At 39.6% G+C, this 231839-nt stretch overlaps 22 protein-coding genes, 2 long non-coding RNA genes, 2 other non-coding genes and 2 pseudogenes across 67 annotated transcripts; 12 read left to right on the top strand and 16 right to left on the bottom strand.

Moving 5' to 3' along the window:
- The first annotated feature begins 3703 nt into the window (after positions 1-3703).
- On the top strand, positions 3704-6265 carry LOC103697884 (pentatricopeptide repeat-containing protein At4g11690). Its single transcript, XM_008779829.4, has one exon. The coding sequence runs from the start codon at positions 3839-3841 to the stop codon at positions 5312-5314; it is 1476 nt and encodes a 491-aa protein (XP_008778051.2). The 5' UTR covers positions 3704-3838; the 3' UTR covers positions 5315-6265.
- Positions 6266-8597: 2332 nt separating this feature from the next.
- LOC103696888 (transcription factor MYB3R-3-like) lies at positions 8598-23663 on the top strand. 4 transcript variants are annotated; one of them, XR_602478.3, is made up of 10 exons: positions 8598-8916; positions 9069-9247; positions 13555-13606; positions 14279-14336; positions 15881-15975; positions 16076-16179; positions 17740-17868; positions 20392-21581; positions 23101-23172; positions 23259-23663. XR_602478.3 is itself a non-coding variant. In XM_008778613.3 (9 exons), the coding sequence occupies exons 2-8, from the start codon at positions 9102-9104 to the stop codon at positions 21566-21568; spliced, it is 1761 nt and encodes a 586-aa protein (XP_008776835.1). In that variant the 5' UTR covers positions 8599-8916; positions 9069-9101; the 3' UTR covers positions 21569-21581; positions 23259-23663. The 4 variants fall into 4 exon arrangements, 3 of the variants coding, with proteins under 3 accessions (XP_008776835.1, XP_026657017.1, XP_026657019.1); XM_008778613.3 differs by lacking the exon at positions 23101-23172 and having other exon boundaries at positions 8599-8916; XM_026801216.2 differs by lacking the exons at positions 8598-8916; positions 23101-23172 and having other exon boundaries at positions 15881-15983.
- Positions 23664-26061: 2398 nt separating this feature from the next.
- LOC103696914 lies at positions 26062-29021 on the bottom strand (annotated as a pseudogene).
- A 6526-nt stretch (positions 29022-35547) lies between these two features.
- Positions 35548-41833, bottom strand: LOC103698931 (serine/threonine-protein kinase PCRK1). Its single transcript, XM_008780980.4, has 4 exons — positions 40920-41833; positions 39559-39819; positions 37726-37848; positions 35548-36572 (listed from the first exon to the last, which is right to left on the bottom strand). The coding sequence occupies exons 1-4, from the start codon at positions 41298-41300 to the stop codon at positions 36009-36011; spliced, it is 1329 nt and encodes a 442-aa protein (XP_008779202.1). The 5' UTR covers positions 41301-41833; the 3' UTR covers positions 35548-36008.
- A 2671-nt stretch (positions 41834-44504) lies between these two features.
- On the top strand, positions 44505-48631 carry LOC103696986 (elicitor-responsive protein 1). Of its 6 annotated transcripts, XM_026801252.2 has the most exons (6): positions 44508-44919; positions 45021-45086; positions 47604-47748; positions 47873-48008; positions 48118-48217; positions 48353-48624. In XM_026801252.2, the coding sequence occupies exons 1-5, from the start codon at positions 44850-44852 to the stop codon at positions 48175-48177; spliced, it is 477 nt and encodes a 158-aa protein (XP_026657053.1). In that variant the 5' UTR covers positions 44508-44849; the 3' UTR covers positions 48178-48217; positions 48353-48624. The 6 variants fall into 6 exon arrangements, with proteins under 6 accessions (XP_026657059.1, XP_026657053.1, XP_008776962.1 ...); XM_026801258.2 differs by lacking the exon at positions 48118-48217 and having other exon boundaries at positions 44505-44919; positions 48353-48631; XM_008778740.3 differs by having other exon boundaries at positions 48118-48354.
- Positions 48632-50584: 1953 nt separating this feature from the next.
- Positions 50585-60018, top strand: LOC103697012. The gene is made up of 2 exons (XR_005514386.1): positions 50585-50773; positions 59651-60018. It is a non-coding gene; the product is annotated as an uncharacterized LOC103697012 (long non-coding RNA).
- Positions 55178-57247, top strand: LOC103697007 (zinc finger BED domain-containing protein RICESLEEPER 2-like). Its single transcript, XM_026801259.2, has 3 exons — positions 55178-56101; positions 56198-56510; positions 56587-57247. The coding sequence occupies exons 1-2, from the start codon at positions 55226-55228 to the stop codon at positions 56333-56335; spliced, it is 1014 nt and encodes a 337-aa protein (XP_026657060.2). The 5' UTR covers positions 55178-55225; the 3' UTR covers positions 56336-56510; positions 56587-57247.
- A 2198-nt stretch (positions 60019-62216) lies between the features above and the next one.
- Positions 62217-63709, bottom strand: LOC103697017 (expansin-A4-like). The gene is made up of 3 exons (XM_008778782.3): positions 63498-63709; positions 63082-63400; positions 62217-63003 (listed from the first exon to the last, which is right to left on the bottom strand). Exons 1-3 carry the CDS (start codon positions 63643-63645, stop codon positions 62694-62696), a joined length of 777 nt encoding a protein of 258 aa, XP_008777004.1. The 5' UTR covers positions 63646-63709; the 3' UTR covers positions 62217-62693.
- A 7216-nt stretch (positions 63710-70925) lies between these two features.
- LOC103697025 (ribonuclease II, chloroplastic/mitochondrial-like) lies at positions 70926-77639 on the bottom strand. 3 transcript variants are annotated; one of them, XR_005514387.1, is made up of 10 exons: positions 77324-77638; positions 74791-74904; positions 74633-74710; positions 73731-73994; positions 73042-73212; positions 72895-72949; positions 72677-72784; positions 72428-72577; positions 72054-72269; positions 70926-71435 (listed from the first exon to the last, which is right to left on the bottom strand). XR_005514387.1 is itself a non-coding variant. In XM_039132470.1 (10 exons), exons 1-6 carry the CDS (start codon positions 77594-77596, stop codon positions 72914-72916), a joined length of 882 nt encoding a protein of 293 aa, XP_038988398.1. In that variant the 5' UTR covers positions 77597-77639; the 3' UTR covers positions 70926-71435; positions 72054-72269; positions 72428-72577; positions 72677-72784; positions 72895-72913. The 3 variants fall into 3 exon arrangements, 1 of the variants encoding a protein (XP_038988398.1); XM_039132470.1 differs by having other exon boundaries at positions 73773-73994; positions 74645-74710; positions 77324-77639; XR_003383574.2 differs by having other exon boundaries at positions 73731-74710.
- A 1942-nt stretch (positions 77640-79581) lies between these two features.
- LOC103697033 (RHOMBOID-like protein 1) lies at positions 79582-85507 on the bottom strand. Of its 10 annotated transcripts, none has more exons than XM_008778812.3 (7): positions 84620-85059; positions 83700-83875; positions 82645-82808; positions 81519-81682; positions 81153-81412; positions 80301-80427; positions 79582-80200 (listed from the first exon to the last, which is right to left on the bottom strand). In XM_008778812.3, exons 3-7 carry the CDS (start codon positions 82796-82798, stop codon positions 80078-80080), a joined length of 828 nt encoding a protein of 275 aa, XP_008777034.2. In that variant the 5' UTR covers positions 82799-82808; positions 83700-83875; positions 84620-85059; the 3' UTR covers positions 79582-80077. The 10 variants fall into 10 exon arrangements, 9 of the variants coding, with proteins under 9 accessions (XP_008777034.2, XP_026657084.2, XP_026657077.2 ...); XM_026801283.2 differs by having other exon boundaries at positions 83448-83875; XR_005514388.1 differs by lacking the exon at positions 83700-83875 and having other exon boundaries at positions 81153-81309; positions 84620-85116.
- A 2897-nt stretch (positions 85508-88404) lies between these two features.
- LOC103697052 (protein IWS1 homolog 1-like) lies at positions 88405-93985 on the bottom strand. The gene is made up of 12 exons (XM_008778823.4): positions 93745-93985; positions 93147-93633; positions 92427-92546; positions 91860-92080; positions 91586-91715; positions 91352-91414; positions 91189-91266; positions 90934-91025; positions 90762-90827; positions 90480-90633; positions 89387-89516; positions 88405-88818 (listed from the first exon to the last, which is right to left on the bottom strand). The coding sequence occupies exons 1-11, from the start codon at positions 93762-93764 to the stop codon at positions 89418-89420; spliced, it is 1530 nt and encodes a 509-aa protein (XP_008777045.1). The 5' UTR covers positions 93765-93985; the 3' UTR covers positions 88405-88818; positions 89387-89417.
- A 3523-nt stretch (positions 93986-97508) lies between these two features.
- Positions 97509-103927, bottom strand: LOC103697063 (telomere repeat-binding protein 5-like). 5 transcript variants are annotated; one of them, XR_001878969.3, is made up of 11 exons: positions 103644-103927; positions 102166-102378; positions 101282-102086; positions 100941-101141; positions 100787-100849; positions 100594-100676; positions 99846-100087; positions 99056-99406; positions 98916-98979; positions 98027-98283; positions 97509-97930 (listed from the first exon to the last, which is right to left on the bottom strand). XR_001878969.3 is itself a non-coding variant. In XM_008778850.4 (10 exons), exons 2-10 carry the CDS (start codon positions 102244-102246, stop codon positions 98110-98112), a joined length of 2061 nt encoding a protein of 686 aa, XP_008777072.1. In that variant the 5' UTR covers positions 102247-102378; positions 103644-103927; the 3' UTR covers positions 97509-98109. The 5 variants fall into 5 exon arrangements, 4 of the variants coding, with proteins under 4 accessions (XP_008777072.1, XP_008777057.1, XP_026657092.1 ...); XM_008778850.4 differs by having other exon boundaries at positions 97509-98283; positions 100594-100673; XM_008778835.4 differs by having other exon boundaries at positions 97509-98283.
- Positions 103928-110143: 6216 nt separating this feature from the next.
- On the top strand, positions 110144-114266 carry LOC113461357. The gene is made up of 2 exons (XR_003383582.2): positions 110144-111027; positions 112948-114266. It is a non-coding gene; the product is annotated as an uncharacterized LOC113461357 (long non-coding RNA).
- LOC103697080 (oxysterol-binding protein-related protein 3A-like) lies at positions 111455-123096 on the bottom strand. The gene is made up of 10 exons (XM_008778862.3): positions 122714-123096; positions 120149-120242; positions 119310-119426; positions 117108-117180; positions 116909-117027; positions 116553-116674; positions 116140-116316; positions 115578-115722; positions 112293-112471; positions 111455-112031 (listed from the first exon to the last, which is right to left on the bottom strand). Exons 1-10 carry the CDS (start codon positions 122815-122817, stop codon positions 111785-111787), a joined length of 1377 nt encoding a protein of 458 aa, XP_008777084.1. The 5' UTR covers positions 122818-123096; the 3' UTR covers positions 111455-111784.
- Positions 123097-124573: 1477 nt separating this feature from the next.
- Positions 124574-128920, top strand: LOC103697089 (respirasome Complex Assembly Factor 1). Its single transcript, XM_008778874.4, has 4 exons — positions 124574-124885; positions 125076-125179; positions 128144-128273; positions 128575-128920. The coding sequence occupies exons 1-4, from the start codon at positions 124781-124783 to the stop codon at positions 128611-128613; spliced, it is 378 nt and encodes a 125-aa protein (XP_008777096.1). The 5' UTR covers positions 124574-124780; the 3' UTR covers positions 128614-128920.
- An 8918-nt stretch (positions 128921-137838) lies between these two features.
- Positions 137839-141453, top strand: LOC103697097 (scarecrow-like protein 9). 2 transcript variants are annotated; one of them, XM_008778889.4, is made up of 2 exons: positions 137839-140963; positions 141042-141453. In XM_008778889.4, the coding sequence occupies exon 1, from the start codon at positions 138603-138605 to the stop codon at positions 140868-140870; it is 2268 nt and encodes a 755-aa protein (XP_008777111.2). In that variant the 5' UTR covers positions 137839-138602; the 3' UTR covers positions 140871-140963; positions 141042-141453. The 2 variants fall into 2 exon arrangements, with proteins under 2 accessions (XP_008777111.2, XP_008777105.2); XM_008778883.4 differs by having other exon boundaries at positions 137843-140963; positions 141054-141453.
- A 587-nt stretch (positions 141454-142040) lies between these two features.
- On the bottom strand, positions 142041-151087 carry LOC103697106 (UPF0161 protein At3g09310). 5 transcript variants are annotated; one of them, XM_039132476.1, is made up of 6 exons: positions 146398-146685; positions 146221-146281; positions 146067-146126; positions 145510-145650; positions 143339-143424; positions 142041-142385 (listed from the first exon to the last, which is right to left on the bottom strand). In XM_039132476.1, the coding sequence occupies exons 1-5, from the start codon at positions 146548-146550 to the stop codon at positions 143366-143368; spliced, it is 474 nt and encodes a 157-aa protein (XP_038988404.1). In that variant the 5' UTR covers positions 146551-146685; the 3' UTR covers positions 142041-142385; positions 143339-143365. The 5 variants fall into 5 exon arrangements, 4 of the variants coding, with proteins under 4 accessions (XP_038988404.1, XP_038988407.1, XP_038988405.1 ...); XM_039132479.1 differs by lacking the exon at positions 142041-142385 and adding an exon at positions 144844-144884 and having other exon boundaries at positions 142860-143424; positions 146398-146688; XM_039132477.1 differs by lacking the exon at positions 142041-142385 and having other exon boundaries at positions 142860-143424; positions 145481-145650; positions 146398-146689.
- A 2579-nt stretch (positions 151088-153666) lies between these two features.
- Positions 153667-153738, top strand: TRNAD-GUC. Its single transcript has one exon. It is a non-coding gene; the product is annotated as a tRNA-Asp (tRNA).
- Positions 153739-155764: 2026 nt separating this feature from the next.
- On the bottom strand, positions 155765-158145 carry LOC103697141 (annotated as a pseudogene).
- A 3245-nt stretch (positions 158146-161390) lies between these two features.
- On the bottom strand, positions 161391-174887 carry LOC103697161 (ATP-dependent zinc metalloprotease FTSH 8, mitochondrial-like). The gene is made up of 8 exons (XM_008778971.3): positions 174625-174887; positions 174301-174532; positions 174108-174182; positions 172433-172566; positions 168668-169153; positions 167725-168492; positions 164369-164596; positions 161391-161992 (listed from the first exon to the last, which is right to left on the bottom strand). Exons 1-8 carry the CDS (start codon positions 174682-174684, stop codon positions 161507-161509), a joined length of 2469 nt encoding a protein of 822 aa, XP_008777193.2. The 5' UTR covers positions 174685-174887; the 3' UTR covers positions 161391-161506.
- Positions 174888-177729: 2842 nt separating this feature from the next.
- On the bottom strand, positions 177730-180265 carry LOC103697177 (probable WRKY transcription factor 49). Its single transcript, XM_008778989.4, has 3 exons — positions 179913-180265; positions 179661-179804; positions 177730-178514 (listed from the first exon to the last, which is right to left on the bottom strand). The coding sequence occupies exons 1-3, from the start codon at positions 180161-180163 to the stop codon at positions 177998-178000; spliced, it is 912 nt and encodes a 303-aa protein (XP_008777211.3). The 5' UTR covers positions 180164-180265; the 3' UTR covers positions 177730-177997.
- A 1551-nt stretch (positions 180266-181816) lies between these two features.
- LOC103697197 (laccase-17-like) lies at positions 181817-192863 on the top strand. The gene is made up of 8 exons (XM_039132676.1): positions 181817-181877; positions 185204-185269; positions 190168-190196; positions 190301-190452; positions 190626-190870; positions 190954-191082; positions 191416-192348; positions 192484-192863. Exons 1-8 carry the CDS (start codon positions 181817-181819, stop codon positions 192612-192614), a joined length of 1746 nt encoding a protein of 581 aa, XP_038988604.1. The 3' UTR covers positions 192615-192863.
- On the top strand, positions 185899-186540 carry LOC113461133 (cyclin-dependent protein kinase inhibitor SMR4-like). Its single transcript, XM_026800629.2, has one exon. It carries the CDS (start codon positions 186027-186029, stop codon positions 186246-186248), a length of 222 nt encoding a protein of 73 aa, XP_026656430.2. The 5' UTR covers positions 185899-186026; the 3' UTR covers positions 186249-186540.
- Positions 192864-201946: 9083 nt separating the features above from the next.
- On the bottom strand, positions 201947-209013 carry LOC103697206 (probable protein S-acyltransferase 16). 14 transcript variants are annotated; one of them, XR_005514393.1, is made up of 7 exons: positions 208381-209010; positions 204914-205181; positions 204756-204833; positions 204550-204648; positions 204370-204465; positions 203429-203594; positions 201973-203346 (listed from the first exon to the last, which is right to left on the bottom strand). XR_005514393.1 is itself a non-coding variant. In XM_039132482.1 (7 exons), the coding sequence occupies exons 1-7, from the start codon at positions 208420-208422 to the stop codon at positions 203239-203241; spliced, it is 531 nt and encodes a 176-aa protein (XP_038988410.1). In that variant the 5' UTR covers positions 208423-209008; the 3' UTR covers positions 201973-203238. The 14 variants fall into 14 exon arrangements, 6 of the variants coding, with proteins under 6 accessions (XP_038988413.1, XP_038988410.1, XP_038988411.1 ...); XM_039132482.1 differs by lacking the exon at positions 203429-203594 and having other exon boundaries at positions 204963-205056; positions 205168-205181; positions 208381-209008; XM_039132483.1 differs by lacking the exon at positions 203429-203594 and having other exon boundaries at positions 204963-205013; positions 205089-205181; positions 208381-209000.
- Positions 209014-210015: 1002 nt separating this feature from the next.
- On the bottom strand, positions 210016-212443 carry LOC103697263 (aspartic proteinase PCS1-like). Its single transcript, XM_008779091.4, has one exon. The coding sequence runs from the start codon at positions 211767-211769 to the stop codon at positions 210420-210422; it is 1350 nt and encodes a 449-aa protein (XP_008777313.2). The 5' UTR covers positions 211770-212443; the 3' UTR covers positions 210016-210419.
- Positions 212444-215140: 2697 nt separating this feature from the next.
- Positions 215141-222395, bottom strand: LOC103697915 (amino acid transporter AVT1C-like). The gene is made up of 11 exons (XM_008779857.3): positions 222106-222395; positions 220392-220684; positions 219053-219267; positions 218910-218933; positions 218619-218799; positions 218303-218522; positions 217261-217396; positions 216898-217060; positions 216536-216579; positions 216377-216439; positions 215141-215736 (listed from the first exon to the last, which is right to left on the bottom strand). Exons 1-11 carry the CDS (start codon positions 222309-222311, stop codon positions 215638-215640), a joined length of 1644 nt encoding a protein of 547 aa, XP_008778079.3. The 5' UTR covers positions 222312-222395; the 3' UTR covers positions 215141-215637.
- Positions 220704-220784, top strand: TRNAL-CAG. The gene has a single exon. It is a non-coding gene; the product is annotated as a tRNA-Leu (tRNA).
- Positions 222396-226958: 4563 nt separating the features above from the next.
- On the bottom strand, positions 226959-230046 carry LOC103697270 (E3 ubiquitin-protein ligase RDUF2-like). Its single transcript, XM_008779104.4, is given in 3 exon segments — positions 226959-228402; positions 228503-229546; positions 229548-230046. Coding segments are annotated over 2 exon segments (1119 nt in total). The 5' UTR covers positions 229638-230046; the 3' UTR covers positions 226959-228402; positions 228503-228517.
- Positions 230047-231839: the final 1793 nt, after the last annotated feature.

A 231839-nucleotide genomic window follows, 5' to 3' on the forward strand; every position in this document is an offset into this window, starting at 1 on the left:
AAGGAACATCAGATGAGCATTGATCTATAACTAATGAAAACCAGCACTCATGCATGTAGAAATTATCGTCAAAATAAGCATCAGCCACTTAGAACACTCCAGATCCAACAATGATGTCCTAAGACCATGCGAAGTTAATAATGATCATCCTTGATCTGCCAATGTTATGTAAAAAAGGAACATGAATGTTAGACAATATCTTCTCCAATTCACTCGAAGATGAAACCATGAGCGTTCCATAGTATGAGTCTCAATGATGCAGCAAAAAGGTCCAGAAACTGCCAGATTCCCAAGATGAGTAAGCTCTCCCTCTCTCTCACTCTTTTTTTTCTCTCTCTTGCTCTAAGAAAAGAAAAAAAGTACGAAAAGGACCTAATTTGTAAGGAAGTTTATTGAAGAATGAGGTCAAGAATTACTTCCTTGGACTGTAAGTAGCTCCATGGCAAATCATTCGATGCATGAATGACCTCCTATACTGGACTAATAGAAATTCTAACTTCCATACAACAAATTGAGTAAAGAACCAGAAACAGTGGAGATGGTAAACCCATGAGAATCACAGAATTTAGGTGAAAGCTGACATTTCATGTTGTGCACATCATGTTTTTTCGAATATGACAGGGTTTTAGTGGTCTATTGCATGCAACAGTTCAGCTAAATTGCCCCTTCTACCAAAAAGGAAGAAAAAAAAAAGAAGCAGCTTTAGTACCTCAGACTGGGGGGATATAGCAAATTTATAAGCCTACAGCAGATGCATGCCGCTTCTTCCGTGATTATTTGAGCAACAAATAACTGCACATCCATCTCTGTGATTGCAAGGAAACCAACAGAAGGATTCCTAAAATTTTGTTTTTTGTTTCCTTTCCAAACAATATTATCTTTAGTAAGCACTCGAAGAAATAATTAAAGAAAGAAGCACCGAGTTCGGTTAATTCGACAACAAATACTCCAGCCACACAATCATGACTATCAATAAGAAGAATTTACTTTCCAAATGAAACAGTTATTTTGAACAAGAATCAAATGTTTAGTGGATGTTTCTCATATAAGTTGTTCTTTGCTGATTTCTCAGTCTTTCATAACCGTAATCATAATTGTTGAGCTTCATCCAAAAAAACCAACTAGCTGGGGTTCAGTTTTGTCAATCCTTGTTTGACAAAATAGTTACTAAGAATAATTCATTGTAAGACAGATGATGATGTTGGTTCTCGCAGTATTGTACAACAATGTTAATTACAAGGTCTTATGAACTGTAGACAAAAGTATTAGTGCTTCACATTCTCAACACTGCTTCATTTGAGCTCGTTTCATCAATGAGGCCTGCAAGTTCATTTTGTTCTAACCACCAAGATGAGGAAAGTGACCTGTGCCATGCTTATCAAGCTTTGCCTGGAGGTGGCACATTTGTCTCCAGGCACAGATCCAATTCAGTTACATAAACTCAGATTTCTTGCAACAATAAGACATCAAAAACGTCCAATTATTTTTGTCACCAGTAGTTACTTCTTTAACTGACAATTTATCACCAAAGAATCATCAGTCCGTGGGAACCTGAACATCTCGCCAGGCAACATCTTATGAAGCAAATGCTATTTGGACAGATTAGCATTCCAATCTTATATGAAGATAGGTGAGCAATGTAATAATTAAAGTTCATATTTACCCTGAGTTGCTTCAGAAGGATCACAACCAATCAAGGAAAGATATTATATTTTCTGCCTTCTTTTTCAGTTAATAAATCTTCTGCCTTCTTGTCTCCAATGCAAATAATGGACATGGTAGTCCTAAAATGTGTATTTGTTTTGGTGTTGTAGTTTGCTAAGAGGGTTGTCTTCTTGGCAGCTGCCTCCAAAAAAGAAAAGAATTCCACTTCTGGAGAGGCAATGGAAACTGAGAAGCTTCAAGATCACTCATACCCCTCCCTCACTTTGTAGCATGCGCTTTAATACACTTCCAAGGCAAGGGAGACTGCAGTACATTCAGCTTCTACTAAACTACCCTCCATCTCCAAAATCTTATTATTTGTTTAGATTTTAACCATAAGCTACCATCTGCCTTGCATTGCTAAGTAGTCACTTACCAAGCAACTGCACTTCCTTCTCCAACCACTCAAGTCTCCAAACCTCCTTAAATTTGTATTCTCCTTCACCAAACAACTTTTGCCTAGTTCACACTTGGAGAAAGTATTTTAGGAGATTCTTTATTCTAACAATCGTAAATGGATGGCTCCCAAGCGAAGACTACAAAGGGCCAACTATTGAAAATGATCCATTTTCTAGTGGGGCACGATGCCAAAAGCTGAGAAAAATCTGGGCAATCATGGTTGCTTCTCTTCCCCCTGGATATGTGGTCATTCTTTCATTAAATGCCATTTATCATGATTATGGTTATTCTTCACCTAAGGAGAAGTCACCTTACTCTATAAAATGTCATTTTTCAGTTTTTTACGTCTATTGGATCCCAAATCAAAATGAATATCCCAAATTTCTCAAGAAGATGCTTAAATGCAATTTTTTCAAATAATTTCATGTCCAGATGGGGAATTTGGACAAAAATATAGTCTAGAGCAAGAAATTGTGGTTCCTCATAGTATCAATGACGAGAGAGAGAGAGAGAGAGAGAGAGAGAGCGGGCGAGAAGAGAAAGACAGCGAGCGAGCGACAGAGAGAGAGAGAGAGAGAGAGATGAATGGAAAATCATTTCTGTAGCTTAAGAGATTGATTGTGATGAGCTGAAGACCTTTGTAAGCAGTTGCAAGTATTGATTCATCAATGAGGCACTAGCCCAACATACTTTTTTAATGGACCAACACAATGAATGATTTCTCTCAGCAAAGCACCATTATGCTCATAAGCACGAGCTCCTTAATTTCAGGAACCATGCAAATTTTCCACCACGTCCAGTTTGAAATATGATTCTATGCTTCTTAAACAACCCAAGTTCCACTGTCAAGGAACAATGTGAGAACTAAGGGAATACATTCTTGATCCTAGGCTCATTATTCCTACCATTTAGAAGTCACAGATTTATACACCTCTCCTTATTTACTTAAGATTACAGAAGAAGAGCATATGTCATGACGACACCATAATGTAATCCTAAGCAAGACAAATTTACATAGCAGAGCATTACCTTGTGAAGGATCAAGCTAATGTGCAACTTGCCCAGAAGCATAACATGAGATATGAGATGTATCAATTCAAATGCCATGTGCATACCATGCATGAAAAATGCATGTGATAAAACCCACACATATATCACAATGGTTGCTTTGATATATTGTTTTGTATGCATATATGCATGTAAATCCATATTCAGAAAACAACTTCAGAAGGAACCCGACAAAGGTACATGGCAAGAACTTCTATCAAAAAAGAAGTGTATGTATCCTTCTCTACTCCAACATGATTCCATTTTCAAAAAGCAAGAGAAAAAAAAAAGAAGAAGAAATCTGGTATTCAGCCTAGTGTAGTTATCAAGAAGGAAAAATCAGTCGATTTATGAAACTAATAAAACCCAACAACACTTTGAGACATTTTCTCAAACAGCTTAGCTTCGTCTCCAGAAAGCCCACAGTCAGATAAGAGGTGAAGAAGAACGGACTGAGACGTCGCCGGATCCGGTGGGTCCCACAGACTTGACCGCAGAACACGTGTCATATAATTATTGGACCAGGCACCCGTCCGCTGGTTCACTATAAGACGCACATCAATCGTAAAATTTGACGTCATGACTGTAGTATCAAATAAATTTTGATATTAATTTAAATTTTTCCTCCGGGTCTTTAACGGAAGAGTAAAAGCCGGGGGATCCCGCGGATTTCTTCCCGCGGTCGATCATGCCTCCAACCCACCACCCCTTCAATCTCATCCCGAGAATGGTGAAGACTCAACCCGACTCCACCGCTCTCATCTTCGACCTCCTCATCTCCACCTACGCCCGATCTCAAAATCCCGACCCCGCGGTCTTCTACCTCGGCCGCATGCTCCGTCTCGGCCTCAACCCCAAGACCCCCACCTTCAACAACCTCCTCCACCTCCTCCTCGCCTCCCGCCGCTTCCCGGAGGCCCGCGTCCTCTTCCAACAAGCCCGAGGTCGGCTCCAGTTGGACAGCCACAGCTTCGGCATCATGATCCGAGGCCTCTGCAATGCTGGACAGCTCGGCGAGGCTTCGGAGCTGCTAGCCCAGTTCGACGAGAATGGCGGGCCACCCAATGTGGTCTTGCATACTACTTTGATCGATGGATTCTGTAAAAATGGCGACTTGGACCAGGCAAAGAGGTTGTTTGCTAGAATGAGAGAGATTGGTTTGATTCCGAATGTGTTCACCTACACTACAATGATGAGCGGGCACTTCAGAAAGGGCCTTAGAAATGATGGGTTTCAGCTTTATGATGAGATGAAACGAGAAGGTATACCTCCCAATCTTTACACATATAATTCATTGATATCTGAACGCTGCAAAGATGGAAGCTTTAATCTTGCATTTAATCTGCTTGAGGAAATGCGTGAGAATGGAGTTTCATGTAATATCGTGACGTATAATGCATTAATTGGCGGGCTGTGTAAGCAGAAGAAACTGCGAGATGCTGCGAAGTTGTTCGGGAGAATTAGACGGGATGGATTGAGCCCGAGTTTGGTTACATTTAATATACTTATTGATGGGTATTGCAAAGCAGGGAAGATATCGAGTGCTTTGGATGTATTGGATCAGATGAAGGCACGCGGCTGTTCTCCGAGTATTGTTACTTATAATGTACTCATTGCTGGGTTTTCTCGGGCTGGAGATTTAGTGGGGGCCGCCAAGGCTTACAGAGAAATGAAGGAGAGGGGCTTAGCTCCTACTAAAGTAACTTATACTATTCTTGTCGATGCTTTTGCCAGAAGGAATGATATGGCGAGGGCATTTGAGATGTACCAGACCATGGAAAGAGCTGGCTTGGAGGTTGATGTTTACACCTACGGTGTTCTGATTCGGGGGCTGTGTTCGGAAGGTAATATGAAGGATGCATGGAAGTTGTTCAAGTTGATGAGGGAGAAGGCACTGAAGCCGAGCAACGTGATCTATGACATGATGATTTATGGTTATTGTAGGGAAGGCAGCACATACCGGGCTCTCAGGTTGCTTAGGGAAATGAGGGAGAATGGTTTGGTCCCTAATTTTGCTAGCTACAGCACAAGCATTCGTGTTCTGTGCAATGAGGGGAAGTGGCAGGAAGCTGAGGTCCTGCTTAATGAGATGCTGATATCTGGACATCAACCAAGTGAGTCCATCTATAAAGTACTGTCAGATGCCAAGCTGAATTGCCCATAAACACTTCATAAGGTTTCTGATGAACAAGCAAGGGCAATCCATGTGCAGCTCATAGATTGACAGGACAGGCAAAAGGGATTCAAGTGAAAGTTGGTTGCAACATTGGCAGCAATCAGTGTGAATGACCATCGATCGCAGCATTGTTAGGTATTAGGTTGCGAGCCTTTGCTAGAGAATGCAGAATCAAGCCTTGTTAACTGATTCAGGCTCTTTCCGGTCACATGCTTCAGAATGAAATCTGATGTCTACTTGCATGCAATTAATCCATTTTAAGATGGCCAATGATACTTAATTCTGTGAAAGAAATTTGGATGCCTTTCCATGGGATGGCTGTAGAAGAATACCCAGTCAAAGTTATGTAGAAGCTGCATTTTGACAGACAACGGTTCATCACAAGATGATAAAGGTTTCACACACATTTCTGGATTGCATACGTCCAATTGATTCAATCTCTTCTCATCATGCAATCTGCTGTCTGTTCGAATGTAATCAATCCATTTTAAGATAAAAAGTGATATATTAACTGTTGGAAGACAATATGGTTACCTTTATTCAGGAGCTGCATTTTGACAGCGGTGTATTGCAAAGATATCATATACATTAGTAAACTGCAGATGGTACCATATACAGGTCATGGAGAGAAGGATTGAAGTTGGTAAATTAAGTGAAGCAGAGGTACTCAAGCTCTGCTGGCTTTTGAATTCGATAATTTAGCTTGGTGGATCTGGAGGTCTGACAATGCCTGAACCAACCGGTGACTAATGGATGATGCTCGAGTCTTTCTAAATGCAGAATGCGACTTTAAAGAAGGTCGAAGAGGTAGCAAATAAACCAACTGTAGTGGTTTCAGTTGCTGTTGGAAACCATACTGCATCTTGAGAGATTTGCAGTCACTGTCTTGCTTGCTTCATGAAAAGCAAAATTTGATACCAAACTATTTGGTTTTTCATTCATAGGACTGGATACATGTCTCCTCATGAGCTCCAAAATGTTCGTTACAGAAGTTTTCCACACAATACCTTGTAATTACACAGGAGAAAAAACAACTAACAAGGTCATGTAGCTTCACTACAATTTCATCTACTATCACACTTTCTGGACACTTCATCTATGTTTGTAAAATTGCCCTATTAAATAAAATGAGTAGAAATGATGCAAAGTGACCGAGAGTATCACCTCCACAATGACTCATTGCCTCAAATTTCATCAGGATTATATAGAGAATAGGCCGACCAATGCTCTAGGTTATCTCATATCTGCTATTTTAGAGAAAGCTAAGTATCCTTAGGGCATGCAAATGTGGGACTGGCTTAGATGCAGGCCAAATGTTCGTCATTTCATCCCATTTGTGACATAATGTAATCCTAATTAATCAATCAGTTGTGTATCCTAAATTCCTAATTGGATCAAGATGAGGAAAAATTGTTGCCTATACTGCATGCACTACGTGGATCAATACTTCACAGTTTGCAAAATAATTGATGCTGATCTCTTTCATTTGGTAGATCACATTAAATCCGGCTTTTCAATTAAATTCCTTCATTTCCTTTTATCTAAACAATGGATACTCAAAAATGATTTAAAGGAAATAATAGATGGACATAAAATCGAGAAATAAAGTGCTAACAGAATGAAAAATAAGTCCTGTATATTTGTTTAGAGAATTGGAGATAACAGATTGTTCCATATTAAGAATATAATTGTCGAAGACGCAAAATATAGAAAGTCCAATTGTTCTTCCATTAACTGCAATTTTGAATCTTAAAAAATAATTTCTCCTTATTCTATTCTGTTTACTCTCTTATTTTAGCTTCTTTTTTTTCTTTTTTCATTTTCGAACTTTGTTCCTTTAACAACCAAAGAGCTCTCAAAGAAAATTCAATTTTCAAACTTAAAAAATTTAAACCATGGAAAAAGATGAATGCCTATTTTGAAGATCAAAAGTATCCAGACACAACCTTAATTAAAACGGAATTAGTTTGACAAATGTTAGTTGCCTATTAAATATTGAATCGTTATAGTTACTATATAATTTTTTTTGAATAATTTGATCAAACTACTTGATTGGTTTACATGACTGAATTACTTATTTTGGATCAAACTCGATTCAGCTTAGTTTTGAAACCGTTAATAAATTTATGACTTCATGCCAGCCAATAAATTGGATCACTATGATATCAAAGATTACAATGAATAACTTTGCATATCTTCGTCACAATCTCTTTTATTTTAGTACAACCATATTCATATAACAGCAAGAATAAAGATATGACGTCAGGTCTGGGCCGTCCAAATCCTAGACCCCAACCATATCCTCCAGCTAACGGCATGACACTAAACGGATCTGGGCCGTCCAAATCCCACCAAGCTCCTTCGATTAGTTTGCTGACTCCCCTTCCGGACGTATATCTAACGAGCCACATTTAATCTATCAACTCCGCCAATTACATCGCGACCATCAAAACCCCAGAGCCTCTCAATTATCTCCAGTTAGTGAAAACTTAAAGGGCTCGTTTGGTTCGCAGGAAAAGGAGGGGGGAAAGTGTGGTCAACGGGAAAGTAATGAAATGCCTCTTGTTTGGTTGGAGTTTTCAAAGGAGAGAGATGGGAAAGTTGTATTCCCATTGGAATATGATTCCCACATTTCATGGGAAAGTCTTTCCCATGAGAAACATGGGAAAGTTACTTTCCCATGAGGTGGAAATCACTTCTTTTTTATTTTTTCCCAAAAAGACCCTTCAGCATTAAAGAAGCATTAAAGAGGCATTAAAGACCTAATTTTTATTAAGGGCATAATAGGAATTATACATAACTTTCCTAGGAAAATGGATGGTTAACCAAACATAAGCACTTTGGAAATTTGTCACTTTCCCATGGTTAACCAAACATGCCAAAAGTATTCTAGGTATCCTCTTCCTAGGAATCTGATTCTCAGGACCTAGGAGGGAAAATACTTCCCGCGAACCAAACGAGCCCAAAAGGAAACTCTGACAAACCCCGATCCTTGAAAACGTTCCATTAAAACCCTGGCTCGGGATCCGATAGCCCACGTAAACCCGGGAGCGATCCGACGGCCCCCAGCCGCCCTTAGCCCTCGCCATAAAGGGAGAGGGCCGTTTGAGGTTCAAACTAGTCCGGCGACGGTAACGGGCGTCGTCACTGACCGTTACGCATTTTCCGGTTCGCTTTATCGATATCTCTGACGGCGCCGTCACTACGCCGTGACGCGGTCGCTTTCCATAGTCGTTTCTTTCCTCTAAATATTAGGCCTTTAATCTCCTCCCCCTTCTCTCCCTTTCTTTCAACGGGCGAGGTCTTTTTCTTTTTTTGAAAGGCTTCTCGGCCTGGCGAGAGCTTTCTTCGATTCGAGGGTTTCGAACCTCTCCGGCCCAACCCCCCCCGCGAGCTCTCCACGATCCCTGCTGCGCTCCCTCAGCCGAAGCTGCTCGATTCCTCGATCCTCCGTGGTTCTCTCGGCCTCTTCGGGAGGGATCTCAGTTCTTGAAGTCCCACCGACAGCGTAAATCGGTCCGCCACGGCCTCTTGATCCGTTCCCGCTACGATTCCTCCTTTTTCTTGGTCCGAAACCCTGGAAATCTGAGGTCTTGTTCCAGTTCCCATTCTTGCTGCTAATTCCTGGTGTTCTTGAATCGGGATTCGAACGTTGCAGTTCTTTCCGTTATATTGTTGTCTTTTCGTGTTGATGGGCTATTGAGAGTGATACTATGGTTCTTGGGGCGGTTTCTTGATTTAGGATGCGGAGTTGGGGAGGTGATCGGTGGAGGTGATGGCGGCTGTGAAGATAGAGCAGAGCTGTGTGGAGAACAAGCAATCAGCTGCCGCGTCGAGTTCGTCTATCTCCGAGGGAAGTTATGGGTTTTCTAGAATGTCCCCTGCTGGTTCCAGCCCGGCGACATCTTCGCCGTCACACAGGTAATGGTCGTTTGGTGAATTTAGCCGTGGACTTGATCTTTCTTGCTTCGATTTAGTGCTATACGTGTGTTCTTGATTAAGTTCATAATGTTCTCGTGTTTCTTGGATTCTTTATGAGTTTGGATTCAGAAAGCCGGAAATTTGAAGTGGTGATGTGGATGCTCAGCTGCCGTAGTCTGTAGGAAAGACTACCTAGTTCTTTGTTGATTGTTAGGGTTGATTTCTTACTTTGCCTGTAATTACTTTTATTGCTTACGCTTCCAGGTTGGACCAATGTTTCTGCAGATTTAGAAAGTTTTTATGTCAGAACTCAGGAGTGCAGTGTATATCAATAAATGTGCACACTTGCCACGAGCTGTGACTGACATGTGATGGAAGAGGATGTGCATGCCGTAGCACAAGAAAAAACGAGTGTCTTCAGTTAGCTAAAGGGCTTAAGATTATCAACAGGAAATAGCAAAAATTACTGCCGCACATATTCTATTTAATGTTGTAGACACCTGTGCATTTGCTACTTGCTGAAACATCTTCTGTACAGCACACTCTAAAGTAGACTTCCCACTTCATGCTATGACGACACCTGTTTTGAATATAAATGTGGATCTATCACCAAGCATAGCCTCCTAAAACATTGAATCCTGAAGGCACAGTTAGAATTTCAGATCATAAATAACATGCCAATCATATTCTATTGGGACTGTCTTGATAAAAGTGAAAGCTGTGGAAGTATCCATGAGTCTTCACCTTTTTGATATGATGATACAAGGCTGAAATTATCATTATTGGAGGAAAAAAGTTTAGTTTATTTGATGAGCAACTACCATATGTGAAAAATAAAGGAAGAGCAATGATCTAATCATAAACTTAGCAGTAGCTTAAAAAAAGTTGCACAATTTTAATTATTGACCGATCTAAGCATAAGTCTTGTGGGTGAAGTAGATAAGTTGCTTAAAATATCGCATTCTTCACTCTTTAATTCTCATCTATCCCACTATATCTTCTTTTCCATTTTTCTTTTTAACCCCTACTGCCATTTTTCCCTATCAGTGCTCCACTATCAGAAATCCTACCTAACTTTCAATATGCCTCCCTTTTTTGTGACTGAATTCTAGAAGCAATTCTTAAAATGTGTTCACTGCATTGTGCCCATACTTGACCATTTTACTTAATGTAGTTTTCTGATCTTATTTTAAACACAAATTTTCATGGTCTCTAGTTTACAATTAAACATGATGGTTCATAGATTCATCAATAACTTGGGCCACCCTTTTTCAACAAGGTAACCCATTTGAACCATTGCAACACCCAGCTCATGGTCGCAAGTTATGACATGTTAAGCTTTTCACATTTTGTTTTAGTATATACAATTATGGAACTTTTGTTAATGATAATCCAGTGTCTCATATATGTCACCAAATGCAACAGCTAGCTCATGCTTAACACGTCAGACTCCTCTTTGTCATGTCATAGTTATCCAAGCAAGTCAAAAAATGGTGAACTGTTTTCTCTGCAGTATTCTGAACCATAACAATCAAGTCCTCTATCATCATGATACATGTTAGCAGCCGTCATGTTAGATACAATTCAGTTTAAGATCGTCTCGTCGAACATCCTACATTCTGAGGTTTGCATACAACTCGTGTTTGTATTTATTAATGAAATCATTATTACCTTTTGGCAGTCAATCATGACCTATTTTTGCCAAATATGAATGTTGAACTGCAATTATTCTTGGTAGTCCGCTGCCATGTAGTTTGATTCAACTATCATGTATCTAATTTAGCTCCTTCATGCTTGACCTTGGCTTCCTTCAGAATTTAAAGAATGCTAGAATCTTGACATAATTTGAGACATTTGCATTATTGCATGGATAAAGTATTAGTGAGTCAATTATGAATCTTTTCTGAGATATCCAGAAGTTCTATTGCTAATAGAATTTCATATATTTCTGCAAGTCAAAAGTCCTGTAGTTATCAAATAAGTCACCATACGGGGAGGTTCTTGAGAAGATCAAAGGTTAAAGCTACTTTGAAATAGATACTGCTGCAAGTTTATGTAGAAAAATATCCACTTATTGGAAATTAAGTTCTTGAATTGAAATTTCTCTTTAGCTAGGTTGTTGTCTACCCTTTAGATTGTAAAGCAGTTCCAGGATAAGTAAGTGATTTTCGAATTTCTAATCATTTAATGGATAGAAATTGCTACCATTTCTTCAGAGTCCAATGTGTCCAAGCTTCAGAAAAATGTTCAACAGTTAGTTAAATTTCCTACTTTAACGGCCTTTATTTTAATTTCTGATACACATAATGAAGTAATTTTTTGGATTACTTGTGTTCTACTTTAATTTTCCAACCCTCTGTGTTAGATAAGCTTGCATGCTTCTGCTTTCAAAGTATACAATGCCTTCAAGATATTATTGCAAGACTAGTTATGGTTACCTTATTTACAGGAATGCTAAGAAGTAGCAATTTGAGTAAAACTTTGCATGAAACTCATCACAAAAAGAAAGAAGATCTCTTTTTATGGATTAAATTCTACTCATAACCCATTTCTCAAACTAAGACTTCCCCCAGAAAAGAATAACTGAAACTTTTTATAAAATTACAGAACTCAAATTCCAAATTCCAATGGAACCTTATATAGATGCCACTCAAACTATTTAATATCTTAATTCTAATGACTTAACTTCCCTAACCTAATTATTACATTAAGTGGGACTCTGTGGCATAAATTTTACTCAGGAATTAGATTCCAAAGCCTATAGACGGTTGATCTATATACTTAAATTCCTTAAATGAAAATCCTATTCCAGTTACACACATATTTAAAAGTGGAGGAGAATATTAAAACTTCTACCTGAAAATGGACTGCTACATGGAGAATGAAATGGATGGAAGATGATTTTTTTACACCATGTAGTCTACAAAGTCTCTCAACATGGTTGAAACTTGGATTCTTGTGGAGCTCCTTATATTGACACCTAGACTGCTTAATCCTTGGGACTTTCTTAGCTAAACCTGCAAATTTGACAGGACTTTTAACACTAATTCTGCCCAAACTAGAGCTCCTACTAACTAGAGGAATACATAAACAGACTGTATTCAAGAATTAACTTATGTGCTGAAACTAGCTGGTGACAGCGCACGTTTCCTTATATTAGATTGTTAGAAGATGGTCTTTCACAATCAGGATGTTGACACATATCACTCGGTTGTTTTATGACATCCCCCTCTCAAATTAGTGAATTGCCCTTTTTTCTCTCATTTTGCCATAGTACATGTTCAATTTCAAGTTTTCAACCCTTTAATTTTGCTCTAATTTCGCTTGCCTTTGATTCAATCTGCTAGTTCACGATTTTGCCAGATGTTTATCTGATTTGTTTTAATCGATTGTTACAAATCAGTGAGATTTCACCTGAATCCATCAAAGTTAATGTATTGCATCTATATAAACATATTATATAGGATTGGGTTGTATTAGATAGAGGGAGAGGGTATGAAAAGACTTTGTATTCACTATGAAAATCACTAGACCACAATTTCCAGTTAATTTTGTGCAAATGTCCTCTGATATCATAAATATGCATAAAATGCATCCAAAAGTTTGACAAGTGGAATATTTATGAAATGTTTCATCTATGATTAATGCTTAAAACCTACATTAACTTTTAGTTGCATGTGAAGCCAACATCAAGGGGATGGTTATTTCTCTAGCCATTAAATGCAATTAGAAAAACTGATTTCCAGTCTTTTTTGTATTAGAACCATGGCTCATAATTGTAGCTGCGACATGAGCATTGTGGTTACTGGAGGTTGAGCTCATTGCATGAAGTTATTCTGTCTCCTGGCAGAGGAGTCCTTTACTCTCTCAATTGAGCTGCGCAATCACTCCTAGCCTTTGTCAAAGAAGCTTTCAAGTGAAAAAACTTCGGGTATGAAATAAAACATGATTTTTTCTAAGGGTGGAATGCAAAATAAAGGTAATATTATAGGTTATCATCTTTTTATGAGGGATGTTATAGATAGAACAGTGAATAAGTAGATAGTTTTATTACCAATTGATTGATGCATATTTTTTTCCTTGTAGTAAAAGTACTACTTTCATGCATCTTTTGAACTTTAAGTGATCAGCTAGACTCGTTTTTGGATGTGTTTGCCTGCTTCTGATGATTATTTTTATCTTTGTTCTAATGATCATTGATTCATAATCATTTTCTGCTTTATGACACAAGAATTAAATTTCCAGTAGCAATATGGATTTTGTTACTAATTTTTCTTTTGTTGCTATTTATCTACTTTTAACTCTAGGAGGACTAGTGGCCCAATAAGGCGAGCTAAGGGTGGTTGGACACCCCAAGAGGTGAGAACTTTTATTGCAGTTCTTTCTTTCTTTTATATCTATATATCACACAACAATTATAAGCTGTCCAAGATATTGATGCTGACTTTGGAGAAGGTTTGATTGAGTTTTTATATCTTTTTCTTCTTAGTTCCACATTTACGCTTCATGACCATCAGATTATGGAGTTTTCTTTCAAATAATCTTTATTACGTGATAAGGAATTTTTTCAAAAAAAAAATAGAAAACTGAGGGGGCTACCCATCACCCAGCGGCCCAGGTGTAGCTAGGATTCGAGTCTAGGTCATTGGATACCACGGCCCAAGAACTTCACCCATGGAATAGTTGACACCTAATATGCAATAAGGAAGATTACTTATTACAAACATTATTTTTAAAAATATGTAGATACATGTGAACCTAAAAGTTGCCTCTCTGTGTATCGTGTCTTTTGAATTAGTAGAATAATTGTGGTTTCATGTTAGATATCTATATCTTAAAATTGAGTGCATTACTTTTGTCTGGCCATCTTCTGTCTCAATTTATGTCCCATGGATTAGACTTCCTGGATTTGAAGATTGTTTTGGCCATGGTACCTATGAATTTTAACTACTTGGATGTTTGATTGAAATATTTTTCTATAATTCTCATGATTACATATTATCAATTGTGCTAACCTCTAACATGCCACAGGACGAGACATTAAGGAAAGCAGTTGAAGCTTACAAGGGAAGATGTTGGAAGAAAATAGGTTTCCACCTATCTGTTCTCTCGTTCATACTTTTTGTTTATGACCTCATAGAAACCAATCTAAACACCAATATTACATTTATTTGTCCTAGTATGTTGTCTTAGTAAGTTTGTGCAATTATATATAATTTGACAGAGGTGATTTTGGTTATGCCTTTTATTTTAAAGGAAGCAGAAAACGGGACGGGACTTTTGCATTTTAACTTAAACTAAAGAAGAGAAAGGATTTATATAGGAAGGTCTATGTAAAAATAGAGAAAGGTCTATATAAAAATACAGATTATAAAGCTGTATACTTATATAGGACTAAGAAATTCCAAAAATATATTTCAGCTAGCCTTTTTGGGTGAGGTCCTGGGGGTTACAATTTTTGTATCGTACCGACACACAGCATGGTATAGCTTACTGGTCATCTAATTGATATGCCATATTCTTTTTTTATTATTTTTTATTTTTTGTTTTCAATTACTATTTTAATTATTGTGGTTGTTTAATTTAGGATCTTGACATTGTTGTGATGTCTTTTTTGTCACCAAATGGGCATGAAGTATAATTAATATATCAAATAGATTTAAAGTACAAAATATGTACAAACATCTAAAATTTTGTGGAGTGCCTGTCCCTTGTAGATATTGGGATCGCGGTCATAGTCCAAGTCTAGGTTAACTCCAACTTTCCAAATAAGCTGTCCTGTATCTTTGCATCTTATAACCTGTGCCTGCTAGATAGCCACCATGATATTGGTTCTCTGTCTGATATTGGATTGGCCATCAAAGGTTGCGGCATTGAAATCCAGCTAATAAGTTGCCGGAGGCTGTGGAGGGTAGTGGCCACTTGCTATGATACCTTGGATAAAGGATATCTATGCGGATCATACATTGACTGTGTGGAATACGATTTGGTGTATGACTTGGATCCAGATACATCCAGAAATCCTAATCCACACGCAAGGACATTTGCAGCAGCAATGTTGTCTCGAATGACCTTGAGGAGCCATCTTTTCTATGCAATTGTATTTTTATGGACTCTACTAGGTCGTGCAACGTGGTCTCTATTCTGTGTGGCATGATTGAACTAGGACTCATTGGTGTATCAAAGATCCTAGGATTGTGAGTTATATGTAGCTATGCCATGTCCACCACTACCTCCGTGGCCACTAGATACATCGTTGCTCGAACTATCATCATCATCTTTGGCATCACAAAATGATCTGGGCAACTGGTCATCTGAGGGCGCGCTATTTTCTGACTTAGAGCAGGCTCTTCATCCACTCTCTCCAATAGAACTGTAGTTTCTTTTCTATTTTCCAAACCTAAGAATTTACCTTCTTTTCTCGGATCCTCTTGCCCATCTGGTTATTAGCTAAAAATATTTGAATAAAGTGGCATGATTAGTCATTAAAAATCTGAGGAGCTTTATCTGACTGTAAAGATATAATATTTTTTTAGTATTTGAAACCAACTTCTTGATATTTTAACTTTTTTCTAATGAAATTTTTTTGAGAATTTGGTTTGATTTTCTTATTGTTTGTATGTGCCTGTGCAGCTGAGTTTTTTCCTGATAGAACAGAAGTTCAATGTCTGCATCGGTGGCAAAAGGTTCTCAATCCTGAACTAATCAAAGGTCCATGGACTCTGGAGGTTTGATGGTGACCTACTACCCAGTTCAGTCACAGTTTTAGCAAATCAATACTGCAAAATAAATCATTTTTTTCTTTCCCATTGCTCCTTTGCTTTGCAGGAAGATGAAAAAATTATTAATCTTGTACAGAAGTATGGGCCAACAAAATGGTCTGTTATAGCAAAATCTCTGCCTGGCCGCATTGGAAAACAATGTCGGGAGAGGTACTTTCTGAATATGCAGTTTTAGTAATAGTTAACAAACCACTCTTAATATTAGCTCTGTAAATGTTTCCTTGAGACAGTCCATTTACTGTTCCCTGCTGGCAAGCTCTATCATGCAATGTGCAGAGTAACTATAACCAGGCTTTAGGAAAGATAGTGGAATGAATCCCATAAATGTTACAGTTTACTGGGTATTACAATCACTGGACAAATAGTTGCAAATTGCTGGCGGGTTCCAACACTTTGACCGATAGGAGGTTCATATATTTATTTTTGAGAAGAAGATCTCAATACTATCCATCTCCTTATCAAAATAATCAGGAGGGAGGGCCTACAAAGGGAACCTAATTAAATGATCATGTATTGTTTATGTCAAACTTTTTGTTTTTATCTAACTCCTTGTTTAATATGTTTTTCCATTTGCCACTATAATTTTTTTTTAAGATTTTGTGTTTCCTCCGTGAGGTAAATGAAACTGCAAGATATGTTTATTCTTGTGCTGATTTTTGGCTGTGATTTTAGATGGTAATCAATGTTAACTAGAAATTTTTGCACATATTATTATATTGTCAATAATAGAGAAGAATAAGGAATTCCTCAAATGGGTAGCTTAAGGCCTTACAGAATGGTCTAAGACTAGAAGCTTATAGATCAACTATCTACAAGATTACATATTATAGTGTGAATTTGGGATGTCCACAAGGCAGTGTTGTGGTAAGAGATGCTTGTGGGCTGTATCCTTATTTTAAGTGTGAGACCTTATAGGAACACTGGTAGACTTGGTTTGCTATAATGCCCTTGTATTTGATTTCAGGCAAGGTGACTAACTCATGATAAGTTATGAGTTCACTTAGATAAAATTTGCATCTTTTGAAGAGTAGGCTCCAGTCCAAGGTCCGCTGTACCGGTCCGGACCGGTACCGTACCGGTCCGGACCACTTTCTTTCCCATCAAAAAAAAAAAAAAAACCACAGCGAGGCGCTGTGGTTCCCCCCCCCCCCCAAAAAAAAACACCGTACCGGTGCGAACCGGCCGGTTCGCACCGGTACGAGGCCGGTACGAAGTGGTACCGGCCGGTACCAGCCGGTACGGTCTCCGTACCGGCCGGTTCACAGAAGAAAACTGGAAATACCGGTTTTCATCTGTGTCCGGTACCGGTCAGGGACCGGACCGGTATGTACCGGCCCGTACCGGCCGGTACGGGCCGGTACGGCATTCCTTGGGCTCCACCTTTTTCCTTTGTTTTCATTATTATTATTTGATGTCTGAACTGTTAAGGAGCATACTTTAAGGGCTTATCACCTCCTGGTAACGAGTTCTAGAAATTTGTTTGCATTACTCTGCAAGTATCTTCTCTTTATTTTCAAAATGAGGGAAACATTGACTTTTAATTGCCCATTTTCTTTTGGAAATGAGAGCCCAGATCTTTAGGTCCTTAAAATAATTGATATAAAAAATTAAGTTCCTTACAGTTGTAAATTGCTCCAATTGGCATCATAAGATTATCTGTCTTTATCATGTTCAGTTTGCTAATTCATTGGGTCTTTAACATTTTATTAGGTGGCATAATCATCTGAATCCTTTGATAAAAAAAGATGCTTGGACAGTAGAGGAGGAGCTCACTCTTATGAATGCTCACCGCATACATGGAAATAAATGGGCAGAAATTGCAAAACTTTTATCTGGAAGGTATTGATTCTCTTGGAATATCATCCTTTGGATGATTTTTCTATCCGGATAATTTTTTCCCTTAAAGTAACAGAGTCTTCATGTGCTGTTTAGTTTGCTTCTTTAACTCTTAGTCATGACTGAACATCTTTTGAAAACATGTGCCCCATTATTTTAGAAGCTTTATACTTGAAACACAAAGATGCACATACATGCAAGAGCGCATATGCATATAAATTCATTTAAAAATAAGGAGAGAGGTTGGTAAACAAACAGATCTTCTGACAACTTTGTTAAGATGACAGTACTTCCCAAATGTCTAAACAAACAGTCCTGACTACTACATTAAGATGATGGTACTCCCTGCATGCTACTAGTGTCATCATGCTTGTTTGAATTATATATCTTTGCTGCTCCTTGAAGGTTCAAAACCAACATTGAATACTCTTATTTTATGATTGGAATAGCACTGTTAGCAAAATCAAAAATCAAAATGAAGGAAGAGGCTTGTCACTTTACCATGGACCTTGTTCACTTTTTTATTGAAGTTTTTTCTAGCAATGCCTCCCAAAATTTCAGCTCATAAAAAGACTTGGATTTTATGTGAATAAGAGGATAAAAAACATATTTCTTCCAACAAGAAGGTTTTTTTTTTTTTTGGCAAACAGAGAAAGCAATAGAAAGATTCAACTAAGAAGATGCCATTGGACTTCCATCTTATACATGTGTAATATTCAATTTCTGTCCTCCACTATTTTGGAAATCATGGATAACAAAGGGCAAGCTTTATTAGTTTCCTTATATTGAAGGCTTCCAAACACATGATCGCATATTCCCCACATTCTTGTTCACATGCGTAATTCCTCATAAAAGCTTCAAAGACTTGCACCAACTGAAGTCCTAGAAGATGGAATTAGTCTCTCCTTATGACCACCTATTTTTTATTATTTCTGATGTTGTCACCTTTCCCCTGAGAAACCTAACCCCACCTTATAACAAGTCAACCCCTTCCCTAATGAAGGCCCTCCTTCATGCAATTCTCATCATGGTCAACCTAAAAATGTACTTATAAATGGAACTACACATCCAGCTCCTAGATTACTCCTCTCCATGTTTCTTGTCCAGGCAAGTAGATGAAGTTATTTTTAGTGACTTCACATCCTCTGCCCCTACAAATTATTGTGTTGCAATCAAAATAATTAGGAAAATTAGAGCTCTACAGGTTATACATATCATGTACAGGAGGTTTGGCATAACTGCTTGACTAGGATGTTTCTGTCCCATTAATTTCTTAACGGCCCTTTCTGTGACATGATTTGGTTCATGCTTTGAAGTCCATCCGACCTCATAGGCTTCCATGATGCTCAAAATGAAAGCTACTTTTGAATTTCCTTGATAATAAACCTCCCCTTTCATCCCCATCCATAGAACTAACCACAATACCTTGACTGTATGCCCTGAATTCACTCAAAGAAAGCAAAAACACTGTTACTAAAATTTACCAACTTTTCATGATTATCTTCACACAATAGATAAATCTACAAATCAGAGTAGCTAATCAGGGTGGTTTTTTCATACACCATAATGCCTCGATAAGCAGTCTGTCCTTCTCGATCACCTATGAGGGAATTTCACAACTAAAAATCTTTTCAACTAAACCTACAAGGGAATTTTACAAAAAATTAACATATCAATTGAGTGAAGTAGGTGGATTTGTCTTTCATTTGGGTTGATGTGGAAATTAGCATATGCAACTTTTATTATTTATTTTTTTTTAAATTTTGAGTGGATATAATACCTCTCCACGTGGATAAACATTGTCAGTTCCTTTGTTTCAATTTGGTTTGTGGTCACCAAACTTCCCTTAGATTTGCGGAGCTCTCAAGTTCTTTTATGCTTGATCTATTATTTGCAATAAACCTTGTTTGCATTTATTGATATATGTGTAACTGAAATGGGAGCTAGATCGACTTTTTCACTGTAGCATGTATTTTATTAACTGCTCGGTATAACTATCAGAGAATTCATTGTAGTATTATACTACCATTAAGAGGAATGAAAAGAACGAATTTCTTCATGTTGAAATGTGATAGAGATTTGTTTGTTCTCAAGGATTCTCTTTGTTTGATATTTGAAGTTTAAATAGTTATGTTTTTTCATTGGAGTATCAAATTTTCGCCAGATGCTTAGGATTGCTGTTTATGTTCCACCAGTTTGATGCAAGACTTGTTCATACCATATTTTTCTTTGGTAACCATTTGTTTGAATTTTATTATTGCCGGGGTACTCTGTCCATGTCATTCTGGCTTCTCTTTCCCTGCTTCCTTCTGCTTCTTAAATTTGAAGTTGTATAATCCTATAGAATGTGATCACGATTTTATAGAAAGTTAACTGCTCATCTTTGCTGGATGGTTTGAGGCTGTCTCAGTTGTTCACAATAATGTTATTATTTTGTGCATCACCTGGATGTTTATGGCTAGCACTTATCCATTGGTGTTTATCTGATCTATGCTTTTTTCCTTTTCTTTTTCTTTGTGTGTGTAGGACTGATAACTCAATAAAGAACCACTGGAATAGTTCATTAAAGAAAAAGTTAGATTTCTACTTGGCAACTGGTAAACTTCCACCAGTTCCAAAACCTGGTGAGCATAGTGGTTCGAAAGATATAGGGAACCCAACTAGTGGACATTTGAATAAAGGGTCAGATACAAGTACCAAAGCTTTATCAGAAATTGCTGGTTCCACACATTCTCTCCTGCCTTCTGAATCATGTAAGTTGGAAGAGCATGGGGAGTGGTTGGGGCCCTCAACCATACAAATTTCTTCTTCAGAAACTTTTACAGGTGTGCCAATAAGAGAACTTAATAGTTCTGCTGTTGCATGCCAAGCACAGGCCATGCAAGTGGATAATATCTCCAATGGATCTGATCCAGGAGAAAGGTTCTGGAATGATAGCAACACTGGCGAAAGTGATAAAGATAACAAGATACCTGGGATAACTCTGCCCTCTGAACTTTCCTCTACATTTGGTTCTCTCTGTTATGAGCCACCTCAGTTAGAAGATCTTGATGTTTCTGTAGATTCTACTCTTTTAAACACACATGATGTTAATCAGCAGTCATACAGCTTAGGGATGGTTACATCCCCTCCTGACTATTTCACCCCACCCTTTGTGAGTGGAAAGAGTTCAAGCCAGCATAGTGCTGAATCCATATTAAAGAATGCAGCTAGGAGCTTCCCTAATACTCCCTCTATTTTACGAAGAAGAAAAAGGGAAGCAAATACACATCTTCCACCTGATAGAACTGTGCAAACAGATCAGATAAGAATCCAGGACAGCTCTTGTACTCCTATAGAAGGAAAATCTGGAATTGACCAACAGCCCTCCAAGTTTTCGAATTTGTTGTGTACAAGTCCATGTGATGATGGTAGAATTGTGCCATATAATGGTAAGACCTTCAATGTTTCTCCTCCATATCGGTTGAGGTCCAAAAGAACGTCAATTATCAAATCTGTGGAGAAGAAGCTTGATTTTACATCAAGGGAGGACAATATTGATGGTAATGCGAAATCTCTGAGCTTGGCTATCAATAGCAGTTCTCATAGTGCCGATTGCAACTGCAACCTTCCAAGCATGCAGGGGAGGAAACTGAGTGAATGTCCAGTCGGATTGGAAATCTTGGCCAATGACTCAACCCTCATACAACCAAGTTTGGCATGACCTAAGCACAAACGTAAGTATGAACTTTGATTAAATTAATGAATGCATATTAGTTGGTATACTCTGTTATCTGTGGACATCCTAAAATGCATTATACAGTTAGTTTCCCTTTTAATATTTTTTTTTTTAAAAAAAATCCCATCTCATTTGTGAGCAAATCAGTCCCTTTCGATGCCCAAATTCTTAATTCAGCTTTACAAGCTTGGTAACTTGTGTTGTAGTCATTTCATAATTTCATAGGCATAGACTATATTCTAATTTCACTTTAATTATTTGAATCCATATTAGGTTAGTCTCAATACTAATACCTTATTAAATCATTCCATGGAAGTTGTTATTTATAAACATTTAAGGAATATTGTTATATACGTACGTATGTTTGTGTATGTATGCAAGTACGGAGGCCTGCATGGATGCATGCATGTTGAATCTATTTGAGTTCAGCTTTTAGGAAAGAATTTGGTGCATCCGGAGTACAAAAAAAACTAAGTGCCTGTTTGGATAATTGAGCTGAAAATTCTATATGATTTACAGGTTGGGCTAGTACAACCAGCAAGATCATAGGATTATAGGCTGGGCTAGGGGCATATTTGTAAATCCCTAGGAATAGCTTTGGAGACATGGGTTGGCCTGAATCCCATGTCTCCAAAGCTATTCCTGGGGATTTACGAATATGGGCCCAACATAGCCTGTAGTCTTATGATCTTGCTGGTTGTACTAGCCCAACCCGCAAATCCTATAGAATTTTCAGCCCAATCATCTCAATCATCCAAATAGGCCCTAAATGTATATTCATATTCTGCCAATTTGCTAACCTTGATAACTGGCACAAAGCTTTTAGCTGTAATAATAATTACGTACTTAGCCAATTTTAAGTTGACATCATAGTTTGTTGTATTGGACCTTACCACCCAATATAGGGCATACCATATTGTATTGGTGGGGTACCAAGATTGGGTATGCCCTGTACTAAGTATCAATACTGAGCTATGCACCCTACGGACGCTCGGTATGGGGTATACCAGTTGGATACAGATACAAATGCAACTAAGACTGCAAACCTTGCTTGAGATATCTAAGAAGCTTATAACTTTATAATAAATTCTCTTGTATTACATAAATTGCATGTGTTTTTTGCAACTATGTTTCTGTATGATAATTAACTCATCAGATATGTGTTTGTTATAGTGGTGTAAGTGATGGGTGAGACAGATACCACTTAATTGTGTTTCATTGTTGACCAAAGGCTGCTTGAAATCTGCAAAGTTTAACTTGAATATGTGAAAGCTTATAAGATTCTTTTTGCATATATTACATGCATGTAATCATGTATCAGGGTGGTGAATGGGGACAGACGCATCTCTTCATTGATATGGCTTTTTAAATAACAGTTTAACACATGGCAGGCATTTACTTGTTAATGGCTTTAATGTTTGCTGAGTTGGGTTTCAAAACATCCAACCACATGATTAGCAGGATACCACAATCTATTCAAATGTTGATTTGTGTATCTCAAAATTTTCCTATTGCAGGCTCAACGTCCTTTTAGTTCCCTCCTGATTATCACTTTTTGCTACTAGCTCTCCGGCAACTCTGGATTTGAAGTTTGGAGTCCTATTTGCTTCTGTTCTATGACCATATTGTGGTTATGAATTGACTGTTGATTATATTCTGTTGTCTGTTGATGTAGGTTTCTAGTTCTGCATTGATCCAGAAGGACTGAAGACTTGAGATGTCTTCATCACCGCAAACATAGCTCCAAACTAGAAATTTTGAGAAGTCCTGTTGCCCAAGGACACTTTGGACAAAACCAGTCTCTGCATCATACACCGAGGAGTGAGAAAACCAAGAAAGCTTGCACGTTCCATGTTGACTGTATGGATGATAGCTCTCATGTTGCATGTAATTTTTTAGTACAGAACCGGTATCCAGATAAAGTCAAGATGGTTTGGATGTTAGAAAAGGCATCACTTGTAGATAAACATTCTCAAAGGATAAGTTGCTTTAGAAACCTGTAGTTGAATAAGAGCTTCAGCTAGAAGAATTATGTACCTCAACTTGAAATGCCAAGAATCAGCTCTATATTTCACTATTACCATTGTTGTTAATGATCGGCAAAATGAGATGCAAAGAAAAATTCTGTAGGCACTTCTAATTTCTGCACCGACTGTAATAGTAATAAGCTCAGCTTGTTTTAAGAATTGTATCATTATAATGGCCGGTGAAGTTTAGATTTTTGTGGAAGACGAACAGTGCGGCTGATTGGGTGGCTTTTTTTGGGAGGGTTCTTTTGGGAGAACCAAGTAGGTGTTTTTTATTCTCATCAACAGCTTTTTTGTTTTTTCTAATTTTGTTTGCTACGGTCATACATGCGTGAGGCACTGTTGTATCAAAATAAAAATGTCTAGATTCCTTTAGCTTTCAGATATTCTGAAAGGTAAAAAATACTAAAATAACAAAAGTTATCAACATAAAATTATAAATACAAGCAAATCAAAGAGGCATAAGAGTAGGAGCATGCTAGGAATGACAACTTTTTGCAGTAAAAAAAAAAGAAGAAATAAAATGTGAAGGAGAAAAAGAAAATGAAATTTTGGAACCAAGGTTTCCATGGAAAGAAGGAAATATGCCTCGAGGCTCAACATGCAGCAAAGCTTCAAGGTTTAACTGTTTAGATCGGAAGGAAGAGCAAACATCTTTTCGTAATTCAATTTTCCAATCAAAACATCTTGATCCATTTATGATGTCATATAGGAAAATAAAGTCTGAGTCATTGATCAAAATGCGTATACCTGTAGTCCATATTTTTAAATTTTAATTACCTAGGCTATTTTTAGGGATCCAAACAACCTATGAATGCTTAATTCAGGCAATTGGAAGGTAATCACTTAAAAAATTGGACAACTTTGATGAGAATAAACAGCCTCCTTACTTTTCACAAGGGAATAATTCAATAGGATTTACATGGTTTTTTGAGAATAAATATGATTTACATGGTTCAGAAAATATTCCATGCATAAGTCTAACTATTGAATTCTAAAAGCATATAAGAAACACAACTTTTCTACATCTAACCCTTCAACCTAGCCATATCATCCATCTTTTACCAATACTTTGACTAATAGAATTTAGCTATCTAGCATTTCATAACAACCCTTAGATTTATATCCCTGATTAAATCCTGACATTTAAAAAACTCATCTCTATAAATATCCCCTATTCTTTCCAAAATCCAAGATTGAAAATAGTGACAAACCATCAAGTATAGGAGAGATTCTATCATAATTTCTACTTGAAATACCATCCTTCGTCCTCAAACCATGCTTTCTTCTACTTCCATCCAGTCTCCAAAATCCTACCTCTCATTCTTGCTTAATCTCTTGCAATCAAGAATAGAGTATCAACAAGGGTATTGGGCACTACATCTCTCTCCTCTTCCTCTCTCCTTTTCTTTTTTCCTTGCGTTCTTCATTTCATCTTGCATAAAGCCATCGTCTAGAGATAGAAGTCTTATTTCATCTTGCATAATTTGGTTAATCATGACTGGCTTTTCTTTTCTGCTTGTTGTGATTGATTCATAGAAGGTAGGAATCCGAGTAGAAATTAATATGTATCAACAAATTTTGGGGAAAAACTATAAACTCAGAAGAAAACAGGAAACTCCAAAATATCAGAAACTCCACAAGATTTTGATCGCTTTGATGGGAAATCTACATCCGAGCAACAGATTGCTCCCTCTGAGGAGACTGCCTCCTATAACACTTACTTATATTCCTCCATACATGATTAAACAGCATAAAACCCCATGACATGCAACAGTTTATCATTCAGAGCCAAATTTGTCAAACCCTTTCTTGTCTGTTCAAAAGATCATCCTAATCTTCATCGCGCGAGCGAGTTGACAAAAATAAGATCTAATATCATAGTTTTTACTTAATCCTTCAACAATTCCCCAACTGCCATAAAACCAAAAACATAATAATAGGAAGAGGATTATTATGCCATTGTTTTTTTTTGTCCTTTCTAATTGTTTCATTGTATTAATTGCAACAAATGAAGCCAAGGTAATCATAATATCATATATAACCGACAACAGATCCATTTTGAACAGCTGCAGCAAATGCACGATGGAAGAGATCCATTCTCGTTCCTCTTCTTGTTCTTTTTACATAACTGTAAGTGGTGGAAAGCTTTTTCAGCAGGGAGCCAGGACCATTACAGCAATATAAACAGATCAAAGGAACAGGATGTACATTCCGTGCATTTATCAGAGACAGACCATTTCCATGGAGTAGGAGCTTTGTTTTTCGAGCTCTTTCCTCATAACTGTCTCCCAATCAAAATACCATGCAACCTCTACAGCCAGATCTCTCATCTATATGGAGGTGGATTCTGTCTTCCAACTTCTGTCAAAGTTCTTCAAGGAAACCAGCTTGCTAGGCGCCGCTAGCAGCCCAACCTCAGAGATCACATACAATAAAAGGATAATTGAATGGAACAAGATTGAACCATTGAAAGATAACCTTACTGTACTTCAAAATAGTTTGAGATATAAGGGCAAGACAAAGCATGGCTGTTTTTTCTTTGTTCCATTGACAAAACTAAGAACAATATCATACTGATTGGTCTAGACCACAACAATACATTAATTCATCAACTAGTGCTCAGTTCTATAAAGAGAAGAGAACGATCACACAAGGAAGACTTGGAGAGACCCCAAATGCCTTCCTCCTACCATGATTTCACCTCACCGACCATTGATCTCGGTCCCCGACCATTGACGACAGCCCATCTGGTCAAGAAACTTGGTCAGCCGCACGTGCTTCGCAGCCCACTGCTCCGCTAGTTTCTGTTCCTTGGCTTCAGCATCCCTCCTCAATCCTAGAAGCTGCTCCTTGTACTCTGCTTCAATCCTCTCCAGCGCCAGCTGCTGCTCCTCCCGAAGCGCCCTCACCTTGGCCTCAATCTCCTCCATCTTCTCCCTCCTCTTGCAAGCCTTCTCCGACTCCAGCTGCAGCTCGACCCTCTTCAGCCTCCATGCCGCTTCCTTCTTGTGCACCGCCCAAGCTCGATGCCCTTCTTCCAGCTCCCTGCAGCACTCTAACAGCTCGGAGACCACCTGACCCCGACCGAAGGAACTCCTGGTACGATGTTCTGCTGCGAACCGGCCAAGCCCTTGCTGTTATCTGCTCCTCGATCTGTTTGAAGCCAGGGCATCGAAGCAGGAGGCGCGGCGGAAGGCGAGAGAGTGAGAGCGACAGAAGGCGAGGACGGTCTGTGGGAGCTGTTGGAGTTGGAAAGCCATGGAGGAAGCAATGGTGCGGCCATGAGCAACGGGGTGATCCGGCGCTCTTTAACCAGCTTCTCTGCAAAGTTCTCGAGGATCCGATCGTAGTTTCCCTGCTCGAACGCGCCCACAGCAGGCTTGCTGCTCTCTCTCTGCTCCCTCTGCTGCTTCTCCTTGAAGACTTCCCACCACTTGCCAAGCCTCTTGGCGGTGCGGCCCGGGACCTCGGCAGCAATCCTCTTCCACTTGTTACCGTGCTTGGCCTGGAGCTTGATCACAAGGCGCTGCTCCTCCTCGGTTAGAGAGCCCTTCTTGATCCCAGGCTTAAGGTAGTTCTTCCACCTCTCCAAGCAGGATTTCGCATCCCTGTTGAGAGGCACATTCATTCGCTGCGACACAAGGTTCCACTCCCGGGCTCCATACTGCTTCACGTATGCGCACAGAACTGCATCCTCTTCAGCTCTCCAGCGCTGCCTCTCCTTCATTTGCGGTGGCCACCACCCATCCCCTCAAATTCCTCATAGCCAGAGTATATTCACCTGATAACAGCTGCTGCAAGAATCCTAATGCTTCAGAAACAAAACGGGTTGATAGAGACAAATCATCCAGATATTTACAACCATGAAATACTAGCAATATATATATATATATATATATATATATATATAGATAGAGAGAGAGAGAGAGAGAGAGAGAGAGAGAGAGAGAGAGATTAGGCTAAATAGATGAGGAATTTTCGATTGTTGGGAAGCAGTTGTTGCTTTCAATATCTGTCTATTAGAGACCACATCCATTGGAAAAATTTGAAGATCCGAAGGGCTTCGAGGACTTGATTTCAGACCACCCACAGTCACATGATCAGTCGATTACACCAGGTAGCGAGCGTCATGGAAACAGTAACAACAACTGCTGAATAATGAAACATGTATATCAACACTTCCGCACAGTGTTGAATAGTTTTATAGAGAACCAAATCGTTAAGCAAGGGATTGTGATGGCTTCCTGTCTGTACGAAACATGGCAATACAGCGAAGATGAAGAGATGGATGCGGACAAGTATTCAGAAATGGCTCTCTCCGACGTGCAACATGGTTATATGATTATTTAGCAAAATGGAAACAGGGATTAACACATATTTTGCTTAGCAGGAACGCAGCATGCGTCCAAAGAAATGCTTATCTACGGAAACGGCCCAACATCACCAATGGTTATATATATTATTATGTATAAACATGTAATAATAGTTCAGTAGACAGAGAGAGAGAGAGAGAGCGCTATTTGTGGGAAAAAGCAAGCATGTATCACAAAACAGTCACACAACTCGCTGTGGTACTAAACTTTTCTCCTTCCCATCTTAATATTAGCTGGTGGATCTGTCATCAAGAACAGAGATTTGCAAGATTTTTATATGAGCATCAACATCAGATTAAGCTAACTTAACAACAACAACACAAGATCCGTATCCCATGAAGACTTAAAATAAATCAGGATCCGCGGGTCCACTCGGTCCAATCCGACAATCATTTTTTTTATTAAATTGCCGGAATAAAGGAATAAGCGACACGACATGGATCCGTGGTGGATCGAAGAGAGATACGGGAGCAAGTTTTAGTTGACAGGAAATATTGTTATATTACAAGCTAAATTTCTCGCGGTGAAAGCAACCTTAGAAAGCTAGAAAAGTGGTTAAGAACTATGCAAAAAAAGTACTCCACATACATACATGGCGAAGACATGAACCAGTTTAGCCCAAGACGCCATGCTTCTCCATCCTCGTGAGCTTGATCATTTCCAAATTCTCGAAAAGACACGAACTGGTGCAGTTAAATTACATTAAAGTACAAAGCAGAACAAAGAGAGAAAACAGAGCACCAGGTAAACTTCCTACATTCAACCACCGCACGCTTGCTCCCGCGGTATCACCCCTAACCATTTGCATAAGAGGGCAGAGGTTCGATTCTAGTTGGAGACAGACCGCGAGGGGACAGAGTAGAACTTAGGGATTAGCCCCTTCCAAACCCAACAAAAAAGAAAGGAGGGGCGGGGGGAGAACTTACCACATTCTTTTCCCAAGGATTTGATTGATTTGATGTTGTCTTTAAAATAAATGATAGATAACCACAAGTAAAACGGCGAGAGAGAGAGAGAGAGAGAGGGAGAGAGATCTCTTACGGCTGCAAAAAATTTCCGGCGCCGTCTTCCTTCAAATCCAGAGGCCAAGAAGGAGGAGCAAAGGGCGAAAAGTAACGAGAGATGGGAAGCTTAGAGAGATGATGATGAGAGGGAATAGTAGAAAGGCGAAGAGAGGAAAGGGAAAGGGGAGAATGGGAGCGGGTAAGAAGGAGGGAAGGGAAGGGAGAGAGGGCCCCTGACAGCAGCGCAAAGGAAGGGCACGCCAAGGGAAAAGAGGAAGGGTTGCGGGTAGGGTGGGGGACGACTCGGTAACTCGGACAAGACTTGGGAATGTGCTGACGTCATCCCGGGGAACACGAGGATGAGCCAGCCTCATCCCTTTCCCATCAAGATCCAATAGATATTTCCAGAAACAAAAACAAAAAAAACAACACGCACACACGCATAAATTCCTCCGTTACGTCTTTTCGTGGTAACCAGGGATGGGTGGGCGGGAGAATGCCGGAAAAAGCGAATCCCTTGCCCGACCTGGACACCGGCCACCATTCTTCGATGACGTGGCTCGTTCCTGCTCGCACAGTCCTACCGGGGTCCATATTTCAACCAATCAGCTAATAACACGTTGTAAAGATAGCTGCTTGCTGCCTGCGACTAGACAGCTGATGCGTCCGCCTTGGCATAACGGTAAAGCTGGCGATCCCAGACGATATTTTAGAATAAGATTTACGGGGGCGGGGGAGGAACAGGAGAAGGAAAAAAACAGAGGGGGGAAAGTGGGGTAGGTTAACCGGAGGGGATGGTCCGCGGGGTTCGAGGTGGCGCTCGCCTAATTATTGGCGTTAAGCAATTATTTATATGCCACCGGGACTGGTGCGGGGGGTTAACTTAACTACTAAGTACTTAACTTCCCCTCCTCCATTAACGTAGGGTCTCAGAACTTCTGAATGGTCGGCGAATCCCACCGAGGAGCCAAACGGCAAAAGCCGGTCAAAAAAAGATAAAAAGCAGTCGGGTCGCCGTCTCCATTTTTCATTTTTGACCTTAATCTCGACTCCCTCGTAAATCCCTCTGGGTACCGACAACTCTTTATCTTCCTAATAGGAATTAGACTGGAGCTGGAGAGTGGGAGGAGTCAGCGATCCCCGCCCCGGTACGGACGGGATCTTCGTCTCCCTCTAGTGAGCGCCATCATTAGAGAGAGAGAGAGAGAGAGAGAGAGAGTGAGGAGGTGTGTGGTTGCAGAGGCGTGGGGAGGTGGAGGAGACTGTAGTCCGTGTTTCGCGGCACAAGGCGACAACGCGATGGGGACTCGACCTCCCGGCCACTCCTCTCAAGGTGTCAGGGAGCGGTAACGTCGTCTCCTGCAACGCGGGTCCCACCTCTTCGATCGGTAGAAGAAGGGAAGTACGCGGAGAGGCGCCCATCTGCCCTCCGGTCCCCGCCCTGCAGCTCCCTCGTCGCCGCCCGGACAGCCCGAGGCGGACCCTGTCGTCGGTCTCACATGCATGGTCCCCCCGTGGGCCCCACAAGGAGCAGCGTGGCATCTCAGCGAATCCTGCCGGTTGGGGTGTCAGACGGAGCAGCGTCGAGTTATCTCTCGTTGCATCATCGTAAATGCTGAGCGGCAGCCCCACTTCTGGTTTTGCGTTTGAGCTAATGGCGTGGCACGAGGAGGAAGGTACGGCAGGATCACGTGAAACCCATTCGGGATCTGAGGGACTGGGTTAGGTCACATTTATGGTCCATGCTGTGGTCCTCAATGCAGACGGTGGTGGACCGGTCTACTCGCGTCTAATTCGGTGAATCCGGAACCCCCGGATAACGTCCTGGATTCATGGGCCACAACGAAGTTTATAATTGGTCGGCTCTTCCCTCCTTTTTTTTATAATTTTTCCACCGTAGTGCATCCACTTTATTAATTTTCTTTATCTTCCATGATAAAGCAGTCAATTGTAGGAGTTTCATTTATTAGAATCATCTAGATCAAAATATTTAGAAAAAGGGATCATTGAGATTCAAACCCAAAATCACCTCGGATAAAGAGAGCTGCACCAATTTGCGCCGCTACACTATTTTAACCCAATGGTGTTGACAAATTTTTTTTTTTTTTTTTGGTACCATTTTAATGTCCCTGTGACACACAAAAACTAAGATTTTTTACCTCCCCGGAGCAATGCGTTCGGCAACAGATTATTTCGATGGCAGCTTTGAGCAATATTTACCGCTTAAACTAGGAAGATTAGCACAATGTGCGCTTGAAAGGCAGAGCAAACCTACCTCACTTTGCAAACAAGTGGGCATCCTTAACAAATTGGGTTGGGGACTAATGTTATTACCAGCGATAACATTACTAGCAAATGGTAATTAATATTGAAGCTGTTATCGAACATGGTATCGGTCATTTGTACTCATGTATCCTTTGCATGACTAGATATCAGAATAAATAATCATCTAATACTGATACTTTTTCTCCAAAAAAATAGATATAACGAGATAAACCGACCAATTAAAACTTACCATCTAGCTATCTGCATCCTAGCTGCCCTGATTGCTACTTGTTTTCTAATAAATGCGACATCCAAATAAATCCACGCAACTAAGAAGCGGGCGTAATTCACGCACGAGATATATTGTTTGTTACCTTGCTCGCCTATGTATTGCAGCAGGCGCCCTTTTTAAAAATATTACATCATACTTTAAATCTTGAATTTCAAAAGAAACACATGAAACGGAGACACATAATGACTTTGTAATAAATGAAAAATGAGAAAACGCTCATACCCACCTATCACACCCATATGAATCCATTATGACGAAATGGTATGGTGGTTAAGCTGAACACTGCCGCTTCAATATAGGTTATAGATTCATAATAGGCTAGCTGGATTGCCAACTTCGCTAGGCAACCTGAACATGCATCCAAACGTGGTCCAATAAATACCCTGCCCGGAAATGCCTGCGGCATTGAAAGCTAGCTGAATGCAAATTCAACCATATAATTGACCTACATTCGGCCGAACCACTTACACGAGGCCAGAAGGCATTAGAGAATTTCTTCCATTGCATCCTGGTTTAAATTTCAGAGCTATAGAAGCATTTGTCCGAGGAACTACAATATAATTCAACACTCTCATTGATATATATGACCCCCCAAAAAAGCAACATGGGGAAGAGCAACCCAACCACTGCAAGAAGCAGCAAAGCAAGGCACGATACACAATCATTTCAGAAGCACAAAAATATATAGATTCTTACGATACACAATCATTTCAGAAGCAGCAAAGCAAGGCACGATAACAAATTGGGTTGGGGACTGTTGGGGGAATAAGATTTTTCCCCCCAAGTGACACAAATGCCCCCAAGAAGCCGCACAATCGTCGACCCTAAACAGCCGAAGTCGGCGTCCGACCTCGGAACGCCCGACCTCGAGACCTCCGACCTAGGAAAATCCTGACGCTCAAGGTCTACCCTTGTCAGCCACCTACTACGGCCGTACTCCTCCGAGGTCCAACTGAGGACCATACCCTGCCACTGCTTCAGCATTTATTGCGCATGGCCGCTGTAACCCTCCGGTTCACTCTACAATTAATGTGGATCTCCGGCTTACTCCACCATTAATGCGGATCTCCGGCTTACTCCACCATTAATGCGCATGGCTCCTGACATCTACGGATCCTCGGCTCTCCACGGCAAGTTAGCCCAGCAGAGTCTGGTCAACCATGATAAGTCTCTGATCTCGGCCATACCTCCGACACCAATGCAATGATTCGCCTGGTAGCGTACTGGTTCGGGTCGTACGACGCCCTCACCGCCGACATCAGCACAATGATTCGCCTGACCATGCGCCGACCTGAGCCACATGCCGAGCCGTACTATGGCCTCGCCCTGTTACATCACAGGTAAACCGACCCCCACCTATAAAAGGGAGCCTTAGCTTCTCAGGAGGGGGTTGGAAAATTCCGCGCCTTACAAGCACTGTTCATCTCCTCCTTACACTATCTGCCCTCTCTCTGACTTGAGCGTCGGAGGGCCGGCACCGGAAAACCCGGCCACCGGCTTGTCTGCAGGCACCCAGACGGAGGACGCCACCCGCTGACGGATCGCTGCCCCGCCGTGAGGACCCCCAGCTCCCTCTGTCCGGCCACCCCAGACGGAGGACGCCGCCCGCTGACGGATCGCTGCCCCGCCGTGAGGACCCCCAGCTCCCTCTCTCCGGCCACCCCAGACGAAGGACGCCGCCCGCCGACTGGTCGCCGCCCCGCCGTGGGGACCCGCAGCTCCCTCTACCTCGACCGAAGATTACCCCCGAGTCCAATTTCCAGCAACAGGGACAAATGTTATTACCAGCGATAACATTACTAGCAAATGGTAATTAATATTGAAGCTGTTATCGAACATGGTATCGGTCATTTGTACTCATGTATCCTTTGCACGACTAAATATCAGAATAAATAATCATCTAATACTGATACTTTTTCTCCAAAAAAATAGATATAACGAGATAAACCGACCAATTAAAACTTACCATCTAGCTATCTGCATCCTAGCTGCCCTGATTGCTACTTGTTTTCTAATAAATGCGACATCCCAATAAATCCACGCAACTAAGAAGCGGGCGTAATTCACGCACGAGATATATTGTTTGTTACCTTGCTCGCCTATGTATTGCAGCAGGCGCCCTTTTTAAAAATATTACATCATACTTTAAATCTTGAATTTCAAAAGAAACACATGAAACGGAAACACATAATGACTTTGTAATAAATGAAAAATGAGAAAACGCTCATACCCACCTATCACACCCATATGAATCCATTATGATGAAATGGTATGGTGGTTAAGCTGAACACTGCCGCTTCAATATAGGTTATAGATTCATAATAGGCTAGCTGGATTGCCAACTTCGCTAGGCAACCTGAACATGCATCCAAACGTGGTCCAACAAATACCCTGCCCGGAAATGCCTGCGGCATTGAAAGCTAGCTGAATGCAAATTCAACCATATAATTGACCTACATTCGGCCGAACCACTTACACGAGGCCAGAAGGCATTAAAGAATTTCTTCCATTGCATCCTGGTTTAAATTTCAGAGCTATAGAAGCATTTGTCCGAGGAACTACAATATAATTCAACACTCTCATTGATATATATGACCCCCCAAAAAAGCAACATGGGGAAGAGCAACCCAACCGCTGCAAGAAGCAGCAAAGCAAGGCACGATACACAATCATTTCAGAAGCACAAAAACATATAGATTCATACTTGCCTGGAGCTCCGGTAACTTTGATCCCCACTCAGCATCATATGAAGCCCTTCTGTGAATGCACCATCATAAGACCATAATCCAATTAGTACTCCCATATACTGAAAAGATGGCGTCAGGTAAAAGAAAATGGGAAAAGGAACAAGTCTAATGGTGCTGTAGGGGTTTAAAATCCGGTTCAAGCGCAGTCCCGCCTCTGGATCTGATTGGGTTTTTGATGTCATAGACTGGGTTTTTAGGATATTAACTTGGAACAACACCGTCAATTTGGCTCCTTCCCTAAAAAAATAAAAGTTTTACGAAGCATTTTTTTAACAGTGAAAGAGGAAAATTCTAGGACATTAGCACTGAAAGCTAAAAAAAAAAAAACATAATGGCCAAGAGTTCTAACATCTTGAGTAAAGCTTTTTTTTTTTTTTTTTTTTTTTTGTTGAGCTGGCTGCTCATACTGCTCTCGCATGAGCACAACCAGCTACATCACTATCAAGAAAGCTATAGAAAGCAAAAGAAGCTGAAGACTGCTGGATCTATAGAAACTCTCCGAAGTGCTAAGCAGTGTATAAGACGACCCAATCTGCAGTTTGGTTCGCCTCCCAAGGACATGCCTGATCTAGATAGCCCGGCACTTCCGTAGCATCCATCGCATGTCGTCCAGAAGTGGATGCTCCATCTTCTCCCGCCCCTTTGAGCTAGGCTGAGTTCCCCTCTAGAATAATCCCATCAGCCTCCAGCACGTCTTGCATGGGATAGCCCCTCCCATGCGCTCACAAGTTTTTCCAGTGGTTTCCTTGCTTCCAACATATTCTTAGCAGACCCATAAAAACTGAGGTTGACCACCCTTGGGCCGATGTGCAGTGTGCCACAAAGGTCTCAAGTTTCCCTTTGCGATGGACAGCCTCCGACGATCTGAGTACATTCGATGAGCAAAGTCACTGCACAACGAATTTGATGACTACAGAGCCAAGTATGGACAACAGAAGTAGCCCGCAGCAATACCAGATCATTAGCTTTCCTACTTAAATAAAGAAAATTTATTTTCCCTTATCCTTTAGTGCACGATCCTGCTTGCCATGGGCAAAGAACGCTGCTAGGATTGCAATAACCAGGATGCTTCAGTGGTACATGACGAACAAGGGGTTATTATAGTGGGTGTTCTGAAGTAAAATACTGGCTTTAAAGAGGGGGGGACATAAAATTATATAAACTATATAGTTTGAAAACCACAGACATAAGATGAGCCCTTACCATTTCTGCAGCAGATTATCTTTTTAGAAAATGAAAAAATAGAGCACTGATTGACAGATTTCACTAAAAAATTTTGATCAGCTTGAAAGGGTCTCAAAATTACACTGCTCCCAATATGAGCTCATGTTTTGATGCATGGCCCCCAGATCAGCGTGTAATTAAGTTATGCATGTGCTCTTATGAGAGATATTTTGTAGTTCGGAAGAAGACAGTCGACTGAAGGTAGAAACCTCTGTACAGTGAGTGAACAATAAGAAGAACATGCTCGCTGACAAAAGAAAATAGATGACAGAAAATGCATAACCCAGCTTCCAACTCTTTCCATCTTATGTTCATATTGAACGTAAAAAGGAGAGAGAGAGAGATGGGGGGAACAAAAATAAATAGGCCATGCTGCTATTCTTTTTTAATGTATCCACTTGATCGCATACCCCATAAAAGATCCCATCTTCCTCCCATGCATTTAAGTCATAGAAGAGGAAAGCAAATACGGTGACCTTCATCCACAGCCTTAACCCCATGTTCTTGCCAACTTCCCCACAGCCCCTGGTGCCAACGCTCTCCAATCCAACTTTCCTACAGACCTGCTCTTTAGGCTGATCAATTCCCTGATGTCAAAGACCCTACTCCTAGCATTGGCATTCTCTTTTGACATTTCTGCTGCATCAGTAGCATCCTCCCTGACCGAGGGAGCTGTAATGGCTCCTCCAGCCTCCCCGTTCAAGATCTCGATGATTTGATCAAGCACCTCAACTACCTCACTCATTCTAGGGCGGGACTTCGGTTGCTTCATTAGGCATCTATTTGCCAAAGCTATGAGCTTGCGAACAGATTGTACACAGTTTTGCCCTTCAAGTCGTGGATCTACAATAATGTGGAATTTTTTGGGGTCTGTTGCATAGGGTCTCACCCAATCCAAAAGTTTTTGCTCATTTCTTGGTAGGTTCCTATCCACAGACCGTCTTCCTGTTATGAGTTCATAGAGAACCACTCCAAAGCTCCAGACATCACTTTTAGCAGTTAACCTCCCAGTATGGACATATTCCGGCGCAGCATAGCCAACAGTTCCCACGACCTGCCCAGAAGCAGTACCAAGATATATAAGCTGTGAAAACAACTTGAACATTATCCTCGAAAAAGGATCAAATAATTGCAGGATCTGAAGTACATGCTAAAATTATTATTGTGGTGGAGATGACACTATCTTGCAAAAATTAATTGCACCCTATCAATGCGATCAAAATGACAATAATAAGGGCCTATTTGGATGCAAGTATAGCTTATCCCTAGATAAAGTAGGCTTTCAGATGAAAAGAGAGGAAAGCAAGTGGTGGAAGAGAAGGATTTTGAGGAAGAAAATGCTGCCTGTCAACCTCCGTGAAGCCTGCAATCCAAAAAATCTTGGACATCTGATTCCACAAATGGTAATTTTTCCTATCCCCATTAGTTGGGATATTGCAATCTTAAGTTTCTCTGATCAGAGGATCTCTTTCCTCCCACCGATAACTAATTACCAGCAGCAGCCTTATATGGAAAAATTCCAAGAATATTTTATACTGACATCCAAACACCCCTATTATTCTCCATTAGCTTGAAAATATCTACAGGGAAAGCCTGACCACACTATAGTAAAAATGCTAGGGGAAAATCAAAATATTCACCAAAGAATCCAGTACAGCAATAAATGTTCATTTGTGTATGAGAGTGATGAAATCAAACACAAATTAAGATGAATAAATAGGCTTGGTGCAGAGTTCATTAACCTTGTGGCTTACCAGTGCATAACTCACCAGCAGAAACTGCCAGTTAACTCCCTAGAGACCAGAGAGCAAACTCAAAATAAAGATATAGCGGTTTAGAAAACATAGGGATGTCACTTAGCTTAAATTCTGGTCAAAATTTTAAGCCAGACAATATGCATCATTCTAATGCCTTGATATATAACTAAGTAAAAGATATTGAGTGCTTTAAGCCAAACACAGCATCATACTTGCAATATATATGTTAAGCAAGATGTTTTTGATGGCACTTTTGCTCAGTTTCTTCGTTTATGTATAAATAAAAGAGTTAATTTGATATTAATTCTTATACATAAGCATTAGTGCAAAGGCAACACAGAAACAGACATAAATCATAAAATAATAGCATCAGAAGCTTAAGAAAAATTTAACAAAGTTTCCTGCAATTATTGCAAATGATGGAAAATAAATAATTAAACTCCAACTTACTGATGTCGAAACATGACCAACTCCTTCCGCAGGGCCATGTCTGGCAAACCCGAAGTCTGAGAGCTTAGCATTAAAATCTTCATCTAGCAGAATATTTGAGGTTTTAAAATCTCGAAATATTAGCTGCACGGTAATACATAAAGCAGACCGATAAGTAGCTTTACTTGCATATGTGCATACACAACAAGGCCAGAAAAGGAATTTTCATATTATGTTACATTTGAAGCTTAAGTATCAGAGGAAAATGAAGACAGGAAGATATCATAGCCAATTTCACATCATACATGTTCGATAAGTGATATAGCCCAAACTAATTTAAATCTTTAGACAACCTTACCCTGCTATGATTAATACTACATTCAAGAAGTCCATGTGCAATATGAAGAAGTGAATGAGTAGATGCGATAAAAAAATACCCCCTCTATCTATACGCATGCATGTATATGCAATGAGTGGAGAAAGAGATTTTTTTAACTATCCATTTTATTGAAGTTTTTTAAGGAGTTTGGAGTGGATATTGGCTAGAATAGAAATTTTAATGTTTTGCTGAACTTTATAAGTATCCTATACTAAATATATGAACGATTTGTATAGTTTTGTATCAAAATATCCTATTTCTCGAATTATACAAATTTTTATTACTCATTTCCTGCTCTTGTTTCTCGTATAGTTTCTCGCACTTGTTTCTTGACCTAGCAACTATGCATTGCAAAGCTTTTAAACTAAAGTAATACAGAACAGGTGACAGGCACAAATTGAGATAGTATTGTCATGTCCGACAAATGTTATATGAGGCAATTGCAGGTTCACGGAATAGTCAGATATGCAGAGGGACGCAATGATTTATAAGGCATGCACAGAAAGAGAGAGAGAGAGATTTTCTGCCTTCCAGACAGCCTTACAAACTTCAAAGACAACAAAAAATTAAATATATAGAACCCACTCAACAAGAAATTTTTTTGGCTTAATAAGGCCCTTATCATCAGCCACTTACCAGTTGCTGCAAAAATAGTAACAATAATATAATATGGTTGGCAAAATAAATAAATAAAAAAAAAACCGGCATCATATAATAACTCAGTGAATATGATCACTTAGGATTTAAATTTTACTAAACGATGCAGCCTCTTCGGGCAAGAGTTGTCAATGGACCAACTGCTCGAATATTACCCTGGTGCTCTATTGCATGCATATGAATGGATCAATAGGCCTTCCTATTCACATGAAGTACTAGGATCGAAAGTGGCAGGCAAAACATGGTCAGTTTAATGACCCTCTCTCTTGCATGGGATATTTGGAAAGAGAATGATATGAGAAACTTCATGGTATAATGAGAATACTGATGTTCTGATAAGATGATCACTGTATTCTCCTTCACTGGATCCTCTACAAAAATTTCCAAACTTCTTTTTTCAAATTTTTAAGATCTTGTCATCCCAATTTGACAGTGTCCATCAAGGCTTAATTTTTTCCTTAAAGAAAAACAAAAATGCAGGTAGTTGAAAGTGGTATCAACCATAAGGCAGTGTCTTCTATGGACCATGTATTTCAAATAAGGTAGAATAGAGGGAGAAGAGCGAGACCTTTGAAGAGAACAGGCATCCACATTTATAGACTAATAAAGATATGGACATCTGTCCTTTCAGAGGTTTCTCAATGGTCAGCTAAAAGATACTTTTAGCGTACAGCCTTACTTGTTGATCTATATATCAACTTGCATGATTTACTAAATTTCTCGCAACTATAGATGCCAGCAATTAAGAATAACATTAACCACAACTAAGAAAGCCTAGCACAAACAATAACAATAAAAGGCATCGTGGGAAAAATTACCTGAAAATCCATTTCTTCATGGAGATATGCTAAACCACGTGCAGCATCTTGGGCAATTTTTAACCTCTGCTCCCACGACAGAGTTGATGTGACTCGAGCTAATAGGTGATCCTCCAAGCTTTTATTGGGCATTAATTCATATACCAGAAGCCTTTGAATCCCCCTCTCATCATCTTCAGCACAATAGCCCACTAACTTGACAAGATTGGGATGCTTAACTACACCCAGAAAATTAACTTCTGTAACCCATTCCCTGTGTCCCTGGATGCTATAAAGTAAATAAGTAGAGGAAACATCACAAATACCAATTCAAAAAGATACATTCATGCATGCATATTTTGACCAATCAAAAATTTCAAACCCAGCACAACACATTCGCAAACAAAGGTAATCGATCAACTGGGAAAGAGAACTATTAGCAGATCGTACTGAAATTCTGACAAGAATGTAGTAGCAATTGTGCACAACGGCCATTGTGGCAAACAAGCAATGCATACAATCAAATGGGGTTTGCTACCAGGACCGACAACATTTTAGCAGCACATAAATTCATTCCTAAGCTAAGGATCGTACTATGTCTAAATAACCATTTCCTAAGAAGTGATTGTCATTGTCTGAATCACCCTAGTATAGTGTTGGCCAGGTAGTGAGTGATTGGGACTGAAATCTCTATGCAGTTGTGGAATGAAATCTACTGTGAGAGGAGAAATCTTGAAAGAAAAAAGGGAAGTGCTGAGATGCATCAGTGACATGTACAAAATAGTCGAAAGAGCAAATTTTGGTGAGTCTCTCCTCCAGTCACTGGAGAGTGGAGAGGTGCAGGCCAATCAGCTGTTCCTAACAGATGGACATCGAGCAATTTGCATTGGACCTTTCCAGACCACACATGAACGAACTGAAGAGGATCCAAACTCAATTTAGATCCCATCCAGTAGCTCACCAAATATCGAATATTGCAAGTAAATTACAAAAGGACCGGAAATTAAAGAAGGTTCAAAGCAGCAAACTGCCCAAAAATTTCAAGATCCTCTAAAATCAAGAGTCTGTGATGCCACACATAATTCATATAATCCATTGATTTACGCTAAAGATTAAGATATCAAATAAAATAGAAACACGATCCATCAGAAAAAATTCTGACTCCTGCTATAAGCGAATCACGCTAAGAATTCTTGAAACACTACACTGCGAGCAATAAAAACTAAAATTTCAATATCAAAGATTCTCCATCGAATCCCATTCCATCACTTCCAAGTCATAGCAGTACAGATTGCAGCTCAAAAGACGCAAGATCAAGGATTTATGAAGTGAAAAGAACAAAATATCAACGAAAAAAAAGGTGGGGGAAGAAGAAATTTTGCCTGCAATCCATTTCGATTCAACTGCTTCACGGCAACATCCATGCTCTCAGCGACGTCATCCTCTCCCGGAACCGTAAGGACGCCTCTGTACACGCACCCGAACCCGCCCTCTCCGATCAGGAGGGCGCGACTGAACCCCCTGGTCGCCGCCTTCAGCTCGGCGAACGTGAACGCCCGGAGTCCGTCCGGCAGCTGCCCCTGGAGGCGGAGTGGGGGCGAGAGATCCTCCTCCTCCAGTCGCGAGAGATCCCGGGGGCCATGATCGAGCTCGGCCCGCCACCCAGCCGAGGCGACGCTGAGGGAGCGCGCCCAGGAGAACCGGGAAGGCCTCGGCCCGGGCCCCGCCTCATCGCCAGCGGCGGAGAAGTGGAAGCACTTCATTGCCGCCCTAAAGAGCTTGGTGAACGAAAAAGGGAAGAGAAAAGGAGTGGAATTATAGAAGAACGCATAGGCGAGAAGAGGTCAAACGGAGGTGGTTGAGAAGAGATGAACCGCCATCAGACAATGAAAACGAAGGGAAAGAGGATTCGGAGGGGGTATTCGGAGAAATTTTATGATGGGGAGTGAGATTCAGTCATACGGAGGAGGGCTTATTTATATTTTTTTGTTTCCTTCAGGGGATCTCGTACTCTTTTTATTTTTAATTTTTTTTTGACAACGAGTAGGTTTGAGAGGCGTGTCAGCGTTCGTCGCGTTGCTGCAGGAGCGGGACGATTTCACGAGAACCGCTCCCGTCACGAGCAGGGGCTAAATCAGCGTCGGGTACGACCGGTAGCAGCCCATGCGGTCCACCAAGAGTTCCACGGAGACGAAACAAAATTCCTCTAATCTCGGCGAACCGAGGGCCTGCGATTTCAACCCAAAAAACCCCGAGCTCGATAAATATACTCTGCTTTTTTTTTATGAGGAAATTTTCGGAAGGGTGGCTCTGGCAGGGACTTTTTCTCTGCTTGTGATTGTGAGGCTGTTCTGAAGTTTTCTTCTGTTCTTAGTTGTGCTTCTCTGTTATGCACTGTTTCTTTCCTTTTTCGCACTGCATATTGCCATATTCTCCCCCCTTGACATGTAACCTTTTGGTCTCCTTTTCCTTTTAGTGGAAAAAAAAATCTAGAGGTAAAAGAGAGATCTTTTGGCGCGTGCTTTCCACCTTTCGATTCCACCTGGAGACTGGAGTCCACCTTCATGTGGTGCAGGTTGGTAAGCTCTCCCTTTCAGGTGGGCTTGCAACGCCGCGTCACGTGAAAGCTTGTGATGATCTACATTCTCAAGATCTATGCAGATAAATAGGAGAGAAAAAAAAATTTAGAGTATTTTGAAAATCGTACAATACGTAATCTAATGATTGACGTCGTGAAAGAAGATCAATCGTTTCTTCGTAAAAAAGATATAACCAAACCTAGTTGCATGCAGATCATTTTTATCATAGAACTAGTGTTTTTTTATAGTAAATAGGAATCATTAAACCCGTTTAGAGTAAATAGATCCGTAAACATATGAAAATAAAATATCTGACAATTCAAAAGGAATATCTCTTGTAATCATCTATAGAGTAGATTCTGTATGGATGGCAACGTACACCGCCATCCAATCTGCAATCTTATTAATTTCTTTATAAATATGTTTTACTTCAAAAGGCTAGAAAAATTGATTCTACTCTTAAACAAGCCGAACTAGTGTTCATCGTATAAAAATTGTAACCATCGGCAGCCAATTTTTTGCGATAAGATTAGAACACTACTAGCTATGCGGACTTTATAATTTTCTAAAACAATGAAAAATGATTTTTGATTTGAATCTTACAATATATGTCATGATTTAGGATGATGTGTCGCAATCAAGGATGGTAATTCTAGAATTACATGTGTTAGAGTAACATGCTAAACATGTCGAACTAATAGTTTAAGATTATCATGGTTGATTTCACCCAACCCAACCTGCTCATTATGAGTTATAATGAAAGAAACCTATTATCAATTTAATAGACAATTTTATTTCCGAACTAATAGTTGCAATCGGCAAAAGTTGCCTGACCCCATTTTACAACTGAAAGGACTTCACATACACTTACTATTAGACACTCTGCCAAGAAGTTGGATTTAGATTTATGTCCCAAATTGGCTTCTAAACAAAGTTTTCTACTGGACCATATTTTTTTGTGGTTGGAAAACTCCTTTGAATAGTTCCAAGTAAGTTCCCTCGAGAAAAAAAAAAGTTTCAGGTAATTAAACCGCCACATCCAAATGCGAGTTTAAATTTATATCTTTGAACTAATGAATATCTAGTAGATTTTTCAATTGGGTTTGGAATTACAAGTTCACGTTTTCTTCCTTACGACTGCGTTTCTTGGAAACTCAACCAAATTTTAGTAGCAACTAAACAACTGTCTTAGACATGATCGTTCATTGTCTGTATCTAAGAAGGTTAACAGAAGAATCCATTATATTAGCCATGTCCCAAAAAGAGTCATGGCACCAGTGAACTGGTCGATTTCGGAAAAAAAAAGAAAAAAAAAGGAGTCCAAACCAATAATCTTATAAGACTCTTAACCACTAAGAGACAATTTGAAAATAAACTAATCTGATATGTAAAATATATGATCCAATGCTCTTCGATGCAAAATAAAAAATATATTTTATTTTATTATTTTGGACATTTTTCAAAACTTACTATTTAAAATAATTAAAAACATCAATAAGTTCTAAATTTCTTTTCATAAAAAATAGTTCTTTATCTATTTGATAGAAAACAAAAAGTAAATATACTTCAATTTTGTTTTACATATTTTGAAAAACTTATTATTTAAAATAATTTAAAATATAATGAATTCTAAATATAGTTTTATGTTATGTATCGATAAAAAAAATATGATCATAATTATTTATTATTTATATTACAATCAAAAAATTTAGATCCATATCATTTAAAAAAAATGTTAAAATAGATAATTTATCACTAATTATATAATTTTTCTAATATTATATTTATTTATAAATATTTTTTAGTTATAGATCGATTTGACAAATTGATCCAGTGGTTGGACTACTATCCAGTGACCCGATGACTCGACCGGCTTGATTTCTATTCTATTGTACAACTCGTTTAGTTTTTTAAAAAAAGGAGATAGAAAAGTATGGTCAACTGGAAAAGGAAGAAGTTCCGACCATCTCGATTCCGGTGTGTAGAGGCCAGCTTTCCGCTCAGTACTTTAGGGCTCGGACAAGCAACGAGCCGGCTTTACGGCGCCCGAGGTGGCTTCCGCTAAGGAACAAAATAAAGTAGTTCATGTTTGATTTAAGATTTCAAATAAAATAGATATAAAAGTAGCTTTTATGTAGGAATAAATTTTTCATCTTCTAGAAAAATAGAAAATTTACTTTTTCATGGGCTAGAAATCAAAATAAAATATTTTTTTTCTTGTACTCAATTTATCAAGGACATAAAAAAATATTTTATAATTTTTTCTTAAAAATAGATACTAAATCAAATATAAATCATTTTAGAAAGTATTACATATCAGTTTCCCGAAAATAAGATAAAATTATTCTCATGAACCACGATAGTCCTTCTTAGTTAAATACTTCCCTTTCCCCTTCGCCGCCGCCGGCGGCAACCCCCCAACGCACGGTCCTTGAGTTAGTGGGACCCAGGAGCCGGCGTTACGACCTACCTTCCAACTCAAAATTTAGATCGCCCACGGGCCTTACCGACTCCCGTCACCTCTCCAGTCTCCAAAAAGGGTTCTTCTTCCACGTTCAAACTTAAACCTAACAATTTGGAAGGGTATTGAGACCAACTCATCGTTAGGATCGACGACCCATTCAGACGCTGACTCGAAATATCTTTTGACTTTGAAGCATCCTAGAGGAAACAGAGTCCTTTATCTTCCCATCCTGTGGAGGGAGAGAGAGGGAGAGAGAGAGAGAGAGAGAGATGGGGAAGGGGATATTGGAGGTGCAGCTGATTGACGCAAAGGGACTGGCATCCACTGATTTCTTAGGTGGTATCGCCTTATCTCACTGAGAATATAGAAATAGAGTAAGGAAGAGATTAGGATTTTGATTCCATTGTTCTAATTTACTTGCATTTTGTTGATGGATACAGGGGATACAGATCCGTATGTGCTGATCCAATACAGGAGCCAAGAGCGCAAGAGCAGCATCTGCCGAGGTTGGTATTTCTATTCCTTGTAGTACTTGGAAAAAAAAAAATCCTTATATTTGATTGTATGCTGTTTAATTGTGTTACGTTTTATCTGGTTATCTGTAGACACCCTTTTGGTTTCCTATTCTGCCAAGCAGTTTCTTTCTGCATCATTGCATTAAATCAATGAAATGGTTGGTTAATGGCAGTGACCATTGATCACATAAATGGCTTGCAGTAAAAACTTTCTTTCTTTTTTTTTTTTGATTTTCTTTTACCTGATTGATCGCCAAGATTGGTTACATGAATCGTTATTAGAACCCAATAATGCACGTATTACTTCCAAGAATAGGAAATATTTGATGGCTGGATGAGACTCATTTAGTTTTTCTTTTCCCTGGTTTTTTGTGTATCTTATTTGTAACGTATACTTTCACTTTTAGTTGTCTTGTATTGTTTCTTTTCTTAAAGAAAGAAGAGAGAACCATGAGGGAGTGCATGTATAAATCAAAGAATGTATATAGACATGTTATCTTGTTCATCAGATGTTGAAGATATGTTCTCTCCCTAGTGTGATGAAATCATGTTAAAAAAAAAAATTGTTGGAAGTAGGTCAAAACTATGAGAACATATCCAGTCATATTTAGAGATATAAGGATTCATGAAACTAGAAAATTGAATTTTTAAAAATTGAAAAAAAATAAATTTTTAGATTTTTTTGTCTTAAATTATCTGTTTGTGCAGATGAAAAATCTAACGAGCAGCCTGCCTGTTTTTAATTTGTTTTAGATTACGACCCTGCTTGGTTCCCAAACAATCATAAGCAGGTTTTGGAATAATTTTATTCAAAAGTGTATTGGTTAAAGCTAAAGAAGTACAAGAAAGTTGCTTTTTCAGTTTTCTTGAAATTCCAAAACTACCCACTCTATTCAGTCTTTATTCAGGTACTCAAAAAGTTGTTTGGCTATATAAACGTGAATCAAGTTGAAAAGATGTATGTTTTTTAGGTATATGCAGCTTTGTTTGGAAAACATATAAAACCTATGAGTTCAAAGCATATTTGATTAGCAAATCAATAAAACAGGACTGCTATAATCCCAATACACACACACACACAATAAAGCATATCATCTTAGGCCCTTTTCTGGTTGACATTTATGAGGATGAAGGTTTGAGACTTCTGAAAAGCTATCTGCTAAGATCATCACTATTGATAACTTCATTACCAATTGTAGCATGTAAGTTGGACAATGTGTTCATTATTCGAAACAAAGAAGGCTTTTTTCATCTCAAGATGAGATAAACTAGCAATAAATTGGCGGTCATAATGCACCTTGCTGATAAGTAAAATGCTGGCTAACCTAACTCTGACAAAGAGGAGATGGGTAATTAAGATCTCCCCCCCCCCGAATTAACCACCATTTTAAGTTTAATTCTTGTTGATTGAAAATTGTATTCTCATTCGTCGATAGCCCCCCAACCCTACATACTCATAGGTAGCTCTCTGAAAATTAGAAATATCTGCATATAAGAAGAAGTCTTATTGTGTACATTTAAAACATAAAATGTTAACCAGGTAAATACCAAACACCAAATGATAGTCAAATAAACATCTGGATTTTAAATTACCTGGAGGTGGGAGAGGTTAAGAGCTCTATGAAATAGAAATATCTGCATACAAATCAAATCTAATTATATATACAGATTAAACACAAAATGCCAAGTGTACAGGCTAAACATCGATCAACTGATAGTTAAGCAAACATTCAGGTTTTAGATTCCTTGAGGAGAGGGGGTGGGGAGAGGAAAAAGCGGTATGCACCAAACTTATCAAAACCTGCATGAGGCCAACCCAAAATACATGGTGCAAGCTTTTCTACCTTATGTGGTCACCAATCTACTAATAAAGTAAAAAGTTGCTTGCTGAATTAAGGTGGAGCTCAGCCATCTCATTGCAGACAACCAGCATTCATCTACTGACTTGTCATGCTCTTATTCATGGTAGAAGCTGTTGGTTCACCAAGTCATGTTAAGTGGAAGCTTATGAACCCTAGAGTGGCGATCAGACATGTCATTCTACCAAGCCTAACCTAACAAGCCAGTGTGCCCTAGGCCAGCCATACTGCATATCCATAAATTAAGAATCTGGATGGAAGATTAAAAATGGAGAATGAGAAGATAAGAAACCTTGATAGTCTCATATCAGCAACCTCCTTTGCATCCATTCAGATCAACTTTCCTGCTCAAAGTTTATTTGAAACTCTAGTCCAAGAGGCATTTAACTTATCTTCAATAATATGGATCATTTGAAACATGATGAGTTTGACCTAGACCTGGGGTATCAGTCACTGCTAAGATATTGGAGAAACACGGATACAGCTCCATCCTAACCAAAGACAATTCTCGGGTCCTTTTCATTCACCAAACCATAGAAGGAAAGTTTGCAGATAAAATAGGCATGCACGAGAAAGCAGAATGCTGCATAGAACAAAGCTTGCCCATAACGAAATGACAATCTTCTAATGTTGATATGAAACTCTGGAGGTGCAGGCCAAGGAAGCAATCCATCATGGAATGAAACATTTAAGTTTGTGGTTCACTCTCCAAGCGGCGAACACCAGCACAAGCTCATCCTCAAACTTATGGACCATGACACTTTCACAGCCGATGACTTCATGGGCGAGGCGACGTAAGCAATCGCCATGACTATTGTTTGCTATTTGCTAGTTGCTACGATGATGGCAAGGCATTGCCGACTCAAGTGCTCTACTTCCCTTCAGAGCTCAGAAGTTTTTTTTGGCTTCGTGATGCAGGATCAATGTGATGGATGTGATTGCTCTGGGCATGGAGAACGGAATCGGGGAGCTACGCCCTTGCAAGCACAGGGTTGTCCTAGCCGACGGGACTTACTGTGGAGAGATTCGAGTTGGTGTCAAATTTACTACAGAGGTATCCATCACTAGTCACTTTGTTACCAAATGCATGATTTGTACATTCTTTTCAGATTAGTCCATGACATACCAAGACTTTTTGGTGCCTTCTTATCGGATTTGGTTAGATGAAAGAAGAGGAGGAAGAGGAGGAACTCGGCGGGTGGAAACACAGCTTTCGCTCCTAAACTTTTTTAGAATTTCTCAATCATCTGTACGACCATCATGGTCAGTTTATGGTTCATGTTATGGAATGTAGTATCAGATTGAAGCCAGTGGAATGTAATCAGTAGATGATCGAAACAATCTGGATACTTGAATTGTATTGCAAGTTGAAAGGATCGCATTCATTATTTACTGCAGGGACTTGAAGATTGAGTGTCCAGTATCTCAGAAGCTATGCCAACAACAGCGACCACTTCATCCTCGTCGACAATCCATCAAACACCTTGTCTCTAATAGTATTACCAGCAGTCCAGCACTAGAGTTCGGATACATTGAAAATAGTGTTATAGCACACCACTGAGATGGGAAGTGAGATAAAATTCCTCTATGTAAGTGCATATTGATTTGCAATTTATCCTTCCACTGTAACCAATAACCCGTGTTTGTTCTCGGAAAAAATAAGCATGTTACTTTCAAACCCATAACCTAACATGCATCCAAGGGACCTATAAATCAATAGACATTGGAAAAATAATTTCTCAAATAATATTTGCAAAATCATAAATATAGTATATATCTATTTGATATGCAGAATAAATCATTATCAAATACCTTTAACAAGCCAATAGTGGATTTATTTTTGTTTAGTTAATCTTTGCCCAAATAAGTTATTCTCTCAATATTGGCAGTGGATCCCTTGTTAAGTATCTCATATGACCTCGGCATAAATTTTGTACATCTAATTAGCCACTGTACTCAAACTCATAGTTTGATTTGAGCAGTCTAGCTATCAACATGACTTGATTCGTGCTGAGTTATACGTGTATGTTAAGTCAGAGAACATGCAAAGACACTATTATATGATGATAATATTTGTCATTTTTGTTAGAAAAAATTTAATTAGGCGTTTTTTTTTGGTATAAGCTCATGCCAGCCTAGCATGAACACTACTCTCAACATCAAGAGACAAAAGATGACATAAAGGTAACGAGGCAAAATCGAACTCAGTCCATAAAATTTCTCGTGAATGGTGAGCAGCAAAGAAGGCAATCCAATATGCAGCTCTATTTGCCAGTTATTATAATTTATACGTGGAGTCTCTACTCCGATAGTTGAGAATTGTTTACTATCATTTTATGGTCATTATCCATCACTGTCGGTCGTATGAATGAGATCTCCTAATCTCATTCAGGAATTGAAATCCCAATCCCCCTCTGATTGACCAAATAATTGAAAAGGTCTCATGCACTAATTTTATGGATCTTAGACATCTAATGCCAAATAGATATAAAATAAAAAACTTTATCAATGCCTCAAAAACATGTCTCATGCATAAAACATGATTTTGTTAGGGCGCCAATTCCCATAGTGAATACTAGCGGTGGAAGCCAATCAACACCTATTTAAGCTGAGCTGGTCAAAAATCGTATCTCATGCATTAATTTAGCGGGGTTACTTAGTTAACCAGGCCGAACGCCACCACTTCTTGGATGGTCAAAATTAGGCAGTCAACAACTTGGTTAGAGTCTTAGAGATATTTCAGAGAGAAGGGACCGAGGGACAAAAGGGAATAGATTTAACACCAAGTTAAGCTATCTCCACCCGCCATGGTCATTTAACCCATGCAGCCCTGGGTTTCCCATCTTTTATGGCACCTGGGGATCTGTGCTATAATAGACGGTAGGTACGTTCGCATGTTAGTTAACTTAGTTGCAGCGTAAAAAGTCTAAATTTGTACAAATGATGAAAGTTGGAGAGAAAGTGAAAAAAGGATTAATTTATTCTATCACCTATTAAATAGGATAGATGGATTAGAAGGAGAGAAGGTTAAGCAATTATTTTATCTCAGTTTTTTTTTAAAATATCCATTCAGCCTTTCTAGGAAGGTAGTTTAATGCATATACTCAAATAAATGATTGGTTAAGAAAAATATTGCAATACATAGGTTAAAACTTGAAAACCTTTTATTCCTATACATTCTCCAATTAAGTATAATCTAAAAAAAAAATTATAAACAGGTAGGTGCAAACTTATAATGCTTAAAACGAGGCGTATTCTCGTACATAATAATTAGGAGCATATTCAACTTTTGTTATTAAGCTGGAAGAAATTTTGATCAACTGAAACCAATGAAATCGTGCCTATCAATTATATGCTCTACTATTATGAATAAATTACATGCACACATCTTGAATATCAAAGGTATGAATCTTATAATTTTTTTGAATCACATCCATTCAAACTTTTAGTCTTAACAACCTACTGAAAAAAGATCTACTACTCCAAATACTAAATACTAATAATGTTGTTAAGTGTTTGTTGAAGGCTGGAAATAGTTTTTCAAAATTTTTATTAAATACTTTTATTTTATTTAAAAATATTTTTTAAAAGTCAGAAAATACTTTCGAGCCTCTAGAAAGCTTTCAAGCGGGCCATAATCCTCTCACGTACAAAGTTAGGTGACTACGGAAGCGTACGGGCCGAACCCGTAGTCGTTTCCATTTCCTGCTTTCCCTTTGTTCGCTCTGCGACCACAGGAGGAAGTGAGGCTAGTAATCTCTCTCCATGGATCTTTGAATCCATCCTAGGGTTCTTGCTGCTACATTGGTTCCATTCTCTGTAAGCCCTTCTCCTCTCCGTTCCTTTATCCCCTTTTTAGTCTCCCAAGCTCGGCTTTTCTACTGAATTCCTTTTTCGAGTACTTCTTCTGTTCTTTTAATTTAGCTTATTGCCAGTTTAGCTTAAGATTTTAGCTCATTGCTGTGGCTCGATTCCTGTTCGGTGAAATTGGGGAAAAATTAAAAAATGCTTTTGCTTTTGATTTCTTCACATTAATTCTGATATTGCATAGGTTGTTTCTAGATACATCTTAAAAATTTTGGTTGGCCTCTAAGGGTGGCTAATGACAACAATCTGTTTTCTGTGGGAAATAATAGGAAGCTTTATGCTTAAAGCTTTGATCCTCTTAGTCAGAGGGGCTTTCTTTGGCCTTAAAATCATTGGTTGTAATAAGTTCACTGTCCTGCTATGTTATGCTTCCTTATGCTTTAGTGAAAAACATAACTTCTAATTATGTTTTTTCCTCATCTTTACTCTCATGTGGTATGACTATTACATCTTGATTTTTGGCTTCTATTAAGCTGCTCAGACTATTGTATGGTAATAACTGTTGCTATCTGACAAAACCATATTATAACTTCAACTTGCCTTTTGTTCATTTGTATACTTCAACACAAGGTGGGGTTTACATATCTGAGGATCTAATTGCAGAAGCAAGTGTCACTAATGATGTCTATTTGAGTTGTTTCTTGAACTACACCTACTAGATATTGCAGATGCCTGCTTTGATTGTACACAATCAACTTAGTAAAGCTACTAGATATTGCAGATGCCTTTTTCAGGATGGAATAGACTGCAGATTTCATTAGGAATATTTGAAGATCACAGACTTTCTAACTGTTATTGCTTAACTTTGATAAGAGTTTCCGAAGAATTCATGTTTTTAACATTATTATTTTGTTTTTTTGCAGTGCATTTACAGTTGTTGGAAAGTAGAAGCAGTTGAACATCTAAGTTTTAGAGATTATTTTGATAAATCTGACTCAGCAAAAGTAAATGCTTTTTAACCTAATGGTTTCAACCTCAATGTTTCTTACAACATCTCCAGTATGTGGTTTATCAAACCTATAAGTATAGTGAAATGATTTAAACTTCTGTTTGCTTGCAGTTGATAGATCCCAAAGTTTAGTAGCATATAGGTTAGTTACAACAAATGTAATGTCCATTCAAGCAGATTTAACTGGTTTTATTATCTTGATGAATTTAATTGTGTTTTCTCCTTTGCATGATTTTTATCTCATACTAGTTTCCTTTTTCTGACTTGGAGTTTCTCATAGTTGATTTAGCAGATCAAATTTCTATGCAATTCATTCTGGTCATATCTTGTTTTCAAATTATGTTTCCATTCTCTTTTCATTCTTCTTTTCCAAGTTCATGTTGCTTTTGCCTATTTATTATGGCATGGAGGTGGGTGGGTGGGTAGTTTTTGTGGGGCTCTTGCTTGCTTCTCTTGCAACAATGGTTAGTGGTTATGTATGTTGGTTTCTTAAATATTTTTTTAATTTCTTTAGCATGGTTACTTATTTTTAGGTCTAACATTTTGTGATTCTAATAGAAGAGTGAATTATGTTATTTTCCTTCTTTTAGCTAATCATTTTCTTTCTAAATTGGTATTCTGATATAATTTTAAATTATATGAAATAGATGGATAAACAGTTCGTCGTGAATATAAAGTTAGAGAGTGATGATGATAGGACAAATAAATCGACGTCCTTAGGTTCTAATACAATTGTACGTGACCCCACACACGGCAAACGTAAAAGAAAGTTGACTTTCCCTATTTATCAATATTTTCATATAAATGAAATAACCGAAAAATGCAAGTGTATAAAGTGTGGTGCAGAATATTCATTTGGTGGTAAGGTTGGGACCGAAAATCCGAAACGTCATTTAGAGAATTGCAGAAAGAACCGTGACATAGGACAGATGATCTTATCACAACTCAAGGGTCCATATCAATGTGTTCTACTAAGTTTAATCCTGACAAATTTCGTGAATTGCTAACACTTGCAATTATTAAGCATGATCTACCATTTCAATTTGTTGAGTATGAAGGCATTAGATCTTTATTTGCTTATGTTTGTGAGGAGGCCAAGTTAGTATCAAGGAATACTGTAAAGGCTGATTTGTTGAAATTATATAAAAAAGAGAAGGAAAAATTAGTATAGTGGCTACATTTGATTCCTTCTAGGATAAGTTTAACTTCGGATTGGTGAACCTCCATTACTACCTATGGGTATATATGTTTAACTGCCCATTTTATTGATGAAGAATGGTGATAAGTGCTTAATAATTTATAATTTAGTTACCTTTCCATAGCACTTATCAATATTTTTAAACTGATAAATACATATTTTACCATGAAATTGAACAAACATTGAAGTAAGTTTAAAATATGGTAATTATTCTCTTAAACTAGATTCTGAACTTGTCTCTCCCTTGGTTGCAATCTTTCATGAAAACTACAAAAAAATTATATAAGGAGATTGTGTTGATCCGACTAAGGTTATAACTAAATGGGCTTTGGTCCTGATTTGATTGAAAGTTATAATTGTATAGGAAAATATTTGATTAACCTTTTTATTAAGTCACGGTCTGATCTGGTTGAGTCCAATCTGAAGCAGTTTAGTAAGAACTAAATGACATTGGGCTCGAGAACAAGTTCAAGCCAAATCAACAATCATGACCCACTTCAAACCCAAAGTAACTCCCAACCAATTCTTTACCTGCCTTCATATAAAATTTATAAATTTAAAAACACAAAAAAAAAAGAAAATAATAAATATAATAAAATAAATAAAAATAATTTTGGGGAATTCACTGTTCATATGAACAGTGTCCCGTGAAACACTGTTCATATGAACAGTGTTACAAAAAAAAAATAATAATGTAAACAAAAAGCCACTGTTCATCTTCTTCCCCGCAGTGCATCCCGACCGTCCACGGCTCCTCCCGTCGAGCCCGCCAGCCAGATCCACAACCCGATCCTCCCTCAGCCGCGTGCCAAACCCAAGAGGGAAATCAGCGGGGCGTCTTCCGCATCCGGTCACGGCGTCGTCTTCATTCCCGGATGCTCCGCCGGCGATCACTCCTCCGCTGCAATCAACGAGTCAACCGTCGGGAATCAAATGCTCCGCATCAGCCCGTTCCAGCACGAGTTCCACGGGGTGCAGCCAGCGACCGGATCCCCCGCCTCTCCTTCCGATCGTAACGCTTCCAATTCATCGTTCACACAGCACCTGCAACATCTTTCCGTCCGGATTCATCCCTAGCACCAAGCCGTGATCGGCTCCCAACCGCCGGAAACCCAGCTCGGCATTCATCTACAGCTCAGTCCCCGGCTTCTCCGAGATCCAGATACTCCGCATCAGCACCTCCCATCGATCCCGCGGCCATCTCATCCTCTTCCCTCCACCTTCCGTCGATCCAGCGGCCGGCTTCATTTCCGGCCACTACAATCAAACGCTCCACGGATCTCTCCCAAGATCCAGCCACGCCATTGACGCCATTCATCCACTATAAAAGGAGGAGGGCGTTCGGTGGCAGGGGGAGAGCTGAGTTCGGAAGAAAACGGGGGAACCCCTATTTCGGTGAAGAAGAAGAAGGAGAAAGCCGAGAGAAAGAAATAAAAAAAGAAGAGAGAGGGGAGGAGAGAGAATAGTTTGTGATATATTGGGAAGAATGGGAGGTGAAGGCTTTCATTTGAAGATGGAAGGACATCCGGCCACCATGCGCGGCTAAACGTCTAGTCTAGGGCTGGATGAAGCCCTAGCAATGTATCAGGGCATTGTAGTTCTTATTTTTTTTTTATTATTATTATTTTGGAGCTTGTTTAAATTTTTATTTTCAATGAAATATTCCTTTATGATATTTAAACTTTGAGCATGCTAGTTACTAATCATGTTTGCTAAAGTAGTCTAAGATGATTCATGCCTAGGAAGATGAAGTGTGCTGCATCCTAGATTAGCATACTTAGGTAGACACTTCATGCTACACCGAAGATGGATCTTCCTAACACTCTTTATGCTTTTATTTTAAAAGGCTTGTAGCCAATTTGCATGCATCTCCAAAAGATAAAAATTAAGAACACAGTCCCTAATGCAATGCTACGCGGTGGATTCCAAACCCTAGATCTATCTACTTTGATAAATTTCAATTCGTACTCATAGATTAATTTAGTTAAATCAAGTTAGCAAATCCTTCTTCTTGATTTATTTTTAAAAGAAAAATAACTTATTCTTCAATCCCTGTGGACCGACACCCGTAATCACTATCCTACAGGATACGTGCTATTGCGTGGTTTATTTTTTGAAATTGAAATAACCGATCAAATGGGTGTTACAAAAGAAAGTTCTTAACTTTCGCTTCATGCCTCCACATAATGACATATCTTTATGTGAAATAATTTATGGTTGGTTGATTGATTGGGGGAATGAAAAGAAATTGTATTGCATGACTTTGGATAATGCATCAGTAAATGATGTTTTTGTTGACATGCTAAAGATCCAACTTAATTTGAATAATGCACTTTACTCAGATGGTGAGTTCTTTCATGTCCGATGTTGTGCTCATATTCTTAACTCAATTGTACAAGAGGGATTAAAGGAGATAGATGAACCCATCTTCAAAGTTTGTGAAAGTATTAAATATGTGAGAGGTTCACAAGTTCGGAAACAAAAATTTTTGGAATGTGTTAGACAAGTTTCTTTGGAAAGTAAAAAAGACTTAAGGCAAGATGTTCCTACGAGATGGAATTCAACTTTTTTGATGCTAGAGAGTGCTCTCTTTTACCATCATGCCTTTCTTCATTTGAAATTAAATTACTCTAATTACAAGCATTGTCCATCTGAAGAGGAGTGGGGTAAAGTTGAGAAGATTAGCAAGTTGTTGAGTGTATTCTATGATGCTACTTTAGTATTCTCCGGAGCTAAATATCCTACATCAAACTTGTATTTTTCTCAAGTTTTCTTGATTGAGTTTACTTTAAGGCAAAAGATGCAGAGTGCATATGCTTTCATACAAAGAATGACACGGCAGATATATGAAAAATTTGAAAAGTATTGGTCGGATCATAGCTTAATCTTGGCCATGGCAGTTATTTTGGATCCTCGGTACAAATTTCAGTTTGTGGAGTATTGTTATAAGAAGTTGAATAGGTATGGTTCTACTGAGAGCATGCACATCCGTGATTATATGTTTTCTCTCTTTAATCAGTATATGCTTGCTTCTTCTAAAACTCCAACTACTAGCACATCAACTCATGGAGATATGGAGACTGCTACTTCTTCTGAAACTTCTGAGGCATGTAGAAAAGCAGATGCTTTTAAGGTAATATAAAACTTTTTTATCTAAAATAAATGTATTGTGCTTGTATATGGTATTGTTTTTTTATAAATAACTCATTCCATTTTTTCAATAATGTAGGATTTTGATACATTTGAAAGCTTTGATTTTGTGACTATGGCACAGAAGTCTCAATTGGAATTATATTTGGATGAGCCTAGAGTTGATAGGAAATCCAATTTGGATGTCCTTTATTTTTGGAAAGTCAATCAGTTTTGATATCCTCAACTTTCTCTTATGGCACGTGATATTCTAACTATTCCAATATCTACGGTCGCCTCTAAATCTGCTTTTAGTATCGGTGGGCGAGTACTTGATAAGTATCGTAGTGCACTTAAGCCGGATATTGCCGAGGCCTTTGTTTGTACTCGAGATTGGGTGTTTGAAAAGAAAGGTATATGTTTTATTAATTATATTTCTATTATTTTTTGAATGAATTTATTATTATTTTTTGCAATATTTCAATGTAGATGTTGAGGAGGCCGAGTTAGATGAGATTGTAGAAGATGTCATAAACTCAAGTTCGTACAATGAAACTCAATCAACTCAATGCTCGGCCAATGTTGAATCCAATTCATAGCGAGTTGAATCATGATCATGGATACTCCTTTTTGGTTTTGGTTTAAATATGGATGTTGTTATAATTTGAACTTTTTTTAGTTTTGCATTGACTATGGATGTTGTCATTGGACTTATGGAGTTATGGTAGTGGTTATTAATTATTAAGTATTCAGATGATGAAGGAAATACAAGTTATCTGGATGGAATTGCAACTAGAGAGAGCTAAATCTCACATGATGACAAAGTCCTTATAGGGCATACTATAGATGTTTGGTGTTGGTTGGTTATGGAACAGCCAGATGGTCCTGCATTTGCTAAACTACTTAATGGATTCGATGCTGCGTCTCGATATGGGATCAACTCTGATGATAATTCATCGCAGAAAATTCCAAATAGAGAAGTTTTCTCTAAAATATTGGCATTTGTTCTATGTGAAGCAGACGGTATTTTTGGGCTATTCCATATGTACATTTGGATGATTTGACTTGTATTCCTTATGTCTTTGTAAGGATTAAATGTTTTTGAATATTGCTGGTATTAGATGAATGAACAAATAACTTGGATTCCTTATGTTTAGCTTTTTGTAAAGATTGAATGTTTTTTTAATGTCAATGATGTTGGGAAAAGATTTGTAATGTTTTCTACATTTACCTTCTTTTTTTTTCTTTTGCTACTTAATGTATAAAACAGGTTGGGTCGGGTTGGGTTGGGCTAAGGCCTAAGAGGTTACCTATTTATTAAACAGGTTAAACAGGTTGGGTTGGGCAGGTTAAATAGGTTAGGTCAGGATGGGTTGGGCTAAACAGATTAAATAGGCCGGGTCGGGTTCGGCAAACAGGTTAAACAGATCGGGTCAGAATGGGCAAATAGGTTACTTGTTTATTAAACAGGTTAAACGGGTTGGGTCAGGTTATCTGTTTATTAAACATAACAGGTTCATGTTGTAATTTCTGACCTATTTAATAAACAGATCGGGTTTAGGTTTATGATTTTTTGACCCGACCTGTATCTAACCCGATCCGACCCAATTGCCACCCCTAATTCAAGCTCAGGTTGCTAGTATCAACACTCATTTTACCAATTGAGCCCATCGGCATCCTCTTAATAACTCTTGACTCATGTCCTATTTTAATTAAGGGCCAAACCTTTTAGACATTGGCTTTAGCAACAGGCTACTGGTAAGTATCTACGTCCCACAAATCACTTAGTGTCCCATCTTTTGTGGAAGGTGGGGTTTGGTGCTATACAGGAGAATAGATGGGTTAAATGTTGGTTGCAGAATCAAAAATCTGGAATTGTTGGTTTGAATGGTGTAAGGGTATGTTTGGATGCAATGAAAGCTATTGGAAAACTCATTTTCCATGTCTAGTTTTTATTTTGTTTGTTTCATTTGAAAACTAACAAATTTGGAAAACTTTTAACTAGTTTCTAGAAATCTTTTGCCATTTTCATGGAAAATTCTTAGTTTTCTTTTTCCTTTTCCATGGATTTCCTTAGAACCAAACATGCCCTAAATTGGAGGGGAGGAAGTACCAACTCCATGAAGTATGCTTGAGTTTCTGTTTGGAGATATTATTTGTAGGACAAGATGGGGAAAATGGTCTTTTTCTTTTGTCGGTAAACAAACGGCCTTTTACTTCATGAAATTCAAATCAGCTTCTCCAACACTGTTGTGCCATTCATACTATCATGGATCAGACCTCATAGAGATTTGTGTTGGGGGAAAGTCCAATTTCCAGCAACAATGGGCAAATCATTGTAGGTATGAAAACTATATTATTTGGTCTTGCGCCATCATATTCACACAAAACATTATAGCATATTCTCCAAATGTGCATGTCCTATGAGGTTATGGTATTCCTACCATCATGGGTATGTGTACATCAATAAGGACATGTAATCATGGCTGGAAAAACATGCCTCTAGCTGTAAGGCATCTCCACCAAAGTTTAAATTTTACACCCCTCTTATTGAAGTTTCTTATGGATGGATTTGGCCATGATGTATATCTTCTTGGATGATATAGTGCTAACTATATAATCTCTAAACAGTTGCCTTGCCATATTGAGGGTGGTTATTGGCAAATGAGTTGTATGACAACGGTTCAGTAATTGTGATGTCATTTCAGTCGATCATGTTATGATTGCTGACATAACAACTTGCTGTCAAACCCTCATATCATAAACAAAGTAGAGATATGCATCGTGCTTAAGATGAAATGGGTGGATTATGAAATCATATTGATGTTAACCTTGCTCATTTTGAAAATTTAGGCTTGCATTTAAAGCACTTTGTCTGGGTTTTGTGCTTAATATGTGAATAATTTACTTTTGTAAATGCTTTATCTTAAAAATGTTATGTTTTAGAGTGTATATTTGCATGGCCCTGCATGCTACAAACGAGGACAAGCACAAACTATAGCCTGAAGTTTTTGATCTCTTTGAGCACTGGTGACTCTATTATGGTTTTACTGGAAACGCCGTATGCTGGCCCTCGTTGAATCAGTTATACAGTATTTTATCTTGGCCATCTCTGGTATACTTAATGTGGAATAAGTTGAGTAGCATTGTTGGTCAGGGCTGGGGTCCCCTAATTGTTGAAATTGGTTTCGAAGCTTCCATACGTCATCTGATGGTGGCTGATTCCTTCCAGATTGTGAATTAGCAAAAATTCTCGATGTTCTCCCTCTAATTCTAGAGCAATTTAACATGGAAGGGGAGTCTGGTTTTCTATTGCCTAGTTATTCTGTGTATCTCATTGCCTGCGTTGATATTTGCAGATTTTTGTATAGCTCTGTTCTTGTTCTATTCTTCTTTAGGTCTGCAAGGCGCTAAATGCTTTTCTAATCCTTCTCTTTAAGTGATTTATTATGTGACTTTTGCTTCACTGAACTTAAATAATTAGTAATTTTGCTTGCACTTTCAGCTTGTCCAGCTGCTAACTTATCGCTTGAAACTTGTGCTGCTGTTTTAGGTGAATGCTGTCCGGACGATTGACTGGCTCGTAGGAGATATGCTCATTGGCGAATACTGTCTGGGTCGAGTGCAAGTATTCTACTTGTTCCTGGTAAGACTATAGCCTAACTTCATGGAAACCTAACAGAGTTTTTTGTGAGGTTACTAGGGAGTGCCGCCTCCTGTACATAAGGTGCTAAAAAGAGGAGTCTATTCTTGTCACTGTAATTTAATATCTAACATAGTTGACTCCAAAGTTTTTTAATCTCTCACTCCTTTTGGAATGACAATTAGCTTAGATGGATGATAGGATCGTTGGAAAACCTGCATATATTAAATGTTGAGTGTAATTTAATCTTTGGTGATTGGTACACGAGGCCAGGGCTTGGTACTTTCTGTGTGTATCTTTCTGCTTCCACTGCGGATCGGTGGGTTCCTCTTCCGGCTTCAGTCTTCTCCAAATCGAGGAAATAAAGCATGCATGATATGTGCTCGCCGATCGATGGAACCCGGTAAGCCCCATTTCATCGTGGTATCATTTGCCCTTTCGTTTTGCACCTTGTTTCTTTAATGGGCGCGCTTCTTAAGGTTGATTGTTTCGTGTCAACATTTTCCTTGAATTGTGCTCCCTGTTTCTTTAATGGGCGCGCTTCCAAAGGTTGTTCCGTATCAAATATTTTCATAAAAAAACGACGCTAAACGCATGTTGTTATAGTATTACAGCACACCCCTGCACACGTCTCCAAACCCCCTCCCATTTTTAAGCTTTGTTTAGGAGGTCGAAATGGAACTGTGGCAGGTTTTCAGGCACCACGCCACTGAGTATTTTGAAAACTAGCTCTAGTTCAGTTGTAGACACATATATTAGATCTTGTTCACGACACCAATGGTTAGCCCACTTATATTTGGACCAAAAACACGGTTCTTTCTACGTCGGCTTCCACTTTTGTCGGAATATATATAATTGCCACAAACTTGTGCAACGGATATTGAATGGTACCAAAGGACGAGGGATCATGGCAATAGGACTAGCATCTTTAGTGGTCACTGGTCACTGGATCTTTGCAGGTTGCTGCAGATTAATGTATGTTAAATGATTGTGGAGCAAGGGACCCATAATAACCATAGGCATGGGGAATGCAGTTAGTGAAGTCCTGTGGAAAGCCATGGGGAGCAAGCAGGATAGGAATTAGGCATCTTCCGAGAAGGCCGCGCCTCTTGTATCGATCCATTCGCTCATGCATGTTTGCCTTCACGAAAGTGTATTCGCCAGCAGAGCACTTGGGGTATTAATACGAGCGCCGACCATCTTACCACGAAGGCTGGCAATGTAAAGCTTAACAAGTGGTCGTGCGAATTGAGCTCTTAAATAGAGTTCCAGCTTGACCAAGGCATTGAATCAAGATAACTGACTGGCCATTGATGAGAGGCCGTGGATGGAAGCTGAGGTAGTTAGTGAGATATTTTAGGGCATATTCGGATATTTCTATAGGATTGGGCTAAAACTTTTATAGGATTCGTGGATATGATTGTACATTTAAGTATGGTCTTGTATTAGCCGATTATCATTTAGCCCAAATCTTGTGGAAAGAGGAATTTTTTTTTTTTTTTTTTTCGTTGCAGCCTGAAGACAAAGATTTGGCTTACATTTGGACAGACTTTTAAAAAATGAAACATAAATGGATCTATAGGCTTGATTTTTATAGAATTTTTAGTTTAAACAGGTTCTTACCGGTTGGGGCATGCATTATTTGTAAGTTCGAATCGTGCAACTACAGTTGTCGAGTTTCCTAGTGTTGGATGAACGCAAAAGTATCGTATCCAGCGCATGCCGCATTCATGTAGCTGACCTTTAATTTTTCGCATGCCTTCCTTGGGATCTCAGAATTTGTAACCGTGTGGAATCCCGTTGCACGATAAGGCAATTGATCTTGCTGGCAAGGAGCAAAAATTAAGGGCTCTTCAAGTATGGCTTAGATAAATGCATGTTCTATAATACAGAATGAGTTTTAAATTACAGATTAAGATTTAGGTATCCTTATAAGATAATCGTATTAATGTTGGCGTAGATGATGATAAACACTCTTTTTTCTTTTCTTTTTTCTGAAATAATCGTATTAATCGTTTTAATGTTGGCGTTCCACCCATTCGAATCTAAGAAAATTTTGCGAGATGGATTTGTCGAGGCAAGCGATGCAAGGTGTATCTGGACCAGGAACAAATAAATCCAAGCCCTTGATTCTGGTATGCAAGAATGAATTCTCCAGAGTGTTGAGCATGGTTCCCGGTTAGCTAAGATCTCCATCGTTGAATGAGCTTGATGGTGGCCAGCCCAGAGGCTTTTTGGCTTGCCGAGACTACGAGCAGCCTGACGAGCTACCCTCCCCTTGGGACAAATTACAATGCAAGCAACAATAGCCTCTACCTCTAGATTTTGTCAGCTAACCTTCATTCTTCTTCTTTATTTAGCTGCCCTTTTTGACCGAGGAGATAAAAAAGGTCTGTGATCTGGTTCCAGAAATATTAAGACAAAAAAGTACATCACAACAGCAAGCATATGTTCCAATCATGTAACACCAGAGACATCACCATCACAACTAAATATATCATATTATCAGTTTATCACGTTACATTCAGACAATTTAGATATATTAAGCAACTGCGGGCTACAAGGACACTTTTTATACTAGTCCTGCAGCCACTTCAGCCGCTGCCGTTGCGTCTATTCCCACCACCTAGAACAAGTAACGACGCCACCACTCCACCCTCCCCATTCCAGTCAAAAAAAGTTCATTTCACCCACACACACACACACACATTTATATCGACTTTTTCTCTCTGTCTTCACTTTCTTTCCTCTCTCTCAATCTCACTCTTTTCACCTTTCGCAGCTGCTAAAAACCAACACAATCCATACCAACTTGGATATCTGGCGACAAGAAGATCAAAAGAAAAAAAAAAAAAAGAAACTAAAATGTAGGTATCTTCTATCTCCAAGGCGGGAAAGAAGACTTCTTAATTTCCGACTCCCCGCCCTTTTTTGTTGCCGTGGATTTGATGTATTAGAATCGGAAGTTCTTGCCGGCGAAGGTCTGGCCGAACTGCCAGTTGGCCGGGACGACGTTCCAGGAGGTGGCGGTGCGGCGGTCGCTGCCGGTGACGCGGAAGGAGAGGGACTGCCCCACCAGCACGGCGTTGGACTGCCAGTTCTGGCCCCAGTTTCGGGACAAGGGCATCCACCCCGTCCGCGACCCCTTCACGCTCACCCTCACGATGTCGCCGGCGCCGGCCACGTTCGTTATCAGCACCAGGTTGAAGTACTGGAACCCGTTGATGGTGAACCGGATCCCCCCAGGTTTCCGGCACGGCACCCTGTGGCATCGATTAATTAAATCAATTAATTCTATTCCTTACCCAACATCATCGATCAATGCAGCAGTGGAATGGTACCTGCGGTAAGAGACGGGGACGATGCCGGCGCGGTACTCGGCGATCTTGAGGAACATGGGCATGGCGAGGTCGAAGTGGGGGCGGGGCGGGTTGCACCACCCGCCGTTGTCGGAGGGGAGAGCGTAGTTCGGCGGGCAGAAGTTGGTAGCAGTTATGAAGATGGAGGGACTTCCCCGGTGGCACCAACTCGGGTCGTCGGCGCACTTGATCTCGAAGCACGCGCCGCAGCTCTGCCCCTCGTTGAACAGCGCCGTGCTCAGCGCCGCCGTCTCCACCCCGTACCCCTGGCTGTACAAGTTCCCGTACCCACACGCCCCTCCTGACCAAAGCAGAGACAACACATAGAAACACAGATGATGGCTAGTCTTGCGAAGAATGGAGCTAATGGAAGAATAAAGGGGAAATGTGGGTCGCACCCATGGTGCCGGAGGCGTCGCTGCCGCCGTAGAAGGTGGCGTGGGCGCTCTGCCACGCCCCTCCGGTGTAGACGCCTAGAATGCGGGCGGCTGCCGGCGACAAGAAAGCGAGAACAGAAGCGAGAGCGACGAGTCGCAGAATGGCCATTTTTTTAGGAGAGAGAGAGATGAAGAGGAGTGTTGTGATTGGAGACGAGATTGGTGAAGAATGGAGGAGGAAGGAGCGGTATTTATGGAGTTTGTGAGACCCGGGGGGGTTTTGGAGTGGAAGCGTCCGAGTGAGAGAGTGTGAGACAAAATAATGGCAAGGGGAGTAATTAATGCTTTTTCCGGAAGCAAATAGAGAAAGGAACAGGGAGTGCGACGAGGAAGCGTTTGTGCTAAGATAATAGGATTGGATGCGCTTTCCATGTATCGCGGGCTAAATCATCATTTGGCCATCATAATTTCGGAATATGTGGCTGCTAGCCATCTGATGGTCAACCGACGGCTGGGATTTAGTATGACCCTAAAGCAGAAAAGGGAAACGGGGGACCACTCATAGGGCGGGCCAGAGATGGACAGGCGACAAAGAAAGAGAGCGGTTCGTAAATCCCCGCTTTGCTTCCATCCCAAGTTGTGCCGCCACCGACGGCTATGATTCAAGGACTCTCTTTCGTACTCCGGGGGCCCAAATTTGATTGGGGTTTTGAATTGGATTCGTGGGAAAATTTCTCCGCCGAGTCCGGCCCGTTTATTTTCTTTATTATTTTTTTCTTATACAATTTCCGTCACGGGCCCTTTTCTTCTAAGAATTCGAACCTAACAATAAACCACCCACGTTGTGATGGGCCCGGCAATCCGTGCGGATTCATCGGTCCTCATGTCGCGCCTTAAATGTACGTGGGCGGGTCCCACCCACCAACCACGTCTTTCCGCTGGTTTAATGCTCTGGTCTTAATTAATTTATTGCCTCACAATAAATTACAGTTTTATTACTTAAGAGAGAAATTATTAATTAAGGAGGATGGTATTACAAATCGCCTCACGATAAATTACTGCTTTTTATTTCCTCTTCTTATTTGATGAAATTGAGTTTTACCTTAGTTTGTCGATTAATCCTCAGAATAACTCCCTTGCCTAGATCTCCTTAGAGAAACTACAATGTTAACAAGATCAGGAGAGGAGTGTGGATATTCTTGCGGACGCTTGACAAATCTTGTGTTTTGATTCATGGCTTCGATGCGCTGAACGATTATTTTTGCGGTGTCGGAAATTGCTTTTTCTCTGGAACGTTACTGTGCCACGTGACGTTTGGGCAAAGCAAGCTTTGACACGGCTTCCTAGTGGAATTCTAGTACTAATCACACGTATCATGCATGGGAGTTTTGGTAGTCTTTGCTAGGCCTTTGTTTGTGGATGTTCGTAGTTGGGGTCAGACTGGCTGAGTTTGAAATATTTGTCGGACGGTGGGATATGGAAGCTTTTTTTTTTTTTTTTTTTTTGAAATTAAGACAGATGTTTCATACTCTTCTAATACGAATACATTAAGAAAAAAAATTAGAAAATAAAATATTATTAAAAACTTTAAGTACATATGCCTTGGAAGTCGAGGAAAATCTACCGAAATGATCAGCAAAAAAAAAAAAAAAAAGCCATTTAGTTCGATAAATGTACCTCACCCTAAACGAGATACAACCTCTTACGAAGCATCAAAATTCCTAAAATAGAAGATGTGACTCTATCTTGTTAGCTCGGTTCTAAATCCGGCCAATCAGTGACCTCTTCTTCGAGACAAAGAAAACAAACATTACGTGTAGCTAGCTAGTCATGGCAACTTAGTATGGCTTTCTATAGCCTTTTATAACTTGGTTAACTCAAGGGCTTAACATATACGACAAGAAAACCTCATGTAATGGAGCTAGCAACCTTCCCTTCACCCATAAATTTTTACTAGGTTCCTTTCTTTAATTTCCTCCGGCCACCTTCTTCCCATGTGGATGCGGCACTGAACATGCCGTGTTTTAAGACTCCGTCGACATAACTCGTTGCGACATTCGTTTAATCCTCCTTTCTTTGACCGGTAACTTGGTACCTTCTTCCCCTCCATGGAGGCCATCAATGATCTCGACGTTCGCAACCTATTTTCTTCTCTCCTGATGTACTACTACTATAGCTCTCCAGAGAAAGCCAGGGTGCTCTCCTGGTCGGAAAGTGTTTGTTGATATGCCCTTGCGTAGGAATGGTAGAAATGTAACAATATACGTCCCGAACGCATGCCATGAGCCAAAAGCGTCCAACCCTCTTTTTTCTGGCCCGGGATGTCCTTGCTCCTTCCCATGTGAATCGGGCTCCATCTGCTGCTCCTCTAGCCCATTAAGATTTAGGCTTGAGCGTGCTTTTACCAAAGGTAACATAGCTTACTAATTGGCCTCCCATTTTTAATAGATACATCATACATGGGAATAGCTCCACTGGTTGTTGCTCCATTTGGATAGCTCCATAGCCCATCGATCCTCGTAGATAACCTGATTTAATCAAGATGTCGTTGATCCTAGCAAGATGTCGAAGAAGTTTTAGGAATATCTCTCATTTGATTTTTAATATCTAAAGATCACATCATAGTTGATATAATAACAAAAATAAAAAACCTGTTATCCTATGCATTGGTAGCATCTAGTAGCTAAACATTCATGTAACGTAGGATGGTTAATAGATGCTAATTAAATTCCTATGCTGATATATTAATATTGTATCAACTATTATTTTCTCTCTCTTTCGATATAAAGAAGGGAAAATTTGCATCCCTTAATTTTTGATTATTGTACTCTAGGACACAAGCTCTTAGCTAATCATCAGACACTTCATAGATCCATTGCAATGCATGTCTAGCCCGTGGTTTTGGCGAGCATCAAAACAATTGCGAGTAAATCATTGGTAAATAACCAGCTAAAAGTCCAATATCCTATGGAATTAGGTCTTGCCTCGAACATCCGAAACCTAACCTAATCCAATTCTGACAAGATAATCGTCCACCTACATTGTGACTCACAACCCATTTGCCACCTTAGCCTCAATCGCAGAGCCTAGTAATGTTTCTGCTGAAGATCTAAGTCAAAAGATGGCTACTATATCTGCCTGCAGCCCGAGGACATCGGCAGCTTATGCTTTGCTTTGTTGTAGGGCTGCGAGGAGTAGGGTATTGACCACGCGTGTTGGTTGGTAGTATTTGGCAGTTGAAAGAGGAGAGGGGGAATTAATAGGAAAAAAGAAAGGGGCGATAGCCTCGGATTCCTCTCCTGTCCTCCGAGGCCACCCAAGTCCAAGAAACAGTCTCAATTCCTTTTGACTAGCTTATCTATCTTGCTATCTATCACATAGCATCTTGATGTCGGTGACCAAAAAGGGTGGAAAACCACGCAACCCGAAGCTTTGGCTTCAGAGGTCAAGTCATTGGTGACAGAAGGTTGCCGCGTTTTGCCTATCATGATCATCTTGTGTCCAAATTATGTAGAGACCTGGTCGAAGCTAGAGATTCGTTTGGGAGAAGATCATGTTCGATCGGCGCCATTTAATCATTACCTATTGAATCTATTATTTTATCATTAGAAACATAAAAGAATATTATTGTTGTTGTAGTACGGGGAAATAATAATAATAATGCAATTGGCATTCAGTCATGCTTGGCCAATTATATATCTTGCAATAGGCAGGGGTACTGGTCTTTGGTTTTATCAAAATTTTAAATAGTTATCTCCTTCCAGTTTTCCAACTAAATAACATCGTTCAGACAATTCGAAGAATAACAGGTTCTGGAACGAACAGAATCTAGGCTTTGTTCCATTCAATCCATGAAGTAATTGGAATGCAAATAAATTATTTTATTTGCACTATCTTCTGCCAAATGCAGTATAAGAGACATGGTTGTCCCTCGCATTAACTTCATGATTGAGAGGCATAAAGGCTTCCAAGTTCAATGCTGCCATGCCATGAAATCCACACTGTTTGAGGGGGTGCGGTCTAGAGTTTCCCCAATTCGCATTTCTTTGGACCTGCATGATTTCATGTAATTTCTTTTTCAGCTCAACTCCCTATGAAGTAGCGAGCATGGTATATCACTGTGACCCAATATAAATGCATGGTGTGTGTGTGTGTGTGTGTATATATATCTTATCATAAATTTTTGAAAGCTTTTCTCTCCAAAGTTTTAAAAGAAGAAATGCTTGGGTAACAAAGAAACTTCATGCATTAAAATATGCTACTTTATCACATTCTATCGATAGGTGGTGGATATTTGACACCATATATAAAGGCTTTCATTGAATGGAGCAACCGGAAAGATGCATACTAGGATTGCAATTTCTCTACATGAGAGATGGACATGGTTGCAGCACAGCATGAAGTTGATACATGGCTACCCTTAATAAATTACTTCAAGACATTTAATTTGGACAATGGCTTTGCCTTTTTCAAAATACCCAGGCAATTAGGCTGAGCATAAGCCTAGGATTAGCCATTTACATTTCAATTAATGTGTACTATAATATATGATGAAAGGAAACCTATATCATATCCCTTTCCAACCTGTCATATATACAAACCTCTATATGCATGGTGGATTCCTCGTCAGATATATATTGCATGATGGTTAACATGAAACGGGAGTTTGCCGCACACCCATGGCTAAGTGATGGGCACATGGATGTGCAACGTCAAGCAGGAGAGCAGTCCATGAGTCATGCTGTGTGACCAATTAACGCTGCATTATTGGACCATCAAATGGTCTGAATGAGTGTGGAATCTCATCTAGCTAATTAGACTAGGAAAACAAATGGAGAGGATACTCTCTCTCTCTCTCTCTCTCTCTCTCTCTCTCTCTCTCTCACAAAAAGAGTACGCCGGTTCAATTATTTGTTTTGTTTGCATGGGACAATGATGATTCCCTTATAAGACTAGGGTTCTGAAATCCATCAAGATGCCATGCATTTTCCATGCTATCAATTTATTTTCGTGGAAGGTTCGTGGACTACCGATCGAATAATGGACAAAAAAATGGCATTCCGGACTATCTATCCTTGCTCTGTGCAAGCTCAGGATATCTTGCAATCATTTTCTGATTATATAATTTGGCACCCTTTTGCCCTTGGTAGTGGTACTGGGAGAAGAGCAGCAATTGCTTTTTTTTTTCTTTTCTTTTTCAGAGGAAGAGAAGGATAGCAACACCAAACTACTAAGAGGATAGATAGGAAACAACTCAACATGGGGTGGTGCCCTAAATATATAGGCTCTAAAAAGACTAGCCTGGCTGGAATCCAGGAGCAGCCATGCCGCTTTATACCTTTTACACCGGTCTAGATATCAAAGTTGAAAACTGTCAGCATAGTCGAGTCTCAGGATTATTAATCGGAAGCACACGGTATCAACAACGCGAATAAGAGTTTTGTTTCAGGTTTTCCACGTAGTGAAGAAGAACTCGGATAGACAGCTAGCGAGGGTGGCGACAGGATAACGTGCCAAGCTACGAATAACATTGGCTAGAACAGGTTGTTGCATCAATTCAAGAGAACTGCTTAGATCTAAAGTTGCATCGGTAAACATGCCAAGGGTGTCGGCATGCGCTGTGCGCGGTGAACTCTTTTTTTTTTTTTTGGGCGAAAAATAGGAGGGGAGGGCGAGGGACCAGCCCACCCATGCAGCAGCCCTCACTGGCCATCCTTCCACCAGGGAATGTTCGATACAGGTCGCAGGTTTCGCATGCCTTTCCCGACTCGTGGGTTCACCGCCTTACGTGTGGGTACGTCATCCCAGCGCCATCTCGGTACAAGTGGAAGAAAAGCATAACCGCCAGCAAGTCATCCGGGCATGGGGCATCCGATCTCCTAATTTAATCGACGCCCGTGCATTTCGAACGCAGACAACTTGGGCAGAATTATCGCTCCCTTACCACTAAGCTACCCAGACAACTTCCACGGTGGACTCTTCGATCTTCTGAACGCAGTGACGGATTGAATTGCTGCCGATAAGCATCCTAATGCACATCTTCTACAATTTTTAGGATATGCCATCCGCTTGTATTATGAAAGCCGAAGACATATCAGCTGTTTTTGTAAGGAGAAGAAAAAAAATCATGCAACTTGAGCTTGGTGAGGGTCGATGATGGGCATGGCGTCTGATTTTAGTTATGAAGCCAGGGTTGTGATGCCCAGGTCCGCTCTATATATGAGATATGTTTCAAGAACATCTTATGATGCTGGTGCCCACTGTTTGAATTATACGTACAATTTAACACCTTCAAAAAGATGGAGAAAGTGAGAGAATTCTTAATTCAGCTAGAGCAGGTGATGGGTACGATATGTGACCGACCGAATATCCTAGGAAAAAAAAGTGGAAGCTCGGTCCGCGAGGCCTTCCCTGGTCACGGGAACAGACTGCTAGACTAGAGTTTTGAGTTTCCGCTAGCACAATGCTGATCTCTGTAATAACTAAAGCAATTTTTTCACAAAATCATAATTGCAGAGAGCAAAATACATGGTTAGAGAAGATATATATGATAGGAAATTTCTGACGGCCATGAAAGAAATCAACAACCATTGGGACTGTAGTTAGCGAGACCAACAAATTGGGCCCAGAAACGTTATCACATAGTATTTTAATCACGACTACCGTTCCCCAAGTAGCCAGGCACAAGAGGTATGAAAGACTGAGACCGATACCCAGCAGCAATAAGAACTGACAAAATCACTTGGTCGCTTAATCACCACACATCCATTCCTGTATTGTTAATGCCTCACGACGCCTCATCAGTGAGGAAATAATTGCAGCCCACACACAGCACTCGCATGATGGAGCAGGCAACCACGAGCGAAACCTCTCATCATAACATGACTTTCATGAAAGAGAATTCGCAAGCTCATAAGAGACAGTAGATAAATAAAATTGGATCATATCTTCCGAAGGTAATCTGAAAACCATTGTCAAAGCCTTTCCCATCCCAGATCAGATACATTCGCAAAGAGCACTCAGTTTCACTCGTCATTAGTCATGGAAGTGAATGGAAAACAAATTATAGAAAGTCTGGAAAAATAAAAAGACGATTCTCACGGTATTATAGTTTTGCAAGCAACAATACAAGGTTTTTAGCTTCCTTTGCAGTAAAAATCAGACTTCTCCTCCTACTCTTGATATCCATCAAAATGTCTTTACTTGATAACCAATTCTAAGACAAACATAAAGGTCAATCAAAATCTGTACAGCAGCGGCAATCTGTCCTGATAACCCATTCATGGTAGCTCATCATGTCCATCTCACTGCTTATATAAAACCAATGACTTCAGAAATGCTGCCATACCAAAAGGGCCTACTGTTGCAACCAATCTATGCCATCACCAGAAAGATTTTGCATAGATTACAACAGTACCATTGCACCACCAGAATACAGTTGGAAGAAAATGAATTAAAAGAACCAAGTTTTCTTTGGCAAGGTCATATAAATGTCATGTTCTTTAAAAACAAAAGAAGAAAAACCATGCCGATGTCCAAGTCAGAAGACAGGTTTGAATCATCAAGCACCCTATTCCACCATAAGCAGAACCTTACTACATCTTGACAATGATAAAGGGAAGGTGCATATGAAGCCTGTAATCCTGCAGGGTACAGAGGATCTGGTCTGCAGTGTATGGAGTTTCCTGGTGAAGAACAGGGTCTCCGTAAAGCTGTAGAGATCATGGTATTCAGTAGGATCACAGGGCCTCATTTCCACATCCATGGTCCTATAGTAACGCACCTCCACACCAGGACTCTCATGTAACAGTAATCATCCAATCATTGATCATAAGCATAAATAGGTGGGTAATGTCATAGGATAGCCTTTTGTTTTGGATTTCATTGATAGAACTCAGCCCTGTTCTGCTGGCCTTGTCATGAGGCTTCTGCTTAGATCGCCTCTTTACATTAATTAATCTGCCAGTAATCATTTGAAAGAATCCATAAGAAGCAACAAATACATTAATTAATTACAAGATCACCCCTTGTCTAGGGGAGTACGAACCATGATCACACTGTTCTTGGTATGACCCATTGCTTTTGTTTGTTAAATGTAAAAACATCAGAACCTACGTGATCAAGAAGTGCTGCTGTCTTTCAGACATCCAGCAGAGTGAAAGAACATATCGATTAGGGATATAAAATAACAAAAACTAAGTAACAAAGGCCAATGAACAGAGCATATCAAGAGTCAAGACCAAGCTTGCCACATATCAACCATGTATTAAGTGTGAAGAAAACCTGGTTAAATAACTTTCCATGTTCTAATGGCAGGGAGAAATAACAAAAATAAGATTGAGAGAGGAAATAATGAAGCACTTCAAATTTTATATTTTTTTTTTCTAGATTGATAAAAGAAAATTACCTAAGAAAGAACACATCACAACTAATTCTTTTCCATGCTCAAATGCAAATTAATATGAAAAAGATGGTGGAAAAAAGCAAACCTATAAATAATATGCATAAAATCTTTCAGTTCATTAAATATTAAAACAATATATATATAAATCTATTAAGTAACAAGCATGTGTTTACCTCCATACGAAGCAAGGCTGCCATCTGATCCTTGATAAACCAAAGGATCAATGCACGAAACTTTCCCTTGGCTGTCTTCTCAAATACTCTAATAGCCAATATCTTAGACTGCTGTTGTAGAGCCTCTTACCTACTCTAACATGCATGCTCACAAGACATGCCATTCATTCCACTTGACCAACTGAAAATAGGTTCTCCTCTAAGAAAAGCTTTCACCTGGAAATCAATAAAACAATGTTCCTGAAAAATGGTGTACAATGCAATACTGTGCACTTGAAAATTGCAGTAAATTGCCTCATAAAAAAAAGAAAAACATTATACAGAAACAAAATGGTACACCTCAACAAGAACAGAACCAAACATCCACTATTTACCTGCCATCTTTGTTTGGTGCAACAGAAACACTGACAGCCTTGCAAAGTATACCTTGCAGCAAGCTCATGCCCTCCATAACAAGCTTCTCTGGAAACATTGGAAATGTTGCAGTAGGCAAAAATACTGAGGTTCCTCTTCACATCGCTTCCCTATATACCAGAAACACAATGATTAACTTTCTTTTTAAGCACATCAAACTTAATCTTGTTGATGGAAAAGGATTAAAAAAAATAAAAAAAGGTAAAAACCTCTCAAATTATGCTGTGAGGTTCAACCAAGCAAGCATGATCAGCAACATGAATCCAGACTTTTATCCGACCATCTGGCAGCCTAGCTGCACTTAGTGCATCATCAAGCTGCATTAATTGAAAATGCAAAAGGACTTTTTTAGCGAAATATTTTTTGCAGGATGGTAAAGAATATCCAAGTGACATGTAGTTGACAGTGCATGAATATCTCAACCTACCTCGTCAGCCTCATCCACATCAATTGCATAGAGTTTCCAAAATGTAGGATCTTTCCTGTTATTCGGAAAGGAAATTCACAAAACTAAGAATTAATATATATTTACATGCATGTTTATGTACAGAACCCTAAATAAAGGTACTCTTACCTCATCAGGATCAGAAGAGAGCATTAAAAGGCTTTCAGCAGCTGACAAAACTTCATCACTATGTTCAGTATGAATGTTGAACTTTAAGAGATCAAGAGGGAAATATCCAATATCTAGAAGCAGGATCACTGGAGCAGATGATGTTGTTAATAGTCCCATTGCGTTGAGTATCTACCACAACAGCACCCAACCAAGAAAAGCTTATTCAATAAAGTTAGTGTTATAAAGCAGAATGAATGCATGACTTGAGAACACATAGAGTACAGAAAGGAAAAAAAGTAAAAAACAAAGGCAGCTAGTGCATGAGGCTCCGCCATTTCTATGTCAGATATACACAGCCTTACACCCGTGTGCGGAGAGGCTGCTTTCCTATTTTGAACCTATGACCTCCAGGTCACAATGAAGCGATCTGTTGCACCAAGGCTCACTCTCTATAGAAAGGTAAAAAAAAAATTGAAGAGCACTAAATCACATAAAATATTGAACAAAGTCGTGCATAACAATGCATCGAAGACATAATGGTCATGCACCTTTTTCTAAAGATTTTCATCAGAAATAGATCAATGCTGAATATGTGTAATATAATTGAATATCTTCTACAAGTATAACATCTCTTTTATCATCAAAGGTAATAAATAAAAACTTTTTTATGTCACCATTCCTTATTATCCATAAGATAATTAAGATACCTGGACAAATTTAATTCACACTTATGGTGTCAGATGTATTACATTTCCAGATGTTTTCTTTTGTTCCTCATTCCTGTATGCATCTATAGCATATGCCTCATGAGCCTCAATCCTCCATTTGACCTTTTCTTCTATTGTCCATGAACTTTTAGAAGGTTTAGAGCGTGGAGGCATTGCCGTTGCAGACATCAATAACTGGACAAATTCTTCAAGTTCCTTCACTGATGCTTCCTTGACAAACTTCCTGTGTAAAAGTTCCTCCACCTAATATCAGATAAAGAATATCAGTTGTTTGGCATAAATAATACATGAAAATACAAAGTGATTTCTCAACTGAAACAATGTATAAACTGGGATGACCAAAAGTCCATGCATATCAAACTGAAGTTTGTGTGATGCTTGCCAGGTCAAATCGGCGCAAGACCAGAACACATAGCATTCTATGCCAAGAATGGGCATATAGAAACACAAAGGCACCTGAAAACTTGGATAAGACTGCACAATATCGTAGAAACAGTGACCCAAAAAAGAGAATAAAGATGGTAATCTACTATGAATTGAAGAAAATACAAAAACACAATAAATCCTAAACTGCATAACTTGGATCAACCACTCCAACTAGTTGGCCTTTCCCATACCACCTCATCAATTATTGTAGTGCAGAGATGACAGACATGATACAAACAATACCTGAAAACTAGGTCAAGGCTCATAAACAGAACAAGATCCTATTGTCTCAATCGCATTAACATATATTTCATCTCTTGACAACAAAAGATAAGCACAGTAGCTTTCAAGAGGATCCCTGCTACCACATATGATCCGAAGCAAATGATACTTATATTTATTAAAGATAGGAAAGGTGCAAAACATGGAAGAATTTTTTTTTATTTAAAGTGCACCTCTGCTTACACCTTAGCTGTCACTGACTTTTTCTTTTCCAAAAGCTCCACCCAACCACACTCCAGGATTGATGGATCCTTTGACAAAACATTATGAATGTATTAAAAAAAATGGTTACATGTACTGAAAAAAAGAAGAATCATGTCTTACTACTTACCAAAAGATGCCGAGCTTTTTGAATAAACTCAGCAATGTTTGTATGGTCAAAATCTTCGATACCAGGTACAATATATGTGACTTGCTGAGGCCTTATAGAGGACATAGTACCATTCTGTTTTCATGAACCAAAATAGAATATGAATATGAATAATCAAGCTCGTTACCTCATAAGCAGTTGAGTTTGGCATGGCATTAACATAGAAAAGAAATATAAATAAAAAAAATAAGCAACCACCTAGCAACCTATCAACAAGCTGCAGTAGTTGTTTTTATTAAAACTTGATCATACACCATCCATTTTTTCTTCCCATCAGGTTTTTGCACAACTGCTAGCAATGAATTTTGGGAATCTTTCCAAAATTCAAGCAGCAGTCCTTTCTGCAAGGTTCCCTTTTCTAGTTTTACTTCAAACAATTCTTTACTGCTGGGTAATCCCATTCTGCAAACAACGACGAATTCTGATTATGATTTGGCACCAACAATCTAATTTCGTAAACAAATAGAGAAAAGTTTGAGCTTTGGAATAACAAAAAAACAAACCGCTAACCACTGATACTAGTTCACAGCTAGAACTATAAACCAATAAACCTTCAAAATTTCTTTGTGACTCTGACCACATGAAGCCAGAGCTAAGAAATCTTGATGCTGAATGAAGAACTGGATCAGATAATGACTCTAAACTTTTGAAGAATATGCACCGACCTCATATAAGGTATTCTATAGTAATATACCATTTTCACATCAGCCTTTAGCAGTTACCAATTGGACTGCCGATAATCTTGAGTATAGTGATTTAATTGACAGTCATTTCCCTCTCAGCTCTAGATTCCCGCTATGGCCGATTGGGCTGGTTCTTCCTTCTTGAGATGAAATCAGTAGGGGGTTCTCCCCCTGCTTGACAACCGCCCAACCAAAAAAAGTTCGCATCCTCCAAGTTCTCCAGATTAAAAATAACCATTACTTGCTCTTCTACAGCAATGAACAAGGTAACAACATATCCACAATCTTCACATACATCATGGTTGTATGGTAACAAGGAAATAATCGATTTATAGATGCTGGGGTTAATCCTAAAAAGATACCACCCTGAAACTATCTTAAATTGGGACCTTTTGGCTCAACTTTATCCCAATTTTGCTGAGATACCCACTCCAGCTCCCCCAAGTAGTCTTCCTCCATGATGATAAGGGCCTAAATGATCCAACAATTTAATCACTGTGTCAAAGATTCATAATTTCATATCTTTATTTCACTAATAAAACTATAATATATATCCCTTCAATTCCCATCCCCCCCCCCCCCGGGCCAAAAAAAAAGGGCCATATTAACATTAGCATCACCTATATGAGATCTTCCATCCAAAGCACTCCCAACCCCATGTCCTGTTGCAATCGTAGACCCTCCTCTGCATGAAGTACATCGCTAAATTGGTTTCATATCACCTCATTTAAGATATACTCAATTCACATGAATGTACTCTTGCCAAACATCCGGCCATGCAACATATTCAATTAACCATCGTTTGGAAGTGGGTTACTTACAAATGGGTAGTCATTTTTAGATGATAAGATAGTAAATAGAACCATATAGATGCAATTCCTTTCAACCATCATCATTAATTCTGTTGTGAACACCCTCATCTGTCCCACCAGGTCCCCATTAGAAGCACTTTTATCAATCATTCCTCACCATTCATTCCTATGGGAGATAAAATTATCTGCAAATACAACTTGCTCAAAATCTTTCCTCACAACTACCATCCTTGTTACCTTGATTTGCACTTTCGTCTTTGATGACCCTGCACACAATTCAAAGCACATCTATCTACATGTACTTTAATTGTCACTAAACATGTCCACGCAATTTTAGTATGCTCTCCACCACTCTCGCTTCAACTCGTGCAATTCTTTCACTTCATATAATGTAAACATATAATCCTTCCTAAATCAACCACACATCTGCCTCAATGTTCTCCACTTAGTAACATTCATTTTATGTGCTGAAACCCTCCAGACTGACAAAAATAGGTGCATAAAACATTGCAGCCTTAAATTTACGATTTAAAATTGTTTATACAAGTCCCCAGGTATCTATCAACCACATGGTACTACAAAAGCATCTTTCCAGTTAACCTACACTACTCTAGTTCCTCCACGTTCTGACAAATCACCAAAGTTTTTTTTGGTTACAAAAAAGAGAAAAGATTGCATATACAAATCTGGGGAATCAAATCATGAGTTAGGTGTTGTTTCTACGGGGTGCATTGATAATCATCCTGAAAATTTTTTCTCCAGAAATGTGATTACAATGATTGCATATACCATACCCCTTCTAAAGATTAGAAATTAATGCATCTATGACATGATGAAAGATCTTTATTATATATTAAAAAAAAATCTTTGAGTGAGGGAGCGAGGTGACAACCTGTGAGGTCACCAGTGAAGATAAATTTCTCACAAAAAAAAAAGGAAGAATTTGTGCCCAAACTAACAATAAAAGAAGACCAGGAGATCGAAAAAAAAGGATATTACTTGATACACGCACGAATTGGCCCGCTGGCGCGATTTCTGCCAACTCCGCCATGACGGAGTCGACGAGGCTGTGGGCGCAACAGCTCCGGCCCCTGCCATCATATCGGAAGACGAGGCCATCCAACCGAAATCTTGGAGGAACCGAGGAAGGCTTCCGCAGAGAGTGGAAGGGCGGGAGTGGAAGATGCGGAGGGAGAGGAGGACAATAGGCGGAGGAGCGGAGCGGAAAAGGGAGCACCCGCTCACGGCGCTGGTCGCCATCGGCGATTTCATGAGAGACGTGCGAAGAGTGCGGGCCAGTGTTTAGTCTCAGATGTCAAACCTATTTTCGATTGCTTAACATGACTCAATACAATAATTCAATAGTTTTTTTTAATAAATACGCTCCTAAATATTGGATTTTACATAAATATTCTTCCAAATTAATATTTACATACATACTCCCATAAAACACTTGTTTTGCCTCTCTATCTTTTTTTTATTTTTGTTTTTATATATATACCCATGCTATCCAACGGCGTTAAAAAATTAATAATTTTAAATTAAAATAACTAAAATATCCTTAATGGGTAGACATGCAAATAGATCGCGATTCGCGATAGCAAGAAAAAAAAAGTTAGGAACAATAGCATAATTTTAAAATTTTATTTTATTTTTAATTAATATAAATATAATTTTTTTTAACATCGTTAGAACAACGGTTATATTACGAGTATTTGTATAATAATAGAGTTTTATGAGAGTATACATGCAAATATCAATTTTGGAAGGATATTCATGCAAAATTCGATATTTAAAAGGATATCCATACTAAAAAAACCCATAATTCAATAATAATATTTTTATAGCCAGATAAATATGATAATTGGATTATATTGATTTGATTTCCATTGCTTCTCTTTTCCTTAAGGACTCCTTCATGCTCGTTCTCTAGCCAGATCATGCTTAAATGCGACTTATATAATTAGCTTTAGTAAAAGAATCCCACTTTAATTATAGTATTTTTTAATAAATTATACTAAATTTGCCTCTTTGCTTTTTGGTCAAAATTTGCCTCTTTGCTTCGCAGCTAGCACTTTGCAGAACCCTGACTCCTAAAACACTGGGTTCTATTTTAAATTCAGAGTAAAGTTCGGGTCCCAACTGAAGAAGTTCCAAACGCTCTTAAGATTTCCTACATCTAGTTGGCGAACTACCTTCTTTTAGCCGGCCGGCTCTACGTTGATTTCTTTCAATCCTTTTAATCTCCTCCAAGTCCGATCCATCCCACTCTTACAGCTTTTTGTTGGTCCCAACCCTTGTCCATGAGTGATTTTCTTTTTTTCTTTTAGGGAAGGGAAAGTTGAGCCACCCAATTTATTGAATACATGAGAGAAGTATATACAGGAGAATCAAAAGAGACAGGGATGGAATGTACAATGCGAAGGCAGGAGGCCGGTGAGCATAAGAGACTTGTATAACCTGCAGTCCATCCTGTAAGCAATAAATAAAAACCAATTGTCTTTTATTAGAAAAAATAAAAATAAAGGTTTGTTATTTATCAGTTTACTCGGTCTGAGATTTTAATCAAATATTCAAACAGAAGTAACTGTGCTACGAATATAATATATGCGTCATCTGAAAAACATTGAAGTCTATAATTATTTCCATAGCGAAAGTTTTACTATGGATGATCAAGGTGATATACTAATAATATAATGATAAATTCCTTTCAAAATATAGTCAATTATAATTTTGATTAGATTTCCCTACTTCTTTTATATGTGCATTTGCACATATATTTTCACTGGTATCATAAAAACGAACAAAATCATAGTACACAAATACAACATCAGTAAAAAGATCAAGACGATCCCACGTATATAGGTTCATGTTAATTAATCATCATCACCTTCAAATAATAATTAATCTTGCACTGTTAATAATTAGTCGGATATTTGTACTACATCTGCCATAGTAAGAAGATGGTATTTGCAGGCCCGAAAGAGCTGAACCATCAAGAATTGTTGAATCAGCTAAATCTCACAGACCAAAAGTCGGATTAATAAAGTTCATGTTTTGTCTATCTTGGCCTGAAAGTTGAAAAAAACCATTCACACAAATTATACTACAATCATCCAATCCAAATACCTGAAGAGAACTTTCAGTTCCTCATTGGCAACAAAGCCGCCTAAGTCTGAGTAAAACAATGCATACTTGTATTGTCGGTGGCTGTGGTCTGAAAGAAATATGTATTGCAAGTTTGGATTCTCAGCTCATTGTAGTCGAACCACAATCCATGCATTGTTAATCTGGCTGGTTTTCAGCACAATGTTACAGTTGGCCCTGTTAATTGTCTGTCACACTTCTTTTTTTTGCTCTAAAGATTACAAGCAAAGTTCAAAATCTGAGCAGAGGCACACGTCACAAGCTAGAGCTTCAAGGAGAGCCTACCTAGTACCGATCGAACTAGTACACCGCTAGGATCAAGGAGAGCCTACCTATCTGCTGACCATCTTTGGTTCCTTGCTTCTGTTAGCCTTTCATTTAGTACCGACTTTTGGCTTCTACTTCCAACTTGACGATCGGCAATGTTGTATTATTTCAAGCCATGTGTAGGGGTTTTTACAAGGATCGTCTATGAAAATAATAAAGTACGTTAAACCCTAACGACTATTTGACAAAAATGTTGATAAGCTACAGAAGCTTATACACATATATCTTCACAAACATAAAGAATCAATGAAGGTCCAGGAATACAAGGAACGGACTTCATCAACTGCAAAGCTGTCTGCACAGCTCTTCTATCCGAGTTTCACTTGCAGTAGGAAAGAAAAAGGTTTGGTTACTTCCATTGCCTTGGCATGTCAAATTCAAACCATTTGCATCTTGAGCTGGCTGAAAGGATAAGTCATGAAGCATTGTTTCAGGAAATAAATCAAGCACATTTTTAATCCATAATACGACCAAGTGAGTGAGAAGAATGCAAGCATCTTACCAAGCAGTACGAGGCCGATGACTTGCAGCTCCATATTGAATTAGGGACACAACTCAGGTAATGGCACCAGGAGCAATGGTCATTTGCATTGACCCCTCGAAATAGCAGAATTAGGCCAACAGTGAACCTGGTGGATGTTTTGGAACATACCCCATCATCAACAATAAGCAAGTCCAAAAGCAACGCTGCCTAACATTTTAGAGTTGAACAGAAGGGACTAGGGAGAGAAGAGTGGGGAGGGATGGCATCATCTGAGATTTAAAAATCAAAAAAACTAAGAATGATTAATCATTTGTAAATCATCATTCATCATGCTGATCTTCAAACATGAAAGCCACCTATCCTCTGAAGCAAGCATGATTGCACCCAAACCAACCCAATAATTCAAGTCATCTCTACTCGCTGCTCTTCAAGCAATATTGTTCCTATTAATTGTTATGGAGGCAATGGATGGTTGTCATAAATGGAATCCATGTTATCTGCGTTAAAAAGGCAGCAGTGCTTACAAGCCAAAACAAAAACTAGAGTCGTTTCTTTACTTCTTTTGTCTAAGTTGCTGCCCTTCAAGCAATATCCTCACTATAGTTATGATGTCCATCCAATGGATTTTGCAAATAAGCATACAAACAGAGATTTCTATAACTATTAAGCAACAGAACAAATGCTGCCAAAGTCTTAAACTCTAAATGGTCAAAAAAGTTCTGTCGGGCAGTTTTTTTGAAATGAAACAACTTGAAGGATATATCAGCATACAATCAACCCATTCATAATGCATGCACACACAAACACAGATATGTACTGCATGCATGAAAATATATTCAATAGGCAGAAAACGTTAATTTGGTCACTTACCCAACAATCAGAAAGATAGCAGCGATGATCCAAAGTATATACTGATAGATCTTGTGCTTGCTTTTGACTGACCCTGTGTGATATCCAGGAGGAACATTCTCTTGGCCGACCCACTCAAACTGAGGGCGAATAAAGAACACAAATCCAAGAAGGAGCCCTGAAATGAATCCTCCAATATGAGCAAAGTTGTCCACATGCGGGAGGAGTCCCAGAGCTAAGTTAATTGCAATGATGAATATGAGGGTCCATATTGCTGCAAACTGAAGATTAAAATTAAAGGCATTAGATAGTTTAAAAAACAATCGCCAAATTTGAAAATGTCAGACCAGCACTTCTTCCATTTAGATGCCATATCTCAAAGATTACCTTATTTTCAAAGATTGTCCAATTGGTTATAAGCTCAGAAAGCATGCCCCCAAGTAACCCAAAAAGTGCACCAGAGGCACCAACAGAGATACTTGATCGAATAAAGAGAGCAGAGAGTAGGCTCCCACCAAACCCAGAGATGACATATAGCAGGCCAATTCTCACTGCAGAAGAAAAACAAATATTCTGGTTCTCAGGAAATATCTCTTATTCAAGAATGTCATGTAACAATATTAATATTAAAAAAAAATAAAGCACAAAACTATAAGAAATATTACTATATGACATATATCTGAGCTCAGCATATGAAACCTCCTTCACGTCATCTCCATATGCAATATATAAATGCATCAGATAAGCAAAAACTGAGTATGTTCTCATTTCATAATTTGGTGACTTATTTCATAATTTGGTCACTTATATGCAACCCTCAACCTCAAGTTAACCCACCAAATCCAATTTCTTTACCTGGGCCAAGGATCATAATCCACGATACTGAAATGTGATTAGCATTGACAGTATGTAAAGGTTGCTACTTCTATTAAAAGCACAAATGGATCCAACATTGATCCTGACCATTTTTCCCCCAAGGGAACATCAAATCTAACTCATACATGGAAAAATGCTACTCTTTGAATTGCTTATGGATAGCTTGGTTTAAAATTTGTATGGAATAGATAACGCCACTTCCCTTTTGTGAAAATCCACTCCCTTTACCTGCTATAGGTCAATAATTTTATGTGGTTTAGAGTTAATGTTTGGCTGCCAGAAGATCATAGCTTCTCAAATTTCTAGAAACCTCAGCTGACGAGTCAAAGGGAGTGACTATCCCAAATGAGCAGTGGCACTATGAAGCCCCAATTTCATAGTATATACCTGTTTATAATCAGTATATCATATATCAAACCATGCAAAGGAAATACACAAGTAGCACTGTTTGCAAGTGGATCTGCTATGCTGGTAGGGAAACAGATGATGCAGATTCCTGCATGCAAGAACATAAAATATGACATTCCATCAGGCAATAACAGCAATTCATTTGACTGCATCCAGCATCTGATTTGGTCCTAAGACAGAACATGGAATCAGTAAATAACCTGAAGTTAAAACTTATTATGCAACATACCAAACCCAAATTCTTGTTCAAGTTGAACTCCAATAAGAAGCAGGTTCAACATGTTGGCAAGTATATGGATAACTCCAGCATGTAGCCAAATGCAAGTGATCAGGCGCCATCCTTGGTGCTCCTTAACCACTTTAGTCACATCTAGAGCACCCATCTTCTCTAGCCTGATGAATTAGATACATATAATGTCACCTACAACTCCAAACCCTCGTGACTACCATAGCAAAGCATAGAGAAAATTTTGAAAGTTCTACCAATTCATAAGGTGAATATCAAGTACCAGGGGAGCTATCCCACTTTAGTGCAGTTGAAGACAAACAAGCTCAAACATTATTAAGATACATGAAGGCCTAGCCACATAAGAGCACCGAATCAATTAAGAGATGCCCACAATGTAAAACTTAAATTTTAAGCAAAATTACACTATAATGACAACAAATACTTCCATGTTGCTTTAGGAAAGCAGTTACCAATCAATTTTTCCTATCCATAGATAGCACCGAGGAGCATAATTTTCAAAGATATCCATTTTTGGACTTGAATCTTTTACACTGGTTAATAAATATCTTCTTACTTTACAATTTTAGTAACAGTTGATTACAAACATCATGAACTCACACAGTATGGGAGCAATTCAAAAATATTCAGGACATAAATAGAATTCCAAAATTCACACTAGAAAATTAAAGTTATGATGGACAATAAACTATTGCATGATACAAACAGCCTATAAACAGATGCAATTGGATCTTTTGGTCTTGGTTCTTATAGATATTATAACTATCAGTATGTTTCCTACGAACCTTATTGATTTCTTCTGTTAAAGAATATTGTTAAGCTGGGAGCTTCAGAGAAGGAAATCTTGAAAATGATCCCTAATATCTTTGTGTCATGAGTAAGGAAGATTCTTGGAGTCACTGTCCAGTTTGGTCGAAGACCTTCTATGAAGTGAGAGCTTGTGCCTCAAAGAGAACTCTGAAGCATGCATTTTAACATTTCCAAGGAAAGTTGAAGGAATACAACTCAACGAATAGCAAAATTATGGCATTCCTTACCTTCATCGTGGAGATCTAGGAAGAATTGCCATGTGGATACAGGGGTTTCTTTTATATAGGATATCAAATAAAATATTATCCTTGTTTTTCATTCTAGTACGCACTATGTCAAGCGATCTCAACAGGTTAATCTTCCAGCAAGAGAAAACGTACTGAAAATAGCCATGAAAGGTATCCTGCATGACATGAAACAGGGATTAAATGGTGAAGATAACATCAAAGGACCTCAGTAAATTCCCAAAGTCAATTCACAAACTTTGGGGACATAATTGTAAAGTAGGTTAAGCAAGGGACTGCAATCTACTATGCAGAATTTGATCGATCAACAATGGAGCTTAATGTTAATGTTCCGTCAACTTCCAGTAGCTTCAAATGCTCCCTACAGACTTAATATAAACCAAGGCCGTGTTAAAGAAAAAATGAGGGGAAAAACAGCAATATGTAGGTCAATCACTAGAATTCAATGGCCAGGTACATGTTAAAGACATTGTCGATTGGGACATACTTTTGGGACAATCTATTTTCTCAAAATCAAACTTTTGTGACACTTTGAGTGAGAAATGTCCATCTAGTGTTGTTAACATCCTGATAAATACAATATCGTTTAAATGTTTAATCTTGTATACCGGTTCCCCTACGACGAGCCCCGCCCTCTCTTCAACCAGATATCACCATATAACACAAAACAACAAAACCAAACAAGAAAAAAAAAAAAAAAAGCAGCCCTGAGTGCCTAATTTAAAATCAAATTAACATGACCGCAAATAATACATCATTGAATAGCACAATTAGTGAATACAAAAATATGAACAACCGTAATTTGCATAAGAGCTCATATCCTATTTGAAGCAAAGGAGAATAATCTTCTGAATAAGTATGTGATCAAACGAAATAACAAAAGAAAAAGAAAAAAAGCTCACTTAGACGAGGAAGGGCCGAAGAGCGGATTCTCCTTGAGGGGATTGAACGCGAACCTCCCGAGGAAGGGGGCGACACAGGGCCTGGGGGAATTCCTCGGGCAATTGTTCACGCACATCGTGACGGCAAACATGATAACGTTCGCGACGACGAACACCGGCACCAGCCACGGTGTCCACCGCCGAAACGGCCGCAGCTCCGCTTGCTCCGGCGGTCGCGGCGGAGCGGTCGGATTCGCCTCCAGTGGATGGACGACGTTTTCCCCCCGCCTCGGCGGGACCATGATCTCGATCTCCGACGACGTTTCCCTCCCCATCCCCAAATTCTTCTCCCTTTCTTTCTCCCCTCTCTATGTCATGATCGACGCCATCGGAAATCATTCCTTTGGAGTTGGAGGAGAGGGAAGCCAGAAAAGATCGGACCGGTTTATTTTTAAAAAATAATAAAATATTATGCGGGTTTATTTTTAAAAAGATAGTAAAATATTACGTGGGATTAGTGGGATTACGGCGAAAGAAGACGGAATAGGAAATTGAGAGAAGGTGGGATTACGGAATTAATTAAGGAGGAAGGGAGGATTGCGAATGCGATGGACACAGAGCCGAGGAGAGTGGCCGGGAAGTTCCGAAAAAAAACACAAATATAGAAAGAAAAAATTGAAGATAATGGATTGATTAAGAATAAACACCGTTGTGATCCATTCTATCTTAAGCTGTAAATAGATTGGGTTGATTTGTAATTAGACCTAGCCTGCTTAGATTCAATCCAATCGAATCCATTATAAGGAACTCATAAAATCCGATCAAGTTTCAGAATTAGATCCATTTTACATTTTGGATCAGATTTAGATTTTTTGAATCTTAACCCGACCCATCTCATCTATCATCCGGATCTAAATAGGATCTTTATGTATATTATCTGATCCGAGCCGACCTGAGTATGGCTCCACATGTCATGAATCTTCTCTCTCGCCATTGTCACAGCCCTTTCATCCGTGATGAGGATTTTTTTTGTCACAGGTTCATGACATTGAGTGACGACCGCATGATTGCTGTGAAAAACTGAGCTTAAGTTGACAAGTCTGGGAAACAACTATCACCAAAACAAGGGAAAAGCACTGGCCACACATAGCCTTCCAATGATGTAGCGAGCAAATTTCCTAATTATGTTGCACGATCACGAAATAAATTATTCAAATTATTATGAATAAAATATCAACGAGCTACCTGGTAAAAAACCATCAGTTTTAAAACACTAGAGTTGAGCAACTTAACTAGTATAAAGAAGAAAATATTTTTTGTTCTCCGTCAAGGCATGGAAAAAAGCCAACAAAAAAATGGTTTTCTACATAAATTACAGGAATTCTCGAACTCTCACAATGGGGCTGGTCTCACACTCTCACCTGGAAAACTCAACCCAATGGCCGATAGAACCAGAACCAATTCAGCATAACTTAATCGAAGCATTGGTAAGATAAGTTTTCTAGTTTTTGCTGCATCAGTGAAAATCTCTTAATGCCATGATGGAAGTTAGAATTATTCTCTATTTTTTCTTTTCCATGCACCCATTCCATCTGTCAGAATGTCCGGTATCAGTCAGGAGATTATGGCTGCTGACAAAGGCCTTTGAAGTGACCACTTGAGAACTGATTTGTTTCCTACAAATTTTTTGTTGGAAAAGTGATCTTGAGCTGATATTTTTATAATAACAAAAATGTGCCTGTTTTCTCGAAGTTAATGACTCGAATTTTTTCATACCAAAATTTTTTGAGCTAGAATCGAATCATGCATGAATCTGACCCAAACGATCCATTAGATCCAAAAACTTAGGTCGTGGATCTATCCCCACCTGGCCCAATCCGGTCTTTTTTGGGTTGGCTATGAATCAAACATCAAACCAAGAGACCAGATCGGACCATTCTTAATCATGCTCCGATCTGACCAAACCTATTTACAACTCTATCTGTCTATTAATAAGATAGGATAGAAGTGCCCTGTTGGCATGATCATCAATTCAATGGAAAGATAGGAGATAGAGAACCAAGCAGTGACAAGAGTGTGGTGGATTTTATTATTCATTTGCATAACATTATAACCATTTTGGGATGAAATGTGGCCATAAGACATGATCACCATTTCACGAATATCAGGAATGCACGTGTTGTTAGATAATGACCACTTAGTATCATTGTTTCTTTAAGATAAAGGTGTATCGGCAATTATGGATCCCGTAACAAGGAGTACTGCTATAAAATTCTAACTTTTGGCACCTTTTCCATCATTCAATCTTTGAATCAATTGTGAAATAGGTGTTTATAGTACAAAGTATTATTCAAACGTGTTTTGCCATTTCGGCGTTCATATTTAACTAGAGAACGTTGGTATATAATACTTTAAGTTTAACATATCAATAGCCAAAAATAGAAGAGTGAATTTTTGTGAACCCTTTTAATGATGGTATAGTTAAATATAGAAATGTTTGTTCTGATTGTTTACTGACGCTGGATGGGAATTTTTGGCAGGGAGATTTTGAGCATTTGAAGGAAAATTTTCTGCATACAGCTTGAAGACAAGATACCATGCCTCTAGTTCCTATGTTTTCTGCGCCTACAAGGCCGTTCAAGGTTCAAACCCCAACAACCGTGGGACTAAGAATACAGTGCTTTTTTTTTTAAAAAAGTAAAAGGAGATTTTGCCACCCAGTTTTGTTAAGAAAAGTTATTTACAAGAGCAGAGTAGTATGGAAATATGTTAACGCTTTTTTTTTTTTTGTCGAATGGTTAATAGTTTGATGGTGTTATAGGCTTATACCAACCTACAAAAGATTCAGCGGCAGAAAAATTGCTCACGAGATATTTTAAATGGCAATATTATATAAAATTTCTTTAAGATGCTAGTTTACAATATCGAACAAGTTTTGTGGGTGCATCGTGCAGCATACATGCTGTGTCATTATATCTCCTTCCCAACAAGGAGATTATATTTTCTTATGATGCGGTCCTATTTATTTTATTATATTTGCTTTCCCATATCATGGGATGGTGCACAATGTTATAATGAGTCAGGAATTTGGATGATCCAGGACAAATTTATATAATATAAAATATATATTTTTTTATCGTTTGATGCATAAAATAAAAAAGTCATAATTTTTTGTATATAAACAATTAGAAGATAGTAAAATACATTCAACAACTCAAATCATTAATATTGAACCCTCATAAATTATCAGATCTGAGACAAGATTCACTTGGTCAAATCCTTATCTCTCTCTATCTCTCTCTCTCTCTCTCTCTATATATATATATATATATATATATATATATATAACAGCTGACCCAAGTTGGCAAGTCTTAAAAATAAGAAAAAAAACCTGCAGAAGAAAGAAACTAGTACCTGCCGTAGACAAACCAGGAGAGATTTGAAGGCGACCTATTAAATTAACGACTCAGGGTTTGACCCAAAACCTTAAACAATTATAATCCACGCAGATATTATGAAAAATGTCCATCTTACAAAATCTGTTAATTTCTTCTCACATATTGTTGAACCGTGCAATGGGAATTCCTCGGTTTGACGAACCTATAAAATGTAAGCTATGATGCCTAAAAGTTAGTGAAGACATTGTATTCCATTTCGTTTATTTACATAGCCATAAGAAAATAAGTTTGACCTGCCTCAGGTTAAAATGTGATACTTCATACCACCAAAATGAAACCTAAGATATTAGACCGAGTTACTCAATAAAAGTACAGCAAGATAAAAGAGCATACAAGGGTAGACAAAAATTATTGCAAGATAAAAAGACTATTTCCAATCACATACGAGCAGACAAAAATTATTGCAAGATAAAAGACTATTTCCAATCACATACGAAGCAGAAAAAAATTATCTCTGCCTCTGCAACAAAATTCCTTATTATTTTGGGCACCCCCAACACAAGAAAGCAAATAAATGAATAATGGGATGCATTATACTTGATCCATCATGCTCTTATTGGAGAGGAATTGTCTGAAATAAACCATTCCACACCACCAAATATACTCTCTTGAAACAGTATAAAAAGTGCCACACCTTCCGGTCTGCCTAGCAAGTAGCAATGGTTCCACATTTTCATAAATCAAGAAAATTTTGCACCCACTCAACCAACCACCTTCCAAGAGAACCTGATAATTAATCTCGAGTCCTGATGGGCTGCAGTCCTGAAACAACGCATGACCTGAGGTTATCACCTAGCAGAACAATTCCTCTAAGCTTTGTCATGCAGTGCACACAAATAATCATGTCCACCATGCAGTGTACATATATAATCATGTCCACCATACAACATCATAATTTAAAATAACCTCTCCCACTAAAATGATATTTGCTTCATACAATAGCAACAGAGTTTCTACTGGAAGACAGCATACTTCCTCCTCCCTCAAATGCATTTAAAAGTAAGTTTTTTTTTCAAGTGACATAATATGCAAAATTTGATAATAAATGGCAAATAAAAAACTTATACCCCCAGGCCACTAGGTATGATAGGAGAAATAATATACTGGCCTGCTTAATTGGGGCCAGAACTTACAGCCATGCCATGTGCGCTTCAACAGAAATATCAGCCGGCCAAGTAATTTATAGACCAGCAAGAAAATTCGGAGGAAGCAGTGCGTCGCACAAGAATGCAAGATGGCACAGGCTAAGATTGTAAGCATGGCAGCCTAAAATTTTCAATATGATAAAGCAATATTTGTGGTGGTGATCGTTTAAATCGTAAAAACTTACTTGTTGCCCATAATTAACCAGTACTTGCTGATTAAGAGAACCTGACCATGCCACGGCCCTCAACACTGAGTTTTGATGCCTGAAGTTGCCTCTTTTTTGGTGCTTTCAACTGCTGCAACTTTCTATTCATCTGCATTACCAATTTTCAGAAACCAATGTCTGTATGTGAAATAGATCTGAAACCAATTTTCAGAAAGACTAGCACTTCCAGTAAACATTTTGTTTACTGATACCGAGTAAATTTCTCAGCACAATGCAACAATATTTATGTAGCTTGCAGATTGTTTTCATGAAGGAGAGTAGCATGGCTTACAATGCATCAAAATGTTAAATATAAATGATCTCAAGGTCGAGTTTATTCATAACATAAAATAGCTGGCTATGACCTTGATTTACAAAATGATATGCACATGGTTGCCTGGACCTCCTCTAATGAAGGTTATACCTATGGGTACAATTGTACAAAATGATTTAACAAATAACATAATCAAGACCCAATAACCATACAGGCCATAGTTGCAACATTTGTAATTGCACAAAACTAATAATTGTGAAAACTAATAATACATGTTATTAATTGGTTACAGATAGAACCTCAAAGAAGCTATGACTTCAAACATTGAGAACGTTTGGATGGTTGAAGGATAGCAGAAAATTGTGCTCAAGATTGAACTATCAATATTAACACCATGCCAACTGTAGACCATGATTACAAAATCAACATGCACACACACCTACGGATGAGCTAACAGTAAAGAACCAATTTCAGTAGCACTAATTTTCACCCTGTAAGGTCTGAGACTTGATTGTCCATATCCAGCCAAAAAATGCGCAAATCACCAAAATTCTTCTTAACTCATTCTTCTAAACAATTAGGTATATAAATATTTTATGCTACCAGTCTTTAACCAATGGATATCTCCAACAGAAAAGAATCTTCATACTTGATGTTTATTTCTTTATACGGAAAAATTATGAGGTAAAGGAGATTTCAAAATACAGTTTTCAGTTTGTTTTAATTTAAGTTGTGATATCTTGTTGAGAAGATGAAGCCTAATAAAATTAAAATGTTGTCAGTAACAGTAGTATGGACCTTCAGCCGGTGCTGATCTTGTCCAGATTGCTTTGCTCGTGCTCTGACTTCTTCTGGATCTACTTTGGATTGGGGACGCACAATAAAATCCAATGGCAATGCTTCTGGCCTAGAAGCATGTTGCCTAGAAGCAGCCTGCCCAGATCTCCGCCCCCTGCACCCAGCTAGCAAAATTGATGTTGAGTTCAAAGCACAGCATGTCATACAGAATTACACACCAACTGGAAACCACATGAACAAAAAATAAGGGGGGTGGGATTATAAGTCAACGGATCATCTTACTGCGAAAATTCGGCCAAATCAAGATCATCATCTCGAGATTCCAACCCCATGGCTTTGTTCGCAGGCCTTTAAGTTAGGGTGCATAGGCAGCAGCAATATTAACAAGCAAAAGATTAGGACACAAAATAAATAATTTGTAAAAACTGATAAAATGCAAAATAGCTGCAATTACTTCTGAGAAGATGGCCTTCTGTAGGGAACTCTCTCGTCATCTAGACTCCTCATATCCTCAAATCTAGTGCTCTTATTAAATATAGGTCGACTCTGCTCATTATTGTTTTAAAAGAATATTTTAACAATCTCATCACATAAAAAACCTGATGAAATTGCATTCCACAGATTCTAGGAAATAGGGACTAAAGAGAAGGATCAAGAATATATATAAAATAAAGTTAGATCCGCTTTGCATCTTTAGATAATCTATTACCCATTTATCAACCAATTCCTTAGCAAGTTTTCTGTTTGATGTGGTCTCCTCATCAGATTTTGATAAAAACATAATCACCTGCACGAGAGACATAAAGTCACCCTATTCCTTCTATGAAAATTTAAAGCAATGCTGCTGGAATGTCATTCTAGCTTTATGTAACCTTCCCAAGCCCACTCTTCTTTAGCTGTTCTCTCCTGTCGAATTGCTCTAAATCAATGGGAAACTGCATTACAATAACAGAACATTATGACCATATGCATGTTAAATTTAACAAAAATCTTAACAACCAAAAAGTATCACACTTTGCAATATGAGCCACAGCATGTTCAAAGCATTTTTTACCAGCAACATAATAGAAGATAGCATGTTCATAAAAAAAGACCATTCTACTTACATCAGTAAGTAATTTAAGTATAGCAGTTCGGATATTCATATTGGGCAAACTTCCATCAGGTAGGGGTTCAAGCCAATTTTTCAGAAGAGTTAACACTCCATGATCTAAGAATTCTTGCTGAAGCTTCTTCCTGACAGTAAAAGAAGAAATGAACAGATTTTAAGAGTTCAGTAGCAGCAAAAACCATAGCACTACCATTCAATTTTCATTTAGCAAAAACAAGCTTTTTGATGGCTAGAACAGCCTAAATTTCTTGACCAGGAAATCATCTTACTTAGAAAGAACATCTACAAGCAGTGGCAACTTCTTCAATTTGTTGACAGCCGGTTTATTTTGCCTATTTAGTTCAGCATCTTCTTCAGCTGTAACTTCGAGCTCAGCCATAAGATGTTCGACTACCATAGCCAGTTCAGCAGGTGATTTCTCATTTTTCTTCTTTTTCTTTCCTGCTTTGAAGAGTTTACTAATTTCATCATCTCCTTCACCCTCTTCAGCCTGCAAGAACCAAACTATTAGCTTACTTACTAAAAAGATAAAAAGAAGATCATGGCGTATAAATCATAACGACTGCATGAGGGAAGATAAATCCAACTTAAATTTGCACCAATGTAATTAGTTTGATGACTTCCAAAATATACAGCATAGTCCACATGAAACAATGTCACAGCAATATCTAAATATCATCAACCTTTAATCAGACAGATAATGGTGCAATAACAGATGCATAAACAATTACACAGAAAATGATGCGACTCAAACAAGCTGAGGAAACAAGGAAACTGCTGGACATGGAATCATAAAAAGGGAAGTGTAACTACTCGAGGCACAATAAAAGACCAACCTGAGGAGCATCACCAGCAGAACCAGCCTCATTGTCACTGCCAAAGCGATCAGCAGGATCAACACCACTATCATCAATGAAGTTATCATCATCCACTGTTTTCACTCCCTCCTGGTCATCCTGATTTGTAAAGGGAAAACCATAAGTACAGCATATTGCAACATGCTGTTCCTAATTTGACGGTAACTTTTCATAGCTTATGGCATAGCTTATAGTTATTTCCAGCAATAAATTTCTTTAGATGGTGGCTGCTTGTCGTGGTAACACCTTTGATGGTTACCATGGTTTCTTGCAAAAAAAAACTCTCCCTATCTAGATAACTTGTTTTAGATAGTTAATTCCAGAAATTAAATACCCATACGAGAACTCTTCTATAAGCAACAAGTGGTCATGCACAAATAATTAAGCAAATCTTGATCTAAATAATATTTTTACCATTTGCTATAGTTGATCGATGACCAACTACGTTTTGGGTGTAAACATTAGGAAACAAGCACGCTACCACAAAAAAAATAACAAAGAAAAGGAACAGTAATAAATGTAGAGCACTGAAGAGAAAGACAGGATGCCAAGAAATTGGAAAATCTTCAGTTATCAACTTAATCCCCAGCAGATAATCGGGAAAATCCTACATTTGCCCACGGTTACAGGCAAAAGAGTTAAGAAAGAAGAGAGAACATAAGAACACAATTTCGTTGGAAAAAAGACTACTATCCAGACCTCGGAATCGCCTCCTGCTATGGTGTCCCACAACTCCTTCATCTCTGGATCACCAGCTTGATCCTTCGACACTCCCCCATAACCCTTCGATCCTGACTTGAACCCCCTCCCTGCCGACCGCTCCACCTTGGACGAAGACGATTTGCTCTTCTTATCCTTCCCACCGCTGCCACCATTCCCCTCCTTCAAGGACGCGGCTTTCTTCCTCTTTTTTTCTGAAGACTCCTCCTCCCAGTCGTCCAAACCTGGCGCCACCGGACTCCCTCCCCAGTCCGGCGACCTCTCCTTGGCGCTCTTCTTCACCAGCCTCTTCCGGGGCTTGCCAGCCTTGTCCTCAGCCGCGGAGTTCAGAACCGGCGTCGGCGATCGCTCCCGACGCCATTCGCCCTCGTCGTCATCGTCAATCGGATCCATCAGCCCCGGCGAGGGATCCTCGTCGGACGGCATGTCGGGATCCATCAGAGGCTCCCCATCTTCATCCATGTAACTGGTAATGAATCAAATCAAAACCCTACATCAGTATCAGAAGAAGAGAGAAACAACTCCTAGCGAAGAAAAAAGCGGGATGAGGAGCAAGGGTTTCGATCGGAGTGCGTACGGATCGTTCTCGTAGCCCATGGCGGCGAGTAGGGCGAGGAGGAGATTTGGATCTTGGCGCAGATGAAACCCTAGAGGAAGAGGAACGTCGAGAAATCTGGCGAGCGAGCGAGAGAGAGGATAGAATCGACGAAGGACGGGCTTCGAAGATTTGGCTCTCGCGGCATGAGGAGGAAGGAGAGGTGTTGGGTGGAGGATTTCCTCGCCCTTATTGGATTCGCAGCGGAAACGAAAAGCATGCACGACCAAATAAAAGTCGGCACGGTCGCCGAGTTCAATTAAAGTCGGCCAGTACAGCCGACTTTAAATAGGTTGATCTAATTTTAATACTTCACTGAATTTTAGCTCATCTCTTAGGCAATTTATCCGAGACTTGTTGTTTTCTAATTTTATTAGATGTATCTGTACTTACAATGTATGAAATGCCCGCTTTAAGGAAAAAAAAGTATTAAGCAGCCAAAAGCCAGGGTGCTTTAATCAAGTTAGAGAGGCTTATAAACAAAATGCAGTCTTTTTGTCTTCTTTCATGGTTTTAGAGATGGGATTGAAATTTTTAAGACAAAATGCAGTATACAGAGTCTTTTTTTTTCAGAAATATTTTGAAATTAAAAGTAATCACTAGCAATTTTAATCAATTAGGACAATTTTGAGCAGAAAGGCAAGTGGGAGCATTAGTATGTGAAGCTTGCTGCCTGAAGCTGGCTATTTGTGATCAGGATAGAACTTTCAGCAAGATGTTCCTGCCGATTTCATTCGCAAAAATTGCGTTTCAAGTTTCAAGTTTATGCTGTTAGCTAAATCACATCTTAGCCTCTCACAGATGCATGGAGTTACAGATTGTACATTTGGCAATAGGCATCACTCAAGGCTGCATATAACTAACAGCAGACAATGCCAGGCTATTCCTGAACTTGATAAGACTAGGAATATTTATTTCTTAGATAGATCATGAACCTTGTTCTGCAGACGCTACTTGTCAAACTGAGGCTGCCATCACTAAGGTTCTAATCTTTCTCAGATATGGTTAGATATGAGTTAGTTGAGCTAAGACTAGTAAGTACTCTTCACTAGATATTGGATGTTTTGGATCTAACCCCAAACCACACCCAAAAAATTATTTAATCCAACATTAACCCATCCAAATGATGTTTATTTGGGACGATCCTCGTATATGTTGCAAGGAATGATTTATTCTACAACTCTAATGGGAATTTTTTGATCTACTACTTATTTTAAAAAAATATTCTGAATATAAAAATTAAATACATGAAATCCTTGAACAAAATGACGTATCATGTTTGTAACTATGATATGTACAAGGTGCCAAAGTTTTAGAGTTAATGGGGATAAATTTAGGGGTGCACCGGTTCCTTTGCTACCGAGATCCAAAAATTAAATAAAATTAACCCAATGAATATACATGCGTGGTTGATTTTTGAAATAACGTGTACATAGTGCTCATCTACAAAAGTCCTCATTTAATATAACTTTCATTATTATTCAAATTTTTTACATTTAATTATCTAAATAATTATTTATTATAATGCTAAAAATGTTATAAAACTATCACAAGTTAGATATGATGCATTAGCTAATGATGGATTGTATTCTGAGTTAAAAGTTTATTTGTTTAAAAAGCATGACTTAATGTATGAGGTCTCTATCATTATAGGACCTGGCAAGAATCAAATATATGCAACCTTACCCCTAGATCTGTGTGTGGAGAGATTCTTGTATTTCGAAGCTATAGCAACCACATTGCATTAAAGCAACCTTACAACCATACCGAAGCCCATCTTTAAAAATAAAATTTAATTTTCAAACATTTAGTAGAAATTTTTTTAAATAATTTTATAAAAATATATTGAAGTATTATACCATGAAAAATATGTAATAAGTGCTAGATCATTGTAAATTAATATCCGGGATAAGTGGTTCCTTTTTCAAGCAAACTTTTTTTATTAAGATTTATGTAGAATTAATGAAAAATATATATGTTTAAAAATAGGAGCTGAACATTCAAAAAAGAAAAATAAATTGATTCAACCGTAAGTGGCTCCTTGAGTGAAGTGGAAGTGCATGCAAGTGAACTTGCTTGTCTACCCCATCATCAAAAAAATTTAAAAATAAAAAATAATGAAAATTATGATTAAATATATTGCCGGCCCCATCTATCCCAGTAAGAAAGCTTGATTCTTTGTGCACACTTTTGGTGGATGAGAATTGAGAAGGCCAGCCGTAGAGGGAATTTGGATAGCTGCATGGGAGGATACTGGGGGTGTAACTCAAGTGGCAGTGCCAGTACCGGGGATATAAGTAATGGTGTTGGAGTCAATAGATTGAAGAGAGATAGGGTAATCTTACAGGCCAAGCATATATTTAGAGAGACCAACGGGTATGCCGACTGGAATGGCTGCCTATGCGGCTCACCACTCAGAGTATACCTTATGGTCAGAAGAGGAGAAGTTGCCTTAGACACTTTGTGAGCTCGTATTTTTTGATTTTATTGGATGTATTCATACATACATTGTATGATGAACCCGTCAACAAAACAAAAAAAAAAAAAAAAAAAAAGAGGCACCACAGAGGAGGTTGCAGCAAAGCGACAAAATGTGAGAGTATCAATAGAGGTTAGGAGACAGATGAAATAACTGTTAGATGGATAGAAGGAGATGAAGCGGCAAAGAAGAAAATGCAAGCAGATGAAGATAAGAAAGTAACCCAATGCCTAATGGACCCATATGAGCAGCCATGATATGAGGAACAGGAGTATCAGTGACATTGCTAACAATAATATGGGACCTAAGGTCAGGATGATATAGAAAAATTCCTGTTACATAAATATAATGGAGCATCGTGTTTGCTGGGCTATGAATTTGACTTTGGAATGGCTAATTACATAAGCTCTTGTGTTTTGAGGTGAAATGAGAAAGTGGAACCCTTCGCAATGAATCACTTAAGCCAGGCAAGTTGGTATAGTCTTGGTTTCTTTCTGGGGACTCGCAGGATTCGGTTTATTTCTCAAGAAATTAAAAACAAAGAGGACAAGATGGTTAATTGAAAAGATGTTCCCCTATAGTTGAAATATTTAATTAGTTCATAGCAAACGAACCGCTCGAAGGAATTAGATCGTTCAGCAAACTAGGCTATAGAACTTCACAGTTGCACTCCATGGAAGAAGAGGAGACTATGCTCCAACCTACTACGGTGACGTTCCCAAAGCTTTGGACACCGGCAAATATCCTCCACCAATCCCAAAATACGCAGAAGGATAAAAGGTTAGAGTGAAAAAGGAAAGAAAGAAAAGGCGTAGGATTATTGAAATACTGTATTTGTATTGTTTATATGCAGTCTATCTAAACGGAATTCATCGTATACTAACATCGAGCAACTGACCGCCTGGTTGGCGAATGGCGGACCGGTTAGATTCTTCATGTCCCCTTTCCTCAGAGGAACTGCAAAAAATGAAAACCACCTATAGCAACCATCAAAAGCAAGTTAGCAAGCTTAGACCTCCATTTTTTTTCTATGCAATCATTCAGGATTTTTTTTTTTTACCGGCTTTCATGTTTCCAAAATTATTGGATCTATATAATGTGAAAATAGACATAATTCATCCATAAAAGTGTATAAAGAATAGATGGAAATCTAAACTATATGATCGGCTTCATTGCCGGGCACCGGGCACCAGCTCACCATATCGATCAACAAGGCTTGAGACCACAAACAAAATCAGCAAACAATTAAAAACAAAAAACTCAATAATTTGAAAGCACAAACAGATCCATTATAATCATTAGATACATACAATGTAAACGTTAGGTGAATGGAAAACAAGATACACAGAAAAGACTATAGAAGATAAAAAGTAGCAAAATCCAAGGGGGTGAAAAGAATACAGTCGGAAACAATGATCGATGGATCCACGAATACGAACTTGAAAAACATTTCTTAATCCTTTTGTTCATATTCCCTCCATTATTGTTCTAACATAACACAACAACCTGCTCTTAAAAGAATGAATGGAGTCAAATCAGAGAAGATTATGTTGTCGGAATCAGAATGCACCCAAAACGGGTCAACAGCATGAGAATCAATACTGCTGGCAAGACCAGTCTTATTTCCTTGGTTCCTGGATCTTCATCATCATCATCATCATCATGTACAGGCGCCTAATTAGCCCTCTCCTTTATGGAATTCACAAGGAGATGAAACCCTAGCTTAAGAATGATACATGCGACATAGAGAATAATACAAGAGCTCCTGAATATTGTTATTGTTACCTTTTCCCTTTTCTTCTATCATGTCTTTACAAGAAACAGTTTGTCTTTTGGCTCCCCCACCGTCATAGATGGAAAGAAGAGATCTAGACTAGCATGCAGGCCTCAGGGAGAGGTGGTTTGACCTGGAGCAAGGCATGCTGTTGCGACCAAAAGGCATGTATGGCCAGAACCCGGTCCAGAAGCTCTTGAGGAACCGGCTCCCCCCTCCTTTGCTGAGGAGATATTCTTGCAGTGTGCACCAATGTCTTCCATTTATCCTGCATCCACAAACCCCTTTATGATAATCTACTACAAGGGCACAATATGTAACTTCTCCATTTAGGCAAACATAAGTACACAAAACAAGGAGACCCGTTCCAAAATGAATATCTTTGGTCATGATAATACCCTAACATGGCATTCCTAGGAGAGCATAAAAATAATGAAGAATGAAAAAATTCAGCATGAGCCAATTGTTACACGTGGCTCGATACCCTGTTATTCCAAATAATATATACATCTGACCCTTTTGTGTGAGAATGGAAAACAGATCACTTTTGTTCGCATAACACAAAACAACAAAAACATTTTAAGGGAGTTTCTTTAACAAACACTAACCGCTCTTCCTTAAGCATTACAGAAGAAGAAAACAACTAAGCTTCAGTAATATCTGCATCTGGCAGTAAAGCTGCTTAATGGCAAAAAACTAGTGCCGGAGGTTCATGTTTATGCATGGCTAGGAAAAATAGTCCAGGAAAATGAGTTTTCTAGCAAAAAATTTGAAGGCGCATTTTTATGCATTAAGAATTATTGTATCTAGAAGTTGAATCTGACAACTAGGTGATGCGATTAATTCTGAAACTTTGTATAGACGAAATGCAGAATTAGGAGATGCAAGGAAATGTCATACCTTCAGATCTACATAAGTCCGATGCTTAGCATTGTCAAAAGCTTGAAGTTTGACATCTCGCCACCTGAAATAAGAGACCGGCAACCAAAATAAGACTAGACCCATCAAAGATTAGATTCGAGGGTGAGTTATCAACAGACCTTCCAGTTCCAAGCTTTTCAACTGCGTGGACTAGTGCTTCGACTTCAGAGACAGAAAATGGCCTCCTAATCCTACGTTGAGTAAGCTCAGACAGTCTTGGTTGATGCAATGGAACCATGGACAAGGCCTCAATGCTCATGGCTGGGACAGCAACTAGAGCACGTGAATTTGATGTTGTTGCTGTTGCTGCTGTTGGTGTTGCTACTGCTGCCTTATTCAGTAATTTAGTTTCTGTAGGAGAGTAAACTGAATCATGGTCACTCTCAGGCAAATTCACTGCAGAGTTCGGCCAAGGCTCCGGACTGGCATTAAATATCTCTGGAACTGGTGCAGGAGAAACAGCTGGAAGCCTTAAACGTAAATGGGAATTTTTAAAAAAGGGTCACAAAATTAATTTTATGAACATAATTTCAAATGCTAAAGAGTTAAATGCAATTTAACAGTCTCATAGGACATATGGGAGCTATATAAATTTACAGACAAATTGGTAACAAATATGAGTATCACATTTAATGTGACTAGTTTTGTTTTTTCCTTTTCCAGATCAGCAGCTGTCAAAAATAGGACAGGAACAGATCCTAATCATTCAACTTCCAAAATAGGAAATTAGATAAATCTATTAAAATACATACTAAGTTGGTAAAACAGTGCGTCCAATTCACCATAGCGTTTAGTGAACTGCAGTCTGAAGTATAGACATGAAATTAAGGAGGACTACCACTTATGTTGTGAGAACTAGAAAGAAGACAGTTGTAGTTATAACTGTGGAAAGTTTCAGAGTGACACTACCTGGCTAATGGTTCAGTAGCATTATAGGGAAGAAGAGAATGTGGGTATTCAGGGCTTGTGACTGATGAAGCTCCTGTAGAATTGGGCTCCAGCATAAAGCCCAAATTGTCCATCTTATCAACATGAGATATTCCAGCTTGGAGTAGGGTTTCGTTATCATCTCTAACCTCCTTTCCTTGCAGTAGAACTCCCACATGCAATCCACCTCCAAGAATAGCTGTCACAGCCTCCATGACTGTCCTCTACAACATAAAACATAGAATAGAGATTTACCTCGACATTCACAAAGGCCATGTTCCTAGCCTCTGAAAGTATATATAGATGACTGAAGCGTAGGAAGGCGCAAAATCATAACATGAAAAGGAAGCAAGAAAACCAAAATAAAGATCAGAATTCGAAGTTTAGAACCAACCAATAGTTAGACCAATATAACAAATATTAAATATATGCAGGTAGATAGACAAAAAAAATGACAAATGCATGACTCATGAACCAGGTTGTAAATATTAAGTCATCAATCCGTGACTAATCCTTTTAAGACATATCTATGGCTGTGCACCTTCCTTAAATCAATGGCAAGATTCACACTTCAGATGATAATAAGGGTATTGGAGGAACATTGAGTGCACCACATTGCCCATAGAGTACAAAACTGTAGTATGTATCTAATGAATTTGATAAAATGGGGTAATGTGCACAATGTATCAGAGATTAGGACTGAAATAAACTGACAAGAAGGATCATATACCTTAAGCGAACCAACAGTAGCAGTTTCCGGAATCTCTATGAAAAGTTCTGGCACCTTGAATGATTTGATACTGAGTTTCACTGCTAAAGAAAAGACCTTGTTTCTCAGAGACACATAATGAAAGGGTCAAACAAATGCATGCCAATAAGTCAAATATTAGAAATCATCATCCTTCCATCAAAACTTATCATACCATGGAAATCTTCAGATTTATGCAATGCTATTTGACCAGTAGCAGAAGATGATGTCCCATTTTCTGCAAAGGATAAAGTTTTTTGTTTAAAACTCCTAAAATTCAAAAGGGAGGTAGGGATGATAAACTACAAAAGAACTTAACAAGGAGATACCTCCATGCAGAGCAGCATGTGAATTGTTTGTTATATAGTTCATTTCTTTTTCAAATGAGTTACAAAAGCCTTTGCTACTAATTCCACCATCAGATGGTGATATCGAGCAGTGCTCAAACACCTTTCCCGTCTTAAATGAAGGCCTCTGAGTCCTTCGGCGTGTGTAACAAATTTTCCTACTGTGAGAAGCAGGCTTCATTTCTACATCCGATTAAAAAAAAACTTCTAGTTTATGAGGTATGCCATCATATGAACATTATTTACCAAAAAATAAGACATGAAAACAATCCTGACGTCATCTTCTGACAGGCAGGAAAAAGTCATGGAGTTAGTCAGCATACCAGTTCTAGAAAACACCTTTCTTATTTTATGATATTGAGGCTTCAAGGCCGTATAAGTTGTGGTGCTAGGATTAGTGCACCCAGAAGAGTTTTCGTCATCATCTCTATTTACAGCTAGTTCCATATTATCCTGGCAAATGGGATAGGAACTAATACGAGGAATCTGATGCCCATGCAGGGGCATCTCGATACTGCTGTCTGAGCTAGACAAAGCAGGGGGTTTAGCATCTCGCTCCATTGGATTGTCCAAACTCCAAGCGTGCTGGATGTTTTTACACACTCCAGTTTCAGCTTCATGCTGCTCAGCTAGGAATGGCGTCTTTATGTCATCCACCATTTCAGCTTCACAAGATTCTGCAGAACCAGGAGAATGACTTTTGGTGCAACATTTCTTGGCAGTTGTGCCAAGAGAATATCCAAATTCTTCTTTGCTGCCATTAGCTATAAAATCCCCAGTACAGGTATCCTTGTTCAATATATCAGATTTTAGAATGGCAGAAGTAGGTCCGGAAGTTGTTGCATTTGGACTTTGTGAATGTTCCTTCAAAGTCTGGGTGATTTGCCTCTGGATGGGAAGTTCAGAACCAGATGTACTTTCATTACAGCTTACTTGATCAAAAGGTTCATCTTTGCAAAACTTTTCTTCATCTAGTTGCTCTTGCTTAACATTCTGGTTATAGTTTCCAACTATGCCATTCACAGTCGAAGAATTATCTCTCTCTAGTACCTTCCCTGCTACAGCTATGAGCAAGTCAAATGCACACATTCGGTTATCCACCACCTTCCTTCTAACTGAACGCTTTCCCTGTAATTCAATTGTAACAAGTTAACGAAAGTTTACAGGGAAAAGGCCCAAGCAAATGGCTAGTGACAGAAAACAAAACCTTGGCTGATTTTGGTATTCGGGGCATTGCAGGAACCTGGTAACCATTGAAACTGCATTCCAACCTCTTCTTAAACACCATATCTCAGAGATTCATGTCCTCAAGAAGCTCAGCAAACTGTAAGAAACAACATCACTGTATTCACGACCCTTCTTCAGATGCAAAAATGCAGACACACACCATACGCAGGTTCAGTTGCTCCATTAATCTGTGCTGCAACAAAAGAAACAACCCGCAAAGTGCAAACAAAGCAGAAATTGGAATCTGTGAAAAACAGATGCTTCAATGGTTGCAAAAAATAAAAAAGGTATTTGAACCAACCATGAAGCATAGTGGCTAGGGATACAGAATCAAATATGAAGTTGCTGAAAGTAAAATCCCAACGCTTAGCACTGGTCTCTCAGAAGCACACCAAAACTTTATTGTTTGTAAAACTACCAGATGCATGGCGTTACATATAGTGTCATACATCACAAAAGATTCATTTTCAACAAAAAAAAAAAAAAAAACTGAGATTGAACAGACTAAGTATCAGAGTTTCTAAGAGAAAAACTACTAAAAATGTTTGATCCTTATTGCAGTAATTGTTCAGAAAAAGCATGTGTGCTTCAAATTCCCATATACATATTTAACAGCCAATCTCGATTTCTTATATATTGTCCAAATCCCGACAAACTGCTAAGGAATCTAAAAGCTGTAAGAAGGATTCTGATAGATTTAACGAACAACAGGAAATCTAATTAATGGTGGAAATCCAAAATAGGATCACAAGCTTCGCCTGCAAGCGTAAGAAATGGAAAAAGGTGCGAGAATTATGAAGCACCGTATTAAAACCAAAAACCTCCCAAAACCATGAGATCTTAAACAAAGAATATAAATTTAAAGCAGAAACGGATCAAAGATATTGCCTTTAAGCTCCTCGGATGATCCTTAGATCAGCTCATAATTAACGAAAGTCATCCTAGATTGAGAATCTTTGGCATCTTGCAAATAATTCCTGCAAGTTGTAATATAAAAGAAAACTCTTCTTCCCTCCACCTAAAGCACGAAAAGAAAAAAACATACAGCACCAAGAAACCTGTTTTAAAATGATCAAACGAGATCGAATACAAAAGGAAACGGGAAAAAGGTAACAGGATCAGGAAACCCAACACAAGGAAATCAATTGACGGAGAATTCAACAAAAGACATGAATTCCAGAATGAAAAATCAGATCTTGATCGTCTTGTTGATGCTTTTCTTTACAAAAGAAACAGATTTCGGGAGAAAAATCCCTTTCCTCACTAGATCAATCACGAGGAAACGCAGGCTCGTCCATAAGAAAGCAAAACCAACAAGGAAAAGGAAACAAAAACGAAATTCAACGAATTTTACAAGGACGGGAGAGAAAGTAATTGGAAACTAGCAGTCATAAGTCATAACCCATCCATCCGAAGAATAAGCGTAAGCAACGACATGGAATTCGATCCACTCCTCACCTCCGGTAGAAAGATTTGTTCGGAGAACTGCATCCAATACGTCAATATTCTCGCCCTGGGGGGAGATCGCCGCGAAATAAAATAATTCCGGCCAAGTACGGCATCGAAGAGAACGCCGGATTCCGAGAAAACCAATCTAATTCAAAATTCGCTTCATGCACGCAATCTAATTTTCCACCAAGAAATCTCTAATTTGGACGAAACCTAACCTCTTTTCCATTTCTAATCGCTCTCTCTCTCTCTCCCTCCGAGAGTTCGCCGAAAACCCATAAAAACCACCATTCTTGTTTTCTTAAACCTCAGCTCTTATGCCATGGACCCCTGGGACCACCGAGTCCTGCACTGATGCACGCCGTGTGTACAGTTCCAGCCATCGTACGGTGGTTAATGAGGGAGAGCTTTCGCGGTGACGAATCCCTCCCGTTTGGTTAGAGACGTGATGTGGCACCGGCTTTGCTATAATTTTTGTGTCCGGATCAAGAAAACTCCCCTAAATGTCATTGTTTTAATCATCCAGCCTGTGGTTCAAATCACAATTAGAACCGTAAGACTTGAGTTAGTATATTGATGAGCATTAAATCTTATGGATCGAGTTATGAAGGCCGTTCAAAGTTGAAAATTTCATGAATAACTCGGGAGGCCGTACACGTTAACATAGCTGCTTTATATTTCTCGAGGCTTAGCTGCGGAGGACGGCGCATATTCCATGGGTTAGTTGGCATGAGCTTTATGATTAGGGATCATAGATTCAGATTAGTGACAATCGGAGGATGATGCATATTCGACGGGTCTGTTTTGTGGCGCAGAATTGAGAGCAACCTATGAGGGCATTACATACGCCAGGACCGTGCTGGAAGCGGACTGCATCCATCTCGAAGAAAACACTGCTACAGTGATTGGCTGGATCCAGCAGAGTATTGATGGGCACAGACGGGGCGACTGTGCACCTACTTCTGCGTGATGTACATGAAGTGGTGCGGGAGCTTGTGGCTTTTCAAACCATTCATATATTTCGAGAGGCAAACAATGCAGCTGACTGGGTTGCCTTCTTCACGACATACCACTTAGGAGAGTTTTTTTGGGACAGTTTTGAGTCCAGCCTTTTTCTCTTCCGCCTTCTTCTTTTTTTATGACTTGTATGGGTACACCTGCGCTTGTATAGCATGAGGCACCATTGTATAAAAAAAATAAAATAAACGTGCACGTTAATATGCATCATTCATTCATTCATTCATACAAGCAAAACATGAAAATTATAAAGAATGTATGAACAAGACGCTAATCCTGGTATAAGATGGTCCATTATGCTAGGAACTGCTGCTTCTTCATGGAAATAAAGGCCGTTGATCCGGGGATAAGGGGGAAAGGTGAGGCGAGAGGGGCGGACGTAGCTTTGTGCGGTCGGGAGGGAGTGGGGTCCAGGCGGAGACCGGGGGCTGTCGAGGGCGAGAAGCGGGGGGGTTTGGACTTTGGGATTACGGTTATCCCGTGTCAAACGTGGAGACCGCATCCCGCGAGATGGGCGGTCCGCCATGTTAACCGGGACACCCTATCCACGCGACGCTATGCCACCTTATGCGCTCCTCCAAAGTCTAACCAAATATTCTGTTCATGGGCTCAAGCTTGACGCCTTTTGGACGGGCTTGAGCGAAGGGTCAGGCTTGGCGCAATGGGTCGGGCCTGAAACATTAGTCTATTTAGTAAATAGGTCAAACTCCGGTTGAGGGATCAAAGCCCCGTCAAATCCTGGCCTGACTTGAAATTTGTTGTTATGATATTTTTTTTTTTATTTATTTATATTTGATGTATCTGCAAACTTAATTAACAACTATTGTTGATATGTAAACTAAATGGAAGAATATCTAAAATCTTAGAGTACCTTTTTTTTTCCAAGCAATAAAATTACCATTGACAATATTTAGTTATTCATATTTAGTATTTTAAAGTATTTAAAAAAATAATAATAATAAAAAAGGTTGAGAAGTCTCAGACCTAGTCCAAGTAAGGGCTAAGCTAGGGCCTAGAAAATAGACCCAAAGGCCTAGCCAAGCCCAGCTCAGGCCTAAGTAAAATATGTTAACCTTCTTCGAGCATAAAGCAGGAAATTTCATGCATTTTAATTGAATTTGCAGTGCAAACCACTATGATTTCTTTGAGAAAGAAAACACGGAAATTTCTGCCACTTTAGTTATGTTATCAACAAGGCAAAGGGAGCGAGGCGGACCATTAGATGCGTCATGTCCTATCTTTATCATTCCACTGTTTCAAAAGAAGAGAAGTTCTTAGAGTTCAGGATATGTTGCATGTTTTATAGACTAGTAGCTGAAAGCATCAGTATTTCTTTAATTATTATTTGATTTAATTTAGTTTAATTTAATTTTATTTTGAGAATCGGGATGGAAGTTCGACCAAAATCAAGATGATAATGAGACCGATCTAGGTCATTGATGTACAATGTAAAGTGACTTAACCCACTCAATCAGATGGCAGCCTAAGAGCATCAATGTTGATTTTTTTTCATAAAAAATATAAGTAAAAAAACCATCCGTCGTCGTATTAAATAGTAGCCAGAAATTACACTATTTTTCTTTTATCATTATTATAAAATGACTTATAGGTTGCTGCGTTGCTACACCTATAATACTCAGAATCCAGCAATTCAAACATTATAATAGCAACTAGGCCTTGTGGGAAGCTTGATTCTTGGATCAAAACCTTCTCAGAAGAAATGGCTAGATTAGTAACCTAGCCTGCAGTCATATTTTCTTGATAAAAGACGCAAGAGATGTACATATCCTCTAGTTGCCATTGCATATCATGGATTGGAGAAAGACAAGGACTGTAAGCATTCACTACATCACCTTGTAACCGGATAAACATAATTTTTGATCACCTTTAATCTATAGTTTAGTAGCTTGTGACTTATGAATAGCATAAAGAACTCCTAGCCAAGCAGCATGCAACTCTTCTGAAGGAATACGGACATCCAAGATTGGTGCATGAAAAAATAGTTTGTGTCCAAGATTGGGGTCTATGAGAATAAAGCCAAAAACATACAACAAATTTCTAAATGTTAGATCAGATATTATTCAAAATCATTACAATTCTAGGTAATTTTCAGGAAAATTAATGATGCAGCATTTATTAACCTGAGGTTGAGTATTTCAGTATTAATAACTTTTGATATCTTTAAGTTGGTAATACATTACAATTTTCTAGAAAATTCCCTCCCTCCAAATAAAGAGAATAAGCAAAAGAAAGAAAAAATTGAAGAGAGAGAATGAAAAGGGATTGTACAGCAAAGAGGGGAGTTCTTTGAAGCACCTTAGCTTTGGCATGGTGAGAAAAGACGATGTCATCAGTCAAAATCTATGGTATGCCCAACGGCACCTTTTCTAACATGTTTGCGTATTCACAATTTTATCAAAGACAACATTATTTGATCATTTTGACTCTCAAATCGGGTTGCTGGTGTCAGAAATTTAGAAAGAAAAAGATGTTTTTATTCTATATATTTTTTTAGAAAAAACAAAAATGATACCGATGCCAAATGTAGCCCTAAGTCTATCACAAACATAATATTCAAAATTTGTAGAATTTTAAGAGGCAGCTGGCATAGCAAATCCATGTTTGGACCATTAAAAATTCTATCGATAGTTATGGTGGATAGAGTTCGTATATGTATCCTTGTATATGCATGTACACATACGTCAAACATTGATGAAATGCACCTTCTGGTGCTATCTGTGGGTGCAACAGAGAAATTCCATTGCTTATCAAGGTGAGGGCACCCAAGCTTAGCCTAACTAATCTTCTAATGAAGATTACATCATAGCCACTAGCTCATTATTATTGTCTATTGATAAGAATTGGGTAGGCATAGGTCCTCTATAGTACATGAGTCCCGCAATCAGAAGATGAACAACCATCAAATCAACCAACAAACATCATGTATAATATGGTATGTGCTCATAGACCGCCTTGTTTGATGACTATCCATCTTCTGAAGGCAGTGCACAACATTCTTCGGTGTACAGGTTTGGCCATTTGATAAAGAAGTGGATCGCACGAATCAAGGGTCCACATGCAGCTGAAAAGAATATATCGCTTTTGGTCCCTACCTTTTATAAGTTTTATTTGATAACGATCTGATGGCAAAGAAGAGGACTTTCTCGCCTACTTCGACACTGATGACGCTCATTCAAAACGCAGCTGGGCCGGAGGGCCCCACCTCATCCTGCCCCCAGCCTCTAAGTCTAGCCCTTGCACATATGTACATGTCTCCAATATTTTATAAGAATTTCTCTGCCATCATCTTCTCGTGGTTGGATGTAGTAATAAGGCAACAATTATATGACAAATTGGTAGTTGACAACCAACCATATAAACTAATAATACTCATGATTTGTTCTCATCTGGAAAAGAGAAAAAATGAGCCTATGGTCCCACCTACCATTCGAAAGAAACACAGACAAATTAAGGCCATGGCATGTGTTGTTATACCTGTGGCTGGGGATGATTGGTCCCAGAGATCATAAACTGGGGTAAAGCCTCCCTAGTTTCTAAAAGAGTTTTGGCGCTATTTTCTTTTCTTTCTTTTTTTTTTGGTACAACAAAAGGGAAGAGGGGAGAGAGGAAGATCTCTCCAGCATAACAACCCCACACTGCCCCCCCTCCCGCAGGAGAATGTTCGATGCAGATGGACAAATTTTACTTATACCCTCTCCTACCCGTGGGTTACCCCACGTGTGAGTACGTCACATCTACACCACCTAAGTACCGGCGGACCAGATAGCGATTTCACCGGATAAACAAGCGGGGGGCATCCGGTCCCGACATTTAATCGACGCCCGCGCGTTTCGAACCTAGGCCACTCCAGTGAAATCAAAGCCTCATTTCCACCGTGCTACCACCTCGGTGATGTTTTGGTACTATTCATCTGCTATCACGGTACCATGATATCTAGGTCTCGAATAACATAGTAATACTGGGAATAATTGCAGCAGCAGCAGCACAACGGATAGTTGAAATCTTGGTGCTTTCTGAGAGATTATGGCTCGAACGCTTGGATCATGCTTGATGGAAATTAGAAGGTGGGTATGGGTATGTGTTTCCCATCTAATTTAGTTTCATGTTTGATAAATCATTTTTAACATGGATTTGCTGATTTCCATCGTAAAAATGTTTCGATACGTAATGATGACGGTGGCATTGTGAACATATAAAATGGAACAACAGATTCCTACTGGCTCCTCCTGTTTGAGGTAAAATAATTCCATCTCTGGTTTTTTTTTTTTTTTCTCCAGGATAAAATGAGGGGCAACTCCATTCCATATCATACATTTCTGGAGTAGAAACAGCACCCAAGTGTCAAACAAGAAGTAAAACAGCCCTTTCTCCCTCTATACATTAGAATGAAAGAAAGCATACCCATGGGACTAGGGAGCCGGGAAGGACTGCCCTTTGCGAGCCAAGAAAAGCAGGTTACCGAGGGAGCCATCGTCGTCCCATAACAATTTATTGGCAATTAGAAATGCATGCCACCAGAGGCCCACCACAAACATTCGCCAGACAATGGAATTGTCTTCTAATAACCCGTGAAAGATCAATGTGATATATGACAATGTGCACACCAAATATTCCTTTAGGCCAGCTACTTAATGTCTTGGATTTAGTTGAAACATGAAATGGCAAAACTTCTTACTTGTCAGAGAATGTTAGAAATTTAACTCTAAAAGATGTGTCACCATAAGATGCCTCACCATATTGTACAGAGAGGCCTTTTAAGTATATGAAGTTGGGACCATCCACCCACTGAGAGTCGTGAAAGCAGCGCTACCCACACTTTTATTTTTCTCTCTTTCTGAAAAAATTACAGTTTCACCTTTTTCAAATTTCGGCTAATCTCGTGTACGCTCCCTTATTCTTTTTTTTATTTAAAAAATCACCCTTATTTTTTTTTTAAAATAAAATAACCTTTCAAATTCTAAAAGTATTTCAAAATAAAGCTCCAGCTTGCCCGACTAGCCCATGCTATTAGCATATGATAAAAGATAAAAGAGTTCTTTGCACGAATACCCTTCTAAATATCAAATTTTACATGAATATCCTCCTAAACCTGATATTTATATGTATATCCTCGTAAAACACTTATTTCGTTATTCTACCTTTTTCTAATCCTCATTTTTTGTACATGTACCCATGTCATCTAACGCCATTAAAAAATTAACAATTTCAAAATAAAATGACTAAAACATCCTTAATGGGTAGATGTGCAAAAAAAATATTTATAAAAGACAATTACGATGAAAAATAAAAAAATAATTTTAAAATTATATTTTATTTTTAATTAAAATAAATATGATTTTTATTAACAATATTAGAAGAACCGTTATATTAGAAACATTTGTGGAAAAACAATATTTTACGAGAATACAGAAATAAATATAAATTTTAAAAAATTAATATTTGTACAAATTTAAATTTTTAGAAGAATATATAAATGCAAAAAAAACTCAAAATAAAAAGACGCTCCCTCAACAAAAATATCCCCTCCCTCCCACATCCGGGCCTACATTCAAAACCTCCACACCAACAGCTTCCGCCTCTTGGAGATGGCATTCGAGATGGCACATCTAAGACCTCCACCACACCAGCAAGAACACGTTATTTCTCAACGCATACGAGCAATCCCAGCAATCCCTTCGACGTGACGTTTCTTAGGGGGGAAAAAAAGAGCACCAAGAAGAAATAATCCACTTCGATAGATAAATTTACAGCAGCAAGAGAAAACAGGGAGAGTAGAATAAAAAAGAGGAGCTCCGTGGATAACTATACCCCTATCCCCATGGCTATCCCCCTCCTCCCTACCACCTGCCGCCCCATCGCTACGTCCACCCATCCAACTCCTCTTTCCCTCCCATGAATCCATTCCCACAATTCTACCGCTCCGACCATTTGCATTACCCCCTTGCCTTTTCTCCTCTCCCTTTCCCTCCTATGATGCCTGCTACAATCCCCACCCCAATTTCTATCCCCCCAACCCCAACCCTTATTCCTCCCCCCTGCCATTCCATCCCCTATGATTTCCATCCCAATTCCCCCAGCCTCCACCGCATCGATAGCTCCCACCATGAGTCCATCGCCTCTTTCAGACCGTCCCTCATTCTCCGACAGCTTCACCACCCATAGTGCAACCCCGACAATCCTTCACCCTCCGCCGGCTCTCGGCCTCTCCCACCACCATCTTGTTTAGGGTTCACCCGGACCAGAGGAAAAAGCCGGCGGCGACGATGGGCGGCATCATGATAGAGGAGCAGCACGCACAGGCAGCCTCCCACCACCGCTCCATAAAGAAGATTAAAGTCTACCTCCAAACAAGAAGGTATCAGAAGTATTTTTTGTCCTACAACTTTATGCTATGCTATGATGCGATAGCCGGCACCACTTTATTAACAGAAATAAATATCCGAATCATTTTAGAATAATTTGAAAACTCAAAAGATCGCTCCCAAAATTCTTAAAGATGAGGGAGTGTGTACCAGATTTCCCTAAACTTGAGTTTAGGGTGGAACGTTATTTTCCTTTTTGTTTTTTTACCTGTAAATTTCATGGCTATCTGCAATAAAGCTCTAAAAGTTCCGGGGAAAATAACATGACAGGTAACTCTAGCAGACAAAAGAAGTCCTGGAAAGTAAGATCAAATTTAGACACCCAACAAGCAACAACACCTTTTGAACCTGGAAAGCGTGCACAAACAGCCAACCAAACGGGTCTGACCTCATCATATTCAAGCCTTGTAACACCCTAGGAAACTTGAATTATACTTGTTGCAATATAAATTATACACAAATGGACATTGCAACAACTTTGGTGCTCAAATAAAATTCAGTTTCTGGAAAGAAATGCAAGCATGATACAATAAAAACAGGTTAAAAAGGAGAGGAAATCTCACAATGTAAAGCAAGCTTCTAAGAATAACTAATAGACAAATATATGAAAGTGCACACAACCTCAAGCTAAGTAACAGTAAGCCATACTAATTCAAACCATCAGCGCACCACACCAAATACAGAACAATATATAGCTCAAATGCATTTGTAAATGAAGGAAATAGGGAGATAGCATGCAGATCCGATACTTCATTTGGTGGATACATTACCGTACTGCCATGGGTTAAATTCAATTGATTTGATGTCAACCTCCTCAATGGAATCTGAGTTATCAATCATAGCCCTTTGTTCAGTGTATTTACCGTTGTACTCGTATACTTCCAAGTCTCCCCAAGGTGTCGGAGTAATTTCACCAGTCAAGTTGAACCATCTTGGAGTGAATTGGTGCCCATTTGCTTCTCTGTTTCTTTTTTCTGCTCTCTGCCTCTCCTCCAGACTGAGAACCAACCACATCAACCATAAGAAATGCAAAATGTAAAAGATACAACATGTACTTCAGTGGCAGCAAAGTTCGGCAAATGCATTCAAGCTTTAGGTTGTGTGCAACAATGGAAGGTGCAATTTTTCCCTCAGACATCCAGTGTCATTTACTAATGAAACCAAACTTCAGCGACGAGCACTCTTTTAAGTTTTTAACATGTTCAGTAATGCAACCAAAGTTGAAGGCACATGAACTCGGATATATGTGCAAACATACCTGCTCTTTTCTGCACCAGATTTAGACATATCACCCTTCTCAAGTGCATATCTATCAGGCCGCAATCGGGAATCTGATGCTAATAACTTCTTAGGTGCCGTGTCAAAGCTGTTTATTTTATGGGCAAAGTATGTGTACTGGTATTTGTCATTATCCGGTGTGGCAGCAACCCTCCAGACCTGGATTCAGATATCCAAATATTTTACCAATTACTGCAGCTAGAAGAAAAAACTCTAGATGTGATTGGATAATATGGAAAGCAAAATGAACCAAGCCATCGATGCTGCAGAATTAGTGACATCTGCTTGGCATATGGATCAGACAAAATGAAGTGCAGAATTTAAAAAATTGAGCTATAAAGAAGCCTTGATAGATAACCTGAACTGCAAAATGTAATTCCTAATCAAGTAAACATGTACTAGTCAAGCAAGTTTATGCAGGTTTTTCATAAATTAAAAACCATAAGTTCCTACTTGATAAATGACTAAGTTGCTGGAAGCTTGAAGGTCGTAATAACTTGCAGCCATTTCCAATTCCTGAATTATTTATTTTTTTTTTTTTGCAAGGGAAGAAGCCCACAATTTTTTTTCCACGCTCCAGTGAACCAGTAACAGAAAGAAGAAAAGCACTAATTCTTAATTATTCTTTTTACCAGATGGTGCACCAGAGAGAGAAATATACTGTCAGAAAAGTGCGACATGGAGGGAGGATTAACCAAGATCTAGCCTATGGTGATGATGCTTCTTCAGAGTATTGAGATACGACGGACCAGATATCCAGCAGCAAGGCTTGACATAACATATGCTACATATCCAGCAGCAAGGCTTGACACAACATATGCTACATATCCAGCAGCAAGGCTTGACATAACATAGGCTGCTTTTCTGAAACAGGGTAGCCCTAATATTTTTGGTTGTCCAGTGCCTTGTAGCTTTTACGTTTCAGATAACTGCTTTAACAAGCATGAACAACAAGGTATGATCGACCCTGGCCATCAGGCAACTTTTGTTTATTTCATCCCTACTATGAAATAAATTAGATCAGTCTTCATTCACCTTCCCCTTCAGAGGAAAAATAAGATAGCAAAAGTATAGGAACACTTGTTCATTCATGCACTCACAATTTCTATTGCTTGGTGTCTAGATCTTGAAAACGTAGCCAGATGTGATTTTTTTTTTTTAAATTCTAAAATTTACAGATTTTTAAGAGTGTAAGATAAAGGGGGTTGAGATTTGACTACTCTCTAATCAGCATGGATTTGGACAAATTATGTAGCAACTCTTCTTTTTTTAAAAAAAATTACATGTTAAGCTTCCATGCTAGGACTCTAAGAAACAGATGCAAGAGAGATTAGGTAGCACTGGGACTCTAAGAAAAAGATAAAGTTAAAAGTTGAACATTTTCTTTCTCACATGCTTATCACATAAGCAAACCATGGAATGCCTTCCCCTTCAGAGGTATTACGGACACTCTGGAAGACCTCTTGTATATAGTATAGATTTGTTTACTTTTACTAAGCTAAAATTACTGACTTGATACTTGTTGTTGATAGCCAGCAAAATTCTTCTACTACTGCTTCTGGGTTAAACTAACTTGCGAATGCTGACTGAATGCCCTATTCCGCCTAATACATATTGAAGAAATTTCTTTCAGATTTTTGATTACTTACATGAACCTCCAGTATACTGCTGATAACATTTTAGGTTCTGACAGGAAATACTGTAACTAATCTAGAATATATACGATCTTCTTGTCATGGCTGCAGGACTGTGTATTTCCAAATTTCAATAGGCCGAACCAAAATATCATAAATTTGTAACTGCATGCAAGGCTATTAGCAACCCTACTTCTAGATTCATAAAAACTAATACACATCATTTGAAATATAACATATTTAAAAGGCAGTGGTGTTAGAAGGAATCCAACTAATTTGATAAAAAATAGGAAAAAGGTGTAAACTTTGTAATTTCAAAATAAAAATTGAATAGAAGAGTAGCAAAACTACTGAGCCATAACAAGGAAATTCTGAAATGCCGTGAAGCAGGATTGTATCATACATAAAGCACCTTGAACACAAACCTGAAATCTTGATGCAACATCCTTCAAATTATATCCAGTTATACACAAACTTGTTAAGAACCTTTTCTTGTTACATGTGATAGTCCAATATGCCTTAAAATTTCTTAGTTGCTTTGGTATCCCCTTCCATTGCCTCAATCGACAGTGTTTACCTAGAGACAACAACTCTAGCCACAGATATTGCACGACTTGGTCGGCATTCAGATGCTCATCTTTTCTTTTGGTTAATTGCTCACCACCAAATCTGTAGCACTGGGAATTAAATCTCTTCACAGTTATTTGCTCTAGAAGGATTTTGAAATTTCAAGTATCATGATTTGTATACACGCTTAAACCTACATCAGATGTGATATATGCATCCCCTAAAGCTCAAGAAGAAAACATCGTGAAATGTTTAGAATACTTACATAATGCGGGCTATCAAGTAGAGAACTCCTCTTGCCAACTATATAGAACATGTCTACTTTTATAAAGTTGGACTACACACATTACGTTAACTCCTTTAACAATTCAAAATCAATGATCGATCATCCAAATTCAAGATCTAAATTGCTAAACATGATATACATCACAAAAATGTCTAAAAATCAAAATTCATATATTTTGGTGGTCTCTAATCTAATCATCAAGTAGGTATCAAAGTGGATACTTTTTATAGCATGATACTATGTTTTACTATGATTTAATCATTAAAACCTAGTGAATCTAAAACTACTCATGTTTTAAGATGTGCAGATCATAATCCATAAAGTGAATTTTCAATTTATGCGCCCAATCATGAATTTTACCGCACTAGTACAATTAATATCGTTAATTTTTGTACCTATTTGATGCATAGGTTAGAAACCACCAAGATATAAGAATTTTAGTTTCTAGGCTTTTTTTTTATAGATCATGTCCAATGGTTTAGATCTGTGGATGGCCTATCATTGACTTTAAAATTGTAAACTTTTTTTATAAGGAGTTAACATAAAGTATAGAGTCCAACTCATTTTTATACCCAATGGCAAAACTAGTTGGTAGCTTATATGCACAATATGGTAAGCACAAACATGGTCATCAGCACAAGGATCGAATGCAGCAACATGATAAAATCAATAAATGATGAATAACATGCCACAGAATAAACATGATGACAAGCTACTTAATGAAATGAAAGAGAATAACTATAAAATAATGACAATTTACATATAACATGAAATAGACCTCTTTCAGTTCAGTGCCTGTGAGGGGCTCTCCTTCCTGATCACAAGGTTGGCAACTCAATGACTCGTTCCATTTCCCAGTCATTAAAATCTTAGGTTCTTCTGCTGCATCATATACATATCCATCCACTTCATATCGACCAGCCCTGAAACAATTGGCAATTTCATATAAGATGCGGAGCAAAAATTCACTATAAGACCTAAATATGGTATTTGGTCTGCATTATTATGTAAAGTATGCAAGTCGAGTTTTGACATAGACTTTGCTTTTCATTGCAGTAAAGAAAAAGTTGGCATTAACAATCTTTCCTTTTGCCACCATTTTCCTTTGCAGCAGAGCAATATTATTTGATATGCAAAAATCATCAACAACAAAAGCAACCTAGGTAACCATATCACAGGTCATGTACAGCTCCAAGGATATTCCAGAGAACGACTTAACTGACAGCTTACACCACTCTTCAGTGATGTGCTATACTCCAGTTTTCATTGCCCAATGCTATCAAACTTGAATATTTATTAAACTTAGGGCAAGTCACGTGATGTCAAGAAACAAACCATACCCAAACCAGCCACATGGTTGAAAATATAGCACAACTTTATCTCCAGTTGTCAAATTCGTCATAACCATTTCCCCAGGTGAGTCAACCCAGGTGCGCCCAAAGATAAGGTTATTAACCTTCGTGGGAGGGGGCACCAAATCCACGACCACACCAGACTTCTTAAGTGTCAACCTTGTCCTGCATCATAGTAAAGATAATCGTGTAAGCAATTGCAACACCTTAGCACCAATTTATGAGAGTGCGCACGCCTTTCATATGCTTTCTCAATTGAAATTGTTACAATTTTAATATCAAAATTAAATAAATTAAATATAAAGGTTAATAATGGAAGATATTGGTAAAAGTCAACACTTGAGAATATGTCATGATAATGGCCTTTCCGGAGGAGGGAAAGAAAGATACATAATGCTCACCTTCCAACAGGATATACCTCTACGGAGTTGCCTAAGAATTTAGTTCTTAATTTGGAAGTAATATCATAAATGAAGTGCTCATTCTCAGCATGTGCCGCGCCCATGGGAGGATGATGACTCACCTATATTGGTAAAGAAGGAAGACCAACTACGAGTCAATGAATTCCTTAGAAAAGAAAGCCACTATCATTACTCAATGGTATAACATTATCTCTTGTGAAGATTAGGATCATATATGAATAGTTATAAACCTACTCCATAAATTTGCATGTGATGTTGGATGCTCTGCAAATAATGCAGAAGAAAAATTTCCAGAAAAGAGCAAAAGAACAATACAAAGAATTAACAAGCAATACCTGCTCTGCGATGAATGTAATACCACCATGATTGACCATTTCATATGTCTCCCCGAGGATTGGATTAAAAGGCTTCCACGTTCGTTGATAGGCATAGTAGACGGATATTGCCCATGAAGCTGCATAGGATAGCCAGAATTCTGTTGTATCTAACACTAATACATGTACAGAATAAAACGATTCAGAAATGTGCACTTACAAGTATAGACCAGACGCATGTAAGGATCTTCACATTCATCTGCCATGTCTAACAGGTAAGAGTACTCCATTATCTGTAACAAAAATCACAAAATTTATCATGTTGCACATAATTAGCAGTGTCAAATAATAATATCTACCAGCAAAGCTGGCATGATGGCCAACTGCAAGGAAACATAACAAAAGAACCATTTTTTGGTAAAAATTTGACTGGATGGTCCATCTAAACTTAGCAAGCCAGATTATATAGTTTAACAAATGGACTTTCTTTTTTTTCAATTCTGGCAGAATTTAGAATGATAAAGTGGATGTATGATGAGTTTAGAGAGATAGGGGGAAAAGTGAGTAAATTAGATGAAGCATGCAAATTGCCCATAGAAAGGACAATGTGGTGGACAACCACTTGCAACAGCATGGGTATGACTAATGAAGATCCTGGGAGGCTTGGATAGGGAGAGAGATTAGAATTTATCTCAAGGAGGTTAGAGATAAGGAGTGGAAGAATAAGTAACGTCACTGTGAGTTCTGGTAAACAATGCGAAACAAATTGCAGGATGTCAAAATAGGCTGCAATCCAACCGTCTGACACTTGGAGGAGGCTCCAGGATCAAACCTTGGGAAGCATTTCCCCAAGTGTTTGGGATGATTGGTGGTGCCCCCATTGTAATTCTCAAGAAACTTGCAGTTATGGTCAACCTTATAATAATAGCCCTTTGTATAAAAAAATAGTAAAAAGTAATTTTAAAATCCAACACAAATAGTTAAAAGAACTTAAAATTATGGTCAACAAATAGTTAAAAGAACTTATAGTGACGGTCAACCTTATAATAGTATTCAGCACAAGTATTAAGTGATGCTACAGACAGTCTTCAAGGAGCTACAATGGCATGCATGTTTAGCACTTCTAGATTCTACATGGTAGATAACTCAGACATGCTAATCTAAAATTAAAATCCGATTATCTAAATACCCATAAATGACAATCGTAGTACTCGTTACTTGCTTATTAACCCATATAACGAAACTAACATCAAGCCAAATTTACCTGAGCAATATTTTTTTCAATTCATTGGAAACAAAGAATAGAAAATTGAGTTTTGAAAAAGAGGGGCAAAGCCTTATTATTTGACACAATCTAAGAAGTTCTTCTTGCATTTCCTGAATCTGCAATAATCTACAAGATCTTTAAGATATTAAAGCCTACTGTCAGTTTCTTGCAAGTTGCAGCCAACGAGGCAACTTATTTATTTATTTATTTCACAGCATCGTAGCTCAAAACTGAAACCTTTCTGTTGATCTGCTTATATTGACACTGCAAATTTTCATGTAGGCCATGTATCAAATCATACTCACTCTACTATTCAAAAAACTATGATCTGCAATAAATAAGGTTTAATTTACATTAATCAATAAACTAAAAATTAAAAAGATTTCTTAGTTTCTGCACTCCATTATACAGCTCTCTATGGTTGTCATTGCTGTTCTGAATGAAACGAACGATATTGTACATGAAGACGTAGGCCTTGCACCAGTGCCCTATATTAGCTAGTATTAGAGTCCAAGTAACGAAGATAATGATGGAGAAATAGAACAACTGCAATCTAGGAGAATGTGATATAAATTCGAATGGTCATGGACAAATAACAAGCCTTTATTCCGCAAGTTCATCATAAGGGTAGCAATTCACATCTTTTTTCAAAGCAATAAACATCTTATCAAATAAAAACCTCCCAGTCCTCAACTAAAAAAAACAATAATCCTCTATAATCCACCTCTTTAACTTCCCCATTTTTTAAAGAAATGAGACAAAACCAAGCTCCCAGATTATCATGGGCAGGAGGCACTTTCCCCTCATGATGGAATCATAACTCTAAATCAGAGTCTCAAAAATAGTTTTCAACCGCTAAATCATTGGATCTAATCTTTTAAACTCCATGATGGTTATCATTCATAAAAGATATGGAAAAATCAGTACCAGCACTATGGTAAGGCTATAATACATTGCATGTAATGACTAATGAGAGAAAAAAAGGCAATTTTGTGCCCAAATAATAACATGAAGCAGAATGATAATTGCATATTATGAATTAAATAAAGCAATATTTTGTTAAAAATTAAATCTCTAAATTAACAGCTGGGTTACATAACTTTTAGTGACAAGTCTCCTCTTGGTGACAGGTTAAAAACACCTTTCAGCACATACCTCTGCCATTTTCTGAAGCATTGTCATTGGCTCAAAAATGATGACCGGAAGTGTCACCATTGATGTAACATCTGATCCTATATAGTTTTGCATCATCTTCCAATAGCCATCCCGATCCTGTAAGTACAGAGAGATCAAAAATCACTAAATCAATATAAGCTTCAAAACAATGATGCCGTATAGCAGGGATTATGAAATAAGGTAACAAAATCCAAGAAACATGATAATTTAATCAACAATCTGATGCTCACATGTATGATAGAACTGAGCAAGTCATTTCTTGTTGATGCTAGAATAATCAATCAGAGCATTTACAATATAATAAATTGAGCAAAATATATACATAGTTAAGATAATAAATAAATAATCATTTCAGAGTATTTACAACATAATCTAGAATGATTAGTTAATAACATACTTGAGAAGCTCTTCAAAGGCAACCAAAAGAAAAAACCTTTCTTCATCTATTGTTGGTTGCTTAGAAGAACAGCAGTTAATTTTTATATATTATATAATTTAGACCTCTTTAGCTTATACAGTAAGTCATCCTAGAAGAATAGGAAAATTCAAATATATTCAAAAATGCTAGTTGCAGATAATAAAAAAGGATAGTGACAACCCTCCAAAAAAAACAAATCATGGATGGAAAGGGAGCTTCAACAGCTTGCATGAGCACAACCCAACCAAAACCAAAAGAACATCAACAAGTTCATAAACAGCGATGTTAGTAATAGTAACTTCTGGAAAAAATTAATATGTAGTTGAGAATGAAGTTTCCTAAAAAATAGTGGATAAAAATTCCTAAATGAAATAGTATGGAAATTGATGGAAAGCAAAACCTCCTGCTTCCATCTTCCTCTTTCAGCTTCAGCCTCTGCATCATCTGTGCCCCCTTCTGGGTTTATAACTTCAAGTCCTTCATAGCCCAATAACCTGAGATGTGAAAATATGTCAGTTGATATTTCTTATTTCTAGTATGAAATAAATCAAGTTAGTCCTACCAATAAATAAATAAATCAAGTTACTTGAAAAAATGTTGAAACAAATCAACTAAGTACATGAACTCAACAATCACTACAATGTTGAATAAAATCAGCACGAGCTGAAGGAAAAATATGATATACTCAAACAAAGTTGCCCAGGAAACGGGCTTCCTACTTCCCTGGGAATTTTCCTTCAAAACTAAATCCAGAAACAGATTCGATTTATTGGGGATACATTTTCCAAAATGCATATCAACTGTACAGGAAAACTTCATGGGAACAAAGAGGGAAAAATCGCTGAACTATAACTACAAGTGGATAAGGAGGAGTCTAAATAATCTCTTTGACGGATCTGATAAAATAACTGTCTTACCATGGCATGTTGAATCCTTTTTTCCCCTTCTCTTATGCAATAAAGAACAATAGCATGTGTGTATATAAATATATATATATATATATATATATATATATATATATATATATTAAAACATGAGGAATTTCTATACTCAACTCAACAAAGCCTTAATCCAAACTAGTTGGGGTCAGCTAAAAAAAAAGGAGTTGCTATATCTTAAATTTATGATTACTATTAAACATCACCCTATGTCTGAAATGAAAATCCAATGAAAACTAGTTCTCTGTAGTGATTTTTCATGAGATTTTTATTACATTTTTGCCTATATATATATATATACACATATATATATTCTTGCTTGTTTTAGGATCATAATTTATGGTTTCCCAAATTAGGGTTGTTCTTAACCATGTTTCTTGTTTCATGCTTTGCTAATGTTTCTTGCACCATTTTCTGATCGTGGAAAGAATGACACCACTTTCCTAGAAGTTTTAAAAGAAAATATATTAGGATTTGCGATGCATGCATCTACCATTCACCAAATGAGTACTTTTCATTGACAAGATAGATGACACAAGTTGAATTAATGGTTTGGATATATCCAAACCCACAATTTCAGTTCATATGCATCTTAAGATGTTTCATCAAAAGATATATGGCCACAATACAACAAATCCTAGTGAAAAGCATGTATGTTGACCAAGGTCTGCTAAACTGTCCCGAACCGCCCGGTTCAGGGCGTTCCGAGCCGCCGTGACGGTTCTGCCATTGAAACCGAGATGCCTCGCTGAAGGAGAAGAAGGAGAAGAGGAAGAGAGAGAGAGAGCGGGGAAGGGAGGGAGAGGGAGAGGAAAAGAGAGAGAGGCCGGCCGGGGCCTCCTCTCCCTCTCACTCCCTCCCCTGCTCTCTCTCTCTCTCTCTTCTCTCTCGTTCTCCCTCTCCCCCGCCGTAGAAGATGTGTCAGTACGGGCCGACACGCACAGGCCCGGACCAACTCGTTCCGTCGGACAACCGGTACGGTGTCCGGTACCGATTTCGCCGTCCTTGATGTTGACCATACAGAGTGGCCATGATTTTAGCATTAAGCATTACTCTATGGACTTTTGTTTCCTCTAAAGTTCTACTATTGGAGTTCTCTTGAACTGCTGTCATTCTATGCCATAATTTCACTTTAATCATGAACATACGGCACAAGGCATAGAAGTAATAGCAGGTAAGAGAACAAAAAAAAAAACAAATATCAGCAGATCTAATTTAGATGTAAACAAACTGCACATGAAACAGTAAACCAGCTAAAATTTTAAAATAAAAGAATTGGAGAAAGGTAGCTCTACCAAGATAATTTTGTTGTTGGAGCGAGTATAAAAGAGGTCATTGCCTGGTGCAATGGCAAAGATTTGGGCTTGCAAGCACAATGACATGGGTTCGAGTCCTAGGCAGCCATTTTGTGTAAAAACATGCCAAAAGTTAGGCCTCTCCCCATTTCACGTAATGGCCCTTAGGGAATTCTAAAGTAAAAGTAACCAAAAAGTTACTGATTTCAGTGCACTTGAAAAGTCCAAGCTCTTCTATCATCAAATAAATAACCAATCACAAGCAAAAAATACCACGGTAAATTTATTATAAAATTCTACTTATAAATGGGGTTTGATAGTGCCGAATCTAACAGTCACTGAAGCTTAAGCATATCTTGACGACAAGACTAACAGTTACGGTTTCAAAAGGCAAACTTGAAATCCTGTGAATTAAAACAATAGAAGTTACCAATTTCATGGCGTTTAAAAAGGCCAAGCTCTTCTACCAACAAATAAATAACTAACAACAAGCTCAAAAATATGGTAAATTTGTTACAAAAATGTACTGAAAATTGAAATTTGATGGTCTTGAGATCTTATAGTCGCTTAAACAGTTAAACTAAAGCACATCCTTATCTCAAGAATAAAAATTAGGGTTTCCAAAGGCAAAATTAAAACGGCAGCGCTTCCTTACACTCATTCAAGAAATCTCGACAGAACATAAAATGAAAAAGAGTTAGAAAAAATATCAGAAATACGGCGCTTCCGTACCCATTGACCGATTTGTGCACCGCGCTCCCCCAACCCCTAACACTCGCCGTGATCGATGAGAAGAAGCCACCACCGGCCGCTGGCTTCTCATCCTTCGAACCCATCTCCGGAAATCCTAACTCCAAGAAGAATCCCTCAAATCGCAAAGAAAGAAGCCCTCGGCGAGATCTCGAGTCAAAGATCCCCAATTCTCCGATGAAAATTCCCTCGATTAACACGAAGAGATAAGAAAAGGGCGAAATCTAAAGGCGGAGGGAGAAGGGGCAACGACTTCTAAATTAAGGAATAAGAAAGAAAACTTTGGCGCTTCCACTGTTTCAAGGGCGGCCGGCGATATTTCTACGCGTGGGAGAAGGCTATCGAAGAAGACCTCGTTGAAAAGACGCATCTACGCCTAAGCGTCATTTTATGTGTTCCTGCGGAAACATTTTAACTCAAAACTGTTCCGCATCGCGACGGTCTCTTGAGCTCAACGGCTCAGATCTGCAGGTTTTTTTTTTTCCGGGTACATGCAGCTCACACCGATCTCGCATGTGAGCATTGCCATTAAAATTAAAAAATAAAATATTCTACATAAATATAAAATAGTTTAAAAAATACCTTTAAAATAATAAATAATAAAAAAGACGATTCAACCAGCAGCTGGGTTCATTTTCTAAAATATATACATAATCTGATTAGCATTCTATTTTCTCAACAACCTCCAGATGAGCGGATAATCAAATACTATCAGCTTTTTCTGTGCAATATGCTTAGTACTTGGACTAAGTCACCTTCCAGGATGTAGGCCTGCAGTTATGATTCGAGCGCTGTTCGTTTATTCCGAGAGCCTGCCGGAGCAGCGAGAGTCGGCGAGAGTGTTTGCTGGGCGAATTTGGAAACGAAACAAAGCGCCATAAAATACGGAATTCTTTTGGAACTTTGCAAACACAGCCTCCTGCCATGTTGTGTGAGCTGGCGGGGCTAGTAAAATATCATTGGAGTGATTGGGGCACGTGAAGCATGGTACTTGATTTTGCACTGTATTCGCTGTGCGGAGTTCGCCGGCTGCTGCCCGTGTTCCGGGTTCACATTGTTAGTTGCCGTATTCCGAAAGATTCCCAAAACGTGGAGCGGTAGAGCGTGCCGGAGCACAAAGAGCTGAGATCATTCGGACAAACTTACACATGGCCTTTGATAGCTCCGTACATATGGGACTTCCATATTACTCAAGCATCACTTTGTAGAGTATATTTCACCTAGGAGCCTCTACCTCCAAGTTTTCTCAAAGTCAATTTTGGCGGCGCTGTTTTGAAGGGCAGCAAAAGGGGAGGAGCAGGCTTCGTCATTAAAGGCCCGAGTTCCAGAGTGGTCGCTGTTGGCGGTCGCCAGATCTTTGACATCGATGTGCCAGGTGCAGAGCTGAGGGCGGCTTGGATCGGATTATATCATGCCAGGCGAGCATTCCGGGCTACTTCGATCATATTGGAGGGTGACTCAGCCATCGTGATCAGTTGGGTCCAAAAGAGATCAAGCTGAGGAAAAAAGGTACACCCGTTACTTCGAGATATATGAGATATAGCGAGTGATGTACTGACCTTTCAGGTTAAATGTGTGTATCGAGAAGCCAAAAGGGTTGCCGACTGGTGGCGGCATATGTCACGTGCCACTCAGGAGACACTTTATGGGCAGAGGAGGAGGGTTTATCTAGAGCACTATCTGACTTAGTTTTTGCAGATTCTAGTGGGTGTATTTATTCAAGTAATATATGAAGCATCCGGAGGAAAAAAAAAACCAACGTGGAGTGGAGTCTGATACTAGTCTCGGCGATATGGGTACCGACATTACATAAGCAATTTTAAATATAGCTGGCCATGGAATTTTAACTCCATCCGTCAACACGCCAGGAGTTTCGCGTTAAAATATTCGATCTTGGAGATCATATTGGAGAGCGCTCGTCTTCGTTCAGAAACCCTAGAATTCCGTAGTCTCCGCGAATTATGACTATTGAGAGCTAAGCGATCGGAGTTGAAGCAAGAGGAAGCGAGAAAGTTCCGGTCCTCCGTCCCACTCGAGCTCCCTCGCATCATGAAAAAGAGTAAATCGGCGAAGGTCCAATCTCAGCAGCAGAACGGTCACGTTCTTCCCTTCAAGTTCGCCAAGTTGCTAGATCCGGAGGCTTCTTGGGACAAGGTATAGAAGTCCGCTCTATCGGATGGTGTTTTCGTCAAATCTGACGCGGAAATTTAAGAGTTACATACGAAGATTTAGGTTTTTTTGTTCCGCAATTTTGTTCTCTTAAAAAGACTGGATCTTGACATTTTTGTTCTTTTTTTTTATGTGCTGATGATCTGTTTGTGTTGGTATTATTAATTTGATTCAGGACCAGTTGGGTGATGTTCTCCATTGGATCCGTCAAGTGTTGGGCCTTGTGTGTGGATTGCTGTGGGGTGCGATCCCTCTCGTCGGCGCAATATGGATTCTTGTGTAAGTTTCTAAATCGGCAATCTTTTCCCCTGTTGTGAGTTAAGTCGATACCTCTCCGATTTTTTTTTTTCTTATTCACATATCATCATATATTTAGAGCTTGCGCTGAAATAGCAATCATGCATCCGAAGAACAAACTACTTTTTTTTTAATTTTCTGCTAGGATTTTGATTTAATTCAACTCCTTGGGTTATTTTTGTGCTTTAGAGATGAATGCTATTGGACACAAGATGTCTTTGATTGTGCTAAACTCTGATGCATTGGTTCCATAGCAGTTGACCTTGGCGAAACTGAGTTGATTGTACTTGGTGGAATCCCAATTCCTTAAGCATGTGGATTGTTGGAACGATATCCATTTCTGATTTTATGTTATCTAACTAGCTTCTCTTCCTGTTTCTCTTCATTGCTTTTGTTTTTTGTTGGTTTCTTAAGTCATGTAATTAGAATTTGTTGTTACTAGTCATCCATGTCGATGGAGGACCTAAGTACTCACAGAAGGTTAACCATTTGAATTCTTTCTTTAGATGAACTAATATTAGTTATAAGAGGGTGACTTATGATACATTACTAACATGGTTTGATTATCTATCCATATTGTGTTGTCTATTAACTCTTGAATTCCCAGACAATGCAATAAGTTGATGGCTTGTTTCACCACTCAGCACGCATGAACATAAAAAGCATATCTTATCTTATTTTTATTGAGCCGGCTCTGTGGGGCATATTCTTTTGTTAGGCTCTACAGCCACTAATGCTATTCAGAAAGCTCTCTCTCTCTCTGTCTCTCTCTCTCTGTGTGTCTCTTTCTAAATTGCCTAGGAATAAAGATCAAAGGAAGAAGAAAAGTAGGTGAATTTGTTGTTTACTTTGTCTGTTTTTCCCCTTCTTTTCTACCAAGAGATAGAGATTTGAGGGTAAGTTTTCATATATTTTGTTTACTGTTTGGTCTTTGATTGTTATATGAGTCTGTGGTGAAAGAGATTATCATGAGATGTTCCTAATTTTTTACTGGTATTCATATGATATGTAGTTGGTTCAGATAAAGACATAAGTTGAGGGTCTTCTGGTTTATTAGTTGAATAGAAGGTCTATTTGATAAACCAGTGTTCCCCAGATGGTCCCAACTAATGTTGGACTTGCCCACTTTGATCAAATAAAGAGATTAGCCATCAGTTGGAATGTTCAAGGACTTGTATGGAGCTGCTGATTATGGTTTTCAAGGATGGATGATGAGGTAGCGATTTATGAAAAAATTTGCAGAGGAAGATGCTATTTTTGTAGATAGAGTTCAGAGACAAGATCATTTAGCTTAATCTTTTGCAATTCAAGGGGGCAATCTCAAGAGGTAGAGAGTCAAGTTATATGAGGTTTCATGTGAAGGAGGTGATATTGTTAGAACTTCCAAGGACTTCTAGTTTGGGAATCAGTGGTCAATATTTTGTTGTATCATCTAACCCTAAAGAAGTTACAAGGGAATCAACATGTATGACAGAGAAGCTACATCAATTTGTGTCATGCTTGCTAATGTGACATCCGCAATATTTATCATGTGTATATGTCATGGGAGCTAGTTGTAGGACTAGCTCAGTGGGATGGGGTTGTAAAGTTGCCATCTTAAGTTGGCGTAGATTCTTTGATGATTGCAAGGTTCAAGCATCTGTTTCGAAGAAGTGGCATAAACATTCTCCTTACTGCGTACAATATAAAATCTAGCTGCACTTGCTTTTGCTTTTGTTGGTGTCTTGGAAGAGGGAGAACCAGGAGCATCATCCCTCATGCCGTACGGTGAGAAATTTGGAGGGATAGGAATCAAAGGTTTCCTAGAAGGTGGCCTTAGGAGTGGAAAAAATGTATTTAATATCAAATTCGTGTGTGCCCCTTAGATGCGACTAGATTCAAGGAATGTTGAGGGGTTCACTCAATCCTCTAATGTTGGAAGGCTATTGCTCGGTCGTATTTTATGGATTCATAACCAAGGATTAAAGTCCCAATCCTGATACCTGTCTCGGTCTAGTCCCGATTTAGGATGGTACCGGGATGGGTCAGGATGGATCAAGATATGCCAAAACAATCATCATAACTAACAAGAGTAAAGAGGGAAAAAATTAAATAAAGAAGTGCCTTGGGATGCCAGGCTCTCTCAATTGTTGGGAGTTGAGCGCAACATGAATTTTGCATTCATGTTATATGCAGAACATGAATTTTGCATTCATCATTGCTGCACACTTGCACTACTCATGTAAACAATTTAATGTCGATCCTCCCCCAATTGCTTCCTCCTTCCTTCCCCATCTTTCCCCTCACAGAATTGGTGAGGGATTTGCTGGACTACTGGACTACCTGTTTTTGCCTATGAATATGAAGATTGATTGTGCAATTTATGATTGATGTATATGTATAATTATTAAATATATGGACTTTTCATTTAGAGTGTCTCTTTTTGAATTGTTCGAATTACACACTAAAATTTGAGCTTATTAGTTGCTATCAGGTCTCCATCTCCAATAATAGTGCTCATTTACAATATTCCTTCTAAGAATACAAGTTAAAATGAAAGGAAATCCCACTTAGTCTTTGTGCATTTCATGTATATTTTCAAAAAATATGCTTGTAGACCTGCTAGTTTCAGTTCCTTTGACTTGCTACCAATTAAGTTTTTTTTCTTAGTGCACACTATGTTTTGCCTCTCAACTTTGAGGGAGCATGGTAGCTGTCAGTATTATTCATGTCTTCAAATAAATCCGGAATGGTATAATTGCAGTAACATTTATATAATACTAGTGGAATTTGCAATTTATTTTTCTTGACTTCATCATCAAGGAAAACATTCTTGTCTTTTCATTGATGTGATATCTTTCTTACAGTTATACCATGAGCAAAATGCAAAAACAAGTTTATCTTGATCTATATAATTACTATGAGCTTTTATTGATGCATTTATCAATTAATGCTCATTATGTTCAGATTCTTGGTGCTATCTTCTGGTATCATCTACGGATACTATGCGCACATTCTGAAGATTGATGAGGAAGAATATGGAGGCCATGCAACTTTGCTCCAAGAAGGGCTTTTTGCATCATTTACCCTTTTTCTGGTAAACTCTCTTATCTATTCTATTCTCATTTTAAGTGTCGTGAGGGAGATTATCCACTATACCATATACAGACCAGCTCATGTGTTTTTGGACTCCTCTTGTTCTGACATAATGTGGTCTTGATATGTGACCTCCATTGGATTATACCATGAATATATTTTATTTTTTGCTTCACCTGTGTCTTTTGTATGACTTCTACATTTGTGTGATCTGGATTCTCTGATTTTGTCGTGAATAGCTATAGTCTCAAATTGTGCTAGCTTTCCTGTATCTGAGAACTTCTTCCTTTTTGGGATTGCAGCTTGCCTGGATTTTGGTATACAGCTTGGCACATTTCTAATGGGGTACTGTGTTTTGATCGGAGAATGATTTCTCAGATGGGTGTCCTTATCTTTTTCCATTTTGAGCAACAGATGTATGATCTGCTGAGCTATTAAGCTCCACTTGTTTTCCTTTTAGAACAATGAAACAGAAAATGCATTCGTGGCACTGCCATTGATTGCACCCAAGTTTTTTTCTTCCTTCCATTTTGATTTTATCCAATTCAGATTTTGGAGACTGGCGACATCAAGTGAGTCCACAATCCAAGTGTAGTAACATAAATAGTTTTATTTATCTCATGCTTGTACTTAGCTTTGCATACTTTCTGTTGTTCTGTGTTCCATAAAATGGCTGCCAGTGGCCTTATTTCAAAGTAGTAGAATATGATTTGAGAGGGGCTTGGCCTTTAACTTTTCAGTTGATCAGAATATTTGCAAACCACAATTATGACTGCTGGGGATTGATTAACTAGAAACAGGATGAGTAACTTCTAGTTCCGTGATGTTGAGGAAAAGTAGTAACTAACTTATTTTTATATATTTTTGTTTTTCAATGTATTATTCCTTTTGATTTTTCTGTCCTATTAATTTGATTAGAGGGTTTATTTTCCTAATTTATTTAACTTGGAAATATATATTTTGTTGGGTGCTCTACTCTTTTTTCTCTCTACAACACTGTATCTGGAGGGACAGGCGTGTTCAGAAAGGTGTGCCTACTAAGATGGCCTGGAGAATTATTGATGCTACAATTCTTTGATAACTAAGAATTCATGTACAATTGAAAAGATAGATTTGCATGCATTGCATATAACTTTCGTTTTGCTTCTGTTGGGTGGGGAATATGCATGATACTTGGTAAAGGTCTTATCCCCTGTAGAATGCTCCTTATTGCCCTTTCTCAGAGGTCAACAGTTTTTTCTTGTTCCTTTTTTTTCTCTTAATAAAAAGCTTTGACAGGATCTGAGCCTGGTTGTTATTCCATCAATTGAGAGAGAGAGAGAGAGAGGGGTAAAAAGTTGTGACAGGGCTTGTTACTGACTTGCAATAGGAGAAAATTGGTCAAACGGGATGGAAGCATCCCAAAAATATGGGTTGGTGTTTTAGGTAAGGAGCTTTAATAGATAAGCCAATGACAATTTTCTATAACTTTATTGAACTGCTATGCTTGACTTACGAAGTGTGAGAACTATAGGAGAAACTTGTTCTCTGCATCTTTTCCGTGCCGAGATGTTGTTTGACATCAAGAGAAATTCAGAACGGATACTCAGGTCAGAAATGTTGTTGCCCAAAAGGTTGGTCAGTTTTCCAGTTGTGGTTCAATTTGCGTCATTTAGATTTTTTGTTTTTTTTCGCCCTGCAACAATTACCACATTATAATAAACTCTCTCATCTCAACTTTAAGGTGACACTTCAGACATATCGATTTCTAGGTCTTGCTAAAACAAGCTGAGGACTTCCCTTCATTTAGTTCCCCAAAGTGTAGGTCTCCTCAAAATAGATGATCTTGGGCACTGCCAAACTCCACGGCTATAGTTATTATGATATTTGTAGTGCTTCTAAAAGATTAGAGCGTCCGCATAAAGAGCTTTACACATGGGCAATGATGAGGACGATCCATATGAGCCTCCCCCATTCATTGCGGTGGATCTTCATCCACCATTAGCCGATCAGATTAGGTCCCATCTGGCAAATGCTTTCTCCAATCATGACATCCTTAACTCGATCACCTTAGTTTCTCGGACCAGAAAATTTGCTATGTATAAATCTTTGTGTGCAAGTGTGTTTGTATGTGTGTGTGTGTGTGTGTGTGTGTGTGTGTGTGAGAGAGAGAGAGAGAGAGAGAGAGAGTAGTGATGAGTCCAGAACCACACCATCAATTAATAAATTGGATTTTATAAGTGTTGCATTTAAAATTCACTAGTCTTTTCTAAGTACTGCTTATCATGTCAAACAATACCCTCAAACTCCAAAATTCAAACTTGGCAATCGCATATGAGATATGACTCTTGGTTTAATCTCTTGCTATATTAACATGGAGGTACATGAGGGTGAGTCTTCATTGTTTAAGTAAGATTCCTTTGTTGAAAGCCATGTGTTCGAAACATAGAAAAACCCTCTCTACATATCGTACATTTAACCTTCTCCGTATTCTATAATGACGGGAGCCTCATTCATTGGACTTTTCTTTTTTTATTAATATTGGGGTACATCAACTATTCAATCTACTAGCAGCAGCATGATATATCAATTTGGGCACGAGACAAGAAACATCTGAAAATTTGCTTCCACGTGTCTTCTTACGTTGTCTCAGGTCTTTATGTCAGGAGTTTATGCCTCCTATCTCTCTATAAAATCCCTTTCCCTCATCTACTGACCCTCTACACTCCACTTGTTTCAATCTTATGACATTCCTACCAAACCAAACTCAAAAACAAGAATTCTCCTCCACTATAAAAGACATCAAGGCTTAATGGGCGTGAGGCTTTCCTCCATCTCAATTTTAGACTGGCACCAATTTCTTCTACCAAGCATTAGTCTTCACGCCCTGTAGCTTTCTCCTCGGACAAGATTGGTGCCCCCAGGTCCCACAATCATTCATGGTCATAATAGTGGAGGTGGTTCGAAGCTCAGGTCCTGCAGTGCCATGGCGACTTCACCTTCTTGTGATCAATTTCTTCCATTGCTACATACTTCTTGCTTTGGCAGAGCTAACTTTCACTAGAATTGAATCCTCGGTATGAAAAACCGATCAACCTACAAATCCTCTAGAAAGACGGACTTGCATCTAACCTGCAACGAGAAAGATTCATTTCAATCATTATTTCTAGTTGTCACATGGTATGCTAATTAAGCTTGGATCAATTAAAATTATTTGCAATAATGTTTCGGATTAATTCTTTAAAGAAATATTAGAAAACTTGGTAAATAATTGCGAAAAAGTAAAAAGAAAAAATGCACCAACAAATTAATGAGATAAAAAAAATTTAGTGCAAATTAACGAGAAATTTAGATTAAAAAAAATATCTTAGATTAAATTAATAAAAACCCTCAACCTTAGGCTCATAAGACCAAAACATTTTGAAAAGCAACGACAAGCAGAAAGAGAGGCCAATACGTTGAAAAAGCAATGACACATGTTAGAGAAAAGTAATTTTGAAACTATTTTATACAGATGATCATTGCTTTTTCTTTTTTGGTGAGTCATGTTTATGGATTTAGATTTTATTTATTTTATTATGATACGTTAAAGCCAAGCTTTGACTGCCATTAGAAATCCCAACATGGGTACTCCTTCTTTCCCGTTGATTTTCGTTGCCCATGGTATGTACGCGTGCACATCCACACGTGCTGCATTTCTCATGGAAGCCCAATACTCTTGGGCCAAAGCATTGCCAAAGTTTTCTTGCACGACCAACTCATCCCGTCTTGCTCCTAAAGTTTATGTTGTCAATGTTCCGCGGAGCCTTGACTCGTTTGACCCCGTCCTTTCCCCTTCTCCTTCCACAAAAGCCATTCCCCAGGCATCCACGTCCTGCGCCTCCGTATACACCCACCAGCATTCCCCGCGCACTGCCCAAAGGACACGTACCCAAAACATGTGGATCTGCTTTCGTGGCGCTATCTCATTGCGGGATCTGGTGGGCCCATGTTCGGTAGTCTGAACAGCACTTTCAACACGTGCAGGCATGGAAACATCCTTCGGAGGTTCGCGACTCATCCTTTCCGGGTCTTCGAGGGCACAACAGGGCGCCCATGGGTGGTCGCAGATCGGGCTTTCCTTCACACCGCAGAGGGCACCCATGCTGTCACACCGTCTCCTCTCAAGATGACCGGAAAAACTGAGGCTTTCCTTCTGTTCTGGTAGCATACAGAACTATTATGGTCTTCTGGGGGCTCACATCTACTGTAAGGTAAATTTTGACGGTAATATAAGCAAGGGAGGGAGCACCGAAGGTGTGGACTTCATCATTTGAGACCATGAGGCTACGCTGATAGTGTCGGAGGCCGAAGGATATTGAACACTTCAGTCTTTGGTGCTGAGATTAGAGCAACATGAGAGAGAGTCACCTACGTGAGACGGATACTGCGGGCGAACTGCATCCTCCTTGAGGATGACTCGTCCAAGGTGGTTGAGTGGATTTAAGGCTAGAGTCATGATGCCAACTTCAGACCGCTGCTACGCAACATCCGCTGGCTCTTAGCTGAGTATGGACCCTCTGAAGCCACGTATGTCTACAAAGAGGCGAACAGAGCGGCTGATTGGATGGCTTCATTCGTAGCTCACCACGTGGAGGCTTCATCTAGGCCGATCATGTAACGATGTCTCACGCTTTGTGTTATCTTCTTTATTCTGTTTTTGCTGGTTGCTCTCATCTACATGGCTGAGTTGTTATACCAAAAAAAAAAAAAGAAATCCCTTTCCTTCCTTCCTGCAAATCCATTGTTGGATCACCCCTATAAGCAGATCTCAAAGCAACCAGTGTACTCGTGAATTCGCGCGAAAAGTACGACCCATTGCACAATCGATGAGCAAACGTGTCTCCGGTGCTTTGCCGGTGTATGTGATTCTTCGGTGCCCCTTGCCCCACGCGGAGTCTTTGGAAGCGAGCGTATGAATGCAGGAGGTGAAGGTTGGTCAAAGGGTAGAAGAGGTCGACATCAATATCCGTGGAGGAAGGATGGAGAGGGCGGTGGAAAAGCTTGGGCACCAAGAAATGCACTCGGAGAGACTCGTTAAGCTGGCCACCGGCGGCTGCAGGTGTCGCGGTCAAACCCGGTCAACCGGGATTGCCGGTATCTTCTACAGATTCGTGTGCTTTCGGGGCCCAAAACGTGTACTCTCTCTCTCCACTGTGTGACTCCATTTTTTTAATACATATATATTTTAAACAGTCATGACTCCGACTCCGTGCTGTGCTTCGACTCTCTCGCGTTCGAGTGGGAGACTGGGTTCTCTCCATTCCATTACAACTCTGCCAATTCAGTGTTTAGATTACCGAACCCAAACCCAAATAAATATATAATATATGTATATTAATTTTTTTAATTTTTTAAGATACGACTAGTATTTGTTTAACTATCTAAAATTAAAACCCATGTTAACTATAATTAAAATTAAGATCCATGTTACCGTCATGCAATCATCCCTAGTTTTGTTTGTTTTACTTTTATATATTATTGACATGACATGAAAGTATTTATAGATGATTTGCCTAACTTGATCTGAATAACTTGATCCAATTCATCCTAATCTAAACGAACTCAGTTTTGAACACAAGCTCGAAATTAAGGTTGGGTTGGATTAGGTTCTCGGTGGAGACTTCAAGATCTTAGGTGAGGCTTGTATTGACCTCCAACGTGATCCAAACTACTCGATTTCCACCCTGCCAACTGATATGATGATAAGGATGTGATATTTATCTGTATATATTACATAAATATCTTGATGTTGATTGGATATCCATTTCTCATTTCATTTGCTATAAATTTTGGAGCAGAGAAATTGTCATTTTCTTGGAATGGATCAATATAATTGTAGTGGACCAATAAGTGTCATGTCAGTATATTATATGTAAACTAACATGATTGCATACGAGTGTCCACATGCATTTGCTCATTGGTGTTTAACAATTCCGTCCACAGGGAGCTGTTTTAGATTCTTATTCAGGTTAAAGTGGGCAAGTTATCGTCAAGTGTATGTTTGAAAGTACGCGCCACATATTTAAAACATATTGTATGAGAAATATAAGACAAGCCCACTTAAGGTGCACCAAATTTAATATCTTGCTTAGATTAACTTGAATCACCTCTTTCAACTGCTTCTATTTAGTCAGAGTCCCGAGGCACATAGTCGAATGGTCTCAAATTTTGACTTCATCGTTCCGTTCTTTATCCATAAACTTCCTTTTTCACAGAGAATCATTACTCAGTGTAACCTTTTTTGATGATCGAATGCTTGAATTCTTTTTGTAAATAATCGCATCCATATACTATTTTCTCCTACCAACTATCTCTGTGGGCTTATTTCTGATGCCATTTTGCAAGTTTTCTTGGAAGTGAAGTCTACAAGGTTTACCAGCTTTGTCCCGAGGCACATAGTTGAATAGTCTCAAATTTTGACTTCATCATTCCGTTCTTTATCCATAAATTTCCTTTTTCACAAAGAATCATTACGTAGTTAGTATAACCCTTTTTGATGATCGAATGCTTGAATTCTTTTTGTAAATAATCGCATCCATATACTATTTTCTCCTACCAACTATCTCTGTGGGCTTATTTCAGATGCCATTTTGCAAGTTTTCTTGGAGGTGAAGTCTACAAGGTTTACCAGCTTTGTCCCGAGGCACATAGTTGAATGGTCTCAAATTTTGACTTCATCATTCCGTTCTTTATCCATAAATTTCCTTTTTCACAAAGAATCATTACGTAGTTAGTATAACCCTTTTTGATGATCGAATGCTTGAATTCTTTTTGTAAATAATCGCATCCATATACTATTTTCTCCTACCAACTATCTCTGTGGGCTTATTTCAGATGCCATTTTGCAAGTTTTCTTGGAGGTGAAGTCTACAAGGTTTACCAGCTTTGTCCCGAGGCACATAGTTGAATGGTCTCAAATTTTGACTTCATCATTCCGTTCTTTATCCATAAATTTCCTTTTTCACAAAGAATCATTACGTAGTCAGTATAACCCTTTTTGATGATCGAATGCTTGAATTCTTTTTGTAAATAATCGCATCCATATATTATTTCCTCTTACCAACTATCTCTGTCGGCTTATTTCAGATGTCATTTTACAAGTTTTCTTGGAGGTGAAGTCTACAAGGTTTACCAGCTTTGTTTTGACCAACTAATGCGTGCATCGTGATATTGAAAACTTCAACTTCAAGGCAATAAAAATGATTCTTAATTATGGCATAAATAAATTAAGTAATGTGATCCTCTGCGAATTTCCTTTTTATTGATTATAGAATAACCAGCCAAACGTTTTTATAAACGAGAAAGTTTCAAAGAAAATATTTGAAGACCATTTAAAATTTGTCAAAAGGCCAAACATTAAAATTATTAGGAATTTATATCAGTGATTTTAAACACAGTTAATCAGACCGTTAGGTATTGAAGCTTACACTATTATACGTGAATATCTTTATTCGTTTCATCAAGTATAATTATATTGCGGTTTATATCAGAACCCCTACTAAGAAATTGAGAAACGATGGGCGGAAACAAACATAAGAAACGAAGTTATGATATGATAACATAGGATTTGAGTTATTTAATATAAAATCAGATGCTGACTCTACGGTGGTTCAGATTTTATGTCGACATATTGTTAACTTGGGTTCGAGGAGCCAAAAAAAAAAAAACAAGTGCTGAAGAAATGATGCAGATGTATATAATTAAATAGTATGCAGGTGTCGGGGGAATGCATCATCTAGAATGCGACCCCATGTTTGCGCACATGGGTAACATAAAAGAGTCAGAGGGCTGCGAGATCCCCACGTAGGTCCCACCACTCGCATTAGATTTGATGAATGGTCTTAATTTAGTGGAGATTCGCGCTGTACCAACGTGGAAGCATGTCACAGTCCGAGGTTGTACCTTAGCCAAATCTTTGATAACAATTAAATCATAGAAAAAGGCCTACTTGTCACCCCCACGAATCGCTGCTCACGTGACAGCGAGTGCTCGTATAATGCAACCAAACCTACGGCCAACCAGAAGCGATTCCTTCTCACCATAAAAAAAGAACTACAGCGATTACTTTCTCCGAGGGATGATTGCCATCATAGACACTAGACAAGGAAACTATATCTTACATCATTTGTTATTCGAGTGTTGTTCTCGTCATAGTTTCATAAATTACGGCATACGATCACCGGGAATCGCTCTTCACAATCTCTGGTTTTCCCCTCCCCCAAGGATCCACCTAATCTCGTTTTTTTCTTCTGTTTTTTTGATTGTTTCTGACGCTGCATTACAGCATCATGTGACTGTGTACATCATTAATCACTGAAAGGCTCACGTATCTTGATGCATCCTTATAAGTAGGAGAGGCCAGGTGGTGGACGTAGTGTGGGGAATGATTTCTTCTAGCCCACTACTCTTCTACTGTTGGAAAAGGATGGATGCTGCCTTCATCCAATGTATCAGCCAAAAGTAAACAGACAGCATCCTTCATGCAGCCTTGTACCACAAATCAGCCTTCTGCTGAGTGTCGCCAAGCCTGTTCTCGCATGGGTCCCACGTTGGCAATGTTATGGTGACCAAGCGTCCACCGCTGTAATTATCGAGATGGGTGAGGAAGTCGTGATAAGGAAAAATCTGGTGGAGAAGAGGTCTAGGGAAGCTGGAAGAACATCATTAATTAATATGGTTGCTTAGTTGTGGCAGTTTCATTTGGGCTTGTTCAAGCTTGATTGTAACATTATGAACGCATCCACAATCATGGTCGAAGTCTGAGAGAACGAGGATTTGACTAAACCAAGGAGTTGTTCCGTCCTCGAGGCAGGGCAGGTGTAGAAGCTACTTTTAATTCAAAAGTCGGAGTAGTTTTATATATGTTTAAACTGTTAAGCTGCTTTTATGAATTTAAAGAAATGAAAAAGTTTTTTTTCTCCCTATTCTTCACTCCAGATCAGCTGCTAAGATTTCCTATTGATATATTACATCAATGGTTGATTGCTATACAGAATAACAAATTGAGTGGTAAATATGATGGCGATTGAGAGCAATATGCCTTTCCTTTACGAAAAAATGGATCATACTAATTCAACATGGATCTTTTTACCTTAGCTAAATATTGTTCTTATTAAGGCTGAATGAATGATTTGAATAAGAAAAAATTTCCGTACTTATCGCCTCTGGTCTCTACGTGGACAAGGTTGGCACGTCTAAAACAGGACCGGGCCCACCTACTGGTACGCGTCAGCCAAGGGGTGCACCACGAACCGGTGAAACGATACCTTCGCCACGTGGCGGGTAGAAGCTTGGCGGCCAAGCTAGTGGGCGAGTGCCGGACAACGGGGAGGAAATGGGGTCCGTTGCCGACTCCCGGTCGTCAAACTCGGACTCGCTCTCCAATCCGGCGGCGCGCGTGACCGGCGAATGGTAGAACCACCGGCTGTTGCCGGTGACGGTCTCCCCCGGTGCGCGTTCCGACTTCCGCGAAGGTTCCGTGACAAAATAGAGGCTGATTTTGACAAATATTTTATTGACCCCGGCCTTGAAGCCTGGTTTCTTATAAGGGCCAAGCGGGCCAAGGACTCGGGCGTTCCTCCCCAAGACCGGTGCCCCGGAGCCCCGTTCTCTTCTCTCCTTTTTTTTTTTTTCCCTCCGTCCGTTCGTTTCTTCCGTCTGGAGGGTCATTAAGGTGCGTTGTTCTCTGTCATTTCCTACTTCATTTCGATCGATTTCTGGCGTTTCGTTGCTTGAAATACTAGTTTTTCCTCTCTTTTTTATTTTTTCTTGCAAAAATTGGTGCCTATTACGTAGAGCAAGGAGGGGGGGGATGTGGTTTTGATTCCTTGTTTCTATTGGTATTTCTTGGAAACCTTCGATCCTGATTGCTCCTATTCTTGCGATCCTTTGTTGGATCATCTCGTGGTCTCACTTTGTCCAACCATTCGAATTAGTTTAAGATATGGTCGCGCATGAAATTTTCTCCGTGATCAGTTTCAGTGCATGAAATTTTGCGCCATTTTTTTTTACTGGAGATCCTTGATCCGCTGTAAGCGTTTAGAAGTCATCATCTCATCAGCCTTCTGATTTCCTAATTTTCTTTTGGGGTTTTCTCGGTGGTAATCTGTGATACAACGGGTAGGAATTTGTAAAACAAGTAATTCAAGATAGGTTCGCAACTGCTCTTCCTCATAGCCTTCTGAATTTTCTCTAATATTTGGTAGAATTTCGTAGAACCAGTTGTTGAAGTAGGGGTGGGTTAAGTTTAGAATGGTAATGATTTCTGAAAGGTTTTAAAGATCAGACTTTTAGGGTATCTTAGAATTCGATGATTATGGGTACGGGCATCCGTGACTTGCGAGCCAGGACGAGCGGATTCGAATTCGATCAGCTCTTCTCCACGGCCAGCTTCAAATCAGAAGCGCTACCCATGGTAGATAAGAACAGCTTCATCGACCTCCCGAATTTTTCCTTTGATCCAACCCTCTCTGCTCCGACGCCCTCCGTTCCCACCACCGATGCCACCACCTCATCCTCTTCGGCTCCATCCGCGGAGGCGGATTCCGCGGAAGACGCGGAGATTTTCTCCGACATAGTCCTCAACTACATTAGCGAGATGCTCATGGAGGAGGACATGGATGATAAGTTCGAGCAGTTTCAAGAGCATCCAGCTCTTCTAGCTGCAGAGAAGCCCTTCTATGATATTCTTGCAGAGAATTTCTCTCCTCCTCCTGATCAGCCACCACTACATTCCAACCGTAGTCCGGAGAGTCCTGATGATGGTGCCAATAACCACTACGGGAGTTCCAGTAGCAGTAACGGTGTGGTGGGAGACAGCGGTAGCTGGCTCTTTGATTCACTCGAGCATCAGCATCTACAGTCACACCCTGTTTCTTTTGATTACTCCTCTCAGTCTTCGTTTTCCTCCGCAAATAGCGTCGGCAACATCGTAGAAGCTGGCTCTCTGCCAAAGACAGCTGCGCTCCCTGATTTCCTTACTCAGAGCCAGCCCGCTTGGGAGCAGTTTAGGAGGGGAGTCGAGGAGGCGCGCAGGTTCCTGCCTGGCGAACATAAGTTGGTGATTGATCTGGGGGCTAATGGCTTCTCTCTGCCTCAAGAACCGAAGCGAGAGAACGAATTGGTGGAGGTCAAGGCGGAGAAGGAAGAAAGGGAGCATCCGTCTCAGGGGTCAAGGGGCCGGAAGAATCCTCATAGCGAGGATTTGGAGTTGGTGGAGGGGAGGAGGAGCAATAAACAGACGGCTGTCTTCCCCGAGCAGACCGTTCGGACGGAGATGTTCGACATGATTTTGCTGTCGAACGAGGCGTGCACGAGAGGTCGTTCGGAGCTTCGAGCTGCGATGGAGAAGGAAGCAGGCAAGAGCCCTCAGAGCAACCAATCCAGAGGATCCGGGGGTGGAAGGGGTCGCGGGAAGAGGCAGCCCAAGAAGGAGGTTGTGGATCTTAGAACGATCCTCGTCCACTGCGCTCAGGCTGTCGCAACCGACGACCGCCGGAACGCCAGCGAATTACTGAAGCAGATCAGACAGCACTCTGGCCCTCACGGAGATGCGACTCAGAGGCTGGCCCACTACTTCGCCGACGGGCTTGAGGCTCGCCTCGCCGGTACGGGGAGCCAGATCTACAATTCTCTCGTGGCGAAGCGGATTTGTGCCGCCGACATCCTGAAGGCGTACCATCTTTTCATGGCCGCATGCCCTTTCAAGAAGATCTCCCATTTCTTCTCCAACCAGACCATTTTGGACGTGGCCGAGAAGGCGACGAGGGTGCATATCGTGGACTTCGGCATCTACTACGGCTTCCAATGGCCATGCTTTCTCCAGCGCCTTTCTTCCAGGCCTGGTGGGCCCCCGAGCCTTCGGATCACCGGCATTGACTTGCCCCAGCCGGGCTTCCGTCCAACGGAGCGGATCGAGGAGACAGGGCGCCGCTTGGCTGATTACTGCCGGAGCTTCGGCATTCCCTTCGAGTACCATGCAATGGCAGCCAAATGGGAGACCATCCGAGTTGAGGACCTCAACATCGATAAAGATGAAGTGCTCATTGTCAACTGCCTGTACCGGCTCAGGAATCTCATGGAGGAGACCGTCGTGGCGGACAGCCCGAGAAACAAGGTCCTGAATACTATAAGGAAGATGAACCCGGACGTATTCATCCATGGGATCGTGAACGGCTGCTACGGTGCTCCCTTCTTCGTCACACGCTTCCGTGAAGCGCTGTTCCACTTCTCGGCCTTGTTTGATATGCTTGAAACGAATGTGCCGCGGGAAGATGCTCAGAGGCAGCTGATCGAAAGGGACCTCTTCGGGCGGGAGGTTCTTAACGTCATCTCGTGCGAAGGCTTGGAGAGGGTGGAGAGGCCCGAGACTTACAAACAGTGGCTGGTGAGGAACCTCCGGGCCGGGTTCGCGCAGCTTCCGCTGAAGCCGGACATTGTGAAGAAAGCGAGGGACAAGGTGAAGGCCTGCTACCATAAGGATTTTGTCGTCGATGAGGATAGTGGATGGCTGCTGCAGGGGTGGAAAGGGCGCATCATCTATGCCCTCTCCACCTGGAAACCCAACCACGCTTCCTAGCTTCATTTCCGCACAGCATATGACCTGTAAATGGAAACTCCTCTTCTGTTAGCCTGGACCTAATTAAGACCGCCCTTGATGACTGACGGCAAGGTATTTCGTTTGATAGCACGACAGCTTTTCTTCCCTAGTTTTTTCTATTGCTGTGCATGACTCGCTGGGTCTTACAAGGTCTTAACGCAGGCGACTGGGGTTCTGACTTTCGGAACCAAGATTGCCGATCGAGTCTGGTGAGAGCAGAAGTTGAGGAGCTCCTGAAGTAGGAAACGGGAAGAACACGATCGAGGATTCACATTTCACACAACCTTCTCTGTGGAGTGGTCTCCTAACACTGATATCTTGTAGTTAGGTTTTGTATGGTTTTATGAAGTTAGCGTTCCAGAGTTCTGTCTGGTTGCTCTGTGATTGTAAGCAGGTTGTTGTTCACTTTCTAGTCGACCCTGCTCCCAAACTTTGTGCTAGGAGTGGGTACTGTAAGGATGCACGTCTGTCCATAAATGAATGACATGCACATGTAGCTGGTCCACCCAAAAGCATACGTATTTAGAAAACTCGTATCTGCATGCTAGCTGGTCTTTTTGCGCTCCACTTTCGATCATCCTAGTACAACTGGTCGTGCTGATTGGTTAAATGCAGAGTTTCCGTGCGGCGGCATGGCGCAGGGACCATACTGTCATGCAAAACCCATGCCTTCCATAATTCTCTTCTGCTAGAGCGTAGCAGCATCGAAGTAACGCCAGTGGATTTGCCATGGATCCGAAAGTCTTGAAACTAGACGGCAGTTATCTCCACTTTTTCTCTTTCCACTTTGCTTTGCGACTCCAGTTGACCATACGATAGCGCATGCCTTCCATGGCGCACGGATTCGTTAACCAGTCGGTGAGCACCGGGGGCAGTGGAGATGGGAAGTGTTTCTGGTGAGAGTCCGCTCGTAGGCTGAAATCTCAATAATTAAACGGATAAGGCCCCCATAAGCCGTATAACATACTATCCCGTTAGCATTAGCAAGACCATTAGCGAAATAGACCGTCCACCATTATACCAATATTTCATGAAAGTGGTTTGCTTGTCCAATTCAGGCGGTGGCTTGCGTCCATGCCATCATCTGCACCATATATTATATACCATAAAGAGTTTTTCCAGTAATACTAAAATAGGCAAAAAAAAAAAAAAAAAAAAAACTACAAGGAGCTTTCAATTTGGCATTAGTACATGCAGGAGACATACAATTTCATGACAGTTCCAGCGCTAGTACAAGCGTTATAAAAGCTAGATATCAGTTCTGCAACGTCTTCATCCCATATATATATTGATGTTTGACAAAAGAAGAGAAGAAAAAAAATGCGAGGAATCTTTTAGGTGGTAGTGGTAGTTCATTGACCTTCTTCATAAGTCTCCGCATTGTAATCGCCTCATCCATCGGTCATAAGAATACCCGTAGCTTCTTCATTAAAAAGACACCAACATAGTGGTTAAATCAATTCAGCACCGTGGTATACTTGGGGGATGAACCACCTGATAACCCAACATGATTCAGTCAAATTAATTCAGCACCGTGGAATGACGTAAAACAGTAGGCATAAGGAACATACGACACAAGGGCAAACATTTTTTAGAAATAGTTGAAACCCAAGTTACAGTTTAAAATTATGTATGATCATATAAATTTGCCACGTGGACCAATAATATAGGTGATCAAAATCAAACCTGACAATATAAATAGTGTTAAAAAAAAATTAAATGCAATAAGTTACATTAAAAAAAACAGCCAATGCTTGCCTCATCTTCTGACTTTGTTCTGCGTACATAATACGTTCTGAAGATTGTAGTGATCTTCTATGTGTTTGGTTCGCACATGAAATAGTTGAGAAAGGTTTGTGTCGGCACAATCTTACAAATGTTCTCCAGCGAATAGATGAAACATGAGTGACAACTTACCCAAAAAATAACAACAAAAAGAGAGCAAATTTAATGTTGAAAACTGCAGACAAAGGAAAACAATGAAGAGAGGTTCTTATATTTGTGCATCGCAGTTGGTGGTCCAGCCAGATCGGGTTTACAGTAATAAATCACATAACAGATAAAGGGGCAGAAAGAGAGGCCATTAATCACTTGCCAGAGAGGTTGCTAGCTCTAGAGATGGCAAAACTTTGTGCATCAGTAATTTCAATTGTAGTCCATGGTCTCAGATCAAGATCACATCTACTGCTCCCACAAGAAAATAAAAAGGAGAGATAACTCCCTCTTACCATCTCCAGCAAGCTGCCAGTTGAAACTATAATGGAAGAAGAAAAGCAGCAAGATCGCAGAACACACATACCAGTAAAAAAAAATCAGGAGCATACAGTGCGTGAACACCTCAACAAGTAAAATAGCATGAGTCAAGTTATAGATAAGTAGTGAAGTAATAATTATCAAGCAGAGCCATGACTACATGCCACTGATGAAGATGCAATATGCACACATACTTTTTGTCAACTACCACAAAATATTTATCATTGATCAAATGGTTCTCCCTCATCAAACCACCTTGGAGGATCAAATCCATGACCACCTGCAGCATATCAAATTTCTAGCTTAGACAGAGTGCCATATCTTCTGAACATAAAATAGTTAGAACTGTGTGAGAATGGTAGAAAAATGATAGCAATCCAAACTTTTGTCCTGAAGATCCACCTGTCAGATAAGTGAGATATCATAAGCATAACCATCAAGCCCTGTGCCCTTGTCCCAACAATTTGGGAGATAAAGTTGAGGACTTATCACATTGCGCAGACGTTTAGATGGTAAAAACCATATGAACAATTTACGTAATGCTAGTATGGCATAACTAGAAACTTTACATTCCTTTCGATGTTGTTGGACATTCAGTATTGACATGATAATTAATTAGCATTTAAATAAAGTCTATGAGATGTATTTAGTACTATTTGACCCATCGTCAAAATGAGATTTCTCTAGAATGAAAGTTGGAGAGCTGGGGGCATTTCAGAATAGAGATTAAATGCAACCAGCAAAAATGAGAGGCTTTCATTTTGAAAAAGATGAATATCCTAACAAGGTCCAAAGAATTCTTAATACCCTAGATCTGCCCGAAACATATTTCTTCGGATTTACCAGGGCATTGGCAGCTTGCAGTTGGACTGAGGACCTCTTGTTGTCGGGATGAGGGCAGCAGTTCAGTAAGTGGCCATGAACATATTCAGAGGAGGATAATGGGGAGGGCAGAGGAGAAATTAGAAAGTGCAACATGGTAGATGCTCGTACACTAGGATAAGATCATACAGGATCGGGCAGGCAATACCCAACCAGGGTCCAAGTTTCATCCCTAAGAAGTTCCCTACAATACTCACACAAAGGACTAGGGGTTGAGAGCATCGGATTTTTCTTTCTTTTTTTTTTCTGCAAGGGCGGGAGGGGGGTGTAAAAAAAAAAAACAGAAAAACATTATATCATGATACATAAATGATCTTCTCTCTCTTCGACTTCTTTTAGAGTATACTTTGATTTTATTAATGCTTACTTTACTGCTTGCCACAAAGATATTTGGGGGTGGGAGGGTTGATGACTATGTTTAGACTGCTAATGAAATAAATTAATCTCTGCATCTGGAAACTTAATCACTAGTCCCAAGGCCTAGATAGTTGTTTCCCTAGTTTTTGGGTCATCTCCACTCACGACCATCTCTTAAGATCCTTTTCTAATTGTATAAAACTATAATAGAACTCAAAAACAACAGAAAGATATTAGATCATGTTATTCTTATGACCAGGAAAACACTAACTAACAATTTAATGCATTTCTTCAATCACATGCTGTGTAACGGCCAACTATCAATTTACAAAAGCAGCATTCGCCTAAATACATGTTCAACTATAAATACTTGAAAGATAAAAAAAAACAAACAACAAATAGACGTAAGATGAAATTGTGTAACATCTAGTATGAGGATTAGTAGAATAAAAGAACTTACTACTGATATCTATGAGTGGATGCCACGTTTAAACTTTTACTCTGTACAATTAAAGAAACAATATCCTTGGAATCAATTTGATGAATAACATCAAGCAAAGCATGAATGCAGAGCCTCGCCCCTTGAAGTAAACATATTTACTCCTCTATTTTATAATCTGTATGAAACTAATTAAAGAACTATACTCATCAAGATACACATATGCTTGTACATTAGCATGTCGATGATAACTGGATCTCCTTGAGCAGATAGCAGTAACAAAAATTCAGAAGGCAATTTTTAGAAGTAAAATGAAACATTTACTTGATATTTGAAATACTTGACAAGGTGCAAACCAACTGGAAATGGGTGCAAAATGGAATCGGTAGCATCTAATGCATTAAAGATTTCTAGCACAAGCAAACAAGATATTGGTAGATATTTACATGCATCTATGCAAGCATGCTTACATCTTAGAAGTAAAGAGCCACAAATATGGCAAGATAAATAAACAAAGAATAATAAACCTAATTTAAAATCTTCAACACTCAATCTACAGTATGTACGTTGCATTTACATTGAAACTTCTACACTTATCAATATTAGAGAATAGCTTCTTATCAACGAAAACACAATCTCAAGCAATTAAACAAGATACCAATTTTGGTCACGTTCCAAGAAAGATACCAAGAGGGTTGCAACGGCAGAGACGCCAAGCTGTCAAGATTGTACCCTTTGCAACACCATACTTCTTATATGCCTGCATTGAGTACTCGCTGCACGTCGGTACATACCGACAGCTTCGTGGCAACAGTGGTGATATCTCTCCTATTCATTGATAATCTAAAGTTAGGAAGACAAAACAGATCATAACTTATAATCTTTTTCCAGAATTTGGGAAAAAAAACACATGGTCAAGAAATTATATAATATTTAAGACAGAGATACTGAAATCTCATCAGAAAAATCTTTAACTCACATTAGTATGCTCTGGCAATACAAAACACATGTAGAACGTTTTTTTCTTCGCATTCCACATATTGCAACCATTGAAATACACTATGTGAATAACTTTACAACATTTAAGTATAGATTAAATATTTTGCCGTATACTCCAGAGATTACTATAATTCATTCTTTACAAGAAAGATACCGCAATATAGATACCGAGAACCGTAACAAACTTCGGTAACACCACGAAGCCTCATCTTGTTATGATAACAGTACCAAGAAACGTGACTTACTTTTGTAAAATTTTAACACGGACAACGCTGCTCTGACCCCCAGATCCGTAACCTCCTCATCTGAGAAGCCCCAAAACCGAACAAAGTAATCGGGAAACTGAAAGGAAACGAATACGATACGACAGAAGGAGGGAAGAACAAACCAAAACCCTACCTTGCACCCCCTTCTGATCCGAATCGTCCTTCGGCCTATCGCCAGCCGAAGATCGAACTCGCTGCATTTCATTCGAAAGAAAGATGATTAAAAGAGAAAAAGAAGAAATTACGGAAGGATTCGAGATCGAGAGGGCAGTGGGCTTCGAGCACCGGGAGCTAGGGTTTGGCAAATTACGAGAGACGTAGGAGCGGAAACGCGGCCCAGGGTTCTGGGAGAGAGGCGAAGGGCGTCACTGCTTCGTCCGGAGATAGATTTGGCGAGATCGAAGCGAGTGCGGAAGGAGGGAAGCGGGCTCTGGGAGGAGGAGAAGACGACAGCGAACGCCATCGGCGGCTACAACGGTCATGAGGAATGTTATCCAGTCCAGCCAGCCAGGTTTGGGCCGGATATTTTATCACGGAACACTTTGAGTGGGCCGGGTTAAGCCTTTTATCTGGCAAAAAAGGCCACCAGGCTGCAGCCATTGTTTCCTTCCCTCACCACACAACTTTTATTTTTTATTTTTTTTTAACACTTGTTGATGCCATCCGCCGTTCATGGGACCATGCAGCAATAAGTGCAGGCATTTGCAGGATGCAACAGATCATCTTCCCACATGACATGCATTTCTAAGTCATGCATCTTCATGTACATAGCCCGATGAATGAACTTCAAACATGACATGCTTAATTTGATTTAGAATATCTGACTATAAATTAGTACTTTATCCTGTATCTATTTTTTTAAAAAATATTTTTTATTATTTTTAGAAAAAATGGATTTCACCTCTCTCTCTCATCCTTCCGGCTCAATCCCCCCATTATCTCCGCTCGACTTTCTCATGTTTGTCTCGAGTACGTGCCATCGTCAAGCACACCACTGCTTATGCGGAGGGCATGCACCATGGAGGACTCTTCTTGAAAAAAAGGGGTGATCAAATAAGGCACCACTGCTTGGGGTGTTGTCTTTGAGGGATAGGAGAGAGGCTTTAGCGGCTCGACATGCAGCGAGGTTTGTGTTAGAGCCTGATAGCATGTGGTCCTCGTTGATGAGGGACAAATATGGAGCTCTGATACCTGGAGTGCGCGGAGGCCGATTACATTCGCCGGTGTGGAGGGAGATGTGTGCTAGGGCCGCGCTGGTGCTTCCAGAGATGAGATGGGCCATTGGTGATGGGCGGTCTATAGATGTCTTGGAGGATAGGTGGGTGACTGAGCAGCCGATCAGCCGTATTCCGACTTTGGTGGATTCGGTGAGGATTGATGGATTTAGGGTTAGTGATTTGATTTACCGAGAGGGGGGCTGCTGGAGGGAGGGACTGATTCGGGAGGTGTTTGGAGAGGAGTTGGCAGTGACGATAATGGACCTTCCGATTCCTCTGCAGGAGATGCCAGATAGATTAGTCTGGTGGTCGACGGGTCGGGCGCAGGTGCGAGCTAGGGATCTCCACACTTTGATGAGCAGGGCGTCAGACAGGCAGATTGAGGGCAGATGGAGATGGCGGCTGCGATGTCACCCGCGGGTAGCGCTCTTCTTCTGGAAGGTGGCATGGGGATGCTTACCGACCAGGGGCATGCTAGCCGGACGGGGCATGCTGATTTCTCAGTGCTGTGAGCGGTGTTCAGGTATCGAGGAGACCATTGACCATGTTTTGCTGCAGTGCCCCAGGGCTAGAGAGATATGGAGTAGGTCTCCTGTTATGTTACCCCTTTCAGTGGAGTCGGCCCAGGACCTGATGCATGTGTTGAGAGCTTCTACGCGGAGGCCTTGTTCTGTTGAGGCGGGTATTATGATGGCACACTTGACTTATCATATATGGCTGGACAGGAACGCTGGTCTATTTGAGGGTAGGAGGTGGTCCGCGAGGATGGTGGTGGATCGAGCTATGCTGCATGCAGGGGAGATGGTCGCGACTACTGCGTGGTTCACCTCTGGAATGGCTAGGGACATCTGGGTATCCTTCCCGCTGCTACAGCGCCTAGGTTCGCTCTTGTTTCTTGGGTACCCCCACCCCTTGGTCATTTCAAGGTGAATTTTGATGGTAGTTGCTCGGTGGATGGTGTCTCCGGAGGTGTGGGTTTTGTGATCAGAGACGAGAGGGGCAGACTGATAGCCGCCGGTGGTCGTCGCATCCCAGGGCTTACTATTGTTGGAGCAGAGCTGAGAGCTGCTTGGGAGGGCTTATCTTATGCGAGGAGGATCCTCGGCGCCGCCCGGGTGCATCTAGAGGGTGATTCTTCGGTGGTGATCGATTGGATCCAGGGTGTGGATAGGTTCGGTGATGGTCATCCACTCATTCGTGAGACTAGGAGGTTGGCTCAGGAGATGGGTGATTTTCATGTTACACATGTGTATCGGGAGGCGAACAGAGCTGCTGACTGGGTCGCCTCTTACGTAGCTAGGCATTCCGGAGAGTTTCTTTGGACTTCAGCAGCTGATAGTCCCACTCCGTTGTTATCTTTACTTTCTTTTGATATGGCTGGATGTACTCAAGTTAGAGTAATATGAATTGCCGTTTTCACCAAAAAAAAAAAAAATAAGGCACCTATTTAAGAGAGGGTTTGATATTTCTTTTAAAATACTTTTACAAATTTTAAGGTAACAGAGATATATTCTTAAGAAAAATTAATATTTGGTAACACTCTCTGAAAATGTTATTTCAAAGAAAAGCAATTTCTAGGAAAAGCTAGAAGAAGCAAGACCAAAAATGTACTAAGTATTCGAGTGCTATGGGCTTGGGTGCCGAGGAGGAGGAGGATGATTAATCTTGGGTAGCCACAATATGCAGCATCAAAGATGTGCAAGTGCATATAATTAATTTAGTGAATGAATAGTTAAAAACTTCTTTTTATGTTGGTACATAAATATTCCTACTTTATTAAGATGGCCCAATGCATTTAAGGACATAAGACGAACTCACTAAGAAAGGCTTTTTAAAAAAAAAAACGATAAAAAAAAATTTAATATGTGCAAGAGAGCAAGGATCTGCACAAATTTCACCAGAGTTTATTAGCTTAAATTCAAGATTATAAAAAATGAAGAACCAAAGACCTACCAAGAAAATCATGGGATATATATATATATATATATATATATATATATATAATCGATTGGAAAGTGAGCAGGGTCAAAAACTATTGATTTACTCAGGATTACTCCAGATGTAAAATTCTAGAGTTTAACAAAACCAGCGAGCTATAAAATTAGAGGAAAGAAAAACTTTTTGAAAGTTAAGGTAGAAATCCAACTAAAAATAATTTATAGATTATTAGAAACAGCCCCAAGGCAACAGAATCCCAGGAAACAAAACAAGGAATGCCACTTTTTAACACTATTTTGAGAAAGAATCAAACACTGGATGCGGAAATACATGAAATAATTCTAGAAATTAAGCTAAAGCCAATGCATGGATAAATTGATAACACTTCAAAGAAAAAGGAAGGCCAGCCCCATGTCTACAAAAAGAATTACTTACAGGCACATGAGAGTCCCTAGCATTCCTCTTAGCATCGGTGGCAGAGAAGACAGTGTAGACAAGGACAAAGGTGCCAATGATCTCTGCACCCAAGCCATCACCCTTAGTGTAGCCAGGAACCACAACATTGGCTCCTCCACCATTGCTCTCATAGATCCACTTCTGGAACTCCTTGACCACACCGGCACCGTAGATGGGTATTACAACAAATATAAATCTAATGGGCATTATAACAAACAAATGACAAACAACTCAGTCATGGTTCTTAAAATAAAAATAAAATCTAAATCTACGAAGTATTACAACAAACATAAATCTACCGGGCATTATAACAAACAGTTGGTAGACAACTCAGTCATAGTACTTAAATTGAAAGTAAAAACTAAATCTACTGAGCATTACAATAAACATGGGCAGCAGAGATGTCGGCCCATATCTTGGAAAGATGTTTTCATCCATATCCACTCAGAGGTGTCGGCCAGCAGCGCCAGTGCCACCAACTATGAACTGATGCAAAGCGTAATCAATGCTACTTCCAAGATGCTAGAACAGATGTGGATTACTTCATCTAAGCCATGCACAGATCTATCTACCCGTTCAAAAAAAAAAACTCATAATAACACCAAATGAAACCTTAAACAAGAGAAAAGGGAAAAGTAGAAACAAAAATGAATAACTTCACCACTGATCTTGCAAAAGATGGGAACAAAAGGAAAAGAAAACAAATCAAAGAAAGTCTGTAATTTTGACGTACTGAAATTGAACACAAAAAAAGAAAAAATAATCATACTTTATAATATGCGGATCTAGTCGCTGTCGCTACTCTGGTGTCGCAGTCATGGCCCTCGCCATGCTTCTTCTCCTCCTTTTTCTCTTTCTTTTGGTCGTGCTCATCTCCGCCGTGGATCCTCTCCTTGATCTTTTTGACGATGCCTTCCTTGTGCCCTTCCTCCTTATGGTGGTCCATGGTCCTCCTTGTGGTATTTCTCCTCCTCCGAGTGGTGTCGCAGAGAAATAAGAAAGCCAGTTCGAAATCGATCGGGAGAAGGCTCCGAAAGCGCTTCCGTAGCTCGACCAGCAACTCCAGACCCTCTCTCAGCGGGAATCCCTTCCGAAAAAGCGGCCCTCCTCCCCTTCCCTCTCCGGAATTCATTTTATTTCAACTTCTTTTTCTCTTTGCGGCGGGCCTTTCTTTTGGGCCGGGGCCTTAAGGCGACTGCCTAAGAATTAGGCTAGCCCTAGAGCCAAGCTGGTTATATGCCGAGCATTCAAACTTAGAATTAGCTGAGCCAGTTCTATTTACTTACTCTGTGATCTTTACCATAATGACAACGTAAAGCGGTAAGCATTTTATCATATTGTATGGGTCTCTCTGGGTCTAACAGTTTTTCAAGTTTCATACATGTGAAGATATTCTAATCTTGAATTTATTGCTTTGATGGAAAATATTTGGTTTTTTCTTCCTTACTCTTTTAATTTATTTGATATTATGTCTGCAATTGAAATCTTACAATATTTTCGGAATAAGGGATCGAAAAGGTGACTAGATATTTGAATGGCAAATGAGGTGGAGAACTAAAATCGATAGGAGTTAAAGATGTCTGCTGGTGGTATATATATCAAACAACATCTGCATCCTATTTGAGCCTTTGAGGTATATATCAAACAAGCACAAAAGCCTCTGATAAATAAGAGTTTGACTAAAGACATTTTCTACTTTTTGTGGAGGTTCATTGTTCCTTTTATTAGGAAATGTGTGGATGCACGTAGGGACTTCTATAAATGACAGTAGGTTTTACTATGAAATAAATGAGCAGCTAATCTCTAATAGTTATGCAAAGCCAATTAGTAATTTGAGTTATATTCTGCAAATCTCATGTGGAAGCAGTGCATTTTGTTGCTTACTGGCATATTAATCTGCATTGGTAGCAATTCTAGTCTGTAGATCCAAAAGGCATTAGAATGAATTGTTTAATAGAGTAGTTTTGCACTATTTTCATGTCTAGAACCATTTGAGTAATGGTTGCTATATGCAAGTGGTAGGTAAGGGCCAATGATTTTGATGTATTTTGAGACACATGTTATGGTAGATACTTATACAAAATGCCCTTTAAAATGCTGTTGTATTGGGAGGCATGAACCATGAGGATTAATAGTTAATTACTACTGCACTCAAAATGTACTGCTAACCTCAGTAACCAGAATTTTATATCTAGGAGAATACACCTGTTTGGGAATTTTCTTCGAATCTTGAAGTTGCACCCACTTTTGAAGTACTTCCCTACTAAAAGTGTTTCTAAAAATATCCCCAGCCATTCCTAGTTCTAGAAACTAAACTGCTAACTCCATTAATGAAGTGCCTTGTTTTGTGTTTTAATGATAGCAGTCATTTGGGGCTGTGAATGTTTTCTCCATCTACATAATTTCTAAAAATTTAGTATCATTTCATGTTTTGCTAAATCTTTGAGTGATTTATATCAAAGCTATTATTATTCTGTTTCCTGTTAATTATACGATTGATGGTACCAATCTTGGTGTCACCTGTATGAGCCTTCATGAAATGTAATTCTTATTTTTAGAATCTTATTTCCACTTAAGTTTATGCCAAAGTTTTATTTGCACAGTACTCTATCAAGTCTAGCCTTGAAGCCAATGCAATATTGGCGATTGTGCTCGACTTTCAGAATTATAACACACAAGGTCTAATAGAATGGTAAGATTATCTTAGAAAGCCTCGTATGTCACTTCTCAAAAAAACAACCACAAAAGGCTCCACGATTTTCAAGAGGGACAACAAGATCAGACCCTTACGGTGTTTCTTTTGATGTACTGCTAAACTGCAGTATGCCATATGGTGCAGCGATTGGTGAATAGCTGGTATGCCACATGGCACTAGGAGGTGGCGCTTTATATGACAAACATCTGTCTCTCCAGTTAACTTGTGCCATGTGACATGTTAGGGAAATGTTATAACTGTTGGATGATAGATGAAGGCAGTGTTATAGTAACACACATATCTCATAGAAACAATTGCACAACTAGAGGTGAAAGTACAATAGGAGGGGATGGAGAGGGGGAAAGTAAGCTCTGAAGATTTATTTGGAGGGTTAAAAAAGGAACATGGTATAGCCCTCTCTCCTGAAAAATGTTTTGGATCATCATTCTATTTGCATCCTTCCTCTCCTCTGCATGTCTTTTCTAATGGTTAGAAGGAAAACTATAGGGCTCATGTTTTGCAGAAATCAACTTGTAGCCAATGTTCTTACATGTGATCCCTTAGCAGGGAAGAAATCATCTCTAATACTAGCACTTGTTGGAGGTCCATATGTAAGATATCTTGCAACATGCTTAAACTAGTACTTAGCACTTGAAATGCTGGAATAGTTACTTACTTTCTTGCACATTCCTAACAAGAAAGCTCCCTCTACTACTGACATTTGTTGGAATGTAAGAGTGCCTTGTCATGTTTGATACTAGTTCCAGAACTTTTGTATACCGAGAATAGTTCAGTTTTAATGTCTGCACTCTCACATATAACCCACTTTAAGATTCAAAAATTAAATAAGAGTTTCTTCTGCAATTACTGATATGGCAGATTTTGACAACAAACGACCATGATGCCTTTCGTTCCATCACCTCCAAAACTCCCATGTACTCTGTCTCTCTTCATTCTCACCCACTTTCTCCAACTTCTATTTCTATTTAACTTAGATATACCAGTGCAAGTAATGGGACAGACTTCACATTGGATTGGTATTCAAGGAAAGAAGGTGGGAAAGAAGGGGACTTGATGGATAGGCAGATGAGGCGGGTGCTGCCACTAGCGTTGCAGGATAATTTCTTCTTCTCACATGAAATTTTCCGAATAGAAAAATTTGGTTTGGGTTGGGTTTTCCGAATCATTTTAAACCAATCCAGCCTATGTATGTTTGTATAAAGGAATCCATGAACATTAATATATTATTATATATTACATTTAATCCACCGAAGTCGTTGTAGTATAGTGGTGAGTATTCCCGCCTGTCACGCGGGTGACCCGGGTTCGATCCCCGGCAACGGCGAAAAGTCCCCTTTTTTTCATAAAAACAATGGCACCGCAATATCATTTTTTTAATGAAAGGTGTCTCCACTTTTTTTCTTTTTTTTTTTTCCCATCCGATCTAAGATAATGCATAATATCTGCAAGTATAATCTAACACAAATGTTTCCGCCCAAGTCCATGGCATGCTGATAGATTTTAATTGATCGCAATAATGGAAGCATGCTCTTCATGCATGATATGTCCTCTTAACTATTACATTAAGACTAAGGACTTTCCTGCATTTGATTAATTGTGAACTCTTGAATGAGATGAAAATTTCCTAAGGAATGGGAGGGAGAAGGTACTGTCAAGCTAGAGATAGCGATCATGACCGCTTCATGACAACAATGAAATACCTTTGGGCGGTTCACATCCTTGTTTGCTTATATACTAACCACAAGATCATTTACATTGGCATAAAATATTTATCAAGTACGATTGAATCATTGTTTCTATTGGTAGCGAACTGGCACTACATAATGGGTGTAAAATTTTGCCATTGCATTCAAAAATGGCGTAGCAAAGTGATCAAGAAGGGTTCTCCCAAGAAAAAGTGAGAAAGAAGGGCAAGCCAGGACAACTAATACTGATAATGATATATTGGTGTCTTGTGGATTTGTTCTGTAGAAATAAGAGCTGGAGAGTGGAGGGATCCGAACTAAGCCATAAACTGCATTGCCTGATGGAGCTACAGATACTTGTCTAAGCAAAATGGCTTTGATAAGTGTTGGAGTTGTGATTCTAGGGATAAATGGGAGCTCTATTGCATTATTTTCTCGAAAATGCTGCTGTTTTTGGACTGCGGATGTATAATTGTAGGTGTTTCGTGGATCAGCCCCAAAGGATCTGATGTTAAAGACAAGGCAGTAATTGGTACAGTGGAAGAGACCGGGCGACAAATTTAACAGATACTAAATGTGGTTCAAATCGAGTTGAGCGTATTCATATTCCAGGAAGAATGGGACCACCTTCAGTGAAGTAAATAATAAAGTGAAAAAAGGCCCCAATTTTTTTAAAAAAAATGGTAAAAACCCATAAAATACATTTTTTCAGGGTAAATGGGAGGAAGTAAGGGACTTCCCCCTCTTCATTAAACAACAAAATTACTTCCAAAGCATGCAGAGGAGAGCAGAAGAAGTGAGTAAATAGTTACAGTGGAGTTGGAAAATCTACCTAGAGGAAAGTGGTAATGAAACAACGGAGATAAGATACTGGAGACTTTGACCTGGCTTTTTTATTTTAACATTTCTGTTGGAACATAAATTTCCGTAGAGATTAAAGGTGTTGTGATATATGGTTCTTCTTGAGGACCGTGTTTGTTTCTCTCATTCTATATCTGCCAAGACAGTGCTAGAATGAGATTTTTTTGGTATGCCATCCGTACTGAGTACCGGTATTGAACCGGTATAATACGGTATGCCTTCTATCATCCGGTTTAGTCTCCTACAGCGAACCATGGTTTCTACATATTCGAATACTCATCTTTGAAGTTTGAGATGAATTTGCTGTCTGCATATTGTTTCTTGTTTAAGAATTTAATGAGATATCTAATACGTATGCATCAGTATCCTGATCACGAAGTTCGAACAGAGGTTATTCTGAAAGAGGCCCTGTTCCCATGTTGGTATCACGGGAGCATCGAATATTGCTTAACTAGATGCGCTTCTCTCTATTCCTCTTTCTGACAATTGTTCTCGTGGAAGGCTTCGCTGCAAGTTGTTTTACTAGGAGAATACTCTCTCAGCCACCTCGTTCCCATGTTTGATTGCAGTTGTAGGTAAACACAAAAAAACTCGTTAGAATATCAAGTATCAGACATCCAGTTGCACACTCCAGTGTTGGCTTTAATCCATTTTTAGTCCAATTAACTCACTAGTTAGTTAGATGAAAACGAGAAGAGTAAAAACGAGATTTATTTCTAAATACTTACTACTTATTGCTTATTCTTTGAAATATATATATATATATATATATATATATATATATATATATATATATATATATATATATATATAGGAAATTTGGAAGGAAAATCCTGCACATCTTTTTTTTCCCTTGCCCATGCCCTTTCCTCCACTACGCAGTCAATGAATACATGAGACATTAAGCAGACATTGTTGTCTCAATCCCAACCTTTCCTAAAGAACATCTCCTGACCTCTCAGCCTCCTCCCAGAGCTCTGGCAGTGCTTCCCTGATGTTGTGGATGCTCTCCAATGCATGATCGGCACCTTTGACTCTAGGAGAAGTACCCACCTGGATTCACAATTTCAGTGAAAATGATCAGAAATAGCAAGGAAAAAGTCTGCAATGTAACGTAGTTATAATTTGTGATTAGAAGATTTTCAGTCCTCACCAGGCATTGGCAACTACTTGGGAGGCAAGGAAACCACAAAAGTAAAGCCTCTAGATGAAGTTTTCATTGCGAATTTGAAATTTGGTTTAACCAATTATAAAATGGGTTAATATTTATATGGGAGATGAATGAAGGTAGAGTTTTAAAAAATAAGCAGTCTGAATTTTTCTTTTTTCTTTTTATTTTTAATGTAAATAAGTAGTCTCAAATAGATCCTCAGCAATTGTGAACTAACCCAAGAAATTTACTGCTGAAGCTGAATAAGAGGAGCTTACAAGCAGTGTGTGGAGACCAATGCGTTTGCCTGCCTGGATGTTGCGAACGCTATCATCAAAGAAAAGCTGAAGACCAATTTGCACCATCAAGCAGAATTAGTATAATTTATTATAAACTTGTACAAGCATATATTTCCTAGATTCTAGAGAGGAGATTTAACTAATTTGCCTCGTAAATTTGAAGTTATTGCTCTCGTAAGAATGAAGCAGACTTTTCAGTATTGCAGAGCCAGAGGGTAACAACTATCTTACCGTTTTCTGAGGGTCAATGTTGGCGATTTTGAGAGCCTTCTTTATAGCATATTCAGATGGCTTGCATAGAACTGGAGTCTCAGGCAGTTCTATACCAGCAACAGGTTGAAGCGAGTACTCAATGATGTCGAATATATTGGTTCTAGTGGCCTCCATGGATGGATTCAAAGTCTCAAAACATATGATCCCTTCAAAACAGCCTTCCAATCCAAGCCTCTTTAGCACTTTAGCAGTATGGATCCTGTCGGCATTTGTGAATATCTGTTTCAAGTAGCAAAAGCAAAGGAAACAGCAACATTTTCAGAAATCATAAAATGAGACAGCAGTTAACTGTTCACCAGTTGAAAAAACCTACAACTTTGCGAAGAGGCAGGCTCAGTAACAGATGTCTAAGAACTGGATCTGGCTTTATCTTTTCATAAGGTAGCCTTCCATGAACAAAACTGTTGTCACCAAAACAAAAGGTTATCAACTAACAGATTTGTACAGTTATTCATGACTTAAAAAAAGGAGGAAAATCAGAACCTGTGATACTCTTCACAATCAAATGTGTAGCCAATGGCCTGCGCGATTAACACCATAAAACAGCGTCAGTAAGGGAGGCTAAAATAAACTCTTTGCGCAAATGGTATTCAACTGAAAAATATTAACAGAGCTGAAGCAGCTAGCCATACCCTTAGTCCAGCCATTGTTGTCCCATAGTTCTTGTAGAGAAGATTACACATATCAGGGACTTTGCTTTCCTCAATCCCAAGCTTCTGGACCAAATAATCTGAACAGAAAAACAATGAGAATGGCATATTACTGTGCCTCCATTTAAGCAGAGGAATCTATCATCTTCAACAACTTATGAGGATCTGCAGCAATTATTACCTCCAATGTTCTTGAGAATCTCAGTTGAAAGGCCAGAACTCAGAGGGTATAGAGTATCATCAAGATCTACATATTAGGAGATAAGAGAAGAGAAACCTGTTTCACTCTTCAGATCCTTTAGTACCAAAATTTCAGAGCCAAGGACATACCAAAGAGAAGGCATTCGGTCTTGGGCCCCTGGTCATTTAGAAATCGGTCCTCGCATGCCATTTCGATCCACTAAACCTTAAAAACTCAAAAACAAACACATTTGGAAGGACGGAAGCTTTTGCAATTGGAGCAACATTGTTAAAATAAACTGCAATTTGACTCGACAGCTTATAACCAAGAAAGCACAACTTGTAATATATGCTGATCATCAAAACCAAAAAGGCCATGATGAACTCGAAAAGCCTTCAAATCCTCTCATATGTTGAAGAAAATCATATAATAGAGATAGGTTAGTACAATCATGCAATATGAAGCCAACTTGTCCATAAACATTAAGAAGGGTTCGACTTAAAAACACGATGGCGTTGAAAGAAACATACCGGATTCTGATGACCGAGATGTCAGAGGCTCAACGCCGAGGCCTCAGAAGAGACCGAGTAGAGAAAGAGAGAGGGGGGAGGAGAGAAGAGGGGAGTGGGGTGTTTAAATAGGCAGCAAGCCGTTGGTAGTATCGGCCAGTCGGGACCAGGAGCCAGGAGATTACGTTTGCGGCACGTGCAACGCATGGGTGAGGAGGGAATCTACCCTGTTGCTGAGGAGGATTCCCAAGGGCAACAAAATCGAATCCAAGTGTAAATCCGTGATATCCTTTTGGAATCCAATAGATTTTCTTGGAGATCCTCAGATTTTCTTCACACCTCAGGGCTTCAGTCACAACTAGGAAAGTCTTGCGCGAGAGGCCAAGTCTTCCACTTGAAGAGGGGTTAGTTCGAACTCCGAAGAGTAAATTGATCGTCTACTCTTTCGGTTGCCTCCAAACTGATGCAAAAAATTTATACACAAATCTCCTAGTTATAAGAGGGTGGATTTGCAAGTAAAGTTTAAGTTCTTCTTCTTTTTTGTTTGAATTCCTTTAAAAGGATTCAGGGGCGTATATGTAAAAAATGTAGATATAACTTTGTGAAGTGCTCGGCGACTTTCCTGGATCTCAACGTGAAAATTAACTTGCAGTCCCTCCTGAGAAAATTATTTCTGAACCCTTGCTCTAATCCCAAATTAGTTGTCCATTCTCCTAAAACCCGAGCGACTTCATCAATAAGCCAATGGCAATTTGGCAACATACACATAATCTCTCTCTCTCTAGAATATATCGGTGGTTTTCTTTCATTTCTTCTTAAGCCAATTAAACTAATTCACTACATCAAGCTGAAAATTCAGTTCGAGTCAAAATTGACATGGGACAAAATGTTCAGTGCAGCCCGAACAATATTGCTTGAGCATGAAGGGTTCGATCATAACAAGTCAGCAATTATTGTCCACCAATTCCCTAATTAGCCAATAAGCCGTTTGCATGTTAGAAATGGTCAGGAGGCTGGATTGATCAGCAAATTTACATAAGACTGGATTGAATCCATGTAACAAACATAGCGCTTTGACCCTTTGGCTTCTGTTAGTCTCCAAAGCAAACCCTCCTATCGACGATCTCCCTGATATCACGTTACTTGGTGTAGGAAAATGACAAAAACACTTAACAAGGGGAAAAGGCCAAGTCTACTCGATCATACAGCTGTAATGGTACCAGCGAGGTACGAGAGAAAGATGAACCAAATGACTACTCGTGATTGAAGGAAACCCTTGCAACCAAAAAAAAAAAAAAAAGTTTTGTTAGTTTTAAACATGAGACGCGCAGGGGTACATGTACATGCAATGATGCAGGATTCTCTGTTTAGTGCGAGGATTGCTCCGCTGAATGATGTATCATATCCAATGGCCACTATCAGAAGATAAGACACTACCAACAATGACACGGCATGTAATGCTTGATGCGGCGTAAAGCATTGTAGTTAAATTATTGCTCTTTGGGAATAGGTTGAAGTGGGGATGGATGAAGCTCGACAATGGGCTAAAACATCTGGTGGCGTTGGCTTTTTAAGGACACAACACGCTTATTTCTAAAGACTTTTGAGGACGAAAGGCAGAGGTAACAAGGCCATCCTCCGCTAGGAGTCGACATAATAACAGGGAAAAAGAGCGAGAGCAGAATGGTGCCTAGCATCATTTGGATCTGTCGTTTGTCATTAATATGTAATAGTTTTATTCACTGTTTTCAGAAAATATTTCAACTTGATCTAGAGTATCAAACTCACTTAGAAAGGTATTAAATTTGATTCCTTTATAACCTAGCAAGGCAATCCAGACACACGTAATTTCCAGGAAACCCAAGCTTCATGGTTTGTATTGGTATTCTTTTCTATTCCACGAACTGCCCTCCAGGCAGCAGACAGTCTGAAGGCAATGGGGATTAAGCCATTGGCAGGCTAGATCACATGATCCTGATGGCACCGAGGCATCCATCCAGACCAGTTGCTTGACCCAAATGAATTGTGCCTTCTATGTGATGTCCTTTCTGACTTTATTCGCTAATGCAAAACGACGAAATAAATCATTTTAATGCATTATGCATCAGTGGACAGCTAGATGCCACCTTGCTCGAGTTCATGAAGTGGTACCAAGGTTCCAAAACTCCATCCCTCTTAGCCAAAAACAAGAACAGCAAGTCATCGATTTAAGAACGTAGCGAGTCCTATACAAGATTGATTTCTTTTTCTGAGTCCAATACGGCGCTTTCGAGTTGCAACATCCGTCCGCTCTTTTAAGGTCGCGCGGGTCCATGGTCAGGTCACCAGTGGCAGCTATCACGCTTCGATTGCATGAAGCCTATCACATCACATTGCCAAGGTGATGGACACTTCATCCCGAAAAGATGATGAGCTAGTGGATGCAACAAATGCTGAACATCTGTCTGCTACGGATTGCCACTGCTGAAGATTCAAATCCTCGCTCTTTGAAACAGTGGATTATAACCACTAGGGTGGCCGCTAGCATCCATAGTTTGATGCATTTTAGCTTGTCATTTTCCAAAAGAGTTTGCCCTGCAAGGTAGTATAAAATCGACTAAATGCAACTAGCTTTTAATCCATAATTTTGAAAATGACTCGCAGGTTACTCAAATGACAATGTGATCCTCGTTAAAACACTATGACTTATGTGAAGGACCTGAGTGAACGTGATGAGTAAATCCTGCATACTTATACAGAATTAAAAAGCTCAAAATTATACTTTCCAGCTAGCTTTTCTAAAAGAGATCTTGAGCTATTGCAACTTAGCTTGCAGGAATCCAGAGATGTCATTCTAGTGACATGGTAGGTAAGAAATCAAAAGATATGGTACGATGGAGCAGATGACGAATGAAATAAGATCGGCAAAGAAGAAAACCCTCGTTGAGTTGTCCCAACCATAGACACAAATAGCATTGCTGAAAGCTCCATCACTTGACCTTTTAAAATTTTCCAAATATCAATAGCAAGACCATGATTATGACACACTGTTCGGCCATATGTCATTTCCTTCTCGAATCTAGCATGTTTGACATGTCAGGCTAATTAACATGGGGGCACAAGCGACAGACGAACGCTTCTCACATACTCGCCATTTCTTTTACCATGGAACGGTGCATATGCGAGTAAAGGATGCCAAACAAATTTTCACTCATCGTTCCACAGAGTAGAGCTCGAGTCTGCCATCTAACGTTTCGGGGTTTATGCCAGGACGAGACCTGTCGACAATAATATACTGCAGAGCTGTAGCTCTCATTATCCGAGTAAGACAACCTCGGCTCAGGACTCGCAGTTTTGAGGTATAAAAAATGTCTACGTAGAAAGACGAATTACATTGCGCCAACCAATAGTTATTTAAATTTCAATATTTGTTTGTACAATTAGTCGACCTGGAAGGGCAAACAAGAACATGAAATTTTAACTGCACAGCACAAAACTAACCCACCTAGGTGGGGACAACCTCCCCATCGAGGGATGATGATCCATCATCGTCTGCCATGGTAGCAGCTTTGGATGTTTGCTGACCCTTCTGCTCCTCTTGGTCTTGGAACCCTTGCTTGAACCTATCATAATTTGTGGGCTCGCTCAATTTGAATGGCCGCTCGCCCAGGACCTGCACCAAGTCATCCTGGTGCAGAACTTCCTTCTCGAGCAGCAGCTCTGCAATCTGGATAACATGATCCTTGTGCTCCCTTATCAGCTCTACTGTTCTCTGATAGGCCTTCGCAACCCATTCTCTGACCTCAGTATCGATGATGGCTCCAGTCTTGCTGCTGTAAGGCTTGGTCATCTCGAAACCATCGTCTCTCTGGGGAAAAGATAGGAGACCGACCTTCTCGCTAAAACCGTAGACAGCAACCTGAGCATAGGTCATCTTTGTTACTTTCTCCAAGTCATTCTGAGCACCAGTGGAGATCTTCCCAAGCAAAATCTGAAAACCAATGCAATGAGGTCACTGTGTGAGATGTTTTACATATAGCATCAGGATTATCATGATGAACATGGATAATTTACAGCCTCGTGAATCTCATATTACGTGCATTCTGTGAAGTTCTGCTAAAAAATACAACTCGAATTCCACCAAATATCAAGGCAGACAACATAAATGTAGAAATTTTAATAATTCTCGCATCACAAATAATCAAGCAGCAGATAATGAGATGCACCACCCTTGCTACAGTCGCCATAACCTAGTAATACTCAAGGTCTTTTTCCCTTTTCATTTTTTGAGAGGAATGGGATGAGTGAAACCCCACCATAATCATACTCAACATCGCCTTTAACGAGGAAACAACAAAACTTCACGTCATAACATGATATGTTCACCAGCTAGTGCTTGGAGAACCTAAAATTAAAACTAAAAAGAAGGAAAAAGAACTTCATAACTAGTGGATGAAAAGCAGATGCACCAGACAGAAGGCAACAGGGAGCACCAAAAACCCAATGATATCGCACTTAAGGTGTAGATATACAGACTTACTGTTCCCAAGTAAACAGATAACATATCCTGTCCGATCCATGAACTCATGATTGACCATCCACTCCAATGGTCTAAATTGTTAATTGCATTCCACACTTTTATAGGCACAAGTACAACAAAATTCAAACATTTTAATAGTCCCAAAACCATAGATAAATTCAGATCATTATTCTGTCATTGAACAAATAATCATTAGTGGTCACACGATGCACGCTCCAAAATATTTGAAAATTTTTTTGGTAAGGAATTTAACACTATTGATTCGTAGGAAGAATTTTTCCTCATCGGACCTGTGAAGCTGATTTCCCAGAATAGGATGCTTGGAAAAATGATTTTGGCATATTTGGTTGACCATGGAAAAGTAGTACAATCCAAAATGGTTTACATTTGGTTGAGCATCTACTTTCTAGAAAAGTTATGTAAAATATTTATTATAGCCTTAATAAAGGAAAAGACCTTATCCCTGGGTTTTGATGGATTAAGGACAGTTTTGGAGAAAAAAATCTCAATTCCCAACAGGTGGGAAAGTAACTTTTCCATATCCCTCATGGATTTTTCTTTCCCATGAAACATAAAAATCTAATTCCCATAGAAATGCTACTTTTCTATCTCTTTTCTTTGAAAACTCCAACCAAACAAGAGGTCTTTCTTCGTTTTTTCATTGACCACACTTTCCCCCTTTTCCACAGACCAAACGAGTCTTATGGATCATTAACACTGCATCAACATGTATGAAAATAAGCTGCTATTTGAATGGGCAGAAAAGGTTGGCACATACCATGCAAATTACCACAAGCCCCTTCCCTTTGGTCCTAAAGACTTCAAAGAGATGATGGTATTTCATTGATTTAATAAAAGTATCAAACATAGTCACAAATTCGGCATTCAAGAACAATTAATTTTATGATTCAGAGTTCTGGAAAAATCCAGAAAATTCGTCCAAAGTTCAGAGAGAGTTCGGATGATAAAAGAATTAGGAAAAAATAACAAACATAAAATATGGATTTTCTAAAAATTTGTAAGTTAATTTACTTAAACATAAGTACAGGAGAGGCACCAATAACAAACAATAGCAAAAAAAACATCACAATTAGCAACATATATATCATTAATTTGTAACACGTAAGGATACATAGTATCATTAATTGGTAACACACAAATTTCTTAAATAAGTCATGAATAAATCATAAAATTCATGTACAATTCATTGATTCATTTTTGGAGAATTATTCGGATAATCATCCAGTCAAGAGAAAAATCAAGAATAATTCAATAGCTTTTCGATAATTTGGAGAATTTTGCAACTACGGAATCAAAAGTGTTGTTATTATTATACCTTGTGGCTGCCTTAATATTTTAAATGGTCCATTATGATTAGCAGGGAATTTTTAGAAGGAATAAACTCAATCTCAAATAACATGAGCGCGAACAAATACCAAGAAATCATTTTGATTACTGAATTAGTTATTTGAAAATAAATTGAGTTCCCATATACTATCCATCATTTAATAGGCATAAACTTTAGAAAGCAAACGAATGTTTAACACTTAGATTAATCAGAACAGAGATAAAAATAAGCATATCCAAATATTTACTGATCCCACTGAGGCAATTGCAATATACAAAGAGAATTATGGTTTCGTACCAATGAGAGAGAGAGAGAATTATGGCATACAGCATCAAATTAGTCTAAAGAATTGTGGCATATAGCATCAAATTAGTCTATGGTCTCCGTTTTCAAACCTACCTCCCTTCCAAAACAGCTTTGATTTGGATATTGAAAACCAGGCACCAAAAAGTTAGGTGTGAAAAAGGGCACTGGTATACCTCTTCAGATGCACGACCACCAAGTGTCATACACGTCATGTCAAAGAGCTGCTCTTTGGTCATTAGGAGGTTTTCATTGGGCACATACTGTGCGAAGCCAAGAGCTGCAGTTCCACGAGGAACAATTGTAACTTTGAGAAGGGGCTCGGCATGCTCTAAAAACCATCCAGCAACAGCATGACCCGATTCATGATAAGCAACAGTTCTACGTTCCAGCTTGCTAATTACCTGAAACCAAACAACAACATTTTAGCTAGTCAGTGACAAAACTGACTATTATCTTCATATGATCTGCCAAGGGAACATTCAACATTCCTATGGTAAACTAAACAACTGCTGAACATTAAAAACAGAAATAAAATCAGCTCATTTTTGTTTCCTATGCAGGGAATAGAAATTGGAAGCCAAATATGTATTTGCTTCTTTGGGCATCCATGCTTTCAATGAAGTGATTTGCAAAAATCTAGATTTGTCTCAATCGCTCCACCTAAATTTCATCCATTATTGGCCAAGATTACAGCCATGAATCTCCAAAAAATTTGACTCGAGCAAATGAAGAAAACCAAGAAAAGCTTTCACTTGGTTATACATGAAATTCTAATAATAAGAAAGTTGAATGCTTGCTGGAAAGGATTTGGAACTAATGGGCACCAAAGATATCCAATATCAGTCTGTTCGGGCACAGCTTCTTTCAGCAAAATTTTCCAACTCAGAAAATCCCAATCTACATCAGATACTTAATCAAAGAGTACATAATATTCGAACTAAAGCACTTTCCTAATCTGAACTGCAGTTGTAGAAAACTAGAGAGAAAAAAGATGTATTCTCAATTTGCAGAAACAAAAAAATATAATTGGCATAAGCTGTATTATTCTGCATGGTGAGGAAGGAACATAAGCCAACTGAGCACATGAATTAATTGAATCACCATCAAACAAGATGAAATTCCTGCAAGGTGGGTAGCATTTTTGACATCTTTTAAAAGCCAACAAGATGAAAAAGGATTTCTGCCTTGCGCTACTGCTCTAATTGTCTTCCTGACCATCTTTTCCTCATTACTGAACACTTGCTCACAAGCCTTCTTACTCTTACTATGCCTGTCTATTAAGTGATCAGTGACATCTAGTAAATATTGACAGAGGTAAGTAAAAATACACCTAATATGTTCCTCTGAACAACCCTATCAAGAAACTTCAACACTGAATGATCTTTTTTTTGAAAAAAAAAACTTTTTTTCTTTAAATTAGAAACTCTTATGTGATTGTTCTAGCTTGCCAGTTTCAAGCAAAGCTTAACACACATATCCAAGGACTAGATGCTTAGCATTTGCACTGTTGCTAACAAACATGAACTCTGCACATGCAAAACATTGATTTGATACAAGAATCTCAAGTTCTGATATACATGTTATTATGCCCTAAAGCAAAGAGCCCTAAAGATGGTGATATGAATAAAGTTTTTCAAACCCTTGAACAAGATTTAAGCCCCGCGTCATAGTCAGGGATGTATTCTAGCCTTAGGGCTATAATGAAATTGGCTAAAATTCTAGATGAATAAGACTTGCATAATTTGATTGTTTACTTGATTCTGTGATCCTAGTACCCATATATAACGGATTTCAAAGACACTAGAATGTTTAATAAGTTGCTCAAAAATGAAATTAGGCTCCAAGGAAATATCTATTTAGGATAGATTCAGACTCTTCATGACAATGACTTCTTGGATGACTAGAGGACCTTTTATGCTTTATCACATTAAGTTTGAAGAGTGTTGTATTGCCATATGATGATTAAGAGCCTTTTCATTAGTAAAGATCACTTTAGGCATGTCGGGGTGTCTTTATAAATATTGCATAGTGTAAATTGACAAATTTGTATCTTATTCCTCTTTTCTTTCCCTTTCTTCTTTCTCTTTCTCCTTTCTCTTACCATCTCCGATAAACTAGTGACAAAATTAACAGCATGCAAACCTTATGCCAAGGTCGGCGGAACCGTCCCGAACTAGGCGGTTCCGGCCGACCCGAGCCATACTGGTGGCTCACTGGTATGGTTCTGGCAACGGAAACAAGACCCGTTGTTGGAGCCGGAGAAGAAGGAAAAAGAGAGCGAGCAGAAGAGGGAGGGAGGGAGAGGGAGAGGTCAGGAGAACCGGCGGAGGCCGCGGCCAGTTCGCTTGCCGACTTCATTTACAAATCGCGAAAATTTTTAAGCCGTGGCCAGACCCCTGTTTCGTTCGAAACAGGAAAACCGGTCACAGCCTCCCCTGCAGAATGAAACAGGGGAATTGGTCGCAGCCTCCCCTACCCCCGATGGCCCTCCGCCAGCCCGCCAGCCTCCGCTTCCCTCCCTCTCTCCCCCTTCTCTCTCTCTTTTTCTTTCTCCCACGGTATCGTGACCTTGCTCGTCAGTATAGGCTCGGCACAAGCCATACCGGCTCGTACTGCCGAAAAACTGGTACGGTGCTCGATACCGGTTCCTCCGACCTTGCCTTACGCACTATACTATCTACTAATTAGCATCATCATTCATATTGGTCATTTATCATGATATGCTAATTTACAGGATCATCTCTCCTTAGTACCTCAATCTCAAGTCTAGCTCTATATCGAATTTGGAAATAATCAGAGGCTATAAAGTGCACAAAAAACATTTATCTTCATGCATGTGTCCTTCCTATGGAGAGTGAAAAATTTCGATTACCCATTACACCAGGTGCACAAGCAACTAATAGATCAACAATGATAATAAAGCTAAATAAAGCTCTACAATAATGTATAGAAAGAAAAATATAGCTCATCTCATTCAAGCATGAACAGACAACAATAGCAGTTGTAATTTATATAGAGGTCACACATTCTACACAAAAAAAATGGAGTTGTGAAAAGCTAGCTCAAGTCTCTTTGTTTATCAACAACACCCCCCGCCCCTCAAATAATAATAATAATAATGCTTCCATGTCTAGTTTCCCATCAACAACACTCACTGGCTTCCCTCTTTTTTTTAAAAAAAAAGATTATTAAGTGCAAGACATGGACTGAGCAAGTAAGGTATCTTTTACAGGAACTACCGCTAACCAAAAAGACCAATGTGATATATCATAATAAATTTAACCATTTTACATGGAAAGGAGATAATAAGGACAACGATAATTTGCACACAGTACTTAGATGAACTTGTCAAATGACATTTTTCCCCTAGATTAGATATTGGTTCATTTTTCACATTTTCAATAGCAGCAAATAGGTTAAATAGAATGCTCATGATGGATCATATAGTTGTTCATAACTGATGATAAACAATATATGGGTATTTTCTTTCAATGGAAAAGAAGAGAATGGAGTTGAGCAATTACACAACCTTATTTTTCTTCTCCAAGCCACCAATGATCCTGTCAATAGCAGCCTCAAAATGTTGCATTGTGACCTGTGTTTCCTCGTTTCTTGCAGCAATTAAAGCAGCCTCATTGCAAACATTGGCAATGTCAGCTCCAGCAAATCCAGGAGTGAGAGCAGCTAATCTTTGAGAGTAAAATGGTGGATCATTATCTAGTTTAATCTTCTTAAGATAAATGCGGAATATCTGTTCACGACCTTTTATGTCAGGCTTATCAAGTGTTATTTGACGATCAAATCGACCAGGTCTTAATAAGGCCTTATCCAGGATATCAGGTCGATTGGTACCAGCAAGTACAACCACCCCAGAGGTTGTTCCAAATCCATCCATCTCTACAAGCAGCTGATTTAGAGTACTTTCACGTTCATCATTTGCACCCGAGAAACCTCCACGGCCTCTTGCTCGACCAATTGCATCAATCTCGTCAATAAATATTATACTAGGTGCACACTGCCTAGCTTCTTGGAACAAGTTCCTCACCCTGGATGGTCCAACACCAACAAACATTTCCATAAAATCCGAGCCAGAAATAGACAAAAAAGGCACATCAGATTCACCCGCAGTTGCTTTTGCAAGAAGTGTTTTTCCTGTGCCAGGAGGGCCTACAAGAAGAGCACCTTTGGGAATTTTAGCTCCCAACTCCTCATACTTCTTGGGATTTTTTAGGAAATGCACAAACTCCATAATTTCTTGTTTGGCTTCATCACAGCCAGCAACATCCTTAAAATATACCTGGCTCACGTGAACACAATGGTCAAGCAAGGAGCTGATACAGATAAATTGATCATCAACCAACTATTCAATCCATAAAACAACAAATACAACTTAATATCTGACATGGAAAAGTGGAAGCCAAGAACTAGAGGTAAGATAACCAAAAGGAAAAACTGCAGACTGAAGGACTAACCTTATTTTTTGAATTCTTGTCCATCTTGGTTACATGAGCTTTTCCGATGTTAAATATCCCACGATTTCCCCTTCCTGGCCCACTACCTATGCTAAATCCACCCTGTATTCTTCTCCCCATCAAGTAGATAAGCCCCACAAGGAAGGCTGTTGGGGCAAATTTCAGCAGTTCCTGGTACCAAATTACTTCGGAGAGATAAGTTACAGGGACATAATCATGTGGATCTATTCCCAACGCTTCCTGAGCTTCCTCCAACTTTTCTTCGAATGATTCCACACTTCCAATATTGAAATAGTATTTATATTGGCTAGGTGTATGTCTAGCAGGAGTATCTGTCGTCGAACCATGGAATTGATTGTCTTGGGTTTGATTGTTTATCTGTGGTGAGCTCCTGACATAAACTTTTGCAACCGATTTGTTGGATACAACAATGTGATCGACTAAACCAGGTTCCAATAGCTTGTTTCTGAACTCTTGAAAACTAATCTACAAAAGAGAAAAGTTCCAAATCATACAGTATCAGAAAAAGTATAAAAAAGTTCTCCAGCCATCTAAAAAAAAATTGCAACCACAATATGGAAATTGGATGAACATATTATAATTGTTACCAACTTTTCAGAAGTTTAAGTCATCATATATAATACATGATTCTATAAGTAAATAATGCATTTCTCAAATTACTAACCATTTTACCAAAGATAATTGACCGTATAATGGTGGAAACTAGATGTATCTAATCATTAATATATTGACCATTAAATTGTTAAATTTTCCAGCCTGCAGAGCAAGCAAATGAGAAGCAACTGCAGGGATTATAAACATCAGTTGCTACTACTCAAAACAAGTGAGATTCCAATGTGATGGATCTGGGAAAATGATGCAGATCAGAAGCTATAGCAAGTGGTGGTAGAATTTCAGACACAGAATAAAGTGATGATCCATAGATTTAGCGTGCCAGCACAAGCCTCGTCTACTCCATCAAAAATAAACCGTCTTTTTTAACCACAAACTGTTAACTTCTGGCGCCACATGTTCCAGACTAAAGTTCAACCTACCATTCATGAACTATGAATTACATTCACCCACCTTCCTGTTCCTAGCTTACATGAGCTACCTAAGCATAACACCTCAGCTTTTGTGATTTTGATTATTCATGTTCAGTTTAGCAAGACAAAAGAAATGAAAATATCTATTCTCTTATTATCAGCATCTGGATACTCTGCAGAAAGGGCTGCCAAATAAATCAAAGTCCTTTCTTTGGTGGAAGGATTTAAAATGTGACATAGGAAAAGATGCCAAAGTCCTTAGAGTGGCTTGGATACATATTCATTTAGCAATTTTTAGCAAAAATTAAAAAAAAAGGATGGAATGGTACCAAAATTTCTAATGGTGACTCATAAAACATACATTCACCATAAGAGGCATGGTGGACCTACATAGGTGTGTAGTTCTCTTCCACCTATACACCATGTAGGCCCTACATGTAGCATCTAAGCTCAGAGAGCATCCCACCAGGTCATCACTAACCGACGGGGAAAGTGAACTCGCTTTTACTCTCCCTCATCGCTTTTCCTTTGCTTATTGTGATGACTTTCATGCAGTTGTCATTATTGGGAATTTGAGCATGATTGGAGCTTTACTTCCTGCTTCCAATTGAAGAACATGAAAAGGAGCAAGAGAGAAGATGTCAGGTAGGGCATTGCCATGGAGACAGGCATTGACACCCTCCAATAGAACCTGTGGCTGCTTACTGTTGCAAAGCATTGGCTACAAGCCTCCAACTGCCCTCTTTTAATTCCTTCTATAGCACAAACATCAAAACTTACGCCCAACATAATATTAAGAACCTCCTTTCATGTGTATCCTTCCCGATCCCAAGAAAGCAAGAAGATAACCACCAAACCTGTCCCCCAAGAAGGCCCTCAGGGAAACTTGAAGCTCAGGCATGGTTTATCAGCAAAGAATTCATCTACAAAATTCTCAAGATCAGAAAGTAGTTTCCTTCCTTCTAGTTAAGATCCCCATCATCTTCTACTCACTCTAGATCGCCCAAACCCAAAGAGACAGCAGTGTTGCTGCAACTGCCTGTGTTGGAGCATCCTCACCACCATCTTTATCATGCTTATCATTGTACCCTTGGCATCTTTATCACTACTCAATCCCTCCGCGTGCTTCATCTGTTTTCTCCATATAGTATTTTAAAATCATCATTACATTGCCAAAAACCTCAACAATATCAATATATGCCATAATGGTAGGTCCTACATAAGGCACCGAACTTGGAGTTCTAGCATGCATCATTGATGGAGATAAAGTTTGGGTTACTTGCACCGGGCCCCTCTAGTACCTGGAGAGAATCCAAACTTGGAATGAGCAGGGGAAGCGCAATGGATGGAGAAGAGAAGCAGATGGGCACAGCAGGGAGTTTACTGTCCCAATCAGTCACTAATGACCAGTTGACTTCCTTCTCAAATCCGATGCCACATCTATGGCCTACTGGACATGTAGACAGGGGAAGCCTACACATGCATGTAGGTCTAACGTGCATCATCACCACAATTGAGAGGTATTTGGTCAAAACAGTGGAAAAACATTGAGGGACTGTATTCAGTAAAAAAATTGAATAGAAAGGTCAAAAGACTGTACTATGCTTTATGTTTTCACTACCCTTAACAAGCCTAGTTAAGACCGAAGAAACTCATGTAAAGTCATTTGCTACCACTGAACCAAAGATTACGGATTATTTAACCACAAAAGTTGATGATTAAAAAAATATGGGCACACATAAATAACTTAAAAAACAAAAGTTGATGAATAGCCTTCATTTGCCAAAAAATATTCCACTATCTGGCCTTCCCTTTGCAGTTTCACAATGAATCATGCACACTGTTGTGAAGTTATGCGCCTCTGGAAAAAGACTATTTACAGTTGTGGGGTAGGTGTGGTGGTTAGTTTTCTGTTTTCAGCAAAGACCAAAATCTGCACTTAAGCATCCACTTAAATACAATAAAACTAAAATGATATAGCAAGTTAACGATAAAATGCAGCAAGCTATGACTTAGTGTGAGTGTGAACACTGTCACAGTTTTTGACATCGTCATCTAACATGTATCTCCATCATATAGTTGCACAAGGGCAGTTACTTATTCTATATAGAGTTAACTCTATAAATGTGCAATTCAATGCATGTGCATATGTACCCTCCATGTTGTTTTATCTAAATTTTTGATATATATCATGTCAAACACCAATTTTCATCTCACCATGTGCCACTCATGTCCAAGGCAACCATATCATAGGCAGAAAACCTATGCTAAGCTTTGGTTGTATCTTCAGTCTTATAGCACAGCTCCTGAGAAATTCATACTAACATTGGGCTTGAAGTTAAATGCCGGGTAATGGCTTAGCTCAACAGCTAAATTAAGAAACAGGGAGGTAGAGAACCGGCCCACTTATTGATCATATACCGATTTTATATGAGGAGCTTTTGAAGTGAGATGTGATGGCCATGCAGTTTAGAATTATAAAGCAAGAAATTTCCCCTTCTATTGATGCATTGATGATGGAGCTACTACATGGAAGCCATCAGATAAAACCTCCTGTAGTTTCACAAAAGAAGAAGAAAAAGAGAATTTCTGAAATCCACAAGTTCCAATCAAAATTTCCGTAAAACTTTGCACAACATTGTCTATTTACTTGATAATAATTAACTAGCATGGAGTCAAATTAAATCATCATGCAGATAGTTATTAAAGAAAAGCTGACCTCTTTCTGGTCAAAAGAACCAGTAGAAAATGATGAAAGCAACAAGCCAATAAATATAAGTGGAGCTAGGAAACTCTGCAACTGCTTCATGAAATTCTCTTGGAAATTTCCATGGTCATCTGCACTTGAGTCCTCTAAAGATGTGCGAAACAATAATTAGGTTCAAGTGCACAACAATTTATCAAGCTAATTTCTTGGGAGAAATATAACTTTCATTCAGAGCTCGAGCTAAGAGCATATCATGCAAATGCTGGATGAAGTCTCAAAAATATGCGACCTATTAGTGAAAAGGATCTGTATTTTGAATCACTTGAGTACCATAATTGGACTTGACATGTGTATGAACCATATAATGAAACATGTTGCTGCTATCTTAGAAAGGTAATCAAATTGATTTGTGCATGTAATGACCAAATATGTGACATTAGCATGAACTCTCCTAAAAGTATGACAAAAAAGAAAAGAGAATGCACATGGCATGAATTATATGCTTGTTGCTTAAATAGAAAGTTCTGTACTAGCTCAGAGTTTTGTTGCTGCAGTAAGGTTTGGCTTTGCCAACACCATACTTCAAATGAGGCAGATGTGTCTAAAATATGACAAAGTTACACTTTAGCCTTCCAAGCAAATCTGAAGCACAGACCTGGGATCAAATTAGGGGTCCTTGCTTGGTGCAATGGTAGAGGCTTGGGCTGATAAGTGCAGTGGCACAGGTTAAAGTCCTGGGGCAGCTACTTTATGCAACAAAATACCAACGGTGAAGTCTATCCCCAGTTCTCCCCTTCCAAGATTCCAAATTGCCAAGACCATAATTGGATAATGGACTTAAGGTCAAATTGAGCCATCTTTGGGGGTAAACCTCAAAGGGTTGTAGTTTTGGTGTCTAAGCATAAATTGTCCAGTAAAATATTAAAAAGTTGAGTTCCTATCTGCTGCTTAGAGAGTAAACCTTGGCACAATGGTAAAGTTGCTTCATTTTAATCTGGGTATCGTGGATTTGAAAGATGAAAATAACTTCTCCATATGCAGGGCTAAGGTTGTGTACGTATGATCCCATAGCTTGCCATGGCAGGAGCCTCATGCTCTGAGACATCTTTTTTTACTTCTTATTTATTGCTTGTCTAGATTCCATGACAACCCACTGAACCAAAGTTATGTGGAGACGATATGACATTAAGCAACTAAAAGTTGATGTACTTCAGTTGTATAGAAGTTTTCAAAGTTTGCTAACTCATTCTTTGACTTTGAACCACAACCACATACTGATGGGATAGGACTCATAGCTTGAGGTGAAGGTCAATGATACACATAAGCAAGTTCTCTCAATCTTTTAAAATAATAATAAAAAAAAACATGTATAATGCAGATTGGAGTGCTTAAGTTACATATGTCAAAATACACAAGGGAGAACTTCCCATTTAAGTAAACAAAACAACTCTACCAATTCAATAAGTTTTCGTGCCTTCAAGGATACGGCAACTTGAATCACCAGTACCCGTGGTGAATTATCTAGATGCTATTTATCATTCATAAAATTGCAAGGTTGAACGGTTCTAAATTCCACCTTTTGCTTCCATAGATATAATACAAGGGCTACAATCTTGAAAGAAAAACTTATTTTCGGTGCATGTGTACATACAATTAGCATTCAAGAAGACAGATTGACACCGTCTACCTTTTGAATCTGATTTGTTATTCCCATCCCCTTTTGGAATTTCCTTCTTATTCTTCGGGTAGTAGTTCTCATAATCTACAAATTGAGAAGAAGATAAAATTATTTTACAAACAACAATTATATAAGCAGAATGGAGCGGCCAGCATGCAATATTTGGTCAAGAGATTGAAACTACAATAATGCCGCGTCTTACTCTTCTTCCTGGGAGATTCACTGGAAAAGAACCGCTTAAAACTAGGGTTTGCAAGCAGAAACCTCCAATCGCAGAGGCGATTCCCAGCACCAACAGCCTTACTAGCTCCGATGGACGTCAGATAACCCCTCAGAAACTCTAATCCTCCATTACCGCCTCGAAAGCAAGGCGATTGCAGGAGCGTTTCGTTCAGAACCCCAGACCTCGCGCCAAAACCACCCAGAAGAGCGGCCTGGATGATGGCAATCGGCATCCAGAACATGAACCGCGTATCAGAGAAAGATCGAACGAAGAAAATATCAAGAAAATGGGGAGACGTCTTACTCTTTGGGATCTGGAGCGTGCGGATCGCACGAGAGAGCGCCCAAGACTCGAAAAACTCATCCTTTGGTGCAATCGCACATGAATTGGGAAACCCTAGAAAGCGATAGACCGGCAATGGACGGGGTTTTTATGGGCGATGACCGATGAGGGGTCGAGGGAAGGAGACGAATCGCGTGCTCCGCTCGAGGGTCGGAGGGGGTGGGCGGTAACGAGGCTATAATAGCAAACGGTATTTCAGACGCAGCCGGTTTGGGGTGGCTCCTGCTCCATGATGTCCCTCGTTTTGCCGCGGGGGTGGTTTGGGGGGATAACATACCGCTGGTTTCAGACGTTGACGGCAAGGCAAACGGAGTGCCATCCCAGCGTGATTCCATGTATCAGGGAAAAAAAAAAATCTCAACAACATATATAATTTAGTACTTCAATTTTTATATTTTTTTATATTTTTTATTCTATATATATTTTTTTTTTTAGTACAACGGCAGTTGCTTATACTAATCTAACATTGGTATAGCCAGCGAAAACAAGAGTGAAGAAACAACAAAGCGGTGGGGGAGAAATCTCCTGGTATGTTTAGAGGACCTCTTCGGAGTGCTAGGCAGTATAGGAGGTGATCCAGTCAGTAGTCATGCTCGTCTTCTCATATACATACATGGCCTCGAAGGCGCTACAATCTCCACCATCCAACGGATGTTGCAGAGTAAAGGTTTTCTATTCTCCTCTGCTCCTCATCCCATATCCAATCGATCACCGTAACTGAATCTTAAAAAGGATACGCTCTACCCTCAGTATCCATCTCGTATAGGTGATGCCTTCTCATGCTGCCTTGAGCTTCATCCCTATGGCTGTCAATCCAACGGTGCTTGGTCCCCCTACAATACATCTTGATGGCTAGATAAGACCTGATGAATACTGGCTAGTGCCGCACTATTTGTATTTTGTTAGTATATAAAAATAGATATTGCTACATAGTTGATCGCTTTCTTGAAGTGAAAAGCATGCTCTATTTGCCTATTTAATTACTTTTGCTACTGGATTATAATGGGTGACGGACATATCATGCCCAATTTTATATAACTGTACTTGAATTTTAATATAAATAATAGCCTTGCATCAACTATCATGTATGTCTAAGATAAGTATAGTTGGTCTCTTGGGATAAAGAAAGTTTGAGGCGATTTGACCTCTCCTATCCTCTACGACTGCTTAACAACCAGTCTTGATATTTTATTCATCCTTAAATATTGCTAAATTCTTAATAGCAAAGATAGGATATTACTTTAGATGTTCATACAAGCAGCCAAGGAATGAACATGCATGTGGTCAGTTGTTAAAAGATGGCACAGGTGCACGTTAAAAAGTAGCTTCTTGTGATCGCATGATAAAGAACCACTTAGCAAATAAGAGTAACCGGGTTATCCGAATATATCCATTGTTGCCTATTGCCTTTGCTTTCAAAAGAAGTATACATGTCAAGAGAAAAAAAAGAAAAGGTTCCCTATATTGCAAACATATCTCTTATGCTCCTGAAAAGAAATCAATGTTAATATATGTGAATCACACGATGTTACCTTGGTCATACCAATCATAATCTATACTTGCAGAAATGAGTGTGATTTGTTGGAAACATGTTACTCTGGTCGCAAATAAGGTTCATGCTTCATCATATTATGTTGTCCCTAAAATAGGTGGCATGGATGGTAAGCATTAACACAAAGTAAATATCAGTTCTAGATATCTATGGCAATGTTATGGTATGATATAAGCATGTGCTACAGTGTATGTTGTTGCTATTTTTGGATGTTGGACAAGAGATTTTATTGCATGTTATGCAAAGAGGTCCATCAATAGGATGAACCCAAAACGTTATCCAAAATGGTTAGCCAGAAGATATTATTTAGATTTTTTAATTTTATATAAGTACCTAAAATTTTTCGAGTAAATAATCGATATGAAACTATATACATGCTCGTATAAGTCCTCAAAGCTCTACCCGGTGAACCGTCAAACTTCTTGTCTCAGGAAAAAAAAAAAAAAAAAAAAAATCTCTTGGTGTATGTAATTATATCTCTATTCTTTATAATTTCAGCACATAGCCACCTAAACAGTGTAATTTTGGAGATGTAAGGTCCCTCTCTGTCCGAATGGTTGTTTCTTCCTTTTAAGAAATCAATCCAAATGGCTGTGCCTGATGGCGAGCCTCGTCCATGAAGCAGATCCTTATCGGCCCGTCTCTGCTGCAAGATCAAGGGTCTGAGAACTCTTCCGACTTTCTTCAAGCATTCCAAATTCTTAAGCGAAGGAAGCACATTCTTAGTGATGGCTCTTCAGCTTGGTTGGCTCCTACACAAGGAATTATCACTGAAGCGTCGCTCGAGTTAGGGCCAAGACCCATAGCTGCGTGTACCATCCGACCTGTCTTTGGATCAGGCTCTGTTTTCCCTTCTCCTGTATGCTCTGTTACCTTTTCTCAGTCAGCAACTTCCCCAATGCTGACCAACCTTGTATATTCTTCTGATCTTTTCTTCTAATAGAAGTCAGGGTGGCAGTTCTCAGCTGCCTCCCTTTACATCAAAAGAAAAAAAGATCAATCCAAATTGAAGAGCTGGCTGATGTATGAAACAACTTATTCGGGAAATTGATAGGGTAAATCCTCATCAACATGGAAAGTGAAGATCGACCAAGCCAAGTGAGGTAAGCAGACTATATTAATGGCTAGCTGAGTAACATCTAATCTCACATAGATCACTCTTCTATGGCATGCGGTATCCGCGTTGCTCTGTTTCCTAACTAGTAACCTTTATCGTACTGCTGGAATGTAGCTCTATATTCTTGTACACATTTTCTAAGTATTATAGGCTGTTCACATGTATGAACAAACCAAATTCTGTCCCAAAATTATAAAAGTAAAAAAATAAAAAAAAAATATCTACAAGCATACCTGTTAATAAAGCAAATTATCATCAACAGACCGTAAGTTAATGATATTCTCCTGCTCCATACACCTGGCTCTCAGTGCTTCATTGCAGAAACATGAGGGCATTAGTTACCATCATCAGCAGATTGTAAATTAATGCTTTCTTCTTTTTTTCGAAATTCTAGTCGTGAAGAAAATGGTGAAATTGCTGTTCTTTGTAAAATAATATATATCATGAAGACCGAATTTGAGATCACCATACAAGAAGGCTGGTATTAATTGTGCGCATAACAAGCCTACCAACATGTAAGGTGTTACACGTTGCGAAAGACAATTGGGCCCCAAAGTTCCATGGAGTACCCCAAGTATGAAACTAGAGAACGCTTATCTGTTTACCGTTGTCACTGAAATCATGTGAGAAGTGTACCCATGATCGTGACGAGCTGAATTGGGAGGCTAAGAATGGGATGAAGAGTAGGAAGGAGAAGATGGCTGAGAGGAAGAGGGAGGATCATGCATAAAGGTGGTAGAGTTGCATGGCTTCCTCACCGGCAGGGGTACAATATCTTCCAGCAGGCCCTGTGGGCACTGCACATCGTCTTCCATAAGCTCCCGTTGCATGCTTTCTTCTCTGACAACCGGATTTTGTAGAGCATCTTCGAGGAGCCTTAGTTGAAGGCTCTCCTCACAAGCAATCCCAAGCTGCTGCTGCTGCTGCGTGGTTGACGGTTCCTGCTCTGGGGGTGTCACCTCTGGGTTCTCGAGAACTTCGGCCTGGTGGAGGACCTTGGGCTTCTTTGGCGCATGAAGACTTGCGGCAGAGTTCCCCTGTGACCGGTGCAAGAAGAAATTCGAGTAGGCATAGTGGAGGTGGAGGCCTTCATAGGTGATGATCAGCATCTCTGGATCTTCTGTGGATCTCTCTACTTGCTTCTTCACATTGCAGCGAGGGTTGGTGCACCTGTAGTAACTCCTGTTCGCCAGAAAAAAAAAAAAGGAACCAAAAAAAAAAAGGCGACAGCAGCTCTGCATTCAATCTTGGCATTCAGTGTTGGGATTGCGACATTGAACTACCAGCCTTTAGCACAAATTGGTAATATCCAATCGCATCGCTAGCACAAATTCAAGATCCTCTGTTATGTGGCTTTGATTGTTTATGGTGAATTCAATTCATTCAAGCTTTGCGTGCACGCCCTCTGGTGAATTCTGGTCGGGGACTAACATGGGAAGAAAGGCAGTGCTTTGATGCAGGGTATACGTTGTGGTATCGAAGACCCCGAGTAGTTCTCCATGGATCCAGAAGGAAGAGTTATCTAGGACACTCCGTAATATTTTATTTTCAAAATTTATTGGATATATTCGTACTGGTGTAGTATGATGCGTCCGCTCGAGCAGCAGCAAAAAAGAAAAAAAACCTAATGGTGGACTGCAGCTTATCTGTGGGTCCACCCCAAAATAGGTGCGGAATGAGATAAGAAATAGCATTTATGACAGGAAAATGATGCTCTGATGCCGCACCTACTGATGCTATCATGTCAGCTAGAATTTTGGGTGCAGAAGAAAAGAAGAGAGACTACCCTAATTGGAATCTTTACATGTCCAGGCCCTACCATGCTCCAAAATTTAGGGATATTGGGTGTTAGGAAAGTCAGAGCTAATCTTGCCAGTTGCTGTTAGAGAACTCCATTTCGGGTGTGCGACTACTGTGGCTTTTGCAGAGAGATGGTATTGAAATGCAGAAAAGGATAAGTTAAACACGACAAAGGATTAACCTCTTAGCAAAATCAGCAGCAAGCCATCAACTTCAGCAAGAAATTTTAGTATGCAGAGCTAGGTATGCCTACTATTATCAAATCGATTTGCATATAGTATTGTACTGATAATGAACCATGCATGGTATAGAGGACGTACTGACACTCGATAAGTCAAATTGAGCATAGATACAGAGTTCGGTACCAAGATGGTGTATCTTAATTCAAAGAATTCAGAGGAAGCCAAGAAGTAGGTGTGAAGGTAAAGGATTTTAATTAGTTCCTGGAAGAACAACATGCCTTGCAAGCCACCTCTTATGAGGGTAAATATGGTGATAATAAAATTGCTACTGGCACAAGAAAAAGACCTTGGGTTCGGGTTGTTCTTGATAGATTTCTGGCCGTACTTCCTCCACCTATAACCATCATCTTTGAGTCCATTCCCACAGCTCTTGATCCTTAGTGTATATTTGTTCTTCATTTTACCTGATTCTCTCTCTGGGAGCGAAACCCTGCAGTAAAGAGAATCGGATTCGCTGATTAGTGCAAGAGAAGTACGAAGGCAAACAATCTCGAGAGCGAGAACGAAGCCATGCAGAAGAGGAGCGGAGCGAACTTACACGAATTCAGAACCACCGGGGCCGTGTTGATAGCTCATGGACAGTGCACTCTCGATGTCTCCGATCGTTGGGCCGGAATAGACCGATGAGACGAGGTTGTTAATTACGGGCTTCTGACAAGCAACTTGTTTAGATTCCGGAGCCTCCTCAGGTGGGACGAAGAGAGGCGACTCCTTGTCAAGGAGCTCACGGACGAGTTCTTCCATCGACCCATCAAACCAAGCAGCCTCTGATTCAAACACTTCCTCCATGAAAATTGATTAAAAACTGTTTGCTCTGGAGAGGAGAGCAGAAGGAAGTCAGAGGAGGGCGGAGCTCATATAAGAAGGAAGCTGTGGAGCTCTGGAGAAATAAATCTCAATTGAAATGGCTACAGTTACCATTTTTAAAGACCGAGATACCCCTCCCATCTGCCATTTTTGCATGAAAGTAGCTTCTTTATCCGGTTTTAATGAGATATGATACATTACTTGAATCTGGACCAGCACCACCTCGCCAGTGACTGCCCAAACAAATGAAAAGGTCAACCACGAAAATCTCGTTGGATGATAACAAGTGTCCTCTCATTTGGACTCCAGCATCATACGATCACTATGAAGTGTTCAAAATAGGAATTGGATTAAATCAAGATGCTTGATGGAAGCGAATGCGATGGACCCGGAGGCAGGCTGACGTAGAAAAACCACAGTATATTTTCCGCGGGCTGCTGTTCTCTGACTTTTCCGAAGCTAGTGGGAGGGCAAATACGTGTCTCTTTCCCACTTGGCAATCGCCACGCTGGAGAGGAATTGCCTCGAACAATTAAATCCTCCCACCTAACCCATCTCTTCCTCCCTACCAACAGCAATCAATTCCTTCAATTTCCGACGGAGGCTTTGCCAATTTGTTCATCAAATTATTATTATATTTGCCCCCCCTCCAAGTCCATTATATTCTCATCTACCATTTAATTATATTCATTAAAAAAATGGCCATTCATTGACATTTTATAGAGCAAAAATACATTCAATAAAATTAGAAAATAATAAATCATAGAGTGCCTTAAATAATTTTTATTATCTTTTAATCTTTCAATATCTATAGTTTAGCCGTAATCTATGTGCTATGTTAGAAAGCACAATCTAACGTTGAATCTATCATTTTTGTCGAAGATTAAAGAAAATAAAAATTATAAGTCTGCATATTTGAAGCGCTATAAACGAGTTTGAGACAAAAAAATTTAAATATATTTCTTTGTATTTTTTATCGACGAATTTAGCCTTATAAACTTGAGGGTCGTCTTGGTCATTGCACCTCTCAACGTGGGATTTCCATCTCCGTGTAATGAAGGGAGAAGACTCGTGTCGAGAAGTGCAGGGGCCAAAGTGCACCAGCGTTGAAAATTGACTGGGCTTTTCAAACTTCCACGTGGGTTGACTTAGTTTGTCGGGAACGCCGGATAAGATCTTGGCTGGCCTCGATAAGCCGTGGGCCGGTAACACAAACCACAGAAGGAGACAAACGAAAGAAGCGAAACAAAAATGGGTGGGTGCAGTCAGTAGTTGGAAGCTCCTATGGTGGGCCTCATATATAATTTCAGTGATATACCGTAAACTATTTATATAAAAAATAATAATATTTTTTTTTATTTTTTTATATTTGGCAGGTATATTTCAAAAATAATATGTTCTTGCATACAGATTCAATAAAAAATAATATAAACGATCACACTAATAATAAAAAATATTACTGATTAATATAAATTGTTATGTAGTTTCTAAAATTATTCTAATAAGATCATACTAATAAAAAATAATAAAAATTGATATAAAATTATGATAATAAAAAAATTATTTTGAGTAATAAGATTGTTAGTCAGTTTGGCAGCTATCTGGCCACGTCCCTTCCGTTGCTCTTATGCGACCATGGGCCTGGGGCGGCCGGAGTCTAATGGGACAGAGAGCTGGGCTTGGAGAGCGGAAGGCCGTAATTAATATAGGTAGTTGGGTTTCGCATCAAGCCCCGGCAACTCGTAGATATCCCTTCTTCATTGTTAATTTTGGCCAAATTTCTGATGTAGCTTTGGATGATGATCGAGGCAATTCACGGATTTGGAGTGAATCATTGGAATTCGCTAATACTTTTCCAGCTTCTTATTGGGTAATTTTGACAAGCTGGTGGGTACCACTACCCCATGTCTTCTATGTATTTATTATTTTTCCCTTAGAAAATCGTAATCGCTCTATTAAAATCTAGCAAGAAAAATTATGGCAAGATAAGGCTGACACGTCATGCAAGCGATATCCCGGCCCCGAAAGTTGATGCAATAATCGGCGGCATTTGTTCTAAGTACATGGTGGCCACGAAAATTCTAGAGATCAAGAGCTTTCAAAGCACAGTATAGATATATTGTCGCTAATCCATTCTTTCGCTAGAGCATGAAAGCAAGAGAATAGCGAATAATCAACATCGAGCACAGGAAGAGGGTAAGGGAATGGAAAACGATTCTTGATATCAAATTCAAATCAAATGAAAACAATAAGAGCGAACTACCTAAGGCTCAACCGGCTTGCACTCATTATGGGCCTCCTTAATGAGAACAATATATTAGGTGCGTTAATCAGCCTTTCTAGCTCAGCTTTTATGTTCCATTTTAGCAATTTACTGTTTGTTATTATGTTATTTTCAGCACAAGTAGCACTAACTGATCCAGGAGGATCATTGGATTTAATATGGATCATTTTGCCTGCTACGAGAAGGATTGGATAAGATTTACAAGCAAAATCCACTACATCGAGAAGCCAAATAAGATGCCCAACTTCTGGAGATTATAACTTTGTCCATTTGTTGCTTGAACGAGGTATACTTTTTTTAAAAAAAAATTGATAACTTTTCGATTTCATAATGTTGTTCTGCCTCCTAAAAAGTGTGTGCATCAAATGAGCATGGCCAAATTCCATCATTTGGATCCTAAAACGGCCCGATTAAGATTTTTTTTTTTCTTTTCATGAAAAACTCCGACCCGCATATCGTTTAATCCGAGAAGAATTAGATAGAGTGATAAAAATCCAAATAAAAATGGAAGTCGAGATCTATCTACCACAGAATTTTGGTTTTTTCATGATTGTTTTTAGTAGTTATATTTATTTCCAGAAAGTTTTGTCCTCTTTCAAGTAGAAGAGGAAATCAATCTGAATTATAAAAGGACGGACCTTACTAGTATAAATAAAACCTATGTATCTTATTTTATAATCCATTAATAAAAGAAAAGAAGATCTACAGTACCCTACTTTCATCAATTTTCTCTACTTTTCCTGGATTCTTAGTATTCATTTGGTTTGCAGAGAAAAAAATTCTTGCTAAAATATTTTTTCTGAGAAGATGATTTATGAAAATATAATACATAAGAAAATGGTTTAGCATGTTTAGTTGATCATGAAAAAGTGGCACATCCTAAAATGGCTTATATTTAGTTGAGTATCCACTTTTATAGAAAAATTGTATGAAATATCTATTATACCCCTAATAAAGAAAAAAAACCTTATCCACTGATTTGGATGGCTTAAGAATATTTTTGGGAAAAAATATCTCAATTTTCAACCGGTGAAAAAATAGCTTTTCTATGTCTCCTGTAGATTTTTTTTCATAAAACATAAGAATCTTATTTCCATGAGAATGCTACTTTTCTATCTATCTTGTTTAAAAACTCCAACCAAACAAGAGATATTTCTTTACTTTTGTGTTGACCACATTTTTCCTCTTTTTTTTGTGAACCAAACGAGTCCTTAAGAGATTCAAGTCGAGCAAATTAAAAGAATTACTTTTTTCTCTCCAATCGAATCAGTAATTATCCAAAAAAAATATTAAATAATTATTAAAAAATTATAAATACCAGCATATTCATTATTTAATTTCAATAATTTTTAGTACTTGTAAGATTATTAGCATTAATTAGTTTTATTGATTAAAAATAACATTAGCTATTGTTCTTAATTGTGCAATTATATAGATACAAATACTAGATCTTGAATTAATATCATAATGATATATTTTATATATATATATATATACACACACGCAACGATATGTATTTTTGGGGAATGCTTTGCACAATACAATATCTTAATGAATATTTGATGGGGAACCGTCTTTGGTTAACTTAAGAAAAAAAAAATCTAATCAAAACTCATTTCCTCGCAAAAAAAAAAACCCTCATCTCTCATTTATGGTCTACGATTGCTTTGGCCAAGAATCGAAATTTATTTTGACACGAGATAGCCAGGCAGATGAGAAGAAGGGCATTCACCCCTTCCGGAGGTTCGCTTGATTGTTACCTCCTTTATTGCTAATAATTTCTATAGGAAGGTGAGGTCGCGCTCGTGTGGACAACCACATTGATGCTGGCCTTTGTAGTCGTTGTCTATTATCTCTGGATACCTCCAAAATATTTTGGTGATTGATACAAGTAGCTGTATTTAGTCCAAAACTTGGTAGAGCAGGATAGTTTTCATAAATAAATATAAGAACTGATATTCGAAAATAATAATTAAAATTTATACCTATATTGGTTAGAATTTTGATATCCTGAAATCTTTCCATATTAATATATATATATATATATATATATATATATATATATATATATATATATATATATATATATATATATATATATATATATATATATATATATTTATCATAGTTTGTATTAGCCAATATAAAATAAAACTGTAGTTCAACTGCACGTATCAAGTCCAATGTAGCCTTATCCACAGTCTTTTGTTGCTAGCGCCAGCTCTTGGAGGGTAGTTGATACATGGCATCTTAATTATATCATGGTTATTGTGCTAAACTATAACAATCCACTGTTTGGGTTTGCCCCGATTAATTCTTGAGATTGGAGACCCCACCAATAGGTGATGTTCAAAATGAGATCCCACGCGCGATAGAACTGGCCAACGGAGGAAACAACATGGTTTTTTGCTCTGTGCTAGCTCTAGGGGTATAGATGAGCCGAGCAGCTCAAGTTCGATGTCGATCCAAACTCGACTCAATTCGACTATTATCAAATTTGAACCCAAATAGCAAGATATTTAGTTCGAAGATTTACAAATCTAATCGAGCATATATATATATATATATATATATATATATATATATATATATATATATATATATATATATATATATATATATATATATATATTAAAATTATAAAATATTAATTAAATTATTTAAAATATAATATTAGGTTATATATATATATTTAAACTATAACTAAGATCCGAATTTGAGCTCGAGTTTGAGTATAGCTCATACAAGCCGAGTTGAGTTAATTTTGAGTATTATTATTATCATCATTATTATCATCAAAGCGAGTTCGAATTTGAATATTAAAGCTTAACCAATTTTAAATAAAAATTAAGTTTGAATATTTTGACTCGAGTTTTCAGCTACTCAACTTGATTCGGCTTGATTGCCATTCTGCCATCGCCTCACTCAATTGGCTGTCGGCGGGCTCTAATTTCCATCCGGGCTGTATCACCATCATCCAACTGGAAGGTTTTAAAAAAATATTTAAATTTTGTGTGCACTGCATGCATATTTATTGTGGTGCATGCCGCCAATCACCGTGTTCGTTGGGCGCATTGGTTCCATTCAATAATATAATGCACTGCAGCGATTGGCGTGCATCAAGGTGGCGGTCAACCTGCACCCAATAATTTTTGCTGGTCCAGGCCCGGTCAATGAAATTTCCCCTCTCAGCTGACTCGCACGTGCCAGCCGAAGCCAGGGCGGTGCTGATATTGGACAGCGACACCATCACCTCTTCTCCGCTGCACACCTGTCCTTCTACCCGTATCCCGAATGATATTCGTATCACGTACTCCGAGATGGAATTCAACCAAAGCCCCGACAAAGTTTTGCGGCCACGAATATTTCCCGCGTCCGCCAAAACGCGGCCATGCGGATCGCCGCGTGGCAGAGACCACCAGCTGGCTTCCACCAAGTAGCTTCGCGATCCTGCCGCGGCCATCCTCCCGTACAAAACCTCTCCCCGCTCCTTCCAGCCTCTTCTTCAAACTTTCCCGCTTCCGGGTTCCGTCTTGCGAGAGGCGAGAGAGCGAGCGAAGGATGGAGAGCAACGAGGAGAGGAAGACGGAAGGATGGGAGACGCCGAAGAGGGTGGAGTGCCGGATACCGGCGGTGCTGCCGTGCCCGCCGCCGCCGAAGAAGAAGTCGCCGGCGGGGGCGTTCGGGAAGAGGAGGGATCCGCCCAAGAACGGCTACTTCCACCCGCCGGATCTGGAGGCGCTCTTTTCCCTCGCGCCCTGGAGGGAGGCGTCCTGCGCTTGATCCCGGGATCTGATCTGATCGGAAGAAAGACCGCTCGCGCCAAGAGACGGCGCTTTTCTGTAAACATTTCTGTTGTACCCTTGTTATCAGTACAAGATCAGGGCTTTTGCGGTTTCTCTCTCTGTCTCCGTATCTATTTGCAAGCGAATCAAATCTAACCTTTGTCTAACGTTAAATGCTGCTCCTGCCGCCGCTATATTGGTTTCTATGTTCTCTCTTTTTCTTCTTATTCGTCCATTGTAAAAAAAAGTTCCGGTCTGAATCTGGATCTGGGTGAAGGAAACGGGTCATTTGGGTATCCATTGGTACCTCCATGCTATCCATTAATTGTCTGCAATCTTGGTTTTTCCGTGGCCCGAAAGGAGAAACTCCGTGGTTAAATGGTATTCTATAACTCTTTTTGTTTGGAAAAGTTTGTTAACTGCAATGCTAGCTGTGTGCAAATCTTTTCAGGTGGTGGTCACGAAATTGAACGAAAGGGTATTCTCTGATGAACTATCGAGACATTTGGCATAATTACATAATTACATTATCTAATGGTATGGCGTTTTCTGTTGCTGTTGGATAGCTATGATCCCATGAGATAATGATGGAATGCTTGTAATTAAATTCTTCTCGAAGTTTATTTATCTGCAGATGTAATCTGATATGAATGTGCTCGCTTACTTAGGGACAATTTGTTGGAAAAGATGACGTGTTTACGCGGTAAAACAAACTGAATTGAGCCAGTACTCTGGGGGCATTACATGCACAGTACGTACTGATATTGAATTATATGATTGCTGGTAAACAGTCAATATCAAGCATGGTATAGAACAAGGATTGTATCGTTGATAAGTGTAAGCTTTGAAGACCTCTATAGACCATTTACGAGTGTTTCATGAATGATTGTAGCACAGTCAGAGCTTATGGATGCTTGCTGCATAAGCTTAGATATTAAGACAGAAACTATTTTAGAAAAGAAAATGAATCAGAGGTCATGACGACCCACGTCAACAGAACCTTTTGAAGGAGAGCTCAATCTGTCATTGGATGAACTTGACCAAGCTCTACATCAAAATGGCCAAACGAAGCCTAGCTTGAGTTGATAGCAGAGGCTAACAAAGGAATTTTGATTTTTTGGCGTCATTGGATGAACTTGACCAAGCTCTGAGTTGATAGCAGAGGCTAACAAAGGAATTTTGATTTTTTTGGTGTCATTGGATGAACTTGACCAAGAACAAAGCCTAGCTTAAGTTGATAGCAGAGGCTAACAAAGGAATTTTGATTTTTTGGTGTCATTGGATGAACTTGACCAACCTCTACATCAAAATGGCCAAACAAAGCCTAGCTTCACTTGATAGCAGAGGCTAACAAAGGAATTTTGATTTTTTTGGTGTCCCATGTACCTAGCATTTGCCATGCACGACTCATTGCGGGGACCAAGCATCGATGCTTGTGATCTAGAGATGTAAACGGACAGATGGGAGGCAAAATGGACCGTTCTACTCCAGCATGGAACCACCCAATTTCTGCCGAGCAAACCACAGAGCTGAGCAGGCCAGGCCTCGGTCCCGCTAAGAACCAGGCCGATCTCGGACCCCGTCGAAGGTCGAGTCAACCTCGGACCCTGCTAAAAGCCGAGCCAACCTTGGCCCGAGACCGAGCCAACCTCGCTCCTGTTAACCTTGATCCCGCAGGTCCTTAGAATGCATATTCAAACAAATCTGGAAAAATATCTCCCGAATCCTCTGCTCGTGAGATTGATCTCCATGATTCACGCCACCTCCAGCTAATGGCCAGATGATCACAACTCGACCCGAGACATCAGGTGACAGCCGAGACCCTCACCCTATAAAAAGAGAGTAGGGGAAGGCCCAAAGGGGGCATGAAAGGCACTCAGAGACTTTTCCTAAACTTTGGATCAACTCTAACTTAGCCATCGGAGGGACTTCACCGGAATCTCCGGCCAAGGCTTTGTGCCGGTACACCGGAGCGCAGGAGGTGGCTTCCTTTCTCCATCCCGGCCGGCAACTTCTTGGATTCCTCCGGCGTGGTCACCCTCAGGCCAAATTTCAACTCCAACACGGACTATGTCGGATTTGTTTTCTTCTTTTTTTTCTTAAAAAAAGGGGAGAAATGTATAACCTAACCGAATTTCATGAATAAAAATGACAATAGGGAGAATAAACACAGTTTCATTTTAATGGAATGAAGGGTAGTGGATTTCATCCGCCGTTTGCTATAAAAAAAAGGGAATAAATACAGAGAAGAGATAAACAGTTAAATAAGAAGCAAATAACCGGAGAAAGCTAATGAAACAGCAAAGGAAGAGAAGAGCTTATGGTGGCCATGCAGGTCAACAATTCTAGTTTTTCTGGATAGCGAAATTCACGTTAAAAGTTGTACAATTTTTTATCCCGATGATCAGCCGAAGAGATTCCACAAGACGGCTCAATGCTCGCCAAGTCTCCCTCCTTGCTTAGACCCTCTGAAATGGAGCCTCCTACCAATCACTGGCTGTTCCCAGATATAGAGCTGCTCTCTCTGTCCAAACAGGACCTAGAACTTCCAATGATTTAGATACCAAAAGCTAATTTACTGTTTCAAAAATTTATGCATGAAATTGCATGGCTTATGACATGAAGGAATTTTATCATATACAAATTGCAACCGAAATACTGTGCTTAGATGCGGCTTGTTACCTACCTAATAGTCATTAGCCATCTTTTACAAAGATAAAACAGCAAAATTTCTTGGAACAAGTTATTCCAGCACAAGCTTGACTAAACCTAGGCTATCATAGTTTGTAAGGAATTAGAAGCGTGATTGAGTGACTCCAAGGAAGAACATATGACATGATAGTGACGAGGAAGTTGAACAAGATAATAAATTGACATGGCACCAAGAGCCCTCGCCCACCCCATCAAAACGTCAGCTTAAAGCCTGTCACCTTTAGATCGTGCACCGGATCAGATATCCTTATCTCGGTGTATCCCAACATAAACCACCTGATAGTTGGAGTGCTTCTATGAAATGAACTGTTTATCGGCAAACATTCTTCCTCGAGAGCCACCAGAAATAGTAAAATAGAGGAACTTCTTACCAGTCAATATGGGAAGCCAGCAGAATGGCATCATATAATATAAGCAATTAGGTTTTTGTTTCTAATGATTAGGTGCTACGGTTGCTACCACCATTAGTTCTTGTAATTATTAGGGTTGGGTGGTCTCCCTTGATCACCAAGACTAATCAAATTCCCTCTGGAAGTTGGTGACTGCAGAGGTTTCACTGCAACAACCGCACCCTTCTAAGCTAAAATCCCAAACCAAAAGGGTATTCGGAAGATTACAAAGAGACCCTTTTACCATGCAGTAGAAGTAGTAATCACATCTCAGCAATAATTCTCTTCTTATGATGTACATATCACAAACTGAAGGGTCTTGTTCATCCATTCATTACCATTCATGCACCGGTTATAGTAAGATAATAGAGATATAGAAGAGGTATAGGCTATAGGACTCACCCATATTATGTCCACGCCATTATTACTCACGGCAGATGGTGGGTCATTGAGCTGCTGTTCATGTCATGAACTAGAGAGACCCCGGACTGGTGAAGGTTGTTTTGGTAATCTAACCTTGGTCACGTTAAAAAAACATTCTTTCTTTGTGAGCACTCTAAAGTTCTGCTTGACCCAACGCCGGAGATAACCGGTTAATGTTCGACGTATCTCACCTACTCAACCCAACATATCTCCTATATATTTGAACCACCAACATTCACGTACTGCTGTGCCAAAGTTAAGAGAACACATTCCCTACCAATCTATCCACTAGCAAGCCTTAAACGAGTAGCAAGGGATGGGTGTTGCTCTTCCTCATCCAGCATTCTGCATGAGAACTTTTCTTCTTGCCTTCAGCATTTTCGGAGTTTTCAGCAGGCACTACAAGGCATTTTAATTTTGATGTATGTGATGTAGCTAGTTTCAATTGTAGATCGGTCAACTATAGTTAAGCTAAGCTAATATAGCATAATTCAGTGTTTTATTTCACGACGATTTGGTTTTACAGATAAGGTTGCGGAACATGACACGATTGTGTCACACAAGGAGCATGGTGACGGTGAATGGGCAATTCCCAGGGCCTAAGACCGTCATAAGAGAAGGCGATCGGGTTGTTGTGAATGTGGTCAACCACGTACAAAATAATATCACCATACATTGGTATGAATTGCATATAAGCTTACATGAGTTAGAGCTGACGGTTTGTTTTTTTTTACTTACTTTGGTTTCATTGGGTTGATGAACCCTGAATGCATGAGTTAGAGATGACGAGTTGTTAATTTTAACTTACTTGGGTTTGATTTGGACCGATGAACACTGAAATGGCCGGACAGGCATGGCATCCGGCAATTCCGAAGTGGATGGGCCGATGGCCCAGCATACGTAACACAGTGCCCAATCCAGACAGGCCAGAGCTACGTGTACAGCTTCACAATAGTAGGCCAGAGAGGCACGCTTTGGTGGCACGCTCACCACTCTTGGCTGAGGGCCACAGTCTACGGATCCTTCGTCATCCTCCCCAAGCGTGGCATCCCTTACCCCTTCCCCAAACCCTATAAAGAAGTTCCCATTCTCTTTGGTAATGGCGTCCATCATATCAAAACCTGTCGATTAGATTTGTTTCTTTAGAATATGCTCATTTTTTTTTATTTGAAATCACAGGCGAATGGTTTAACGAAGACCCTGAGGCTATCATCGCCCAGGCCCTTCAGACCGGTGCAGGCCCAAATGTCTCCGAAGCTTACACAATTAACGGCCTGCCCGGTCCCTTGTACAATTGTTCCACTAAAGGTATTTTCCAGTTGGGGCTAAGATAAAAATCAAACCCATATCAGGCCATAAAAACCGGATCCTGCATCCAATGATAGATGAGAGAAGGCATGTTTTCATAAAGGCAAATGGGGTTGAGGATTGGATGGCCTCCTTCATGGCGGACCACTCAGAAGAGACCCTATGGGTTGGGAAGAGAAAGTTGCCCAAAGCTCTCCATGATGTATTGCCTTTTAATTTTTTTTGAATGCATCCAAGGCTGGCCCAAATTCACCCATTGCTATAACTGCCGAACAGTGGCCTGGACGTATTGGTAGTCGAGTTATAACGTCGAGCATGTTGCGACTTTGACAGATACGTTCAAGCTAAAGGTGAAGCCCGGAAAGGCGTACCTCCTCCGGCTGATCAACGCTGCGCTGAACGACGACCTCTTCTTCAGCATCGCCAACCTCTCCGTGACTGTCGTCGAGACCGACGCCAACTACGTGAAGCCCTTCGACACGGACATCATCCTCATCGGGCCAGGCGAGACCACCAACGTTCTCCTCCGCACCAAGCCCACCTCCCCAAATGCCACCTTCTTCATGGCTGCGAGGCCCTACAATACCGGTCTCGGCACCATCGACAACACCACCGTCGCCGGCCTCCTCGAGTACGATTCCTCTTCATCCACCTCCAGGAAAAAGCTCCCGCTCCTCAAACCAACCCTCCCGGCTATCAATGACACCGCCGCCGCTGCAAACTTCAGCAGCAAATTGCGCAGCCTGGCGAGCACGCAGTTTCCGGCCGATGTGCCCCGAACCGGGAGCTTCTACTTCACCGTCGGGCTCGGCACGAGCCCGTGCCCCAGGAACCAGACATGCCAAGGCCCCAACGGGACCAAGTTCGCCGCATCGATCAACAACGTCTCGTTTGCGTTCCCATCCATGGCTCTCCTCCAGGCCCATTACCTGGGGCAATCCAAGGGGGTCTACGCTGCCGACTTCCCCAGAAACCCTCCGTTCCCATTCAACTACACTGGGACTCCACCGAACAACACATTCGTGACCAACGGGACAAAGGTGGCGGTGCTGCCTTTCAACACGACCGTGGAGCTGGTCATGCAGGACACCAGCATCCAAGGGGCGGAGAGCCACCCCTTGCACCTCCACGGCAACAACTTCTACCCAACAAAGGACCCAACAAAGGACCCGGCCAAGTTCAACCTCCTGGACCCGGTCGAGAGGAACACCGTCGGAGTGCCGTCCGGCGGATGGGCGGCCATCCGATTCCGAGCTGATAACCCTGGTACGTCTAGGTTTAGCACTGATTTTTTGAGGAAATTTTTGCATCGATTAATTTTTCGATCGTTATATATGGACTATGCCATAGCTTGACTTAAAGCCGAGATTGACCGTGGACTTCTGCATGCATGCATGACAGGTGTGTGGCTCATGCACTGCCACTTCGACGTGCACCTGAGCTGGGGACTGAGGATGGCGTGGGTGGTGAACGACGGGCCGCTCCCTAGCCAGAAGCTACTACCTCCACCCTCCGATCTTCCAAAGTGCTGATCACATCGACCGCCGGATCTGGTCCGGGAGCTTTTGCTCAAGTTTTGGGGTTTAATTTATTCCTTTTGGTTTGCCAAATGATCAGGCCCATAGAAGGGGTTTGATTTGGGTGCGTTCGTTTTGTCGAGTCTCGATGAACAACATGCAGCCCGCAACGCGGCACCTTTTGCAAGTGCTGCGTTTTTGTTTGTTATGGTTTCGATTTCTTTTTGGGTGTTCTCCATCAATAAAAGATCAGTTCATGATCAATTTAATTCCTTAGTACTCACTCTTGATTCCCGGCTAACTGATCTTTTACAAGCTTACTTGGCATACAACACACTGTACTGTTGTAGTGCATGTATGGAAACTTTAGTTGGGAGACTTACTGTGACACGCATGTTGCTTTCATGTATCATGGAAATTATCTAATTAATATCGAGGTATCCTAGAAGTAACCAACAATCTAGGCCAAATCTTGTTCACCGTCACTCATGCGTCAGAAAATCTCATAGCTATATGAACACCTAAAACAACTTAATTTTGTCATACGGAAGGAGGATTCACGACCCCGACAAAAGGCATCATTTGGTTGGCCTTGATCACGTCGTCCCTCTTTTTTTGGAGAAAGGAAGTATAGGAAACGGACACGAAGAAAAGAATCCACTTACCTTGGCTAGCGATAGATTGGTCCCCTTGTTAGGCATTACAGATAAACAAATAAACCAACAAAGCTTGAAACACTATGGATTGTTTACTAGCTAGTTGCTTGGCGTTGCGGCTGGGGATAGTTTCTGGGATTAATTGTAGCAGCTGGGTAATTAATATATCTTTTAGAGTTTATTTATTACTATCATGGTGTCTTCAAGAGCTTCGAAGTTTATTTATTCTGGTTCTAACGTTTTTTTTGGAGTTCTTATGAAACTTGGGTGCTGCATTAAGTGTTCATGCAAGTGATCAGGGTCATAAATATTTGTCAATATAAAGGATTGCAATTATTCACTTGATGCATGCATGGTGGTCTTTTATATCGCATACACATTCCACAGAACTTATGTTTCTATTCTTCTATTTCGTTCTTTCTTTTCTTTGACCAGCTTAGATCTTCTAAAACGAATTACACATATGTGAGAAACAAACAAAGCGAGCTAGTCGCCCAAAGCCATTGGTGCCATAGATAAATAAGAACACATATGTGATCCCATGTCTTTTGAGAGTGATCAGTTTGTTCATTTAACTTGCCACCAGAATTAAAATCGCTATACTGCTTGAAGTTTTCTGCCTATAGGTCAGCAAGAGTTTAGTATTGTCATTGTCCTTTAGCAAGGACTAAATAATTAAGGTCTATATCCATCACATAACTAGCTTTCATGCATTCAAATCCCGAGCCATAGGCCGGCCGTAGCCAACTATCACATGGCAAAGTTATGGTAGAATCTTAGCACGCGAGTCTTCACCAATCCGTAGATGCCTTTGCACCATAATTGGCAATTGGGTGTTTTCTACGATAATATTTGTATGTAACCCATCAAATAATTGAGGTCCGCGCTCACCAGCATAAGCCATGTCTGTATCTTTTTGTGTTTCTTAATAAAGGCTGGCTTTTTTCTAGAAGAGCAGCAGCTTAAAGAAGCCCATTCAATGCACATGGCAGACAGTGGACTCATAGATTATTGACCATTCAAGCTTTTCATGGGTCAAAAATTAGGTCCTGTCCACTAGTTTCTAAAATATATCCAAACTTCATACTAGCTGCACATGAAAAGTTAATCAATCATATGTGATGGATTTGAATGGATGCTGAAGGTCGACACTCGAGCAAAATTTTATGAAAAAAATTATGAAAAATTCTAAATTATCCTATAAATATGGTGTATATGAACCAGGTGATATCCCAAAAGGATAACCAATAAGAATGCGCAAAAAGGCCGAAAGACAATACTTGGGACACGGAACGACAAATTATTTCCCAAGACATATAATTAGGGGATATCATCTATTGCTCCCTCATTTGTTGGGTGCTCAACAAAAAAACTATTAGTTATGCACGGACAAGCTATCTTAAATCTTCTGCAAGGTTAATGCATGCTAAAGTTAATGACTTAAAATTCTCATTTCTTAGACATTCAGAAAGAGAATACTAGCTAGCTAGAAAGATATCTAAATAATTTCACAACCTTCTTGGATTTTAGGAAATTCATACAGAGTCTTGGACCCTGAACGGATCCTACTGCCCTTAGCGACCGTTGACCACCGAGGTGGACTTCTGGTCCCACCAAGGCTGTCATTGACTGACACGTCAGCAACAATACGTCCATGCGAGGCCAGCTTAATTAGCAGTTTGATCGTTTGAAACTTCGGAACCATGCATGCAGCTCGATCCACGGGTGCATGGGCTTACATTGGACGGCTGCTGTTACGTGGAGGGGAGTTTGAAATCATGGGAACAGTGCATGTCCAAATACCACAGCCATATCTCAACACCTTAGACGTCATCCTGTCTGCTGTGTTTCTCTACGCTTTTCCTTGGAAAATAAAAGGTGCATGTTTTATATAATTTTCTTAAAATACCATCGCTGCCATTTTTGAGATGGGAGAAACTAGCAGTGGATTTCGTGGTTCTACGCAACACCTTGAGAATGATGCTAAATGTGGAAGTGACTCGTGAGATGGGGAAGCCCAAGGCGGGCCTTTTCTCTGGTCACGGACCAGCATCCTAATGGGACAAGCCTTGAAGCAAAAAGGAATGCCTCGTGGAACGTGTCCTTAAGGGTGTCTTGCAAGCTAACGTTTCCAGGTTAATTTCATATTGAGGTGTTCCATTGTTAATTTGTGTAGTGTCTCCATTGTTGGATTAGCTTGCTTCATTATAAAGCTTGTGATGAACATCCTTCCATCCGCACCTTGAACTGGTTGGTATATATAAGATTTTGCAGCTCCATCTATGTCGAATGAATGAGAACTTATGCGGCCAAATTTCTCAAACTTTTACACCCAAATGAATTTTCGAGTATGATATCAAAAGTTTGCTAATATTTGAGCTGTTTATTGGATATGGAAGTGGAGCATATATAGGTCATATTCCGTAACTCTCTCAATCATAATATACATAAGTGCCCCATGCTCAAACCGGATCACAAGGACAAACACTCTGTGCTGTTCTTGACATTGATCAAAGACTCCATCCTCCCATCAGGTGATTATATATATTTAGATCCTAGGTTGCGTACAAGCGACGGACTTAAACCAGCAAATGGTAACATCTTTATTACGAAACCGAGAACACGGCCAAGTTGGAGGGATTTCGTATGGGCACCACAAAGCGTTATGACCATAACGTGTATCACACCATCATCTACAACATCGCCCACACCCCATCCTAACGGTCCAATCTATATCGATTTATATATTTTATAGGCTTCGTCTGATATACTGACGTTGAAGTTCTTTTGGCCACGCCATGTACGTGGTTTGAGCTTTTTTGATTACTCTGTGGGTAAGCCCCCTCCCTGGTCTCTGTGCTCTGCTGCAGTGCGCCGCTGTGGCCAGGGTGGCCTGCCAGGCTGCCATGGCCACCCATATATCGAGGACACACACATCAACAGTAGAAAAAGCGCAGGCAACAAATTGTGGGAGATTCAGCGCTCGCAGCATCACTTCTTTTTCTCTCTAGGACGAGAGATAACAGTAGAAACAAGTCATCTACAGTGCCTTCCATTTTAAGTTTTGTCATAGTTTTTCGCCTCGGCCTCTGGGAATTGCCGATTGGATCTTTTGTTTATTTCTCTCTCTATCTCTCTTCCCTGACGCCAGCCTCTGATCCTTTTGAAAATAGATTTCCTTTTAGAAAGCAAACAAAAGAGAGGTGGGTGCCCGGCTCCATTTTCTCTATAAGGGCCTCCCACCACCCCACAGTCGCCTCACCCACACAAAACCAACTCGCTCTGCCGTGTCTTCTCTTGTTCTCTCTTGTTTTGATATCTTTCTTTCTTCCTTGTTTTCCTTTTCTTGTCTCTACATTTACTCCACTCATCATATATCACCATATATAAAAGCTAGAAAACGAGAAGAAAGCTTGGGATGGAGGTTTACATGGATGACAAGTGGAAGCTCTCGAAGAAGGGGAGCAGGAGGGGGCCGGTGGGAGAGGGCAGTAGGCCTCTGTTTATGGGGTCGGCGAGCAAGGCGGAGGGGAGGAGGACGTCGCTCCCCCTGTCGAGCCGGTGCGCGAGGTTGGTGAAGGAGCAGAGAGCCAGGTTCTACATCATGCGCCGCTGCGTCACCATGCTCATCTGCTGGCGAGACTACCCCTGATCCGCCTCTTGTTTTCTTTCTTTCTTTTCTTTCTGGGAGACGGACTTCTTGGCCGTCCAGGGAGGAAAGGTAGCCTAGGAATATAACCAAAAAAAGAGGCAGAGATGAAAAGAGATCAGATGGCTCTGTTTCTTCTTTGCTTTTCTGTTTATATGTCTCCTATGGTGGCTATGTATTTTTGAAATTTTGGCTAGCCCTCCTCTTCTTTGTGCTGTTGAGTTGATGCAATGAGTACCAGCCACTTCCATCTGATCTTCTGAGACACAACTAGATTTTGGCATCCATGACACATTTGGGCAAAAGATGCTTCTGGTTGCCCTGTAATTTTTGATGTCAAAGTTTCTGATGCTGTAGTTTTTCTGATGCTGGTTGCACTTCTGTTCTCTGATTACAATATCTGATCTCTCGTTCTGCAGATATATAGTACTCTTCTTTTTAACAAAATATTCGTCGTATGAGTTAATTTGTAAATCAGTATAAAGGCTTCGAGTTGGATATCGGCACCACAGCGTGGTAGCCTTCTCCCAACCAGGCTCCATAGGCGTTTTTTCGGACATATAGCCCGCAATCAAGGGATCACTTGTACCGGTAAATGGGTGTTTCCATATGTACCAAAAAAAAAACAAAAATCTACATCCATATATGGACTTCTCTCTGTCTATTCCATTCGTGTGGATCATTAAATCTTGTTGTTATAGTTTGTACAATTTTCTACACTCCTCTCTGTCTTGACTTTCTTGAATTAGCAAGACTGAAAGCTTGACATTATGTTTTTCAATCCATATAGAGGTTATCACGAGCATGCTCGGATACGTTTGTTATATTAAGAGGCATTACCATGTTATCTATGGGTTTTTTTTCCCCGCATAAATATCCTCCTATTGCTATCTCGCCACATCTCATAGAAGACAACCATTACCAACTAAAAGAAGTCACTCCCTCTTTACATCCACAACCAGAATTTATATTGGTTCATATGCTCTTTGTTAATGGGTAACGTAAGAAAGGACGGTCTGACAGTCTCAGTATCAAATCACACAAACATGCGAACAAATCTTACTTGCCAGCCTTTCCTGAGGAGTAGATCCTTAGTATAAAGATGTTTCTTCAATGCTTAGAACCAGATATTCCAAACTTTATCTTCTTGAGGGCAGTCACCTTTCGATAGTGCCATAGAGTAAGGGCAATGAAGTTCTTCGTTGTTCATGAATTTTTAAGAGGACAATAGAATTTATCAAAGGGTTTCCAAAGAGATCGGCCTGCCACCCTCGAAGGTTACAATAATGGAACTGAGCAAATCCATGGGTAAACTGAGTTTTTGGTTCACCTCCAGATCTAGCAATCTTTTAAGATTAATGCACCATTTCAATTCTCTCCATCTCCATCTTGATGCCACCGCGATATTTTTCTTAAAATTTGATATGCTTGCTGATGGAGAAAATATTGGCCATCTTCAGCTTGGCTTAGACCGACTTCGGTATTAACTAAGATGAATAATTTTGGTAAAAACCGAGGTGCTACTCTGCCCGTGTTAATAAATATCAGCAGCTGTGGAGATATCGCACTTAATACATGATTGGCGTGATTGCCGCTGCGTGCTGCTCGCACGGGACGGTTACTACATTATAAATATGGTGCCGACCGCTACCATACAGTCAAGGCACGTCGCGCCAAATTAAGTAATGGATCTGTATCCTATCCTATATAAAAAGGTAGCCTGAAAATTCTAAAAAAATCTTATTTTTTTGGAGACCCTTCTTTACAAATTTTCTCCCTTCTATACTGTTGCTCTATTTTTCTGACTTAGGCATCGAAGGATCCCCTGCCGAAAACCTTCCGGCAAGCAGACTTCTTGCAAGTTGGCCTCAGCGGTGATCAATTTTTTCATACCTCAGCCACACTCGATCTCATTTCACTTCAATTCCAACCAACCTCGGAGCGCGTTCAGCAGCTACCGACCTCGGCTCAGAATTTAGCAGCAACACTCACTATTAAAGTAATATAATTACATAAAGTTTTCAAAATAATTTCCTCCTATTATAATATTCTCTTTGATGTTGTGCATAGCTTTTCGGATTAATGATAGGTTGGTCTTCATAGCTGCAGCAGCTGCAAGATCAAAGAGAATGTTAGAATAGGTTGGTCTTATCGTTACCATATAGTTAAGGCACGTTGTTTTAAATTAGGTAATAGATCCGTATTCTATCCTATATAAATAGGTAGCCCAAGGATCCTTGAAAAATAGCAATACATCTTATTTTGTCATCATATCTTATACTTTCGTTTCTGCTGAGTTTGTTGTTACTGCCTTTAAATATATCTTTTTTCAATGCTGCTTGCTTTATGTGCAGATTCCTACATATATAGATGTGATATATACTCCATCCATATAATATTTTCCAGAGTTCTTGTAAAATATGCCTCCATCTATGTTGCTGCATTTCCATCCCTGAATCTGAAAATCCCAGTGAAGTGAACTATTACCTCTTCTGTAATCTGAGAATGTTTTATAATTTGATGCCAGTGGCTTGGAGTTGGGTTTCAATACATTTTGTAGGGTATTTTTCTGTATGCTGTTTTTCCACAAATAATTTCTTTTAGTCAGCTTGCGTGCTTGACTGCAAATTAATACTGATCAAGCTGTCTGACCATAGTTATGCATCTTCTCTATGATCTGATCAATTATCATCAAGATCTTCATCATGTTGATCCTTTTATGAACATTGAAATCCTATTTGGCCTCCATGTATTAGAGACCAAAAATTAATCATGACCTTTGAGGATCCTGGGTTCATTAGAGTCTTACTGATATCAAGGATCCAGAATGCCATATTTGCGGCCCAAAGTTTAACAATAACATTCTTTTGAGCACTGGAACTCTTCATATTTTACAAATTTCTGAGAAGCCAGGATGGGTACGTTGGATTTGTTTGAGCTAGGGATTTGTCTGCATGTCAGATCCACATTCATAGCAAACTAAAAGTTCTGGAATCATTTTGAGTACACTAGATGGCCTTCTCGAGGCTGTAAATTATGGTGGCACACTTTCCTCATCATACGAAGATTTTTGATTAACTGTGAGTCTGCTAATAAGGGAGGAAGGTCATTCTCAGTTTTTTGGCCACTTTTGCCATTTTCTTATTTGTTCTTTGCTAAGCAACTAAAAATCTTTCTTACTTGATCTTGGCAGTTCATTATGAAGGCACCCTAACACTGGTGAAGTTTTTGATAGTACATATAAAGAATACTTTTTTCTTATTTGAGCTTGGGAAGGGCAGTGTTATCAAGGCTTGGGATATAGCAATAAGAACTATGATGGGAAACTATATAGATTAATGAGGTTCTCCTCATTTTTATGGGAGGTATTTAGCTATATGGTCATCTATTAATTGGATTGTTCAAGGTTCGAGAAGTTGCAAAAATTGCTTGCTAGCCAGACTATGCTTATGGAAGTGCTGGTTCTCCTATATATATGCCACAAAAGTAATGTCCATGTTTTTTCTTCAGGCTCACAAGTCCCAACCCTTTGGTACTGCTTTTTTATTGCTAGCAACTCATGAACTAAAAACCTAATTAGTAGCATTTGGGAGGTGCAGTGCGAGTCTGATCTTTGAGGTGGAGTTGGTGGCTTGCAGACTGCGAAAAGGTGCCAAGTCTTGGTAGTGTTTCAGATGAAAAGGCCAGGCTGGAGTGAAACTGTCCTTTCCTGCTGCACCAATCTCTGCTCAAAATCTGGAATTGCCTTGCTATGTCATGAGCTCAATTAGCCACCCAATTTATTAAAGGCATTGTGGAAAAGTTGACTGGCTAAACTGGAAACTACGTGCATATTTAACCTGCTTATCAGTTTGCATCAACTTCAATAATTCCAGTCTCACTAGAATACTTGTAATAACAAATCTTTGGGCCATCCCGATAATTATATACATGCTAATCCGATGCCCACCCCGCCTCATATTATGCCGGAATGGTATTTTCTACTGATCCATGCCATTCTTCGTAGTATATTTGACAAATCGGGAGGTGTAACCGCAATAGCTCCAGTTTTTATATCTTCCTTGGCTTTACCTTTTTTTTTAAGTTTGTATGTGCGTAGTTCAAGTTTTCGCCCCATTCACCAAAGAATATTTTGGTTGCTTTTGGGGATCACTTATTACTAGGTTCGATCGGATGTCAACTTGTGGAGGCACTATTTGTAATTATTGGAAAAATTCCTTCTTTCTTTTTGTTCTTGTTTTTTGCCGTAAGGCCCATTCTGGGACGGGTTGGAAGAGCGGATACATCCTTGCTGCTCCAATTATATTACTGAGGTTACATCCCATATGAGCAGAGAGGCACATACCTCTCAACAATAGGCCTACAATGTGAATCCCCATGAAACCCAATCATATTTTAATTTTCGATATCCATGACATAATGGTAAACGACTGAAGGGTCTTAGTTACGCTCTTTTCAGTAAGATTGTTCTGCAGCCAGGCGCGTGAACTTTCATCAGTGGCCTTAAAAGCGGCAAAGAATGGGTTTTTTGTATTCTTTTATGCATTTTAGAAGGCATTTGTACCTTAATATAAGAGTAGCTAATGATGCTGGTCTATGACAATATTTATCTCGATCAGGGAATCAAGGAAGCAGAGGGAAATGGCTGCTGCGTTCAAAGAGGAAAAGAAGAGACGAGGCAAAGGCTGCAGCTGCGGCCTTTATTTGAACCAAGTTAGAAGCAAAGAAGCACCAGGGGACCCCATTTCTTGCTCTGTTTACTCTCCTCTGATTTAGCAGGATGTACTTCCTTTTGATTTAGTAGAAATGGATTGCCGTTTTACCAAAAAAAGAAAAAAGAAGCACCAGGGGAAGGGCAAGGGAAAAGCAAGATAATGTTTTTGTCGTATGCTTCACTGACAAAGTTGGATACAGAGATGAATCCACGAAACATACCTGGATCCAAAAGTTTAAGAACATAAACATGTCTGGTGCCCCTTGAAGTTTGTAAAGCTTTCGTGCCATTCGTCTGAAAATATTGCAACAAGGTAAAGATCAAGCAAAACCACTGTCATCACATATACAGGCCTTGCTCTCCTGATAAATTTTATTTGAGGGTAAAATGGGCAACTTGCTAACTACTTTCTACAATAAAATATACAATGACTGCTAGAGCAGTAACCTTTCCTTGCACACGATCATGCGCGAAAACAGTAGATAGTGACAGCTTATTAGCATCAGAGACGATACCTAGCATCATTGGCGCTGAAATGTGTGAATTTGTTGTGCAGCCTCCAGATTATGTCCGCTACTACATGGATATTAACAGCAACATTGCTTGCTTTCTTGAATTGGGGGCTGGCAAACCTCACTGCAGGATTGGATGGCAGAAGTCAAGACCAAGCTGTTTCAAGTACAGTAGAGCATGGAGTTTTAGGGTTTCCAACTCTGTGATCAATTAAGGAGACGTTGAGAAAAAGGCGAAAGAGATGAGGCCTTTTGTTCCAAAAGTCACTGCTTTCTTGAGGGTAAGAAAACTTATGACCGTCTCAGGGTCTCCGTGAGCCGAGGGTAACAAGACCAAAGAGGCACGTGGTGAGGGACGAGACATCTCTCGTCTAAGCCAAGAATACGCCTCTATAAAGGTTGTACATCTTGCCAACGTAGTAGAATTATAAAAGTGATGCAGAAAAAAAAAAAAAAGAACGGAAAATATCATATCAATTCCTGGGTTGCAATTCAATTCTGAATCCCCCACGCCCGCCGGGCACTCCCTCCCTGTGAATAATTCCGTGCAGAACTTGGTTTGTTGCACGCCAAATTGTGTCTTGGCTTTGCGCAGCAATATTACATGTCAGAACGAGAATGTCAGATTCTAATGCCTGCATTCATTGGTGACCACCGTGGAGCAGGGGAGGATGGTGGGGTTTGTGAGGTTCCATATCAGAATACATCACCGCAAGGCAGCATATAATTTAACATTATATTACACTGGACTATTAAAGTTTATTCATAACATTAGCTTCTTCCAAACCCTTGAATACTCCCCCATCAAAGAATGTTCCATCTACTTGCCCCTATTTATAGAACACCCACAAAAGTAACTTGAAGCCAGCACGTCGGACCCAAAAAAAGGTACCGCAAGCACACTTCATGAGCGTAACCGGCACTCGCAAGTGAGGCTCGGCCACGGAAATTTATGCGGTGTCCATCTCCTATTAACAAATTACTTTGTCCTTTGCCACCTGATAGATACATCATGTTAGTGCTGTAAATATTGGAAGGTCAAATGCAGTGCGAAAGAGACCAGAGCCTTTGTAGTTTACAGGGCAGAACCAACAATAGATGTTAGGCCCTAGTGCCTGCAGGCAAAGTTGATTTTTAAGTCACTGGATGGTGTTAATGGCCAAATTTCAGATATCCACAGGCATGATCTCCCATGCTGCCGCCCCAGAGCTGGTATCTATATAAACAAGCAAGCATGAAATATACTTGTTGTCTACTATAGAAACAAGAGACAAAATTTGCAGACCAACCATGGCTACCTTCTAAAACTTATGCCTTCAGTTGGAACCATGATAAACTTATAGCTCAAAATACAGAATGCCTTGAAAGCTAAGTACCCTGAACTGAGAGCATGTGGAGGAGTAATGATGCAGAACCCCTAAAAAGGTCCACATAAAAAGTGTCCGGCCTCTTCTCAAATGTGAACTTCATGGAACCACATAATAAAATAGATGCTGAGAAACAGTAACATAAATATACAATTGAAATAATGCTGAGATTGAGAGTAGCAATGCAATGCCCAAGTTAGGGCAAGCAAGGATTAATAGGACTGAATATATCAATGCTGACTATCACCATAAAAACAGACATCTGACAAATTTAACTTTAAAAAAGGTAGAAGTCTTTATGATGACAACTAAGAGTAAGCAAGGGCAATGTCAGATGGTTTCAGATGAATGGCGTGTCACAGAACAGCACAAGCAGTTAACATTAATATAAAGTTCCCCACTCGCAATGGGAAAGGAAGAATAACAAAGCAAAACAAGAAATGCTAAAACAAAGATTACAAACATTTCTAGAGGAGCAAGTTTCAATTGACTGCCATCTTTAGAAAAGGATGGATGTTTCAGCAAGACATCAGCAATCGATGCCAGGATTCTGTCAAGGCAAGTATCAAGGGTATGATAATTCTTCTGACGAGAACCGCATAAAATTGATCAACCCACAAGCCACAGTTTAATGGGATTATTGATTTTCATGCCTTGGTAGATCATTATATAAAGACAAGTTTTACCATCCATGGTTTCAATATGAAAAACAGGTGTGATCATTTTGGTTATGACTGGACTGAACAAACATGACCTTGAACTCAATTTTTACCACAACAAATAATGATTGTCTTGGTCCTCAATGGCATGCATTTTGATCACAAACTACAAAACAACAGACAAAGAAAAGAAGAGAGAGAAACTTTTCTTACTGAAACAAGGTTTTCATAGACACCAAGATCATATGGATGTCTGTACATATTTCCTACTTTTTCTGCTAGCCACATTGCTCTGACTCCTTCATGGTACTGTAGAAAAAAAAAGACAGCAAATTTTCTAAACATTTTATTCCAAAATCAAGTACTTAGCTAACTATGGAATTTTTCTCAAACCTCAATTGTGGTCTTGTTCTGCAAGATAAGGTAAATATGCCAACCCAACAGGATGCTTAGCGCCAAAGTTAAGGGACACAGAATAACTCCAGCAATGAGCTGTCAAATTGATAACTTCTGGAAGTCAATAACACGCTCAAGGAATGATGATATCAAGGTTAAGTCACTTCTCTTCACTATTTTTTCTTTTGAGGAAAGTTACTCACATATGTTATTTTATTAGAGTTAGTACTGTGCACCTGATCCTTCTGTGTATCACGAGTAAAATTTCCGACAAGAAGAACCTGAAATAATGTTGTAATTCTTTTTCTGCCACATTATAAACTTCCAGGTCACCAATTAACTACATGTAACTGAAATATACCATCAAGTAGATAGGCAATCACGCCATACAGCACAAAAATAATGAAGACCTTATAGTTTTCATGCCCCACACAATTGTTTATCCAGATGCAGTGGTGATCCTGCAGGCATTCCAGGGCCATAACAAATACCGAGAAAAGTTTTCTGAAAAAGAAAATACAAGTCATCATACATACCATTCTCAAAATACATCTTTTGCAAACACGACAGTGATGCATATGGGGAGGCTTATCCTAAGAACACTTCTGGCAATACCTCAGATCTCCACCCTGAATGATTACAGTAACAATCAAAAAACATATGGGAGAATTAGAGGCTAATAACAGAATAAGGTTTCTCATGCTATGATCATCAATGTCATACAATTAGCTCACGCAAGTTACAACATCATAAAATGTTGTTTTCAACAAAAAAATTATAAGACAGATCACCATAGAATGTCCTGCAGCACTAGTTAACCCAAGCTAAACCGTACAAGAGCAAAATATCAGTCGCACAACTGTACCTATAAATATGCTATCGCAACCAGTGATTAATATAAAGCAAGGTGAGCAGTTACTTGTTAATCCCAATACAATATTTAATGACCCAAAGAAACAAAGAATTCATATTAGATGAACTGGGGGTCAATTGCATCAACAAACATGATGAAGAGCACCATCAAATTGCTACAGGAATTAGGATCAGAACTTGCTAGGCATAAACATGGACCTACAACATCTCAAGCACACATATAATATGAACTGGACATAGAGAATGTGACTTACAGAAGCCAGTGATACCAATATGGAAAGATAGTACAGAATTAATATAGAAGAAGAAGGTGGGAAATACCTTATGAATGCAGGCATTTTAGGAAATGCAACCAGAAAGCATGAATACCCTAAACCCATGCAAGTGTAATTATGACTTGAGAAAAAACATTGAGATATACGTGTAAATCAAAAAACAAGTAACTATTTTGATGATACAAACACAAAAAAATAGATTCTTTTATTCCAGTTCCTTTTAATTTTTACTTTTGAAGCCAACTGACCTTACCCATAAAAGAAGAAGATTAATAATAAATTTAATAATATATGCCTTTGCTTTTCTTTCAATAATATGAGGTCCTTGGGCTAAATACGAAGAAAGGCCACCCGCATTGCCTCAACCCTCAAGGTCAAGCAAATATCTGGGTGGATCCTTTCGAGAATCCCATAAACCAGCGCATCTTAACTCTTTTTCTGACTCTATTGCCGAACTAGCTGTCCATGTGTCAAGCTCTATTGTTTCCTGAAGCCAAGCAAATTCATGGGACTCAAAACTCAAACATCCTGCATGAGGAGGGTGCCAGACTATTAGGCTAAATCCTAACTGTTTACATGTGCTACCTATATTGTTAGTTGAGTCCTAACTGATTACACACGCCACATGCATCTTAGAAACATACCAACAATTTAAATCCTCAACTCATTTTGTCGCTTCATAAACATTACAATCCATTTGTTATTGTCTTTCCCCAAAATTTTCCAAATAAGAGTCACATTTCCAACTGTCTCTAAAGAACCACTGAGATTAACTATAGATTACATACTAAGAATGGTTTGAAAATTCAGTGCCTTCACTAAACCAAGAAATGAACACCTGCCTAAGAGGATAAGATGAGACCGAACAATAGGAGTCTAGATGCCTAAAACCCTGGAAAATGCTAAGGCAATTAAGCGGTTAGGTTGCCTATGCACTTGGTCGAGACTGTTCAGGCAACTTTCTATGGCAACCTTGATCTCAACGACTTATACAATGACAAATAAGGAATGATTGCAACACATTGTTAGATTAGTAGAGGGAAAGATTGAGAGATTTTATTGAAGAAATTGGTGGAAGTTATATAATAACCAGATGAATTAACCTTAGGTATGCAATAAGCACAAATATATCATTAGTTAATAACAAGGACAATCCCGTTAACAAATGGCATAGGGAAATTTGTTGATATTTTTCTATCGAAAGATTTGCTAATAAGAATCCTTGGGAGAAAGGTTCGTCGTCTCGGTACTAGACCCCATACCGATGCCATACTAGCATCGTGTCGATATAGTACGATATAGAGTTCTTTTAACGTATCGAATATCAATACGCCACCCATACCAGATACGGATACCAAACCGGTATGGTATGGTACGCCTCCGTACCGTCCGATTTGGGCTGGTATAGTGAACTATGATTAATATTGTTCTATCCAAATAAACCACCTTGAACATTCTATATGGATACTAGTTCTGGAATAGGCAGAAAATTTTCAATTACTCAAGCTACCGCACCCAAAAGGGACAGTAAGGCTTACTACCTCCGCCAATTATGTTTTGCCAATTTAGAATAAGATAAACACCAGAGGATCTTTTCTTTTTGAATAAAAAATGTTCCATCAAACACTAGCAGGGGTACATTATTCACGAAAGAAGTTAGGTGTTGAACATACTGAGCATAACAAACAAGGGAATGGAGAAAGAGCATTTAGCTGATAAAAGACACAAGTAGCTAAAACTTAGGCAAGCAATTCCAAAACAGTTCTTTAAATATAACAATCAAAAAGGGAAAAAAAGTTGATATAATTCAAAAATAACATTTTTCCTCCACCATCTTTCCCTGATCTAAACAACTTGATTCCTATAATCAACTAGTGTTCAATCAAATTGTTCTACACAGACTATTCTGTTTTTCTTGATAAGGATCTCAATTTTCAATCAGTGCATGCATGTTTCTATAATGCATCTGAAGTGTTTTAGCATCAATACATCCAATCATTTACTCTTGGTTAATCTCTTATACTTCTAGAAGGAATTTATTCATTTTCAGGGGGAAACACGGTGGAAAGGAATGTGTTGTTATGCTGACAAAACAGGAGTGCCATCAAAAACAGAGTTGAGTTTTAGTTCCGCACATATAAATGCCCCTTTATTGATCACGTCCAATTGATTTCATACAACATAAAATGGTAAACACGCAGAGCTCTCAATTACCAAAAACAGCGATTCCCATCTACCAACAGGGTAGCTATTGAATCAGGTCAGATGAACATCACTCAACTCGAAATGGTAAAATGCAAAGCTCCCGACTACCAAAGACTGCAATTCAGATCTATCAATAAGGACTTCAATAATAGTTTATTTCAATCAAAATCCCTATAAAAGAAAAGGGCACACTTCTGTCTAATGATCCGACGGAACTGCACCAATCATGCAGAATCCCTCAAAGTGCAAAAAATCAACTCTATTTACAAGCAAAAAAAAGGTAAAAAAAAAGGAACCCAGTTTCCTTATCAAAGGATCTCCAAGATTATCAAAAAGGGCATCATCTTTATATCTCAGTTAGGCACAAATCCATAAAGGGAAAAAAAACTCAAACGTGACCAGAATAAGGACAAAATTATTGCAAGAAAATCGAATCTTACGCGAGGGCTAGCAGTAATATCATCAGCATTCGTACCTTCCGCTTGATTTCATGGATCGGGTTCTCGGCGTCCTCCATGTCCGGCAAGAACGACGGCGGCACGCGGCCCGGATCCCTGAATACGGCGAGTAAATAGTAGAGGAAGACGGAGGCGTTCCCCAGCCCCGCCGCGGTCCAGAGCCCCACCACTCATCGATCACCACGAAGACGGTCGCGTAGTAGACGAAGAAGACGGTCGCGAGCACAAGGATGACGGGAAGCGTGACGTATCCCCGGCGGCTCATGTCGACGGCGATGACGTCCCTCCTCTCCCCTCCGGATCGATCCAGATGCGGCTAGGGTTCCGTTCGTGTTCTTGGAACTAGGGTTAGAGAGGGTATAAGGGCTCCCTCGTCGGCGTGGTCGCCTGCCGAGGGAAATTGGAGGAAAACGCCATCGGGTCTGCCGGGTGGCGGAGGAGCCGGCGTCGTGTAACGGCGACGGCGCCTCCACCTTTTCCCCAGAAGGCGACGGAGGGAGGAGGGAAAGAGGGGAGATGAGGCCAAAAACGGTAGCGGAGAAGAGGCGTTGCTTGCCCGGTGGCCGTTCTCATTTCTAGCGGCAACAATGTCGACAGGGAGCGCGGAGGCTAAAACTCCCCTTTGTCTAATTGCCTTTTATCATGGATAACTCCGTGACATTAATAGTTTAATACTATCTGTTTATTTATTTGTTTTGTAATTTTTATAAATCCGATTTTGGGTTTTTCTTCCTAAAAATGTGTTTTTTTTTATAATTTAACAAATTGGGTTTCTCAATGGGAAATAACGAAATTTGGACTTCAGATGCCATTAATTTTCAAAAAAAAACTGTGGACATGCTCACTTTTATGTCTGAATGAAGAACGTCCAGGAGTGTCCAAATTCCTTTGAGTCATGGTTTAAAAAATCAGCCATGCTATTCAGCAGCTTAGCCAATTTGATGTCTTGATCATGAAATTGTACTTTAAATTAAATAAGAACATATATGGTTATGAATAAGAAGAGGCTAAAAATTGGAAGAGAGCCCAAAAATATGTTTCAATGCAAATGTTTTTTTTTTTAAAAAAAAAAGCTTGGGTAGCTCAGAAAAAAATTAGAGGTGGGATGTACGCTAGATCAAAAATTTATGAACTTGAATCCAATTTGTTTATTAGATGGGTCAAAAATTTATATTCAAACTTGATTATTTTATTAAAGATATAATTCGATCAACAGGTTGAAATAAGGTAAATATATTAAGCCGTTAGCATTGCCATCTTTGAAGTGACACTGTAATTTGTGCCATTAAACGAGGCAAAATGCACGGTGCAAGATACTTGAATGAACTTTTGTAGTGACTTTTCTGAATAACCATATCCATATCGTTACTCTTATCCAAAATCGAACTTCATTTGCCTTCTTGGTATGCTGCATGTATTTTTCTTTTTCATTGTAATGATATATAATATAGTACATATACTATATTGCGAGAGGATACAATAATGCTGCTGATTTGGAGCTTGGTTAGGTTGCCCACCACGTCAACTTGAGCGCAGGGTTAAGATTTATGAAAGCAGGCTTAGATGAAGCGACAAGATAAGCCCATGCAAGCCCTTTGGAACTTTGGGCCGAGTTTGTGAAATAGGAACCCATCCTATGGCGCTGTGTTTGATTTGTAAAATGGAGGCTTCAATTGTGCTGGGCCTATTATTATTCTCTGATGCACCATTCTGCAATTTTTGTACATAATAGATCACACACAAACATCAAAATGGATCTCCACGGCGCTGGATACTATCAGAATAATAGATAGATAGATACATGTTCCAAGTATTAGATATACATCCATTTGTAACGAGAAGTGTTGCCGTTTCTCGATGCCGACGCCTATATCTGATGCACCCACAGCCATGCCATTCCTCGCTGTCGACTCCACCAGATCTCGACCGTGAGATTGAAAATTGACAACTTTAAAGTCACCCACAGCCAAGGAGCGCCAGCCTTTCCGTCCGGGGAACACACAAAATCCCATGCAACATGTCACATGTCGGAGAATTAAAGAGAGTGGTCCATCCGTCACAGGACCACACCGAGCCTCTGGCTCGCGAGGTCGCATCGGACCGGCGCGAACCCGAGCCGGCCGTTTTCCAGATCGTACTCGACCCACACGTTCTGCTGGTGGTGGTGCCCTATAACGAACGCCGAGAGCGGCACCAAGTCGGAGTTCCCGAACGTTAAGCACCACACGCCGTCCCCTCCTCGCACCTCTCCGGCCACCCGGTAGAGCAGCCGCTCGCCGGAGACCTCCACCTCAGCCCCCCGGAACATCAGCACCACTGCCGGCACCCGTGGGAGTGGCCGCCGCTCCGGCACCCGGAAGCAGGCGTCGAAGGCCCCCTGGAACACGAAGCTGGGCTCGTCCAGGGGGGTGAGAACTCCTTTGGTCTGCCGTAAAAATTCGATTTTCAAGGCGTCGTAGGCCGCACCGAGGAGGAAGGTGAACTGGGTGCCGGAGTCCACCATGGTCTGGCCGGCGCCGGTGTGGTCCGGGACGAGGACGGATTTGGGGATGGGGAGGAGGACGGTGCCGACGCGGATGCCCTCCAATTGGACGGAGTACGCGACGCGGTCGAAGTAGGGGAGGGGGAGCGAGATATCGACGAGAGGAGTGTAGTTGAGAGGGAGGAAGGAGAGGGCGGCGTGGCCGAGGAGGAGGACGCCGGAGGAGTCGCGGTCGGAGATGCAGTAGGAGAAGCGGCGGGTGTTGGTCTGGGAGACGAAGGAGAGGGACCCCCGGTTCATGCCGAGCATGCCGGCTGCAGCGGGGTCGCCGGCGGCGGAGGAATAGGAGGCGGCCATGCAGCCGAAGGCGGTGCGCAGGGGAGGGGAGGCGCCAAGGGAGAAGAGGTCGGCGGCGAGGGTACCCTCGGAGGAGGAGGCGTCGGCGTAGGAGAGGGCGACGTGGCAGAGGCGAGAGGCGTCGCAGGAGGCTGGGATTGGGAGGTCGCGAGTCTGGGAGCGGCAGGTAGGGGAGGAGCAGGGGATGGGGGAGTAGGAAGAGGAGGCGCGGGGGCGGAAGGACGGCGAGGTTTTGGAGTCGCAGAGGAGCCAGGAGAGCTCGCTGCCAGTGTCGAGGACCAGGGAGACGTTCTGAGGCGGGGAGCCGACGGAGAGGGTAATGGTGAGGCTGACATTGTGGTGGAAGAGCAGCTTGTTGGGAGGACTGGGGAGCGATAAAGACGCCACCTTTTGGGTTCTAAGGGGCAAAACAAGGGGTTTATCCCTCTTTGTTGTTGGCGTCGTGGTAGTAGTTGTTGTTGTCGTCGCCGTAGTTCTTGCGGTTGTCATGGAGAGAGAGTGGAAGGCTTGAAAGAGAAGAAAACATGGGAATATCAGAAGAATGGAGGTAGAAGCAGAGGAGGCCATAATGTTTTGCTTCTTTTGAGTATTCAACGACTAACCATTAAAGAAGGGGGGCTGAGGGTTCTGGAACGAAGGAAAATAAAGTCTTGAAGTGGGGTGGAAGTGGGAAGAAGATATCATATGTGTGTAAAGCGAGGGGAAGGAGAGCTAATGATGTGATTGCGATCTGGGAGAGTGGGGTGGTGGAGGTCGGGTATGGGGGAGGACTGAGGAGAGACTACCGGAGGGTTGTGAACTCTTCGTCTTCTATGCTTACCGACTTTGATTCCGAAAGAGACAAGAGGACTGTGTATTCCACTTTGAAGTCTAATCTAAACAAAAACGTGAGGTATTAACATATATAGTTGGGGTTCCCAAGTGCCGCTTGGCAAAATGGAGGCTTAGCCTCCATAATGGTAAATAGTAGAGACCATTAATACTTTCAAGAAGGCCTGTGGATGGTGGTTTAACTCGTCACAAGTTCAAAGTTCACATCTCAAATCATCTATATTCCCAGATAAGATAGGATTGGATAGATACCTATCCATATGAGAAGACTCTCGGCCAAGACCACTGACTTATTCTCCACGCGGACGCGCTCCGCCAACCGTGCGGGAGGTCCAAAATTCCCATCATGGACCGGCTGAGACAGCAAACAGGCTTTCCAGAGGTTCAGCATCTGACAGGCGTTCATCATGTAGCCAAGATACCTAACATTGTATCTGAGAAGGCTAATAGCCAAATATCGCTGACTGAGCCTAGCCCACCAACCCTGTCCCCACTGACCCAAAGAAAGCCCTGTGTCGCATAATAAAGTTACTGTTTTTTTTTGTGAAAAAAAAGAAAAGGAAGAAAGAAAAGCTCGTAGGAACAAAATAAAGCGTTACAGCTGTTTCCTTGGACCGCCACCTTGACCGCAGGTTCCCACATTCACAACAATTAATTTAGAACCCCAGAATTCTGCAACTTTTGGAAGATGACAGCCTTGAAAATAAGGACTATTAGAGCCACTCATAGAAAATTGTAATTTATAATATTAAAAATCTATTTAGTTGATTAAGTTGAAAATTTTATATACTTTATAAATAGTTAGAGGCTTGATTAAATTTATATTTATAAATATTTAAAAATAACTTTGGAGTTGGCAGCTCAGTAGTAACTTTTTTTTCGATAAAATTTAGGCTGGTCCATTCTAAAGCTACTTTTAGATATTTATGAATATAGACTTAATCTAGTTTATAATTTTATGATCCTACCAGTTGAACTGGCTCAAATAAATTTTAAGAAATTCTATAATTCTATTGGGAGGACAGTATTACGGTGCCAAAGATCAGTGAAGCTTGCTTGACTGCATGGTGATTTGTATTAGTTGGAACTTCGGAGCACGCGGGGAATTTCCAAGCCTAACAGCGACATGAACAAAGTAAAATAATCTAGATATCGGTTGTCAAGAACATCGGTCGTGCCGTCCATGGAATGACCAGCCTTCGAAGCTGTGGACTTCACAAGGACATGGTTATCTTTAAATATTAGCCTCTCATCCAGTGTGCTATGACCTGCTTGTGGACCTACTTGGAATTCCATGCAATATAGTCAAGAAGGAAGTACCATGGGTTGCTAGGATCCTTCTCGAGGGGTACAGCTTGCCTGTCCGTGTCAAGCCCACTTAACTCCATGCATTCCACTGCAAACCAACCCCATTACTCCAGTGTGTATAATTACCAAGTAATTTCTCTTAACACAAGCTTGCAGAAGCAAGTTAATATATTTTTGTGAATGACACGTCTCTAACTTGTTTTTTTAGCGCCTGCCAGGTTGCATGGAGAGAGACAAGCTCCCCACTCCAGATGAAGTGCTGTAAAGCTGGCTTTAGCGATCATATTGGACTGAATGTATGATTGCATGAACCATACGTTTTGCTTTATGTTTAACAATTTCTTTTACCTCTTAAATTCTGGATTATTGATGCCATTGGTAGTATAAATAGGAAATGTTTCTACTGACATGCATATTTCTAATAAAAACATGCTCTTCTCAATATGACTAGCTAGTGTTTTAATCTATAATAACACCTTCAATCATATACCATACAGTATGTGTATATATATATTAGACCATACGCTTTACTTTAACTATTTTATTTTAAAATGAATAAAAATTATTTAAATAAGGGATTGAAAGTATTGATTATGATCTAAACCAAATCGATACGTAAATGAGCAATATCAATTATGCTAATACTATAAAATACATGATAAAGCATATAAAGTGAAAATTGACCGGGCTTCAATCATATATGGGGGCAATGTAATCCACTCATAAACTGATGCCATTATCTTTGGTCTCATGAAAGCCACAAAGCAATTAATGGATAAGGATGGGCTCGCCCTCAATTGTCCAATTCAATGTCGGAACCTTGCGTGTTTGATCACTCAAATGATCTTGAGCCGCAGTAGGCAATGATTGGTCTCTGATAGTTGCACGGATAGAAAACGTGGAAATCCATGAGGCCGCAGTTCTAAAAGTCAAAAGTCACAGCCTTTCAGGTCAATCTCATGCAAAGGAATTCAATGGCGTGAAACTTCTTGTTAACTGCTGATCATTGCCGAAATACCGGCTCCTGGAGGCATCAAACTTCCAAGTACAGCACTGGTTTTCAAGTTGGCCGTATGTCACAGCCTTAGGACGCAAACGACACACAGGCGCACGCTTGAAACGCTAGTCTTAGCAGTCTCTTCTTGCACGTCAGCATGCATGGTGTGCACCATGAATCCATGATGTGTTGGATAATCAAACCATGCTCTCAACAGCCAGATCTTAGGGTCTATTCAAGTTAGAATGATTACCTCAAAAAAAAAAAAAAATCAAGTGAAAATGATTGCTATGCCATTTGGGATATTTTTCTAGAGTGAAGCAATCGTCAAATTAATGATTGCTATACTGATCTCAATTTCATATTCCATTATACGAGGTGCAGGTTATCAGATTGGATGATGATGGTAATGGATTGTATCTTTTGCGCAAAAGAAGGATTAATTAATTCATCTTTCTTCACACGAATCCACCTTTGGATTGCCCGCCACCCAAATCTCGAAGGGCTTCGAAGTCTATATTTCCATCCATTGATTACATATCACAAAGCCAGCAATGAATGATGCAAAGGTGGATTCACTCAAAGGAAGGTGAATCTTTCTTGCACATTGAGATATTTGGAAAAGAAATTGGTCATAGTGTCGTTGGTGACTCGATTATAGGTATGCAAATTAATGTAGGAAAGAGAAAAGATCTAAGAAGGTAATAAGATCTATAAGCAGGCAAAATAAAGGTTGGTTCATGCTATCTTAATGAACCAATCTGAGTATTTTACCCATATCAACCAGTAAACATTCAAGATTTATATGTTCAATATTGAAGTGCCTCTCATTCATGATATAAACATCTTTGGAAGAATAACATTAGGTGCTTAAAACCGAAACTTGATCAAAAAGGTGCATGGATATGCTAGATAAGCCTTTTTTTTTTTTTTTTTTTGCTACAACGAAACTTGATCAAAAAGGTGCATGGATATGTTGGACAAGCTGCTGCTTTTTCTTTTTTTTTTGCTACAACGGATGACTTATATACTTCTAGTATGAATACAAATATTAAACAAGCTTGAAGAAACTGATTCCTGCATCATTAGAAAACTGGTATACAGGATCGAAGAATCGCATTCACGGGATTTGCATGAAAAGAGCATACAGATCAAGCGGCTTATCTGTTCCATTTGGTCCATCACCACTTGATTGGTGCTAATTCATTTATATTATTTGCTATTGGCCTGCCGCTGACAGCTTCGGAACTTTGGCCCGCTTCAGCACTTGAATGAATAAAATAAATGCTTGCAAGGAACCTAATGCCCTTTACGGTCAAGTATCTGCTTGATTGAGCTGTATGAACCAAAGCAAGAGCATACCACTCCCACCATGATAATTGAAATGCAAACAAAAACCTGAATACAAAATGTAGGAAAAACTTGATAATGTTTATGAATTATAGTGCTCGTCAAGCTATAAAATGAACGATCAACAGAAATTTAAAGTTACTAGTTCTAGAATGGCTAAGCTTATGAGCTCGGTATTTTTTTTACAATTTATATTTCCATGAACTTCACTGATGCTCTACTTGTTTGTTTTCTGGTGTTTTTGGAAAATGGTAATTTCTGATAGCCAGACGATACATCAGCTTTCAAGCTGCATATCAATGCATGGCTATTCATGATAAATTTTTGATATGCATATATGGTTTATGGAAAAATATCTAAGATTCTATGTAGGGGAAACAAATATCAAAAATTATGTATCCAAGGCATCTATTTAGAAGCATCGTGAAGCAAAATTTTCTTTTAATTATTTTCCTACATATAATTTCTGACTTCCATCTGAATACAAACTTTAACTTTTAAGAAGATACCTCCACAGGAATAATCACATAGCAATGCTCATATTTTCAAAAAAATATTAGAGCACGCTTGTTACGACTCAATGTCTGACAAAAGAGAGAGACAGCGGCAACGATTAAGAGTTTTAAGATAATTTTTATAGTGATGCTTTAGATTATGTCAATGAGATAAAATATATAAATTCTCTTACCTGTGTAAAATTTACTGATCTGCGCTGAATGCTGAGATAGCATGCACACGGTAAAATAAGAGCCTGCTATGGCAGCCACGGAGTGTAGTAAATATTTGAGCAGATTCTGATAATGAGATAATTTAAAGCATAATAAGCCTGCCCTAATGAAAAGCTTACCACTAACATTGTGAAAACAGATCCAAGCAATGCCATTACAAATCCTGCAATTCAAAGCAAGAAACATTTATGCTTCCTAGCAGCAGAAGTATAACATACTAGCATGTGTAACAGCTAGAGGACAGAAGCAATTTAGGGTACTCAAAAAGCTAGGCATTTACTTTCAAATTCAAAGTTAATAGGATTTGGGAAGTGCTATATTGATGGAGAATGCAGCCCTAAATAAAAATGAAATTGTTAATAGTTATGTTCAGATATCTAAGGGAAGTTAAAACAGTTCACAAACCTAAGGATATAATATGTAAACACCATATACAAGTGCATTACAGAAATGGAAGAATACTACTGAAGGAAATTCTCACCAAAAAATGGAAACAATAGCGCCACGAACAATGTCGAGAAAACCAGAACTGTTCTAATCAACACCGCAACCAAATGAGATTGTTCAGTCGAAGGTAAAAGCTCCTCTAGACTCAATGCAACTGGAGTCATAGTTAAGGCGTATTTCGAGAGAGGATTTACAACCTACAGGCCAAAAACAAACCCACAACCTGTTATTGGAAAGTAGTTTGCGAAGAACAATCAGTCCCTCAATCAATTTTAAATGTGCCAAATTTTATAGGTTGAGTTAAGCAGGTCAGTTCACGATGGTTATATATTCAGATTAACCGAGCATTGCATCCTATGCTTCATGTACTAAATCTTATTTTGGTTGTTGCTCATACCGTAGTCCAAACAGCAATTTTAGAGGACAGATACTGATGAGGCATATTTAGCGTAAACTGAGACTTAATAGACTCGCCAAACATCAGAAAACCTGCCACCGCTACCCCAGCATACAGAATGGTGCACAGGGCAAAACTGCACCAAGAAAGTGACAACAGAGCAATCATTAATGATAAGACAATGAAAAGATGATATATATATATTATTAGAAAATTTATCATGAGAGAGTCTCTTGAATCAGATAATTATGCACATAAGTAAAATGTTGACTGAGGATTATAGAGGAACGTATTGACAAGATCGAAATACTGGAGGTGTGTATTGTCATCATCTCAAACAACTAAATCAGATAAGCTGTGAAAAATAGATGCAAAAGGTTAAGATTTTTCATAAGTATATAATTTTGTTATATGGTAATCAACTGTTGGCTAAAGACATCACTACTAATTACAGATCCTAATATAGGCATGCTTTTTTAACATCTAGTGTTAGGGATCCACCATAAAACCTCCATCGAAAGAATGTATTGCACATGCAATACAGAATGTTTCATTAGCTTGAACTAATGCAAAAAAGCCCTTTAGGGCGGAAAAGGAAAATGATTCAGCAAGGAAATGTAGTTTTGCAGTTTAAACAGTTTTTTTTTCTTGGTGTTCATCAAGAAGTGGTGATGTTTCAAGTTGCATGCCTCACTAATTGTTCTTTATATCTGTAATCTTTTAAGCAAGAACAAATTGATCACGGAGATAAATTCACTTTGTTTATTGAAGAATCAAACCATTTTATTCTAAATTATCAGAATATGACTTCCCATGCTTCAAAATGGCAACAGGCCATTATCATGTATATAGTAAATTCTTTGCAACCAGTTCAAAAGCCCACATCTATGCCATATTAAGATCCAAGAAACAATGTTTAGTCGTTGATTTGGGTAGATATTTCGTTTTGTTGAATCTTAGACAGTAACATAGTGGCATCCACTGGAAGTCTAGAGCTTTCGGATAAAATTTAAAATGACAAATAATAACTGTTATTTTTTACCAGAAAATCAGAACTGCTGGAAATTGTGCCTGTATATTCATAGAAGAATATATGTTTGGGAAAACAGAATGCCCTGAATAGCAGAAGCCATATAACCCAATTGCCACTGGAAGGTTTGCAAGATCCAATGCAGTCCCACCTGGATGGAACCCGACTCGATCCACCGCACCCACCCAAAGCAAGCAGATCACAACCAGTATAGTTGCAATCACACCACCAGCTGAAACAAGCACTCACGAACGTTTATGACTCAAACTGGCTGCTAAAGATCTGATACTGATCTGGAACGCTTAAAAGGATTCACAATGAGCATCACCTGAAAGGTAGGACAGCAAACCAAGGTTTCTGAGCCACACTGTTGGAAGAACCATGATGGCTGTTGTTACAGCAAAGAGCTGGTGAGAACTCAAATCAACCCCCATGAAATTTACATGGGCATGGGGAAACAATGATGACAAGCTATCACCCACTAGAGTTATGTACTCGACGCAACTTGCCTGCATAGAAGAAGAGAGGCAACACTGATTGCTTTTACACTGAAAAGAGTATGCCTAGATGGCAGGAAACGAGTAGAAAGATGGAAGATTTCTGAAAACATCTTACTTACATAAAGCTCTAGGTAAAGGACTATCTGCATCAAGCAAGTAAAACAGTTAGCAAAATCACACAAGTTTCTGTGATGGTGGTACAAAAATCTTCAGTCTTATAAACTCTAAACACATCTAACAGTTCGATGGTCAAGAAACATACTGATATCCATAAACGACCGGTCATTCCAAATGCCGCCTGTCCGATGTCAGGATATGTCTGGAGCTCTGGGGAGCTATCCAAGCATCTCTTTAGCAAGACCCCAGTGTAGCATGAGATGGCACCCAATGCAAACAGCACCAGCATGCCCAACCATCCACCTTCTTTGACTGCATAAGGGGTTGTAAGGATTCCAACTCCACATAGAACATTAATTCCTGTTGAACAAACACATTTTCAACCAGATGAACATATGGCACAAAATGGAGCTAGTGCAAAGTTAGCCATGCACTTGCATGAATAAACAAAATTCTTGTAGGTTTTAGGCTGGTGGTTCTTTTGAGTGGATTTACTTATCTAATGTTTAAAACTAAGTACCATGTGCTACAATCAAATAGAATCACTCAAATAAAAATTAGATACATATATGGATAAAATAGAGATCGAAGTTGTGCAGGAAAAGGCAACCCTGTCTTCTTCTAGTTCGTATAACACCAGTCACCAAATTTTTCCATTCTATATCTGATTCTCAGTTATCATATGGATCAAAGCATGTTCCATTGGATTCTTCGGAGAAATTTTGTTATGGGTTGTCCCAACCTGACTCAAAACTATTGATTGGTACGGAACTTTTGGCCAAGACAACCCTGCAGAAAAGAGAGATCTGAACCAAGGTGGTAGCCTAGTGGTACTGGGCAGCAATTCTAACCACAAGGTCCCAAGTTCGAATCGCTGTGGCGACGATTAAATTGTGGACTAGAGCTTACTACTTTGGCCACTGCTTGGACTTGTGGTGTAGGACCGCTCTTGAACCGCTAGTAGCCGGGGTGGTGCCGGGTGTGACGTACTCACACGTGGGACTCGAGCCAGAGCTCAGAGGAGTAGCTGAGCCGGGCCCACGGGTGGGGAGGGTATGAGTAAAACCGGTCGGGGTGCCCAACACACGGCCATTTCTGCCCGCATCGAACATTCTCCTGGCGGGGCGGGGGCCCAGTGGGGGCTGCTACGCGGGGGTGGGCTTGTCCCTTCCTCCCCCCTACCCCTTTTTTTTTCAACAAAAAAAAAAAAAAAAAAAAAAAACTAGGAGGGAAAGAAAGCAACATTTTCGTTCATGTTTGCTCTCTCTTTTCATCTCAATCACTGTTCACAATTAACATACGAGCAAGCACGCGTGCATGCTTGCATACATACTCATCTCCATGGCGGCACACGCAGTAGTGCATTGTGCTCAAGAGCATACCTTGAGGCTTATATGCAATCCATTCGAATATAAGAAAAACCATAGGATGGTAACATATAGAGCAAAGACATGATTAAAGGAGGTCGGTTGTGTCACTTATACCATTGACGATTGCTTGAGCTGTAGAGCACTGTGGTGAGGGAGGCAAGTCACGGTAGGAGTATGCACCGAAGGAACCCTTTGATGGAGTGGAAGGGAGGGGAGCATAGGGTGGAGGCCAAGGATGGTCCGAGCCGGGGTAGATGAGTGGCTTGGTGAGAGAGGGCACCTCCTCTGGTGCTGATGGGGCCAGCGTCGAACACCTGAAGAAAGAGCTGCCCGCCCGAACCAAGCTGGACCCCGCCATGAACCCAACGTTGGGTGAAGGAACGCTGGCCAATATATCAAGAGACTGCCTGCAACATCAAATCAAATGTCAAGATGGCCGAGTTGGTCTAAGGCGCCAGTTTCAGGTACTGGTCCGAAAGGGCATGGGTTCGAATCCCATTCTTGACAAATGATTTTTTTCCTTAAATTTCATTATTTTTACTTTTTCGGTATTTTTCCAAATCCTTTATTTTTTTTTATTTTCCCAAATCTTTATTTTTCTGTTTTCAAAACTTTTCATTAGTTTTATTATTGGTTCATTCTTGACATATAATTGTTTTTGTTGTTGGTATATTTTTTTCAAAATGTTTTCCATGACCTCTATTATTAGTCCTCCTTTTACCCCAAAATTTTATGATTAATTTTATTGTTATAATGTAAAATATTTTGCATTAAAAATTTGCTGAATTATTGAACTTACAAAAAAATAGCCTCAATCAACTTTTATAACTTTGATAAATGTTTTTACATTTTCTTGCAAAATCTTCTCAATGAGTTCGATAGCTACAATCCAAAAGAATTTTTATGAAAAAAAATATTTCATTATTGAATTTACAACAAAGAGCCTCACTATTTTAGGAAGTGAAATGTTTAAAATTCTACTAAACAATTTTCTCATTTCCATCATAGTTAGGGTTACCAACTTTTATAATATGATCATTCGTTACTAGTAACTATGATTGATTAATGTAAATGTAATTATTAATCTTAGGATAGGCAGGAGCATAATAGTAAGTCCAAAATAGAAAGGACAAAAAGAAAAAGGCGGCCCATCTTGGCAAATGTGAGAAGAATATGATTTTTCTTTTGTAAAATCTCCTATAATCTACCATCTTTCTCTAGGAAATTTTTCATTCCTTTTCTAATCTACTAAAGAGTTTACTATTATTATTTAAGTCTAGAAAAGAAGAATAAGGATTTTTTTTTTCTTAATATTTGAGAAGATTTTTTCACTAGCATTTTTATAGGCTCACCAGTTACCATCTATCACTGTCCAAAAAGTGAATACTCCTACATCGATACTCCCTTAGAGTAGTATTCTGATCTCATCCATATATCTCCCATATATTTTATCAGTTCTCATGCAAGAGAAGGAGATAAAAACCGTAGATACTAATCTTTTATATTTTTTCCCTGCCATTCCTGATTCTGCCATCCGGTGCATCTCCTGTGTAGCAAATAGCCAATCTTTTCATATTCTTCAGAAGATGCATTCGAATACATAAAAGATACCCTATATTTATACATAACATATTCTTCCATCGAGTCTAGACATATATATTCTAGACTCGAGGTCCGGCGACAAGAATTCTTTGTATCTACCACCACTGATTGCACTAGGTGGATTCATTTCATCCTAGAATAAAAATATCAGGTAGATTCATTTCATTCTAGATATACGATGGATCTAGTCCACCTGATAATTTCTGAAAAAGACAGTAGAGAGGACCTGTAGCTCTGGGGCCAACTGGGCTGATAAGAGCAGGGCTCTCCTGCATGATGTCGGGAATAATAGGACGAGTGAGCGGAGGGGGAGGACGAAGAGGAGGAAGAAGAGTGGGGGCAGTCGTCGTGCTGCTGCGCTTCGTTGTCCTCGTCGTCCGTCTCGACCTCGAAACCCCGGTAGTCCGGCCCCATCTCCTCGTCTGGCTTCATTCCGCCCACACCTCACCTCTGCTCGATCGCTGTCTCTTCCCCACAAAACAAATTAACAACAAAATATTTGCCACACGGTAGAACCAAAAGAACAGTGGACGGTCTCTTGGTTTGATTTATTTTTCTCAGAGGTGGTGGAAAAGGAAAGAAGAAAGATAGAGGGAAAGAGGGACGTGAAAGGAAAGCCATGCCACCTGGACCTCCCGTTCTTGCATGCTATCGTGCTCGCAGGCACCCATTGATGCGGTTTGGGTGGCGACGACTCCGTGCTCCAGTACACATGTCGCAGTGTTGCTGGTTGTGTTGACCTCGGTCCCACATTCGAGGCTTGGCTCCAGTGGGCCCCAGATCTGGGTGCGGATTACGTGGGTGTCGTACTGGTGATTTGGTGATGCCCTAATTATAGGAGTCCTACAGGCTACAGCGCCTGCTTCTCCTCTTAGCATGGAAGGATCTTAACGTATTCGAAAAAGAAAGAAAAGTAAAATAAAGTCTAGGCTGTCTCGGCAATAATTAGCACTCATTTGATAGAAATCTGGCCTAAAAATGGGTCTATCAGGCATTTCTAAAATGATGCAATGTACCAAAAGAAGAAGAAGAAGAAGAAGGAGGAGGAGGAGGAGGATGCATGTCTCCAAAAGTTAGCATCATCCAGGACTCCACTTGAGTCACCACCCCACAAAAAAAAAAAAAAAAAGCCTCTCCTCTGGTCTATTATTGGTCGTATGTGTCCTAGGCCTTTTGGCCTTTTACATCCAAGAAAAAAAAAGGTTTGGAATGTTGTTAGCCATAAGAAGCTGATTTAGGGGTGGTACAACTAGTTAGGGTCTAGAAATTTTAGTTAGGGCTGGGTATGGGTCAAATTTTCTGACTCAAATTACAAGCGAGTCGAGTTTGAAACTGAATTTTGTCTCAACTTGGATTATAAGAATAGAGTTCTACTTTGGACCAAAACAATTTAGGTTAGGTTAAGTTACAATTTTAGAGGAGAATTTATTGAATGATTGATTTCTCTTAATTCTAATTATGTAAATCGTTTTAAGAATTAGCCAATGAAAATTTTATGGATTGGATTTGACATGTTAACTTAGCTCTAGAGGGATTGAGTCTGGCAAAAATAAATTACATTAGGATCAAATAGATAACCCAAAATGACCCATAGATGGCTATGGATCGATGGGTCTTGACCCAATATCAGGTTAAGTTATTTCTGGTATGGGTCAAGATATATTTTATATGTTGTTGCCCTTACTTGACCTAGCCTAGCTCGCTCCATTATCATCCCTAATTATACAAGAGTAATTGTAAAATATATAAATTGAGGAAGTAGAAGGAAAATGCTTGCTGAATCCAAATATGAGACAGATCCTGAGGAACAATTAATGCATTATCAACAATTTCATGTGCATGATAATCCATCTTATCCTTTCAACAAAAATTAATACATTATCAGCTATTTCATCAACAATTAATATATTATCCTGATTCCTGAGACAAAGTGTGAACCATATAAACCATCTATTGTTTCTTATACTTTTTTTAATGATTTTCCTGGAACTAGAAATAGGTAGGTGTATTATATAGTAATGTTGCTTTGTATTATCCATCCGTCCTTCCAAGTTTGATGACGTTACCTTTCAAGCAAGGGGAGAAGTGATGCAATGGATGAAAAATAGGTGATAGCCATGTTTTTGTATTAAGAGCAAAATATGGATTACCTATGCTACTTCACTGCATTAACAGGTCGTATGGACCTATAATTTTCTCATTGGTTTAATGTATTTTCCTCATGGTGTTGCATTTAATCGTAAACTCTGAAAGTTCTAATGAGGTTTTATATATATATATATATATATATATATATATATATATATATATATATATATATATAAGTTATGATTTTAAAATCAATGACATGCTATTCAAATTGAAAATCCAAATGTTGAACATGATATACACTTTAATTTTTTTTAAAAAAATAAAATTTATATTTTTGTTGGTCCCTAATTTATGCATTCAGTCTGTACAAAAAATAACAGTATCAATTATGCTAGGATAATAAAAATACATAATAGAGCATGTAAATTAAAACATATTTTGTGAATCATGATCTATGCATCTTAAAACATAGGTAAATTTAAATTCTTTAAATTTTGATGATTAAATCATAATAAAACATAGCCTCATATTATTAAAATTACCCATGCCGATACCTACTTGACGATCATGTTAGAGGCTACGAAAGCACATAAATTTTAGTTTTTATGCATCTTTTTAGTGCAGATTATATTCAATAATTTATATCTTGAATTTGAATATTCTACCATTGATTTTGAATCTTCAACTTTTTTTTTTTTCAAAATGTTAACATAAAGTGCAGAAAGATGAATAGACAGATAAATAAAGCGCCTACACTCCATTTGGAGGCAGACCTGTGTAAATTAAATTTACTTCAAGCCCCAGGCTCCAAACCATCTCCCAACCCAGTACCAAAACCAGAGCAAACCAACAAACAAAACGTAGATATGGATAATGAAGAGTTCTGGAGCAGGTAAGGAATGGCGTGCAACGAACTGGCAAAGCCAGTGCAGGGGACAGGAGCTGCGGCTGTGCCAATTCAGTGAGTTCATGTCGCCTCCGCTATCACCCTTCCCAATACCCAGGCCTCAGACGATGGTGTCGTTGGATTCGCCCCATGCATGCATTGGCATAATGCCCAACGCTATACTTTGGGTGCCCTCTGACTCCAGCCAGAGGGACCACTGATAAATTTTTCATCTGTCGGCGGGAAGCACACATGCATCAGCCTGCATGCAAGAAGACTTGTCACGAAGGTCATGAACAGTGGCTTCAGTGGCGACAGCAGTCCTCCAATTTAAAGAGAAGGAGAAGGATTTTAAAGAACAAAGATATGAGATCATGACCCTAGACTAGTCGCAGCCAAGGGATGATGCAACTTCAACATGACTATCATTGAAATAGAGCTCAGAGCTGCTTGGAAAGATCTCATTTATATGAGGCTCGTCCTTAAAGAAAATTTTATCATGGTGATCGAATGGATTCAAGGCTTGTACAGGACAACCACTGCTATGCGACATACATAGGCTTTCGAAAGGATGTACCTCCTTCTGGGTCACTCATCTTTACCGGAGGCAAATATGGTTGCTAACTGAGTTGCTTGTCCAATATTGGAATGGGGTCTTTGAGAGAATCATAAGACTATTACTTTTTCTCTTTATTATTTTTTTTTCTGATTTTATTAGTCGTACTTATGCAACATCGGTATGAGTTGCAGTTGTATCAAAATAGAAAAAAAGAAAAAGCCCGGAAGAGATGAGAGAGAGATGGGCATCAGGAACACTGTTTAAAGTGCTGGGCTTGGATGAAAGGCCGTGGCCGAGCTCCTGGGGCAGTGTAGTCTGAAAGCGATGGGCCACAAGAAACATCATTGTTCCCTAAAATTTGGCTGTGCTCCCGCAGGCTTTTTGAATACCGACTTCCTCCCAAATGGTTATGGTCTCATAGGTCAAATGCATCGCCAGGTGTAAAACAGAACAATCTCTGGAGAATCACATATCTTGTTCTTTGGAATGCGGACCAGCCATTGACCTCCAAAATAAGAGGAGCAAACCGTACGTGAGAAAGACGCAGACAAGTGAGATGACACATGTTAAAACTACATAATAGATCTTTAGAAGAGAATAAATATGCCAATCTACATCCCACCTGTAGAAAGCCATCCAAATGGATGAGAGCATCACAGAAAGGAGAATACGAAGTCATCAATCCAATCAACCATGCCACTCCGGGACAATAGGCAGAATAAAGAAAAGCTGGTGATGCTTTACTTTAACTTGGCTACTTTATTCTCTTTGTTTCATTCTAGCTATTCTAATTTCTTAAATTTCGTTGACTTTGGTATGAACACTACAAATATAATTCTTATTTATCTGCATATGCAATCACTGTTTCCATTGTTTTTTTGTGTGTGTGGAGGAATTCATTACTGTTTCTTTCTCACGCTGAACCACTGGGAGTCAACCGGATTTCTCACCATTCATCTACCAATTTTTGACATACAACTGATTTTACCTCGAAACTCATAAGGATGAAGCATTTCCCTTCATGTGCATGATTTCATAAATAATAAGTACAAGGATTTTTCAAAGGAGAATTTTCTGAGAGCAAAGATTTTCAGAGGTTAGAAACATAAATAAGTGACATTTAAATGTTCAATTTTTCTCTGAGCTCTAATCAGCACTTACATCTAAATTTCTAAATGACAAGTTCAGCAAAGCGGCACAGCATAACATTTTAATTAATCTGATGGCACTCAAAAACAACTTCCAAGAGATAACTCCTCTGCTTAATTTCAGTCCCAATTCAAAGTATTTGTGGCCCTGAGATCTCCACAAGCTCAGAACACTGATGCCGAGCCTCTCACAACAAGAAACAGCCAAACTCAAAGATGGAGGAGGACAGAGAGAAGACAAAATCTAGTCAGCTGGAACGAGGATTAATGAAGGAAGATGAAGACAAACACCAGTAACGCCATAGGTTTCTGAAAACACCAAAAATACTACACCTCCTAAAGAAGGCCAACCACTTCAATTATTAATATTACTTATGCACATAAACATGAAGCTATAATTTAAGACCAAGTACATCCACCCTGCAAGAAAATAACAAGAACACCTCTTACAGAAATTAGGAACGGACGCCAGCTACCCTATAACAGCAGTTATATACCACCATAGCAGCAGCCAAAGAGTTTCTCAGGGTTGTAACTACGCAACCATATCTGAAGAAAACTGAACTGAAACCAACCATTGGTATATTTTTTAGCATGGTTTTTCAAATATTAGAGAACCGGTCAGCTACTACAGAATAACCAGGAGAAAGGATAGCATTTCAACATTGCCGCAACTGGGGAAGGAAATTTAGAAAACCTACAAAAGCAGGACAGATGAATAAGCAAAAGGTCAACAATGGCTTACAGGGTCAAGATTCTTTGATTTAGAAACAGAATTTTGGAATCAAATCTCAGCGGACAGAAGAGTTAAACAATGATGGTCCATCCAAATAAGAATAATTAAGCACTTAGAACTGCATCCAACACAAGGATATCTATTCCAATAATCAAAGTACTGATTTGATCGCACCACATGCTACATTTTCCTCTCTATATAATGGAAATAAATGCGGAGCTACTTTCATCTACATAACAAGAAATTTGCACAAACTATGAGCATCTAGGGCGAAATTGCTATCGCAGGAACATGCACCAAAGAAAGTCTGCATAGATTAATGCGAAAGCGAGAACAACTCACCATTGCCAATTAGCACTGTAATTAAAGGAACAGCAGAAGTACACCACCACATGATGCATAAAGAAGACCAATGTATTTTCTCACTGCACTAGATGGATTTCGATGCCAATTAACAATAACACCACAAATATTTACATAACAGTTAACTTAATCAACCCAAAAGTGCAGCAAGTCTTGAACTTGTAGATAGCAATGAGGAACTATTATCAGATAACAAAATCCAATCACAGTTGAGGTTAGCTAGATGCAAACTCCCCGATCCAATAGAGTACAGACCATCGAGTATTTGTTAAACAATCATGGCAGTTCATGCAACCCAGTTAAACCGAAATTATAACAAGCTAAACATAATTCAAAAGGAGAACCTCGAGATAATGCCCAACACTTGAGTGACAATAGATCTCGATGCTCCATGTATAATGAGGAGAGCAGATAATCCAAAGGTTGGATACACTAAAAGATGGATCATATGACAACATAAGCTTGAAAAAAGGGGGGCAACTTTAGCACACAACTTAAAAAAATAGTAGCAATAATGAATCTCTGACTCATAACATTTGCAATAAGCATGGTGCATGAAGGCTTAACCTTCATAATTTCCAACGCAGGCGGCATCTCAGACAACTTCTTCGGTTCTTCCTTTGTCTTCCACAAGGAACAGCTTCGATTGGAACCAAGCAGTGCAGGAATTGCTTCCATTGCTTTTGTATTTACAGTGGAAGTAGAACATAACTGAGCTTCAGCTTTTCACAAATTCTCTTCCGCTCGTCCGGCACAGATATGAGCAAATAGATGAACTGAGATGAGAACCCAGAAAGAGAGAGAGAGAGAGAGAGAGAGAGAGAGAGAGAGTTTTCTCACTTTTTCCTGTCTCCATTACCACCTTGCTATTGCATTCTCATTTCTATCTTCCGATGCCCAACCGAGGCGCCCCCGTGAATTCACTGTAAGAGGGCCACTCCGGCTTCTCCGGGAAGACGATGACCCAGACTCTGAATTCGATCTAGGAGAGGAAGGCCGTATACACCTAAAAACTGAGAAGATATTTTGAATTGCTCGGCGAATTCCTCCGCTCTCCGGCGACCGAGTCCCCCGAGAGGACCAGGAAATCCTTCTCGGCGCACCCCCAGCATTGGCTCCACCATCCATCTCCGTGTAGATGGCAGGAACCTCTCGATCCCCGGTTCGCCTTGTACTGGTGAACCTCCCAACTGCAAACCCACCACCTGGAAGCCTCCAAATTGTGAGCCCGATCATATCATCATTGCCATCCAACTCCGGGGATCTGGGAACATCCGAGGGCAGCTCTTGGCGGCACACGGGGCACGAGTTCCGGAGGGAGAGCCACGGCAAGATGCAATCTTGATGGTAGATGTGCTTACAGGGCATCTCCCGGGCCTCGGCACCCAGCTCGAACGGCTCCTTGCAGACAGCACAGTGGGACTCGGTGCTGACATGACTGGCAGCGATCTCGATGGTGGGCATCGACTCGATGGCGGACTTCGACGCCGGCGGGTGGTCGTACCCCTGCCCACCTCCGACCCCATGCATCTCGATCTGGGCGAGCTGGTCCAGGATGCGGTCGAATCCCGATCCCATCAGGAACTCTGACATGCTGGAAGGCAGGGGACGGAGACCGGTGCCGTCCCCGTCGTCGTAGTAGAACTCGAAGTTGCCGGAGGCCGCGCGATCTGAACCGGAACCGCCGCCGCCACCGTCGGACGGGCCACGGAGGACGATGACGGGGTTGAAAGGGGAGTCAACGGCGGAGGCCCGGCGGTTGCGGCGCATCCGCGCGTCGGCCTGGCGATCAGGGGCAGGGGGATGGGCAGGGAACCGCCGGCGACGGGTCTCCCCCGTGGCAGCGAGGCGGGGAGGGGTATCCACCTCCTCGAGGAACCCCCCCCTCGCAATGAGGACAGACGACAGCGTCCTCTGGCAAAACCCACACGAAGCGGCTGCACCTGTAGCACCAGTACGACGCCGTCGCCGCCATGATCTTAAAACAAAGACCTCGAGAAGACGAAGAACCAGAACCTCTAGACCCAAATCGAAATAAAAATCCAATCTTTGGGAACCGGGAGGGCTAAAAATCGGATCTTTTCATCTAATTCGGAACAACGAATTAGAAATTGGAGATCTAGTAACGGAATTTCCTGGGAAACAAAAAAAAAATAAGCCGCTCAAAATCCCTTTTCTTCGATTTCACTCAACTTCCTCGCTGATCGAGGGGCGAGGACGACGGAACCCCGGAACGAGGAGGAGATATGCGGTGGGGAGAAGACGAGAGGCGGGGACTGGGGATTAGGAGCGACGGGGCGACTCTCCGACCGGCGAAGGGGGGTTGGAGATCTAGCGACGGAGAGAAGAAGTGGGGGAGGCGGTCGTTGCAAGGGATTAAAGGGCTGGACGGAAGCGTCGACGGCGGAACCGCGCGTGCGTTTTAGCGTGGCATCGACGCCTCGAACGTTACGGAACAATAACGTCCCAAACACGTGGAAGTGAATCGTTGGCTCAGTATCTTACGGCGTTATGGTCGTCGACGTTAACCCGCGCCGCCTGGCTAAGCAATGTCCCAAAATGACCAAAGAGCTACTGAGAGATTAGAAATTATTCAAGGGCTTTTGCGCAAATTGAAATTGACCTGCGTCGGATTTGCTGCTTCCTGCCGAACAGCGAGGGGCGAGTTGTGCTAATCATTGCCAGACATCTGGTGCGGCAGAGGGATCAAGGGGACTGTTACAGGAAAATGGCGGCTACAATGGTGGTGGAATATAGTGCTCCGTGTTATGAAGGAAGCAGCTGTGGATTTGAGGACTCGCCATTCCACCAACACGTGTTTATTCGAACATGGCAGGCGTTTTTTGCGCTTGTATCCGCTGGCTACAGGCTGTGTATACGTATATCACGGGAATCTAATGTAATATGCTTCGCTTCTTATCAGAACGGCTTGCGCCGGCTTTAGCGGAAGGCAATACCGGGTATGGCTCTCTCGGATCCTCCCCTATTTGGTAAGTCCAATCACCTACCCTCCGTTCAGAACAGTACAACCGATCAATTGTAGATGATCGATCGAAACAAAAACAGGAAAAAATCGTGGTATATTTAGAAAAACAGCCATTTTACATATCTCAAAACAGCCAGATGATCGAACATTAGATCGCATCTTGCACAGATCTCAAAATAGCTATTGCACGATTCGACAGAGAATTCATGCAAAAGATACAACATCTATCCATGCAGCAAGCCAGCAACTTATTAATCAGAAACTATACATCAACTTTTTCTCAGATTTGCTAAGCATCGAACTCTATTGTGTTGGTGCAAGAAATCTCAATCTGATCGCACACCTACTCTGTTTTTCGATTCGGGCTTCCACCAATTCTATCTTTCTAATTTATTCTATTATGGTATTAAACTCAAATAATGGAGTATTATTTTGTAGGGCTCCATGTTGTGTCTGTCTGCCTACCATCCATATATGCTAAAGCTGTTTATAATGCACCGTACTCAATTATTTGGAGAGGAAACGATGAAAGAGAAATAATCCCCCAGACTTGAGTGGCCACCTATCAAACTACATGAAAAAGATGTTAAGTGACTGATGGCTGTGACATATTCAGACATGCAATGCTTACTCAAGATAATTTCCCTTGATCTTTTCAGAAAACAATCTTGCTCGAGATAAAGGAGTATGCCAACCAGACATTTGATGTAATTTTTTCCATAAAAATCAATACACACGCAGTCCAGTATGCTTGGTCCATGTAATATCTATACTTTCAATAGGGTGGATTTATGTGGAAAAATGTGTTCTGATAAAAAGAAAAGATAATATTTTTAAAAGAGATCTAACAACTGCAGAAGCTTCAGCCAAAGCATATTTTAGGTATGTATGTGACGAATCTGCACATCAATCACAAACGAATATATATATATATATATATATATATATATATATATATATTCACTAGGACACTTTAATTAGCATTTTATACAACCTTTATGTGTGTAAATTGTCCATCAAATTTAGTACTCCTACCTGAAGAGCCGACTTCTAAAGTAAATCGATGAGGCAAGTAAATATGTTTCATAAATCCAAATGATCATAAAGAACCATATACTATGCTACTCAATGCAGTTTGAGTTTATGAAACAAGGAAACGACCCTCCAAGCTGAAAGCTGGCTGTAAAATGT

This window comes from Phoenix dactylifera, chromosome 12, assembly GCF_009389715.1.
Source record: "Phoenix dactylifera cultivar Barhee BC4 chromosome 12, palm_55x_up_171113_PBpolish2nd_filt_p, whole genome shotgun sequence".
Classification (NCBI taxonomy): Eukaryota; Viridiplantae; Streptophyta; class Magnoliopsida; order Arecales; family Arecaceae; genus Phoenix; species Phoenix dactylifera.

Bases quoted from the DNA above. Each gene is read 5' to 3' on its own strand.
- LOC103696986 (XM_026801252.2), top strand. From the start codon at position 44,850: ATGGGGAAGGGGATATTGGAGGTGCAGCTGATTGACGCAAAGGGACTG. The intron at 45,087-47,603 runs GTTGGTATTTCT...GAAACTCTGGAG, and splicing joins CAAGAGCAGCATCTGCCGAG to GTGCAGGCCAAGGAAGCAAT. The intron at 47,749-47,872 runs GTAAGCAATCGC...TTCGTGATGCAG, and splicing joins GACTTCATGGGCGAGGCGAC to GATCAATGTGATGGATGTGA.
- LOC103697177 (XM_008778989.4), bottom strand. From the start codon at position 180,163: ATGGAGGAAGTGTTTGAATCAGAGGCTGCTTGGTTTGATGGGTCGATG. The intron at 179,805-179,912 runs GTAAGTTCGCTC...TCTTTACTGCAG, and splicing joins CCCGGTGGTTCTGAATTCGT to GGTTTCGCTCCCAGAGAGAG. The intron at 178,515-179,660 runs GTCTTTTTCTTG...TCTGGCGAACAG, and splicing joins AAGAACAACCCGAACCCAAG to GAGTTACTACAGGTGCACCA.
- LOC103697206 (XM_039132480.1), bottom strand. From the start codon at position 205,130: ATGCATCACTGTCGTGTTTGCAAAAGATGTATTTTGAGAATGGTATGT. The intron at 204,649-204,755 runs GTGAGTAACTTT...TCAATTTGACAG, and splicing joins ACTCTAATAAAATAACATAT to CTCATTGCTGGAGTTATTCT. The intron at 204,466-204,549 runs GTTTGAGAAAAA...TTTTTTCTACAG, and splicing joins AGAACAAGACCACAATTGAG to TACCATGAAGGAGTCAGAGC.
- LOC103698931 (XM_008780980.4), bottom strand. From the start codon at position 41,300: ATGAAGTGCTTCCACTTCTCCGCCGCTGGCGATGAGGCGGGGCCCGGG. The intron at 37,849-39,558 runs GTAATTTTTCCC...ATTACCGTGCAG, and splicing joins ATGAAGAAATGGATTTTCAG to CTAATATTTCGAGATTTTAA. The intron at 36,573-37,725 runs GTAAGTTGGAGT...GCTTCTGGGCAG, and splicing joins TTGGTCATGTTTCGACATCA to GTCGTGGGAACTGTTGGCTA.
- LOC103697052 (XM_008778823.4), bottom strand. From the start codon at position 93,764: ATGGGCTACGAGAACGATCC. The intron at 90,828-90,933 runs GTAATTGCAGCT...CCTAACTTAAAG, and splicing joins AGAAGGCCATCTTCTCAGAA to GCCTGCGAACAAAGCCATGG. The intron at 90,634-90,761 runs GTAAGATGATCC...AGCTGGGTGCAG, and splicing joins GATTTGGCCGAATTTTCGCA to GGGGCGGAGATCTGGGCAGG.
- LOC103697915 (XM_008779857.3), bottom strand. From the start codon at position 222,311: ATGAAGCCAGACGAGGAGATGGGGCCGGACTACCGGGGTTTCGAGGTC. The intron at 218,934-219,052 runs GTATGTTTCTTG...TGCTTGATGCAG, and splicing joins CCGGTCGTTTATGGATATCA to ATAGTCCTTTACCTAGAGCT. The intron at 217,061-217,260 runs GTATGAGCAACA...TTTGGCCTGTAG, and splicing joins AAATTGCTGTTTGGACTACG to GTTGTAAATCCTCTCTCGAA.
- LOC103696888 (XM_008778613.3), top strand. From the start codon at position 9,102: ATGGCGGCTGTGAAGATAGAGCAGAGCTGTGTGGAGAACAAGCAATCA. The intron at 9,248-13,554 runs GTAATGGTCGTT...TTTTAACTCTAG, and splicing joins ACATCTTCGCCGTCACACAG to GAGGACTAGTGGCCCAATAA. The intron at 17,869-20,391 runs GTATTGATTCTC...TTGTGTGTGTAG, and splicing joins GCAAAACTTTTATCTGGAAG to GACTGATAACTCAATAAAGA.
- LOC103697063 (XM_008778835.4), bottom strand. From the start codon at position 102,246: ATGGTGTTTAAGAAGAGGTTGGAATGCAGTTTCAATGGTTACCAGGTT. The intron at 100,088-100,593 runs GTATATGATCCT...TTTATGTTGTAG, and splicing joins CTACTGTTGGTTCGCTTAAG to AGGACAGTCATGGAGGCTGT. The intron at 98,284-98,915 runs GTATGACATTTC...TTGTGGATGCAG, and splicing joins GGACTTATGTAGATCTGAAG to GATAAATGGAAGACATTGGT.
- LOC103697097 (XM_008778889.4), top strand. From the start codon at position 138,603: ATGATTATGGGTACGGGCATCCGTGACTTGCGAGCCAGGACGAGCGGA.
- LOC103697033 (XM_008778799.3), bottom strand. From the start codon at position 84,933: ATGGGGAGGGAAACGTCGTCGGAGATCGAGATCATGGTCCCGCCGAGG. The intron at 80,428-81,152 runs GTAAGTGACCAA...AACATCCACCAG, and splicing joins GCTATCTTTCTGATTGTTGG to GTTCACTGTTGGCCTAATTC. The intron at 80,201-80,300 runs GTAAGATGCTTG...TTATCCTTTCAG, and splicing joins CATCGGCCTCGTACTGCTTG to CCAGCTCAAGATGCAAATGG.
- LOC103697106 (XM_039132476.1), bottom strand. From the start codon at position 146,550: ATGGCGTTCGCTGTCGTCTTCTCCTCCTCCCAGAGCCCGCTTCCCTCC. The intron at 146,282-146,397 runs GTAATTTGCCAA...AATGAAATGCAG, and splicing joins TTTCCGCTCCTACGTCTCTC to CGAGTTCGATCTTCGGCTGG. The intron at 146,127-146,220 runs GTAGGGTTTTGG...GGGGCTTCTCAG, and splicing joins GGATCAGAAGGGGGTGCAAG to ATGAGGAGGTTACGGATCTG.
- LOC103697025 (XM_039132470.1), bottom strand. From the start codon at position 77,596: ATGAAATCGCCGATGGCGACCAGCGCCGTGAGCGGGTGCTCCCTTTTC. The intron at 73,995-74,644 runs GTGTAAGCAGAG...ATCTGATATTAG, and splicing joins AAAAGTCAGTGACAGCTAAG to GTGGAGGAACTTTTACACAG. The intron at 73,213-73,772 runs GTAATACATCTG...CTGTTGTGGTAG, and splicing joins AAAAGAAAACATCTGGAAAT to ATACTCAACGCAATGGGACT.
- LOC103697089 (XM_008778874.4), top strand. From the start codon at position 124,781: ATGAAAAAGAGTAAATCGGCGAAGGTCCAATCTCAGCAGCAGAACGGT. The intron at 125,180-128,143 runs GTAAGTTTCTAA...CATTATGTTCAG, and splicing joins GGCGCAATATGGATTCTTGT to ATTCTTGGTGCTATCTTCTG. The intron at 128,274-128,574 runs GTAAACTCTCTT...TTGGGATTGCAG, and splicing joins CATCATTTACCCTTTTTCTG to CTTGCCTGGATTTTGGTATA.
- LOC103697161 (XM_008778971.3), bottom strand. From the start codon at position 174,684: ATGAGTTTTTCGAGTCTTGGGCGCTCTCTCGTGCGATCCGCACGCTCC. The intron at 174,533-174,624 runs GTAAGACGTCTC...GCCATCATCCAG, and splicing joins CACGCTCCAGATCCCAAAGA to GCCGCTCTTCTGGGTGGTTT. The intron at 169,154-172,432 runs GTCAGCTTTTCT...TCTCTTTTGTAG, and splicing joins GTTCTTTTGACCAGAAAGAG to ATTAGTTTTCAAGAGTTCAG.
- LOC103697017 (XM_008778782.3), bottom strand. From the start codon at position 63,645: ATGGCCATTCTGCGACTCGTCGCTCTCGCTTCTGTTCTCGCTTTCTTG. The intron at 63,401-63,497 runs GTGCGACCCACA...TGCTTTGGTCAG, and splicing joins CGACGCCTCCGGCACCATGG to GAGGGGCGTGTGGGTACGGG. The intron at 63,004-63,081 runs GTACCATTCCAC...TCGATGCCACAG, and splicing joins GTCCCCGTCTCTTACCGCAG to GGTGCCGTGCCGGAAACCTG.
- LOC103697080 (XM_008778862.3), bottom strand. From the start codon at position 122,817: ATGGGTTCGAAGGATGAGAAGCCAGCGGCCGGTGGTGGCTTCTTCTCA. The intron at 120,243-122,713 runs GTACGGAAGCGC...TTCACATCTCAG, and splicing joins GTGCACAAATCGGTCAATGG to GTTATTGGGCTATGAAGGAC. The intron at 115,723-116,139 runs GTATGGTTTGTT...CAATTGTTTCAG, and splicing joins CAACCATGTGGCTGGTTTGG to GGCTGGTCGATATGAAGTGG.
- LOC103697263 (XM_008779091.4), bottom strand. From the start codon at position 211,769: ATGGCCTCCTCTGCTTCTACCTCCATTCTTCTGATATTCCCATGTTTT.
- LOC113461133 (XM_026800629.2), top strand. From the start codon at position 186,027: ATGGAGAGCAACGAGGAGAGGAAGACGGAAGGATGGGAGACGCCGAAG.
- LOC103697884 (XM_008779829.4), top strand. From the start codon at position 3,839: ATGCCTCCAACCCACCACCCCTTCAATCTCATCCCGAGAATGGTGAAG.
- LOC103697007 (XM_026801259.2), top strand. From the start codon at position 55,226: ATGACTTTGGATAATGCATCAGTAAATGATGTTTTTGTTGACATGCTA. The intron at 56,102-56,197 runs GTAATATAAAAC...TCAATAATGTAG, and splicing joins GAAAAGCAGATGCTTTTAAG to GATTTTGATACATTTGAAAG.
- LOC103697197 (XM_039132676.1), top strand. From the start codon at position 181,817: ATGGGCCTGGGGCGGCCGGAGTCTAATGGGACAGAGAGCTGGGCTTGG. The intron at 190,197-190,300 runs GTATGTGATGTA...TTGGTTTTACAG, and splicing joins CAAGGCATTTTAATTTTGAT to ATAAGGTTGCGGAACATGAC. The intron at 190,453-190,625 runs GTATGAATTGCA...ATGGCCGGACAG, and splicing joins AATAATATCACCATACATTG to GCATGGCATCCGGCAATTCC.